General features: G+C 42.4%; 1 protein-coding gene and 1 long non-coding RNA gene across 7 annotated transcripts; one reads left to right on the forward strand and one right to left on the reverse strand.

The window, feature by feature from the left end:
• Positions 1-118,861: 118,861 nt before the first annotated feature.
• LOC122459160 lies at positions 118,862-139,574 on the reverse strand. Its single transcript, XR_006279664.1, has 3 exons — positions 139,014-139,574; positions 120,081-120,206; positions 118,862-119,131 (listed from the first exon to the last, which is right to left on the reverse strand). It is a non-coding gene; the product is annotated as an uncharacterized LOC122459160 (long non-coding RNA).
• A 1,470-nt stretch (positions 139,575-141,044) lies between these two features.
• Positions 141,045-223,844, forward strand: SPRED2 (sprouty related EVH1 domain containing 2). Of its 6 annotated transcripts, none has more exons than XM_038394622.2 (6): positions 141,045-141,522; positions 194,956-195,133; positions 196,094-196,262; positions 199,029-199,093; positions 219,735-219,884; positions 220,531-223,844. In XM_038394622.2, the coding sequence occupies exons 1-6, from the start codon at positions 141,476-141,478 to the stop codon at positions 221,179-221,181; spliced, it is 1,260 nt and encodes a 419-aa protein (XP_038250550.1). In that variant the 5' UTR covers positions 141,045-141,475; the 3' UTR covers positions 221,182-223,844. The 6 variants fall into 6 exon arrangements, with proteins under 6 accessions (XP_038250550.1, XP_043367945.1, XP_043367944.1 ...); XM_043512010.1 differs by having other exon boundaries at positions 141,126-141,522; positions 199,029-199,102; XM_043512009.1 differs by having other exon boundaries at positions 141,127-141,522; positions 199,029-199,102; positions 220,528-223,844.
• The last annotated feature ends 27,542 nt before the right edge of the window (positions 223,845-251,386 follow it).

Consider the following 251,386-nt stretch of genomic DNA (forward strand, 5'->3'; position numbering starts at 1 on the left):
CAGGGGCTCACAGCAGCACTCAGGTTTGACCAAGCCAAAAAGTGAGTGGGTCACAGCCCAGGTGGCCCCCACCCCTAACTCTGCAGCATATGACTAAGGTCAATAGGAACAAAGCCACAGGAATGATGCAGCCCAAATTCATAACTGCCTACACAGGTCAGGTGTTATATAGAGCAGCAAGTTAATGACAAGCATATTGGTGACTTTATTTCCCTTTTCTCATTTCCAATGGAATTTTAAATACACCCACTTTGGTCTCTCTTTTAACATCTCTCCCATGTCAACAGCATATGGAGTCACCTGGCATTGAGGTTATGTCTACACTATAAAAAAGACCCTTTGCAGCAAGTCTCAAAACATGGGTCAGCTGACCCCGGCTTGAGCTAAGTGGCTAAAAATAGTAGTGGAGATATTCGGGCTCGAGCTACAGCTCAGGTTCTGAAACCCAGCAAAGGGGGAGGGCCTCAGAGTCTGGACTCCAGCACCAGCCCAAACATATTCACTGCTATTTTAGTCCCATAGTGCAAGCCTGGCAGACCCAAGTGAGTTGACCCTGGCTCTGAGACTTGCTGCCATGGGCTCTTTTCTGGCAGTGTAGATATACCCAGATATACCATACACCAATGCTTTATACCTTACTGAAAGGGTCAGATCAGTGGCTTTTGATTTTGAAGGTGGCACGTGTTTATGAAAATCTAAATACCTTGTATGAGTAATAGCATTTCTTGTTCCAAACACCCTATAGATATTCGTAAAAGTTTCCAAATATATCATGGGGAATAAGGTAATGGGTCAGTTAATATTATTAGCAGAGGTCATGGGATTAAGAACAAATAAGTTGCCTTACAGGTTTCTGCCTGACTCCCCAACCAAACCCATAATAGGTAAAGTGACAGCATTGATGTTCAAAGCTACTCCCAATCAGGTATCTCATATCTGGAAAGGTGCTTTTACAGCAAAGAATTTAGCTGAGGGGCAGTGTTGTCTAGCAGCCCAGAAACAGGATGGGAACTCAGGAAGCCCAACAAAAACCTTGAAAACAAATGAAGAATTGGTTTATATGTGATGGGACCATTTGCCCCAGAGCACAAGAACCTCAAGGAGAGTGTTAGGCAAGGACTAATACAAAGGCTATTCTAATTCCATTAAAAAGCCTTCATTTTAACTAACAGCAAGCCCCAAAGTAAAGCTAAAAAAATTAACCAATTGCAGACTGCACACAGCAGAGATGGTTCTTTCTTCTAAAAAAATTAATCGTGATTAATCACACGATTAATTGCACTGTTAAACAATAATAGAATACCATTTATTTAAATATTTTTGGATGTTTTCTACATTTTCAGATATATTGATTTCAGTTACAACACAGAATATAAAGTGCACAGTGCTCACTTTATATTTATTTTTGATTACAAATATTTGAACTGTAAAAAACAAAAGAAATAGTATATTTCAATTCACCTAATATAAGTACTGTAGTGCAATCTCTTTATCATGAAAGTTGAACTTCCAAATGTAGAATTATATACAAAAAAACCTTCATTCAAAAATAAAACAATGTAAAACTTTAGAGCCTACAAGTCCACTCGATCCTACTTCAGCTAATCGTTCAGACAAACAAGTTTGGTTACATTTGCAGGAGATAATGCTGCCTGCTTCTTGTTTACAACGTCATCTGAAAGTGAGAACGAGTTCGCATGGCACTGTTATAATCGACATCGCAAGATATTTACGTGTCAGATGCACTCAAGATTCATATGTCCCTTCACGCTTCAACCATGCTGATGACAGGTTCTGCTTGATAACGATCCAAAGCAGAACGGACCAATGCATGTTCATTTTCATCATCTGAGTCAGATGCCACCAGCAGAAGGTTGATTTTCTTTTTTGATTTTTCGGGTTCTGTAGTTTCCGTATTGAAATGTTGCTCTTTTAAGACTCTGAAAGCCTGTTCCACACCTCATCCCTCTCAGATTTTGGAAGGAACTTCAGATTCTTAAACTCTGGGTCAAGTGCTGAAGCTATTTTTAGAAATCTCACATTGGTACCTTCTTTGCATTTTGTCAAATCTGCAGTAACAGTGTTCGTAAATCAAACAACATGTGCTGGGTCATCATTCGATACTGCTATAACATGAATATATGGCAGAATGTGGGTAAAACAGAACAGGAGACATACAATTCTCTCCCAAAGGAGTTCAGTCACAAATTTAATTAACGCACTCTTTTTTAACGAACATCATCAGCATGGAAGCATGTCCTCCGGAATGGTGGCTGAAGCATGTAGAGGCATATGAATGTTTAGCATATCTGGCGCGTAAATATCTTGCAATGCTGACTACAAAAGTGCCATGCGATGCCTGTACTCACTTTCAGGTGACACTGTAAATAAGAAGCAGGCAGCAGTATCTCCTGTAAATGTAAACAAACTTGTTTGTCTGAGTAATTGGCTGAACAACAAGGAGGACTGAGTAGATTTGTAGGCTCTAAAGTTTTACATTTTTTGTTTCTGTGTGCAATTATGTAACATTTGTAAATTGCATTTTCACGATAAAGAGATTGCACTACCGTACTTGTATAAGGTGAATTGAAAAATACTATTTCTTTTGTTTATCATTTTTACAGTGCAAATATTTGTAATAAAAACTAATATAAAGTGAGCACTGTGCACTTTGTATTCTGTGTTGTAATTGAAATCAATATATTTGAAAATGTAGAAAAACATCAACAAATATTTAATAAATTTCAATTGGTATTCTAGTGTGTAATAGTGCGATTAATCGCAATTCATTTTTTTAATTGCAATTAATTTTTTTGAGTTAATTGCGTGAGTTAACTGCAATTAATCGACAGCACTACTTTCTTGTACCCCTACACTACCAGAATTAGAGCTGGCCACACTTACTTCAAACGAGTACTCTTTGCTTCTCTATTCTGGGTCCAGCAGAACCTTGCAAGCAGCCACCATTCTGTGTGCTGGGAGAAGGCGTCTACCTGCTGCTAGTTATATCCTTGGGCGGCACCACCTGGTGTTAGGAATTCAGCATGGCAGCTTCCCATTGACCCTAATAGGGACCTGCCCAGTAGTACTTTTGTTGCTTTTATCTGTGTCCTTGAAGTCTTTGCGTTTCCAAAGTAGGTGTAGGGGGCAAATAATTGTTTAATGGATAATGCACACAAAAATCCACATTCAAACAAAAAAAATGGGGAGGGAAATGGTGGGGGGGGGGCAAAAAATAAAATCCTCAACATGGAAAGGTTGAGAAGCTGGATTGGCTGAAATCAAGGCGTAGGGAGAGCTAAATGCCTATAAAGCTGGTCTCCAGGTCTTAAACATGTAGTCTAAGGCTATGCACACACTATAGCTTAGTATCAGGATGCTAGCGCCCCTCCTCTACATGTGCTACATTGATGACATATTCATTATATGGACCCACGGGAAGGAGGCCCTTGAGGAATTCCACCTGGATTTCAACAATTTCCACCTCACCATCAACTTCAGCCTGGACCAGTCCACACAAGAGATCCACTTCCTGGACACTACAGTGCAAATAAGTGATGGTCACATAAACACCACCCTATACTGGAAACCTACTAACTGCTATATTTACCTACATGCCTCCAGCTTCCATCCAGGACACATCACGATCCATTGTCTACAGCCAAGCCCTAAGATACAACCAAATTTGCTCCAATCACTCAGACAGAGACAAACACCTACAAGATCTTTATCAAGCACTCTTAAAACTACAATACCCACCTGGGGAAATGAGGAAACAGATGGACAGAGCGAGACGGGTATCCAGAAATCACCTACTACAGGACAGGCCCAACAAGGAAAATAACAGAACACCACTGACCATCACATACAGCCCCCAGCTAAAACCTCTCCAGCACATTATCAACGATCTACAACCTATCCTGGAAAACGATCCCTCACTCTCACAGACCTTGGGAGGCAGGCCAGTCCTCGCTTACAGACAGCCCCCCAACCTAAAGCAAATACTCACCAGCAACTACACATCACACCAAAGAAACACTAACCCAGGAACCAATCCCTGTAGCAAACCTCATTGCCTACTCTGTCCCCATATCTATTCTAGCAACACTATCAGAGGACCCAATCACATCAGCCACATCATCAGAGGCTCATTCACTGCACATCTACTAATGTTATATATGCCATCATGTGCCAGCAATGCCCCGCTGCCATGTACATTGGCCAAACTGGACAGTCCCTACGTAAAAGAATAAATGGACACAAATCGGACATCAGGAATGGTAACATACAAAAGCCAATAGGAGAACGCTTCAATCTTCCTGGACATTCTATAACAGATTTAAAAGTAGCTATACTTGAACAAAAAAACTTCAGAAACAGACTTCAAAGAGAAACAGCAGAACTAAAATTCATTTGCAAATTTAACACCATTAATTTGGGCTTGAATAGGGACTGGGAGTGGCTGGCTCATTACAAAAGAGCTTTGCCTCTCCTGAAATTGACACCTCCTCATCTATTATTGGGAGTGGACTACATCCACCCTGATTGAATTGGCCCTATCAGCACTGGTTCTTCACTTGTGAGGTAACTCCCTTCTCTTCATGTGTCATTATATAATGCCTACATCTGTGATTTTCACTCCATGCATCTGAAGAAATAGTTTTTTACCCACAAAAGCTTATGCCCAAATAAATCTGTTAGTCTTTAAGGTGCCACCAGAATCCTTGTTGTTACTATAGCTTAAGTCAGTATAGGTTATGTCGCTCAGGAGTGTGAATAAGCCACCCCCTGACCGACCAAAGTGCCACTGTGCACAGTGCTATATTGATGGGTGAAGGGCTGGAGTAATTAAGCAACAGGAAAGCATCTGCACTAGCAGTGTTACAGCAGTTGCGTTGCTGTAAGCTTTGTAATGTAGCCATAGCCTAAGTTGGACTCAGTTCTAGTCAGGCCTTAGTTTTGAATGGGCAGGATCTATTTTTTTCCATTATGAACCAAGGCCTAACCAGAACTGACTCCTAGGCTGGAATAATTTAACTAGATTCTGGAAACTATGTGTACAGGGGCTTGGATTTAATTTACTTCAGGCATGAGTTCTGTGAAACTAGGTCTTTGGGTAGGTTGATTGTGTACATAGATAGAATCTGAACCCTTGTAAATCAAATTAATTTACATTTGATGGGACTTTTAAATTTAAAATACCCTATTCTGAGAGGTATAATAGAGTCCTTCCTGTTCTCACTGGTTTTAAGTGACTCTATGACCCATAATTCCATACTACAACTGTAGCATGATACTGTGGTTTCCCAAAGCTTCCAAATATGGCAAAAGAGATAATGTGCAAAAATTAGACATAGTGAGTAAACATGGGAGGGGGTAGGGATAGGGTCCGCACAGAATAAATGGAAATCACTGTCACTGGTGAAAACACTTTACTAAACTTCCCTACCAACAGTGTCCTAGGTTTGCAATGGGTGTAAGTGAGTACCACTCTGCTGCAGTTAATGGAGTTTTCACTGCTTACCACAGTGGTGAATTTAGCTTCCTATTTTGTAGTGGTTTGGAATTTTTCAAATGCAGTAAGCCACTCCTAATGCAGTTCTTCGTGGAATCTGCTGTGCCTAGGTCTGAAGTCTTTTTTGGAATCTAGGCTGGCCTATTTTGGGTTGGGGGGGCGGAGCAATTCTTTTGTTCTGAACTTTATTTTATGGATTCTTTCAATCATTTAACACCACTTCTATGAGCTTCACAGTTTCTTTTTTACAATTATTTATCTATTATTCAGTAGTAACACAAATGTATGCAGCACTTTACAAAGATATAAAAGGACAAGGTACATGGCCTGATGAATTTTCAAACTTGAGTGGCTAAAGAAAGACACCAAAATCTTGATTGGAGCAGTGTCTGGGGGGGTCTAGCGGCCGCTGGGGCTGGAGAATGGGACATAGTCCCTTCCTGTTTGTGGGATAACAATTCAGCTGCAAGAAATTATGTAGATATTGACAGTTGGAGATAAATGCAGGGAGGCTCCACAAAAGAATTGGGTTTTCAGAAAGGATTTAAAATAATAGGACTGTGTTTGCCACATGGACAGTGGGAAACTGTTGCAAGAATAAGGAGTGGGAGGAGGAGATGAAGAAAAGTTGGGACAAAGGATCAATAAAAGCATAAGTACCAAGGAAGAAAGATGAGAACTTCTGGTCTATCATAACAGTTTGAAAAAGGATGTGGGAAGGACCAAGCAATGCTTCAGAATCATGTGATCCTCCAAAGCAATATTCATAAACACACTTGTTCTGAACATGCACAGTTTCAATTGTCCTCAAAAATCAAGGTAACTGCACACATGCACATGATTGGTGAGATTCACAGTACATACTGGGCTACTTTGTGCTTTCCTTGCCATGTAAAGCAACTGTAAACTCATTTTAACTGGCTGGTTAAGCCAGAAGTATGACTTCTTTGCTCACTGGAGCAGCATGAAGAAACCGGATTGCACTGGTGACTCTGGGCCATTAGACATTCGATTGCATGCACGTTTGCGGGACACAGTTGCACATACCTAATTTTGTAATTCAGGCCATTTTATGATCATAAAGCATGAAATGGTCTAATCTCTCATTCACAGACAATCTAGATCATATGGTGATTTGTCCAATGTAAGCAACGGAGGTTGGTAGACAAAAGATTTATACTTCAAAATGCCAAATATTAACAAGTATCCCACTAGAGTTGGATTGACAGGAATCTGGCTCAGCGATGGCACTTCCGATGTGTAAATATCATAGCAAAACCCATTACAGTTTGTTAGAATAACTCTACTTTACACGTTCATGCTGCTGTTGAAATGGGTCGTGTTCTGAGACATCTCACAAGCTGCAGCAACTGCTGTGAGATTATAAAAGCTGTAAATCAAACTGAGGCTATTCAGAAAATGAGCAATAGAAAACTTGTTCCCTGACTATGTGTTCCTTGTGCAGAATGGCTGGACTTTGTACTAATGTATGTTGTAAAATAAGGTTTAGAAACTGTGGGAGGCACCTGGACACAGAAGACTGACCCAGCTGTGTGACACCCAAAGATCCCAGGCTTAATAAGGAAAGATGAGAACAAGATAACATCATCTTTGCCCTATTCTGCATTGGCCCAAGGATCACGCAGCTGTAACCTTGACATTAAAGCAGTGGTGGGCAACGTGTGGCCTGCGGGCCGTGAGACAGTTTGTTGACATTGACCGTCTGCATGCACAGCTGCCCTCAGCTCCCAGTGGCCGAGGTTCACCGTTCCCAGCCAACGGGAGCTGCAGGAAGTGGCACAGGCTGCAGGGACATGCAGACCACCACTTCCCGTAGCTCTCATTGGCCGGGAACGGTGAACCGCAGCCACTGGGAGCTGTGGGGTGCCGTGCATGTGGACGGTCAATGTCAACAAACTGTCTCGCAACCCACCAACAGATTACCCTGACAGGCCACAGGTTGTCTATCACTGCATTTAAGTACTGCAGTACAAGACTGGTGCTCTTTAAAACCTGTGATAATGATATCTATGTGCATTATTTCCTTTCAAAATGTGTTAGATTTAATTAATAATGTATGTGTTGGCAAAAGCAGGCAGTCATTATTAACCCTCTGTGGGGAGCCCAGCAAGAGCAGCAGGTAAAGGAAGCAATGGTGTTATGTGAAACTCCCAATAGACATGTCCTGCTGACTTTTACATGGAATAGTCAAAGAAGAGCCAAGGTTAATTTGATATATTGGCAATTGTGATTGGCTTTATGCCATGCAAAGGGTTAGGATTGGAGAGTGAGGCTTAGTTTAGTCTCCAACAAGAGACTGCTGAATTGGAATTAATTTGCAAACTGGATACAATTACCTTAGGCCTCAATAAAGACTGGGAATGGATGGGTCATTACACAAAGTAAAACTATTTCCCCATGTTTATTTACCTCCCCAACTGTTCCTCAGATGTTCTTGTCAACTGCTGCAAATGGCCCACCGTGATTATCACTACAAAAGGTTCCCCCCCCCCGGCCCCGGCTCCCGCTCTCCTGCTGGTAATAGCTCACCTTACCTGATCACTCTTGACAGGTTTCAGAGTAGCAGCCGTGTTAGTCTGTATTCGCAAAAAGAAAAGGAGTACTTGTGGCACCTTAGAGACTAACAAATTTATTAGAGCATAAGCTTTCGTGAGCTACAGCTCACTTCATCGGATGCATTTGGTGGAAAAAACCACCAAATTTTCCACCAAATGCATCCGATGAAGTGAGCTGTAGCTCACGAAAGCTTATGCTCTAATAAATTTGTTAGTCTCTAAGGTGCCACAAGTACTCCTTTTCTTTTTGCTGATCACTCTTGTTATAGTGTGTATGGTAACACCCATGGTTTCATGTTCTCTATGTATATAAATCTCCCCACTGTATTTTCCACTGAATGCATCCGATGAAGTGAGCTGTAGGTCACAAAAGCTTATGCTCAAATAAATTTGTTAGTTTCTAAGGTGCCACAAGTACTCCTTTTCTTAGTCTGTATCCCTTATATCTAATGGGATTACTCAGGACTGATTCAAAGGATGGGGAGGAGATGTCATGTCTGAGCAGTGGAGCCTAGGGGCATGAGACCTCTAGAGAGGACTAAGGAGCATGGAGATGACTCATGCTACATCTGTACACCAGGGGTAGAAGGCACTGGACCACAGGAACACTGGAGGAAGGGTAGGCTATGACCTGACTCCACCCAGAGGGCACCTTTTGGGGACACTAATCTTGTATGGCAATCCTGGGACCCAGACTATGCCTGGCCTCTCTGCAGGTTGAGTTAGGATGATTTTCACCCCCCTCCCACTGTAGCCAATCTATGCAAGCCGATGCATTATGGAGCCCCAAATGTGAAATGAATGTGTAGCTTGGTGTTATGTACAAACCACTCTCCCATCCACACAGATTTCACACCACCTCGGACTCCTGGTTAGGTGAAATTTAAATGACAAAGGGCCTTTTGTTTACCTTGTCCACACAAACACAAATCTATGAAGAGCACACCATTTAAATGCAATTTGCTTGATCTCTGTACAATCAGTCTGAATTTTAGGTTCTGCTACTGGATGACAAGACAGTTGTTATGTAATTACACTGCCTTCATTTCAAGAGCAGTGGGACATAGCAATAATAAACTATATAAGTAGTATAAGAGTTAGATGTTTGTCTGCTTTTCAAAATTTATCTGGCTGGTCTGTATATTACAAAATAAATACCCAACTAAAAGTCAAAGATGGCTGGAAAATGCTTCACATCTTTGTTGGCTCTTCTTATTTATGTCATTAATACCAGGCATTGGAATAACAGAGAATAACGGCATAATTGTGGCTGGCACAGGAGAAAAAGGGCTCAGTCCTGGGGCTCCAGAGATTGAAGCAGTGCAAAGCAGTCGGAAACCTGTGCTAGAGGGGCAACCAAGGTTCTCCCATCACAGGGCACTGCTTGGGTGGCACAAAGCTGCTGTAGCCAGCTGTACACATCTACCTCCACCATTGTCGTAAGGGGTATGTCGGAGGCATGCCAGGTGCAAAAGGGGGCATAGCAGATTGCATGATGCTCCACCAGACTCTTGTTCACCAGATCCTGACTGCAGTTGCCCTGAAGCTACTCTTAAGTTACCACCAGGGGGCATTTTGGCCCTCAGCCCAGGATCAGTGGAGCAGGCAGGTGACATAGACACATCTTCTCCATCATCACCACTACTGCCACCTAGCTCCACTGAGTGAGTTGCAGGGCATCTAATGCATCCTGCCTTAAACCACAGTGGGCCAATTTTACAAATGTAGCTGCTTACCTGTGCCAGTCTCAGCTCCCTGTAGAGGAACTCGCACATGTCAAGTGGATCCCACAGTAAGCAGATGGCCTGTCTGAGCACAAGGAGGGTGTCTTCATACTATTTGACGCCTGGGAAAGGGTGGGAGAAGTCTGCCACAATGAAAAGTCTACCTCTTCACATGGGGGGGCAGGTAAACACAGCTCAGGCCACAACAAATTACTGGGCACAATGAATGAAAAAACAGGGATGGGGTGAAGACCAGATACAAAAGAAAGGAACTAGAAGGAAACATTCAGCAGGGGACCTCAGACTATGCCACTACTCCCTGAAGGAGTCCAAATATTCAGTGGATGCCACTCAGAGCATGCCACCTCTGAATGGACTAAGGAAAGGAAAGAGGCTGCACAATAACAGAAAACTCCCCTATCAAGCTTCTTTGCTCTTGAACTGATAGATGGCTCTCTTGGTCAGTGCCAGGAGGAGGCTGATGAGGAGATCTGGGCTGACAAATTATAGAAGGCTAAAGAGGATATGGTTGTGGATATAGACAGCTCCACTCCCTGACCAGTCTGCAAGGGACAGACATGAGCACAGAACACGTGGAAATTAACAACAGACGGACATCACATCTCCAGAGAAGTGGACATCATGTCACTGGATCTGATTTATGCATTTAGGTCCTGCTTTTAGTTTATCCTTGCACCTGAAAGTCTGGGCCATGTTGTTTTTAGCTATATTATAATTCTGGGCTTCCATTGTTTCTTCTCTTAAGAACCAACACACCAGCTGGGAATGCACACTATATATCAGGAAAAACATGCCATTCTACGCCACTCATTCAGAATATATTAGTTATGCAATATGCTTTTGCAATATTCAATATGTTTGTGTATTGTTAATATAATAATTTCAACTTGTTTCATTAGCTTCTACACTATAGTGGAGTTTTTTGAGATACATACTTTTAAGATGTATAGAACAGCTCAGTGGTTCTCAACCTGCGGCTCATGGGCCCAATCAAGACAGAGTTGTGGCCCATGTGACATCCTCAGGTAGTATTGGATGCAGCCCATATCACACATTATGGTAACATGCTGGTAAATAGGTTGAGAACCACTGGCAACAGATCCAAAACTATAAAACACAAGAGTGTTAATTTTTCAAACATCATCTTATAAACTTTTCTGACGTCATCTTATAAACTACTATAGTTGTTGCTAAAGCAACTTCTTGGGCCAGATCCTCAGTTGGTGTAAACTGTCTTCAATGGAGCTATGCTGATTTATACCAGCTGAAGAATTGGCCCTATAACTGATTTTCACATACTGCAGCCGGCATATAACATTGGTATTCTCCTTCCTAGGTCTGTCTGTGCAATTCTGTAAATCTACAAACTCTGTCACGAGGCAGAAGGAAGTAGAGTGGGTGCTGTCCACCAAGCCAGTTCTATAAAAGAAAAAGAAAAGAGGCAAAGAAGTTGAGGAAAGCTGGAGAAACTGGCTCAAATAATCAAGTTACCTCTATTCTCTTCTCCCAAATTCTGGAAAAATCAGGGTTGTGAATTAAAGCACCTTCATCCCTCAAAGAACCTTTACATTGTGCCACCCACATCAGTGCCTCTGAATGTACTGTTGGGATAATTTTTTCCCCAATGTTGTACTGTTCTTGAACACTTTCTCCACTGTATTAGCTATGTAGGGCATGATGGTGCATTCTTTGCACAGCCTGAATTCCCAATATTAGGGTTATTTGTATCCTGTTTTTTTCCCCTTCTGTTCTCCTGTAAGTCAAATAATAAAGTTGTCCTATCAGTTGAGGAGCCTCTCCAGGTTTCAGATTTTGTGTTAATGGACAGTTGTTACAATTTCTAATTCGATTTTCATATACCTCTTTGATTACAGGACTCCTAATCATTTTGTGTAGCTTTTTTCAAAATTCAGCAGCTAAATTACTTCTGTCTGTTAGTTCCAACATATCCCTTTGTTGGAATATAGCAACAGACTGACTTTAAGACTGTACAAATATAGACAGCTTTGACCAGGAACACACATCTGACATCATGTACCATTTGTGAGGACATAGTATTGGTTCTGCTTCTTCAGAGCTCTAAAAATATTACATGTATGTAATTATTTATAAATAACATTTCATATATCTTTGCTGTACTGACTTTCAAAACTAATTGTTAACCGAATTTTGGAGCTTTATTTAATTTTTTTTTCAAAAACCAGTTGAGAACAGGAAAATAAACTCCTAGAGAACAAAAAGATAAAGGAATGAAAGGTGGGGGGGGGAGAGAAAAGGAAGGAAGGAGGATATAGAGAGGAGAGAAGAGTTTTCATCCATTAGGAATTCATCAAAGATTTCTAAAAAGTTCTATTTAAAATTTCTCACTGGAGTACAGGTGTTATTTTGAGATATAACAAAGATATTAAAAAAACAGAAAGGGTTCAGAGCAGAGCTATGAGAATGACCTGAGGGCTGGAAACCTGCCTTTCAGTGACAGACTAAAATAAGCTCACTCTGTTTGTTTATCCCACAGAAGGTTAAGAGATGACTCAATCACTATCTAAAGATTTCTGACAGTAGAGGTGTGATGTACTGAGGACTGTGTTGGAATTTCAAGCTTTCACTTTACGAGTGGGGGTTTGGGGGGCACAGTTCCTGGTTTTCTCTGTAGGGAAGCATGCATGATCATAATCAGTCTGGAGAAAGCCAACCTAGTCCTGGTCTACACTAGGAGTTGAGGTTGAATTTAGCAGTATTAAATCAATTTAACCCTGCACCTGTCCACACGACGAAGCCTTTTTTTTCAACTTAAAGGGCTCTTAAAATCGATTTCCTTACTCCACCCCCAACAAGGGGATTAGCGCTGAAATTGGCCTTGTCAGGTTGAATTTGGGATATTGTGGATGCAATTAAACGGTATTGGCCTCCAGGAGCTATCCCAGAGTGCTCGATTGTGACCGCTCTGGACAGCACTCTCAATTCAGATGCGCTGACCAGGTAGACAGGAAAAGGCCCGCGAACTTTTGAATTTCAATTTCCTGTTTGGCCAGCGTGGCAAGCTGCAGGTGAGTGCAGAGCTCATCAGCAGAGGTGACCATGCAGAGCTCATCAGCAGAGGTGACCATGATGGAGTCCCAGAATTGCAAAAGAGCTCCAGCATGGACCGAATGGGAGGTACGGGATCTGATCACTGTATGGCAAGAGGAATCTGTGCTATCAGAACTACGTTCCAGTTTTCAAAATGCTAAAACATTTGTCAAAATCTCCCAGGGCATGAAGGACAGCGGCCATAACAGGGACCCGAAGCAATGCCGTGTGAAACTTAAGGAGTTGAGGCAAGCCTCCCAGAAAACCAGAGAGGCAAATGGCCACTCCGGGTCAGAGCCCAAAACATGCCGCTTCTATGACGAGCTGCATGCCATTTTAGGGGGTTCAGCCACCACTACCCCAGCCGTATTGTTTGACTCCTTCAATGGAGATGGAGGCAACAAGGAAGCAGGTTTTGGGGACAAGGATGTTGATGATGATGAGGTTGTAGACAGCTCACAACAAGCAAGCAGAGAAACCAGTTTTCCTGACAGCCAGGAACTGTTTCTCACCCTGGACCTGGAGCCAGTACCCCCCAAACCCACCCAAGACTGCCTCCCGGACCCGCCAGGCAGAGAAGGGACCTCTGGTGAGTGTACCTTTTAAAATAGTATTCATGGTTTAAAAGCAAGCATGTTTAATGATTAATTTGCCCTGACATTCACGGCTCTCCTGGATGTACTCCCAAAGCCTTTGCAAAAGGTTTCTGGGGAGGGCAGCCTTATTCCGTCCACCATTGTAGGACACTTTACCACTCCAGGCCAATAGCACGTACTCGGGAATCATTGTAGAACAAAGCATTGCAGTGTATGTTTGCTGGTGTTCAAACAACATCCGTTCTTTATCTCTCTGTGTTATCCTCAGGAGAGTGATATCATTCATGGTCACCTGGTTGGAATAGGGTGCTTTTCTTAAGGGGACATTCAGAGGTGCCCATTCCTGCTGGGCTGTTTGCCTGTGGCTGAACAGAAATGTTCCTTATGTTAGTCATGGGGAGGGGGGAGGAATGAGGGGCTAGCCAAGTGGTGGGGGAAGGCAAAATGCGACCTTGGAACGAAAGCACATGTGCTATGTATGTACTGTTAACAGCAAGGTTTACCGTGAAAGAGTGTACCCTTTGTTCTATAAAATGTGTCTTTTTAAATACCACTGTCCCTTTGTTTTTCTCCACCAGTTGCATGTGTTTCAAGAATCTTCTCCTTCCCAGAGGCTAGCAAAGATTAGAAGGGGAAAAAAACGCACTCACGATGAAATGTTCTCTGAGCTCATGCTGTCCTCCCACACTGACAGAGCACAGACGAATGTGTGGAGGCAAACAATGTCAGAGTGCAGGAAAGCACAAAATGACTGGGAGGAGAGGTGGCGGGCTGAAGAGAGTAAGTGGCGGGCTGAAGAGAGGGCTGAAGCTGAAAGGTGGAGGCAGCGTGATGAGAGGAGGCAGGTTTCAATGCTGAGGCTGCTGGAGGATCAAACTAATATGCTCCAGCATATGGTTGAGCTGCAGGAAAGGCAGCTGGAGCACAGACCACCGCTATAGCCCCTGTGTAACCAACCGGCCTCCTCCCGAAGTTCCATAGCCTCCTCACCCAGATGCCCAAGAACACGGTGGGGGGCCTCCAGCTACCCAGCCACCCCACACCAGAGGACTGCCCAAGCAACAGAAGGCTGACATTCAATAAGTTTTAAAGTGCTGTGTGGCCTTGTCCTTCCCTCCTCCACCACCCCTCCCAGTGCTTCTCTCCTCCACCACCTCTCCTGGACTACCTTGGCAGTTATTTCCCTATTTGTGTGATGAATTAATAAAGAATGCATGAATGTGAAGGAACAATGACTTTATTGCCTCTGCAAGTGGTGATCAAAGGGAGGAGGGGAGGGTGGTTAACTTACAGGGAAGTAGAGTGAACCAAGGGGCGGGGGGTTTCATCAAGGAGAAACAAACAGAACTTTCACACCGTAGCCTGGCCAATCATGAAACCGGTTTTCAAAGCTTCTCTGATGCGCACCGCACCCTCCTGTGCTCTTCTAACTGCCCTGGTGTCTGCACGTAACCAGTGGCCAGGCGATTTGCCTCAACCTCCCACCCCGCCATAAACGTCTCCCCCTTACTCTCATATTTATGGATATTATGGAGCGCATAGCAAGCAGTAATAACAATGGGAATATTGGTTTTGCTGAGGTCTAACTGAGTCAGTAAACTGTGCCAGCGTACTTTTAAATGTCCAAATGCACATTCTACCGCCACATTCTGCACTTGCTCAGCCTGTAGTTGAACAGCTCCTGACGACTGTCCAGGGTGCCTGTGTATGGCTTCATGAGCCATGGCATCAAGGGGTAGGCTGGGTCCCCAAAGACAACTATAGGCATTTCAACATCCCCAACAGTTATTTTCTGGACTGAGAATAAAGTGCCTTCCTGCAGCTTTTGAAACAGATCAGAGTTCCTGAAGATGCGAGTGTCATGTACCTTTCCCGGCCATCCCACGTTGATGTTGGTGAAACGTCCCTTGTGATCCACCAGTGCTTGCAGCACTATTGTAAAGTACCCCTTGCGGTTTATGTACTCGCCGATTTGGTGCTCCGGTGCCAAGATAGGGATATGGGTTCCGTCTATGGCCCCATCACAGTTAGGGAATCCCACTGCAGCAAAGCCATCCACTATGACCTGCACATTTCCCAGGGTCACTACCCTTGATATCAGCAGATCTTTGATTGCGTTGGCTACTTGCATCAGAGCAGCCCCCACAGTAGATTTGGCCACTCCAAATTGATTCCCGACTGACTGGTAGCTGTCTGGCGTTGCAAGCTTCCACAGGGCTATTGCCACTCGCTTCTCAACTGTGAGGGCTGCTCTCATCTTGGTATTCTTGCACCTCAGGGTAGGGGAAAGCAAGTCACAAAGTTCCATGAAAGTGTCCTTACACATGTGAAAGTTTCGCAGCCACTGGGAATCGTCCCAGACCTGCAACACTATGCGGTCCCACCAGTCTGTGCTTGTTTCCTGAGCCCAGAATCGGCGTTCCACTGCATGAACCTGCTCCATTAGCACCATGATGCCCACATTGCCATGGCTCGTGCTTTGAGAGAAGTCTGTGTCCATGTCCTCATCACTCTCGTCGCCACACTGACGTCGCCTACTCGCCCGGTTTCACTTTGCCAGGTTCTGGTGCTGCATATACTGCTGGATAATGCACGTGGTGTTTAATGTACTCCTAATTGCCAAAGTGATCTGAGCAGGCTCCATGCTTGCCGTGGTATGGCGTCTGCACAGAAAAAAGGCGCAGAACGATTGTCTGCCATTGCCATTGCTCTGACGGAGGGAGGGGCGACTGATGACATGGCTTACAAGGTTGGCTTACAGGGAATTAAAATCAACAAAGGAGGTGGCTTTACATCAAGGAGAAACAAAAACAACTGTCACACAGAATGGCCCCCTCAAGGATTGAGCTCAAAACCCTGGGTTTAACAGGCCAATGCTCAACCCACTAAGCTATCCCTCCCTCTGGTATTTCAGACAGGACTGAATGGAGGGAGTGGGGAGCAAATGAATACAAAACAAATCTGGTCTATTTCTTGTTTCGATCCATTCCATCTATCTTTTACATCTTTGGCTGGCAGCAGATGGTGCAGTAGGACTGCAAGCCATCCTCACCTCCTGCCTGCTCACCATGAGATGGTACAATAGGACTGTCTGTAGGACTAAAGAGAATGACCTGGTCGAGTCACTCCTAATTTAGTCCCTTTGCCCATGTCTGCCAGGGCACTCCTGACCAACCTTACCGAGACGGCCAGGAGCACCTCGGACACGATGAGGATGGTTTTCAGGCCTATTGCACCATCTGCTGCCACAAGGCAATGGGTTGCTGCTGCTGTGTAGCGATGCAGTACTGCTTCTGCCAGCACCCAGGTGACAGTGAGCTGAGCGGGCTCCATGCTTGCTGTGGTATGGCGTCTGCACAGGTAAGTCAAGAAAAAAGGTGCAAAACAATTGTCTGCCGTTGCTTTCATGGAGGGAGGGAGGGCCTGATGACATGTACCCAGAACCACCCGTGGCAATGTTTTTTGCCCCATCAGGCATTGGAATCTCAACCCAGAATTCCAATGGGTGGCAGAGACTGCAGGAACTGTGGGATAGCTACCCACAGTGCAACACTTCGGAAGTCTATGCTAGCCTTGGTACTATGGAAACACTCTGCCGAGTTAATGCACTTAATGTACTTAGAGCATTTTGTGTGAGGACACACACAATGGACTATATAAAAACGATTTCTAAAAAAACGACTTCTATAAATTCGACCTAATTTCGTAGTGTAGACATACCCCTAGAGTAAGGTCCATTGAGCTATGTCTCTCTGTGTTCAGGAACAGGTTGCGGTTTTGTCTCTGAGCTTTGGGGTTCTTGAGTATTACCATTCCAAATTCCAAGAAATAAAATAGTGTTACATTGCAACCTTCCAGCAAAAGTACTTTATGTTTTTATCTAATTTCTCTGAGCGTAGGCCATGGACATAACAACAAGGCTCTTTAGCCTTAGGAAACAAAGCCGCAACAAGATCCAGTGTCTGGAAGCAGAAGACAGACAAAAATCAGACAGAAAAAAAGCACACATTTTTAACAGAAAAAGTAATTAACCATTGAACAACTTACCTGGGGAGGTCGTGGATTCTCCATCATTTGAAGTCTTCAGATCAAGATTTCTTGAAGATACACTTTAATTCAACCAGAAGCTATGGGCTTGATGCAGGCATCATATGGTGAAATTCTGTAACCTGTTTACTGCAGGACGTCTGAGTAGATAACTATCATAGTCCCTTCTGACTTTAAAATCTACTATCTGTAAGGATTCCCAGATAGGTGAAAGCTGTTGAAGATAGATAGGTAATAACACTGATGTATGCATTCGTGGCAGCAAATAGTTAGCATGCCCCGCTAATAAACCCAGTAGTCAGAATAAAGTGTTTCTTGGAGAAGCTGAACAGTACAAATCTTCACAAATCAGCTTCGTGTAACTATTCAAAGTACATATTAACTATTTAATACAGTATTACAGTAGTTCTCAACTGGTGATCAGTGTCTATAAAGCACTTCCAGGTAGTCTTCAATGTTGCTTCTGTCACAATGGCTAATCATTGGTCAGTCACCTTTAATACTTCCTGCCAGCTATAACACATTTGTTAGTTTCCTTAGGGTGTCCACAGGCTTTTTATGCCTCTCGATAATAAAAGGTCAAGCACCTCTCTGCATCCTCAATGAGAGCTATGTAGGTGTTTCTTTCATGTAAATTTTGCCATGATCAAATTTGTGGCTATTACTAAAATGGAAGGGGCACAAATTGTAGAGAAACAAGCTGCAAAGTGGCCAGGAGAGGTAAGGGCAGTATGACCTGCAGGCAATGGGAGAAGATTTAGTATTAATACATGTTAAGTACTTCACCCAGGGAGAAAAAGCAATCAGCCTGGACACATATTGTGGGGATACAGCCAAACAGCAGCACCCCTTGCATTAAGATGAGTTTATTTTCTCCCTCTTGGTTATTTACTGTCTTAATATTATTTCCCATGCAGTCAAGCACTTTAGTTACCCTTCACAGATTGGAAGGAGTGGTGTGAGATCAGGACTGGATCCCCTTGAGGGGATTTCCAGTTAAAGAAGTGGTCTGCAATAAGAAAACATTTGAGAACCATTGCAAGATTATATCATTTCCAACACAGCAATAGAATTTCTACATAACACAATGTTTAGGGCTAAATATTCAAAGCACTGATTTCCATCTTCACACCTACACTGACGTCTCACTTGCCTTTACATTGACAAAACATCATCTGTGCAAATTACATCATGCTACTACAGTAGCTCAGCATCCTGCAGATCTGGATGGACAGAGGGAAGGGCTCTGAGAGTAGGGTGTGCTAACAAAAGCCTTTTGAAAATGGTGTGATTTCCATTCTGGTTAGGCCACTTTAGGGGACAGAAACTTACAACTAAGAAAATTAAATTCCTTTAACAACTGCAGGAATGCCTGTAATCCCTTTTATTAGCTGCTATAAGGCCACAACAGTTCAGATACTTTGCAAGGTTTAGGACACAAGATTTTGCAGGGGAATACTGACACACGGGAAAATAGTTTTGAACCTGGTAAAAGTACATGGTTTGATAAAATATGGCCTGCTTGTCATATATTTATCTCTGGAAGGAAACTTGACAAGTCAGACACTGAGACCAAAACCTCATTATTTACAGTCTTTTTAGGAACAGGATCTCTGAAAATATAATCTTATAGATGCAGCGCTGGAACTGGTTTTCTTCTTTAGATATGAGATGGTACCCATGGTATATGAGCACATCACAATCTTGAATGTATTGATCCTCAAAACACCTCTCTTTTATTCTAAAATGAGGCACAAAGAGACATGTGACTTGTCTACCATCACATGGGAAGTCTGGAGTGGCATAAGGAATCTGGCTCTCCTGAGACTGTGGCTACACCCCAACTGAACGATCCTTTCTCTTGTAAATGCCACCTAGCAACATTTGATCAACTCTAGGACCTATATACTGTTGTCCCAGACTTAAATTAAGAATTCAGGCCATAAATCTCTCTATGTCTCAGCTTCCCCTTTTGTAAAATGGGGACAATCCCGCCATTGTCACAGGGCTGTTTGTAAGTCCTTTGGAATCCTGGGATGCAAAGTGCTATGTGGATCCAATCCTGCTCCCACTGAACTCAGTGGTGAAGTACTCATGAACTTCAGTGGTGCACAACTGGACTGAACATACATCAAGTGCTATTACTCGTCAGATTTGGGTATATAAGCAATATTTCCATAGGGCCAAATCCTAAACTCCTTACTTGGGGCCAGACTGTGAATGCTTTAGTCACACTGATGAATAGGAGCCCCATTAAAGTAAATGGGACTACTCATTTGAGTAGCTTAGTGCTCTTCAGAGTGAATAGGGGGTTCACAATCTGGTTCTCAGTGCTTACTAAGGCAAAACTACCACTGAACACAATTGGCTGCCCATTCATTTCTGAATCTGCTTCAGGGTTCTGGTCCTAATCTGTAAAGACGTTAATGAAAGCAAATTCTAGCCACCTTAGGAGACTGGCTCTCTCCACGCACTTCACCTGTGACAGGTACAATCCACAAAGACATCATGGCTGATAGTCCCCAGAAGGCAACTATTTAGCACTGGCGTCAGCGTGTTCTCAGTGGGTGGCACCCAGCCGTGGAATTCCGTACTACCAGAGATTGTAGTAAGAGATTGGGACCTTGCTGTTTTTAAGGCACAACACATGACAGCAGATTTTCACCCCCAGACTTTTAGATATGCCTCCTAATTGTATGAGATTGTGGCAGATTTCTGTTACCAAACTGCCTGAGGCATCAGGTGATCAGGCTGAGGCCACAGGACCATTAGGGGAGGAGATGATGGAGCACACCAAGTAACTGAGTTTTAAAGCTTTATTGATAAAATAATAAAATAACAGCAGAGAGCACTGGGGGTTCCCCATGTCACTCAGAGGAAGAAAGAAAGCGTTAGTGCCCCAAGCCCTAAACCACTTTCATACTCACACCTGCACTACCCAAGGCTGGCCAAGCCTGGGTGTAACATAAGAAGAAGGGGAGGGGTGGACGGGAGTTCTTGTCCCGTGCACGGGTCGTCCAGGTCCACCGTTGATCTCTGATTTGCCTCAGCTCCTGGGAGGGTTTTTAAGTCCTGGGGTCTCTTGGGGGCGTCTCCTTTGGGGACCTTTGTTCCCCATGCTCTGTGTACCAGTTCAAACCGGCCTTCCGTGGCTTCCTCAGCTTTTCCAAAACACACTGGCTTCTGGGCCGTGAGACAGTTATTTTTCCCTCATTGACCTTCGTTGTCTCTCTCCTTTTTGAGACCCTTGCCATTTTGTTCAGCAACTCTCCTTTCTCACGGCTGGTTGGGAGGGGTGGACTCCCCCCCCTTCTTTCTTGGCAGGTAGCAGAGTGTGTGCAATGGCCTTGGGCTGGAGTCAGCTCCTTATCTTCGGATTGAGCTGGAACATCAAGTTAACCCATTCCTTTCTCCTTTCCTCCCCCTTCGGCCTCTCACCGCCTGTAAAGAAACCTTTCGTTCCGCATTCATTCATTTAATCCTTCTCGAAGTTCTTTCCAATACACACAAAAGCATTATTAACATATGAGGCTGGTGTTTACCCAGGGGACCCCCTGGTGGGGGGAGCTATATTGAGACAAGGTCATCACTAATCATATCCCTTAAGAACAGAAGCACAAAATACCAACAGTCGGGTATAAAGAGCTGCCTCAACAGATACAATGGTAATATTCAGACACACTGGGCAGTTTCTCCGATCTGGTTGAACTTGCAGGACCTGCTTTGCACTGCACTGAGATAAGAGAGCTGCTGGGTGTTGACTTAGTGCCTCCCCAGCATAAAATAGAGCAGCCTTTAAACTGCTCTATTTTGTGCCTGCCTGTCCTTGAGGCTATTCCAGTAGCTGGAAATCAGATCGATGCAGCAGCATCCCAGTCACATATCTCTTTCCCCAGCACACCCCTTATGTCAGGTGCTATAAATAACAGTACCATGGCTCTATACCACCAGAAGTTCCCCTAGGCAAAAAGACTAGTGCAAAGGGGCCCTACAGCTTCCTGGGCCAGTGTTTTTTTCTTGCAGTTGGAGATACATCATGTAAACACAAGTGCCACTTTTATTCAATCTGGCTAAGAACAAAGATACAGAGCACACTAACTGGATCCCAACTGCAGAACAGTAGAAACTGGGGTGAAATCCTGGTCTCAATGACAGCAATGGGAATTCACCCTAGGTTCTGTCAAAGTCTTTTTGTGCACAGTTGTAATGAATAGGATCACATCTTTTGCAGTTCAACACCAGTAAACTCAGGTTCTTGGAAGAATTAGACCAAAGCATTTGTGATGCATTTTGGTTTGGCAGTTCAAGGATTTTAGTTTGCCAGGGTTGAGAAGTAAATTTCCCCTTACCAGCAGAGGAAGCAAGAGCCTGAATGTTCCTCAGAACTCAGTTCTGGAAAGCATATCACATGCTACCATGTACTCCCTAAGCCAATCAAAAGCCTCATTTCATCTACTTATGGGATGGTCTCTCTTTCTCTCTCTCAATATACTCAGTACTTGACCTAAGGACATCTATGAGTATTCTCAAGAGCTGTAAGCATGCAGAACTGGGCATCAGCCACACAGAGGCCACTAGAGGACAGATTACATTTCTTTTAGTTTGGGGATGGGGAGAGGACAATGGACAATGGATGCATTTGGAATGGGAGATAGGTACTGAGGCACTGACCCTCAGCTGGTGCAAATCAGCATCGCTCCATTGACGTCAAAGGAGTGACACCAATTTAACCCAGCTGAGGAGCTGGGCCTAATTTTTTATGTCTCATGGGTTTGAGTAAAATTGCCCAAGAAACTGTTTTGGGGTTGCCTTTCTGAAGAATCCAGACATTCATTATGACAAGGAGTTCAAACACAGCAATCTCCAAAAACTCAACGCGCCAGGATGCCTGTAATTCTTAATTAACACTTTGATTTTCTGCTTCCCACCCTACTCCTACCATTTTTGGAAAACAACTACACTGGGAGCCATGTTCCCTGCTGGTATAGATTTGTGTAGTTCCAATGAAGTCAATGGAATTGTGCTAATTTACAAGAGCTCAGATTTTGACTCTGGATCGGTTTCTGTTTTTACTTGCACCACGTTTATGTAGTTATGCCAGACAAATACTGATATGCAAGCAGATTTAGAAATTATATAATATCTAAGACTTCTATAGCACTTTTTATCCATAGATATCAAAACACTTCACAAAACAGGTCAGTATCATTATCCCTGTTTTATAGATGGGGAAACTGAAGCAGAGAAATGCCTTGTCTCATGTCACCCAGCACACCAGTGACAGCGCCAGGAATTGAACATAGCTCTCCAGAGCCCTAGTCAAGTGCTAGCTCCACCATGAAACCTTTTTATATTCCCTTTTCACAGGGGTACATGGTCTCTACATGACTGAGAAATTAATTAACTTTAAAACCTCTACTTCAACCTTACCAATTTCACTACATGTGTATAAGCAATAACTCTACTGAGTGTTTTTATTTCTGTGTAGTTTAATACCTACTATGTCTAGGGAGTAATACTTTTGTTTTAATCCACACTAAACACTAGAATGTTGGACAAGTGAAGCATTTGATGGTGATGATAATGAGTAGCCCATTAAAGGTAATTTTTAAAAAGTTAATGAGTTCTTACTAAGGGCGGACATGTACTGTAAGGAAAAATGTTTGCAGAAAGAATATAACTTTTGAGCTTTTTATTTTACTACATAGGGATGCTATAAAACTTTTTAATATGCTTTCAATTAATCCAACAATGTAGGCAAGGCTTGGGTTCTATTTTTGTACTTGCTTTGCTACAGTAAAAAACAGAGGTCTTGTTTCCTTAGGAATGTAACTGATATATGAATTAATCAGCCATCTTTACCACCGTTTTCTATTGTATGTCCAAGGATTCAATTTTTTTAGTTTGTTCTTAATTAAAGAAACTTGGCAACCAAGTGATTTATTGATAATGAATCTTGCCATTCCTTTAGTTGTACGGTCACTTTTGGCCACTATCTGAATTTACCAACATAAATAAAGCCTCTCAGTGACTAACCAAAGTTAAAGAAGCAATAAATTAAGCCCACCAAGTACACTTGGTTAAACCCTTAGCCAACATAAATACAAGAATGCCTTTTCTTGTGATACGCTTGGTACAATGACATCATCAGTTTCCAAACATCACGACCACAGCCAAAAACATAATACAATTCCTTTAAATGAATCAAGTTGCAACAGTCTAGACTTTGTTGCAATGGTTGTTCAACTTCTGGCATCCCTGCCCTCTGCTCTCAAGTGAGCACATTACAGAATAATCTATATGTTGATCTCAATTTTGCATTTGCGGTATAATTACATTTTGGCAGGGACACATCACTCTTATTCTCACTCCACAAGAATGTTTTGAAAGTTACTGAAAATTCAGCACTTGTCAGCTGAGGGCCAAATATTGCCCTCACTGTGTGGAACTAACTGCTCTGTGGGAAGCAACGAGTGAAACAGGGCCATGTCCAGAAATATCCTCAATGCCCAGAGCAGATGGCTCAAAGGGGCCCAGAAGAGGAATATGCATCCTGCTCCTTTACAGCCTGTCTACACTGGGAAAATATTCTCCATGGTGTTAATACTGGTTACAGCAGTGGTGTAGACCCAGTTGAAAGTAGCGAGGCTTATTTGCAATTAGCTGGTTTCAAAACTATTAGGTGACACCAATTCAGTGAAAAACTGGTCCCATGACTTTAACCATCTAAAACTGAATCTACACAACACCTCTAATTGCTTTGAAATTGGTTAGAAAATTTCCCTTCAAGCAAAATTGGCCCAGAGTTGCACTTGTGCATTGGGTATAGCACAGGGAGCTGCTCCCATTCCCCCTACAAGAGCACCACATGACAATCCATCCGGGCTCCTTTAGGAGCTAGAAGCCAGACCCACCTAGCACACCCAACAGCTCACCATAGCCTCGGGGAGTGTGCTCAGCTTGCTCAGAAGAGACTTATGATGTGGTTTGCAGCAGATACTTGGGACGAGAGATGTTGTTCCTTTCTCGGGCACTCGTAAGAAGCATTTCAGACAGCATTGGTCCTAGAACACTCTGAGCCACACTGTCTTGCACAGACAGGAAGGGTCTGGGATACCATGGTACACCTGCTTATGTCCCACTTGCACAGCTTAAAAGAGCAAGGGCAGTGGTGTGTGCTGCCCCCTAGTGCCTGCCTCCAAGTCAGCAAACCACATTTCCTCAGGCACTACGCACTGGCAGACATATGAGCTGGTTCTATTATGTTGTGCTGGAAAGGGGTAGACTGGAATTCTGCACAGCTTCTGGGAGAGGGGTAAAAGATGCACTCTCTTCTCCTTCCCATCAATGCACCTACTCAGCACAGGCCAGGACTTTACCCAGAGCCTAGGTTTGCTCGTAACAAATAAGAATCTTGGGTCCATTTTCTCTTTGTTCTTCCATAACACTTACTTTACAAAATCAACTGAAAAAATTAAATTCCTTAATGTAACAAGGATCAAAACACATAATTGCGCCATGGACATCATATTGATCCAGGGACGAGCACAGGATGAAAGAGAGAGGAGAGACCTTTCTGATCCTGTGTGCATGACACAGAATTAAAAAAAGGAGAAAATTTAATCACTAATTGGTGAAGCCATAAAAGTGGCAGTAAGAGACTTTTGCCTCAAATGGCTTTACACTGGGCTGTATAATTTTATGTCACCTTTTATGTATGTTGCCACAATTAAAGTTGTATTGAAAGATGAGCAGCATCGGAAGAGAACAGCATAAAGGCGATCTCCTGGAAGACTACAAAACAGATTTTATTTAAAATGTATTTTAAAAACAAAGAAATAAAAAAGAATTGCTCATAATCCAGTTTTCTCTCCTCATTCTCTTAGACCTATGAAGGCTTGCTATCCAAAACATGTCAATATTAAGGATGAAAAGGACATCAAATTCTTTTTTTCTTTCTTTTTATTATTCTTTTTGAAAGATCAGCATAGGAATGGAACAACAACCCTATAAGGCCAATCAGCACAATGTGCATAACACAAAAGACAGGTTCTATTTTAATTAAGTGATCTTCCAACAATACAATGTAAAGAACGTGGCTTTTGAATTTTGAAGCAATCAAAGTATGACAGTGAGAGAATTAAAAATAAACAGTAGAAAGAATTCCAAATACAAGGAGGGAACCTTAAAAAGGGCTCAAAAGAAATTGCACACACAAAAAAGTGTTTTTTTTTAATTTATCTGAATGCATTTCATCCTTTATTTTGACTTGTTTCTCAAAGCCGCATCAGGTTGTTTGTAGAAACAATTTGTTACCAAATATGTAATCATACTCTGCTTAGAATGTTAGAAACTGCAACATATATACAACACTTACTTATGTTTAAGTAACAATCAGATTGTGTATTATTTGAGCAGGCTAAGCATTCAAGTCCACTTTACACCGGTATGGAGCAGACTAAACAAACCCGACCTCCAGGATGACCCCCAAAGGATCCCAAAAGATTGCAAACGTATAGTAGGCAGCTACCATGAAACCTTTATGGCCTGGTAATGGCATGCAAATGACACTGTCTCTCTGTAATGCAGCCAAACTCTGGCATTGTATATAAGAATAATTTCCTCAAGAATTTGGGGAAAATGTGATACTTTTCCTTTTATGTATGAAATTCACAACATCTCGTACCTATACCTGTTGACTACATTTAAAGCATTGACAAACATATTACCAAACCATATGAGCACATTCAGCAGTATTCCTTGAACTCTCTTGCTCGTTGCATGGAATAGGTGTATAGCTTCATAGTGCATGAGAAGAGGTTGCTGTCTAATATCTCTTCCTGGGCCCAGGTTTGTGTTGCCTTAGCCACAAATCCCTTTAGGAGAAGAAGTAACTGGAAAATACAAATTCTATGAAAACATCAGAACAGATCATAAAGGCATTTTTGTTAAAATATTAAGTGCCAGATCCTGAGCTAATGGAAATCAGTGTAACGCCATTGATTTTAACAGAGCTATGCAGATTTACACCAGATGAGGACCTGGCTCTTTGTGAGCTCTTATTATCTTGTTAACAGCAAAATACTTGGCTGCAGTGATGTAGGCTACATGTAAAATTGCTCTGTAATTTGATCTCATTATTGTTAGCATACAACGAGGAATGCAGATCATCTCAAAAACCCAATCTGGACTGAATTAAGACGGCTTGTTCTACACACGTTTCACTGGTTTAACTTTTAATTAGATACAAGTTCAACCCTTAGCTTGGCCAGTGCAATTTCTGCATATAGATAAGCACTAAATCAGATTATCTGAGCCTCCTGAGCATTGTTTGGTGGAGGAAGGGAGAGGGGTGAAAGTGACATTATGTCTCCCTGCATTCTCAAAATGGCTGGGCATCTAGGCGAAAATCAGAGTAGCCTCAACATGTCTGTAACCTGTGCTCAGATGCACCAGCCTTCTGCTGGCCATCCGGCAGCAGAGAAAAGCCAAAACACAGCATGTCTTGACTTTGCTCCCTCCCTCATTTCCAATTGGAGATCACAATCGGGGGGAGGATTGTTAAATCCACAGCTGTTTTTAGACAATCAGAGAGCAGCATGACAGGGAAGGATTTTTTCCCCTCCATCTGGACAGGAGATTGTTACTGTTTATTTTGGACCTTCCTAACATCATCCATGCCTTTATCACCTTCCTGCATAGGAAGACACCGTAGATCAAACCAGAAACTGAAGCTGGTGCAGACTACTTTTATTACGCATTTTTCTTGGCAGGTGCACATAACACCCGCGTTCCATGATCTACACGAGAAGGTCCTTCCATGTTCTAAGGCACTAGACATTGGTGGATGAATGGATTTGAAACCTGACATCTTACACTGAGGGCTTGTTTTCATGAACACTTCATTTGCAGCAAGTTGGAGTATATATCTACCCTGCAGTAAGTGTCCATGCGGACCCTGCTGCAATGCACTATAAGTTCCACAGTGCACTTTGGTCTATGCCACTTTGAAACAGGAGTAGATTAAAGGAAACTTCTAGTGCATTGCTGCAGGGTCCACATGGATAGCAAGTGCACAGCAGGCTACTCCGTGGTAGATTCACACACCAGCTTGCCATGTACTAAGTGCCGTGTAGACAAGCCACTTAGATAGCTAGAAATTGGAAGCCAGATTCTCAACCAATATCAATCAGCAAAGCTCCACTGGATTACATCAGTGAAGAATCTGGCCCAATGATTTATGCATCTTTCTATTACATTAATGTGTTTAAAGGATGACATTTTAAAAATGTTGACACTTGTAACTGAGCAGAGTTCATTTAAAACATTTTCTTTGTAACACATTTAGGAAAGGAAGGGGATTCATTAATAAAGTACATTGATTCTCCCCTTGATACTGACATTTAATATTAACCAGTTATACATGAGTATTGAGGGGAGAACAAATTGTTAGTCACTTATTTTGTTTTACAGATATGTGATATTTCAGGCATTTTTAAGACCCTATAGAACCAACATATTAGTCCCCACCCAGAAAGAAAATCATACATCAATAAACTGCTCTTTTTCTTCCAATATATATAATTACAAATCTAAGGTTATTTTTCTTTCCTTTGCAGTTTCATCCCCTTCTGAGGAATTAAGTCATGCATATTGCATGAAAATAGAACCACAGGCTGGGCCTCTACAAGCTGCTAATTGAAAACCTTGTCAGATGTAGGAGGAAGTGGCAAGAAACTTGGCAGGACCTTGCTCTTTTCATGCAGTACTTGGTTCTTGGTACTTATGAATGGCAGTACTACAGCACTTTGCAGAAGTTTACAAGTCATGCCAGTACTGTCTCTGCAATAACAGAACAACATGTTCTTCTCTGCAAATGTAAGAAAGGGTGAATATTTATATATTAAAGCCCATATCCAGCACTCCTCACCCCAGTAAAACTCCCGTTGGTGTTTGAGTGGAGAGCATTAGGCCCTAAATACGTAACTACGTGTGAGCTGCCTACCTTAAACTATATATTTATATTTAAGACAAACTGATATTAAGATGACAGCTTTATTCTTTAAAACCCCATGTGCTAGTCTACGATTTCCAATAAGAGCAAAGGATGTTCCCAAGTGTATTAAACCAAGTTAAGAAAATGAAAATATGTTAAGTGAAAGAACTGTGATCCTGATCTGACTGTTTTTACTCATATGAATAGTCCCACTGGCTTCAAAGCCCTGCTCACATAGGAGCTGGAGGATCAAACCCTATGGTTAGACTAGGTCCCATTAAGAATTACTACAATTTGCCTGATATGAAATGCTTACATTATGAAAATCCTGCTGATTTTGCATCTGTTAATTAGGATAATGACTAATATATTCAGGCAGTAGACGTGACAGCTGTCTGTATGTTTTTAGGGGCATATATTTTTAGACGCCATTTACTCTACATCCAAACACATTAACTACTAAATTCTGTTGAAGCGATACAACAACACAGAGGCATAGGGACGCAGGTTAAATTCCTTTCTATTTCTGATGGCTTCACCCAGTTACATCACTTTTGTCTCATTCGTCCAAAGCTTCCATAAATCTGCCTCTCAGATCCTCAGTTAAGTGATATGGTAAAGGGAAATTGCTAATGTCAGTGTGAAACAAAATAAAACTGAACTCAGAGTCCAGAGCGGCAATATTTAAATAGAGAACACATTTCCTACTGCTCCATTTTAACTAGTTTAATCACTTACTGACCAAGGAGGGCTAATAATGGTTAAGGAATACATGTTTGTATTTTTCTTCCATGTTTCAACATTGAAGATTTGCAAGACAAACTCCAATTTTAAGACAAAAGTCGCCCCATTAAATCTTAACAGATGTTTCTCCAGTTTAGAAGATTAAGAAAGATTTCAGCATCAAAAATCAAAGAAAATATTCTCTGACCTTAAAAAAAGATAAAACATAAAGCTCTAAACAAACCAAAAGTCCACTTTGACAGCTGCATCTGACTGAATTGATGAGGTGCTATTGATGTTTGGATTAAACTATGCCTCTGTGATCAAGTACTCAAACATGGGATAAAAGAGGAATATGTTCTTTAATCCTACCAACTAATTTTGTGTAGGCAGTGGTTGCAGAAAGCCGTGGTTACAGAACAACTTTGGAAGTGGCTTCGCTTTTGCTTATTGACAAAGCTATTTTTATTTCATTAATTCACCAAGTATACAATCAGCGTTTAAACTAACACAGAGAAATCTATACAAGGCACAGTATTCTCCACAAACAAATCACTGAAAATTTCAAAGTCATTAAAGGCAGGATCAATAGGATATGATCCTGAAGGGCTAGGATGATTCTATGCTAAAATGTAATAGAAAAATTAGATATCGATTTTTTAATATAATCTTTTTGATAAAGTAAACAACATTGGGGATTCCAGTTCTGTTTTTAGAACATTTCTATTTTTCAAAATAGGAAGGGGTTAAGAGACAGTTAAGTCACTGGTTAATTATTGTCTTCCTCTATCACTGTATAATCCTAGAAACCTGTCTGCCTGATGCTTCTCTCTTCAAAGGCAATGTGAACTGTACTTTTCAACACAGGGAACTCTTAATAAACAAACGTGTTTCAAATCCTACTTTACAAGAAATCAGGATGGGAGAAACTCTTTAAAACAATATTCGTCAGGCATAGGCCTGGACTCTCATTTACACTAAGGACAAAGCAACATAGAAGAGCCATGGAGCAAATGAGAATCAGGCCTGTGGTGTTTTGGCATTAGCCCTGTGCCCACTGGCCCAGAACATCCGCATGGGAATGGTAGAGTTCTGGTACATCATAAAGATGACATTCCAAGTAGCAGTGGATGGAGGCTGGCTGTTTGCAGCAAGCTAATCCAGCAAAGGACATTGGCTTTGACCCCAGACAGACCACTTATCATCCTACCCAATCTAAACAAAAACGCAGCAAATCACTAGCCACATCTGCCTCCCAGGAGGAAAATTCGGTGTTGAGAAGTATTGGCTTCCAGAATGAAGGGTTGAAGGCTCCCTGGTACCCAGATCTGAATCAACCATTTCTGAACCAGGCACAGCAAGAGTTAGAATTCACCATCAGATACTTTGCTAGTCTTACACCACACCCACAAACATATAAGAATGATAGAACATTTTTTTTAGTAGAATTCAAGTATATGTTTCTAGAGTGATTTACTAGACAAAGATATAATTTCAGATAAACAGTTCCCAGTAGGAAATATTTATGGTCAACTTGCTCATACGTCATGCTTTAAACTGTAGGGACTATGTGCTGCAGATCCTGGGGGCCGTCGAAGTATTCAGTAAAGACCAGCAGCCACTTGGAGTACACACTCCTAGGGGGGAAATCCTGGCTCCGCTGAAGTCAATGGCAAAACTCCCATTGACTTCAATAAAACCTGAACTTCACCCCAATGAGTTAGAACAGCCCCCTCTATTTTTTTAACCACTGCAGTCTCTCTATCAATGAAGAGCATCCATTCCTAGATCAAGGTCTGCACATTTTAATTGCATCATGGCTGTCTGAGAAGAAGAAAGCTTTAAACTTATAAGAACCATTCATCCAAAATGCAAAGCACCCTCAATTTGCACTAATTTCTGTGAGACTTGAAACTCATTTAGCCCTTTGCAGGATTAGGCCCAGGTTAACTGAAACCAGCTAGCTCTGCATTCAAGAGAGGCAACAGAAGTGATATTTGATATTATGAACATAAAAGAAATGGACATAAGGGAATGTTCATTACCCTCACCTAAGTCAGCAACACAAGAGGATCCCAGATCTGGGATGGATAGACTATTATACCTACTCAAGCAGCCATCTGTGCACAAGGTTTGGTATATTTGAGAATGGAATGAATATAATATGCATCTTACATGTTTATTCTTTTTGTTTATTTTTGTGTTCATTTGTATTTTTATCATATGCATACATATACTACTGTGATTGGCAAGTATCAGAGAATTTATGATGTAAAGATTCATATAAATACAAATAGATCTTTATAAAAAACTGTTTTTCACTCTTCTTTCTGCATTGTAGAAATAATACAAAGAATATGAACAAAAGAATTAGTGCTTTGATTTCATTGCTGGATTTTTATTTTCAGTCTGGGTGACAGTCCAGTTCGCTGATCTTTCTTTTAAATTCACAAATATGCCTATTTACACTTTAAGAACTTTAAATATGAGCCTGAGCAACGCTATTGATTTTGATTTATATTTTTGGGCTACAGATACTCTGCAAACAAAGATAGATTTTACCATTTCACTTGTACTTATGTAATTCCGACAGTTTTATTTTTGTGTTGCTAGGGAATTCTGTAAATAAACCAAAGAAAACCATGGATCAGTATTTCAGTAACTGTGACAAAATTTCTGAGCCACAATCCTGAGAATATGGTCTAATTATTGTATAAACACACTTTGATTTGTTTACTTCAGTGTCAAATTAACTTCAAATATGTAACAACAGTCCCAGATTTGATATGGTATACAATACTGCCAGTGGCTGCTTTCTTGTAGTGTGTGTAAATCTATCTCTTTTTAAAATGAGTTCATTTCTGAAAGTGTCTCCACAGTACACTGTGAATACCAAACAAAGAACCACATATGCAACTTATTTAAAAGAGAATTATTTCCAATGAATTTCACTATACCCAACATACTTTGGCTCCATTTTATTTTTCCTTTTGCACAGTAGAAAAAGGAATGACTGTTAGGGAGATTAATAACTCGTGACTTAGAGAAACAAATTATAGTGCAGTTGGAGAAAATGAGTCAAACCGTCCTCATTTACATCTATGCCACCCCACTGAAGTCAATGGATTACGGAGATATAAAAGAAAGGCAGAATGTGGCCCATAAATACCAATATAAAAAAATGGAAAATAATCAAATATTTGCCCAACTGTTAAGAAAACAGATTTCAGCTGGTATACTGAAAAAGCAAGTAGCAGTCTTCAATATTTTCCAGTGCTTACTACACATTCCTTATTGCATTTGATTACACTACCTGCAACCCACATAAAATATATAGCACCTTGCACCAAGAAGGAGCCCTACATGCTTTACAAGTGGTATATACTGTACAGGGATCACTACCCCGCCACTGAAATGTGGCCAGTTCCGGCAGAATGTGGCAGCCAAACTGTGCCAGTAAAACTAGACTGTATTCTTCCCAAGAAAATGTGAAGAATATAGATCAAGTTATCTGCTGATATAAATTGACACTGCTCTATTGTCTTCAATGGAACAGTGCCAATTTGCACCAGCAGAGAATTTGGCCCTATATAGTCTTATTTAAAATAATAGGGGAAATGTGATGGTGTTCAGAAGCTCTACTTCCTTTTCAGCAAGTGCAGAGTTAGTTTCCTGGTTAGCCATTACGGCAGAACAATGAGGTAGGGCTGGAGACTCAATGCCCAGTCACCCTCTCACAGGGAAAGCAGGAAACCCTATGAAAACAACCATGGTGATCAGAAGGGGTCGGAAGAACAGCTGCTTAGTAATGGGAAAGTAAAGTTCACAGCGAGGCTTCACACCAGAACCAGCAAATTCATTCCACCAGTTTACAAGAAGGTTTTTTTTTTAAGGTAGGGCAAATGTAATTATCCAGATTGGAATTTGTCTGGAAGGTCTGTTATCATTTCTTGTCTTGAAGCAGGGGGATCTTTAGTACAGTTGAGAGCACGGAGCCTCAGCTTTACATCTTAACAAAGAAATAGTGAGTGCAAACAGCTATGTCCCCTGGGATTCTGTTAGGAGATGACTCAGGAAAATGACATCTGCCAAATCCCTAACATCTGGATTTTCCATCCATGCAAGCACTGACTAGATCCCAATCTGATTTGCTTAGGCGATATGCCACAGTCATGAGGTGGTGGTACAGCATATTTACATAGTAACATTTGAAAACTTATATAATGTGGGAAGTCATTGGGGGCTTTTGTGACCCTAAAGCATTCCATTTGGCCCTTGACTCAAACTGACTGTGCTTGCACTTCCAGCAACAATAGGCTCCTGGATTAAACGTGCCTGAGAAAATCACACAAATATTGACTACTGCTGAAGCACTGGTTAATCCTGATGGTGCTCCAGTACTCGGAAATTGGTTGAACTAACGAAAAGACTCAAATGTCAGATGACATTTCACATCTCAGTCTGTGGAGGAGTGTGAAAACTAACAAATAGGGAGAGAGAGGGACAGGAGATGAGAAGGATTAAAAGTACGTTCTTACTCATGGCTTCCGTTTTCTTTCAGAATCACCACCATAATCATTATACCTGGCTGGGAACTCTCTGATGAATTGTTTTTCATCAAAAACCGCCAATATGTCAAAACCTAAACTGTTCACAAAACTGGGTCAGGTTCAATGAATTTCCCAACCTGGAAAAAAGTCAAGAAACACTTTCTAAATTGTCAAAACATTTCATTTCAACACTTTTGCAAGGAAAAATTTCAGTTTTCCAGTTTAAAATGACTTTTCATTTTGAAATGTACATTAGTTAGAATGAAAATAAGATAAAAAAAAAAGAAAAAAGATCTAATTCAAAACAAAATGTCTCAAAATTATCAAAATATTTAGATTGACCTGAAACAGGAACAAAATTGTTTCTTTAGTTTGTGAATATTTTCAAGATCTTTGACTTTTCATCCTTATTCAAGGTGGGAGAGAGGAATCTGAACTCTGAAAAATGTTCGCAGGACAGGAAAACTGTTTCCTGCCCAGCTCTGCTGATCAACCTGCAAGATAAATATCAATCCAACTACCTTTCCTTTATTTTTTTCTGTAAGGAGGAAATCCAGCCTCCACACTCCATCTGTGAGGAATGTGTGTATGTGTGTGTGTGTGTGTATGTGTGTATATATATATCTATATCTATATATACAAACATACACACACACCCTGCAGTGGAACCCAAGTGGGTCTGTTGTGTAGGTGTGGCAGCTGCCATCTTGGCCAACACTGGGGACTGAACCCATTATCTCCAGTTTTAGTCTCTACAGTTTGAGTGAAAAAGGACACATTCTGTAGCTGAGGGCAGTAGCAGATTCATATCCTCTGGATCAGGTGCACACAAAATCAGCGGGTTACACAAGAAGGAAAGGTTTCAGAGTAGCAGCCGTGTTAGTCTGTATTCGCAAAAAGAAAAGGAGTACTTGTGGCACCTTAGAGACTAACAAATTTATTAGAGCATAAGCTTTCCTGAGCTACAGCTCACTTCGTCGGATGCATTTGGTGGATTTGTTTGCATTTGGGTGCATTTGGTTTTCCACCAAATGCATCCGATGAAATGAGCTGTAGCTCACGATAGCTTATGCTCAAATAAATTTGTTAGTCTCTAAGGTGCCACAAGGAGGAAACAGGATTTGAGGCAGTCAGATAGGTGTTCTCTTCCTGTGTGATAAGATCTGCAGGGGCTCCCTGTGCACCATTGTATAGAGAAGACATGGAAAGGACTGGACTGGGGAATAGAAAGTGGGGGGGGGAGGCCAGAGGCTACACGGATCTTCTGGTCCTTCCCCTTTCCTCATGCCCATAGAGAGGGGGCAGGAGTGTTGGGGCTACATAGCATACTCCATTTCTTAGGCTGGGCTAGCAGATGCTCATTTCCTTCACACCTGTGCTGCTGCCTAGGGTATGAGGATTCCTCGCCCTCATGAAGATCCCCTGTGTTCAACCTTGGACTTGGCACTTGGAGAGAATTTGGCCCTAAGAACATGAATGTGTATACAGTATAGTCATTGACATGCCTTGACAATAACACTGGTTTCCTTCCTGACTGTGCTCCTCAAAAGTCCTCATGCAGAAAGAAAAACAAGTCTGCTCTTTCCAGGACTAAAAAAAATCCAAACAGAAAAGACTGGATTTACAATCATTAAACTGAAACAATCTAGGGAGGCAGCTAGAGAGCTTGCAATTTTAATACATTTAAGGTAGAAATTGTGGAAATTAACAATGAAGTTGTGGAAATTAGAAGGTATTATTACAAAGCCTCTATTTAAGGGATAATGTTCTTGGCAGAGAAGTATATGAGGCAATAAAAATTAGTAGCTGATTACATTCCACATGCAAAGCTGCAGTGGTGGGTAATTAAGTAATCATAAGCACCATTATACAACAAGGAAAAGGATACAAGCCATGATATTTTGCCTTTCTTTTCTTTAATATTACTTTTCTTGCCATAGAAGGGTGTCTGTGAGTTCTGTGCCTTTTACTTCCTGGATTTCCCATTGGTGCATGTTTAGGGCCCAATTTAGCTAAGCATATGTTAGAAGATGGAAGCAAAAGGGATTACATTCAACCAGGTGCAGAGAGCCCTAGGCAGTCCCTTTGTACGCTGTAATCCCCACAGTGGGGGCACACAGAGTGTTTGTAGGCAGTGGCTGGGGTAGAGTGGGGGGTGCACATCTTCAGCAGCCCAACTGCCTCTGAGTGGCCCTCAGTGATGATTCCAAATAGACAAGCACAGATAGAGCCATTAGAGGTGGGCCAAGGAGAGGTCAACAAAGACCCATTTACTCAGGTCCCAGTGGCCCAAAACCCAATCAGTGGAAGTTTGGTGGTGTGTGGCTCCTATTCCTGCCAAAGGTCATACAGAGATTGCTTCACAGCCTCACCGCCTGGCCATAGGTTGGGGATAATGAATCCATCTTCCCTGCTCTTAGTTCTCTGTATTATCTGATTACCCTGGATGAATTTCAATCAAAGGAAATAACTCTTCCAGGAACTAGCCTATATAGAGTTTGGCAGAATATAGTTTTCCTGTCATGAATATGAATATTTTCAAGAATTCAAAATTTTCTCCTTTCTCCAATAAGGATAAAAGAACAAAATCTCAACAATACTTACAAACTGAGTAACTGAAATTTTGTTTGTTTTGGATCACAGGAAACATTTTATTTTGATATTTTCAAAATGTTTCATTTCTACTTCTACCTTTTTCAGTCTAATTAGCTTAATTTCTAAGCCAAACATCATTTTGAGCTGGAAGATTAGAATTTTTCATTTTGAAAATGCTGAAATGAAACATTTTGACAATTTCAAAACTGTTTTTTTAACTTTTTTTGTCAAACCCCATCCTGTTTTGCAAACTGCTTCAATTTCAATTAATTATTATCATTTTTTACAAAAAATGATTCATCAAACAATTCCCAATCAGCTCTAAGACTATCCCTCCCTCTCCCAGGTATTCTCTGTACCCCCAATAGAATATTTTCTTTCTCCATTTCCCCCATTTCTAATTATGCAAACTGAACCCTGGGCTATACCATCACTCTACCCAGTATCAATTGTAAGAACAGAACTCTAAGCATTTCTAGCAGATACACTCAATGTACTTCAGTGGTGCTACTGACACTTACACCAGTTGAGGATCTGGCCCCATATGTATGTTTGCCAAGAGTTGACACCTTCCTCCTTTGTTATGAGTGCACTATCTTTTTTTTCCAATGAGAAAACAAATTAATAGATTTCACAGTTCCTCTCCTCCTTCTCTTTGTGCATATGAGTCTTTGGGATGTTGGGTAAGGAAGAAATTTTGGATAAAATATTAGCAACACAACATTGGTGCTGAACTTTTCCCATTCTCTCCCTTACCTCTGCTGTGACCTGTTGGCCCCAAGTGGTATTTCCATTGTGTTGAGAATCAGAGTAGAATATATTAACCTACTTAGAATACACTAACCAAGTTAGAAGTTGAAACCTGCTGGAGTGGCCAATGAACAGGTCAGCCATTTATGCTATTACTAGGAAAGAAAAAGTCCTTATAAAAATGCTGTGTTAAATTGCCCAGAGCAATTTAGAAGTGCTTTAAAATGGTAGAATTGCCCTGAATGAAATGCTGATGCCACCATGGGCCACATCCTATAGAAAGGTGGCTGTTAGGCTGCAGCAATGCAAGATCTCTTTCACTTGCTTAAGCCTAGGAATACTAGCAAGTTCAAACCATTTGGACCCCTTGGTGAACAGGAGTTGCCACAAGCTATTAACTGCATGGCATTATAAGCAGTATGCTTTCTGAAGCCCCCATCAGTCTCTTCCAAGTCATCCAACTAGTGGAATGTAAGGTCTCCTGAAACGCAAAGTTAGTGAGGGTGTTGCGAAGGGGAGCCTCAATTTATGAGATTAAACTTGTATCTAAGCAAATCCTTTGGGAAGTTTGAACATCTTTTATGAATCCTAGGTATAAAGAACTAGCAGCCTGGATTCACCTACAGAAATAGACACAGGATTCCCTTGCCAGAGGAATGGGGAAAATGCTGTAACCCCTGTCCTTCTCTACAATTACAGTTCCTGCCGTGGTTGGTTTTGGAGTCTGACAGCAATGAGAGCTGCAGGATGGACGAAAGCAGCTTGATGGCTGTGGTTAAACCTCCAGCAATAAACATGAAACTCAACCTTCCCTTTAAAGCTAGAGACCTCAGGGAAGGAGTTCCCCTTCCTCACAAGGGCTCAAGAGACCAATCAGAGATATTATGAGAAGGCTTCTGCATCTCACCAAATTCTGGAGGCTGATTCCTTTTTCGCCTCTGCCTCCTCCTCTTCTTCCAGCTTGTGGAAGTATTTGTAAGATGGCTGAAATGACATGGAGTTACTTGAAGTTCCAGGACTTCTGGCTGTGAGGTATGAGAGGAGGGGCCTGGGACAAAGGGACTTGAAGCAGCTATAGAGGGTCCACCAGGTACAGTGGTTCACTTCACTGCAAACCCTCTAGTGATTAAGCAGGAAGCATGACACAAACCTTCCACAAAAGCCCCTTATGCATGGCAGTAAGTATCAGGAGGTGTTCCAAGGCAGACAGCTGGGCTCTCAGGCAGCTAGATAGCATGTCATATCAACAACTAGTTGATATGACATTTGGCTGTAGAGTATTCACAGTACAGGTAGCAGAGTCAGTGATTTTTCTGTGGGCATTTTTCAGCCCATGTACCTAGGCAAGGTAACCAGTGGTAGGTCCACCATCCTCTAACTGTCTCCTGGGGCAAAGCAGTGGAGCCAAATTTGCATATCAACCACATTGCAGGTGCCTGTAGAAGGAATTCAGGTTCCCTACATTTCCTCCCATTTCTGGGTATGAGTCATGCATGAGTTAAGTATTCTGGTTTAGATGCACCAGGAGGTTTGCGGAGAGAAGAGTAGGGACACAGTGTGATTGTCTCCCTCAGGGGCAGGAAGAGAACAAAGAGAGACAAAGACAAAGACAGATGGACACAGGTAAGGGTGGGGAAGAAGGATGAGGAAAATTCTGTCATGATTGACTCTTTCACCCTTCGATTATGAGGAAAAAGAAGAGCAACATATATATCACGTACCCTAGCGCTGGGGCATTTAAATAGATGCCTTCAAGATATGCTAAGGAAGGAGTAGCACACAGGCAGGCTGTTTGTTTTTAAATGGATTTTTAATTGAAGGGCAACGTGAAGAAAGACAAGATAGAGGTCTGGTCCAAGTGCCCACGGCAGGCAGGTTAATGGTTTTGAGCAGGGTAACAGACACATAGTCAGAGCTGAAAATGAGTTGGAAGAGATGAGCAGATTTGGGGTCAGAGCAAAAAAGACCTCTGAACCTTGCTGGAAGAGCGGTGTGCTAAGATTCAGCCAGGAAGCCCTGGTGAGAATCATGCTGCTTTGCTGTTGGAATTCTCTCAGTTCTGAGTCCATTTGCAGCAATCACATACGTGTCAATAAGAGCAGATTGGAACAATTTAATAAGCTTGTGCCTGCTGTCCATTAATTTTCTTCCTTAAAAAAAATAAGTCACCTTTCCAGTTCCTACATGCTATCCACTTGGCACGGAGACAAATTTGGGCTCGGATCTTCAGCGCTGAAAGGCCAAAGGTGAACTCTACTACTCGATTAATACTGGCAGTTTAAAGCCAATTTAAAAGTCTTCAAAAATCTGTCTTTGATGAGAAGAATAATGTTGTTTAATTGAAAAGTCTCTTTTTCTGGAACCGCTGGACTTCCACAAGCTGCGGCAACTTCAAACGGATTCCCAGTAATATCAGAGCTTCTTAGGTTTAAATTGTCACCATCATGAGAACTGTTATAGCCGTTTATCTCATGCAGGTTCCTAAAGACTATATTGTATAAATATTCATATAAAATGGTAGAAGTGCTTTTAAAAAAAGAAGGGAAAATGCTAAGAGGGATTCCCCTCAAAAAATTAGCAAGTTCAGCAACTCTGCCATAGATTGATTTTCATAAGGGGTGGATATTTATTTTTTAAATGTTACTACTTTTGTTTTCTTGTTACTTAATTTACGTGGTATGTAAATTGTACTGAGAAAATAGTTGCTGCACACAGATAAAGAAACATTGTAGAATTCCAGTGATATCTGAAAAAAGAAAAGGAGTACTTGTGGCACCTTAGAGACTAACAAATTTAGTTGAGCATAAACTTTCGTGAGCTACAGCTCACTTCATCGGATGCTTTGCGAATACAGACTAACACGGCTGCTACTCTGAAACCTGTCATTATGTGTGAGTGATATCTGAGCAATACATTGCATCTAAATGCAGATGGCAAATGCACTTAGGCATGCATTATTATACCATAATGTATGCCCTGTCATGTTTCATCAGGCTCAACTAAAACTTGGTAACTCTTGACACTGCTGGCACATGAAATAGCGCGGTGCCAGTATATGGCTAGACCTATGCTATTCTGTGCCTGGGTAAGCAAACAGTGGCTTTGTAAAATTGATGGCACACACTACCTCAACAAAGTACTAAAAATTAAATAGCGTTTGCTTTTTAAAACTTTTGGATAAACTTCTATGCCTTAAATTTCATGACCAGTGCAGTATTTTCCGTTTCTATATTTTGTTTAAAATCCATGGCACACGGTGTCTTCGGTGCATTTTCTAAAGATTAGAAAAAGCCAGAAGTAAATATAAAAACACCAAATATGGACAGATATAAACAATGGGGTTCTGATGATCAGGCAGACAGGGAAGAACAAGCCGTGACTTACCTGAATGCATGAATTTATGGGACCAATTATTGTATTGATAAGGCACGGAAGGGCTACAACCATCTGATCATAGGAAAATCTGTTCCATATCATGGTATGCTGCTACATATGAGGAAGACTGGTCCAGTGGTTCACATGCTGGCTAAGCACTTGTGAGCTACATGTTCAATTCCCCGTTGTGCCTGAGATTTTGCATAAGTCTCTGTATCTCAGTCTCCCATCTGTATAATGGGAATAACAGTTGTTGTGATGATAAATACATTAAAGATTGCCAGTTGCTTGGATACCATGGTGATGGGAACCATGTATTAGTATGCTACATGGTATATGAAATGAAAATCCCCTTAAAATATACATTTAATGACTGCTGATTGTATCACTTTAAGGAAATCCTATGTACAGTACATGTAAGGATCCTTTCACAATGTATTAATATCAGTTGATTATACTAGAACAATTAAACCAATATATTTCCTATATTATTTTATGCTGGTATATGCAGATGATGTATATCTAAATAGTCTTTTGTTGTTTGTCAGTAAATATCGGGTGCTTGTTTAGATTCTGTGCAATTATTTATATAGCTGTGCTATACACACTGAGCCAAATGTGTCCCTGGTGCAGGTCTATTAAGTTAGTGGAGTTGCAGCAGGGATGAATTTGGCTCACTGCACTTAAATATCTTTGTATTCGATACTCATGGAAGTAATTATATATGAAGCAATATGGCCCTTATTACCAGCATAAGTCTTAGTAACAGCATATATCCTGAATGCATAAGACATTTAGCCAATAAAAATGGCCAGGATCTGATCCTTTTTGCATTGAAGTCAATGGCAAACCTCCCATAAACTTTAATGGGAGCAGAATCAGGCCCCAACTTTTCTGCCCGTTGGAGGGAAAGCTGCATTACCGGTAAGAGGTAATCTCCCCATAATGATGAGTCACTCACTTTGCAGTTCATAACATTTTATGAAGTAGAGAATCTCTTTCCCTAAGCAATTACAATTTTGAGAGAGAGGTTTTCAGATATTGGAAAGCTTCTCCATTTCACAGCCCACCCTGTTCCGAATGGCTGCAGCTTCACAATGCGGCTGACCGGTCATTTACTATTGTAAATAATTTGTGAAATTTGATTTATTTAGTAATGAGAGATCCCAGCTGGATAATAAAATGCATGTTAGGGTTTTGAATCCACAGGCTTTTTCATGAAATGTATCATCCCACTTCTTCAGTTTTTTGCTTATAAGTGCCTGTTTCTCATCTAAAAACAGTAACCTTTATCCTTCCTGCTCTTACACTGAATTAGGATGACCAGATGTTCCAATTTTATAGGGACAGTCCCAATATTTGGGGCTGTGTCTTATATAGGTGCCAATTGCCCTCCAACCCCCTGTCCTGATTTTTCACCCTTGCTATCTGGTCACCCTACGCTGAATGCTCTACACCTTTCCTGAAAAAGGTTCCCTTAGATTTTCTCATCTGACATTTAAAGCAGCAAGAGAAACTAATTGCATATGTAATAATGTCAGCAACTGCAACTACAAGTAATCACACTTTAGACCTTGCCTTTGAAAACTAAACAGTTACCTCAGCACTGGCGGTATTTTAGGTATTCTTCCAGTAAACATGAAGATGTGTAGGTAATACTGCCGATATGGAGGGAGGGTGGTTTGGATATCTAAGGCAAAATTGGCAGTGTACAGAGGAATATCATTAAAATTCAATGGCTACCAAAATAAAGGAAAACCTGTTGCTTATTATTCAGCTTTGTTGTGTGGAATACAAAGAGTTAACAAATGGAGGGTAAGCCTCCCAACCATAGTTCTTTGTTAAGGTACAGAAGATACAAAGAAATAGGTAGGATATTGATTGGCACTTGCCTCATTGAAGGTGGGTTTTTTCCACCCAGAAATATTATATAGTAATTTAAGCAAAACAGCAATATTACCTTGACTAATTTCTCCCTCTAGCGGTCACCATGAAGAATAACCCAGACCTTCACAAGCAACATTAGACATTTAGATTTTTTTTAAGTGCAATGCAAATGAAGAAAACCAGCCTATAAATTCGCATCCCACTTTTTCCCTTTTAATGCGGACAATCTAGAGCTACAGCTCCTCTGCTAGTAGCCTGGCCATCTTTACTTTCAAGCAAGAGTTTGGGTGGGGCCCCTAAACAAGAATGTCTGATTTTTCTCCAACAGCCCTCGCGGATCTGCTAATTGGACTCCCTGCAGCAATTCCTGACCAGGTCAAAGACTTGTTTTTGGCATGCAGCCAATGGACAAAATGACTTTAGACTGTGGTGGCGGAGGGGGCAGTAAGCATTTTTTAAATATTATAGTGGTTCAAGCAGTATTAGTGAACCCTGTTCAGGTTAGCTTTTTCCCTTCCTTGCAATGCAGGTGCATTTTAAATAGAATCAGTTCAAACTTTAGAAGCGTGCAAAAATTACAGTCCCAACCATGACAATATTTGAAAGGCCATTGGTTTTGCAAAAATATCAAATTCTTTGTTCACAAAGGAAAATATGGTTATTTTAATCTGCAACTTGTCATATTTTCTGTACGTAGATATCCATCGAGAAGATCTAAAGTGTGTTAGTTTACTTCAATATAAGACCCAAATTATCTAGCAGCATTGTAAATCTATCCCTAATATTTCAGAGTTATGTGCTACCAGAATTGTAGAAGGTGCTTTAAAAATGTGAAGGAGCAATAGAAGTTGTATATCACAGTATATGAAACAGCATTGGAAAAGATGGGACTAAGTATGTTCTTTACAGAATACTTTCATTATTTCTTTACATCCAAAGGTTCAACTTGCATGACACTGATACATAAGTCTAGTGCTTAATGATATTTATAACTCTGACAATACGGTTTGTATAAATTACTGCTTAAGCTTAACATTTCTGATTATGAGATATATAATAAAGTGATGCCATAAAGGCAAAGTCTGTAAATTATGGTCTGTCATTTTCCTTTAAATAAGTGCATTTCTTCAGACTATTGGCATGATAAATATAAACGCAAATGAACCTTGAATCTCTTCAATTATTCTTATTTAGGATTCCTTTCCCTATGAACTTTCATTTAACTCAAATGATAATCTCTCCACTATAAATCAAAGAGAAGTATGTCTTTGTGATAACATAGATTTAAAATAGTGAAGCAACACCTCTGATTATTAAAGATAATGTTTCAGTGTTCCAGGTTTGCTTTATGGCAATACAGTCCTATGGATCAGGCTGTGTTTCCTGTGCTTTTAAGGGCTTTTACTATTCCTCCACTGGCTGTATAACAAATACTTCACAACAGTTACAATTAAATCTGTGATTAAAAATCCATATAAACTGTATTTACCTTTAGAACTATTAAGGGTAACCTGAGTAAACATAAATACCCCCTAATTCGTCTTGTGCGAGAACTGGAGTACTTCCTGTTATGGCTATTGGTCGGCATATGATGGATATTGTGATGTCAAGTTTCAGAGTAGCAGTCGTGTTAGTCTGTATTCGCAAAAAGAAAAGGAGATCTTGTGGCACCTTAGAGACTAACAAATTTATTTTAGCATAAGCTTTTGTGAGCTACAGCTTACTTCATCGGATGCATTCGGTGGAAAATACAGTGGGGACATTTATATACACACACAGAGAACATGAAACAATGGGTTTTATCATACACACTGTAAGGAGAGTGATCACTTAAGATGAGCCATCACCAGCTGGGGGGAGGAGGAGGAAAACCTTTCATGGTGACAATCAAGGTGGGCCATTTCCAGCAGTTAACAAGAATGTCTGAGGAACAGTGGGGGGTGAGGTGTGGGGAGAAATAACATGGGGAAATAGTTTTACTTTGAGTAATGACCCATCCACTCTCAGGCTCTATTCAAGCCTAAGTTAATTGTATCCCGTTTGCAAATTAATTCCAATTCAGCAGTCTCTCGCTGGAGTCTGTTTTTGAAGTTTTTTTGTTGAAGGATAGCCACTCTCAGGTCTACCTAAATGCCTCTAGCTTTCATCCAGATCACACCACACAATCCATTGTCTACAGCCAAACTCTATGATACAACCGCATTTGCTCCAACCCCTCAGACAGAGACAAACACCTACAAGATCTCTATCATGCATTCCTACAACTACAATACCCACCTGCTGAAGTGAAGAAACAGATTGACAGATCCAGAAGAGTACCCAGAAGTCACCTACTACAGGACAGGCCCAACAAAGAAAATAACAGAACGCCACTAGCCATCACCTTCAGCCCCCAACTAAAACCTCTCCAATGCATCATCAAGGATCTACAACCTATCCTGAAGGATGACCCATCACTCTCACAGATCTTGGGAGACAGGCCAGTCCTTGCTTACAGACAGCCCCCCAACCTGAAGCAAATACTCACCAGCAACACACCACACAACAGAACCACTAACCCAGGAACCTATCCTTGCAACAAAACCCGTTGCCAACTCTGTCCACATATCTATTCAGGGGATACCATCATAGGGCCTAATCACATCAGCAACACTATCAGAGGCTCATTCACCTGTGCATCTACCAATGTGATATATGCCATCATGTGCCAGCAATGCCCCTCTGCCATGTACATTGGTCAAACTGGACAGTCTCTACGTAAAAGAATAAATGGACACAAATCAGACGTCAAGAATTATAACATTCAAAACCAGTCGGAGAATATTTCAATCTCTCCGGTCACTTGATTACAGACCTGAGAGTGGCTATCCTTCAACAAAAAAACTTCAAAAACAGACTCCAGCGAGAGACTGCTGAATTGGAATTAATTTGCAAACTGGATACAATTAACTTAGGCTTGAATAGAGACTTGGAGTGGATGGGTCATTACACAAAGTAAAACTATTTCCCCATGTTATTTCTCCCCACCCCCACCCCCCACTGTTCCTCAGACGTTCTTGTTAACTGCTGGAAATGGCCCACCTTGATTGTCACCATGAAAGGTTTTCCTCCTCCCCACCCCCGCTGGTGATGGCTCATCTTAAGTGATCACTCTCCTTACAGTGTGTATGATAAAACCCATTGTTTCATGTTCACTGTGTGTATATAAATCTCCCCACTGTATTTTCCACCGAATGCATCCGATGAAGTAAGCTGTAGCTCACGAAAGCTTATGCTCAACTAAATTTGTTAGTCCCTAAGGTGCCACAAGTACTCCTTTTCTTTTTGTGATGTCAAGATGGGCCTGGGCTCCCAAACTGGTTTCCAGATCTGAATCCAAAATTCAAGGGGAGTGGAGATCTGGCGATTGAGTTCAGGCTCCTCCCTAGTGTGATGTTTTGGGCCCTGATCCTGCCAACACTTGTGCATGTGCTTAATTTTTAGCATGTGAGAAGTTCCACTGTAGTCAATGGGGTCACTTAAATGCTTAAAGTGAAGCATGTCTGTAAGCGTTTTAAGGACTGGGGCCTGGGATTTGGAATTCCGAGCAATGATTCCTTCACGTTTGTTCTTCCCACACCTGTTCTCACTGAGATTCCTGAATGTCTTTTATATCCCCTTCTCCTCCTTCCCCCCATTGTCTTGGTCTTTGTGGTCTGCAGCTCAGCAACTTATCACACTTCCTGGGCTGCTTCTCCAGATTTGCGAGTCCTCTTGCTTCCTTTCACTGACACTGTCCTATTGTGAGCTGGTATGGTAGGCATGAAGGCAAAGAGATAATCAGGCAAGCGGTGCAGATTGAATGCTGCTCTTGTTATCTCTTTATGCATTCTCTCTTCAAATTGTCTGACCTGCATTTCAGGCACCCTTGGGCTTGGGATTTACATTTTTAATACTGGGGGTTTGTGACGTAGTTCATCTTGTTGGTTAATTGGTATCATCGCAAGTGTTTTCCTTTCCAGTGAAATAAATCTCCACTAAATCTGCAATTGCTCATTCTTTTGTTCTATCCCTCATTTGAAATGGGTCCTGCAAAGCCTCTATACCCTGCTAAATAATCTTCAACTCTCACTTTTAGAAATTTGTTGGTTTATGCTTTAATGGCTTTGATGGGCTTTACTATTCAGTCTTGTTACTTAAACCTCTTTCCCCATATTCTTAAACTCTGTTTTCACTCATCCTTACCACACGGAGCCCTTCAAGGCTGAAAGGATTTATTTATTATCCAGAATATTTTTCATAATTTTGGAAGCATACATTTATAAATGACAATGTGACACATTTCAGAGTATTTTCTTAGTCTAGACTCTCAAGTCTAAAACAAACATCATATTTAGTGTTCTGATTTGCTGAAAAATCCATATGCAGCTTTCAGGAACTCATTTTTCCACCTCAACTCCAAACAATTGAAATGTTGTGCTTATCATCAGTTTAATGTAATTTGAAATAACATTCTGTTCAAATTCAGTCATTAGTGGTGTTAATAAGAGCTAATCACTAGCAAGAGTGAAAATGTCTGGAAGATTATTGCATATGAACTGTAATTCACTGTCTTCAAATGCATTGCAATTTTAAATTAAACTAATTTGGACACATAGAAAATGTCAGCCTGGGGTAACACTATATAAACACACTGAAATATCACTGAGGAAGATCAGGAACAAATAAAGTCAGCTGTGTGACTTTGTTCTTAAATCAATGTTGACACTTTCTCTGGTCCTACAATGACAGCGTAACTTTGAGCTTTCTTTACAGGTGATCCTTCTTGTGTGATTATGGAAATATCTAAAGCTGTAGTAATAATTTTGTCATTCTTTCATTTGACAAATATATTGAAACATGCAGCATTTCTGATAGTAATATCAGTCTAAGGCACTCAATTTTGCCTTCAAAACAGCATTGTGGTTCTCTGAAGTTTGGAATTATGTGTGTGTGCGCGTGCTGGGGGGTTCCCAACTGCTTCTGTGCCAAACTGTTGAAATGTTCAGATTCTTCCATTCTCCAGAAAAAAAGTTATCAGCACATTCAGATGTTTTATGGGGTTTTGATGCCTAGTTTCCAAAACGGGACATTGTTTGACCAAAATTTAGTCCAGTTCATAAGTCAGTGGGCCTCTTTTGATTGGTTTGAATCAATTTTGGATCAGGCCTTGAAAGAGATGGATCTTGTGTTAACACAGAGCTTGATTTTGCTTCCATTGGCTTCAATGGGAGCAGGACTGAGTCTATACTGAGGACAAGTTACTACACTGATGTGGAATAACTTTTGTGTAACTAATAGGATCTGGCTGGATGCAGTCACTGCTTCTTATTGCGTAGCCGGATAGAACAGCCAATCACCTGTTCAAAGTAGTTAACCATACACATGGGATTATATGTACAATGATGGAACTTCCCAGGCAGCTCTCACGTATCGGTGACCTCATTGTAACACAATCACATAGAATTGGTCTATGGCTCTGTACTGCAGAAAAATTAGCTATTGGCCTTCACAGGTTTGGAATTCCTATTTGGTCATTCATCTCTTGCATGCTGCAATCCCAGGTTGTGAGTTGTAGCTTGATATTTTAGTTCCGGGGGTGTAGTCTAAGCAAGAAGCTTGGAGTTAGGGGCTCCAAAGTCTGTAATCCTGGGTGTGTGGCCTTGGGCCAGCCATTTACCCATGCTGTTGTCATCTTCCTATTTATAAATTGGAGATAACAACATTTATTTTATTGTCTTGCAGTGGTTTTATGAGGCTTAGTTAATGCTCATAAATGGCTTTGACACTGTAAAGTGCTTTAAGTGCTAAGTACCATTGTTGTGTTTGGAACATGAGAACATATCCCACACCTTCACCAAATCTCTTTGGAGAGACTCTCTTCTCTGAGTGACAAGTGTCAAAACTCCAAGTCATGCAATTCCCAGTTCCTGATTTATGTTATAACTAGGAAAGGCTTGGGATCCTGCTTTGTGCAGAGAAGCCAGGTTGAAACACATCCAGAAGTACTTTCAGAATAAAAACCATTTTTTCATATTTATTTAATAAACAAATGTATCTTGGAGTTATTTACATCCCAGCAATTCTTACCTGCTTGCACACTGGATTTCCTAGAAGATCAGAAATGAAATTCAGTCTGCCCTGCAAATACATTCTGTTCCAGATCCTTATCCCAATTAAGTCACTGGGAATTTTGCCATGTACTTCTATGAGAGAACTAACTAGGTCCTACAGGTATGCCCTTACTGTTATTTATATTGCAGTGACATCTAGAGGCCCTGATCCAGGATTAGGGCCCCATTGTCTGAGGTGCTGTCCAAACAGAGAAGAAGAAAAAAGTCCCAGCCCCAAACATCATACAACCTTAGTAAATTAAGCCCTATTTAGGTGATAACTTTGAGACTAAAGCCTTGTCCACACACAGTTTTTCTAACTATTTCAGTTAGGGTGTGTTTTTTACCAAAATAGTTATTCCAGTACATTCCCTAGTAGGAGTACAGTTATATGAGTACATAGGTGCCTTATACCAGTATAGCTGATTCCCTTTCCCATATGGGAATAGCTATACTGGGGTAAAGCACCTTTATACAGGTATAACTGCATTTGCACTAGGGGGGTTGTACCACTTTAACTATACCCGTCTAGTTAAAGTGGTTCAATTTGAGACAGGCCTAATGATCCCCTCCAAAAAATGCGCACAAGAAATGCTCTGTTTGGTCCAAGTCCAGCCCCTTGACACAACCTATTTCTACTAAGAGTACCTTGGGTCCAGGTATGCTGCTCATTGCTATACGCGGGCCCCTGTAAGTACCTAAACCTTCACAGACCGCATCCCCTGCCCCAAAGAACATGGAGCAGCCTGACCCTACTTATACCTTGTGCTGCTGTAGTTGCTGGTTCTCATTTTTCTAGTGTGCAGCGTCTGTACATGCAGCACCAGCCCAGGATCTGGTTCAGGCAGACTGACCTCTGTGAATGAAGCACAAATACCCTTCTCTCTTTGTTCACTGATGACTACGTCTTTCTGGCTGCCTCTACTCACTCTTAAATCCTACAATTCAAGGAGTGAAAACTTCTCCTCATTAGTGAGAATAATCAGAGATGAAAAATACTTGTCTTACTAATTACAGGTATTGTATTCTAATTCCTTTTGCTCTTGATCACCACTTCTTAATCGGTATGTTTTTCCTTGTGGCACTGCCTCTGCTTATGTGGTGTGGTTCAGCAGATAGGGTATAGAGTCAGAAATCAGGAGCCCTAGGTGCTACTCCTGGTTCTGTCACTAACTTTCTATGTACCCATGGGAAAGTCATTTCCTATTTCTAAGGCCGGGCTCCCTATCTGTACAATATGAGATATGATCCTTATTCTTCTTTGTAAAGTACCCTGAAATCTAGGGATGAAAAGTGCTGTGTAATATTATTCATTAGAAAGCAACAACTGCCTCCTAAATCAGATTAGCCTTCAGTTTTCTCCAGCTTTAGCTATTTTCACAGAATTTATTCTCCATCCCATCTTGTGCTTGTATCACTTTAACTCCACTCAAGGAAAGATATCAGGTAAGCCATATCTTGCAAAGACTAATGCTGATATTACTTTCTGGATCATCAGCAAGCACTATTGGATGAGAGCCAAAGCAAAACATCATTAAGCTTCAGAAAGAAAGAAGTTAGAAGTAGAACTAAGCTTAACATCTGAAATTAACATTTCCAAACTTGTTTTTATTAATCTTGTTTGCAGCCAGATAAATCTCGTTAGAGTTGAATTTCTGCAGAGCATCACAGTGACATCCAGTGGGCCAGTTGCAAAGAGTGCATTTCTTCTAAATGTCCAAAGCAATCTATCTGGACCTGGAGCTACAGCCAGCTGTTAGCTAGAAAGCCAAACTTGGGCAAAATAACTCTTCCAAGCTTGCATACTTACTCCAATTTGCCAATTAGGCATGTGAAGAGACTAAGGGAAAATCACAGTACTGTGTTGCCAGAAAATTTCAATGTGCTCCAATGATGGGAGCCAATTGAGCTACTGATATTATAATATAATATTCAGAGAGAGACTGTTGCCTCCTGATCCTGAAAGTAATCTGTAATTACTCTTTCTGCAGCCTAGTAGCATTTGTTCTGTTTAAGGGAGCCAGAAATCTCAAGCTCCAACCCTTTGTGACTGCATGTGGTCAGGCTACCTATCAGTCAGGCTGCCTATCAAAGCTCTAAAGGAAAGGCCAACATCTTTGCCCTGGAAAAAGTGACAGCTTCTGTGTATGGAAACCTAATGGACAACAGTTCAATAGAGAACAGGGTGTACTAGTGAAGGACTGAAGTCAAAACCACTAATCTACTGGGATGCTGAATAAAAGCAGGAAATGCTCATACATCTGAACTACCATGAGGTATTACTCTCCGCCAGCTCACTCCCACAGCTGACCCAGCAAAATGACTCCCCAAAAGTCCAGTCCAAGGTTTAGTGTCTATCTCCTGCTACCAAAACCCAGAGAGGCTTACAACCAGCCATCAAATAGGCTAGACTACATTTATATGCTTGCATAGGACGTTTTATGTCAGCCATAACCTAACCTCTAATTTTGCTCAAGCAGATTTTGTTTGTGCATTCAGTTGTGTATGAAATTTTAATAATTAGAGGCTACTTTTTTTAAAAATGGCCTTTAATGTTATCCATTCACTCTTACTCAGTTCACCCAAGGTCCAGTGAGATAGCAAGTAAAATTATCCAGGCTTTTATTTTCAATCTCCTTTGATTTTATGTTTTCATTGGTTTAAAATCTGAATGCATATGATCAGTAACTTCATCCTGTGATTTACACTTCCAGCTTTCCAGTGTATTAGGTTTCCAAGTTATTAGCAGCAAATGTGACCAAAGAAACTGTTTATAAGAAGATATAGCTCAGATGAGTTATGAAATGCATACTCTTTGCTGTATTAATAGTCTAATATTTCTTTTGATTTATGAAGACATAACAATGATCATCTGCTACTCTGGGTGCTTCTGACATTATTTAAAGTATATTTAATATATACCCTTAGCTGTAACCAGTTGTAGTACTCTTTATAAAAATGAAAAGTTACACTATTCTTCAATAATACTCCAAGCATTATAGTAACATTAATGTAATCTGTAAATTGGATCATTACTGTAGAATATTCCAACAGGCTTTTTTTTTAAAGAAAAATTGCATAATTAGTATCGAAAAACTATACATTGATCATTTATTATATTGTTACTGCAAGACCTCAAATAAAAATAAGTTTAAAAAATAACAAAGACAATTGGTTTTCAGAGCTTGCTTACCAAGCATATTCTCCCAAATATCTCACAGCTCTACAGTTATCCAATACTGCAAAGCTGCTGCCCAGAAGTGAAGACTTACAGGAGTTGAGAAGGGGAGGGAAAGTGGTTTTTAACCAAAAAAATTTTAAATGGATTTGGCCATTTTAAAATACATAAGGTTGCAACCACAAAATTAAAGTTTTCTGTTTAAGACATTTTTATGTACTTGTTTAACTGAAAACAGCTTCATGTAAAAATATAGTTTTGCATGTCTGTCATTTCCATAAAGTGAACTATTCCCTTATGCTTTACGACATATGTGTCGATTCCCTCCTGATACTTCAGGGATTTGGGTCACACAACTGTTGTTCGCACTGATGGGAGTTATTCCCCATAAACCTCCTGCCTGGTGATATTAGACTTTGGAAATACAGACCCAAGTCAGTGGGTGGAAAAACAGCATTAATTCTGAATTTGTTTGGTGTTTTTGAACATGCAAAATTGGTGAGCACTGATTTAGGTCCTGACCCTTTAAAGACTCACACACATTTAATTTTACACACTATGAATTCTTCACAATGCAAAAGCTGAGCATGTATGTAAGTCTTTAGACCAGTTGTTTTCAAGCTTTTTTCATTTGCAGATCCCTAAAAATTTCAAATGGAGGTGTGGAGCCCTCTGGAAAGCTTAGACATAGTCTGTGGACCACAGGCTGGAAACTCCTGTTCTATGGTAATGACAACCTTTTGTGGACCCCTTAGGCATAGTCTGCAGACCTCCAGGGATCTGCTGACCACAGGTTGAAAATCACTGCTTTAGAGGACCAGACCTTAGAAGCTGGTTTGAAAACATGGCCCTTAATATCACTTTAAAGGGACACGATCAATTGGAAAATCCTATTCACAGCTGAAAATTTTGTACCTATGCTGGTTACCTGTAACACCTAAGATTATTACAGCTGAAAGAAGTCAGCAGGGAAAACACACCCTCTTTTTTCCAGTTTGCATTCTCTGTGTATTTGACAGTCTTTCATGCACATTCAGTAAGGTCCTAATCCTGCAATGACCTTTGTACCCACACAGAGCGCTATGGACTTCATTGCAGGGTTCTGCCTTTACAAAGCTCATTACAGGATAATGCCCCTAGTCAATTTTCCCTTAGGAATAGGGCCCAACCAAATTCATGGTCCATTTTGGTAAATTTCACAGTCATAGGATTTTTAAAATCTTAAATGTCACGGTTTCAGCTATTTAAATCTTAAATTTCACGGTGTTGTAACCATTGGGGAGCAAACCCAAAAGGAGGTTGTGGGGAGGTCGCCAGACTATTGTAGGGGGGTCACAGTATTGACACCCTTATTTCTGCACTGCTGCTGGTGGCGGCGCTGCCGTCAGAGCTTGGTGCCGAGCCAACAGCGGCTGCTCTCTGGCTGCCCAGCTCTGAAGCCAGCACAGAAGTAAGGGTGACAATACTGCAACCCCTCCTAAAATACCCAGATTTCACAGGGGAGTCCAGATTCCATGATCCACAATGCATCTTTCACAGCCATTAATTTGGTAGGGCCTACGTATGAACATCAATGAGCAAGCAGACATTTTTTTAAAAAATATGTTTTTATAAAAATCAAAACCAAATTATTTAAATGGCTCTGGTCTCTTAGAAACTGGGGGGTTTATTCCTTTAATAAATCATTTTTTAAAAAGGCAAATTGACAATGTCCCTTTAAATACTGGATGCTACATTAGGCCTACATTATTATAAATAAAGGACATGCTCCTGCATGGTTTTGAGTACCACTTCTGAGAACCTTGAACTCATTTAGACCTTAGTGAGAACTGAGAGTGCTCAGCGCCTCCTTGGAAGGGGCCCCAAAACTAATTTACTTCCATCTAACTAAGCATTAGTGTGTTTATGATTAAATCACATTTTACCTAATACCCTAAATTTATCCTTTCCCTGGTATTTGAAACTCAATAAAAATTATATATATGGTCACCAGCATTACACATCCTATTGAATTTGAAGTTAATGTACAGGTTCTTGTCTTAAAAACACAAGGGTTTCACAACAAATATGTGTTGCTATAGTGACAGAGTAAGCCTCTGTAAACTTCAGGCATTCATATTCATAGAAACTCTTGAAGCAAGACTGAATCTTGGCCATAATATTCCTACTCTTGCCAAGTTTCAAATAGTGCGTGAATTATGCCAAAAATAAATGGGTGTGACTATACAAGCACAGCACACTGAAAAAACATGCTTTTGCCTTTAAGGCAACATTTGCTAATAGAGAAGATAGGTGTTTGGACAGCATATTTTTCCCCCATGTACCTTTGCCTTATTTACGCTCCACAAAAGATTCGTGTGCACATTTTCCCCATAAATTGTCCAACTGCTAGAAATCACGTCTTTGTACCCTATAGAACAAATCGATCTAACACTTGATCCCTTTGGACTCTTCTGGCATTTAGGAACATGTGTGTGCAGGAGCGGGGAAATCAGTCTGTTTTAACTCATCCTGTTTCATGCATAAACTCTCCACTTACAGAGTCATCAGCAAGCCTTTTTTCAGCCATCAACCTCTAGAATCAGATCCACCTTATCAACTCTACATCGAGGTCAGCAATGTAGAATCAGCCCTCTAGCTTTCTTTCTTCCTCTCTCCATCCCAGGGCCCCCAGCTCTGTGCATCCCACTCCTAATTCACCAAGGTCAGCCTTCTCAAAGAGCCCGTTCTGCGTTTAGTGTGCCATATCCAGATCCAGCAATATCCTGCTAATTACTGTGGTCATACTTCCTAATCCAACAAGCATCAAACTGCAGGGTAGTCTCTCAAATGGAATAGGTCACCTAGCTGTCTGATCCAGGTCATTCAATTGGCAGTTCTTTCATGATAAGAGGTAGCTTTGCAAGGTAGTTGTTCCAACACGAATGGTAACATGCGCTAATTATCTATGATACACCCACTCTGACTCATGCGATAGCACTGGGGGGGCGGGGAAGAGGTGCGTAAGGCAGGCAAGTTCATTATGTACACTTTATTCAGATACTGATTTTCTTCTATCCCATATGGAATCTGTGTCCTCTCGATTTTCTTGCTATGATTTACTAACACCAAGAATGTGAAGTTATTCAAATAAAACTTAACCACAGGGTTAGGTCCCTCAGAGGGCAGCTCCCACTCCTCTTCCTGGTCTGGCTGAGCAGCAGCTCCCCCCACGACTCCCCCTCCTCTCCCTAGTGTGACAGAGCAGCAGCTCCCACCACAGCTCCCCCTCCTCTCCCTGGTCTGGCTGAGCTGCAGCTGCCCCACCCTCCAGATCCTCCTCAGCTCCCTGGTCTGGCTGAGCAGTGCTCCCCTCTCAGCTCCCCCTCCTTGGCTGGTGCATTGAAACTCAATGCAGAACACTCGATCTACTTCTTTCAACCTACCCCTGTGCAAACTCAAGAAATCATTCTTCCCAGGGGGAACTGCAGGAATGGCTGGAAGGGACCAAATCCACCCCACAAGCAGGGCAGAGGTGGTGGGGCCTCTCCCTAGCTGCTATCTTAGCTTATGAACTGAAATAGTGGTCACTGGCATCCACCCTTGCCCAATTCTCCTTGGGACAATTCAAGGTTCCTTCAAACCGCCCAGTTTCTCAAGGCTTCTCTTAACAATGGAGTCGGTGTAACTCTCCTCTGTCTGAGTGAGTGGCTGTGTAGGTGTAGGATTCCAGAGGACCATGCTAAGGTTGCCTAGCCCCATTATGGTGCAGAGGCCCTTCTTTAAGTTCTCTGAGTGCAGTAAGTAGGGAACAGATGGGAGCAAGCCTATTAGATCCTCCTTGTACATGGCATGGGGGAGCAGCATATAAGGACTGCAACAGCCCATGGGAACAACTCTGTAGCTAATCATCAGATATGGGAAGGGGGGGAGAAGGATTCCTTCTCCGCACACATCGCCTCAGAGTTCGACCTGGCTACTCAGGTTGAGCCCTGGGCTCTGCACTTGGTTTCTTATGCAGTGCTTTAAGGCCACTGGCTCCACAGAGCTGTGATCCTGTAGCCCCTTCCCCAGTATGCCCCAACAACCTCTTTTGCAGGAGCCAGTTGAGGACTAGTACAGAGTGCAGCACATAAAGTCACAATGTTCTTCTATGCCTACAGTCTGCCTATATTCCTGTCTTGCCCTCTGTGGGGGGATCATACATGGGACTTAAGCAAAGCAGAAGGTTTTACATGGATGGATCTTCACCTTAGTTTAAAAATGATCTCTGCATATTTTGACCTTCTCTGCTGTATTTGCATTGTGTCCTTCACTCTGGTCATTAGGCAGCCACTTGAACTGTCCAGCATTCCAGACTTTGTTTTAGGCAGGTCTGTTTATTGAGACCAGGCCATTATAATGGCTGGTGCAAGAATGTGAAAACATAACGGGAAGGGCAGGAATATTTACCAACTGGCAGAGAGGGGAATGCAGCAAGCAGCAGTCAGTTTCAAAATGGCCGCTTTAGGACAGCTGCCGCTTGCCTATATTTCCTCTCTCGTATGCTGTTTATTGTGGAGTTGTTTGTTTATCGGCCAATGTACCTGGTGTGTTTTGTTGTTGTTTGCCTCTGCTGTTATTGTAGTTTATAGCTTTAGGCATGCTGTCTATTTGCAACACATTAACAATATTTTTAGTACTTTCTGTCATGGTGCCTAGAGACCTTCAGGAATGTGTGCCTGGGAAATTAAAGTAGATCATTATGAAATCTTAGTATGAGCATGTACCGTTTGAGGAGAGGCCATGAACTCATTTTATGAGCAAACTGCTGATAGGAGTTGTGCACTGGGAGATCTCATGGAAGAAACAATGAAAAGATGGGGGAGGTATAAAAACACTGGTGCTCACAAACAGCTTCTTGGATTATTTCGGAACGCCCATCCTACCTGAGTAACTGACCTCACTCTGCTGTACTGCACGTTCTAGTTAAGGTTTATATCGTGTCTCCACTTGCTAGAGGAGATATTTGGGGTAAACTCTGCATTAGGTGATATGGGCCTGTCTCCATGTGATACAGCTAAACATAACACTTAAAAACGCACGTATTCAGAGGGCTTTGCCAATCCACTATGCCTGTTTCAAAGTGAGGCGGGTTTTCAATATTAACTGCAATGCTCTTTGGATCAGGCTCTCAGTTCTCCCATCATTGGGCTTCTTATGCACGCGCATGCATGCGCGCGCACACACGCACACACACACACACGTGTAAGGCCTATTACTGAGAGCATTTTTATCCTCTCCTGGGAAGTTTTGTGTGTTTGTTTTAAATACTGGCCACCTGGTGTAACCTGCTCCATTTCAAAGGCACAAGATTTGCACTTCTGTATTTTTATGAGCCACAAGGGTGTCCTCTAAGGCCTGGTCAGCTGAGCCGAACTCTTACAGGGAGTGAACTCCATTAAAGGAAACATCGTCTCCCATCAGAGTTTTAGTAAGGGGCATCCTTGACCTCCCTTCCTGCACCTCACTGGCTGGTTTGCCCACAATCCAGGCCTTTCCCATTCTCAAAACATTAACACAAGAGCTCCTGGAGGAAATGTGAGATACTCTTCCTTATAAGGAAGGGGTGGGATGAGACTGACTTCTGCTCTCACGTGGATGCATTTCCTTTTTGTTGTACTTTACTCTGTGTGCAGAAATGTTATTGAATCCAGAAGGACATATGTGAATTCATGCTGTTCTAGGCTACTATCATGGTAGGTTCTCCCCAGCACCATACTGCCAAGAGCTCTGATCCTGCAAAGACTTAAACTCATGCTCTACTCTGTGCACTGAGTAGTCCTACTGAAGGCAATGGAGATTACTCATTGTGTGCAATGTTAAGTATATGGGTAAGACTGGGGAGGATCAGGGCTAAGGATTTGAATATGCCCTGTAATATTTTATTAGTGGAAAATATTTATTGTTGGAAAACTTCATTAATCATTTCAGTGTGGGCCAACATTTTCAAACTCCTCTATCTAACCTTAGACACCCACATGAACATGGCCTGATAAGGACTTTTCTATATAATTTAATCTACCTTCTAAAAGGAGCATTTAAAATACATATATTTTAAATATATATATAATTGAATGGTTTTTATGATTGTTCCTCCAGTAATATTTGCAGGCATCTGTATTAGAAGGGTGTGAGAGGGGAAAAAAGCAAATTTCAGTCAAAAAGTTAAATTTAATTGTGGAAATCCTGCTAATTCAAAGTAGTGTCTGTAATGGCCACATATTTACAATAAGTCCTTTACAGCCATTATAGCAAAGGAATCTGGGTTGCAATCTTCAGACACACGCTACCAAGCATAGGGAGAATTCATGGTAGAAATCCCAATAACTTGATATAATGAATGTTTAAGTTACATGGATAGGATTTCTTACTGATCACTCTGGCCTTGAGCCAACCCCCCATGAAGTCAATGGAAAGACCCCATTGATTTTAAAGGAACTGGACCAGGCTCTATATTTGCTAGTAAATGTTTGCAGGATTGGGCCCATAACTTGCATTATATAGGGGATTTTTTATTTTGTTTCACTTTTAAACAAGGGGTAAAATTGCCTTCCCAAATATATATCTATATATATAGATATATAGATATACATACACACTCCAAATATCAAATAAATATCTATGGAAGTGTCAATATTTCAGAGAAAAAGAATGGCTTTGAGTTTACCAAATGAAAGTTGCCATCTTCCCTTGTAGCAGGATGAAAGCTTGGTGAATTGGGATGGAAAGTGTACCTCCCCAGTTTAATTTTAAATGGTAAAAGCATTTTACTTTGGGACCCCCACTCTTAAGCATGTACTTATGTATACTGCTGAGTAGGGAACTTAAGCCCATTTATAAGAGTTTCACTGAAGTAAGTCCTGAATACAGTCATATGAGTTTCAACATGGATTTACAGGTATATGGACCAGCACTTGACAGATGCCCTTGATTCCTTTAAAAAACAAAACCAGAGCCAACATAATTATAAAATGACTGTCTGAAAGGAATGTGCTAGATGTAACACACTTGGTTTTAGCAAAGTACTTCGTACAGTATTCCATGAAATCTTGCTGTTATTAATTGTATTCCGTTTGGATATGAACCATGTCACATGGACTGAAAATTGGCTGAAAGACCATAAACAAAGGATTATAACTATAGAGTAGGGAAGAGGTCTTTAACGGCATGCCAAGGAGAATTTTCGTTAAGTCCAGTCTTGTTCAAAAATGATCAGAAATAAGAATGCATCCAATGAAGTGAGCTGTAACTCACGAAAGCTTATGCTCTAATAAATTTGTTAGTCTCTAAGGTGCCACAAGTACTCCTTCTCTTTTTGCGAATACAGACTAACACGGCTGCTACTCTGAAAGAAGTAAACAGTAAGTTAATAAAATTTGCAGCTTATTCTAAATAGGAAAGGAGCTGAAGCTCCAGAGACGGGAAAGAAATGCAGCCATACAAAGCACCTAGAGAGTTAGAAACATGGGCAGAAAGTAATAAAATGAGATTCAACATGGAAAAAGGCAAGCTAATATACAACTTTGTATATTAAGTCTTTGGCAAGGGATGTATGGATTTTGATCAGCCTGAAAAACAACCACAAATAAGAGGATAGCTTTATTCACAAGGACTGCCAACAGAATGCACTTTACAATAGTCTGAACATTCATGTAGCTTTTGAGAGTAGCTTCCCACATGTGGTATATAGGGCATATTGCTCCAGTCTTGTAGTTCATGTTTTTAGAATAATAGAATCATAGTGTTAGAAGGGACCGCAAGGGTCATCTAGTCCAACCCCCTGCCAAGATGCAGGATTTGTTGTGTCTAAGCCGTCCAAGACAGGTGGTTCTTCAGCCTCCTTATGAAAACCTCCAGGGGAGGCACTTCCACAACCTCCCGAGGTGTCTGTTTCATTGTCCTACTGTTTTTACAGATAGGAAGTTTTTCCTGAGATTTAATCTAAATCTGCTGTGCTGTAGTTTGAACCCATGGCCTCTTGTCCTGCCCTCTGTGGCAAGAGAAAACAACTTTTCTCCCTTTTTTTTTTAAATGGCAGCCTTTCAAATATCTGAAAACCGCTATCATGATCCCCTTAATCTCCTCTTTTCTAAACAAGACATACCCAGTTTCTTCAGCTTTTGCTCATATGACTTGCATTCCATTCCTTTGATCATCTTTGCTGCTCACCTCTGGATCCTTTCGTTTCTGTACATCCTTTCTATACATTGGTGATCAAAACTGGACTCCAGCTGAGGCCTAACCACCATCCAGCAGAGCAGCACTATCCCCTCCCATGACTTGCATGCTATGCCTCGGTTAATGCAACCTGAAATTGCATTTGCGTTTTTTGCAACATCATCACATTACTGACTCATGCTGAGGTTGTGATCCACCACAACTCCCAGATCCTTCTCAGCAGTGCTGCTGCCAAGCCATTCCCCCCCATTCTGTATTTGTGCATTTGATATTTCTTCCCTAAGCACAGCACCTGACATTTATTTTTGTTGAATTTTATTTTGTTGTCCATAGCTCAGTTCTCCAATTTATCAAGATCCCTCTGAATTTTAGCTCTAGTCTCCAAAGTATTGGCAACCCACCCCCCTGCTTTGTGTCATCTGCAAACTTGATCAGCATGCTCTCTATGCCTACATCCTGGTCATTAATAAAGATATTAAACAACACTGGACTCAGAACGGATCCCTGTGGAACACCACTTGAGATCTCCCTCCAATCTGACATCACTCCATTAATAATTATTCTTTGTTTGCAGTTGTTTAACCAATTATGTATCCACTTACTGGTAGTTCTGTTGAGCCCACATTTCTCCAGCTCACTTATCAGACTCTCATGTGGGACTGTGTCAAAAGCCTTGCTGAAGTCCAGGAATATTATGTCCACCACATTCCCTGTATCCACCAAATCAGTTACCCTGTCAAAGAAGGAAATGAAGCTGGTTTGGCATGATTTGTTCTTGGTAAATCTGAGCTGGCTGCTAGTGATTGCCTCTTCATCCTCCAGTTAAAATTCCCCATTAATACTAGTTCTTGTGTGTCAGCTAACCTTGTTACCGGTTTGTAGAATGACTTATCCACTTCCTCTTCCTGATATGGTGGTCTATATAATAGACCTCCACCATGACATCACTCCTGTTCTTTTCCCTTGGTATCCTCACCCAGAGACTCTCAGTAGGTCTATCACTCACTTCGCCTTGGACCTCGGGGAAAGTGTACGCATTCTTGACATACAGTGCAACACCGCCTCCTTTTCTCCCATACCTATCCTTTTGGAACAAGCTATATCCCTCAATGCTGGTACTGAAATCATGGTAGTTGTCCCACCAAGTCTCTGTGATTCCAGTTAAGTCATAATTTTTTTCATATACCATGGCTTCTAGTTCATCCTGGTTGTTCCCCATACTCCTTGCATTTGTATATAGGCATCTAAGATATTTTGCAGACTGCCCTGTTGCTTCTCTTTTTGTCTCTTTAATGCAGTTGTGCTTTCTAGACACTTCTCCAGAAATTAGCCCCTTCCTTCTTGTCCAGCACATTGTCCGTATTTTTATCACCAACCCCCACAGGACCTAGTTTAAAGCTCTCCTTATCAGACTAACCAGACGATGTCCAAAGATGCTCTTCCCAGTATTTGAGTGATGGAGCCCACCCCCAGCACAGTAATCCTCTTTCCTGGAACATCAGCTCATTGTCTAAGAAGCCAAAGCCCTCTCTCTGATACCACACATTTATTTCCATGATTCAACAGTCCTTTCCCTTCAATGGGGGGTGGGGAATGGATGACCTACTTTGGTTTCAGAACCCAGAAAAATTGTGAATCATTTTAGTCCAGTCTGCAAGTAGCCTGTTCTGTATCCAGGTGAAGGGAAAAATCCACCCCAGGAGAAAAATGTTCCAAGGTGGAATTCGAAGTGTTACAGCACATTCCTTAAGAGATACAAGCTTGGCATGGAGCCATTCTAGCTCCAGATCAGTGGAATCTAACACAGTATTTGACTCATCATTCCTGTCAGAGGTGGATTATGGTTCTGTGGGGCCCTGGCCTGGACAAGTGGGGGAACCCTCCCCACGCCTTCCATCTGCAGTTCCCCCCCACACACTCTCCCCTGCCCACCTGGTGCTCCTGCCAGCCCTATCCCTGCGGTAATGTTTTTTTCTTATCCTGTCTCTTACACCTTCTTTCCTCCCTGTGCATGAACATACTGCATGAAAAGGTGGCTATTCCTGTTTTTCAATGTGAAAAATAGACGTTGCCATGAAATTTCACCAATGAGCAAAATGTTCTGGCTGAAAAGCGTCATATATGGAATGGAGACATTGTTTGCAGGACATTTGGTGAAGAAACCATTCCTTACTTACACAAGCAATAAGGCTGAGGCCCTGGTCTGTGCCACCAGGAAGTAGGGTTGCCAGGCGTCCGGTTCTCTACCGGAACGCCCAGTCGAAAAGGGACCCCGGATCCTCCGGTCACCACCACTGATCGGGCCATTAAAAGTCTGGTCAGTGGGGCTAAGGCAGGCTCCCTGCCTGCCCTGGCTCCAAGCAGCTCCTGGAAATGATGGGCATGTCCCTGTGGCCCCGAGCTGCAGGTGCAATCAGAGAAGCACCTTGCACTGCCCCTGCCCCAAGCACCACCTCCGCAGCTCCCATCGGCTGGGAACCATGGCCAATGGGAGCTGCAGGGGCAGCACCTGCAGTCATAGGCAGCGTGCATCATGCAAAGCTGTCTGACTGCACTTCCACCTAGGAGCCGGACATGGCGGCTGCTTCCAAGAGCAGCGCGGAACCAGCCTTAGCCCCACTGCACCGCTGACCAGGAGCTGCTGGAGGTAAGTACCACACGGCTGGAGCCTACACCCCAAACCCCCTGCCCCAGGTCGGAACCCCTCCTGCACCCAAACACCCTCCCAGAGACTGCACCCCACATCGCTTTCCACACCCCAACACCCTACCCCAGCCCTGAGCCCTCTCCTGCACCTTGAACCCCTCATTTCACGCCCCACCCGGAGCCTGCACCCCCAGCTAGAGCCCTTTCCCCCTCCTGCATCCCAACCCCCTGCCCCATCCCAGTGCAAGTGAGTGAGGGTGGGGGAGAGCAAGCAACCAGAGGGTCAGGGGCTGGGGTGAGTGGGGAATCGGGAGGGGCGGGGCCTCAGGGAAGGGGCGGGGGGGCAAGGGTGTTCAGTTTTGTGCAATTAGAAAGTTGTCAACCCTACCAGGAAGCAGAGCCCAGACAGTGCAACATAAATGGCAAGGCTGTTCTGAGGGCTAAAATGTCCCCCACCCCACCCCACCCCACAAAAATTTGAGCGGCCAGAGGCTGCTATAGTTTATGGCTGCCTCCCAAGGGCTGCCTATCAGTTCCTCACAGTCTGGAGAAGACCTGAATCTCCAGAGCAGCGTGCACTACGGTGACCCCACCCCACCCCAGTGACGTGAATTGCATGGAACCATTTACAGCACTCCATACTTTGCCTGCACCTGGAAAATTCTTCACTGGCCCTTGCATCACAGCTCTGGAATGGAAAACGGGACACTGTGTGGGGCTAGCCCAAGCTCTCCCCCAACACATATGGGGCTGGCCCAAGTTGTTTGTCTGAATCCCCCCTCCACATGGGGCTGACCTAAGTTGCTCACCTGAGCCCTGCCCTGCCCTCCCCACACGAAGCTGGCATGGCTGCTCACCTAAGCAGCCTCCCCCCTGCATGGGGCTAGCATCACCACTTGCCCCCCACACACACATTTTCCTCCTCCCCCGACTCTCGCCAAAAACATCAGGACAGCTGGGACTGAATTTAAAAAGGGAACTGTCCCAACCAAACCAGAACATATGGTTACCTTAATAGGTGGCTGGAGCAGCATAAAAGAGGCTGGAGTGGAGGACAGAATCTGTCCCTAAATCTTTTGTATCCAGAGAAATACGGATACAGAAGATTTTTACAGGTCTCATACTGGAAATATTTATCCTCTCTTCCTTGTACATTTGTGGAATGCACAGCCCTCTGTCATGTGTGCGTGCATGTCAAAAATCAGAAGAGGGCTTCTGCTGAATGGTTATTTCTTGCCTGTGTCTTCAATGGGCCGGGTCTACCTACATGAAACAGCTTGCAGGATAAGGGCCTATATTTCCTTTAAAAGAAAAGGAGTACTTGTGGCACCTTAGAGACTAACAAATTTATTAGAGCATAAGCTTTCGTGAGCTACAGCTCACTTCATCGGATGCATTTGGTGGAAAAAACAGAGGAGAGATTTATATACACACCCAGAGAACATGAAACAATGGGTTTATCATACACACTGTAAGGAGAGTGATCCCTTAAGATAAGCCATCACCAGCAGCGGGGGGGGGGAAAGGAGGAAAACCTTTCATGGTGACAAGCAAGGTAGGCTAATTCCAGCAGTTAACAAGAATATCAGAGGAACAGTGGGGGGTGGGGTGGGGGGGAGAAATACCATGGGGAAATAGTTTTACTTTGTGTAATGACTCATCCATTCCCAGTCTCTATTCAAGCCCAAGTTAATTGTATCCAGTTTGCAAATTAATTCCAATTCAGCAGTCTCTCGTTGGAGTCTGTTTTTGAAGCTTTTTTGTTGAAGGATAGCCACTCTTAGATCTGTGATCGAGTGACCAGAGAGATTGAAGTGTTCTCCAACTGGTTTTTGAATGTTATAATTCTTGACGTCTGATTTGTGTCCATTCATTCTTTTACGTAGAGACTGTCCAGTTTGGCCAATGTACATGGCAGAGGGGCATTGGTCAGAGGTTCTAAGTCAGCCATAAAAATGTTGGCATACTGTGGGGCCATGCGGGTATCCATCGCAGTGCCGCTGATTTGAAGGTATACATTGTCACCAAATGTGACACCCTGACAGCAGGATTGTCTGGCTATGTAGACTCCCTCCTCAGGCCCTTCGTTACCAGCACTCCCAGCTATCTTCGAGACACCACTGACTTCCTGAGGAAACTACAGTCCATTGGTGATCTTCCTAAAAACACCATCCTAGCCACTATGGATGTAGAAGCCTCTACACCAACATTCCACACAAAGATGGACTACAAGCCGTTAGGAACAGTATCCCCGATACTGTCACGGCTAACCTGGTGGCTGAACTTTGTGACTTTGTCCTCACCCATAACTATTTCACATTTGGGGACAATGTATACCTTCAAATCAGCGGCACTGCGATGGGTACCCGCATGGCCCCACAGTATGCCAACATTTTTATGGCTGACTTAGAACAACGCTTCCCCAGCTCTCGTCCCCTAATGCCCCTACTCTACTTGCGCTACATTGATGACATCTTCATCATCTGGACCCATGGAAAAGAAGCTCTTGAGGAATTCCACCATGATTTCAACAATTTCCATCCCACCATCAACCTCAGCCTGGACCAGTCCACACAAGAGATCCACTTCCTGGACACTACGGTGCTAATAAGCGATGGTCACATAAACACCACCCTATATCGGAAACCTACTGACCGCTATTCCTACCTACATGCCTCTAGCTTTCATCCAGAACCAGAATGGATCATCACCAGAATGGACCACTCGATCCATTGTCTATAGCCAAGCTCTACGATATAACCGCATTTGCTCCAACCCCTCAGACAGAGACAAATACCTACAAGATCTCTATCATGCATTCCTACAACTACAATACCCACCTGCTGAAGTGAAGAAACAGATTGACAGAGCCAGAAGAGTACCCAGAAGTCACCTACTACAGGACAGGCCCAACAAAGAAAATAACAGAACGCCACTAGCCATCACCTTCAGCCCCCAACTAAAACCTCTCCAACGCATCATCAAGGATCTACAACCTATCCTGAAGGATGACCCATCACTCTCACAGATCTTGGGAGACAGGCCAGTCCTTGCTTACAGACAGCCCCCCAATCTGAAGCAAATACTCACCAGCAACCACACACCACACAACAGAACCACTAACCCAGGAACCTATCCTTGCAACAAAGCCCGTTGCCAACTCTGTCCACATATCTATTCAGGGGATACCATCATAGGGCCTAATCACATCAGTCACACTATCAAAGGCTCGTTCACTTGCGCATCTAGCAATGTGATATATGCCATCATGTGCCAGCAATGCCCCTCTGCCATGTACATTGGCCAAACTGGACAGTCTCTACGTAAAAGAATGAATGGACACAAATCAGATGTCAAGAATTATAACATTCAAAAACCAGTTGGAGAACACTTCAATCTCTCTGGTCACTCAATTACAGACCTAAGAGTGGCTATCCTTCAACAAAAAAGCTTCAAAAACAGACTCCAACGAGAGACTGCTGAATTGGAATTAATTTGCAAACTGGATACAATTAACTTAGGCTTGAATAGAGACTGGGAATGGATGAGTCATTACACAAAGTAAAACTATTTCCCCATGGTATTTCTCCCCCCCACCCCACCCCCCACTGTTCCTCTGATATTCTTGTTAACTGCTGGAATTAGCCTACCTTGCTTGTCACCATGAAAGGTTTTCCTCCTTTCCCCCCCCTGCTGCTGGTGATGGCTTATCTTAAGGGATCACTCTCCTTACAGTGTGTATGATAAACCCATTGTTTCATGTTCTCTGGGTGTGTATATAAATCTCTCCTGTGTTTTTTCCACCAAATGCATCCGATGAAGTGAGCTGTAGCTCACGAAAGCTTATGCTCTAATAAATTTGTTAGTCTCTAAGGTGCCACAAGTACTCCTTTTCTTTTTGCGAATACAGACTAACACGGCTGCTACTCTGAAACCTATATTTCCTTTGTGAACCAACGGATATCAGTGTGGTTGATCTCAACTCAGATATTCTGCTCTTTTTATATGTGTAGCACTCTGCCACTCTGGTTGGAGAAAACAAAACACTGGAGTCTATATCATTCTGCAGTATAGATCTAAGAGCACAATTTAGCCAGAAGACACATTTCCCTATTAGTTCAGCATTTTTAAAAACCACTATGGCTGTGACAGTGATAAATCACTTTCCAGATTACAGAAAAGTAATTTAATCTGCCTGTCAATTAATCTATATATCCTTCTGAAATTACCTTTAAATAAAATGTTTTCCTACAACTCTAATCCCATTTAAAAAATTTACCATGTGGGAATCAACTAACATTCATCAAAGCCTTCAGTCAACCTGATGTATAAGAACAAAGTGTGGCAAATGTATTCTATTTCAGAGAATAATTCTGTATTCTTTGTAACAATGAAGTTTCCTTGAAACATGATATTGATAATGCTGTCCACTACTATTACCAAAACTCAGTACAGCCCCAGATAAGTTTTTATCTTAGATATGTACAAAATCAATTTATCTTTTATAGAGTATAAGTTTAAACACATTTAAATACTTTGGATAAATAATATTCTATAGAATTCCTAATACGTTTGATTATATTTATTTAGTATCTCCATAGCTAATGACAATATTAAAAGGATGTGTAGCTGAATAAATAACAAGCTTCTTCAGTAATAAATATCCCATGAAAAGGTAGTTTTATTCCTAAATAGTCGATGGCACAGGGTTGCAAGTCATTCTTTAATAACAAAAAAATCGCATTATCTAGCTTTCTAGAGTACAAGTACCCAATTCTCTAATAACTTATTACACCTACATAACTTCTTCCACCCAGTGAGTTCAGCATACTTCACAAACATTAGCTGAACAGCCTATCACCTCTAGGAAGTGACAGGTATTAGCATCCCCATCCTACAAATGAGGAAACTGAGGCACAGAAGATGAAATTCACCTCTGTGCATGGTCAGCACAAGGTCCAGGCACTGCTTCGGTATGCCACACAGGCCTTGAGCTGGCATCTCTGCACAGATGTGAATTTTACATCCAGATGTTTGTAGCATGGTTGTCGGAAGTGCAGAGCACTTGCAACTCCCACAGACTTTAACTGAAGGTGGAGGTGCTCAGCATGTCTAAGAATCAGTCCCTATGTGATTTTCCAATTATCCAGCACATAGTCTCCCAATTCCAGCTCTAACCACCAAACAATGCTGCCACAGTTTGCTTTTGAACAATGTAACTACCACAAGCTTAATTCATCATTAGACTAGACATCATGACAGAGGCCATGCTGCTGCCAAGGAGACCACAGAGCCTCCAGGCCCTTCTGCCTCCATCATTCCCAGCTGGGAGCCTCTTCTCAGGGCCAGCCTCTAAACCCTCGCTCCTGAAGCTGGTGCCCAGTCCTGCTGGTTTACCCTGGTCCTAGTCCCTGGTGAGGACTCCTGTCCCAAGCTGGGCGCTGGCATGTCAGCGGGGGATGCGGAGCTGCCTTTAGGGACCTCCCAGTTGTTCAGCCAGGCACCTAAGGTGAGAGGAGGACTGCTGAGAAGAGGGAGAGTCTGGGCAAGGGTAGCAGTGTGTGAGATGTCCTAGGAACTGACTGGAGTCATCCCTGACTGCACTGCTGTGCACCTCAAACGCTGGCTGCCCTCTCTCCCTTTGGAGGAGAGGAGCCTGGGAAGCTGAGGCTCTGCCCAGACCCCACAGTGGCCTGAATAACACTTGGCTCTTCCTAAGCCCCTTTCCTTCAGGGACCTCCAAGCTCTTGAACTGTGAATGAAGCCCCATACCCCTTGGAAGCTGTAGCAAGTCTGTCCCAGAAAGGGAAACCAGGTCACGGCATGGAAGTGACAAGCAGGGTCCCACAGAGCTGGGAACAGAATCCAGGAGTCTGGCCTCCCAGTGCCGCACTGTACGCACTGCTACAGTCTGCTCCTGCCCACGCACAGATTCGGTATGCGGTGCTCAGCCCTGCTGCTCGGCTCTCAGGTATGGGCCAGATGTTCAGTGGGTGCCTGGTCTGGCTGTGCCCATGTCAGCACATCCTGAATGCAAAAGTATTGGAAGGGTCCCACTGCTGTGTGTCAGGGTGTGACAGATTTCTGTTACAATCTGCCTGAGGCATCAGGTGATCAGGCTGAGGCCACTGGATCTTTAAGGGAGGAGGTGACGGAACATACCCAAGTGTCTAAGTTTTAAAGCTTTATTGATAAAATGATAAAACAAGAGTGGAGAGTGCTGGGTTGGGGGGGTGGGGTTCCCTACATCACTCAGAGGAAGGAAGGAAGCATTAGTGCCCCAAGCCCTAACCCATTTTCATACTTACACACTCACTACCTGAGGCTGGCCAGGCTTGGGTGTAACTTAAGAAGACGAGGGGAAGGATGGACGGGAGGTCTGTCCTGTGCGCACAGGTCGTCCAGGGTCCGCTGCCAATCTCCGAATTGCTCCAGCTCTCAGGAGGGTTTTAAGTCCTGGGCTCCTTTTGAGGTGTTCCATTCCGTGACCTCCATTCCTGGTGCTCTTTGTGCCAGTCCAAAACAGCTTTCTGTGGTCTTCTCCGCTTTCCCAAAATACAATGGCTCCAGGGACGCAAAGCTCTGCTCCCCACCTCGTCATCTCACCGGTGTTTTCCATCTCTGCAGCCCTGGTTCAGTGTACTTTTTCTTTTCTCATGGCTGGATGTGGCTGGGTGAGATAATTTTTTGTCTAGCACCGTGACCTTGGACTGGGGCCAGCAACTTATTGTCGGACTGAGCTTGCTAGCTATAGTGTTGAGGTAACCTGTTCTCTTTCTCCTTCCCACTTTGGCCTCTCGCAGCCTGCAAAATAATCTTCCACTCCCCACTCACACCTTTGACCCTTCACAAATTGCCCTGCGATGCTTGCAACAGCGTTAGCAATATACAAAACTGATCTGCCTCCCACAGGGGACCCCCTGGGGGGAGAGGCGCCCTAGGGTGTGACAAGGGTCTCCCAACAACTGACAGCTCAGCTCCAACAGCTTAATTGGACCAAATCTGAGGGCCCAGATAATCTCCATCCAAGAATATTAAAGAAGCTGGCAGAAACTGCAACCCCAATAGCAAAGATTTTTTAATGAATCCATAAACTGGGGAGGTCATGCCCTATGAATGGAGAATTGCAAATATAGCACCTATATTTAAGAAAGGGGAAAAGGTGATCCCGGAAATTATAGGCTCATTAGTTTGACCTCAATTGTATGCAAGGTCTTAAAACAAATTTTGAAAGAGAGAGTAATTAAATGTTTGCAGTGTTGTCGTAGCCAGGTTGGTCCCAGGATATTAGAGAGACAAGCTAGGTGAGGCTTTCGGGCTGCATGGGGCTCTTCAGTTCTGGGGAAGGGGGCAGAGTGCCAGACACTCTGCTTCCTTCCCTAGGTTTGGGGGTGAGCTCTGGGGCTTGTGTCTTCCACCAACAGAAGTTGGTCCAATAAAAGTACAATTAAAGACAGAGGTAAATGGTAATTTGTATAAAATACAACATTGTTTTACAAAAGGTAGATTTGTGCCAGACCTGTCTCTGAGAAGATAACCGATTTTCTAGCCAAAGGAAATGGACTTCAGTAAAACATTTGATACAGATCCACATGGGAAATTATTAGTTAAATTGGAGAAGATGGGGATTAATACGAGAATCAAAAAGCTCGGTAAGAAACTGGTTAAAGGGGAGACTGCATTGGGTCATACTGAAAGGTGAACTGTCAGGATGGACAGAGGTTAGTAGTGGAGTTCCTCAGGGATCAGTCACGGGACCAGTCTTATTTAACTTTTTTATTAATGACCTTGACACAAAAAGTGGGAGCATGCTAATAAAATTTGTGGATGACACAAAGTTCAGAGGTATTGCCAATACAGAGGAGGACTGGAATATTATATAAGCAGATTTGGACAATCTTGACAACTGAAAAAATAGAAATGGGATGAAATTTAATAGTGCAAAGTGCAAGGGCATGCACTTTGGGACTAACAACAAGAGCTTTTGATATAAGATGGGGACTTACCAGATGGAAATGACCGAGGAGAAAGACTTAGGTGTATTTGTCGATCTCCAGATAACTATGAGCTACCAATGTGATGCGGCCATGAAAAAGGCTAATGCAGTCCTAGGATGCATTATGTGAGGTATTTCCAGTAGAGACAGGGAAGTGTTATTACCATTGTACAAGGTACTGGTGAGACCTCATCTGGAATACTGTCTGCAATTTTGGTCTCCCGTGTTTAAGAAAGATGAATTCAAACTGGAACAAATGCAGAGAAAGGCTACTAGGATGATGAGAAGAATGGAGAACCTACCTCATGAAAAGAGACTGAAGGAGCGTAGCTTGTTTAGCCTAACAAAGTGAAGGCTGAGGGGAGATATGATTGCTCTCTATACATACATCAGAGGGAGAAGTTATTTAAGATAAGGGCCAATGCTGGCGCAAGAACAAGTGGATATAAACTGGCCATCAATAAGTTTAGGCTTGGAATTAGATAAAGATTTCTAATCATCAGAGTAGTGAAGATCTTGAACAGCCTTCCAGGAGGAGTGCTGGGGGCAAAAAACCTAACTTGTTTCAAGACTGAGCTTGATAAGTTTGTGGGGTGGACAGTATGATGAGATTGCCTAGAACAGCATATAGCCCATCCACAACTGTTGTTCACAAATATCTCCATCTATTGTTCCATTTCTGGTCATTGGAGAGGGCTCTGAGTTACTACAGAGAATTTTTCCCTGGTGTCTGGCTGGTGGGTCTCATCCAGATGCTCAGGGTCTAAATGATCACCATATTTGCAGTCAGGAAAGAATTTTCCTCCAAGTCAGATTGACATAGACCCTTGGGGTTGTTGGCTTTCCTCTGCAGCATGGATCACCTGCTGGTTTAACCAGAATAAATGGTAGATTCTCTGTCATTTGAAGTTTTTAAATCGAGATTTGAGGACTTCAGTAACTCAGCCAGAGGTAATAGGCCTACTACAGGAGTGGGTGGATGAAGTTCTGTGGCCTGCAGTGTGCAGGAAGTCAGACCAGATTATCATGACGGTCCCTTCTGGTCTTAGAGCCTATGAGACTGAGCTATATGGACACTGAAAAATGTATAAGTATGCAAACACTGCAGGATAAATGAGTAGTTAGAAATAACTATTTACAAAAATGCAGCCGAATTCTTTTCTCAGTTGCACTGAAGTAAATCCAAAGCAACTCCATTTAAATCAACAAAGTTACAATTGATTTACACCATTGTAAAAGTGAGCATTTTGGGGACATACAATTAAAATACATTTGTGTCTTCTTAATACACTGCATGTACCAAGGGATATTGCTCATATGAGTGAGCTAAATAACAAAAAACTCTTTATTCAATAGTGATCTTCATTGTACCTTGTATATTTTGGAATGATATGGAGTTTCCCATCAAACTTACTGCAGAAAAATCCTTGTAGTCATTCTTGCCATTCTCAAAGTGATTCCTTTAATTATCAGTTCAGCCTAAGATAATGAGTTTGTTTTCTACACACATTTACATATATATTTAGATAGATTAGATTATAATTTTCATACTTTGAATTTCATTCATAAGAGATACATTACCAAATGCAGGCTATGAATTAATATTTCCTTTTGGATGAAATCCGACCTGCCATATATGATGAATTTTGAGACCACTATGGATGTTATAAATCAATAGCCATACTTTTTTATTATTAGAAAGTTAGAGAAAGTGGATCAACATTGGACTAGCTTTTTCAAGGTGGAATTTAAATTAAAGGGACCACACTTCTCTGATCCAAGGGACATACTTTGGGCAGCTTAGTCGCATGTTAAAATGGAGTAAAAATATTTCACAGTTGTCTGACAGTTGGCTAAAATTTAGCATGTTTTTCTAAAATTTCATAACAAATTTTATTAATTGGGACAGGGTACAACAGAAGTGCAATGACAATGGCATTTCAAAGACATGCTGCATTAAAAATATTAATTTGTGGACCAGCAATGCAAAGCAAAATATATACAAGGAACCACAGGGCCAGATTCTGCTGTTCTGTACACCCGCCTAAGTTCAAAGTAATTCCATTTACTCCAAACTCACACTGATGTAATGCAAGTGTTCAGCACCTCACAGGATGCTTTGGCCCCATGCACTTATTCTTTCTATAAAGCATCATACACACCTAAAGGGGCTATATACAAATGTTAAATAACTAACAAACAATCATGCATCACATTCTTTTAACTCATTCCTGACTTCAGGAAATTGCAGTTGATTTCTCAAATGACCGCTGGGCTCAAGAGACCAGTCTTCCATTATGAATTGCTAGGCCAAATCCTGAGGTCCTCACTCAAGTTTAACTCTTTCTCTCCTCTGGCCAGGTTCTATTGATTGCTCAAATTACTGCAATGGGAGCTTGCTACAGGAGTAAGGGCTATGGTAAATTTGAGCGAGGACCTCAGGAACTGGCCCAATAAGGGCAGGTAATAATGGGGAGATTAACTGCAAGACAGAAAGTAAATTTTCAAGCTGGATTCAAGAAATGGCTTTTTCTTCCTGAAGTTGGTGGGCATATGAAACAGCTTGCAGGTTGAAACACTGGAAGTTGCTTGTACAAGTGAAATTAAGAACCATTTGGGGGGATCATAATACACCAGTTCAGAAATGGAATGTTCTTCTAAAAGGCAAAGGATGCATTTGATATTCCTACTCTGTTTTCTTCCTCAAATTTTTTCAAGTTTCTTTAGAAAAGGTTTGTTGTCAGATTAATTTGAGTTTATAGCTTGAATGAATACCTAATTTAAGAGTGATCTTTAATATAAAATGACAGCAAACAAACTGGATGTGTTTTCTAAAGCAAAAGGCCCCAGTTCAGCAAAGTGCTTAAAATGTGCCTAAATCCTATTGACCTTAATGAGACTTAAGCACCTGCTTAAAGTTAGGCATGTGATGAAATGCTTTGCTGAATCAGAGCCTCAATATGCAATCACAAAGGAAGAATGTGACATCTAGAATTTCTGACCTACCAATCCTGATGTGTGTGGTTAGGCTTAATTATGGCAATTGCTTTGCTTCTATAACTGATGAGAAAGGTCAGGAGATTGAAACATTCAATGCTGCTTCTTAACTTTGCTGAAGTTGCAAAAAAGGTTCAAACAAAAAATTAATATGTATCACTTATAATTGCTGGATATCCATCACATACATCTTTCTATGGGAAATGCTACAGGTAGATGGCAGGGTATCACCAGGGAAGAGTAAAATATGCTTAGAAGAATAGTCACCCTAATAGAACATGTTCGTGAAATTGACAATAGGATCAGAAAAGACCCCATCTATTTAAATCATTTTGTATCAATCTTAATAAATTTGGAAAGTTCAACCAGCAAAGGTTTTTAAGTTGGCTGATACCCAAATGCCAAGACACACCTGACCTTTTGTATTCCACTTACCGTAAACGCAAAGCGAGTGAATGTTCCCCTTGAGATTCTGCTGAAAAGTGAAAGATTTCTAAATTTATTTTAAGTGATGCAGCACCCCAAGTAATGTCCATATATTTTGATTTCTCTTAAAACTCGGGGTAAAGTGACTACAGGGTTCAACCAAAAAAAAAAAAGACATCAATAGTGCATAAAGAAATGAGATGGTACAAGCAGCTTGTTAGAATAACTTATCACTTGTGTAAGATGAGGATAATGAAATGCTCTGCCTTTAGCATGGAGGAATTGGCCTCAGATGGAAGTGGCTGTTTGGTTCAAATACATTTGTGCAATTGTAATTGAGGTTGTGTGTTGGGGTTTCAATTATAAACTCCCACCATCACTAATGGTTAGCACTTACCCATAATGTCTGTTTTGTGGGATCTGAGATGCCACAGTTCTTTCAGCAGCTACAATGTCACAATTGTGGGGGAATGATTACTTTTAAATAACCATCAATGTATAGACTACCGCAGTGACCTTGCTAGTGTTTATGTACCCACTGCCCTCTACTGGGTGGAGTTAAAATTTTTCAACAGGACATCTAATGACAGGAGGACTGGAATCCTATCCCCTCTGTAACTAAGAAGTTCTGAACAATCAGGGTTTGCAGCATGAGACTTCCCAGTTGTCCTTCAGTTGCCAGGGTTTGTTACAATACGTTACATCTGGGCCTCTCTGTCCTTCTACAATGTGTACCATGGACTTCCGGTGAGTGGGATAGGAAGCCTGCTTGTGCATGTGATCATTTTGCTGTCTAAAGACCGCAACCTAGAAAGTACATTGTTCCTAATACTACTATACAACAAAGGTTACTGCTAACAGGAAGTAACTGGGCATTATGAAGTCACAGGACATTAAGGAGCTGAAAGCCATCCTCCTCAAAGCCGGCGGCAGGATGCATGGCTGCAAGACAATTTCTCCCTTGGCCACTAATGGAACCTGTGTGCTGGAGTATCAAGTGCCCATTTTACCAGCATGGTGGGGACATTAGAGCTTCATAAACATGGATCCTGCAGCCCTTCTCCTAGCCCACTGGTATCACTACTCTTCACTCCAGCCTAAGCCAGGCCAGCATGTGACTTCCTCCACAGAGCTCAAAGAAGGGAGAAGTCGTTGCACAGCTGCTCTGCCACCAGACATGCTCCCAGACCCAGCGTGGCCATTAAGCGATGCAGGGGCTCTTTCGCTGGCCCGCCGTACCAGGGTTTCAGTATGACACATTTCTAGGACAAAAAAAATGTTCTACTTTTAACCGCTCGGAGATGGTGTGTGTGTGGGTGCGCACACGCGTGTCAGTATATAGACAGGGAGATGAACTAAGGTCAGCAGAGATCAAGCTGTCTCAAAGCCTAAATGTAACTGTATCCAGACAGAACTATCAAGCACTTTTGAATAATGTGCCCTGAGTGACTTAGGAGCCCAAATCCCATTTTCAAAAATGACTAAGGGCCAGATTTTTAAAGATATTTAGGCATCTAATGATGCAGATAAGAACCTAGTGGGATTTTCTAAAGTGCCTAAGATTTTGATCATTTTTAGGTGATTAAATACCTCTAAAAATCTGGCCCTAAGACACCTGCAAGCTTAAGTCTCATAGGGTACACCTACCTTGCAATTAGACACCCATGGCTGGCCCATGGCAGCTGACTCTGTCTTGTGGGGCTTAGGCTAAGGAACTGTTTAATTGCAATGTAGACATTTGGACTCAGGCTGTAGACTGGGCTCTGGGGTGCTATGAGCTGGGAGGGACCCAGAATTTGGGCTGCAGCCCAACCCCTTAGCACCACAATTAAACAGCCCCTTAGTATGAGCCCCATGAGCCTGAGTCAGCTGCCAAAGGCGTATAATTGCAGTGTAGACATACCCATTGAAAGTCAACTGGATGGAGGCTCCTAAGTCATTTAGAAGCTTTTAAAAAAAAATTAGCCTTAAAGCTCGCCTTTCTGATGATGCCTGCTTCCAGCAATGTGCATGTGTCTATACAGACAGATGATTAACGCAGTCTCCGCCGGGTTAGTGACAGAGCCTTTTTTCTCTCCCATAAATGTCCCATTTGGAAACCCAGGTGCAGATGGCCAGTAGAAGAACCTATAATATTTGTTTATTTTCAGTAGTTCTTGGGAACCTATCACTTTGGTATCTAATCATCAAACCTAATTCTTTTAAAAGCACCAAATATTCCAAGTGGAGCCCTCTCCCAGGGTTCAGGGTTTGTGGGATTTTTTGGTTTCCCTTTCAAGGGAAGGCCTTCCATTTCTGTTTAAACGGAGTTGCATTCAAACTTGCGTTCTGTCTAATCTCCTCTAGTCTCTGTTCCTGTCCATGTAGGTCTATAGCTATTTAAAATACTTTTTCCAAATGACTGGCAAAGCTAACAACATCTGAATTAGAGTAAAAACAGCAGGGAATTAATGAAATTCCCTTTATTGTACTGTATTTTCTTTAAACATTTTTGTTGACACAATATAAACTGAAACAAAGAAAACATGTTTTCTCCTTATATTCCCAACCACATCTTTTCGTTTTGCTTTGGGGTCTATGAGATCTGAAAATACACTGAAATTTTTCACTAAGAATATAAACAAATTTTAGGTCATACAGTTCCTGATTGAACAGAGACAGTGAAAGGTTTTCTAATTGAAGCATGCTTTTCTCTTTCAGTTTTTATTACAGAAAGACTCAATGTGGTTTCCTTAAGGCTTACAATAAATTCAAGAATTGCTAGCAGATATAATTTACTGTCCAAGACTTATCAGAGATCAAAGAATAGGGAAAATGGGCCTCTCATCATTCTTGTTCTTCCTGGCATGAATCGTTCAGATCTCTTAGATCTGGAGCACAGAAGACTGGAAGCTAAGAGAAAAAGGAACATAGCATGAGGCTATAAACGCTTACAGAAGAGAGATTCAGGTCTATGCTAGACTTTCTAAGGGACATGAAGGATGACTTTCAAAAACTTCATAATCATTAGACACATATAGCAAGTCAGATGCAAATTACTACGCACAACTGCAGCAAATCAGCTTCACGGAGCTATGCCAATATCTACCAGCTGAGGATCTGGCCCCCTACTGGCAACCCTGTGACAGATTTTGAAAGTCTCCCCCCATATGACCTCTATGTCAAACTGCCAGCCTGTGAGCCAATGTTTATCCAGCAGACTTCTCTCCAGTACAGCATGCTCTACCACCCCCACCTCATTTCAGAGGTCACTGGACAGCCATCAGAAGGAAACTATGTTCAGTCACTACACACCTGGACAAAATTTCAGCCAGAGAAGCAAAAATATCCACATCCAATTACTTGTCTTTTCATCCAACTATTATCTCCTCACAAGCTTCCCTACACTGCCAGAGAACCGGTCTGAAAGCTGCTTAAAGGGGCTATTGCTAGGAGAACACAGGTCCATCCCCAAGCACAGTAAGTCTTTGGGCACTGTGTAGAAATTGCCTATAAGGTTATTCATTGGCGCCATCTGTAGTGAATTCTGTGGTGGGGGGGACAAGTTAACTGACTGATACTACCAGCTCATTTTACATAAACCACTGAACCACCAACTAGCATATAGGAACAGCCATACTGGATCAGACCCATGGTCCATCTAGTCCAGTATCCCATCTTAGATAGTGCCCAGCACCAAATGCTTCTGGGAAAGGTACAAAACTCTGCAGTATGAACATGTAGGATAGCTTGCTCTCCATCCCAACCCCTAATAGTTAGAGCTTGCCTCAAACCTTGAAGCATGAGGTTTTATGTCCCTTCCAAAACTTTTTATAATTAACTATTATAAATCTGAATATTCTTGTTATGCAGATACATATATGTAACATGGCAATCTGCCCCTTTAATGGCCCATGGGACAGGGAACCAGGAGCAGCTGACCCCATCCCAGAGAGAAGCCCGGCAGGCAGGTGCTGGGAATCAGCTGACACAGCTGATCAGCATTGCATGATTGGCCCACACTCTCAGGTGGACAATATAACGGGGGGAAACCAGGCAAGAAGAGGCTGGTAACTAGAGCAGGAGACTCCAGGCTGGCAGACTCTGTGGAACTCCCCCTGCAGAGTCAGAGAGGGCCTTACCCAGTAGCTACTGGAGGATAGTGGACCCCATTCTGAATCCCTAGCCACACTGTTTGTTACTTTTTGCACTCTTGTTTGTAAAGATAGTAAATAGATCCCTGAAGAAAGGGACAGAAAACTCACCTGGGCATAGCTGATTGTCTATTCCCAACTGGTGATTAGGGCCACCAGCATACAATATGCAATTCCTCTTTGAATCTTCCTAAATTCTTGGTCGCAACACCATCATGTGGCAATGAGTTCCACAGACTCGCTACATGTCATATGAAAAAGTCATTCCTTTTAGCAACTATTATCCTTCTAGCTATTATCAGTTTTAAATTTGCCTCCTTTCATTGAATAACCCCTTGTTCTTGTGAGACATGATGAATAGAATCTCCTGCTTCTCTAGGCCAGTCATTATTCTGAACACTTTTATTACGTCCCATTTTCTTTTAAGGTAAACAATCCCACTCTCAGGTAGCATCTTCCTTCAAATGAGCAGTAGTTGGCCATTGGAAGCCATTGCTTGACACCGACAGTCTTACCATATCTCACTATATTTCTAATCTTCCCCTTTGGGAGGGAACTACAGAGTGAAGCTGGGAGAGAGGGTTTTCTGCAGTGGTCCCCCGAGGAAGGGATAGTTACTCGGGGAAGAGGGGCTGTGCCCTGCTTCAGCCGGAGTGGAAGATTGCTTTTGTGTGTGTTTGAGAATTTGGTTAATTTAATAAAAACCTACACCCTAAAAAGGGCTGTGACTGAAAGAGAGACTGTGCCGTTTGTTGAGGGAACTCTGGTAAAGAAGAAAACAGGGGCAGGACTCAGTGAAGGCACCGGGCTATGAGGGGGCACTCAAGTGGCAGCCACCCTTTTACAGGCCTGAATTTCAGAGGTGCTGAGTCTCCACAGCTCCCATTGTCTTCCGCGAGAGTTGTAGAGTGCTCAGTGCCTCTGAAAAATCAGCCCTTTCTTTTTATATACAGCATTTCTTACTACACATCTTTTGTATTCCAATATAAAGATGAAAACTGGCTGCTAACGTTTCACAGAAAGCAGTTTTATTTCAAATGGAACTGGCATCCAGTCCAAAATTCTAGAGTATACGCAGTAGCTGCTTCCAAAAAGGCCATAACTTTTAAAATATTTATGGACATGATTACTTTGCAGCCTGCAGAAATCAGACTGTCTTTTCAAACCAAAATATAGGTCTTCTGAACATTTATAAAGCTTGTTATCATTGCAAAGTCAAAATGTTTGCAAATTACCAGAAAAACAAATAAAACATAAAATCTGTGCTACCTTACAAAAGCCTGCTGTGGCTGACAGCTGCCCAGAAAAAATACACAATGAAATAAACATGAAAACAGCCACTCTTGTGCATTAGTTTACTACGATTCTTGAACAGCAGGAAGCACTTGTTAAAATGGGTATTTTTGGGGTAGTGGAACTGTTCTGGTGCAATAGTAATAATAATACCTTGTTCTTATATAAGATCTTTTATCCCTAGATCTCAGCATGCTTTATAAAGGAATATAAATATCACTATCCCCATTTACAGATAGGGAACCTTAGGCACTGGTGGTTAGCCAGCAGGCAAGTGCTAGCACCAGGAATAGAACCCAGGTGTGCTGAATCCTAGTGTGCTGATATACTTTACTCAGACACCCCACTTCCCACAAGGGAACCCAGAGTGATGATGGGTAACTGATCCACTTTCCTGAGGTCTTTCAGCTGTGGAGGCCCACAGGGATTCAAACTCTCTCTCCCCTCCTTTTGACATCTATATGAGACCACATGGAAATAGAGTGAGATGCAACCATAGGCTGATGGCAGTCAGCTGTGAGTCATTTTCCACAGATGCAACCAAATCTACTACCAGGATATCACAGTGTCTCCCAGATAACACTTCAGCTTCTGGATCGAGAGCAGCTGGCTCAGACTCAACTCAGGCAAGAGTGAAGTGATTCTATTCAGAAGGGAGAATGGTTTGAAGAACTTGCCAAAGCATTATCTTCCCCCTCCATTTAAGGAATTTGTTAAAGCCTGTTTGACTCATCACAGACCTTAGACGATCAGGTAGCTCCAGTAATTGAACTGTATACATATTCCTTCACTGCTAGGTCACTAAGAGACTTCGCTCCTTCCTCCCAGACAAAGAGGGCCTGAGGACAGTGACCCATGAATTTGTCACCTCCAGACCAGATTTGTTTCATTCACGGCATCACTAGCCGAATGTGAAAACAACGCCAAGGTTCCAGCTTCTGAAAAAGCCATCAATAGATCAGGTCAGGGGCTAGGTACATTAGTGAGCACATCTCCATCTATGAACTGCAAGGACAACTGCTCTCCCCTGAGACAGAGCAGAAAATCCAGGATGAAGTACACAAGAGCTTGAGATAAAGATTTCTTGGTGGAGGGGATGTGGCTGTGGATGAACTTGCAGAGGAGATCAGACTGACCCAGACCCCCTTCAGGTCACTCTGTGAGACCTTTCTCTTTAAGAAAGCTTTTCTGGGATGTTTACAAAAACAAACGCCCTGTGATGCTTCCCAGGGAACCCCAGGCTGAGACCTTGTTACCACCTGCTTCCAGTGTGAGGAAGTCTTACCAGTGCCAGCTAGGTGTTAAGCTCCTAACACAACTAGCCGGTCAGCCACTCAAGCACTCTCCCCTGGGCTATGCCAACCCAGTCTTCTGCAGGCTGACAACAGATACACCCCCACCCTTGAGTCCCCTCAGAGAATGTCCCCGGTGATACCCACAGATATCTCAGATCCTCTGTTCCCAAAGGAACAGAGTACGCCACAGTTTACCAGTTTTACCTTCCACCCTTGCTCCTGTATCACGTCTAGTTCAATTATAGTAAAACAAAAGGAAATTTATTTAAGAAGGAATAGAGATCCAAATAAAAACCAGGGTGTGACATGGGAACAAATGGTTACATATCAAACAACATCATAACACTCTTTCTAGAGACTCAACTTAACAGGGCATTTCCCGGTCTCCTACACGAGAGCTTACCCCTAGTTCTTTCCCCAGTGTTTTCAAACCAGTTTGGCTGAGACCCCTTTTCATTAGATCAACTTGTCCTCACAGATTGAATGAATACCAGGGTGTCTTTCTGCACCCCAAATATACCAGAACAGACCTTTGATGTTCAGCTCAGTATAGGATCATTTCACACACACACACACACACACACACACACACACACACACACACGTACGTCAGGAGCGGCAGAAGCTTCTTAAAAGTGGGGGGGGCATCGGCCTGCAAACCAGGGCCCCAGCCCTCCTGCCCCCTGAGGCCTTGCCCTCGCACTGTCCCTTGTCCCCAAACCCCCACCCTCACATTCTCCCCGAGTGTAGGGGACTGCGGAAGACTTTGTTACGGCCTAGCTAGGGAATTTCCGCTTTCTCGAGCCGAGAGGTTACTGTAGGACATAGATAGTTACTGAAGGACACAGAAACATAGATAGTTACTGAAGAACACAGGAAAGCAGCTGGAACCGGTCCCCCCTTTGGGAAGTACCTAATTCTGTATTCATGAGCTGTTTTTGTGTAGTGCTTATTAATGCTAATTATCTGCCCCTCCATTGGATTCCGTCCCAGGCAGAGCTCCGATGTGCTGGTTTCCCCGCCTCCGTGACTGCGACGCTTGGAGTCCCCATTGTGGGTGGGTCACTAACCTTCAGTAAAGCCAATAACTCACAGCTGTGTGTAAGCCTCCTTTTTCTCAGAGTACTCCTGCCAGGCCTGTGGTGTTTCGAGCACCTTGGCCCAGAACACCGAGCCCCTGCTCTTGCACCACCCCAATGCCCCACCCCTGGACTGCCTCTTCCCCCAAGGCCCTGCTCCACCGCTGCCTCTTCCTCCCAAGACCCCGCCATCTGCTTGCTCCTCCCATTGCTCACCCTTATGGCAGGCAAAATGTGCCCTCCCACTTTTAAAAGTGAGGGGCCATGACCCTCTGCCCCCCCCCGTTTGGGCACCTTCTCCCCGCCCCCCCATTGTGTACTTCCTCTTATTAATTTCCTTCTGAAGTATCTGCCAGCTCTTCATTAGCATTTGACTTAGAATGCTAATAGACTCCTACAGTAAGACAGAAAGTACACAGAGGTTCGCCTTGGAGACAAGAACCTCCCAGGCCTTGCTGGAAGGAATTTGTCTCAAGACATACTACCTTTGAGTGACCGATTTTTAACTACAGACCTAGAAATCATAATTTTTAGTATATATACACATAATTTCTCACATATTCTCCATACATACATCTTGCAATGATTATGGTGACCACTGTGACACAGGCTTTCGTTTGAGATCTTATATGACATTCTTTTGGTGAACCTAAGGGATCCCTGTACCCGTATATAACCCAGTGCCCTCTGCCAGTTGGCATCCAGAGGTTCTTGGGTCATACCTCCTGTCATAAATATAAAGGGAAGGGTAAACACTTTTAAAATCCCTCCTGGCCAGAGGAAAAACCCTTTCACCTGTAAAGGGTTAAGAAGCTAGGATAACCTCGCTGGCACCTGACCAAAATGACCAATGAGGAGATAAATATTTTCAAAGCTGGAGGGGGGGGAGAAACAAAGGCTCTCTCTGTCTGTGTGATGCTTTTGCCGGGGACAGAACAGGAATGGAGTCTTAGAATTTAGTAAGTAATCTAGCTCGATATGCGTTAGATTCTGTTTTCTTTAAATGGCTGAGAAAATAAGCTGTGCTGAATGGGATGTAGATTCCTGTTTTTGTGTCTTTTTGTAACTTAAGGTTTTGCCTAGAGGGATTCTCTATGTTTTGAATCTGATTACCCTGTAAGGTATTTACCCTCCTGATTTTACAGAGGTGATTCTTTTACTTTTTTTTCTTCAATTATAATTCTTCTTTTAAGAACCTGATTGCTTTTTCATTGTTCTTAAGAGCCAAGGGTTTGGGTCTGTTGTGTTCACCTATGCAAATTGGTGAGGATTTTTATCAAGCCTTCCCCAGGAAAGGGGGTGTAGGTTTTGGCGGGGAAAGATGTTTCCAAGTGGGCTCTTTCCCATTTCCTGTTAGACGCTTGGTGGTGGCAGCAATAAAGTCCAAGGAAAATAGTTTGAACCTTGGGGAAGTTTTAACCTAAGCTGGTAGAAATAAGCTTAGGGGGTTTTCATGCAGGTCCCCACATCTGTACCCTAGAGTTCAGAGTGGGGAAGGAACCTGGAAATCTCCACACCCCTCTCTCTAAGGCAGTGATCCCCTAACTGTGGGGTGCACCCCTTAGGGAATGCAGAGGAAAGTTGGGGGTGGCCCCCACAGGGAGCGGGAAGGGAGCACCACGCTTCCAGCCATGCTCTGCCCCCAGACCAGCTCCACCCCCAGGCTCACTCCTTCCTCAACTCCACTCAGCCCCCAGTCCTGCTCTGCTCCCAGACCAGCTCTGCCCCCAGGCTTGCTCCTTCCCCAGCTCCATTCAGCCCCCAGTCATGCTCTGCCTCCAGGCCCAGCTGCACCCTCACTCCCTCTGCACCCCTAGACCAGCTGCACCCTCAGCCACAGCCCTGCTTCACCTTCAGCCAGACTCTTCCCTCATTCCCTCTCTGCCCCCCAGCCACAGCTCCACTTTCCCCCTCCCTCCCCTGTTCGCCCCAGGGGCGTAGCCACGGCCCACTAACTTAGCATCCAGGCCCACCCAAATCTGAGCAGGGATGTAGCACTGCCACAGTGGCCTGGAGCATCATTCGGGCACCTGATATCCAGGATGGGGCTATGCATCTTCTCTTCAGAAAGCTCTGCTCCAGCAGCTCCGCCTTACCATTTTCTGAACCGCCCCAGTGCCCAGCTCGGCATGTGAAACCCTGTGTCTGGGGGCACCAGAGCTAGAAGGGGGATTGGTGTCGGGGGAAAAGCTGAACTAGCACAATCTGTCATTGCCCCTCCACCCAAATGTCAGGGCCCACCCAAATTTCCACTCCTGGCTATACCACTGCTCCGCACCCAGTCCAGCTATGCTCTCATTCCTTCTCCACCCCCAGACCAGCTCTGTCTCTAGCCCCAGCTCCCCCTTCAGCACAAGCTCAGCTGCTGAGGAAGCCTTGGCTGTGAAGTAATGGGAGGTGGGGCACAGACAGATTCCATTACTGGTAAGGGGAGGCACGACTGAAAAAGTTTGAGCGCCACTGCCCTAAGCAGAGCTTCCTATAACCAGAGAGGGGAGAAAAGCTGAGGACTCCATGAAGCCCACTAGAGACCTCACTATGCCAATCTGTCAAACCTGGGAAATGCTCAGATACTACACTGATGGGCACCAGCATAACATCTTAAAACAGGCAGCTAAAGACTAGACAGATATTTTCTTTTTATGAATATTGAAAGCTGCAATCAGCTATGCCTAATTATCACACACTGCACTTCAAGTTTACTTGTAAGGGTTTGATTTAACTACTTCTGTCCTTAATCCGTGCCCCGGTGGCTTTTTTAATAGACATGATATGTGCAATCTCTCTAGAAAAAGAAAAACAATTTAATAAAAAGATATAGAAGTCTCTATGTGCAGATAATAAAACTACCACAAGATGTCGCACTTACCTAAACCAGGGGTTAACATGGCCCTATGCCAGTCAGTTTACAAAGCAGTTGTGCTCCGAAAAGCAGCAATGTAAAATTGGTACCTTCTTGCTCAATAGGTCTGTTCATTTTGATCACACTCATAATCAAAATACAATTTTAAAACTACTTTTTACTCTTATTAGCCCCGTAAAGTCAACCCAGAGAGGGGAAACAATACTATATGATTCATGTGGCCAATTACTCCACAGCCTGCTCAAACAACAAGGTCTATGTAAAACAAATTCAGCATTTGTGAATATGACCTATAATGCGTGCATGCAACCAACTGCACATCTGGCATAACTACCAACTTGCATGGAGTTAAGTCAAGGATGAATTGGCCCCTAAACTGCATAACAACTAAAGAATAAGATTCAGAAAACCACAAAAACTCCATTCATTTAATCATCTTTGATCTGTCGGAATAATTCTCAGACAGTCCATAATATTTTACAAATACATTTTTAAAGCTACCCTAAGCTGCCATTTTTATCAGTTACTTGTTTCCCCTTTCATTACATCTCGCATGCATTTCAAATTATGTGAAATCAACATGACTATCAAGAAAAGTGAGAGCCATGGGTCTTAAATTACTGCAGCCTTCATATGGCCTAGCAAATACTGATTCAAAAAGTTAAAAACAACAGTCTAAAAGAATGCTTGCTAGTCTCTGTTGCTAGGAGCTTTCCACTGATATATGATGACCCAGTATTAAGGTAAAAGCATTAGCATCTTTACTGAACACTTCCGTCTTCACTGAATGTCCTTATAGAAATGACTAAACACTTCCAAAACTCTGATCCCAGCATGCAGTGGGTCTTTCACAAAACTGGGCAAGAATTCTTCAGAATCTGCCTCTACTCTGGTGCAAAGGAATGCTGGAAGAGACAACACAACAATTATACCCAGCCTTCGTTTTTTCTGGTCACATCAATGCATGATCAGTTGGGTGAGCCCTGGACCCGGGATCAGGAATTCCTGACTTCTCCACCCAGCTCTTCAAGTGACTCACTGGGTGACCTTGTATAAATCACTTCTGCTTCTGTTTCCCCATCTATAAAATGGCGATGAATACCTCCCTACCTCGAAGCGGTGCGGTGAGATTTAACTACATAATGTGTATAAAGTGCTTTTGAATGGCTATAAAAGCACTAGGTATTTTGCTGGGTGCTAAGAGAATCAAGCTGCACAATGACACAGACGTGACATGAAAAAGAAAACCTCTGTGAATTGCCAGGTGGCTTTAATAGTTTCCAAACCTCCACTCAGGCACATAAGCTGGTGAAGGCTGAGAATGAGGTTAACTTTCTCTCGGACTTACTGCTAAACCTCCACCATCTGCATCTCTGTAGACCCAAATGTTGCCTACAGTCCCTGACACACACAGCACCCACATGTAGTCCACAACAAATGCTCCAGTGCCATCTTTTCATGAAGTGAGGGGAAAAAACAGCCACGAGAGCAACGCAGCATGGGTGAGCCATCTTATAACAACAATCCTGGGCATGTAAACGGTGCAGGAAAAATATTTAGGGCAGGAATCTGCCACCTTCATTCACACTGAGTAATAACTTACTCCGTGCGTAATGCCACTGATGTCAATGAACTACTCCTGGATTAGGGATGGCAAACCCTGGTCCTCAGAAAGGAATCAGATTTTATTTTAAAGCGTTCATGGAATTACTATGGACATCTGTGAAAACACTTATTTTTAAAGTTATGGGTAAGATCTTGACAGTCTCCTTTTTACTGTTAACTGGCTCTTAATGGCAAGACTCAGAAATTCTCGCTGTACAGCTTTCAACACAATTTTTCACATAAGAACCCAAAGAGATAACAGCTCACTGTACAACTAGCCCCTCAGGCACATTGTAGCCCCCAGTGTGGAGAGTTTTCCTGAAAGAGTGTGTTTATATTTAAGCACTTTTTCCTTTTAATGCACAGGGCTATAATCACATGATAAATAAAATGGTGATTAGATGTTCATTTGGAACCTTTGCAAGAAGATTTAATGGTACTAAATACTGTGCAGGAAGCTACAGGGGGATGAAAGAGTTATATAGCAATTCAAGATAAGATTTATGCAAGGCAGAGACCTGCAGCAAAAGAGGATCTTGCCTAATCAACTCACAGTGTCAGATTTTGCTGGCCTTCATTGGAAGTGGGAATTATGGGCTATCCCATTTAAAAGAAGTGATGTAAAAGAAAAAAATAACTCTCCATTAAGCATATGATTATATCCAATCAGAATTACCTTCTACTAAACAGGGAAATTTCATTATTGCTTCTATGGAACCTATGAAATTTAGCATTCTAAGGAGCTTATTTTCCATTTCCATAACAGAAAGAAGATTGTATTGTATTCGATCATCATCATCATCACCTCCTCTTTAATCTGTGCCTCTCTGGTTTTCCCATAATCCCTTTAAACTCCTGAGCTTTCCCTTTCAGAATGTATAAATGCTGACCTTTACTGTTCTTCCTTTTACCCAGAGGGGTAATAAAACATAAAGGTCTCTCAAAAATGTCCAGTGATGACACTTGCATATTAGCTGGCCTGGGAAAAAGAAAGCTCTGTTTGTATGAATAAATATTCAATACAAATCAAAGACTTGCAATAACTAGGAGTTAATTCTCCTTGTCTTTCATGTCACTGTTGTCCTACTAGGTATGCCCACCTTGAAATAGCCAAAATAATCCTTTGTCCATAATACACTTTAACTACTCTATATAAACAATTTGGGTGGGGGAAAATACATACAAATTGCTGAATAATGATAACGTTTCTTATCTCCCATAGTCACTGCCTCTAGATAGCTAGCCTAGCAGGCACAATCCCTTAATAAGACCTTTGATCACTCAAGCAATTCTGGATCATACCCAGATTCAATCAGTGACACCCACAAGGAAAACAAAATGCAAGCAGGTTTCAGAGTAGCAGCCGTGTTAGTCTGTATTCGCAAAAAGAAAAGGAGTACTTGTGGCACCTTAGAGACTAACAAAATTTGTTAGTCTCTAAGGTGCCACAAGTACTCCTTTTCAAAATGCAAGCAGTTCTTATTCAATATATTCTATTCTTTTCTGTTAACCCCTGCTGAATCCTGTAAGTTGGTGGAGTTCCCATGCAGCTCCAGCAACCTACAAGCTTGTAAGAAAGAGTTGCCCCTTACTGGGGTTTGGCTGTATTAACATTCCATAAATCTCAGCCCTCCACAGGCTTGTCTGCTTTTAGGGCTCCTTTCCTTTAGGATGGTCTGTCCCAGACCCAAGCTTCTATTCCTGCCCCAGTGAGTCAATAGCAATTGGCTAGAAGCTCCCTGATGGGTTCCAACACCTGATAATCAGTAGTAATCCTATTACCCTATAACAGGCTTTGTGTATGGAAACTCCAGGCTAACCCAACTCTCTAAGTCTCAGTGAGACCTTTACTGCTAGTAGTGTCTTCAACATACAATACAGATACTTGTGACGGTCGGTGTACTGCCACCTTACACACTGTCTGTGTTATATATATCTTGGGGAATTTTATATTATGTTCTGTATGTTATACTAGATATCAATTAATTTGGAAACATAGGCTAACTAGTTGCATGGTAATGAACCTGCAAGAAGGGTCAAAAATAAATAAAGTAATTAATGAGATTTCATGTAAAACACCTTCTGGGCATGTCTCCTTAACAGATCAAACACTTTTAGCCAGAAGTGGGGAAAGTGTATTACATACAAACCAGTTTTCTTTTAAGAAACCAGAAACAGATTAAAAACAAAGACACATGCAGTACAGGCAACCCTCAGGAGTGTCAGAATACTTGATGTTTTACTTAAAGACCCAGCTCCTGGATTCAAGTGATTACATGAGAATCTGAGTTTTCTTTTTTTTAAAAATTAGTTTCTAGTCTTCATGTTTTCAGAGTAAAGCTTGAAAACATAATCCAAGTGTGCCTTAAATGCTCAAAAACTAGAAGGCAAATAAAACCCCCAAATTTGTTGTTTTTTTAAATCATGATTTTTTAGCCAATCTATGATTTTGGGAGGCCTGATTCATGATTTCTGAACATTTGGGGTTGGCGATAATGCGTTGGTTGGATCAACAACTAGTGGTTCAGCAACAGGAAGCAACATTATATTATTGTGTAGCTACCTCCAAGGGTAATGAGGCCCTTTCACAGCACAGTATTTAACTTGGTACCATAAATGCTTCCTTTTCACATAACAGAGAAGTCAGATATCAAAAAGCGGGGCAGAGAACTGCATACTGCTGAGATGGGGGACAGACTTCTACAGACATGCTGATGTTGTATGGCCAACATTTTCAAACTTGGGTCCCTAAAATAGGTCAGGCACTTAAATCCATATTTAGGCACTTAACTAAATAGCCTGATTTTCAGAGGTACCGAGCACCATAACACCCACTGATGTCAAGGGGCTAACAGTTGTATAATTCTGATTACAATGTTCTACCCCCAAATTACATACCCCAAAGGTTAGGTATATATCTGATTTTTTCAGGGGACTCTTCCCTTCTTTTTATCCATTTTCCCAGCTGGGTTGACTAAGGCACAAGGTGGTCAGATGACTTATACTGAGATCAGAAATGAGTCAGCATCTCACCCCAGTGACTATAGCATAATGCTCATTTGTACACTATAATTTTTAGTGTGGTCGTACATAACTTTTAAAATGAATATATGGGAAAATACACCCACATATGACAAATGTACTTACACTCTCTCGGATTTGGGTAGACGTTCTGTTAGTCACAGAAAAGCATCTGTGCAAATCTTTTTTTGTTGCTGTTGTTCTTTGCTTCCCTAGACATTTCATCAAATGGTCACTGAGTCAGACTCAGTGGGTTTCGCTATTAAAGTCTGCGTGGAAGCTGCATTCCAAAGCGCTTGTAAGGTTGGAAGATAAATATCCCCACACTGCAAATCGAACACCTTTCATAAAAACTGAATATTTATGAAGACAGCTCCTAACTAAAGACTTTATCTGAGAATCATCTTGGATTTAAAAAAGTGAAGCACTGCAGATTTTCATTCTGAGGCAGTAAAGTAGGAGTTAATTTAAACTGGTGTCAATTGCACAACATGTGTTCCTACAATGTTAAAGAAAATACCAATTCATATGTGAACTAATTCCAACGGCAACCAAATATCAAATAGCAACCGGATCCAGCCACTAGACAGCTAAACAGCTTACTTACCTTGTAAGCTCTTTGGGGCAGGAACCACTTTTCTGTTCTGTGTTTGTAGAGCACCTCGCATAGTGGAGTACTGGGGCTCCTACTATTTTGGGACATGCAGAGGGCACAGCTTAGATGGGGGAGAGGGGTCAGTGAGCTGTGCACCGGGGGTGGGGCTGGCAGCCAATGACAGAAATGGTGGTCCCCTCCTTTTCCTCCTCCTGAACCTACAAGTCCTGCCACTGTCCCTGCCCTGCCTTCTTCTTTCCATGTGCCAAGCCCAGGGGAGGGGTATTGTAAAGACTCAAACTGAAGGAGGAGGGTTCACTGGGAGATGGGGGATTGATCTGGTGGGGAGTGATCTATCTATGTATTTATACTACACTCATAACCATGGTATCTGGTTGCTTGAGGTATATTTAATGTGCACATGTGCTCATCCAGCCTGTTGCTTATTGCACCAGCCTGTCAGGCAGCTTCATAAGGTAGCCAGAGTTAAACTGGATTGCTCACTACAAGACAAAGCACCACTGTCTGTTCAGAGAGGCCAGAGCAGGCCCTGGATGTAGAGATGTTCCCATTTGTCAGGGACATGTGGTTACCAGATGCATTTTTGACAAAGATTTTTTTTTTAATCTATAGCCTAAACCCTGAGGGAAGTAACTCACCAGAGGAGCTCAGAGCTGCTTCTTATAATGGGCCAGGCTGTGTTGTTGGAAGTAGCACACCTTGGATTGTGTGCGGGTGGTAAGGCATCAAAGAGAACATGGGAGGGCCCATGTGTGTATGTGCTGCCTCAGTGCAGCAGCAGTGGTTGGAGAATAGGGGAGAGGGAGCAAGACATGCCCAGAGGAGCACAGGCAGGCAACAACTGCCGCAGCAGGAAACCAACTGGGGTTACCAACTTTCTATTTGCAAAAAACCGAACACCCTTGCCCCCTACTCCTACCTCACCCCCTTTCCCGTCCCTTCTCATGCCATCCCCCGTCCCTGTGCGGAAAGTGATTATTTCCCCCCGTCCACTATGTTTGCCTTCTCTTCATTCTGGGGATCTTTCCCCTCCCCACCCCAGCACGCCTACCTAGCTCAGGGCTGGTTCAGACCAAACCTGCAGCCACTGAATGCTCCCAACCCTATCCCATCAAGGACAGGTTGAAATGACAGAGGAGCATTTACTACTATCTATCTAAAAAGAAAAGGAGTACTTGTGGCACCTTAGAGACTAACAAATTTATCTGAGCATGAGTTTTCATGAGTTGCATCCGATGAAGTGAGCTGTAGCTCACGAAAGCTTATGCTCAAATAAATTTGTTAGTCTCTAAGGTGCCACAAGTACTCCTTTTCTTTTTGCGAATACAGACTAACATAGCTGCTACTCTGAAACCTACTATCTATCTAGGTACCTATATGGTGCCCATTACCACTGTATCTGAATACCCCACAGTCATGAATGGATTTTATCCTACAGCATTCCTGCATGGGAGGGAAATATTTCCCCCCTTTTACCAATGGGGAACTGAGGCACAGCATATATTAAATGACTTGCTCAAGGAGATAGAGAAAGTCTGCAGCAGAGCTAGGAATTGAATCCAGTTTAGTCCCAGACATCCTTCCTGCCATGCTCCAATGCTACCTAGTATGGGATACAAACTGCTTCATGCTGTGGAAATAACTTGAGTCTGTTGGAGGATAATACATACACCAGTCTGAACACTCTATCCTGGCCTCTATCCTATGGATCTTAAACCTTCCTTGTCTGGCTGTTTAAGGAAGGTTGGGACAGGGGAGGGGGCAGATATGTCTGAACTGGCCTGGTCCCAGCCCACTGTTGCCATTTGGATAATGGCATAGGGAAAAACTATGTACAATCAACACGCTCAACCTGGTGTGCCTAGTTCATCAAACTCAGGATCTGAACACCCATCAATTAATGCCCAAGAAAAGCTAAGATGATGAATGAATAACCATGTTGAAATATCAGATCATCCCAAGAACAATGCAAGTGTCAAGCAGCTACAAACCATAGTACTGTTGCCTTTATTTAAACTATCTATTTAGAGCTGAAACCTGTTCAGGCCAGAATTCTTTGGAAATATGCTACTGAACTTGCCTCTAGCATTGAGATAAAACAAAGGAGTTAAAGCTGCTAGGAGATTTGATAATGATGATGAGGGACTGGTTGCAGCCTGCAGAAACCTGAAAGGAAACTGGAGAGTGCAAGAATTAGAAGGCATTGCTATGGCAACAAAGCAAACCACCCCTAAAGAGAACAGAAAATATGTATAGCAAAGCCAGGATCATAAGCAAAGAAATGTATATTCCCAGTGGAGGCAAATGATAAATTGACTTAAAATGTATAAGAAGTCATGCTAAATGCATGATTTTGATTTCAATTATGTACATCCTCACTAAACACATTTGGGGTGGGGGGGTAAAAGACATTTCCCCAAAACCAGCACTTAGCCATGTCTTTAGGCTTTGAGGAAATGTAATGATATCATACAGTACATATTTTTGTTTTTATCCTGGATGTTAATCACTGGGGTGGAAGGGAACAGAATCTTCTTTAGACTATTCTGCCCTTAACCCAGTCACAACTAATGTCGTTTTGTTTTAATTCAGTGTTAAAGATCTTTTTTCCTCTTTCAAATAATGTTAGGCTGCTATTTGTAAATGAGGCTTTTTTTTTTAATTCATGTTCACAGTCCAGTGCCCTTCATTCTCTGGTGCAACTGATTGGAAATTTCTTTAGGAGCTGTATTTAATTTTTTAAAAAGTGGTGTGGGGGGTTAAAATGAATTCATAAAAATGAATACTGCAGTCAGTTCAGTAGCTCAGGATGTGTTTACTGCTTCTTTAAATCTGTAGCAAGAAGCCACACAGAAAGGGAAACTGGGGAAACCTCAGGATCATAACTGGGACATGGATGGTCAGGCTTAACAGTTGGAGCTCTGGGTGTGGCCAGGATTGGAGATTAGAGCGGAGCGGAGCTGGAGTCAATAATCAGGACAATGCAGAGCCAAGGGTCAGAGCCAGGGACCAGAAGCCAGTTGCCAGAGTCAGTGGGTGAGGTGGAAATAGGGTCAGGAAGCGGAACCAGGGGTCAATGCTACATTTGTCAAGGATGGAGAAGGGCAGGAACTGAAGCAGGCACAAGAGCAGGCTGGGCAGGAGCAGCCACAGGAAGCAGGACCAAGTTCAGTGTAGTTCTGGCTGCTGCTGGGTCAAGTACTCGCTAGCTCCACCAGTCAGGAAGTGCAATCAATCAGGCAGCCCTTGCCAGGATCAGCTGTGTCCAGTGTGTTGCTAAGAGACTGACCCTGCTGCTGTAGCCGGCTCCCTGACGTTACCTTCCCGCAGAGGGTACCAAGTGTCTGATAGATTTGGTCCAGCATGTCTCAGAAAATGTCACTCACAAAACGCTGAAACATAGCTGGAGCATTACATAGCCCAAATGGCATGACTGAATATTTAAAATGCCCATATTGAGCATGAAATGCCATATTTCACGCATTGCCTTCCTGGATATGAATGAGACTGAAGGCTCCATGAAGGTCCAATCTAGAAAAAAACCATGTCCCAGCAAAGTCTTTCAAAAAGTTCATTAATAAGTGGCAAAGGATAGCAATGTCAAAGTGTCACTATTCAGAGCCCAGTAACCAGCACAGGGGCACATGGAGGAGTCTTTTTTGCTGGAGAGGGATGGAGGTAGAAGGATGAATAAACCCCTGGAGTTCCGCTTCTGAGAGGGAGTAAATACGATCGAAAGGAATGTCAGCTGCAGGGGTGCAAGTGGGTTAGGGCAATCATAACTGCAACGCAGAGGCAAAGAATCTGCCCTCCTCGTGTCAGAAATATCAGCATGGTCTCAATATTTCTCCTGAATACCCAAAGTGGATGAAGAGATGACAGAGTGGGCGGCATCTACCTTGGAAATCCCCACTTCAGCCACTGCATTGTAGAGGGGTTTGAGTCTGACACCTCACCTTGGGAGCCATGACTGGAAGCACCATCTTGACATAAAGCACACTGTGCCTGATCCCGGCTGGATACACAGGTTATGGGTGACCAACCAAGGAATGCCAAGGGTAACAGGGAAGGGAGGGGTGCAGATCAGTCCAAATTGCAGAACCTTCTGATGGCCCTAGAACAGGGGCAGGCAAATTTTTTGGTCTGAGGGCCGCATCGGGTTTTGAAAATTGTATGTAAGGCTGGTTATGGGATGCCCCCCCCCCAGGGACTCCTGCCCCACCCAACCCCCCTTCTCCCTGTCGCCTGACTGCTCCCGGAACCCCTGCCTGACTGCCCCCCGCTGCCTGATCCAACCCCCCCTCCTTCCTGACTGCCCCTCCGGGGACCTCTGACCCCATTCAACCACCCTGTTCCCTGCCCTCTGACCGCCCCGACCCCTATCCGCCCCCCAACCACCACCCCTGAACTCCCCTACCTCTATCCAACCCATCCTGCCCCCTGACCGCACAGCACAGAGCACCGGGTCAGGCCAGGCTCTGCAGCTGTGCTGCCCCAGGAGTCACAGCCCTACCACCCAGAGCATTGCACCAGCAGTGCAGTGAGCTGAGGCTGCAGGGGAGGGGCCAGGGGCCGGGCAGGAGGGTCCCATGGGCCAGATGTGGCCCGCGGGCCATAGTTTGCCCACCTCTGCCCTAGAAGGTGATCACAGTCAGCTGTGTTGTCTCTTGAATAAACTGGGCCAAAGGGAGGGACCCATCAATAGATTCCACCAAAATTGGGGATGCCCTTATGCTGAGTGGGAATATTATGGGTCCAAGCAAAACCTCACTCCTTGAAGTTGTCAGTGGGCTCTGAGTCCACGAGCACCCTCAGCTCGACCTCAGATATGGCAGGATGCTGTGACTGAAGAGGAAGCTGGAGAAAGGTGCCCCACTGGCTGACCATAACCAGGGTACCAGTTGACAAAAAGAGGCTTTTCCCAACTGGGGCAGGGCACGAGTCTTACTAGGGCATCCCTGGATGTACATTCCCCATGACATAGGCATAAGTCTAAAGCTTATCACCAGCTCCTTTCTGTGTTGGAAAGGCGGGGTCAAATCTGGTCAACCTGTGGGGGACAAAAACTTGACTCCCTTTCTAGTTAGCATTCATCCACGCACTCACCGATGCTGATGCAGCTTGTCCACAGCATCTTGGTCAGAGGACGCCTCTACCTGTGTCAGCTGGTGCTTGATTTTTTTCATTCAAGCCGTGCTGGAAATGGTAGTGATATGCTGCCTCATTCCATCTAGTGTTGGCTGCTAAGCACTGGAATTCCAAAGCAAACCCACCAACTGATCTATTACCCTGGCATAGCTATTGAAACGCATGCTTGGCAAAGCGGGTACAATTTGGTTTATCGAAAACAATCCTGGCTTAGACGAATTCCTTGGGCTGCGTCAGCAAAGGGCTATAAAAGTCTCCGGGAGTGGGGAATGCCTAGGCCAGGGCCTCTCAGGCTAACCCGACTGAAAATGAGCCCCACTTGGGCCCAGCCAGTGGGAAATGACCGAGGCTGTGCATGAACAGAAAGCGGCACTGATTCAGAAAGCCACAAAATTTCCCGCAGTCAGTCAAACTCAAACTGGACCAAAGCACAATCTTCAGTTCCTGACACGCCTGGGGCCCAGGCAGCGAGGCCAGAACCTATGATCTAGGTCTGCAGCCTCTGCAAGGTAGCCATTACCTCAGTCAGGAAAAGGGAGACCTTAACAGGGGTCAACCGTGCAGCTGAGCCCAGGCTTCAGTCTCTCTCTCTTGGGCTGCTCAGACTGTCAGGATCACTACTAGGACGTGGGCAGTTGGACCGAATGATTGGAACCATGTCTGGAAAGCAGAGCTGGAGTCAAGAATCAAGACCACAGGATGCCCGGAGGGCACAGTTGCAAGTAGAGCAGAGCCAAGGATCAGAAGCCAAATGCCAGAGCCAATGGGTGAGCCAAAGCCAAGGCTGGGAAGGGGAGCCAGTGGTCAAAGCAGGAGTGTCAGGGATGGAACTGAAGCAGGCACAAGAGCAGTTTGGGCAGAAGAAGGAACAGCCACAAGAAGCAGGAGCAAGTGCAGCTGTGGGTGTAGCTCTGGCTGCCGCAAGGTGACGTAGTAGGTAGCTCCACACCGCCACCTATCAGGAAATGCAATCAGTCAGGCAGCCCCTGCGAGGGTCAGCCGTGTCCAGTGCGTTACTTGGAGACTGACTCTGCTGCAGATGGCTCCCCGACAGGAAGTTTCTGGGCAGAAACTCTGCTCTGAAGAAGAGAGAGAGTGAAAGACTTTGTTCTCATTCTAACTGCAGCTCTTTTTGCGATTCCTCATCTTTGGCACATCTCTCTCTCTTAGGTACTACTTACATGACCCCCCTTAACACAGTATCTGAGCGTCTCTCAAAGCACCCCTGGAAAGCAGGGAAATGCTATTGTCCCTATTTTACAGATAAGGAACTGAGGCAAAGAAAGACTAAGTGACCTGATCAAGGTCAAACAGGAAGTCTGTGACAGAGAAGGGAATGGGCCCCATGTCTCCTGACTCCCAGGCTACGACCCCAACTACGGTTAAAACTTTTGACACTGTCTTATGTAAAAGAGGAAGGTGATTTATTTTAACTAGAATAAGTAGAAGAGGAGAAAACATGCCAAATTTCAACACTTCACAGATTATTTCATTTGATTATCCCTTGGAATGGTGTGAATGGCTGTGAAACATAACAAAGTTTAACACAGAGACCAGTGAAATACTGGTAAGCTTGTTAATTTACACAACAGGGAGTGAATCTGAAAATATTTATTCATAACATGCCTTTGCTGAGGAAGGAGATGAGACCAACTATTACACCATTCTTAAAAAGTTTGAGGAACATTTCATTGCAAAAAGATATGAGATATACAAAGAAGCATGCATTTGCCACATGGCTCATAGGCGCAGAGAAAGTATGGAAGCCTTTATAAGGGATATATATGAACAAACAGAGCAGTGGCACTTCCATATCAGTAAGGAAGACTACAAAGAAAATGTCTAAAGGTTGAAATTTTAAATAAGGAGCATTTTAGAAAAATTACAGTTAATGTTTGAGCTCAATCTGGAACTGGCATGAAAGTCTGAGCTAGTTGAAATGCAAGTCACAGAGCAAGAAAGTAGTGGAAGGCAATTGCAAGCAGTAAAGAAAAGTTTTCCATGCAGAAAAGAGAAGCACCATTAAAAGCACTGAATTCCGTAGGCAGAAACATGATGGGTGTAGCAAGGACAAACACAGCAAAGAGGAGGCCTGTCAACCTAGGGGAAGTGTGTGGGAACACTGAAAGCATATCCTTTGAAGCAAAGGAATCAGGGAGGAAGGATGAGTGAGTGGGTGATGTCCATTTCCTTGACTGTATTCACGATTAGTCTCAAGATCTGTAATACTGTTGCACATTTAAATACATTTAAAATGGATTCAAGAGCAGTACTGGTTGTGATTTGTAAAGAAATGTTAAAGATGATTCCTAACCCTAAACTGAAACCGCCCAGGGAAGTGCTCAATATCCTGGAGGGACAGATAAATTGCTTGGGGCAATTAATGGCCCATATTAGCTAACAAGACAAGGAGTGACACCTTCACCATTAATGGGGCTACGCCAAGCACCCTGCTAGGCCAAACCACAGCTATTGTGATGGACTACATAAAGTCCACTGGGGAAGTTAGAATGGTGGGGCATTTGGCCTTTGGAGGAAATGGTCTTTTTAAAAGGAGAACCATGGAAAAAGCGTGGATCCCAAGGAAAGAGGGGTCCATAACTGTGTGCGCATCCACAAGGGGTCCATTCCACTATATCCCAAAGTGAAGGAAGAACTGGATAGACTGGAGACAAAAAGATTTAACTGTGCAATAAAAAAACTGCCACTAGTATGTCCCTGTAGAGCCTGTTATGCAAAACAAAGGGCATTTCCAAATCTAGGAACTTGTCTAAATGGGACATTTTTCCAGTTATAGCAGTATAATTAAACCTCCATAGTTATACCAATATCACTCCGTGTGGACACTCGTTTTGATATAAGAGTGCCTTTCCGCCAACCCCCCTCCCTCCCCACACACTTAGCTTATGTCATTTTGGAAATGGTTTAAGCTAAGGCAAAAACCAGGCTAGAAAAAGACTGGCTTCCCCTTTTCTACCAGCTTCTGCTGATCTGGGACATTCATTTATTCCCATAAGATATCTGTCAGCACTCCATGATCAACTCCATCAACAACTGCTGAGGGATCCAGCAGTATCAGCATAGAAATTTGTTTATTGTTCAGATGCTGGTGTATAGATGCCATCATTTTCTCAATAATGTTACCATGATAAGGAAGGTTGGAGACTGCATGGTAGTTGGTGGTCACTGGTATTAGTTGTATGCTTCTTTAAGGTCTGCCAGACTACTACATGCCTTAGAGTATCTAGTGGCTTCCTTTTTTTGAAGGATGGTTTGATAACAGTTATCAAAGGGCCTGATTAGATTTTACACGGCATGAAGGTTTTACAGGTGGTGGCTCAGCCATTTCCAAGAGCCACCAAAGTTCTGGTTGAGTGACTGGCTGGAACTCCATCAAAGTAGAAGGTGTGGGATGGGGAAGGGTGGGCTTCACCCATGTTTCAGGGTGTTTACCTTTGTCACTGTAAGGCCCTCTTTGATTTTCGTCCATGAAATAAAGAAGAAAAAAAACCCACCTCCTCTCACACAGACTTTTAAGACTAAACCGAATAACTCTATACGATCTTCATTGCCCACTTCAGACTTGCAAGCTCTACTGCTTTTGCTCGAGACTCTGTTTCTACCACTGCCAAGGCTGTCCTTACCCAGTGCAGTGTACAGTTATAGAAAATAATGATATTACTGGAATACACTCACTGCATTACACCACCAAATTACGGAATGAAAAACATCGCCCCAGACCAAACATACTGCACCGACCAACACAAATATTATTTTCCTTCTCCGAAACGAATGGTTCTTCTACAACATGAAGTCACCTCTTAAGGTTTAGACAGAAAACCATGTACATATATGTTTTACTGACCTTCTTTTGATAAATACAGCTGGGCTTCACTCCCCTTTGATAGATAATAATTAAACCTATCATTTTTAGCAGGCAGGCAAGCCCCCTTTGCACTTCTCTAGAAGGGGGAGGTATGTAATTAACACCTTGCTGGGATAACGAACCTTCTTTAAGAACATTATTACATTTCTTACAGATTTATAATTGAGTATTTTTAAAAATTAGTTTCAGCTCATTTCCTCCTTGCTTAAAAACTAAACATCATGCTTAAAAATTAACCCCTGCCCCCTACCGACCGGGCCATGTCTATACTAACAGTGCTACAGCGGCATACCTACAGCAATGCCACTGAAGTGTACACACTTCTGACAGAAATAGAAACTGTTTTTCTGTCACTGTAGGTAATCCATCTCTCTGAGCGGCAGTAGGTAGGCTGACAGAAGAATTCCCTAGCAGCGATTACACTGGATGGTAGGTCAGCATAGCTATGATGCTCAGGGGTGTGAATTTTTCACAACCCTGAGAGCCTATGTCAACCTAATTTTTAAATGTAGACCAGGCCTGTGTGTGTAAACGCACAAGGCAGCTATGTTTCAGAACACTGAAGCAAGAGCTTAACTAAAATGTTTGTCTACATAGTTGTCTCTCCTAACTTTTAAAGGGAAGAATTGTGGTGGCAGCATCAGCTGAAGTCTGCAGGATCAGTTGTATCAATGGGAAGATTTCAAAACAGCTCTCAATTGTGTGTCACCTGCAGTCCCTCTTCCATGTGAGGAGAGGCAGGAAGTTCCAATAGAGTCTCCTTCCTTCAAGGATCTGGATCGCAATCCATAAACTGAAGTCCGGGAAGGCACCGGGGGTTTGTAACATCATCCTTGGAGTTGCTGAAGGCAGGTGAGAGTATTGTTGTACTGTGGCTGCATAGGCTCTTCCAGACTATAATCCCCACTGACTAGAAGAAAAGTGTTATTCTACCTACAGATAAGCCTGAATATAGCAACTATTACAGTATTACGCTGTTGTTGGTCCCAGAGAAAGTTTCTTTTCCATCTCAGTGTCTCAAATCAATGATGCACTTCATGGCAAAGGCCAGGCTAGTCAGGGCGGCTTCAGACCTGGTCATTCCACTGTTGGCCAAATCTTCGTCTTGAGACAGCTTTTTGATAAGATAACTGATTTCAATAGTGCACAGTACTTTTTGTAGATTTCCATCAGGCCTTTGATTCAGTGCATTAAGAAAGTTTGTGGGATCTGGTGAGACGACTCAGCATCCCTGAGAAGATAGCGTCATTGATAGAAGAGTTCTACAATGGAACGAAAAGATGAGTTCAAGTCAATGGCAGATACATGACATGGTTTCCTGTCTCCTCAGGAGTGTGTTATGTCACCATTACTCAATTTTGTCATTGACTGGTTGACGGATAAGCTTGAAGAGACAGCTATCGTTGGTGTAAAGCTGAACACCATTCTGCTTTGAGATCTTGAATATACTGATGACATTGTCTTCTTGGCTCAATCTGGTGAATTGCTGCAGCTGATGGCTGATCTGGTCAGGCAAGAAGCAGCATGCATTGGTCTGGTTATTAATTTGGATAAAACTAAGTCCTTGGCCATTACCATTAAGCAGCCTCCAGCTCCAGATTAGAACCAGCTCAGTGTTAACCTGTCCTGATGAGACACGGATCAGGTGGCAGCTGTTGAATATTTGGACAGCATCATAATGCTAGAGGATACTCAAAAGATATGGATGCTCAAAAGATGTGGATATGTTTATAGTAACAGCTGCTGCCATGTCATGTCATGGGAAGTGAAATGTGGACACTGAGGAAAGCTGAAAAACATCAGATTGATGTTTTCAAATCTCATTGTCCTTGTAACCTGCTTCATGCTGAGTAGCAGGACAAGATCAGAAAAGGAGCTATCTGAAGCCAAACCCAGCAACTGCCTCCTTAAGCACTGGTTTGATTTTGGTGGCCTTCTTGGAATGGACATGTTATTAGAATGGAAGACCAACGAATCCTGAAGCTTAGGTAAAAAGCAATGTCCCTACATGGCCAGCAATCACGTAGATGTCAAAAGCTTCAATGGTACAACAAGATAGTCAGTGATGGACATAAACTGAATATACAATCAGACCAGACTTAAGCATCTTGCCAAAGATTGATCCAGGTGGCACTTGCAGGAAGGTCACTGTTCCTTTGGGATCTGCCAGGATAATGACTCTCTGTTCTGTCCAAAGCCATTTGCAATTAATGGCTGGAGACATAGGGGGCTGTGCAGCCTTTCCCTGAATGAAAAAGGAAGCCCAGCCACCAATCTCCCTGAAGAGGACTGCTCTGGGAAGAGTGCTCTAGTCTGAAAGGGTACGAACGTGGGGAGAAAGGTACAGAAGGCAACAGAATAAAGAAAAAGCAGAGCTGGGCCATAACACTTGACTAAAATCTCTGATTTTACTCACATATGCTGAAATGCCCCCTTTCCAAATTTTCCATGACAAACTAATTGACAGACCAACAAATGTCAAAAGAAACAATGTTCTAGCACCCATCCTTTCCAAACTGATCACTGCAACTTCCATGTCTTAGGACATACGTCTTGGACAAATGGGTTTTCTTCAATCAGACCAATACAGCTCAGTATGAATCAAGTGTTGGCATTCTCACTGCTGAGTCCAAAGATCAGGTGTAAAAATCTCACAACATAACTGCTCTTATTCACACTCAATGGTGACATTTTGGAATGGTACAAGGTGGTTGCTGTGTATACTAGCATTCTTGTTAAAAATCTCTCTTTGCTTCACCAACACTGCAAGCTAGACTGGGAATACTAGTCTAAATGGGTCATTGGCAACTGCAGGCATTTTAGCTATTATGCCATCTAGACCTACACTGTTCTAGGTTACAGGATACGGAAGTGTGACGAAACGGGACTATTCTTAATGTTTCCTCTGAATATTGTGTGGGTGCCTCAGTTTCCCCAATGCAGTTCTTAAGCATATAGGTGGTGGGATAAGAGTGTATGATCCTTGCAGAGCCCTAGAGAACAGGTGCGTGCAGGGGTCTGGACACAGATAATGGCCAACACCCTGTTTCCTGGCAACTGTTGGCCTGGCCGTTCCCCCCTGCAAGGTGAGAGCTAAAGGGTTGGAGAACAAAGGAATCAGGTGCCATCCTGGCCTGGGGAAAGGAACAAAGCCCAGAGGAGGAGGGGCTGGAGAGAGTCAGTTTGGGGCTGGCTGGGGACATGGGGTGAAGTGCAGATGTGGTTGTCTGGCTCACTGCCCCCCAAAATGGACCCAGCTGAGGGGGCCTGTTCTCTGCACCTACAAGCTCTGTTTTAGACCATGTTCCTGTCATCTAATAAACCTCTGTTTTACTGGCTGGTTGAGAGTCACATCTGACTGCAAAGTTGGGGTGCAGGACCCTCTGGCTTCCCCAGGACCCCGCCTGGGCGGACTTGCTGTGGGAAGCGCATGGAGGGGCAGAGAGGGTGCTGAATGCTCTGAAGTCAGACCCAGGAAGGTGGAAGCTGTGTGAGCTGTGTCTCCTGAAGACAGGCTGCTCACAGAAAGGAGACTTCCCCAGAGTGCTGACTGGCTTCGTGGGGAGCAGTTCCAGAGCATTGCCCAGGGACTCCGTGACAAGGAAGTTAAAACAAATATGGCTGTCTACATTAGCACTCTCACAACTGTGACCACCTGTGGTAGTGCAATGGTTGGAAATTTGAACAAAGATGTTAGTGTAAACAAGGCTGCAGAACGTATGTCTACATTGCAGCTCAGCGCATGCCTCGGAGCCTGGATAGACAAACACTTGCTCAGGTGAGTAGTGCTGCCCCTGTGCTGCCCCTCAGGCCGCAACATTCAAACTGCTATTTTTAGCATGCTAGCGCAAGCATAGCTAGCACATGTCTCTTCTACCAGACTGGGCACATTCCCAGCTGCAGTGTAGATATACCCAGAAGTTCTGTCCTTCGGATCAGATGTTAAACTGATGCCTGTTCTAACTACCTCCAGCAGCTGTCAAGGGGGAAATTAAAAATGTCATCGTGATTTTAAAAAGAAAAAAGGATAACCTTAATCCTGATGCTTTGGCCAACATTGGCTCTCTCAGGAAAATGGGTTCTAATTAGAGCCGTGTTAAACTTTCACAACTAAACCTGAAACCAGTTTGTTTGTTTTAGGTTTTGTTACAAACCTAAAAGTCAGACCAAGTTTGCAAGAACTGGGCTGCGTTTCAAGTGAATCCATGCCAACGTATGGTTTTGAGTGGAAACCAGGCTCAATTCAGTAGTTTCACAGTGTTTTGATCTGAAACCAGGCCCGATCTGGCAGCTCTAAGTGAGGTTTGCTTTGAGATTTCGTTTCAAACTACAGAAATTTGCATGAAGCTCTGAAAGCCAAAACCACCACATTTCCTCTAATGTCCATGACTGTGGGGAGCCTAGAGCAGTGGTTTTCAAAAAAAATTTTCTGGTGACCCAGTTGAAGAAAATTGTTGATGTTCGTGACCCAACAGAGCTGGGAATGAGGGGTTTGGGATGTGGGAGGGGGCTCTGGGCTGGGGCAGGAGGTTGGGGTGTGGGAGGGGGTAAGGGCTCTGGGGTGGGGAATGAGGGGTTTCGGGTGCAGGAAGGGGTTCCAGGCTTGGGAGGGCTCAGGGCTGGGGCAGGGGATTGGGGTGCAGGGTTACCTCAGGCGGCTCCCAGTCAGCGGTGCAGCAGGGGTGCTAAGGCAGGCTTCCTGCCTGTCCTGGCACCGAGGACCACGCTGCGCCCAAGAAGCAGCCAGCAGCAGGTCTGGCTCCTAGGCAGAGGCGCGGAAGCGGCTCCACATGGCTCTCGCCACAGGCACCGCCCTCCCCCCTTAAGCTCGGGGCAGGAGCAGCGTGCGGAGCCCAGTAGGCCCCACCACCACCTAGGAGCTGGACCTACTGCTGGCTGCTTCCAGGGCACAGTGTGGTGTCAGAACAGGTAGGAATTAGCTTGCTTTAGTCAGGCAGCACCGCCAACAGAACTTTTAATGGCCCAGTTGGTGGTGATGACCAGAGCCGCCGTAACCCAGTGCCTTACATTCCATGACCCAGTACTGGATTGCAATCTGCAGTTTGAAAATCACTGCCCTAGACGAATGAAGGGAGGGAAGGGACACACACAATGGATGCCACAATTGCATACCCAGGCACTGCACAACTACTAATGCCTACATGCCACTGTAAATTGGCATGGTTCCATTTTTACACTAGCACAGCATTTGTAATAGATTTTCAGAATGTTTGAGAAAAGAAGCTGTTATACCAACCAAATTCTGCTCTATATAGTTGTCTGCTTATTTTTTCCTTTTAAAAAAATCATTAAAAGAAATCTTTGTTGGTTTAGTACAGTTGATTTTTTATCAGATTGCAAACAAAGCTATAACGGTCTGGTATCACAGGCCATAAGTTACTTTCATTCCAATGAGTTAGAATACTGTTGGAGAATAGATAGTAATACACCATTTACTTTTAAAGAGAAGGCACATGCCATAAGACATACACATTGCTGCATTATCTTTGGATTTGCTCTCATCCTGCTCAAAACAGATGTATGCATGGTTTTATGTCTGTTTGTTATTTTAAATAAAAAAATTTTGAACATTTTAAAAAGTTTTGTCAATAAGATAAATTGCCATAGTTGACCTCGGTGGTCAGCAGTTTGTAAAGACAACCTTCTAAGGCCAGAAAGTTAAACAAGAGTAACATGCAACAGACGCCATTATTTAATAATATAGCACATTGTTTCAAAAGGTTATTTCACTCTACAAAATGTGAAGCCTCCCCTATACCAAAAACATCTCCAATCTCTATGTCCTACTTAACAAGGCTACTGCTGGGCACCGTGCAGAATTGGACCTTAAAAGTTTTAGTGAAAAATCCTAGATGAATGTAGATTTTAACATATAGCAGCAATTAGCCTGTGCTTCAGCATTAAAACAACTAGGCCCAATCCCACAAAGATTTTACACACTGTGAATAGTTCAGTGTGTGAAGTCCACTGACTTCAGAGGATTGTGTGTAATGTTAAGCACAGGCTTAAGTCTTTGCAGGACCATGGGCCTTAGTTATTAACAAAACAAATACATACATAATTTGCACATATATAGTATCCTCCATCCTAGTATCTTAACATTTAAGTAGACTAAATTTTGTAAAATTATAGTATTTCATGACAAAAATGTGAGTGAAAATGGATCTTTGTACAGAATACCAAAGAACCATCATGAGATGCAGCTTTGGTTAAGCAGGAGATCTCCAGCTGGCACAAAGCAAGGGAACCTTATTCAGCCGTGAATATTTCACAAACCGTCAGGAAGCCACAGGGGCATTTTGCTCATTGTTTTCTATAGTGGTTTTAAAAGGAAAACGGATCATAAATAAGATGGGCTTAACATAGGAGCAGTTCTTTAGTCAGTCAACTTGATTCACCTCTGTGGGTGCAGGGGAACAATTTACTCCCTATGTACTCCCCTTAGGGTGACCAGATAGCTATTGTGAAAAATCGAGATGGGGTGGGGGTGGGTGGGGGAATAGGCACCTATATAAGAAAAAGCCCCGAATATCGGGACTGTTCTTATAAAATCAGGACATCTGGTCACCCTAACATCCCTTGTTGTACTTGCTGGAGCAGTTATGCCCAAGGGGCATTCATCCACAGAAAAAACTCCAGCTAGGAACCAATATAAGCCTGTCAGTGGAAGCTGACATGGGGATCCACTAAATCAGTGGATCTCCTGGGAATCTTGGTTCCACCCCCTTTCTCCATGGCCTGTGACAGCCATCTTCAGGTCCTTATCAGAGCAGTGATTGCAAGGAAACAGTGTTTGTCTGTGTGCTATCCCTCCAAGTGGCCTTTATGTCCTTAGGGACACAGCCTGAGTTCTGCCAGAAGAAGATGGTTGAATCCAGGCAATGAACAGCCCAGTGCTGCCAAAAAACATGAGTAACTCTATTCCTTGCCAGACAGAAGGCAGTTTGGGCTGGTATTTCTTTATTTATCATTCCCAAATTTACAAGGCTATGAGATCTGTTAAAAGTGTAAATCATCCCAGGCAAATCAAGTTAGGGAGGAATTTCTAGATGCGAATAATGATTGCCAGAGACTCCACAGCAATCTGCACACTGAACTACTTGAACAACAAGCCAAATTCATCCCTGATGTAATTCCTCTGAAAAAAATTACATTCCATAAGGGGTAAATCTGGCCCACTCCTTCTAAAGACACATGCCATGCTGTAATCCAGTTTTTGATTTAAATTTTAAGTAACCCTCTCAGACAATACCATGAATTAGAAGACAAAGCTGTTTTGAAGAAATTTGTGCTATAAACACTGGTTACAAAATAAAATTATTCCATCTGGGATGCAGCTAGATGACTTTTTGTTGTTATTGTTTTATGCCCTTTGGGATATAAACTAAGTCCCCATTCCAATGATAGAATAATGCATGGTGGGAGCCCATTGCTTCATTACAAAACAATGCACCAGAGTGGATCAGAAGTTATTAAGCTCCAGTTATGAGGACTTAAAATTTACCAAAAAAAATAAGTTATCTTAAAACTATCTATGTGCAGAATTCCCCTCCAGTTCCTTCTGTTTGGAGCACACAACATATTATTTATTTGATGACTTATAAATATCACACATTACCTAAGTATATAGCACTCATCACAAAATACAGAACTAAAAAGGTCTGATCTCATGATGATCTTGGCAAGTCCCAGAGACACGTGTTCTCCTTGCAAATTGAGTGCCATCTACATCAATCTCTAGCAAAGTACTTAAGGTGATCTGATGGTATATTCAGTTTGATCTAAATATCTGTAAATCCTACCTTTAAAATAATCCAGAGGTCAATTACAAACTTGATCAGATAGGTACAATATACCTTAGGCTTGCGAAAATAGAGCTCCAGCAGACTTCCAGAGTGATCAGGCTCCTTCACTGAGAATGCCTTGCCATCAGTCCTGCAGTGTTCAACCCCAGAAAGTAAAGATATGAGGTTTTGCTTTCTCCACTAGCTAAAGCATCCAGGCATAAGCTGCTGGGGCATGGGTGGCCTACCTAATGGGTGGAAAAGAACCTTGTTAAGTGGTTGTGGTGGCAGTTTGGAGCACTGATGAGTCAAGTATTGACCTGAGGGTGAAGCCAGAGTCAGGGTCACGGAGCCAAGCCAAAAGGGCAGAACCGGAGTCAGGATCAGAAACACCAAGCTAAAGGGTAAGCTGGAGTCAAAGTCAAGAGGCCAAGCCAAACGTCAGAGTCTGAGTCAGAATCAAGGCAGGGAAGCATGGACTAGAATGAAGCTGGCATGAATCAAGGCAGAAGGAACAGGAAGCGGAAGAAGAAGCAAAAGCAAAAGCTGTGCAAGCACAGAGCTGCTACTGCAAGCCTCGAGCAGCAAGCCGCAGGCTTCCCTGCCCAGTCAGAAAGCATGACCATTTGGAGAAGGCTCAGTGGGCCCAGCTGAGCTTGCTGGGTTGCCTAGCAACCAGGCTGGGAGCCAGCAGTCTCCTGAAACCAGGTGCCTTTCAGCCATAACCCCAAATATGGCAATCAGTCGCACTCCAGCCTCGGGCTACAAAAGTTTGAATTACTGTGACAAGGTCTGTGTCAGATCCTGAGGCGTCTGGGCCACCCATTAATGAAAAAAGGCACTGCATGCCACTGCTGTCCCCTGGGAATCCAAGACAGGCATAGCTATGATGGTGCAAGTAGCGCAGATGCCCAAGGGCCACAAGGTTATGGGGGTCCAACCAGCAGAGGCCACTCTACCTTAGACACCATCATTGTTACGCCTCCAGTCTACTTATGGGCAGACAGGGCTCAGAGGGGCAAAAAGCACTCCCCACCCAGTCAGAGAAGCCCTCTTGCCCCCTCCCCAGCCACTTCCAGCTCCCAGTGTGAATTAAATTGTGCCCGCCACTCCTCAGGCCCTGACTGGCTCAGGGCTGATTCTGGCAGGTCCAGCTTGTACCTACTGCTCCATGCTGGGCCCCTGCCCTGACTGCTGCTGCTCCGGACTTGTACTGTGGCCACTGATCCAACAGTGAGGAACTTATCCAGAAAGGCGCAGGGCAGGGGGCAGAATGGGAGGTGCAGAGGGCAAGGTGGGGGGCGTGGGCTAGGCTGAGGGTGCAGAGGACACGCAGACTGGTCTTGCGGAGCGTGGGGGCCAGGCGGGCTGGACTGGAAGGTTTCTCCAGGGCACATGAGCTTCTGACTCCAATTCCAATGATCCATGACACAGGCCACCAGGAGTGGAGGAAACTGGGGGGGAGGGTTGCGGGAGGGGGGGACAGATGGAGAGCAAGTCCCTGTTCCCAGAGGTTGAAGGACGATGCCGGGAGAGAGACGCAGGAGGTATATGGGGAGTAGCTCCTGATAAGAATTAATCTCTTTTCACTCTGTTATGTTTTTCTCCTAATGCAACTAGATTCACCTTTGCACAGTAGCTCTATTCCAACATTTTGACATGGAAAACGATTGTCAACTTGGTCTGATCAGCCAGTTAAATTGGATTTATGGAGTGGCCCAAAATAGCTAAAGCAAATCCATGTGGGGTAGGATCAAATCCAATCCTAACAGCGCGTGTATTTTAGAAGTACTTAGAAGACGGTATTGATATTAGTGAGGGCTGGCTTTTTATCTAGCTCAATTAACATTTTGATGATATGGAAACAGACACACCATAAGTGTCTGACTTACACAGTAATGTAAAACGGACTAGGTATTATAATCTTTGAAAAGTCCTGAGAATGTTATTATTTTAATTGTTTTTAATTGTATGGCAGTATGAATCATTGTGTTTGGTTTCTGTGACACAGATACCACATCCTCAAGAGTGGTCTGTAAATTTGTAACAACACTTGTTTGCATTTGGTGCCACACCATTGGTGAATGCAAAGCTAGTGCTGCTTGTGCTCATATTGCAAGTTTTTCCATCGGCAAAATTGTAGGTTCAGCTATAAAGATTTGGGGCCTGATTCCCCATTACATTACTCCTCTTTTACAGTGGTGTAACTCCAGACATTTAGTTCCAGTAGAGTTGCACCAACTTGAACAACACATAATGGTGACTCAAGCCCTTGGGCTTTTTGACTAACTATATGTCTTGCTACTTGATTTAAAGTTTCAGATATAAAAAGTGAATTATTTGTATTGCTAGAAATTTACACACTGTTTTTAAAATGTTAAACAACTGAGTGGAGCTGCTAAATTCAAGAAGCAAAATTAAACTAGTGAGTAAATTGCAAATTAGCCAAAAGTTGATGGTTTTCTTAACACTGCATCAGACGGGCCCACAACATCTTCAGCTACCAGAGACAAAATCATGGAAGATTTTGGCAGTCAGTGTCTGTGTTGAAAATGTTTTAATCCTGATATCCCCAAGATAGTCAAACTCGATAGTGCTCCAGGAGCAGACTCTGGGTCAGAATGAAAATATTTATACCTCAGTAGCATCCACTGACATCTTACTGACTGATTGCAGTGAAGTTGAAGTTGAGTTGTCTAAAGAAAATCCCATTGACAAATCAAAATTTAGTGCAGAAACTTTACGTTCAGAATAGAAATGTTTTATTGAAAAACATGGCCTTTTTTCCTCAACCTCTGAGGGACCATTCCCACATGACTCAGACAAATCAATGCTTTTCAGTATCTTATTATGAAACCAGGTGTAATGGAGTGCACTCACCGTATGGGACCACCCCTTAATCAAGTGTGTGTATGTCTGCTCTTTTTTCCTCCATTTCAACACTCACAGTGCCCCCTGCTGGCTGCTGCGCTCATCAGGCAGGTCTTCGATGACAGCCCTCCAGCCGAATCATACACAGTCCATGTGCAAAACCAAACAAACCCCTTTTAGAGCACATGGTACCCCTCCATTGGTACCCCTCCAGCTGAGATACTCCTCTCAATCTCAGTTCATGGACCCTAGCTCTCCAGCTGAGTCAGTCTCAGTTCAGCCCCCTTCTGGGAGGAGCGGGGGGGGGGGGCAGTTCCAGATGCAGCACATCCCTAGGCTTGTTTAAACTCCCTTTCTCTGCGTGTAGCTACTTCCCCAGTGGCTGATTGGGGCGGGGTGCGACCCGGACCCAGCCACTACTCCAGGCCCTGACCCAGGGACCCTATAAGTAGCAACCACATGCCACATCCCTCTAACTAACTGCATTTCCCTGGGCCACTTTCCAACAGCCCTTATCTTTCTCGAGTCCCAGCAGCCAGCCAGGATCACCTTTCCTGCTCCACTGACCCTCGCCCATAACTGCTTGCCTTGGCCCTGACAGCTCCTGTAGCCAGCCAGGAGCACTTCTTGGTCCCCTGGTCCCAGCCAGCAGACTGAACTCACTCTTTCCCTGTAGCTCCTTTTATACCAGCCTGCTGAGACCCTCACTGCAGCCTCTTTCTGATTGGCTGCGTCCAGCGTCACTCCCTGTCAAAGGCCTGAATCAAACAAACTAATTTGGTTGTGCTATTCTCCTCTGCAGGACAACATTTACTACCAAACTCTGTTAGCTTTTCAGGGATTCAGGGGAAAAAACATCAGATGACTTGGCCTCAATAAGTGGAATGATAAATACAGTGATATGTGAAACATAGAATCATAGGACTGAAAGGGACATCAAGAGGTCATCTAGTCCAATCCTCTCCAATCATGGCAGGACTAAATATTATCTCAACCATCCCTGACAGGTGTTTGTCTAACCTGTTCTTTAAAATCTCGAATGATGCAAATTCAACAACCTCCCTGGGCAATTTGTTCCAGTGCTTAACCATTCTGACAGGAAGTTTTTCATAATATCCAACCTAAACCTCCCTTGCTGCAATTTAAGCCCATTGATTCTTGTCCTAACCTCAGAAGTTAAGGAGAACATTTTTTCTCCTTCCTTCTTGTAACACCCTTTACGTACTTGAAAACTGTTATGTCCCCTCTCAGTCTTCTCTTCTCCAGACAACACAAACCCAATTTTTTCAATCTTCCCTCATAGGTCCTGTTTTCTAGACCTTTAATAATTTGTGTTGCACTTCTCTGAATTGTCTCCAATTTGTCCACATCTTTCTGAAATGTGGCACCCAGAACTGGACACAATACTCTATCTGAGGCCTAATCAGTGTGGAGTAGAGTAGAAGAATTACTTCTTGTGTCTTGCTTACAACAGTACTGCTAATACATCCCAGAATGATGGGGTTTTGGGGTTTTTTTTGTAACAGTGTTACATTGTTGACTCATATTTAACTTGTGATCCACTATGATCCCCAGATCACTTTCTGCAGTACTCTTTCATAGGTAGTCATTTTCCATTTTGTATATGTGCAGTTTATTGTTCCTTCCTAAGTGGAGTACTTTGTATTTGTCCTTATTGAATTTCATCCTATTTACTTAAGACCATTTCTCCAGTTTGTCCAGATAATTTTGAATTTTAATCTTATCCTCCAAAACACTTTCAATCAGTGGCAAAATAATGTATGAGTCAGTCTGGGGGCCCCCTCATGTGCACCAGAACTTGGGTAGAAGTGCAGGGGGAACTGGTACTGGAACTGTGGCCCTTCCCCCTGCTCCTCCTCTTCCCCCAGGGCCCCACCCTCTGGCCACGCCAGAAGTCGAAGTTGATAACTACTCTCTGGGAACAGTTTTCCAATCAGTTATGCAAACACCTTAAAGTAGCTCCATTTAGGTTGTATTTCCCTAGTTTCTTTATGAGAAGGTCATGTGAGACAGTATAAAAAACCTTACTAAAGTCAAGATATACCACATGTACCACTTCCCCTCATCCACAAGGCTTGTTTCCCTATCAAAGAAAGCTATGAGGTTAGTTTGACATGATTTGTTCTTGACAAATCCATGCTGACTGTTACTTATCACCTTATTATATTCTAGGAGTTTGCAAATTGATTGCTTTATTATTTGCTCCATTATCCTTCTGGGTACTGAACTTAAACAACTGATCTGTAATTCCCCAAATTGTCCTTATTTCCCTTTTTATAGATTGGCAGCATATTTGCCCTTTTCCAGTTCTCTGGAATCTCTCCTGTCTTCCATGACTTTTCAAAGACATCTAACTGTCATTTCATAGCTTGCTTAGTGTATGATCAGTGGTGCTTACATAGGACTGTTGACAAAGATCTCAAATTGAAAATAAGGAAAAGGGGCCAGTTGCTTAAAGCACGATCCCAATCTTATCATTAATACACCATCACTTTATCTATGTCTAATTTTGTATTTAGAGGTTGTAAAGCGGTCACTGCTGAGGGAAACAGCAATAATGTTTTGTCTGTTGTTGAACTATCGGACAAATACAATCCTGTTCATCATACGGAAGCCAAAAGGCTCAACAATTTACTTCAGACCAGAAATTCCAAATGAAATCATCGAGTTACTATCAGGCCAGGTTACAGAAAGTGTTGTTGATGACATCAGGAATGCTCCATTTTACCCAGAGATAATGGACATCACCCAGGATTTATCCAAAATCAAACAACTAAACCAAGTTTTTTGGTAGGTTACCATAGAAAAAGATGAAAAAGGCAATCCTTCCAAAATAAATATTAACAAGAGTTTTCTAGGATTTCACAGAATAAGTGGTCAATCAGGTGCTAATCCTGAAAGCAATACCAGCAAGTATATTGCAGATAGGTCTAGTACTATCAAAAATAGGAGGACAGGGATATGGCGGCATTGCAAATATGAGCAGAATCTATTGTGGTGTAGAAGCAAGAACTGCTGAGAAAGCACCAAACACAAGAGATGTGCACTGTGCTGCACACAATATGAATCTAGTGTGAAAGGATTCAGTACGGACAATCACAGAATTTCAAAATTATTTTGATTTAGATGAGTGATTACATACATTTTTTGATACAGCATTAACTGATGGGCTTTGTGCTCTTCCTTTGCAAATGAATCCAACCTAACTCTGAAAAGACTTTGTCCTACACATTTCAGAGTAGCAGCCGTGTTAGTCTGTATTCGCAAAAAGAAAAGGAGTACTTGTGGCACCTTAGAGACTAACAAATTTATCTGAGCATAAGCTTTCGTGAGCTACAGAAGACCTACACATTGGTCTTCTCATTATGAACTTCGGCAGACAGTAAGCAAAAATGTGTAGATGTAGTCTGCATACGTGTTCATGTATTTATGGATGAGATAGATATGTTCTCATTTTCCAAGAGGGTAAAGATAAGCAAAATTTTAGATTTCAGATTTGGGAATCAGATTTCAGAGTAGCAGCCGTGTTAGTCTGTATTTGCAAAAAGAAAAGGAGTACTTGTGGCACCTTAGAGACTAACAAATTTATTAGAGCATAAGCTTTCGTGAGCTACAGCTCACTTCATCGGATGCATTTGGTGGAAAAAACAGAGGAGAGATTTATATACACACACACAGAGAACATGAAACAATGGGTTTATCATACACACTGTAAGGAGAGTGATCACTTAAGATAAGCCATCACCAGCAGCAGGGGGGGGAAGGAGGAAAACCTTTCATGGTGACAAGCAAGTTAATTCCAGCAGTTAACAAGAATATCAGAGGAACAGTGGGGGGTGGGGTGGGGGGAAGAAATACCATGGGGAAATAGTTTTACTTTGTGTAATGACTCATCCATTCCCAGTCTCTATTCAAGCCCAAGTTAATTGTATCTAGTTTGCAAATTAATTCCAATTCAGCAGTCTCTTGTTGGAGTCTGTTTTTGAAGCTTTTTTGTTGAAGGATAGCCACTCTTAGGTCTGTGATCGAGTGACCAGAGAGATTGAAGTGTTCTCCAACTGGTTTTTGAATGTTATAATTCTTGACGTCTGATTTGTGTCCATTCATTCTTTTATGTAGAGACTGTCCAGTTTGGCCAATGTACATGGCAGAGGGGCATTGCTGGCACATGATGGCATACATCACATTGGTAGATGCGCAGGTGAACGAGCCTCTGATAGTGTGGCTGATGTGATTAGGCCCTATGATGGTATCCCCTGAATAGATATGTGGACAGAGTTGGCAACGGGCTTTGTTGCAAGGATAGGTTCCTGGGTTAGTGGTTCTGTTGTGTGGTGTGTGGTTGCTGGAGAGTATTTGCTTCAGATTGGGGGCTGTCTGTAAGCAAGGACTGGCCTGTCTCCCAAGATCTGTGAGAGTGATGGGTCGTCCTTCAGGATAGGTTGTAGATCCTTGATGATGCGTTGGAGAGGTTTTAGTTGGGGGCTGAAGGTGATGGCTAGTGGCGTTCTGTTATTTTCTTTGTTGGGCCTGTCCTGTAGTAGGTGACTTCTGGGTACTCTTCTGGCTCTGTCAATCTGTTTCTTCACTTCAGCAGGTGGGTATTGTAGTTGTAGGAATGCATGATAGAGATCTTGTAGGTGTTTGTCTCTGTCTGAGGGGTTGGAGCAAATGCAGTTATATCGTAGAGCTTGGCTGTAGACAATGGATCGAGTGGTATGATCTGGATGAAAGCTAGAGAAAACTAGACAAGCCATTTACAAAACACACTTTGCTTCTCTACAAAAGAAAAAGGACACTAAGCTATCTAAACTACTATATGCCACAAGGGGCCACAACAATGGTTCCCGTAACCCACCCAGCAATATTGTTAATCTATCCAACTATACTCTTAGCCCAGGAGAAGAATCTGTCCTATCTCGGGGCCTCTTCTTTTGCCCCTCCACCCCCACGAACATGATACAGTTCTGTGGTGACCTAGAATCCTATTTTCGACGTTTCAGACTCAAGGAATATTTCCAACACACCTCTGACCAACATATTAACCCACAGAGACCTTCCTGCCAACACTACAAAAAGAAGGATTCTGGGTGGACTCCTCCTGAAGGTCGAAACAGCAGCCTGGATTTCTACATAGAGTGCTTCAGCCGATGTGCACGAGCTGAAATTGTGGAAAAGCAGCATCGCTTACCCCATAACCTCAGCCATGCAGAACACATTGCCATCCACAGCCTCAGAAACAACTCTGACATCATAATCAAAAAGGCTGACAAAGGAGGTGCTGTCGTCATCATGAATAGGTTGGAGTATGAACAAGAGGCTACAGGGCAGCTCTCCAATACCACTTTCTACAAGCCATTACCCTCTGATCCCACTGAGAGTTACCAAAAGAAACTACAGCATTTGCTCAAGAAACTCCCTGAAAAAGCACAAGAACAAATCCGCACAGACACACCCCTAGAACCCCGACCTGGGGTATCCTATCAGCTATCCAAGATCCATAAACCTGGAAATCCTGGACGCCCCATCATCTCAGGCATTGGCACCCTGACAGCAGGATTGTCTGGCTATGTAGACTCCCTCCTCAGGCCCTTCGTTACCAGCACTCCCAGCTATCTTTGAGACACCACTGACTTCCTAAGGAAACTACAATCCATCGGTGATCTTCCTGAAAACACTATTCTGGCCACTATGGATGTAGAAGCCCTCTACACCAACATTCCACACAAAGATGGACTACAAGCCGTCAGGAACAGTATCCCCGATACTGTCATGGCTAACCTGGTGGCTGAACTTTGTGACTTTGTCCTCACCCATAACTATTTCACATTTGGTGACAATGTATACCTTCAAATCAGCGGCACTGCGATGGGTACTCGCATGGCCCCACAGTATGCCAACATTTTTATGGCTGACTTAGAACAACGCTTCCTCAGCTCTCGTCCCCTAATACCCCTACTCTACTTGCGCTACATTGATGACATCTTCATCATCTGGACCCATGGAAAAGAAGCTCTTGAGGAATTCCACCATGATTTCAACAATTTCCATCCCACCATCAACCTCAGCCTGGACCAGTCCACACAAGAGGTCCACTTCCTGGACACTACGGTGCTAATAAGCGATGGTCACATAAACACCACCCTATATCGGAAACCTACTGACCGCTATTCCTACCTACATGCCTCTAGCTTTCATACAGATCATACCACTCGATCCATTGTCTACAGCCAAGCGCTACGATATAATTGCATTTGCTCCAACCCCTCAGACAGAGACAAACACCTACAAGATCTCTATCATGCATTCCTACAACTACAATACCCACCTGCTGAAGTGAAGAAACAGATTGACAGAGCCAGAAGAGTACCCAGAAGTCACCTACTACAGGACAGGCCCAACAAAGAAAATAACAGAACGCCACTAGCCATCACCTTCAGCCCCCAACTAAAACCTCTCCAACGCATCATCAAGGATCTACAACCTATCCTGAAGGACGACCCATCACTCTCACAGATCTTGGGAGACAGGCCAGTCCTTGCTTACAGACAGCCCCCCAATCTGATGCAAATACTCTCCAGCAACCACACGCCACACAACAGAACCACTAACCCAGGAACCTATCCTTGCAACAAAGCCCGTTGCCAACTCTGTCCACATATCTATTCAGGGGATACCATCATAGGGCCTAATCACATCAGCCACACTATCAGAGGCTCGTTCACCTGCGCATCTAGCAATGTGATATATGCCATCATGTGCCAGCAATGCCCCTCTGCCATGTACATTGGCCAAACTGGACAGTCTCTACGTAAAAGAATGAATGGACACAAATCAGACGTCAAGAATTATAACATTCAAAAACCAGTTGGAGAACACTTCAATCTCTCTGGTCACTCGATTACAGACCTAAGAGTGGCTATCCTTCAACAAAAAAGCTTCAAAAACAGACTCCAACGAGAGACTGCTGAATTGAAATTAATTTGCAAACTTGGTACAGTTAACTTGGGCTTGAATAGAGACTGGGAATGGATGAGTCATTACACAAAGTAAAACTATTTCCCCATGGTATTTCTTCCCCCCACCCCACCCCCCACTGTTCCTCTGATATTCTTGTTAACTGCTGGAATTAGCCTACCTTGCTTGTCACCATGAAAGGTTTTCCTCCTTTCCCCCCCCCCCCGCTGCTGGTGATGGCTTATCTTAAGTGATCACTCTCCTTACAGTGTGTATGATAAACCCATTGTTTCATGTTCTCTGTGTGTGTGTATATAAATCTCTCCTCTGTTTTTTCCACCAAATGCATCCGATGAAGTGAGCTGTAGCTCACGAAAGCTTATGCTCTAATAAATTTGTTAGTCTCTAAGGTGCCACAAGTACTCCTTTTCTTTTAGATTTGGGAATGGATCCCTTACCTATTTTGCACCATGGCCCTCTTGGGCCTTGTTATGCCCTTGATCCAAGAAGAGTGATGGATCTAATATGTCCTCCAGACTGCACATGGTAAGAGCAAGTCAGACAAACACTTCTAATAGAAACATATTGCAATCAGTTACTCTAGATGTTTCCTTTTGCATATCAGTATAATTGCTGTCTTACCTGGGATAAGTGTAAGGCAGCTTGCCCTTACATATATCCTACATCTGTCAGAACTGTAGGAAAGCAAGGAGAGCACAGTATTGGGGTTCAATGAAAAGGTGATGCAGAGCTGAGTAACATCTGCATTCTGGTGACCCTGCCAGCCATCTCACTGTCTCCTCTCACAGCTTCACAAACACATCGAACAAGAGGGATGACAAGAACCCTGCGGACTCCACATGAGAGGACCTATAAGGAAAAAGAGTACTCAAACTATCCTTTCACACCACACAGAGAGGAAAGAATGGCCCTGCCTTTCCCATCCATCTCTGCAAGGATCCTGCAGGCAAATTAACAAAACTTCAAGGTCAATGGTATCAAAGGTAACGATAGCTCTAGCTATCGGACTACTTAGAGCAGAGGTGGGCAAACATCCGTCCTGCAGGACCATCCTTGAGCTCCACCCGGGGAGGCTAGCCCCCGGCCCCTCTCCTGCTGTCCCCCTCCCCTGCAGCCTCAGCTCGCCGTGCCGCCAGCGCTTTGGGTGAGCTGCAAGCTCCTGCCGGGCAGCGTGGCAGCATGGCTGGCTCATGTGGCAGCCAGTCCTGCTGCTCTGAGTGTCATGGTAAGGGGGCGGGGAATGGGGGGGGTTGGATAAGGGGAAGGGGGTCCCAGGGAGCATTCAGAGGACAGGGAGCAGTGGGGATTGGATAGGGGGTAGGGGGCGGTTGGGGTGGGGGGCCCCGGGAGGGGGCAGTCAGGGGACAAGGAGCAGGGGGGGTTGGATGGGTTGGGGATTCTGAGGGGGGTAGTCAGGTGGCAGGAAGTGGGAGGGGGCAGAGAGGGGTGGGGGCCAGGCTGTTTGGGGAGGCACAACTTTCCCTGCCCGGCCCTCCACACAGTTTTTGGAACCCCGAAAAAAAAAGTTTGCCCACCCCTGACTTAGAGGCATTTATTGATAGAAGATCAACCATGAATAACAATACCATCCCCCAAACGCACCCACATTTAAAAATCAGACTGATAGAAAATAGAAGACAGAAGACAACTGCAAGACTAAGATGTAAGTGCTGCTGCTCCAATATCACTTTTTCAATAGCTTTCCCCCAAACAGAGAAGGTGTTAACTGGCAAGATTCTTACAATCAAGGGTATTTTTTACAGCTGACTCAACCCAGGCTCTTATTCCGGTGTTGTCCCAACCCTTCTCCCCATCCACACACAAATCACTCTTACCATAGGTAAGTGGTGCTTTCAACCCATGCTAACTGGCCTGTTCTGGGCTTGTGGGTTAGAGCCCAGGTTCTGTTTTCACTTAAGCTGGTAACCCACCCATCCAGCGCCTTCCCACAGTTCCTCCACGGCTCAGAAGAACAGTCAAATTCTCCCACAAGTGACTGGGAAAGAATCATGGGATAATATGCCCCCAGAAATCCTAGCAGCACACATAGGTGAGTGTGGCACCAGGATTCAGTTATGGCTGTGTAGTGTGGCTGCTCACACCTGAGCTAGGCTAGCCCAGGTGCTGATTACCTGAGTTTACTCTGCAATGAAGACATACGAGAAGAAAGGGTTTTATTCAGTGCTGGCTCTTTAAGGGTGGATGGTACCATATTCTCTTCACTTCATTTCTGATTGTCTTTTTCCCATTTCCTTTTAAGCTTTGTTTTCCTCCTTCTTACCCCAGTAGTGGCCACAACAAGTGGTAGGGCTGAGCCTGCAGACAGCCAGCTGCTCCCTCCCTTGATCCCCATTGTGTGCGCATACACTTACCTCCCACCCTCTCCTGTACATTGATCATAGTTTCAAAGCGAAAAACTACAGCACTGCAGGGGGACTGTCACAGAGAAGCATAATGGTAGGATATAAGCAAGATTCATGTGGAAGTGGAAAGAAAAAGGGGTGTCCTCTTCTCTTCTCCCTTTCAGTATGAAAAACGGGGACACTTTACTATAAAGGGAAGGGTATGAAAAAATAATCTTTATCTCTCTGTAATCCAGCTTCCCCCAACCGTCACCCACTCAGAAATACATGCAAACCTATTCACCCAGGCTAAGAACCTGTGGAATCATTCCACAGATCAGAACCACCTTCTTCCTCCCAAAGTCCACAGGCTCAGAACAACTTCTCCACAATACACCCACAAAAGCCTCCATGCTTAGAACACTTCCTCACCATCTTACCTGACATCCAGCACTCCCAGGTACAGAATCCCACCCCCCACCCCAATTTGTTGCTGAACTTGTATTAGCTCTACAGAAGTCTGTATTCCATGTCCTGGGCCTGCTCCCTCTGCTACCAGCAGTATAAGGGCTAGAGACTTCAGGAAGCCATATAATTTGCCTCTTTGGAGCAAAACTGAATTAGTCCCTCAGAAACCCATTTTTATTCAGGATGCTTCCACCTCTTATGTAAATTTGCCCTAACTTGTGAACCAAAGTCTTGATCCATATACAATTTTTATATGGGGCACGGTGAATGAATGAGAATGGCACAAGGAGTTGGGAGAGCCTGAATTCTAATCCCAACTCTGCCACTAACTTTTTGTATGGTTTTGGCAAGTCATTTAACTTCAGTGCCTCAGTTTCCCCCATCTATAAAATGGAAATAAGCTTTACCAACCTGGCAGGTCGCTATGAGGATTTGTTAATTTATACAGCATACTGAAAATGCTAAGTACCGTTTGTCTCTAGACTATTGTTATGCAATAACCTTTATTACCCTTAATTTCAACATCTACCAGTAGGATAAAGAAATATTTTTGTAATCTAAATCTACCTAAGATGTGTGCCTATTTTGTGAGGTTATTCTGCTCATAAATGCCACCTGCAGCCAGGCATGTAGAAAAAGAAAACAACTTTTTTTTTCACCTTTCACATTTGTTGCATCCTCTTCAGTGGGTTTCCGGCTGTTTGCTGTGGCCCCACAACAGACAGCTGCGCTCACGGTACCTGTAGATGTATGTCTTTCTCACTTTTCCTCATTGAGAGATTTGTCTAGAAGATAAGAACAAGCTCAGAGACGTCCTATGATTCTAACTGTGGGACTTCTCTCAGACTGGGTCAGTGCAAATGAGGGAGATTTTGGTGACATTTCAAAGGTCCTATTGAAACACACACCCCAAAATTTTCCATCCCCACAGGAAGAGACAACAAAACCTTAAAATGAATCCTGAAATGCTGGAGCCACCCCTCCTCCACCACAAATGAGTGAGACTTGCCTGCAGCTCTGTGACTACATGCAACATGGCAAAACTTACTTTCACTTCCACACAGCAGATAACACGCCCACCATCTGGTCTCAAAGAATAGGGAACTCCCTTACACCTTACAGAGCATACACACAGAGAAACCATATTCACACAGCAACCTGAGTACCGCACAGTCTCTTATGTATTTATTCTCACAACACCACAGTGGGGCTGAAAAGTATTATCCCCATTTACAGATGGGAAACTGAGACACAGAGAAGCTAAGTGATTTGCCCAAGTCACACAGGAAGTCTGTGGCAGAGCAAGAGCTTAAACCTACGTCCTAGACTAGCACCTTAACGACTGGTCCAGTCTCCTCTCCTTAACCTAATTATAGGGACTGCAACCTCTCCCTCAACTGTTCACACTATGCACATCCAAACTAAAAAGAGACTGATTCTCCTCTCCCTTAGACTAGTGTAAAGCCTAGTAACTCATGGCTGTATTTTTTTCAATTTTCTGATTTACAGAGATTGAAAAATGTTGGAGGGGGGGTGTTTTTGTTTAAAAAAAAACCAACAAGAAAATTATCATTTTTACACAAACACACACACACACACCCCCCCAAAAGAAAATGAAATTTAAAAAAAAATTATTGGTAAGACACATTTTTACTATTTTTGACCAGCTCCACTTTGAACTAGTTCCAAGGACTCTGTGAGGGAGTAAATCAGGACCCCAGGAAACTTGGAGCTTCCCAATATAACTGCTCAGTCTTTCAAATCAAGGATAGGATGAAATTCCTCTCTTTTTTCCAGAATACGGAAACAAAAGGAATAAAAAATAAACCTCCTTGGAAAGGGTTTAGGTCCCTCTTTCCATTTCAATCAGAGACCTCACCTTCCGTAGGCAGCTTCTTAGAGTAGAGCTCTGCCTTAGACGGCATGGAGAGGAATCCCTAGGACTCAATAACAATAAGTAATTCCAAATGCTGCTGCAATGGAAAAGAAAGACAGTCCCCAAAAAGGAAGGGAGAGGAAAAAGATCTATAGCACATTCCAGTTCAACGCTCTCAAGGTACTTATCAGAACTGTGGTTTTGCAGATGCATACAGCAGAACAGCCAGAGTAGCCAAGGTAGTTAGTTTCAGTCAATGGTGGCAACTCCTGTATTACCTTTTTCCCTTGTCTTGCCCAGCACAGCCCCTCTATTGAATCTGACTGAACTGTGGCTGCTGCGAATTCTAGACATGAGAGAATATTGTATCTACTCAATTAGCACTGGGGACTCTCAAGCTGTGAAAATTTAAATGAGAGATCGCAAATGTCTGATAATTGAACCGTATTGCAAAAATCTTTCCTCACAACAGTGAGTTACTTTTAAAGACTGACTTAAAATTAACCCAAAATGAGGACGTCTCACCCAACATGAAATGAAACTTGGCACGTTTGTTTGCACACCAGAGGACTGTAACAGCTTATTGCACTCTGAAGATGCACATTTGGAACTGGAAAGGGGTAATGGGACTTCAGTGGTATTTGTTGTTAATCTGATACAAACTCAGAGAGAGACTGACAGAGAGAGTCAGAGGACTCCTGATCTGCAGGGCTATATTGTTTATTGCTATGCCCAGACAAAAGAAAATGTGCTGATGATATATTAAAAGCCAGATTCTGGTCTCACACTTGTATCCAAAATAAAAAAAGTCAATGGAATTATACCAGGGTATATGAGATCCGGTCCCAATTGTCTAATTTAACCTACAAAAGCAGAGGATTTGTAGCTTAAAGAACTGGAGCTAAATCCACTTTAATTTAGGGCAAACTGTCAACCTGTTATTCCCACTGGTGCAGTTCTTCAACACCAATCAGAGTTAGGGCTCCCAATCAGGGTTTAGTGATTGTGGGGGAGGGATAGCTCAGTGGTTTGAGCATTAGCTTGCTAAACCCAGGGTTGTGAGTTCAATCCCTGAGGGGGCCATTTGGGGCAAAAATTGGGGATTGGTCCTGCTTTGAGCAGGGGGGTGGACTAGATGATCTCCTGAGGTCCCTTCCAACCCTGATATTCTATGATTTAGGCTGGGATTTTGAAAGAAGCCTGAATTTCACTGGATTTTGGGTACCTAACTCCTGTAGGCCCTACTGAAAATCTCAGCCTTGATCTTCTTTGCAATTAGATGCAGTGATTACAATATCTTTTATATTTCAGTGCGGTTTCCCTTTAACTTGCCCACCTGAGTTTGTACACCATAGTATATTACAGTATATTCCAACCTAAAGTAATGCAAAGTGGTAAACGTTATAAAACCTTGAAAGCTAAAGAATATAATAAAAAAGGCAACTAAACTTAACTGTAGAGGCACAAACATGATACTATAAAGAAGTTTCTTGATGCATTCTTCATAAAGATCTTCATTACAAAGATTACAGTTAAGGAGGGAGATGGTCTGTGTCTTCCAGTAAGGATTAAGTATTACAACCAGGAGTCTAGGTTTTATGCTTTATCCAAATTGCATGTTGGCACCAGTGCAGAGGAAGGGGCTCATGTTTAAACAAAGTGAAAACAGTTATTTGGAAGGCGGAAAACGTGTTTAGTCTGTGGGGAGTTATTTAAACACAAAGAAATTAGGAGGTAGCAAGATTTCAATACAGTGGGATGGAAATGTACAATGGATGAGCATGCACTACTTGGGCCAGGTCAAAAAGAATACAGCCCTGTCCAATTTTATTGGGCCTTTTTACTGCCTTTTTCTTGATTTGATCAATATGATGGTAAACTAAATAGATATGAGAGGAGAAAAAACAGTACAATATTTAGGCTTGGAAGGCTCGGATTTTACCCTCCAAAATGTTGCTAAGCACACACACCTACCTCAAAAAATGACAGAAAAATCTTCATCCTTCACAAAAATTTACAGAGAAGGGAATTTTTAGCAATTATTTAACTATCACTTATAGGCAAGGAAGAATCCCCAGCCTATTATACATAAACATGCATTGGGAATGAAGTGAAGGTGAAGCTGTGACCTTGTGGATAGGACACTGGAAACCTGGGTTTTACTCCTGGCTCTTCCACTTGTCTTCTGAGTGACCTTGGGCAAGTCTCTGTGTCTCAGTTTCTCCATCTGTAAAATGGGGATAATGATAGTGCCTTCCTTTGTAAAATGGCTTGAGATCTACTGATAAAAAGCACTAGGTATTATTACATATGTGCTCTGGTTATATCAGTGGTGGCGTAGTATTATCCAGTACATCTGTGGGTGTCTCTTTTCAACACATGATGTTTGAAAACTAAATATTAGGAACTTGCTATTATGCAATTCAATCATTAAATATGATGATCTTATTTTGGAATAATGTATTTGCATCTTTAATGTAATTTACAAACATTAAGAGCCAGATTCTGATGCTTTTTACTAGTGGGACCCCATAGGCCCATTGATTTCATTGGAACTAATCATGGCATAAGGCACTACTGAACATGAGTAAAGAACCAGAATTTGGCCCTAACTAGTTAATTTGCACACCATCCAGTGAGGCAGGTCAGATAAGGAAACTGAAACAGGGAAGTTGAGTCCAACATTTTCTAAAGGTGGCCACTGTATTTAGGCCCCCAACTTGAAGTCATTTAGAACTCAGCACCTCTGAAAGTCAGATTCAAGATGTCTCAAGTTGGACACCCAAAATCAGTGGCCACTTTTGAAAGTTTGGTCCTGTGGCTATGTATTCACTGCAGAGAAAGGGGTGTTCTTACATGGATATAGCTATCTTGTAAAATCCTAGTGGAACCAAAGCACTGTAGTCTTTACCTTGATGCAATTAGTTGAGTTAATACCAGGTTGGGTTTACAGAGTTGACCTTGACTAACTACATCAAGGTAAATTTTACCTGTGCTTGTCCTCGTTAGGATTTTACATCGAGATAGCTATAACCTTTGGCCATAGAGGGAAGCAGTGTCAGAGCCCAGGATTCCTACCTAGTGGTCCTTTGGTTAGACCACTGGTGCCCATTTCTTTTTCAGTCCTCTTGTAAGATCCTTTAGGAGCTTGCACAATTTAGTATTTTGGTAGAATCAGAGAGGATCCAAATCTTGTTAGGACCGAGTAGCAATTGTTTTATAGGGTGCATTTCAGTGTCAGAGTTTCCCAAAGCACACTACACAGGCATACATTAAGAGTTGTTAGTATAATGACTGTGCAGGCTAAAGGAATGTGTACTAGGCAACAGCGCACACACAGCACTTAGAGTTACGTTGATTCTGTCACTTCCAGCTAACTTTTGAGCTTGGTTTCCTGTGACACCGCAGCAAGGTACATGTGGTGCAGATCTGACAGAAAAGAGCAGAGCGGGAAGTTAAAAACTGCAGAGAAGCCTCGATTATGTGATATGTCCAATAAAAAACAAAACAGATGCCCTTTAAAAAAATAATCAGTTACTAACATAAAACAAAAAAAAACACCTTTTTTCATAAGTTCTTTGTTTTAAAAATTGGTAGAATCCTTGGAACAATGGGCAACATAGTCTAGTACTGCTTCTGGCGGTTGTTTTCAGCCTATAGGTTGCTGAGGGATATGGATCTAGTTCTATCAGTAACATGGAACATCTGAAAATGAAAGGCTTTCTAAAGGGAGGCCCCTAATTTTGCAAAGATTCATATGCGTTTAACTTTAAGCACGAGTGATCCCCTCTTATGCCAACTGCAGTATTCACAGGCTTAAAAACAAGCATATACTTAAGTCTTTGCAGATCAGGGCCTATGATTTTGCAATATTTCACAGAATCTATGTTCTCAATTCTTGAAATAAATTCTTTCTTCTAAAGATCTTATCCAACTCCCAGTGACTTCAGTGGAAGCTGGGTCAGGCAAGTATTGTGTATTCTCTTTCTCTGTAAATCAACCTCTAGATGTAGTGATGACTGACAATTTACAAAGCTGCAATTGGACCGATATCATCCACAAATGTGTATGAAATGCATGATCTTATATTCCCAAATAGGAAAAAATGGGGCATTTATTTGAATGTGACAGTGGCAGTGTAAATGTTATAAAACAAAGCACATGATTTGAACTAAGGGGGGGGAAGGAGGGAGGGAGAAATCTAATACAAATGTTACCCTACCATGGATCAATGTGTGCACTTCACAATCCCTGATAAACTGTGTATCAAGCAAGAGGATTATCTAAAAATCATACACTCTGTAAAATTATTCAAACTATGGAAACAAATCATGACAAATATTGCTGTTTTCCAGCATATTCCAAGTTATTCTTTTCTATAACAACAAATAATCAAATTTTATCATCAAATGATGATAAAATCATCATTTATCACAGTAGTGGGATGATGTTAGCTTAACTTTAAATGAGAAAAAAAACCTTATTTTAATAGCCACTTCATTATGTAGGCCACTTTAAGACGGGTTTCATTCACAGATTTTTAAAGCCATAATAGACAATTATAATCATCTAATCTGATCTCCGATAACTTTAAATCAGTATCAGTCTGGGCTGGGATTGAACCAGAAACCTGGCCTAACCCTCCCAACCTCAAGCAGTAGGGTTGCCAACTTTCTAATCCCATAAAAGTGAACACCCTAGCCCCACTCCTTCCCTGAGGCCCGCCCCTACCCCGCCCCTTTTCCAAGGCCCCACCCCCACTCACTCCATTCCCCCTCCCTCCATCACTCGCTCTCCCCCACCCTCACTCACTTTCTCTGGGCTGTGGTACAGATGAGGGAGGGGATTAGGGCTCTGTCTGGGGGTGCGGGTTCTGGGGTGATTCAGAAATTAGGGGTTCAGGGTGCAGGAGGGGGCTCCAGGTGGGACAGGAGGTTGGGGAGCAGCCTCTGAGGTGGGGCCGGGAATGAGAGGTTTGGAGTACAGGAGGGGGCTGGAACCGAAGGGTTTGAAGTGTGGGAGCGGGCTCAGGGTTGGGGCGGGAGGTTGGGGTGCAGGAGGGGACGTGGGCTCCAGGAGGGAATTTGGGTGCAGGAGGGGGCTCAGGGCTGGGGTTGGGGGACAGAAGGGGGTGCAGGCTCTGGGATGGGGCTCAGGACTGGGGCAGGGGGTTGCAGTGCAGGAGGAGGTTCGGGGTGTGGGCTTGAGCCTCGGGCGCTTACCTCAGGCGGCTCCCTGGTCTGCGGTGCAGCAGGGCTCAGGCAGGCTCCCTGCCTGCCCTAGCTCCGTGCAGCTCCCGGAAGTGGCTGGCATGTCCGGCTCCTAGATGCAAGGGCAGCCAGACAGCTCTGCTCGGTGCACACTGCCTGTGCCCGCAGGCGCCACCCAACAGCTCCCATTGGCCATGTGGTTCCCAGCCAATGGGAGCCGTGGAGCCAGCGCTCGGGGCGGGAGCAGCACGTGGAGTTTCCATGATTGCCCCTACGCCTAGAGGCTGCAGGGCCATGCCAGCTGCTTCTGGAAGCCATGTGGAGCCAGGCAGGGAGCCGGTCTTAGCCCTGCTGCACTGCCGACCAGACTTTTAATGGCCTGGTCAGTGGTGCTGACCAGATCTGCCAGGGTCCATTTTCGACCAGGCGTTCCAGTCGAAAACCGGACACCTGGCAACCCTAACAAGCAGTCTAGCCACTCCCAAGATTGAAAGGCTGAGAAACATCACTTAATCCTTAATGTGGAGCTTAAGCAGTTAAAGGGTGCTCCACTGCACTGAAAAGAACTGCAGCCTTAGTGTTTTTGTAATACTGACTTCCATTTCATGCATTCATTATATTGTGATGGAAGTATGAATCAGGGTCTGGCTGATGTCCCACAGTCTTCCTGAACTGATGGTATACATGTGAAAGGCCATGTATTCTGTTACTGCAAATGAAAGTAAGTACTAGATCTATACATCTGTATCCATCTGTACACAGTGAACATGTATGTGTGACCAAAATGTTTGTATATGCATATTGTGCCAGATTTGTATGTGGTGATTGACTTGACAGGGCCTCCGTAAAAGAAGTTGGGACTATTCAAGTTCAATATATTGGCAATCACCACAATATTGAAGGAGCATGTGATTATTTTTCATTGGAATTCTTTCTGCAATGGAAGCCCCATTTACAAATGAAGTCAACAGGGAGGCAAGACACCAGGGACTGAACCACAGGGGATTGTTCTATCTTTGGGGCAGACAATGATACAAATAGAAGGCAAGGAGACAGCCCTATATCTTGCACCAGAGGACGTACTTGGACAGTAAATTTACATTAATGAAAATGGGATCTCAGCCAGGCGTGGTTGAAACGCTGAAAAGACATTTGGGGTGAGTTAAACTTTCTTAGAAAGTTAAGTTTAATCTCTAGAAGGTGTGTTATGATCTGGTTTGATATGGAACCTTTCTGTTTCCATTATCCTTTTCCACTATCTTTTAAATCTTAATCTTTGATGATAAAATTATGATTGTTTTCACTATAAATATAACTCAGTGCTGTGGTATGGTGAAGTTGCTGTGTACACGGTTCCTTTGTGACAGCAAACCTGATACAACTATGAGTCTTCAGTGGACAAAGAGCTGAACACCAGAGGAGAACCCTTAAAAGTTGCTCAGAGTCTGGGGTATACCTCTTGTTAACCTGAAAAACAAAGTAAGGGCTGACATTGCCCAGAACAGATTGTTTGGGTGGCTAATAGATTAGAGGTGTCAGAGAGCTCACACCCAGTTAAGCACAATCATGTCTTCCTCTTGCTGGAGGCCGAAGGAGGGCAGGGGCGGGCAGACAAGATGACTCACATTCCTGGGCACTGCGAGAAAGCATCACAGTCACTCTCTGTGGTACCCTTGAATTCTCCTTCAACTTTCTTGTTTTATGCTGTGACTTATCAATTTCAGAATCACACAGAAATGCAAAGAGTTTAGCAATCCATTCTTTAGGCACTGTGTATCTCAATCTTTCCAGTACGCTCCCAAGGCTGGACATTCGATTGCTGTACACCTGCCCAGTCCAATTTGGGATGGAGGAAATGTTGCAATTGAAAGTACTTGTAAATATCTCTTTTTTTTTTTTTTTGAGATTGTGTTAACTGTTGTGTTAACAACAGTTAATTTTGTTAACTGTTCAAATGATTTCAAGTTTGAGCTCTGAAAGCACTGGTCTAAGTGAATCAATATATTTTGCTTTCATCTAATTATACTATCATGGGGAGGGGTCAGGAGCATAGACTGAGGCCATGTCTACACTATGGGTACTACAGTAGCATAGCTACAGTGTCATGACTATGCTGCTGTAATCCTGTAGCACAGACACAGACTACAGTGGCAGGAGGGGTTTTTCCACGGCTGTAGGAACTCCACCTCCTGAAGCGATGGTAGTTTGGTTGAAAGCAGCTTTCTTCTGTTCACCTACCTGCGTCTACACTGGAGGTTAGGTCAGCATAGGGCCATAGCTATGTTGACCTACATTTTCAGGGTAGCCTAGAGGCCAAAAATGGTCAGAAATACATGCTAGATAAGGCAGGGAGGCTCTAGGCTTAATTTCTTAAGTGTTTCCAAACAGTAAAGGTGTTTTTAACCCTTGTGTCAGAAGAACATATTATAATATTTGTAGAGTTTATGCACATGCTTAACTTCATGTCAACAGGTCTACTCATGTGCTTTAAGTAAGGAATGTGCTTGAGTGGGGCCCTATTTGGAAATTCCCAGCAATACATGATGTTGTAGCATTAACAGTATTTTACCTGTCATTAAACAACATCTTTACCATAATCATGCATGTAAAACCATCAACAGAAAAAAAAATCCACTGTAAAATAACACACAAAATGTATAAAAAAAGGAGGACTTGTGGCACCTTAGAGACTAACAAATTTATATGAGCATAAGCTTTCATAAGCTTCAGCTCACTTCATCGGATGCATTCAGTGGAAAATATAGTGGGGAGATTTAATACATAGAGAAATGAAACAATGGGTGTTACCATACACACTGTAACGAGAGTGATCAGGTAAAGTGAGCTATTACCAGCGGGGGGGGGGAACCTTTTGTAGTGATAATGAAGGTGGGCCATTTCCAGCAGTTGACAAGAACATCTGAGGAACAGCGGGGTAGATAAACATGGGGAAATAGTTTTACTTTGTGTAATGACCCATCCACTCCCACTCTTTATTCAAGCCTAAGTTAATTGTATCCAGTTTGCAACTTAATTCCAATTCAGCAGTCTCTCGTTGGAGTCTGTCTTTGAAGTTTTTTTTGTTGAAGAATTGCCACTCCCAGGTCTGTAATCGAGTGACCAGAGAGATTGAAGTGTTCTCCGACTGGTTTTTGAATGTTATAATTTTTGACGTCTGATTTCTGTCCATTTATTCTCCCCTACCCCCCCGCTGTTCCTCAGACATTCTTGTCAACTGCTGGAAATGGCCCACCTTGATTATCACTACAAAAGGTTCCTCCCCCGCCCCCCTCTCCTGCTGGTAATAGCTCACCTTACCTGATCACTCTCGTTACGGTGTGTACGGTAACACCCATTGTTTCATGTTCTCTGTGTATATAAATCTCCCCACTGTATTTTCCACCGAACGCATCCGATGAAATGAGTTGTAGCTCATGAAAGCTTAAGCTCAAATAAATTTGTTAATCTCTAAGGTGCCACACGTACTCCTTTTCTTTTTGCGGATACAGACTAACACAGCTGCTACTCTGAAACCACACAAAATATACATTCAAATGTTACCTGTTCACTCCAGGGAGCACCAGTGACTCAAGTTCAACAGGGCCTCTGAGGAATGTGTCGCTAACCTGTTGCCTCATCCTGTCTGAAGGAATCCCCTTGTGTATATTGTTTTCTCATTAGTGTTGTCAACACTCTGATGATATTTTTCCTGTCATCAAGCAGGAGACATTCTAGTTTTTGGAAACAGTGAGTTGCAGAAGAGTGGACTCACTGCTGTGTGGCAATGCTCTCCTCTCTAGTGCCACCTACTAACAGTTGCTTCAGTCCTGTGGTAGTCTGCCTCTTCTTGTGACTCAGCCTTCCAGCCACGTCACTTTTAGTCCCACCACTTCTGGGGTATCAATATGCCAAACAACACTGGTCATCAATATATGACATATTCCTCTCTTCCAGGGCTCTTTTCCTGTTCCACTTTTTTGTCAGAGTAGTGGCCCCCCAGCTCCTTCTCCCTGGAGTCTCTCAACCAAACTCAGAAGGGAAATGCAAACCACAATAAAAGCAACTTCTGCCCCTTCCTCATGCTTAAACTTTTAATCCATCCTGGGTCCTCCCCCAGCCCTCTGCAGAATTGTTACCAAGAGTGACCACACTGGAGCCTTGCCTCTGCTCTGGATCCTTCACTCCTATCTACCCCCTAGGCCATCTACTCATCAGTTGAGTTTCTCTCAGACCCAATCCAGGATTCTCCTTCACTCCTGCTTCCCTCTCCCATCAGGCCCATCACAGGGAAGTAAATTCCCTTGAAGCTCCTCTTCAGTTGAATGTCTTCCTGGATTTCTTCCCTGGAGGCCCAGGTCTTGCTCTTTTGTCAGGGCTCACTGATGTAGCATTCGCTATCCTACAGTTTCTCTATATCTCTCCAGTTCCCACCCTCCATTATTCAGAGGCTACAGCATTCTTTGTCCCTCTTATAGCCTCCTTCTAATTTGTGCTGCCTTTTCTTATACTCATCCACCTAGCTCCTCTCCAGCTTGGCTTCATCTTTAATTAAGCCTGGCCCAACCTCCAGGTGCAGACAGATGGGTTAATTGGCCTCTGAGGCACACATTAACCCTTTCAGAGGCAGGATACTAGGATGGTGTTAATAACCCATCACAAAATTCCATTCAAGAGCAAAGAACTTTAACACTATCTGTGCCCCAAAGACAAAGTGTCATGTGCATCTAAGATTAAGATTTGAGTTTATCATCTTCTGTTTACATCTAAAGCAAGTTATGCACGTGAGAGAAACCATCGTGCAATGAAGGGAACAGATCTCTAAATGTTTACTGCTCAGGCTAGATCAGAGTTCCTAATGGGAACAGGAGAGAGAAGTGAAATGGGATTTTTTTTAATAGCCTAAAAATACTTTTTAAGCATAAAGAAACATAAAAGAACTTCATAAGAGAAGTTAATGAATATTTTCCATCCATTAACAAAACAGAATGCAATAAAAACCTAACAAGAGCTTTAGGACTGTCAGATCTCATGCAAAGCAGCAGCCTTCAGCAACGTAGGCCATATCTTGCTCTCCCACATGATGTTACAACTCTGTAGAGCCTTTATATCCTGCAGGGCTGCTCTCTGTTTATCTCAAAATTACACATTGGTGAAGATACAACACTGCTGACTATAACTCTGTTTCCTTTCCCACTGGCAGGTGACAAAAAATCCTCAACATACATGCTCACCTCCTAGCCCTACACTGAAAAAAGATCCAAAGGAAAATCCCACCCAAAGTGAAGAATCTATAGGTTATATTTCAAATGTTACAATCTAAGGAATGCATCTACACTGAACTGTTCGTGTTTGCAAGCTTAGATTATTTGCTTTTGCTATAAACTCTGAGAAGCGTCACTGGGAAAAACACTGGTGCTCGTTCTTGTTGCTTTTAAAATACAATCGGCTTCCCAAAGGACTATTCTGATGGATAGATTCAGGACTATCGGGTTTATTCCTCACTCATCCCAGGTCACAGAATGAGTCAGTGGCAAAGCCATTTAAACCAGAATATTCAACTTGAATGTTTAAAGACAGGTGCCTAAACTCATATTTAGGCTCCTAAATAAGTTTCAGCCCAAAAGAAGAACTTCTAAGAAAGATGAGAGTATGCAAAAGCAGGAGGTTAGAATGGAAGTCTGCAAATAAACTTAACTATAGACTTAACTAATAACTTTATTATTGTAAAAGATGACACATTAAACCAAAGCAACTATAATAGCCAGCTAATGCTACAACTAAGTTTGGTGAATTCCATTTTCCTGTCAAAAAGGATCAGTTTGGAATATACTATATTATTTAAAGTAGTTACAATATAACTTTGCATCATAAACTTTCCTTAAAAAACGGAATGTAGAACAGTCATATCATGCAGCTAGACACTAAGCTGAAACTGCTGTCTTAAAGTACTTTCACCAATGGCTAATTTTCTGTACTAGAATCCCTGTACATCACAGGGAAAACTGTATTCTCTGTGTGAGTAGTAACACTGTATGCAACAAACAACAAGGAGGGATATACAAATAGAACATGTAACCCTGAGAGACATTCAAAATATCCAATCTTTTCCATGGCTTAGAGCCACCATTGTATCTTTCAGAAATTTCATTCAGAAAAGCCAGATGTTTGTAAGTCATTATCCATGGGACCAGCATGGTAGCTTCAAATACCACAAAACTATCATTTAGTATTCATAAATATTAAAGGAATACTGAATAGCTATATATTTCAAGTTGTATAGCAGGGGAAACAATTCAAAGAATAGTTATGTTAATAACACTCAAATTATTCTGATAGTGAGACCAGAGATCAAATCTGAGATCTAGGGGAAATTACTTTTATAATGAGTTATGGTACAAAATCCAATTCTTAAGTCTAAGAGGAGTCCATATCTGACCATTATGTATTCATTACAAACAAAAGAATTACATTAAAAGAACATTAAGGTTGCAAAGTCAAGCATGGAAGAGTTAGGAAATGCCAGAATTAAGGTTGTCCCCACAATTCAGACCCCTCGTGCATATGCATTATGATTAAGGCTACGTTTTAGTCACGGGTATTTTTAGTAAAAGTTATGGACAGGTCACGGGCAGTAAACAAAAAGTCATGGCCCAGTGAGGTGGGGAAGCGTTCCTAAAGACTGCTGCTGGGGATGGGGCAGCGCGAGGTGATGCTTCTGTTGTGGGGGGCAACCCGGGGCCAATTGCCACTGGAGGCAACCCAGGGCACCCTGCTGCTTGCAGGGGGGATCGGACGGTGCCCCCTGCTGCTGCTCTGGGGGGCAGCCCGTGGCCCTCCCGCTGCCGCCACAGGTCCAGGGAGGGGGTGGCCCATAGCGCTGCTGCCACCTTGGGTGAGGGTCAGCCAGGGCCCACAGATCTGGCCAGCAACGGCCCAGAGCCCTGCCACCGCTGGTCCTGAACCGCTGTTCCAAGGCAGAGCCAGGGACCAGGTACTTGGATCTGCCAGAGCAGCGGCCAGTGCAGATGACCCTGGGGCTTCCCCAGCTGTTGGGGTGGTCCTGGGGGTTAGTGCACCAGCGCTGCAAAATTCACAGAGGTCACGGAAAGTCATGGAAGCCGTGACTTCCGTGACCTCCGTGAATGATTTTCAGCTTTAATTATGACTAGGCTTAGCAGAATTCAATTTTTATATTTTGATAACTTCAACAGATGTCAAACTTGATTTTAAGCGTTTCTTATTTTTATCTATTTAAATTTTCGCAGTTGCAGGAAATTAAGCGGGTTCAGACATTTATTTCAGGCCATTGAGATTCAAAAAGTTAAAGCTTTATGACCACTAATACACAACTTGTCAACACCATATGTCAAAATATACTAAGTAAATAACTTTGAAAAACTCCAACAAGTTCTCAAGTAGCATTTTTCTCACTTTGACTATCTTTAATTTTCTATGATCATCAATAGAAATATTTTTTCTTCAATTTGTGTGTACAGTGAAATTGATATTTATTGACATTTACAGATATGTACAAGTCTAAGACTTCCATGCTTAATTATAATATACTATTTTCTCCACATGACCCCTGTTATGTCTTAGTTCTATCTTCTATACTCATTCTGGTCCTGCAGCAGTTAACAACCAAATACTATTTTCAGTAATCTGCTGACATCATCAGTACTTTTGCTGTACACAGACATTTTGGCATGAAAAGGTGTAATAGAATTTAATGGCCTTTGTAAACCCAGCAACCCAGAAACACAGTGGGGAAACGTGCTTTATATATAGGACAAGGACCAAATCATTAAGGAAAGTAAGTTTGTTTTCTAGCTTGTAAGAGGATATTTACAAATGACAGAGAGCAAAAACAAAAGTCAGCACATTGAAAAAAATGGTGACAAAGTAATTTTAACTTCTACAATGTGGTGAACTGACAAAACAAAGGTTTCAGAGTAGCAGCCATGTTAGTCTGTATTCGCAAAAAGAAAAAGAGTACTTGTGGCACCTTAGAGACTAACAAATGTATTTGAGCATAAGCTTTTGTGAGCTTCTACATTTGTTAGTCTCTAGGGTGCCACAAGTCCTCCTTTTCTTTTTGTGAATACAGACTAACATGGCTGCTACTCTGAAACCTGTCATTATGCAAGGCACTGAATTTAGCCATATGATGAAGTGAGCTGTAGCTCACGAAAGCTTATGCTCAAATACATTTGTTAGTCTCTAAAGTGCCACAAGTACTCCTTTTCTTTTTGACAAAACAAAGCGTATGATTCCTACGGTATCTCTACAGGACTGTTTTGTTCCTTTTAAGATATTATACACTATCATCTGACTCTTAGCTCACTTACACCACTGTAAACCAACTGAAATAAGTTGACTTAAACCAGCACAAAACTGGTGTAAGAACGACTTGAAATAGACCTTGTAAATTTAATCAACTTCTGCCTGTGGGGAAGAGAGGTTGTGAAGTGCCTAATGAGCCAAGCTTTCCAAAAACGGCTTCCAATTCTGAGCCTTCAAATAGTTGTTGGCAAAAATTACGCCATTTAGATTTGCAAGCACAATCAGGTAGTTGGACATGTACGTGCCACGATTTCCACTCACAATTACCTAAGACTGATCTGCCTTCCCTTTAAAATTAAGCTCAATGTATCTGCTAAAAAGAGGTATTTCCCATTTAGAATAAGAAGTAGACTCTGCAGATAAGGAGTTTCCACAGGACAGCAGCCAAGATGACCTTCTTGGAAATAAAGCTTAGACAGGACAGAAATATTTTTTTTCCCACTACTAATCAATTATGGTGGAATTTTGTTTTTTTGGAATTTTGGAACAATATCACCTTTTGTAAGGGTCATTCGACTATACAAATTAAATCTTATTTTCCAAAAATCAGTTTCTACTGCTGCTCATGTGTTTGTCCCTCATGTATATTTATACTTACTGGGTTTTCACTTGTTGGGGGCAAACTGAAAATGACGTTTTTTCTGTTTGTTTCAGAGCTAGGAAAGGATTTCACAATGTATTTGCAGACATTCTATCGTATGTAAAGAATGATACCATTTTTGTCAGTACCCTCTTTAGCTAAGAACAACATAGCGGACCTGCATAAATACTGTTATGCAGGAGGGTACTGGCTACCAGAAGATACATAGCTCAGGCTGTTAGCTACCTTTCAACCAGGATAAATGTACAGTAAAAAGCAAATACTTTGTGGAGTAAGAAAGCTGAATCAATAGCCATCACTCAAGAGACCAGACCACATGCAAAGCCAATCAGAAGCAGGGTTACATGGGCAAGGGGTTCCCCAGGGGCTGATTGAAAATCCAGTAGTTGTGTGTGTCTGTGAGAAGCAGAAAGCTAGGAGAAAGCAAGTGGACAGTGAGAGAAGCATTGGTATCATGACCCTGAGACAGAGCTCCTTGGGTCACAGGACCAGCTGGAAAGCAGGCATGGATTTCTGTGCAAGGAAACTGCCTCCTGTTTGTTCCTACTGCATTAAGTGAAACAGGACTTTGTGTAGATTCATTGTAAATACATGGAATTGCATCAAAGGAGTACCTAGCCTGGCAAGGAACTGACTAATTGCTTGGGCCGAGAGGCAACAGTATTAAAATGCCTCATGGAAATGGCTCTTTGCTTCTAAGATGGGCAAGTTGTTTCTTTGTCCATGACTTGAGAAGGATTGTATGGGAACACAGGACTCATTCTTTTGTCCCTCATCTCCAACGATAGCATGCAACTCTCAACAACTCTTCTACAGGAAAGAAAGGAAGAAGATTGCCAGATGAGAGGAGCTGGTGATTAGGGCCAATGGCAACTCATGGGAGAGACACAAAGCGTGGCACCAGTTAAGGGGGGGGGCATGACCTCCCCACGTGACCCCACCCTGCCCCACCCCCAGCCTGGGGCCTCCATGCTCTCCCCATCCCACGTTACCTTGGGGGTAGCCTCTTTCCTCCCGCTGCACTCAGTATTGATTTCAGCAAATACGGATACCTGAATTGCAGGGTTATCCCAGAAACCACGGCAGCTAAAGGAGCAGAACGTGGAGCCGCCGGGTGGCCCCACGCCGGCAGCTCCTCTGGTGTGGCTGTACCACCCCCAACCCTGTTCTCCATCATGGCTGTACCACCCCCAGCCCTGTCCTCCGGCGGGCTGTACAAATCCCAGACAGGAGATGCAGCTGCATGGAAGGGCTGGGGGTGGGGCCCCAGCAGCCCCACGTTCTGCTCTTTTCGCGGCTGTGGTTCTCTGCTGAATGTGCCCCATCCCAGGTATCTGGAGAGGGGCATGTAACCCTTCTTGCCCCTCCCAGGTGTCGCCCACCTGCCAGTTGGTCAGGGCCACACTCCTCTCTCCTGCCTTTTTGGGTCTGGAAAAGCAGCTCCCCTTTATTTGCAGCTTCTCTCTCTCAGACATGCATGACCTTGCTGGCCCCCAGGGCATTCAGCTGCAGCTCCTAGCAACAACAAGCATCACACTTTCAGTCTTCATAAAGCTGGTTCCTAGGGGATAGTGGAGTTGAGGCCTTGCCACATGCTAACAGCTGAAAATCTGCATGTCAGCTTTCCAGGGCTCTGACACGTCCTATCCCAGACATTCATCAGCCCCTTTCCTGTTAAGAAATCAGGGTATTGGTGTAAAAAACAGCTAATAACTGGTTATTTCTCTACTTTAAAAAACCCCTGATGGGAGGGGTGGTTAAACCTAGTCAATAATTTAAGGCATGACTGGGAAGTTATTTATGCTGCCCCAGGAGCAGACCAAGGACCAAACTACGGCTGAGAGTTACATATGAGCCCCTAGTTCCCCCCATGCTGCCAGTAATCTGCCACCAATTCTATCTATTCCTGTGGCTTACCTCTTCGCTGGCTAGCTATGCTGGCTGGTGTGTTGAGGGGATGGGAGAGCAATTCGGACCCTGCCCACTTGTGTGTATGGGGGGGGGGTAGTAGCAGCTAAGCAGAGGCCAGTCTACACAACAGTATAATGTGTGATGCAGGTGGCCAGTGCAGGGGAGGAAGGAGGTGACTTAATCCGTTTAATCCCCTGTGTGCAGGTACACAAGGATAGCCAGTGTCTTGGTATTTAGTTCAAGATCACCGAGACCCACGCTATAATGGAACTATTTTGTGCCTTGCATGCCATGCAAGAATTCATAGTGCAGATTGGAACAATATTACCGCCCATGGTGTCAGTGAACTGGAGAATAATATGTCCAAACTATGGCCTGATCCTGCAGACACTTGCCAGATATAATGCTTACTACATTGAGTAGTCTCATTCAAACCAATAGACTATTCATGATAGTAAGCACCATGCTGGTAGCAAGTGTCTGCAGGAGTACACAGTAATCATGACTTATTTCCCCATGTAAGAATCTTTTTAGAATACACTTTTGGGGAAGATGCTTTATAATTACTATAAGTGTACAATAAAGTAAGTTATAAAAACAAGTAACAGAAAAAGGAGAGAGAGAGACTGAACAGAAAGTGAAATGTCTCTTTGTTGCTGTCTGATCAGATGTATAAACAAGTTTCTTCAATTAAAAGTTAAGCAAAACATGGGGGGAACTAGGGGCTCATATGTAACTCTCTCAGCCATAGTTTGAGAAACAGGCTTTTGATTTAATCTATAAAGTAAGTACTTTACTCTGTAAAGTGCTTTGAGACCCTTGGAAATACAAAAACAAACTCCATGCATCTAAAGAAGTGGGGGTTTTACCCATGAAAGCTTATACCCAAATAAATCTGTTAGTCTTTAAGGTGCCACTGAACTCCTTGTTGTTTTTGTGGATACAGACTTACACGGCTACCCCTCTAATACTTGGAAACACAGTAGAACTTCAAGTTTACAAACAACAATCTTATGAACAACTAGTGATATGAAGTATTTTTCCAAACAGGAAGAAACAAAGTACAGAACAAATGTGATGTTGATGAAGAACAAGTTAATATCCCTCACGTTCTGATGCCTTCAATGCATTGGAAATCAATTTGCAGTGGTTTGAAGAACAGTAAGAAAGTGATGCACTGGAACTTATACACCATGCCTACTGTAATTGTGAGATATTCAGTTTTATGAATGCCTCAATCCCCAACTGGTTTGTAAAATAGAGGATCTGCTGTAATAAGATGCTATATTTATATAATGCTGAAAATATGGAAGTAATATAAATATATAACATTATTATTCATTATTTTACAATGCCATATCATTCAATGCAGCTTACAGACTTGTGTGAAGACAAGTTCCAAGCATTACTATTATTATAAAGCATGACGCTGCTTGGGGGAAGAGTGTGTTGAACTCCACCAAACCACCTGGCACCACAGTAAAGAGGTCCGTGTGAAGTGAAATGAAGGCAAACAGAAAACAAGACAAAAATCAACGAAAAATGCAAAAACAAATCAAATGCATGAAACTAACATGAAGGGATTTGATTTACAATCCTAGAAGCAAAGAAAGTGAAAAAAAAATCCCTTATCTCCCGCACTACCTCTTACAAGGGTGTCCCAGCGTGTGCACAGCTGCCTAGAGCTATAGCACATGCTGCAGTCCCTGAGCACAAGGGGGTGAGCTGAGGACAGAATCGCTGCTCCAGCTCTGTTTGCATGAATGGCCTTTGCGTTTGGTGGCAGGAGCAAGGGCCTTCCCCATTCATATCTGGCAGCTACGAGTAGGGGTATTTGGGAAGGGAAAATAAAAGGTGCGCCTTTTAACTGCTTTGAAACACATGAGTGTGGAAAACATTCCTGCAAAGATACTAAGGGTGTGTGTGTGTGTGTGTGTGGTGGGGAGGGGGACGGACCGTTACAGATATTGTCCCTTAAAATAAGACTAGGGTCTGAGGCTCCAGGGAATGGGGTTATAAAAGAGAGATGCGTCCTTAGGACTTTGGATTATATGGGATATCAGATGTGTTATTGAAGGGCATGGGGTTATATGAAGGCAGATGCATTTTTGAGACAGACCTGTGGTTATATAGGGGCAGATGTATTCCTGGGGTCTTGGGTTTCACGAGGGATCAGATGCATTATTGAGGGGGCCAGGGTTATATTGTGGGGTTGAGTTATGTGGGGTATCAGATGCATCAAGAGGCTCGATTTATACAGAAGCAAATGCATTTTTGAGACAGATGGGATTGTATAGGGGGCAGAACCACTACTGAGCGGCTGGGGTAATATGGGGGATCCAATACATTACTGAGGGGCTGGGGTTATCTGGGGGACCCAATGCAGTACAGGGGGCTGGGTTTATACAGGAGATCCCATGCAGAACAGGAGGCTGGGTTTATATGGGGGATCCAATGCAAAGTGGGGTGGGCTCAGCTGGGGGATCCCATACAGTCCTGAGAGCTGGGGGTGTTGGAAGGATCCCATGCAGCACAGAGCGGTCAGGCTGGGATGATCTGTGGGGAGTCCCATACCACACAGGGGGCTGGGAGTACAGGGTAAGGTTAAACAGGAGGGAATCCCATGCAGCACGGAGGGACCAGGGCAAGGTTACACAAGGGGGGAATCCCATGCAGCACGGGGGGATCCCATGAAGCACAGAGGGACCCGGGTGGGATTATCGGGGGGGGGGGGTCCCATGGTGTACAGGGGGCTGGAGATACAGGAGGATCACATACAGCACAGAAGGGCCCAGCTGAGGTTACAGCAGGGGATCCATGCAGCACAGAGGGACTCTGTGGTTACCTGCGGGACCCCATGCAGTATTGAGGGCTGGGGTTATACAAGGGATCCTATACAGCAGGAGAGGCCCCGCTACCATGGGTGCGGGGGAAGCCCACACAGCGGGATGGGCCCGGCCGGCGTTACACGAGTGGGGGGGGGGAGACCACGGAGCGGGAGAGGCCAGCAGGGGTTACACGAGTGTGTGTGTGGGGAGAAGCCCACGCAGTGGGATCGGGCCAGGCTGGGGTTACGCGTGTGTGTGTGTCTGGGGGGGGTGGGGGAAGCCCACGCAGCGGGAGGGGCCCAGCCGGGGTTCCGCGAGTGGGGGGGGAGGGAGCCCACGCAGTGGGAGGGGCCCGGCCGGGGTTCCGCGAGTGGGGGGGGAGGGAGCCCACGCAGCGGGAGGGGCCCGGCCGGGGTTCCGCGAGTGGGGGGGGGGAGGGACCCCACGCAGCGGGACGGGCCCGGCCGGGGTTCCGCGAGTGGGGGGGGAGGGACCCCACGCAGCGGGACGGGCCCGGCCGGGGTTCCGCGAGTGGGGGGGGGGAGGGACCCCACGCAGCGGGAGGGGCCCGGCCGGGGTTCCGCGAGTGGGGGGGGGGAGGGACCCCACGCAGCGGGACGGGCCCGGCCGGGGTTCCGCGAGTGGGGGGGGAGGGACCCCACGCAGCGGGACGGGCCCGGCCGGGGTTCCGCGAGTGGGGGGGGGGAGGGACCCCACGCAGCGGGAGGGGCCCGGCCGGGGTTCCGCGAGTGGGGGGGAGGGACCCCACGCAGCGGGAGGGGCCCGGCCGGGACTACGGAGGAGCCGAGGCAGCGGGCGGGGGCTGGCGCAGCGCCGCCCCGTGCACGCCGAGCGCGGCTGGGCCGAGCCCGGGCGGCCGGGGAAGGCGGTAGGGGGAGGTCCGACTTCGCAGACGCGCCTCCTCCCCGCCCCTGCTCGCTCGGGCTCCGCAGTCCCCGCGCTCCGGCGGGAGTGGAGGCGGCCGCGCGGCGGCGGCTTTGGCAGCGGCGGGGCTGCCCGATCACGTCATCGCTTCCGCCCAGCTTCCTCCTGCCGTCGGCGGCGGCGCGCCTCGGCCGCGGAGTGACTGAGGCGGGGATGGGGCTCGCGCGGGGCCGCCGGCTGCACCCGGGCGCTGCTGCTGCTGCTGCTCCTCGTGCCGCCGCCCGCTGACCGGGCCAGCCTGCCCGCCCGCCCCGAGCCCCCGCCCGCAGCCAGGCGGCCTCCCCCGCAATGTGAAGCCCAGGAAGATGCGGAGGCGCAGCCCGGCTGCCCGCGGCGGGGGATGAGCCTAGAGGGGGAGAAAATGACCGAGGAAACCCACCCAGACGAGTAAGTGACGGGAGATAAACACCTGGAGCGGGGGGAGGGGGGGAAGTTATGGCACTTGTGCGTGGAAGGGCTGCTGGGGGGTATCCCGGGCCGGGCCAGCGGGGGCGGTGCATGCCTGCTGCTCCCTGCAGCCATGCCCAGCCTGTGCCCCCCCACACCCCCGCCTGCTGGTTGCAGGGCCCCTGCTGTGTGCACTGGGTGCACGGTGCGTCTCTCTGCAGCCTTTGTTGCTGGGGGGAGGGGGCAGGAAGGTCCCGCGGCCGGGGAGGCCCAGTGTGTTGTCTGTGCCTGGGCCATATGAACGGTCCTACAAACCCTGCCCCCCCCCCCCCCCCGTCTGGCTCTTGGAAGCCCCCGGCCAGTGCCTCCAGCCTGGGCAGCCCCCTCCCCTCCCCCGGGGTGTGCGCGCTGCAGCCCTCACATCCGCCATTTCTTTTTTCTTGAATCGCCCTCATTTGCATACCACATTTTCATTCATAAAAAAAAAAAAAAAAAAAAAAAAAAAAAGCCCCGTCCAGACAGGCGAGGGCCCGGCGCGGCGTGCGGGGCTGGCCGCTGGCGGAGCGGCCCCGCGGGGCTGCCGCGGAGACCCAGCCGCGGCTTGGGCCTGGGGTGGCGGTCCCGTGCGGACGGGGCGCCCCGGGGCGCCCGGCGGAGCGTGCCTGGCCTGCCGGCGGGCGCTGACACATCCGCGCGGAGCCTGCCCTGGCGTGAAGGCGGCTGGGGCTCGGCTCTTGCCTCCCCCGCCGGGCAGGGGCAGAGCTCGCCTCTCCCTGCCCCGTGGGCCGGCTCAGCCCGTGGCGCGGCGGCGCTGGCTGCTGGTGAATAAGACGGTTCCCGTTATTGTCACATGATCCTGGCATTCATAAATCCGGTAACCTTCAGCCTGTCCCATTCACTCGCTCCGGCTGCCGGGTGCGCGCCGACGGCCCGCAGGGCCCGGCGGGGGGAGGCTTTGCCTGGCTGGGAAACTCTCCCCCTACAGAAAAAACCACACTCGTGGGCCCCAAACCTCCTTCCCCTCCTTCATGCGCTCCGCTGAAGGGGAAGTGACTCAGTTTTGCAGCACAGGCGAGGTGCGGTCGATGTCGAAGGTGTAATCTCGCAGACGTGGGGAGCATATTGTGACTGTTGCCCCTAATTTGGGTGGTCGTCAGCGCGTTCGGAAGAGCAGTTCCTGCCTGTTCGTTTGCGTGACGATTGATGCAGGAATGATGCACGATTGATGCAGAAACACTTGACCAGGGCATCCCACTGGGTATATATACCTGTTGCAAATAGTGAACCTTGCCCATCGTATGCAAGGAATGGTGGTAGACATAAATAAAAGGTTAAATGTCAATCCATAAAATAACATTGGACCCTGCTTGAAAGTAATTGGTGTGGGGAAATGCCTATTAAAAGTGCACTACCCTCTGCTTTCTGCAGCTTACAATCTTTGTAGGCATATTTAGTAATGAGTTTTTCAGACCCATGCCCTCACATTTTGTCCGGAAATCTTGATTTGACAAGGTTGAAGAAAAAAGGAATTGTGGTATAATTTATTCAACTGTTCCATTGTGGCAATTATAATAATGGCTCGGATTCTGCAAAAAGAAAAGGAGTACTTGTGGCACCTTAGAGACTAACAAATTTATTAGAGCATAAGCTTTCGTGAGCTACAGCTTACTTCATAGCTCACGAAAGCTTATGCTCTAATAAATTTGTTAGTCTCTAAGGTGCCACAAGTACTCCTTTTCTTTTTGCGAATACAGACTAACACGGCTGCTACTCTGAAACCGGATTCTGCAGTCACTTACATGCATGTTTAAATTCACATAAAGCACATGTTTAAATGTACGTAAAGCGCATGTTCTTTAGTGTTTGCAGGATCAAGTCTTAGGTATGTAACCTTCCTGCAGTGCAATATGATAGTAGTCATCAATAAAATGAACAAGATACTTAATTTAATATACAACTCAGACTGTTAGCATGACATTTCTATTTCAATAGCAACAGAGTAGAAAGAGCTGAACTCCTCCAATATTGTAATGCTTTTTCTTTGTTCTCCAGTTAAACCTGTCAATGTTAACAGTATTTGCAAATAAAAAGATTAATACTTCTACAAGTTTGTTTTGTGGGTAAATGCTGGGAATGCCATGTTCGCATTTATTTCATAATTATTGAGAGGACTGGTCTCAAAAATAAATTAACAAAGATGTTACCACAATATTAAAGAAACCTATTTAATAGATGTACTCACCAAAACATTGTTCCTGGCTATCTTTTTCTGGGTTTGTCAGACAGAAAAATGAGTCTCAGCATATAAAATGGATATATGCTCCAGTATTTGGCATTAGACCCATACTTAAAATACGCAACTGCTCAACAGATACTTTAAAACATTGTAAAAAATGGCAGGGTTCAGAGTAGCAGCCGTGTTAGTCTGTATTCGCAAAAAGAAAAGGAGTACTTGTGGCACCTTAGAGACTAACAAATTTATTTGAGCATAAGCTTTCGTGAGCTACAGCATCCGATGAAGTGAGCTGTAGCTCATGAAAGCTTATGCTCAAATAAATTTTAGTCTCTAAGATGCCACAAGTACTCCTTTTCTTTTTATTGTAAAAAATGTACAGCTTTATTCCTATTTACCATAAACATGGTAGTTCAGTGGAGTATCAAATGTTATCACTATAACTAAAAACCGAACCAACACTAAATCAGGTTGTTGCAGAAAGAGTGGTGAAGGAAATGGCTTTTAACTTCAACCCAGGTGTTAAGAGGGATTATATTTTTCACATTTCTCAATGGAGAAGCTGTAAACTATATGCATAGCTTCTGAAATTGTGATTGACTAGATTAATAATACATTATTTTGAAGTCTAGCAGACTATGGCAATTCTTCCATACGATAAACTGGACTCTTATTTGGATTTTTTTTACTAATTAAGTTAGGTTTAAAACAAACAAACTCTAGGGTGGGTTTTTTAGTAGTATTACAAAAAATGATTGCCACACTTTCCAGCCTACTAGGCCACGTCTCAGCACAGTTAGTCTGTAGTGGAGAAATTAACTTTCTGGTTTACGATGGATTAAGGTGGTTAGTGGTTATGTATTTATTTATGCTCTTTTATCTAATTAAACAATATTGTACTTTTTATGGTATTAGAAGACAGAGTATTCTAAGTGCATTTGGGGGTTGGTGCCAAGATGGATGTTGATTTAAAACAGCATATTAGAAAATCGAGAGAATTCTGTTCAGAAATTTGATGCTTTGTTTTTCAGTGGTTCATTTTGATTTGTTTTAGAATCATTTTTCCCTTTAACTGTTCCACTGCTTAGACTTGCATTTCGGTCACGCTTTTAAAAAGGAAAACTAACTCATGACTATTTTATTTTGACAGGGTTTTTTTTTTGCCAGGGGGTGGGAAGCAATGCCACACTAGCTTGCCCTGGGATCTTCACAGTTTAATCAAGCAAAGCTGTCCCTGGCCATTACTTAAATGTGTGATGTACAAGAAAATCTCATGGGCGAGTGGAAGTGGTCCTGGTGATTCAGTGGGCAGCACTCTTTAATCTGAGTTACTATTGAACCAGTTTCCTGGTATAGTGCTAATTGTCATCATTACTGTTGGAGGTGCTGTCTTTCAGGTCAAATGTAAAACAAAGGTCCTGACCATTTGTGGTCATTAAACATCCTGAGCAAGTATTTGCAAAAGTATTCTTGTTTGTTCTGGTGAAACATGGCTTGCTGCAGCACAACTCAGGCAGTTTACATAATGACTTGCCTCAATATTCTCTGTAATTTCCTTTATAAGTAATTCTTCACCTCCTATCCTAAACTGAGGGATAGCGTTGCTGAAGTAGTGACTTGTACGTTTTTTCACTTCAGGAAAAAGAAGTAAGGACCAATAATCTGATCAATTTCCTTAAGCTCTCCGAACAGTGGTAATAAGCTCTTCTATTTGCCCTTGATATCTGGCTCTGATTTGCTTAGTTATTCTAGTTTCACTGAGTACACTATGAGCAAATGTAACTAGATTACAAAAATGGCCACTGTTGAGATGAATTCTAAAACAACTTTCTTCAAGGTAATTTTTTGTTTTGTTTTAGTGTATTGAACTGAGCAAACTTTGGAACAACTCTGTAACCATTTGTAAATTCAAACTGAGTGTTTGAAACATTAAGATCAATATTTGAAGGTGCATTTGTCATTGCACAGAATGCCTCTTTCTGCTTCTAGAGCTTTATTCCTTTCCGCATCTGCATATCACCACAGTACTTCTAATCCATGTTGGTGTTAATGGGCTTGTGAATATTTAATAAAACGTAAACCTAATTAAGATGTAGTGTTGAGTGAGTTGAAGCTAGGAGACCTAAAAAAATAAATGTTAAATTCCATGTTCCTCTGGGCCATTCCACTATAATTGTCTATACAATTGAAGACTGTAGGTTAGTTGATTCTGTGTTCAGTACAGATGTTAATTTATTTTCAAGAAATGGGCAGGTAATATGTAACTCAAATCCTAAATGCATGTGGCTGGTGTTGTATTTACGGGTTTCACTGGGAAGAATATAAGATTCCATCAGAATTTGCATGTACAAAAAGATTGTTATATTTAATGCTACTTTCATTGAGCATAATGCATACCCCCATTGCCAGAAGAAGTCACAGGAAGTAATTAAATGGAAAAGATCAGAAAGTGAGATTGTGTTTGTGTGTAGTGTTGTTTGTTGTACTGCGTCAAGATAATTAAGTTAGTCTCAGGGCTTGTCTATATGGGGACACTCAGGAAAGTTAAGACAAATTAACTTAAAATGTGAAGCTATAGCACATTAAACCCTTGTGTCATAAATATAAAGAGAAGGGTAAACACCTTTCTGTATACAGTGCTATAAAATCCCTCCTGGCCAGAGGCAACATCCTGTTACCTGTAAAGGGTTAAGAAGCTCAGCTAACCTGGCTGGCACCTGACCAGAAGGACCAATAAGGGGACAAGATACTTTCAAATCTTGGGGGGAAGGCTTTTGTTTGTGCTCTTTGTTTACGTCGTGGTTCTCTCTCGGGACTGAGAGAGGCCAGACAGAAATCCATCTTCTCCAACCCATCCTAATCCAAGTCTCCAATATTGCAACCAGTGTAGGTAAGCCAAGCGAGGCGGATTAGTTTCTTTTGTTTTATGTGCATTTTCCCTGTGTTAAGAGGGAGGTTTATTCCTGTTTTCTATAACTTTAAGGTTTTGCCCAGAGGGCGATCCTCTGTGTTTTGAATCTGAATATCCTGAAAAGTATTTTCCATCCGGATTTTACAGAGATGATTTTTACTTTTCTTTTTTTTAATAAAATCCTTCTTTTAAGAACCTGACTGATTTTTTCCATTGTTCCAAGATCCAGGGGTTGGGTCTTTGATGATTTTGTAACCAATTAGTTAGGATATTATTCTCAAGCCTCCCCAGGAAAGGGGGTGAGTAGGGCTTGGGGGGATATTTTTTGGGGGGAAGATATCTCCCAAGTGGTCCTTTCCCTGTTCTTTGTTTAATGCGCTTGGTGGTGGCAGCATGCTGTTCAAGGACAAGGCAAAGTTTGTACCTTGGGGAAGTTTTTAATCTAAGCTGGTAAGAATAAGCTTAGGGGGTCTTAAATGTGGGTTCCCACATCTGTACTCTAGAGTTCAGAGTGGGGAAGGAACCTTGACACCTTGTGTGGATGTTTTCCTTCAGAAATAAACTGGCCTTAGCTCCTCCACCAGGCACCTGTAGCTTATTCATGGCATTAAGTTGGCTGGGGAGTAAATAGTTTGTGACTCTGATTAGACGTGTCAAAGTTGCTTTATGGAAGTCTGTAGCAATTATGCCATGGTGTGTTGACCTTGCAGAAACTTGATCCTAGAAACAGTAGAGACACATCCCAAACTTTGCAAATATGACTAGCAATCCTCTTGAAATGTTTCAAATAACAGTTTAAAGTGGAATATTAACTTTGCATTGGCATGTTTTGCAGCTGGTTTTATTGTCAGGGCATGGCTACACTTGCAAATGTAGAGTGCTTTGAGTTAAACCAGCCTTCAGAGAGCGCAGTAGGGAAAGCACTGCTGTCTGTCCACACTGACAACTTCAAGCGCACTGGTGTGGCCACATTTGCGGCACTTGCAGTGACATTGGGAGCGGTGCATTGTGGGCAGCTATCCTAGCATGCAAGTGCCTGCAATGTGCTTTTCAAATGGGGCGGGGGTGGAGTGTGACAGGGAGTGTGTTGTGTGTATGTGGGGAAAGAGAGAGTGGGTTTTGGGGGGGCTGAGAGCATGTCAGCATGCTGTCTTGTAAGCTCAGACAGCAGCAGACCTCCCTCTTCCCCCCACCCCCCGGCCTCTCTCTCTCACACACACAGCATTCCACACTAATGGTTTGCTTTGTCTCGGAGCAGAAAAACAGCCAGCTGTCAGAAATGGAGCTTTCAAAGGGAATATCTGCATTCCTGGAGCGAATCAAAAACAATGACAAGAGTGGCCACTTGACTTAAGGGGATTATGGGACGTTTCCAGAGGCTGATCAGAGCACACTAAAGCAACACCTCGTCCACACTGGCGCTGTGGTGCTCCAGCGGGGGCGCAGCAAACGTTATTCCACTCGCCGAGGTGGAGTCCCAGCAGCGCTGTAGCCGCAGAGTCTGAGCGCTCTGTGTGACTTGCCAGTGTGCCCGGGTAGTGAGCTAGTGCGCCCGGGGTTCCTTTATTGCACTGTAACTCGCAAGTGTAGCCAAGCCCTTAGATACACTGATCCCAAAACCCACCCACCACTGAAAATAAGAGCAATAAATTATCACTGAGCTTACTGTGAATACTGAACATATTGAAGCTTTAAGGTTGCCCTTTAGAATTAGACTTGTCTCATTTTCATAGTAACTTTGTCTATTGCACGTTACTGACTGCTTTCTCCTAGATGTAATAAACAACTGATTGCCTTTTTTTTTTTTTTTTGGTCATGAGTACAAGCTGTGCAGGAAGACACTGGCCACACTGTGTGTCGTGACATCATTTCTTGCGCTTGGGACAGGAAATGCAGGCTTGCCAAAATGTAACCATTCACTTTTTGGCCTAAAAATCTAATATGATTATTTCTGAGGTTTATACATTACTTCAAAAAATACTACAAGTAACTAGCTAATATATTCAATTACACTGAGAACTAACTATTTTCAAGGGAAGTTCTTAATGAGGTGTGCTAATTGAATCTAGCACCTTTTACTTCCTTATCCCAGGCCAGGGCTTTAAAGGGACTCCTAGGTTTGTTTGTTTATGTATTTATACTACATCCTGAATGGTTTATGGGGACAATATGTGGCACATGGTCAAGTGAGAAAGGCAAGAGGAAGAGAAGTCAAGACAACAGGGGAGGAACAGAACTGGTAGAGGTGCACCATATTTCTCAACAGAGGTAGCACTTTACTCTGAATTACAGACGAGCTCATCTTACAGAACAGCAAGTTCAGGTATTGGGAAGCTGAAGTGATAAGGGAGAACCAAATAATTTGACTTCAGTTAGACAAAAAAGTCCATAGTCCATATATCCTTTAAAACTCTTTTTTGTTTTTTCTGGGCAGGTGTGGTTCTCAGATTGACAGCCCTGGACCTAGAGGTTGTTTGCTACTTATAAAACAGATGCAGCTCAGGCAGTGGCAATGGACTGCCCTGCAATGTGCCTCATTCCTGACCTGGCAAAACAGCCACTTAGGGCTGAAAGGTTTATTTCCTCTGTGGGTTTATTAAATCTTGACGTTGCAAACAAGAGTATCCAATGTAGTGGAATGTTTTTAATGTAGCTCTCTGAGAGCTGGATTTAAATTATAAATTTGTTTGTTAGGCCAACAAACCACCATTGGATAGCACTCACTTGTAGTCATTCAGACTGAGCCACATTAGAACCAGTGGCATTGAGACAAAAGGCAATTGAATGCCACTATAAATACCTTGAGCCATCCAATTCCTCTGCTTCCCAACACACGCTGTCAGGTTTATTAAATGAACTCTACTCATCATCTTGCACTGTGCTGGAAGAAAGGAAATTATCCTCCAGTTGGGTAAAACCTGGGAGAGGAGTCGTCAGGCAGTTGAATACATTTTAGATATTCTATGGTATCTTCTGAGGGACTGTTGCCATTTAGAACAAATCCAAAGCAAATGGTATAAAACAGGGAGTCAAGCCTGTCATATTCTGGGTGCACTCAACTTCCACTGAAGTCAAGGAATTAAGAAGACCTGCACCCTATATATCCTTGTATCTTGGGATCAAATTCCACTCAAGAAGATATGTGCAGCTCCTGCTGACTTCAGTGGATTGGGCATGTGTGTTAAAAGGCAGAATAATGCCTTCGTATGAGAAACTGAAATTTACATGAATACAAGTTTACGTTATGGGCACACACAGAGCTACATAATCAGAAACTACAGGTGCAGGTGGAGTCTTTCATACGTAACCTGTTTGCTGAACAGACTAGTGAGTCTGTGTATTTAAACTGCCATGGTATTGTAGACAGCAAGAAATGATGGTATATAAACTCTGATGTGAGGATATATGTTTCATTTAGTAGAATCTATGAAATGATGAGTGAATTTCTAGCCTGACGTTGCATCTTGTGCAAAGAGAGCCAGAAACGCAATACTTAGGCCAATTATCCATTTAGTTGAGGTGAATGGATGGCTAATTCTCTTGGTTTTCTCTGCAAGTCTTTCATCGCTGGACTGCTATTAAATATTTAGGATTGAAATCTAGCAAATAGGAGTATAAAGAGAATCCTTGCTCTTTTATTTCCTTTGCCAAATAGACTGAAATGGAATCACCAACAAATATACACTATGAACAACAGGAACTGAAGAGGGGGTATTGGAACCTTTCCCCAGTCATAAGTCCTAGGGAAAAGAAGAGGAGCAGCTCCCAGCAGCAGAACCAGCCGCTAGAAGTGAAGGCCCTCCTCACCCCTAGTAGGAGCTAAGGGTACCGGGGCATCTTCCAAACTCTTAGTCTGTGATGTCAGCTTCTTACAACTTGATTTTGGGACACTTTTCTCCCCCCACCCCCCGCATTGTTTTGCCTCAGACGACTCCTGCTTTTCTTCCTTGATACCTCTGCTTTCTGCCTCATTATCCCTGCCTTCCATACACTCTTCCTCCTTTCCTCTCCCTTCTTCTTCCTCTTCCTTTTGCCTTTGCATTTGTTTGGTCTTACTAATTCTCATCTCCAACCCCATTTAAAAAGAAACAAAGTAAGGGCTTATTTACATGGGGAAATTGACCAGCATGGCTATACTGCAAGACTTATAAGAGTTCTGCTCTATCTATACTGGTTTAATTCCCTGTGTGGACACTGTATTCTGAAATGAAAGTGACTTTATTCCAGAATAATTCTTCCACTATAGCTACGCTGGAGGATTTCCCTATGTAGAAAGCCCTAACATGTGTGCCAGGTATCACTTGGATAATTTATGTTCTGCATCCCTTTTCTTTATGAGGGACTCCCACTGAAGTCAGAGTCTTGTGCAAAAGCTGATGGTAGCTTTTAAACATCAGTAAGTACTATGTGAAAGTGAAGGTCCCCATCCTGCAAGCTGCTTTGTACAGACAGACCCCTGCATTTGTGTGGAGCCCTATTGCTGGATCAGGGCCTAAATTTGTAAGAGAATTCTGCTTTGCACTTGAATGCATGTGAAGACTTGGAAATATTTAGATTTTAAAAATAGTATTGTTCAGAATAAAAAAATATGCTTAGTTTCAAATTAGTCTAAGTTCTATTAGAATATACCTCGGACTCTGTTTTTTGTCATATATTGAAAAGCATAGCATCGCTTTAATAAACTATTAGTAGCTGAGCAAGATTAGTTTCCTGTTCAGTAATTTTATAATATTGAATAATTTAACTGCCAATGTACTTATTTAAACAGGTATGTGTAGTAATTACTATCGTGGAGGAAATATTGTTTTCATTTTTATTAACATTTCATTAAATTGTATTCATGAAAGTCTGATGATGGCACTGAAGAGTCTCAAACGCTAGAGGAAATCTCTTCGTTCTTCCCCAAACAGGTGACCAAGTGCCCTCTGTCTGTGGCCTACAACACCAGTCTGGTTTCTCCCTTGCCTTCAGCATTTGTAATAGTACTAAACTGTGGCTTTATTATATGGATTAATGCACATTGAGGATTAGATTGATACCATTAACATCACTTCACTTGTGACCTAAAGGTTATTTTAAACTAGAGTCTCCAGACGAGACTGTAGTTCACTGACTCATAGGGTATCTTTTTCTTTTGTCCTTATGCAGTGGAAAAAGCAGTTCTAAAAAGATCACGCAAACTCAAAAAGGCCACCCGTTCACCCTTCTGCTAGGGATTCCTCTTGTATGCATTTATTTTTTTTCTTTTTAAACACCACTCAGAAACAGGCAGAGTGATCTGCATTGTGCAAAATCAGTAATGAATTGTTTCTTGCAGCTGAAGTGCTGCCAAACAACATCTATAGAGTGGTCCCTACTGGGTGACACCAAATGTTCTCTATGAGCGGTGTTTTAACGCCCTATCACACTGCTTCCATAGCTGACTATATTATGTGCTATGTTCTGTGAAAGCCAGGAAGCTAATTCACCCATGTTTTCAGTATATTTTTTTCCATTAACATGTCTTAACAATTTGGTGCTCCTGCATTTTAACACGTGGAAAGTAATCTACCTGTTTATGTGGTTTGTGAGCAGAAAGGTATGCCCCAAAGCTGCTATAAGGTTACTAATACTTCAAGTTACAACATATAAAGAGGAGTGTGTTTTGCCTCAAGTTGAGACAAAAGTGAGTTAAGGTTGTGACTCCATTAGCTAATGCTCCGATATTAGGTTGCAGCTGGGGCAGGCCTCAGTGTATTTCCTCTTGCACATCCTCCTCTCCTTTGGCAACAGGACTTCTTCCTAGTGACTTTAGAGTGGGAATTGACAGCCCACAACACTGGAACCAAAGCTGATAACTATCATGATCTTTAAAACTGCTTTTTAAAGCACCAGCTGTACTTTTTTCCCATGTTGTTAGCCAAGTACTGCAGTGGAAGGATGCCAGGAGGCATCCATAGGGTTAATGAGAGCATAAATTCAAACATTCCTGCATGGCTTCTACATGGGCTGTTGCAAGCTATTTACAAATAGACTGACTTTTAAATGCTTGTATGAGGGTAAATAGACCATCTAGTCCTTTGAGCCCTAGAAGTTTACGAAATCATTTATTTAATTTTAAGGACTCTGTTAAATGTATACAACTTTAAATGTTCAAAGTTTGGTACCGTCTTTCTAAGATTAACTTAATTGCCACAGCAGGCTTGCTCTTGTAATACCAGCTCTGTCTGTTAGGTAGGAAGCTAAGATAGAGAGGCTAAGTGAGTCTCCCAAGACCACCCAGTGAGTCAGTGGTAGTAGTTTGATTCAGACCATAGTGTTTGACGCTTGATATTTTAGTGATGCATTCTGGTGCTTTTATACTTAAAAATTTGTAGTGGAAACTTTTATATTTCAGGATTCATAACTCTGCCATCATAATTCACTAAAACTTGGCACAACAGGTAGCAGGCTGGTTGTATTCTCCTGCCTGTCCTCCCCTTTTTTACATGCTATTAAAATGAGACTATTTATTTATTTTATCGGTGGTCGGAGGGAGGCGGGAGTAAAGGTAATAAATTATGTTGGCATGTGTCCTTTTTGTAAGGAGTACTTTTGATACTCTTTTGTATTCATATGACTTAAATCAACTTGGTTTTAAAATGAAAGTTGTCAAATAATTAGTCCAAATAAAATCAAATAAACTCAGAAATAAGAGATACTGTCAGTCAAATTAGTTCAAACCTTAGGTTTTGTAAAAAGTAAGCTTTTATAAAGTGGTGATTAGTAAAGCTTCCAGGAACATAAATCCTATAGAAACAGTTATTTTAAAGAAATAAACTTTTCCCCATCATGTTTTCAAACCAGAGATTGTGGCATTGTGCATGAGAACCAGAAAGTAAAATTGATTAGAAACTGACTTCACAAAAGTGATGAAGACAAATCTATTTTTATTGTCCCAACTGACTGAAATGCAGAAAGTAAGCTAATAGCATCAAGACACAAGTAACAGACACTTTAAAAATGCTTACCATTTTAATAATGGAAAGTGGTGGTGGTTGTAAGGAAATTTTGTAAATCATGATTCTTCTTTTCCTTGAAGACATGTATGTAAATAAAAAAAGATAGCTCCTACTAACACTTAATGCATATGAGTGACTTTACTTAAACAAGTAGTTCCATATCTCAGCAGAACTACTTAGTTATCTGCAGGATAAGACTCTGTATTACTGAGACCTGCAATATTGTACGTATGTAGCATCTTTTTAAGTGGAGTCTAATATACACACTGAGGACCAAATGCTGCAGGAGGTCATAGAAATATTCTCATTGTAAGCACTAAGTCCACTAGTGAGGGTTTTGCAAGACTGGTTTCTTTTTAACATTCTTCCATGTACTTACATAAACTATAATAGCTCTAAAGATCTTATCACATAGGTGAGGTGCCTTTTAAAAATACTTCCTAAAAACAAATTACACAGTAGACCTCAACAGCTACTTCTGAGCCATTAGTCAAGTTAGTTCATGTTTCTAAAGTTCTTCATGTATTTATATAATTTGCATCAGTTTAAATGTAATAAGTCATAAGGTTTCTGGAGATCATCACTCTCGTTCTTCTAGATGGATTGCTTTTTCAAAAAGAGGATTTAAAAATATAAAGATAATTAAGTGAGACACAAATCGACAAAAGCAAAAAATAGAAGGGTGAGACTCTATCCTTGTGTCTGTTTTACAATCATTTTCACACAAGAATCAGTCTTTTGTACCCCTCTTGCAGTGTGTCAGAGCCTGGGCTCCAGCCCAAGCCAAAATGTCTACGCTGCTATTTTTGGCCCTACAAGTCTAAGTCAGCTGACCCGGGCTCTGAGAGTTGGTGCCACATGTTTTTTATTGCAGTGTAGACATGCCTATAGTGTATGTGCGCGCCAGGGGACCAAATTAAAGTTGCTTGGGCAACTTTAATTCTGACATTTCCAGACTTTTGAGTGGTTGGTTACTAATAACCTTAACCTTTTAAAATAGCTTTTTGGTGTTCAATAATGTATACAACTAATGAGGGGAGGGGGGAATAGTCTCCATTAATGGGCCAGGTTCCAGTGGGGGCTCTTGATAGTTGTGGCATCACTTGGAGCTGCAGCTAGTGGAACATAACTTTGGAGCACCTGTAAAAGAAATCAATATGCCTGGGATTTTCAAAGGTGTCTAGGGAGTTAAGTTAGCCAAGGGCCTAACTCCGTGAGGTGCCTCTGAAAATTCCAACCCTGTATGCCTCAACCTTATTTGCAATGACCAGACTTAAATTTTGTTGCAGATCACCTTTGGTAAATGGCTAAAAACAAAATTCCAATGTATCCCCCCACCCCTCCAAAATTGTCTGATAAAAGTACATACTGGAAAATATGTACACCTTTTATATATCAAACTGAAATGTTCATAAACAAGCGGACCTGTCAAATACATTGAAATCATTTACTTTTAAAAAGTTAATGCAAAAGATTATTCATTTAACCAGTTTCTCATTCATTTTTCAAAATAATAGTAGCCAAGAATATTCCCCAAGTTAATAACTGTAGTGAATTTAGAGATATGTTGTTTATTGATAACTTAAGTTCCATAGAATATTTTGTATTTATGATAGCTTGGCTATGGCTTTTATCTCATGTGCTCCTCCCTTGTGCATGCGCACACATATATATGAGATGCTAAACTAATAATACTTTCAGTAACTCTGGAACAGTTTGTGATTATTCTCACACTCAAGAATAAAGCTAGCCAAATATACCAAATTTCAGCACTTTAAAAGGGTAGTACAATTTCATACTGTCTTGTGTCCTAGTCTGAATAGTATCCAGATATTTAATAATAGCTTAGTGAAAAATAATTCTTGTGGGCTTGGCATGTTGGGGATGTGTGCACAAGCACTCGTATCACTAAGGAAGTACAGGCTACCTTTATCAAGTTATTAGAGAAACAGCTTATCCCAACATGCTGTGAGGTCAGAAAAGAACACATGCAATAAATATTTCATTGCTATATTTTTTATGTACACTATCTTCATTTGATGGGAAGAATACAATATATGTGCCTTGGAGTCCATGCAGCATAGTTCAGAGGTGGCTGTTTAACTTAGTTCAAAGAGAGAACTTTGGGCATTTGATCTGAGCAAGCAGAACATTGTTATAAACCAACAGTGAGCATGAGGGGTAACTTCCTTCTTAGATGTTACTGCTACAAAATAATATCCTTGGTGTGCATATGCCCTCAAATGATGCTGGAGATATAATTGTTAAATGACTTTATTTTCCTGATTACACCGGTGCCTTTGAGGTATATTTAATGTGGATATTAAAGTGTGGACAAATAATAGTGTTACACCAGCAACCAATAGATTCTAGATATCTGAATAAAGTACTTGAAGTAGAAACTTCATGGATGTCCAGAGTAGCTAATAGAAAAATATTCTGTATGTTTCTCAAAGGGGAATAATTATCCTTAAATAATACTTACAATGCTTAGTTCTGGTCTGCACTAAAGAGTTAGGTCTACCCACCTACATTGCTCAGGGGTGTGAAAAATCCACCCCCCTAAGCAACATAGTTAAGCCGACCTAACCCCCATGTAGATAGTGCTAGGTTGATGGAAGAATTCTTTCATCTGCCTAGCTACCGCTTCTCCGGGAGGTGGATTACTTATACCTGGTTTCATACCTGCCAGCTGACCCTCCCACTTCATCAGCAGCCCACTGGGGACCCTGGGCTTCCAGTGTCTGCATCTTCAGGATAGTTTGCCGGGCAGACTGCCCTCAGACCAAATTTCAAGTCGCAAAACCTTTTGTGAAAGAGGTTACTTTTTTTCCACTCAGGTCTAGCCACAAGCCTTAAAATAGAAATCCCACAAACATATCTTATGAAAGTAAACCTTGCCGGAGGATTTAAGACAATCAGCTAAATGTCTTGCTTATCTGTGCATCTGTTTGGCAAGCATGTTTCTTCATGAAAGGCTGCCGCTGTAGGCAAGGGTACACAGAACCCAACATAAATCCATGGCGTTATAGAGCAGCAGCCTGCTCATACTGCAAGTGAATTTGCTGGAAAGGTTGTTTCGTGAAAATACGAAGAATAGTATTCCACCCTACACCTTAGTGCAATGACTGAAGATGAGAAGGGGGACAAGCCCCTCAACTTTTTATGCTTCTGAAGTCCTCTTCAACATGACTGAAGGACCCCATACGTTTTCATTATTCATTTCAACAGAAAATAGTCTTAGGCTCCTTAGAATAATTTTCCTCTAACTTGCTGTGGTGTTAATGATTGTCATGAAGCAGAGAAACTGCCAACCAGCACAGCAGGAGTTAAAGAAAGCCTTTGGGCCCAGCTAGCCCCACCCCGCTATACCTGCAGCCAATGCCAGGCCTGGAGGGGGAATAAAAGAAGGAAGTTCCCTGGTGAAGAGGCAGAAGCTGGTTGTCTCCCTGCCTGAAGGGACAGAGCACTGGTGCCTGCCAGTCAGGGCAGCCCCCTGAAAGTAAGTACTGGTTTCCTAGCCAAGGGAGGCTGCGGAGGAACCCCCAGCATAGGGAAACTGAGAGAGCAAACCACAGAGACATTGTGAGGCTTGCCCTCACCAACTTGCAGCTGTCCTGCCCAAAGTAGTGTAGGACTGCAGCAAGGCACCATCTGGCCTCAGAGGGAATCCTGTGGGAAGCAAGCCATCCGGTAGATTGGACTAGAAGGGCCACGCCCCAAACTGAACAGACTGGTAGGAAGTAGCCAAGGGCAGCGGATTCTGACACCCTGCCCTAGACACCTCCCTCCCTCTTCAGGGGTTGACATACGCAGGGCCCTGGGGGAGGGCCCGGGTCCTCCTCCCCTCACCCCAGACTTAAAGGCTGAGGCCACTCAGCCAGTAGGGGTCTGAGAGCCAGGTGATCTAACTATTAGGCTGCCCGGCCACCCAAGCCCTGTTACAGTGATCAACATTACATCTTTTATTGTCTGTTTCTTTGTAATGTGAACTAGCATGCAGTATGCTGCTTAAGTTAAGAATGGCACTTTCAATGACTGATTTATAACAATCAATACGCGAGTTATTTCCAAGGACAATTTTGATAAGGGGTAAAATTTTTAAAAGTATGCAAGTTCCATTTGCAAAAGTTTAATTGAAAGTCAGTGGTACTTAGGTCCCTTACAAGCTCAAAACTTGCTTCTCTTTTGCAGGATTCCAAATTTCCAAAGAATGAGTGAACTTGCTGTTTAAAAAATTCACATGGAGCATATGAGAGCTAGATACTGGGTGTTTGATTTATTTGGAACAGTCAAGGTGATCTTTCACATTTTAGTCACCTTTGCCAATGTTTATGTGGTGTTTGCTTCGGGTAGGGAATTCCTTCATACTCCAAAATTTTCACTGGGACTTTTTCATCTGGTGCTACTTTGACTTTCTTGGAGGTCAAGAAGTCTCTCTCTTTGATCTGTGTAAAACAGTAACTCTTAGCTTCTGTAACCTTACTGTGTGCAAGAGAAACTTCTGCTGCTAACCAAAGTCATGCAGACTGTGGTACAGTAGAGTAGCCAAATGTTTAATCCTATCTTCACTAAAGGGGATTCTCGCTTAAAGATATTGGATATTAGTTTGTTCCTTAGTTTAAAAAAAAAAAAATTGGCTCAAACTACTATACAGAAACCAAGCACTTGGCAGGCTTTGCCCAAGCTCAGACTGCCATTTAAATAAGATTCAATATGTCCTTGTTCATACTCTACCCAGTCCCTTCCTTATTCCATGCCAGTAGTCTGGGTTGTGTTTTTCTTTACAGTGATTGTGGCAGCTCAGTGTTGTAAAGCAGATGCTCAAAACTGCGCTTACTATGCTCATGTAGTCACCTGCAAAGATATTGAAGAGCACCTAGAGATGCACCCCTTGCATGTGGAGAAGACAGTTGTTTAAGGGCTGACCATATGATGGTGGCCGAGAGCTTGTGTCCAAAGAGGATGCCTCCTTTATATTTCGTTAATGAAGGTTAAATGGAACAAGGTGTTAAGGTTGCGTTGAAAGTGGCATTAAAACTCATTTTGAACATAGAAGAATGCTGGACCTTCTTCTCAGGTAAAATATTATACCTAAAATATTATGAGGTGAGCAGCATGGCTGCCACTAATCAAAACACAAGCCATAACCAAAAAAAATAAATAAATCCTTCTTGTGTAGAGAGCATTTTACTTTCAGATTTAGAAAGAAGAATTAAGTTAGTTCAATGCTTTGTACTGTATAGAAATGCCTGAAGTTATTGTCCAAATGTAAACTTTCCCCAGAACTGTTGAATGTTCTATAGATACTAGTTTAATTGTTGACTTAGTCACTTTCTTTAAATAATGAAATAGAATGTGCAGTGCATTTGAGTGACTGTTTCTTGCTTCATGTAGTGTTACAGGCCATGAAGCCAAGGTCCAACTAATTTTCATAATCTGAAAAGGGCAACATCTCTAAGCCAATTTTTTATGATATGTGCATGTAACCACCAAAGGGGTTAAACTTGATCCTTAGCAATCCACTGCCTCAACCTTATTTTGCTATTAATTAAAGTCCTAGATATGCTGTGAAGCTTGGCACACCCTCTGCATGGTATCCCTTACTGTGCCTCTAATCTATTCTTCTCTGTATACAAATATGCAAATTCACAAGAATCCTGCTATCTCAGAGCTAGTCTACACTGGAAACACTACAGTGGCACAGCTGCAGTGCTGTAGCACTTCAATGTAGCCACTCACAATGCAGCCCCTCTGCCATGTACATTGGTCAAACTGGACAGTCTCTACATAAAAGAATGAATGGACACAAATCAGATATCAAGAATTATAACATTCAAAAACCAGTTGGAGAGCACTTCAAACTCTCTGGTCACTCGATTACAGACCTAAGAGTGGCTATCCTTCAACAAAAAAGCTTCAAAAACAGACTCCAATGAGAGACTGCTGAATTGGAATTAATTTGCAAACTGGATACAATTAATTTAGGCTTGAATAGAGACTGGGAATGGATGAGTCATTACACAAAGTAAAACTATTTCCCCATGTTATTTCTCCCCCTCACCCCACCCCCCACTGTTCCTCAGATATTCTTGTTAACTGCTGGAATTAGCCTACCTTGCTTGTCACCATGAAAGGGTTTTCCTCCTTTCCCCCCAACCCCCCCCCCCCCCCGCTGCTGCTGGCTTATCTTAAGTGATCACTCTCCTTACACTGTGTATGATAAACCCATTGTTTCATGTTCTCTGTGTGTGTATATCAATCTCCCCTCTGTTTTTTCCACCAAATGCATCCGATGAAGTGAGCTGTAGCTCACGAAAGCTTATGCTCTAATAAATTTATTAGTCTCTAAGATGCCACAAGTACTCCTTTTCTTCTTTCCATTCACTAAAGTGACAGGAGGGATTCTCCCATCAATATAGTTAATCCACCTCACCAGTAGGAGGTAGCTAGGTCGACAAGAGTTCTTCTGTCAACCTAGCACTGTCTACACCGGGGGTTAGGCCATCTTAACTATGTCACTCAGGGTGTGGAATTTTCACATCCTGAACGACACATCTGGGTCAACTTAACTTTTGAGAGTAGACCTTGCCTCCGTATTGTGGCAAAATCTTGGAGCTCAGTTCTCCCACCCTTGCTGACAAGATGTGGTATCTTACTATGCGGATAGCGTTATTGAAGTTAATGGCACCACTTGCCTAGTATTGTGTGCTATACAATGTGAGTAAGGATGGTAGAATCAGGCCTGGTCTGACTTCTGTAGAAGTGTTCCAAAGTACGCACAGTGGAATATTAGAAATCTGGACTGTGCCTTAATCTTAATGATCTTAAAGGTTCATTATGTAATGTATACCAGTCATAATATGGGCTGACATTTGCCAAATGTGTCATTCAAACTTGTGAATTCATTGAAAGCATCTCTTTAAAACAGGAGGAGTTGTAATAATCACAATGGAAACCTTGCCTGTTTGAAAATAATTAGTTTCCTCAGGCCAGATACAATAGTAGCTGGAAATATTTACACACATATGTTCAGAGGAGTTGGTACAAGAAAGTGGCATAGTATTTCATGTCACGATACTGGATTCAAGTCCTGCTACAGGTGAGTTTGATTCTACAGGTTCTTCTCGCTGTCATTTGTGCACATAGCAGCATTGGTTGGATGCATTTGGCAGGCTTTTCTCTGGAGAGGTGAAGGCCTGGAATGGCAGAGATTGTGATCACATTATTTACAGTAGTTCTTTTTCATCTTCCAACTGCTTTACAAACAGTCAAGCCTTCAATAACCTTGTAAGCTAGGGGATTCCCCTCTTTTTACAAATGGAGAAAACTGAGGAAGAGAGACTGTTACTTTCCCAAGCTTCCAAGGGAGTTGATATAAGAGCTATGATGAGAATCCGCAAAAAGAAAAGGAGTACTTGTGGCACCTTAGAGACTAACACATTTATTTGAGCATAAACTTTCGTGAGCTACAGCTCACTTCATCGGATGGAAGTGAGCTGTAGCTCACGAAAGCTTATGCTCAAATAAATTTGTTAGTCTCTAAGGTGCCACAAGTACTCCTTTTCTTTTTGCGGATACAGACTAACACGGCTGCTACTCTGAAACCTATGATGAGAATGTAGAGTTTCCTGGCTCCCAGTCTTGTGCTCACTCATCTACCTTAAGTCATTGCTAATTACTCCCTCATTTTTAAGAGCACTACATTATCCCACAAATATTTAAAATAGTTCAGATGTGTCATGGTTGTGTCACAAACAGGTGAAAGTGGAGAAACCTGAAGAAGGAAGGTTGTTCTGTTTAAAATGGCACTTTGTACATAAGTTTAGAGTTGCAAAAGCAATGTGTAAGTCAGTACAGGAATGACTGGAGATGCCAGCCCTTCTCTGAATTTCTTTCCTTTATTTAAGCTGAGTAACTACCATCACAGCTGGTATCTTTGAAAGTTAGCTTGTGTTTTAATAATTTAGTGAATATTATAGCCACAAACTATAGACCTTGAATTTTGGTTTGGGGTCTGTTTGTTTTTTTGCAGGGGGGAGAGGGGAATTCTCAAAGGAGTAAACCCACACATACATGCAAGACATTGTAGGATAAAATCAATACATACAGATACTTTGTAGGAATGTGGGTTTGTGATCCATTCAAGGACATCATCAAAATACTAGCCTATACTAAACTCCTCTTTGTGCATAATCAAGAAAAACCTCTGTTTTCTGTGTGTAGTAACTTCCCATTGTAGATTTGCTTTCACTTTGTTAAAGCCATTTGCCTGAAAGTTCTAAATATGGTAAGTGGTGAATGACTCTTTTTTCCCTCCAGTCACAAAGCACGCAAACAAACAAAACCCTGTGGCTAGTTGTTGTGTGTTTCTGTATGACCACACTTCAGATGAAATCATTCAGTAGAGAGCAACTCTCTCAAGTCCCTTTTTGGCCCTGATCTTGAAGTCATTTTCCGTGTTCTGGACTTGAAGCCAATAATTCTGTTATGTAAAGGCATATTCCCAATATTTTTGTCTGTCTGGGAAGTGGGTTGCCAGATCCAAATTTTCCTGTATGGTAATAAGCTTCAGTTCCCAGCAAGCCCTTTGGCTACATTCAAGTTTTGGTACCTCAAAGAACCCATTCAGGTTTACAAACACAGAATGAGTTCCCTAGACATGTCAGTGCTTGATATTGTAAAGATCATTGTTCTAATGTAGGCTAGTAATGACTGATACACATTTGTCTAGATTCCAAACCTGTGCTTTGCAAGCAAAAGCTATAGGTGTTTTGGTTGACTTTTTATTTTTTTCAGCTTTCTGTCACGTTGACCAAATATTGTAAGCTGATAATTGAATCTAAGGTACAGTTTCCCTTGAAAAAGTATAACATAGATAGGGTTGCCACAGATGTAAAATTAGTAATTTGGAGAAATTCAAACACTCCAGGAATTATGCAAACTTTACATGAGGTTCATGTATGCAGCATTTTGCACAGACCTGCAAATGTAATCACTTTTGTCATCTGGGTCCTATCCACAGCATGCCACAGAATGTGCTAAAATGTGAATTGGGCATGTCACAACTTCAGAGCATGCTGCAGATCCCTCTTAACCATGAATTTTTTTTTAATTTTGTTTTAACTCAGAGGTGTGCTGAATATGTTCTGTCTTTCTAAAATTAAACACTAATCCTTCCCACCCCAAATTACTCCCACTCTTGGAGTTTCACCGTCCTGAAACATGTTCAGAACACACGTTGAGTTGGTGCGGTGTTTCAGTTAACTATTAAGTTCTTCAGTGTGGTTTATGTTCTGATTTAAGTTTGAAAAATCTACTTGCCTCAGGTGAATAACTTGCCCTAACAAGCAGTGGGACTTGAACCAAAAAATTAAGCTGTCATTTGACATAAGATAAAATTTAACCTTGCAGATATGAACAATATGAACCAGTGCAATGACCTCTTCAGCCAGTGCTATTTGCATTGGTTGGCCAAACACCAGCAGATTGAAATAAGACTCTGGTCAATTTAACTGCTATTGCTTTCCAGAACCATGTGAGCAACCGTGAAACTGAGAAGAACCATGTCCATTTCATGCTGCTGTTTGGAAAAACTAAGAGCTGCTTCAGAGCAAGGAGCTAAAGGACCATCCAAAAAAATAAAGGCCGGAGAAATTGTAAAATGGGGGAGATCCTGTCCACCTCCAGCCCCAGCTGCTGCCAGGAGTAGCCCCAGGAGTCTGGAAAGCAGGAGAGGGACAACAGTCCCTTTAATAGCTATAGAGGGTGGGTGGAGCATGAAATTCTATGAGATACCTATTTGTCACAGATGGGTAAGAAACAAGAAGCCCCAAGCAGGATCCAGGGGCAGCATTTTGGTACCTTCCTCCTTAGCAGTATTTGCTGGTCAGAATGGTGATGGGCTTCTCATCAGTGAGTTTTTGTGATCCCCAGTAACAAAGCCAACCTTTTGTCTTTGGCATCTCCCTAGTTATAGATTTAATCTTTGAGCTAGCAGGTATCCAGCAAACTTTTCATGTCTTGTATTTAGGTCAGTTACTCAGACTGAGGCTCGCGAACTGCAAGTGACTCTTTAATGCGTCTCCTGCAGCTCTTTGCAGCACGTGATATTAAAACACTGTGTGATTTAATTATTAACCAATATAAGTTATTCACCAATAAGGATGCTTTTATTATGATACTAACTAATTGTAGCTGATAAAATAATGGTTCTCAGTCATTTTGCTGTGAGAATAATATATATAAACAGTAAACAAAAGCAATGAATTCATACTACTGTGACTCTTTTGGGTAATGTTGATTGCCAGTTTGGCTCCTGAACCACTGAGCTTTCAGGCTATGTCTACACTACGGACCTTACAGATGCTCTCCTGCCAGCATAATTAAACCACCTCCAACGAGCAACCTAAGCAGGAGACATCTCCACACTGGCACTTTTGTCGATGAAACTTACGTCAGTCAGGGGTGTAGTTTTTTTTCACACCCCGTCCGACAAAAGTGTTACTGACGAAAGGGCTACTGTAGACGTAGCCCAGTACTACTGACTTAGATCATCGTTATGACTTAAGTTGGCATGAATCTGACTAGTTTCCCTGTAAGTATGTGCTGGTGTCAAATACTGATTGACTTAATTGTTTGTTTTTTTCTTTGCCTCTTAGACTAAGGGGTTCTCAACCTTTTTCTTTCTGAGCCCCCTTCTCCCCCAACATGCTATTAAAAACTCCACTGCCCACCTGTGCCACAATAACTGGTTTTCTGCATATAAAAGCCAGGGCCGATGTTAAGGGGTAGCAAGTAGGACAGTTTCCTGGGGCCTCATGCCACAGGGGCCATCACGAAGCTACATTGCTCAGGCTTTGGCTTCAGCCCCAGGTGGCAGGGCTTAGGGTCCTGGGCTTCAGCCCTATGTGATGGAGCTTCGGCTTTCTATCCTGGGCCCCAGCAAGTCTAATGCTGGCCCTGCTTAGCGGCCCCCCTGAAACCTGCTCGCAGCCCCCCAGGGGGCCCCGGACCCCTGGTTGAGAACAACGTAGGCTTTGTACAGTGACATTTGAAGGCAATTGATTCCTTAGAAATCAGTATCTAAACTGTTTACGCAGAACGGATGAAGGGAAGAATGGTTTATCGTAGCTTCATTGACATAAGACAACCACAGCCGTACAAAATCTAGAAGCCATGAGAATCTCCAGAGGAGTTGGTCTCTGTTAAGCAAACTGATAAGCTCTTTGACTAGCCTTTGCTGAAAGCTCTCTTTGAGAACCATGGTGAGCGCATTGTATTTTTAAAAATGGATTTCCAGGACTTTCTGAATGTAGCTTTGGGATAGCGCACACAGGTGAAAAATGACTGCCTCTGACAAAGCCTTTCCCCAGCTATTCAGAAAGTTGCTAATAGTTTTTAATCTTTTAAATGCTTTTTTTTTTAAATGCATTAAAAGTGATTTGAGGGGCCATTGTTGACTCTAGCCTGAAGTACCTGATGTGCTAATTATTAGCAGGTGGAGGGAAGAAAATGGAGACTGGTCCCCTAGTGCAGTGCACACTAATTGGCATGCAATACGCTAACAAGACACAAGGTGGGAGCCCAACTAATTTAATACCAGTAACTTGTTCTGAAGAAGTACTGCACAATTTCTTCCTTTGAAGCAGGTTGGTAACTTGAATATTTTCCTTCCCATCTCCTAGAACAAATAAAGATGAGACCAGAAATAGGTGGACTTTAGCTGTAAAGTTTTTTGCAGGGAACAGAAAAAGGTTTACAATGAACGTTTGTAAGCAATTTAAGTATTGTTCCCTCTTGCAAATCTCACTTTTTTTAAATTCTGCTACCCATAGTAAACCACTCGCTGAGGATTATTTGATTTTAATAGTTTTAATTTTAGGTTGGATTTATTGCCTAGTCCCATCCTCCACTTCATTGCATGAAACAAGCTCACTTAGGGAGGATGGAAGTTGAGAAGACTGACTTGTGTGAGAGCCATGCCAAGGACCTGACTCTTTGCTAAGATTTTTTGCTTGTGGGACCAGCACAATATCCATGTTTATTCTCTTCTCCTACTGCAGGCTTGAGGGAGAAGGGAGTTTTAATTGCGGTGTAGAAAGGGACCTTGGCAGTCCAATGAGTCTGACTTTCAGGGGACTTCTGAATATTGGGTCAGAGGGACTGCGTGAGTTGGAAGTCAGGGCATTCAACAAACCTTCAGGAACAGTGTAACTGCTTATGAAGAACCACCCAGGGATCTGTGATAGTGCTTTCCCCTTGAGCTGCTCCTGACAGCAGGCTGTGAGTAGCCACCTCTGCAGTACTGGTGAATCTCCAGCATCAAGCCCACTCACTTGTTCCTTTTCCTGGTGGTTGCATTTCCTTCCCCTCTCTCTCTCTCTCTCTCTCTGCAAACACTTCTGGAGGGAGGAGAATTGATAGTAGAGAAGCTAGTGAAAGCGGATGAAGCTTCTGTATATTGGTATAACACACCCATTCTCATCCTGTTGGAATGGGAAACGTTATAATGTATTTGTGGCACTAGTCTCTAAGGTGCCACAAGTACTCCTTTTCTTTTTGCGAATACAGACTAACACGGCTGCTACTCTGAAACCTGTTATAATGTATGTGTTGGCAATACACCAATTCCCAAGGAAAGAACTGTGAGTAAAGCCTAAAATATCCACATATAATCCAGTAAAGCATATTGATGCTGAATCTAAATTCTGAAAAACGTGGTTTTAAAAATTATGTACTGGATATTTAAATATTTGCAAGATGTGTTTTTTTTGACACAGCATTGGCATTTAAACTGAGAACAAAATGAGAGGTTTAGTGCTCTAAAATACTGCTTTTTGGGAGAAGATACTGATATGATTTTAACATAACCTGATAGAAGAGAACCTGTTTAACAATGGTTAGCCTGGTACACATTAAAGTCAATAGTGGCTTATTTTTGTCCTGTGCAAGTGTATTAATTTCACTGGTGCTCCCTGTACCACTGTAATGTATCAAAGCACTGAGGCCAGGCTACTATTTCTATACTTCGAAAATATTAAATTCTGTAAGAGGATGCTCAAACTAGAATTAATGAAAACCTTATGAAAAGGGAAGGGTTGCATGTCGTGTAGGGAGCATCAGTGTTTTGGGTTTTTTTTTAATCTCTCCTATGTTTTGATTCATGACCAGCCTTTTCCTGAGCAAAAAGTAGTGCAGTTTCTCTGTTTGCTTATAAAATTGACTTCAACATTGACTACTAAGGGAAAATGAAGGTCCCCTCCCAAAGGACACTATCAACTTGAAAATCACTTTTCTGTAGATTTTGAATCTGCTGTTAAATTGTAATGCCTAAGATTAGTGAAATATTTTTTTTCTCTTGTTTTCAGTTGGCTTACTTTGTGCATCAGACAGCACTTTGTGGGCAGTCACTTTCCACTGTTCCTCCCCCGGCCAATTTCTTCCTGGCTGAAAAGATACTTATAAATATCAAAAAAGGAGCAGAAAAACCTTTACACATTTTAAAGGGATTTTTAGGCTATATTTAATTTTATTTTAATGCCAGAAAAGGGAATTTCTTAACATTTTATTGGGCATGTTATAATCAAAGTAAGGTCACATCCATCCTTATAGTGTAGGTGTTCTCTGCTTTTTTCTACATGTAATTTAAAACTAAAACAAAACTGTATGTACAGATACGGAATGCTCTCCCAAGTCTAATTTCTCCATTCTTCCTGCCTGCTGCTAGGAAAGAAGGCTCCCACTGGCTTATGACAGAGGTAGGCTTCCTCTCCCTCTCTCCCGCCCTAACCAAATGATCAGATATGGCAGTATGTTGGGGATTGGGGAGGGAAGGAGAAGCCCAAGAGATCCAGAGTGCTATACTGTATTTCATAGAGGGCAGCACTCCCATGTGTTCCTCCACTGAGAGCTGGAGAGGAAATAAGTTGAGCAAATTACCTCTGGTCTCGGTTCAAGACATAGGGTGCAGTTTTCCTTGCCCTCAGGTACCTGGATTCTCAAGAGGAGAAGATGGAGGGTCTGGGGAATAGAGGTCTGCTGGAGCCAAATTTTTAGGGCGGGTCTCGGTAGGCCCCCCTCACCCACCTTTCAATGAACCAGAGTCAATGCTGTCGCCTCCTGCCTGTGGGATCAATGTGGCTGCAGCTGTTTGTGTTAACTGAAGTAAATGTGAGCACTCTGGGCAGGTCTGCTTCACTGCATGTCAGTTTCCTGACCCCTTCAGTGGCACTCGCAGTCCCTTCTCCTGGGGCTGTTTTGGGATTTGAGCGGGGGATAAGGGGCAGGGTTGAGAGATTGTCATCTGTCTGGCAAATGTCTGAGAGACAAGAGGGCTCCTCTCTCTCCACCGATACATATATTCATTTGCTGATTCCTCCTTTTGTCAGCAGGTGCACAAGATGGTTTTTTGCAGAGGCATGACAAAGATTGTGTTTGACCACCTTAATCTCAACTTTAAGGGTTGCCCTTTTTTTATAAACCTAAACTTAGCTAACAATGTTGGTGTGTAAGGCAGAACAAAGCACAGCTTGTAATTCTGTAGTGGCTGGGCAAGTCCTAACCATAGTAAATATTTAACTGTCAGGAAAGCAAGCAATATTAAATATAAAATAAATCATTTTTTATTTTAGCATATCATTTTTATTTATTTATTTTACCTTTTATTTTATTTATTATTTCATTTTAGCATATTTCCCTGGGTCAGGGTGCTTTTACATACTTTAAAAAAGCAGTCTTGGGGGAACAGCTATGTAAAATGAGTATTTTTAGAGTCACTTTTCAATTATAACTCCAGCCCTATTTTTGTGAGAAACTAAGGGTTGGTGCAAATGAACTGTATATTTGAAAAATCTCTTATTTAGTGACAAAGCATGAGGCAGAACAAAGTTTCACTTTACACATGCATCAGCTCATAAAGCAAATTGGCATAAGCAGAATTTTGTAAAATAATTATTTGACCTGTAAACTGAAAACACTTGACAGTGAATAAATATGGGGCACTTCATATGCAGTAGGTATGGAATATGGAATGGGATGTAGTTTCTTGACTATAACTATACTCTGAAAGGGGCACACTTTGAAGTTTTACACTGTGTTAAGCTACTTAGCGGAATATTTATATTGAGAGAACATTTGAAGTTATTTACTTTTCATACCTTATAAGTATATGGTATATTACAGCCAAATCTTTATTTCTGTGTTCAGTTTGGCTATTTTTAATCTATCTTAAATTGCGGCAATAACTTGTACAAGTTGAGGTATACAAAATATAAATACTGTGGTGTGGTACTTTATAGTTTGGGTACCAAACAGTTATTTAAGTTGCGTACACTAAGCAATTGTTAATTTATGTTCATAGTTTGATTAGAGTGCAACTCCAACTGGAATACTGCAGAAAACGAATAGTTAATTTGGAGATATAGACTGTATTAAAGATGAAACGGCAAAGCCGACACAATTTGAGTTATTCTCCAAAGTAAGAGAAGAATGCCCCAATTCAGACTGTTGAATGCTTTCAGTACAAACAAGCTGCAGCTGACCTACAGTATTTAGGAACTTCCTCGGCTTTGAAATTCTCTGTCACTTCCTGCTTTTTGTGAAGATGTTCTGGAATTCATCATTCTCTAACATCAGACACCAGGAGTCTCACTATAACCAAAGAAACTTGGGGTGCCCATTATTCACAAAATAAATCATTTTGCCATTCATTAATGGCACTATCTTCCGGAAACAAGGAGGTGGCATTGGGTATCAGAGAAGAGAACATTTTCTTTGAAAGTAAGATCAAATTTTTCTGTGCTTACTGCGCTCTATTGTCGGGGTTTTACACATGGGCTTCACTCCTCTTTATTTTAGTTTTCACCTTAAGTTTATTCTTAAATTGAATGATGCAGATTTCTTGTGGCTCCCAGATTATATGAAGGTTCACTTGATACTTTAAAATAGCTACTGGAATAGAACAAATGGATGTGGGTTTAAGTTGTTTGGCGGTTTGTGATTAAAAACAACAAAAATGTATACAGCACCATAGGTCATCCAGAACTGCACTATTCTTCAGATGTACTATATAAGGACAAGTTTAATTGTTTCAAAATATTAGTAGAATAATTTATTTTGTATATAGTTTACTGTGTGTCTGTTGGATTCTTGTAGAATACAGTAAATATATGCTTCAGAAAAGGAAGAAAATGTTAGTGTTAGCAATCAAATATAACCAGGTTAGCTTGTGTGAAGGAGACTTAACCATTTTTTGGCTTTCTTTCTTTTTAATTGATTTTTATTCCTTTCTTTTAATATTATAAATCTTTTAATCGCAGGACTCTTTTGGTGATGTGCCACACAGACAATGGCCTGTTGCCCTGATTTCAGGCGGTGCCTAAAGAAGCATTATCCCCAGTTATCCCAGTTTAAATCTATCTTTCTTGCAGCACCCTACCGCATTGTGGGACATTTTCTAAACCAAAATGAGTATTGGGTGAACCAGTAAGGCAATACCAAACAAGTTAATTTTTTTAAATAAAGAATGTGTGTGAAATGAAATGATTCTGCGTGTAGAATGAGTTTAGCTTGTCTTTATTTGCTCGTGTGCAATAATTGTCTTTAATGGAAACTTTTATCTTAATTGCACAACTTGTCATGACTGGTCAAATCTGTGGCTGTAGTATCAAACTTGTGCTCTGACACTGTGTCTGTAATACAGCATTTACCTGAGGAAAGCTGTCAACAGATTACTAATTCAGCATATTATTTTAGGAAAAGCCAATGGAAAAGGAACCCTATTTTGTTGTATATCATCTATGCATCTTTAGCTACAGTGCCAACATTATGACTTGTAAAGGTTTCTAAACTAGGTGAATAGCAATATCTGTGGCTAGTGAAGTAAATAGCTTGTAGATCTGGAACGTGGCCTTTCTGGGCAAGGAATAGAGGTCTGTGGTGGGCTTCTGTAAAGACGCTTTTGTTGCAACTGTCCTTGTATAGAGTAGTAGGACCTGCAGCTGGGAGGGTTTTGCCAATATCTTTAGCTTCACAAAAACAAATATTCACTCAAAATAACATTTAAAAAAATAAACTTCTACTTCTTCCTATTTTCATAGTTAGCTTATTTCCTCAGGCATGGTTTTGTCTCGAGTACTGTAGATTAATAATCTTCAGAGGACCAGGACCTTCCTAGAAGTATTTCCTGTACATGCTTATCTGTCTTTATCAAATTAGTTTTTATTAGTTCTTTTTTAAATTTTGCTCTGAATGATAGGAAATTGTCCATAGTAATAAAGCTTTTTGCTAGAAAAATCTCAATGAGGCATTGTTGAGGGTTAAAGTGCCTTTTGTATGTTTTAGCCAATGGCATCCTTTAGGACATCTGCACGTAGCCCCAAATTCCAGAGGTCACTACCTTTGTGTTAGTTTTGGCTAGCCACAACTTTAGCTAAATTTAATATTCAGTAGTAAGTGCAGCTAGAATCCTTTTGTTTGCACACTGCCTGGTTCTGCAGAAGGGATACTGCTCAATCTAATATCAGCTCCAAGACTGACATGATATTTCATTGCAATCATTGGTTGGAAGGGCCTACCTAAGTGAGGTATTAACTTTTAATCAACAGTTTGTACTATTGTACTAAACCCAGACCCCTTGTTTTCTTGAATATCTTCAGTGAGATGGGAGCAGTCATTCTCTTAACTATGCTATTAACTTGTTTCCCATCCAGCTAAACTAAGCTGAGTTTTTGAATAGATGTCTTTTAGTCCCCCTAAAATATATTTATGTAAGGGATGGGGATCAACTCCAGAATCCACTACAGACCCATTATGTAACTTTGATTAAGTCTTAATGATCCAAATTGTGAATGTGGTTTCTGTGTTCTAACCCAGAATTGATGGGTATGAAAATCTTGACTGTTGACTGGCTGCCTCTGCCTTGACTGATGGATTTAAGGAGAAGTCATAATTTTGGATTAGTGTAACTAGACAACAGAAACAAATTATTATTTCAAACTTACCTTCTTTGGGGAGAGGAGTAGGCTTCAGATGCTCCTCTCAGGAAAATCAGTTCTCAGCTCCACTGTTGAACAACTCACTGTGTAATCAAGGATTATAAAAACATTCTTCATTTTATAGAGGAGGAGAACATGCTAGCTAATGGGATGTAGTACTGTTGAAGGGGCCTGTATGTGCTACAGAAAACACGGTGGTAAAAAACTTGGTTTTAAAATTGTTTCAGTTAGCATGTTGTTTGCATGTTGTGTCCATTGTAGATGGGACATAATGTGGTGTTTTTATAATTGTTCTGCAGTCTTTCACAACACGTTATACTTCGATGGCTACTGGACAGTGGAAGATGCTGTCAAACCAAGCCCACAGCCCAGCATATTAGAGAAATTGGGATGGGTGTGCACGACTTAAAACTCAAGACATTGGTAGTGTGATGGGCTAATTAACCTGAAGTACAGTGACTTCCCAGTCTTTGCTGGAGGTCAGTATGTCACTCTTCATCTCTGTGAGATAAGTGAACAAGTTCCCAAAACATTTCCTGCTGGACTTTCTGTGGATTGGCATCAGCTGTAGCCTTGCATGAAGCTTGCCTATCCCATCTTTCTAAACTGTGTAAATGCCATGGTGATCAAGCAAATGAAAAGCGGAGGTTAGTGGCCAGTTTGAGAGAGTAGAAAGAGTTGCTGCCTCAATAAACAGACGGGCTAAAGCTCAACATAGAATGCTTGGACTTAAGAACCCCCATAGAAATGGGGGAGGATTCCTGAACTGTTCATGTGGTTATGCAAATTCCATTTGGGGATGAGTAGTTGGCTTTTTGCCTAGACTTTCTCTTTGGAATTGAACTCTTGCATTAAGCACCAACTTCTTAAAATTGCTAAATCTATTAAAGCTGGGTTGATCTGTTAGGCCTCCAGTAACTTACACTTTTCTTGGCAACATGTTAAGTTTCTGTGGCATGTGCTGAATTACACCATTATCCCCGATTATCCTAGTTGTAGTGACTTATCTCCTCTTCCATACTGCACTTGCAGTGGAGAAAATGTGGGTTTGAAAGTTTGCATTGCTGTGATGCTGGCAGTGATAAACGGGCAACTTACTCTGGATAAAAAAGGGATCCTGTCTGGCTTCCTTTTTATCCAGTCCTTTATAGATCCTAATTTTTAATACTGCCAAGAATCTCCAGATTTTCTAATTACATGGAAATCTGATGTGGACTTCATACATAAGGAATAGATTTTTATTAGTTGCAGATGATAGCTGAAGGTAAAAAGGCATAATCTTTGTGGTTTTCTTTTGCTCTTGTACAAAATAAAATTATTCTATTTTAGACATGTGACCTCTGAAGCAGCCCCTTATATTTAATACTGGAAGCATCACTTGGTTAGATTCAAGGAGATGTGGATTTGGAAGGGATGTTAACAGTATCGGCAAGTGAATTATGATGTCCAGTCTCCCTGTTAATTATTCTGAGATGTATGTATTAATTATTTTAAGAAGGATAGCATATGTATATAACCATGTAATTACCAACAATATGTACTCTCTGAAAATTCATTTCTAGTGGACGCATGACCTTGGATAATCCACTTGGCAGTTTGTGCTTGCTTAATCACCTTGTTTCTGAGCCAAAACATCCTGTTCGAATACTGGGCATGGACCTTCCATCTGTGTACGTGACCTCACCATGGCACCTGGGGAACACATTGCCATTAGATCAGCCTTTTTAAAAGATTTTGTTTACTTTATGCATTTTAACATTTTAACAAGGCTGATCTGTTCCTCTGTTCATTATGCAGAGTGAAGTACTGACCATTTTTATTCAACTTGGTGTGTAAGCTCTGGTGTGCTTTATTTTCATGCTGTATCTCTGCATTTTCCTGCTGGGAAATTGATCCAAAAGTGTGTGTCCATTTCAAAGTAGAACCACGTACCTTTTAAGTGTAGAATTTTCCCTTTTGTCATTCCTCCAGCTCCAGAGACAATATAGACATGGTGAAACCCTGATTTTTAGCTTGTGCACAGAAGTCTGTTTTGCTCTTTCTGTAAAACATTGGGAAATTTTATGTCACCATTACCCAAAATAAATCTGGATTTGGGCAAAATTTGGCAATTTGGGGTCCAGATAAGCATCCGTTGTTCCACTAGCATCCGCTAAATACATGTGGTTTGGATATACCTACAATTATGGCAAGTGGAATTCAGGTAGGAAAAATGGGCAAAATGAAAATGTTCAACATTTTGTGAAATTGTCAACAAAATTCAGCCACACACTCTAGTCACCATCCTAGCAACTATTATTTTTGGGTGAATGGGGTGACAAGTCAGAATGTAGGTAATCCCCACCCTCCTGCCTTAAAAATTTAAGAAGGGAGGGGGAAATCTCACTTCTGAAAAGCAAGTACCTCATAAGGAAAGTCATAGATTGCCCTCGCTGGTGCTGTTCTCACAGGAAAATGGAAACCACAATGTTGACAAAGGGTGGACACAGAAAACGTCATTGTGTATATTCTGAAAAAGACTGAAGATTGATGGAGTTAGAAGAAAAGCATATGCTATAAACTGGTGCTTTCTTGTTATTAAGGATCTTCAGTTTGGTGTGTATTATCCATTTAAAAGTCCAGTTCAGAAACTGCTAATATGGAATCTGGCAAGATGCTAACTTTTCTGTCTTTTTCAAAGAAAACAAGCAGAAAAACAAATCCTTCTGACCTCCAGTTGAAATCTTACAGCATGCTTTAAAATATCCATCGCTGCAATAATTATTATGCACAAAATTGAAGAGAATGTAAATTCTTTTATCTTTTTATCTAAAAGATCCTAAATCTCATACATAAACAAGTAAATGTAGCTGTCACAAATTGCTGAGAGCCATTGGCCTCAATAGTATTGAGGTGAATACTTTTAAACAAATACATTTTGTTGCCATGGTTGTCAAGCAAGTGAATTTTTCAGTTTGACACTGCAAGGAATATTACCTCTGCAACTTGTCATGTCGTCTGGACCCTTTTATTTAATAACAGGGTGTTCATCTACATTAGATCATGGAATTGTCAAGTATACACAATACCCAGGTGTTTGAAGGAATGCCTGCAATCATTTCCAGATTTGTAGACTAGAAGTGGACAGGAAATGTTGGTACAAGCCCACCGTATATGACACTGTTTGCCTTTCGGTACACACATTCTCCAGCATCTGTTGATGTACTGGTGGGGGGGGTCACCTTTGTACTTGAGGTTACCATTTAGTAGTGACATTATACTGGCATATGTAGCATATTTGAGCAGCCCAAATATATTTTCACATGAAATGAAACAATTTGTCAAGAATCAAACTGGAGTTGAGCACACTGCTCTGATTTCCAAACAATCACGACTGCCCTTTTTTAAGGGGAAACTTCTTGTAAGAACCCTGTACGGTCTCCTATAAAGCTTCTAGAGATCATCTAAAGAGAAATGGTTGCATTCGAAAGGCCAAAGCTTCTCTTGTTTAAAAAAATAAATAAATAAATAAATCCTCTTCAAGGGTAGAAAACTTTGAAGATAATAAAACACAGGGAAATCCAGAAGTTCTCAGGCAGTTTCTCTTTTACTTCCTTAAAGGAGAGAAACTCGTTTCCTAAGAATTAGTAGTACTCTAGCTCTGAGTTAAGTGTTTACTTCACTAGTAACATCATTGGTCTCAGCTTGTATCATTGTACTGGTTTGAACTGTAGAGCCCATTTGATTTCTAATATGAAATCCTTCCGAGCCTCAGGTAGGGAGGCTCTCAAAAGATGGTTTTAAAAAGTGTAATGGCCTTTAGCTTCTTTCAGTATCCTGACAAGTAGGAGACAAGATGTGAAATCTTAACACTGTTGAAGTCGATGGGAATGTTTACTATTGACTTCATTACGGTCAGGATTTCACCCTACGATCCTCAAGGGCTTTGTCCAAACTTTCTCAAGTTTATCGAATACACAGTTTACTTTGACTTTGGTCACCTGGTTTTCTCATCCTAGTTTTGCTGGTCTTTCACTGTGGGTATTTTGTTTACACCTTTAGAGTAACAGGGTTCAAGAGCTCCCAGCTTTGGGGAAAATTTTCTGAGACAGTAGAAATCAGTCTCCCATTTTCCTCCTCTTTTTCTCACAAACACACATACCTTTCAAATCTGTTAAACAGATATAACCTGCTGCATGACCATGTATTTTCTCACCACTGGCAAGTGGCAGGAGGGAGTGGTGTGGTCTTCTAACATCCCCCAAGTTTGCTAGCAGGAAATTGTTGCTAATTTTCAGTTTGGAAGAGCAGCCGGTTTGGTTTGTTGTCATTCTAAAACACCTGAATTCCAGAATATTTACAAGAATTATAACATTGTGAGCATTCTCTAAGTGTCAGGGGATGAAAAACGATAGCCCTTTAGAGCTTTAGGGGGAAAAGGAAACGCTTCCATTGTTAGAATGCCACATCACTTCCTCTGCTTCCCATGGTGACTAGATAGCTGTGCAGCCGCTGTCTAGAATTCCTCGTGTTGAGCAGCAAGGTGGTAGGAGGAGCATAAAGTGGTGTGACTGTGAATTGGAGGTTAGTGATAGGGTAGTTTCAGGCCTGCTGTTATTGTCCAGGGACTTCGTTATAAAAATATTAAAAAATTAAGTTTGAAAGCACTTGCTGCTGGTCACGTGTCAGGAAGTGGAGAACAGGAAGAGGCCACTGCTGCTTGAGGTATCCTTGCAGGAAGTAGATTGAAGGAATTCTTGATACCTTTTTCTGCATCCAATGGTGGGTTCAAAAACTAAATATTTAACTTCCCTATAACAGCTTCTAGTTAAACTCCAAGGCGTTAGGACCCATCTGCGCTATGAAATGCTTAAGAATGACATTTAATGTAGTGGGGGAGCTGTGTGTTATAAACATTGTCTGGCCCTGACTCTGTGGACAGAATCAAAACCATGTTATAACCAGGTTTAAAAAAAAAAGGCTTCACGCCTGACGTTTATAGACCATTTGTCTCTTATGAAATGCTTTGTCTATGCTATGAAGCCTAGTTGCCTAATATGCTTAGGGATACAACTTTGGAATAACATGGCTGTAAAAGAACAACCCTGAGAGAATTACCTCATTATATTAGATCTAGTCATTTTTATAGTCTTGCTTTTTTTTCACCCGCAAATTACTTGTATAGCATAGTCGGATCGTACTATTGGTTGGGATGTTTTCAACACTACCTGACTACACATAAGTAGACTTTCAACTATTTTTGAGACAAGCACACTGTAAGATTTGACATGATTTTTAAGGGTGTAAGACTAGAGCATTCTCTTCCCATCACTGCTCTGATCACAACTTTTGAGTACAATGTGACTTGGAGAAAGACTTCACTGGAAATCTTTGTGGGCAAGGAAGGGTGTATGGAAATAATAGGCACCCATTAAATTCTGGATAGAAAATGTTCAAAGTGAAGACTTTAAAGGTTGTTTACTACTCCTTTTAAGGTGCACTTTCTTTTAAAAAAAAAAAAAAAAAAAAAAAAAAAATCTCTTAGACATACAGATAAAACACAGCACCACTGGACAAGTGGCCCATTTTTAATGTTTTTGCTGTTAAATGTTAATCCTGTTAAAATTATTTGTTTTTGTTTTGTTTTTTTAAAGTGGTTGACTTCCTTCTCCTTAACTGTAATTACTCCGATAGCCACAGGGAAAATAGTCTCCTCTTGCCCAGACCACTGCCTCAGCTCTTTGAACTGGGCTTGTTGTGGGCATATAGGCAGTGGAACACAGATGTAGTGCCTTGTTAGCTGTGCAATTGTAGTGTTTACTTTAGTCTTCTAGTAGCAAAACTATGTGTTCCACTCCAAATTAGAAAGAATGTCCATATATCAGAACAGTCACGCCACAGTCCAAGTCAGGAAGCATACTAAAATGTAGAGGATAGTCAATGTAGCACAAAACAAGTGGGAATACATACATTTAGTCTCAAACACTGGTGGGGTGTGTGTTTTTTGTTTTTGTTTTTTGTTTTTTTTAAGGATTGTAGCACTGTTGCCAAACTGGGAGCTGAAGATTGGGTAGTATATCTTCAAACCTGGAGGGTATTTGAAAGAATGACAAGCTAGGTTGATATTCCATTACAGGCCACATAATATTCTGTATTTTATCTCTGCTTTAGAAGAAGCTTTGAAAACCAGATGGTGCAGCAAAATTAACTCCCTAGTTTTTTGTTTCACTCTTTTGGCTTTCACACTTAGGTTTCTCTGATCCTCAGATTAATGGATCTAATATTAGAATTCAGTTTCTTTGAAACAATTCTTAAACAGAAAAGAAGTTTAGCCAATATTATAGTCTGTCTTTCAGGGGCAGCCTTGTAAGGAGACTATCTTCCAGATCTCCCCTTACTCCAAGGAGACATACCTTGTGCCAGCTCTATATTTGATTCAAGGTGTATTTCCCTGGTGCAGCTACACTGCCCAGTGCATTGGTGGGCCAGAGCCACCTTTCTATGAATGGAGATAATGGTTCTGCAGAGCCTGCTTCTTTCCCTACCCCATCGACCTGGGAAGCCAAAACAGAGAAGTAAAGCATCAACTTACACCCCTGCACAAATATGGTTGTATATATGGTTGTAAATCAGGTTGTATATAAGGAAGTTGTAAATATTCGCACATCAAGATATGCCGTGTCACTGTTGATCTTTCATGAGGTCATACCATAATTGTCCCCCTTTTTAGTGAAAACAATTATCCATCAAATTTAAGGGCCTTTCTACACTATAAACAGAAGAATTCTGGTTAGGGTACAACGCAGTTGTCAGTTGACCTAGTTACATCAAAGTTAAAATGTGTAGTTCCTATTTTGTGCTATCCAAGTCTCTAGCAAGGATTGGGAATATGATTAGAATCCTGTGTATGCTACAAAATAAAGCAATGTTATAAATGGGTCACCCTGGCATTTTCACTTGTCCTGCATAGAGACTGCTGTAGTTTAAAATAAAATGTATTTTTCTTTTCTAAACACCTTTCATTTTCTCCTAACTTTGTCATCTTTGGACTGAACTCTTCCAGGCTTCTTAAAGGAAGCTTGTGCAATATCATTTTAGCCATTTTTGAGTTATTCAAACATCAAAGGGAAAATAATTTTGCCTTATGTTCTGATTACACACTTTGAGCTTGGATTACTCAAAAATGGCTGAAGCTGGAATCTTCAGACTTGTCTGTCTGCAAGGAAAATTATCCATTCATAAATCAGGTCACTACTTTAAAGTTATAAATATTTTTAGAGTTGGCATTTTCACAAGTGTTAAACATGGCAGGAAAAAAAATGCTAAGGCAGTTCTGTAGAAGCATTTTTGTTTTCAGGAAAAAAAAAATGGGGAAATTTTAAATCCAAAGAAATATGTGTAACTTTAAGGGTGAGTAAGCATGAAAACCCCTAAATCACCAAAGCCCTCAAACATGTTTTTAATTTTAAGCATGTTCTTAAGTCTCATTGATTTCATGCTTAAAATTAAACGTGTTTAAGGGCTTTTTGTATTGTGACTTTAAAAGTTACATGTACTGTATATTATATTATAGAAACAAACCTAAGTAGTAGTACATTCCATTTTACATTTTAATAAGAAAAACAGGAATAAGAAATGCTACATGTGATATATGTGGCCAACACTGTGGTAGAAACTTTTGGGAATTTCCTGACTTGAGAACTTCAATGTTAACATTATGCTAATTCCTGTTTCTTTTGCATTTAACTATATGTGGTACTTGGAAATACATTGACCTTGTTTACACTGCAATTTGTAATCACGTTAGCGAACACGTACTAAAACACTATTACAAATTGTATCGTAGACAAGCCCATTGATAGGTGCAGATTGCTGCTTACAGAAGTGTCAAGTAGTTTGAACTTTTAGGATTAATATGATATAATATGAGTACTATTCAGCATAAACAGCTAGCACAAAGTGCAATTTGGAGTCACTAAAGAGATTATACCTGCTTTCAACTTTGAACCTCTTTGTAATTTGGGACAATTCATTGATATGATTCTGTGTAATTTCTGACTGATTTTAGCAGTGTGTTCATGAGCTATTATGAAATTGCTGAATTACTAATTAATGGTAGCTACAGAATTTTCTTTCAAAAAACATAGCATTGAACTGGGGTGGCAAGGGGGCAGAGATCTTCAGTCAGTTCAGCGTGCCTCAATTCTGAGAAGCAGGATGTTGAATATGAGTAATGATACAACAGGCCAATAATATGCAGAATAACCCTCTGATGACTCATCTAGTACAATGCAGTATATTTGTCAAGGAGACTGAATCATACATGGGGGGAAGCCACTTTTCAGGCAGCCAGCTGGTGCTCAGGTCAGCAAAAGACGATCCATTTTATCGGAAGGTTTATAGTGGTAATAATGGTAAGACAGAGTACCCTGGGTATAAAATGTAGAAGAAATGGCATCTCCCAGCAGGTATATGTATTCTCTTGCATTTCCTTTTTCTCTGCCTCCCCTTTCCTCCTCTGGTTCTCTTTAATTCTGTACATAATCTGTAAGTAAATATTGTGTGACTTCTTCTAAGGAACATATATTTTTTCATTTATGCTTAATCAGTTTTTCATAAGTAATGTCAATCTTTTAATCTTCATCCTTTCATAAAATTCTGAGAGGAAAATAGATGCTACCTAGGAAACGACTTGTCTAGGTGGGTGCCCCCTCTTCATGGGCAGTAATTGATGTGAGGGGTTAGGAAGAGAAGGAAGGTGCACTGAATTGTGCATGCTATACTATGTTTATATAACTTAGGAGCATAATTTTTATGATTTATTTACCTGGAAAATACTTAAATTGTGAATGTGTTCATGGTATATATCCTTTTTTATTTTTTGTGAATTAGAATGAGCATGTGCTGAATTACTGAAATAGCCTTTGTGTATCTGCAAAATATTCTTAGAGATTAGTCTGTTATATTGTAATATATGTACTAAAATGAAGATTTCTGATTGAAATAAAAGATGCATTCTGCATTCACCAAAATTAAACCGAATGAAAAAATTTTTTTACATGCACTAAAAGTATTGTGTGAATTGCTGATTTGTACGTTCAAACCTGTGTGTATACCACATTTATCAATCATCTAAAATTTGTAATGTATCAAATGTTTAAGGACTAATGGCTATAGTTGGAGAAAGACGTGTTTTTGTGTAAGCTTTCCCATGCCGGTTCACTAATATGGCTGCATCAGGACCAGAAGCTCTAGCCTATGAAACTGAAAATTGTTGGGAATAAGGGGATGACTTGATGTCTGGCGTACTGAATTTCTGTTCGTTTGCGGTTGTGATACCTATGTACAGGATCACAAGAAAAATCTCATTTGTAAAAGACAAGGATCCAGTAGAAATGGCACAGGACTGGGAGTCAGGAGGTTAGGGCTTTCTGTCCAGCTCTTCCATTGACTTGCTCTGTGATCTTGGGCAAGTTGCATTTTTTCTCTGTACCTCCATTTCCTTATCTGTCTTGAGATGAAACCCCTCATAAGTGTGTGTTAGCATTATTTATCATTTTTGCTGATGATTACTCATTCAAACCATGTCATTGCTTGCTTTAGTTTAAGCAGAATAAATATAATGGGATTTTTATGATCGGTATGTACTACACAAATTTTGTGTAGCAAAGGATGAAAGTAGGTAGGGCTGGTTTAAAAATATTGTAATTCATGATGCAATTCTTGAATTGCCTGTTTATTTGGCTGGACATACTAAACGAGCACTCTTCATTTATCTTGCATATGCTATGAAACAAATGCCATCTGTCGTGCAATAACATGCTAATTACAACAGGGGATAATAGTAATGAGCCACAGAAATCTGTGGGGAATTTTGTTGAAATCTACAAGGATTTTCTGCCCAAATCAGCAGTGGTCTTGTGTAAAATCTGAGATATCTCAGTTTAGATTTTTCTCTTCTACTCTGCTCGTCATTGCCCTTGCATTTTAATATGAGACAGGATGCATCATTCAAAAACTATTGGTTTAAACTGAATTTCTTTTGCTGCTGTTTGAATGTGTGTCCCAGAGTTTATGTACAACTGAAATGATTAATTGAATAATTAGTCTGTTTAAATGTAACAATTTGGTATTTTAAGACAAGTCTCTAAGCAAATAAATAATCTAATAATCCATTATTACTGCCACAACAAACACTGAACGAAGTTTCAATGAGAATCTCTCTAAAACAGCTTTGAACAGTAGTTTGACTGGTATTATAAAATTGTAACTATGCTTTAAAATTGATCTTACGATGCAGCTAAAATTTCCATATGGTTTTCTAGATCATCATTGAAGCAAACAATGAGCATCACAAATTTAGTAAACGGAAACTTACCGTATATACTCGTTCATAAACGGAAATTTTTTTTTAGTAAAAAAGGGAGGCATGGGGGTCAGCTTATGAACGGGTATAGAGCGGGAGAGGTGGGACACAGCCCTTCCCCGCAACGGAGGGGGCAAGGAGAGGTACCACAGCCAGCAGAGCAAGAAGGGAAGAGGCGGGGCCAGAGTCCCACCGCTTCTGGCCACGCTGCTCTCCCCGCAGCCTCCAAAGCAGCTGCAGCTCCGGGGCTGGCAGGCTGCAGCCGTGCCACTCGGCCCCGTCGCCCAGAGCAGGCTGTGGCCGCGCTGCCCGGCCCGCCTGAGCACACCTGCAGCTGTGCCACCCCGCCCAGCCCACTGGAACATGCTGAGGCCGCGCCACCCAGTCTGGCTCACCGGAGCAGCTCCAGCCAGGCCAGGGACATCCTCCCCTGGCCTGCCCCAGCTAAGGTGGGAAGGGAAGGGATGGGATGGGGAGAGTGTGGGGATCCCGGGCTAGGGGTGGGGTCATGTGTGGGATAGTCACAGGGGTTACTCCCCTGACCCCCAGCTTCTCCCCACCCAAAAAATTTCCCCACCAGTTGCTGTCTCGGCCCATCAGGGTAAGCAGCTGGCGCGCCGGGACACTTTCTTTACTTAGGTTTACCTCCGTGCCTGCGGACGCTCGAGTTAAACAAACGATCTCAGCCCGCCAGCGGCTTATCCTGATGGCCTGGGAGACAGAGTTTGCTGACTCCTGAATTATAGAGTCGGTTTATGAATGGGTCATAAAAATTTTCCATTTTTACTTATTCATCTTGGGGAGGTTAGCTTATAAATGAACCGGCTTATGATCAAGTATATACTATACTTAAATTTCCTCAAACTTCATTTTATTCTCTGTTTTATGTTACTGTAAACTGACAATGTGTGAGAGGAGAAATATCGTATTGAAAATGAGTCTCTTAATTGAGTTTGAAAACGTAAATGAACACTCCATTTGCCACCATCCATGCCAATATACCTTTCACTGGTGTTCACAGCTTTGTCCTTCTTACTCACCTACTCACAATGTTGCTACTAGGCCTTCTTCAGAGCTGCTTCTCTTCAGTCAGACACTCAAGCACTGCAACTAGGAAGACCAGGTGTCCGGTTTTCGACCAGAATACCCGGTTGAAAAGGGACTCTGGTGGCTCCGGTCAGCTCTGGCGACTGGGCCGTTAAAAATCCAGTTGGCGGTGCTAAGGCAGGCTAGTCCCTACCTGTTCTGGCTGGCACCACACTGCGCCCCGGAAACAGCCAGCAGGTCCAGCTCCTAGGCCGGGGGAGGCACAGGGTTCTGCGTGCTGCCCCCGCCCCGAGCACCGGCTCCGCACTCCCATTGGCTGGGACCTGGCCAGTGGGAGCGGGGGGGCGGTGTCTGTGGGAGAGAGAGGCACATGGAGCCTCCTGGGTCCCCCGCCTAGGACCTGGACCTGCTGGCTGTTTGCTGCATGCGGTGTCAGCATAGGTGTGGGAAGTAGGGGTGCGGGGCATGCTTTCCACGCTTATGCCCTACCTCCCAGCCACTGGCCCCGTGCTCAGGCCTCCGTTCGTGTGGCCCGCTGACCCCTCACCCAGGGCTCTGCTCTTGGGGCCCCAGCTGCTGCCCCCAAACCCAGAGCCCTGCATCTGGCCTCACAGCTGGGGCTCTGCTCTTGGCCCTGCACATGGGGTCCCGGCTGCCAGTCCCTGCCCAGGGCTCCGCTCCTGGCCCCAGGCCCACCCGCAGCTGTGGCCTCGGCCCCCTTACCCATGTCCGGGTCCCTCTCTCCCGGAGAGACAGCCCTGTTCCAAGCCTCAGGAAGGGGGGGGGGGGTGATGGACAGGGGTAAGGGGGCTGGCTTTCAGCACCCCCATTACTAAAAATGTTCCAGCACCACTGGGTGCCATGACAGGCAGGCAGCCTGCCTTAGCACCCCTCCCGTGCGCCGCTGACAGGGAACTGCCTGAGGTAAGCCTGAGCCCCAATCCCCTGTCCCAGCCCTGAGTTCCCTCCCGCCAAACCCGGAGTCCCTTCCTGCACCCCAAACCCCTCACCCCCAGCCCAGGGCCCTCACCCCCTCCTGTATCCCCAACCCCTCATTCCCCTGCCCCACCCCAGAGTCTGCACCCCTAGCAGGAGCCCTCACCCCCTCCTGCACCCCAACTCCCTGCCCCAGCCCAGAGCCCCTTCCCGCACCCTGAACCTCTCATTTCTGCCCCACCCTCTGGAGCCCACAGCCCCAGTAAGAGCCCTCACCCCCTCCCACACTCCAGCCCAGTTAAAGGGAGTGAAGGTGGGGGAGAGTGAGCCACCGAGGGAGGAGGAATGTAGTGAGCGGGGGGGGGGGCAGGGCCTCATGGAAGGAGCAGGGCCTCGGGGAAGGGGCAGGGCTAGGGTTTTAGGTTTTGTGCAACTAGAAAGTTGGCAACCCTAACTGCAGCAGTTCTCTTGCTTACCTATTCTACCAGTTCAGTCCCTTTTTCCTTTACTTTCCACCTACATGTTTAATTTTAGCATATAGGTTGGTGGTATCAGAGTATCCTAGAGCAAATGGCAGGAATTCACAATGCCTGCTCTGCAAAGCATCTCAAATCTGTCTTCAGAAAGACCTAAAATAACTACAGTAGAACCTGAGTTACAAACTGAGTTACAAACTGACCAGTCACCCACGCACCTCATTTGGAACTGGAAGTACGCAATCAGGCAGTAGAGATGGGGGGAAAAGAAAAAAAAAAAGCAGCAAACACTGTACAGTACTGTGTTAAACAGAAACTATTAAAAATACGGGAAAAGCTAAAAAGAAGATTTGACAAAGTAAGGAAACTGTTTGTTTCATTTAAATTCAGATGGGTAAAAGCAGTTTTTTTTTCTCCATAGTAAAGCTTCAAAGCTGTATTAAGTCAATGTTCAGTTGTAAGCTTTTGAAAGAACAACTGTAGCATTTTGTTCACAGTTGTGAACGTTTCAGAGTTATAAACAGCCTCCATTTCCGAGGTGTTTGTAACTCTGAGGTTAGCAGGAGGCTAGCAGCATTATGAGTGCAGAGTTAAGGCTGTTAGGTTGACCTTAACTGTTTCATTTGCACACTTTCCACTTTTCAAATGACTTCAAATCTTGGAAACCTTAACTTTTGAATTTCCTGGCATTTAGCTGATAAGGATGCATTTCTTAATGCTCTTACTACCTTTTTAACTCAGATCGACCTTTCCTTCACTTCAAAAGAAAGGGTTGAGTGTAAAAGATCTGGATGACTGCTTGCCTGCCTGAAGTCTTTGAAGCTATAAGAGTCTTTTCTGGAATTCCTCCTTATGTTCTTCTGATTCAGATTCCAGAGTTGTCCTTTGGTGACAGTGATGTTGAAAGACTTCTGACTCCTGGACTTTATTTTCTTCTGCAATACTTTGTTCTTGCCCCATTGGCAAGACTCTGATGCCTCAAGAGATTAGGACTTTTTCTTCATTAGGACCAGAGCCAGTGGGCACATTCATCAGCATACAACTTCCCCCCCACCATCTGGTGCAGTCCAAATAAGGCCTTAACACTTAAGTTTAGTTTGATATCCCTTTCCTCATGGTGAGTTTTAGTAACGGAAGATGCAAAAAGCTCAAACATTTAGTAACAAACCTCCCCTTGCTTTCCATAAGCTGGAGGGAAGAGAGAGAGGCGACATCCCTCCCCCACGGAAATGTCTCCTGGCTGCTATGGAGAAACACAAGTTGGGTCTTCCTTGATGCTAGGGGTCTCCTGCCTAGGAGGCAGGAACCCAGTTATCAGTCTTCCTATAGGTCATAGAATCGTAGGACTGGAAGGAATCTAAAGAGGTCGTCTAGTCCAGTCCCCTGCACTCATGGCAGGACTAAGTATTATAGAGCTCCCTGACAGGTGTTAACCACCAGTGGTTAACCACCGTGACAGTTAAGAAGTTTTTCCTAATATCCAACCTAAATCTCCCTTGCTGCAATTTAAGCCTGCTGCTTCTTGTCCTATCCTCTGAGGGTAAAAAAAAAAAAAAATTTCTCCCTCCTCTTTGTAACAACCTTTTATGTACTTGAAAACTATTATCATATCCCCCCTCAGTCTTCTCCTTCTCCAGATGAAACAAACCCAATTATTTCAATCTTCCCTCATAGGTCATGTTTTCTTGACCTTTAATCATTTTTGTAGCTCTTCTCTGGACTTTTTCCAATTTGTCCACATCTTTCCTGAAATGTGGTGCCCAGAACTGAATACAATACTCCAGCTGAGGCCTAATCAGCGTGGAGTAGAGTGGAAGAATTACTTCTCATGTCTTTCTTAGAACACTCTTGCAACTATATCCCAGAATGATGTTTGCTTTTTTTTCCAATCTGTTGACTCATATTTACACTGCTGACTCATATTTAGCTTGTGATCCACTATGACCCCTATATTCCTTTCCACACAACTCCTTCCTAGGTAGTCATTTCCCATTTTGTATGTGTGCAATTGATGGTTCCTTCCTAAATGGAGTACTTTGCATTTATCTTTACTGAATTTCATCCTATTTACTTCAGACCATTTCTCCAGTTTGTCCAGATCATTTGAATTTTAATCCTAGCCTCCAAAGCACTTGTAACCCCTCCGAGCTTGATATTGTTCGCAAATGTTATAGGTGGACTCTCTCTATGACATTATCTAGATAATTGATGAAGGTATTGAACAGAACGTGACCCAGAACTGATCCCTGTGGGACTCCACTCGATATGCTTGCTCCTAGTCATGCCCTGTGACTACAAACCCCAGTTTTAAAGGGGCTATGGCTGTTATGAGGGGTCTGGGGTTGGGCATCTGCTCCAACACCTGGTGCACTGTTACTGTATTTTTAAAAATAATCTTCGGGGGGCATGTGTGAAGGGGAATCTGTCCTGAAGAATTACATGCTGTTTTTTTCAAAGAGGTCCAAAATGCTAAGGACAATCAATTTCCTTTTAAGGATCACAGTGTAATACTAACCTTAAAAATATTTCGGGACTTCAGAAGTACTTAATTGAACCAAAAGCCACATCAGATTTAAGAGGAGATGGAGGAGGAAGAGGAGAAGACACGCCTGTGGTGCATCATGATCAGCAGCTGGGGGCGCTTGTGAGGCCTATGGCATTCGGCACAGCGTTTCCCTGTCCTCTGAGGTCAGCCTTCATAAAAAGGCAGGGAAGGTACAGCCACCAGGTGGCCATTAATCCCTGTAGACAGTGGTTAGTCAAAAAAGCCCCACAGGCGAGCAGAATGACTGTTTCACCCTTTGACAGGACCCCGGATCTGAGTGGGGCAAAGAGGTCTGAAGCTCCCACAGAGAAAATCGGCTTCTAGCCTCGAAAATCAAGCAGGCACCGTAGGGTGCTCTAATGCAGGGAAAACCAATATGGAGAGGAGCATAAAAGTTGAGGCAGCCTCTGGCAGAGTGTCCAGTAACTCATGGGGACTGAGGGGATTTGGACTGTCTAGCCCCATCTGGCTCCTCAGGGACACTATACCTCCACAGTCTATTGTGAGGAAGTGGGAAATTTGCTCTGCAGTCAGTGTGGGAGAGTCCATCAACTTGGTGCCCTAGAGTTGATTGTACAAACAGAATAGTATGTAGGCCTTAAACAAACCCAGCAATTAAGGGCGGTCTTAAAGTTTTTAGAAGCCAATAAAATGGGAAGAATGTAAGCCACTTCCGGTTCCTCTAGTAGTTTTACTCTAACAGTAAAAGACTGACCTTTATCTAACCTTAATGGCATTCAATATACTATAAATGGAAATTAATCAAATATTGTACATGCTCTGAATAGATCTCCTTGAAAAAAATGGCTGCAGCACAATAAAAGTAAATGGATGTATCAACAAGATCCTGAGTTTCTTGCTGCTCTGAACCAATAATGCTCACATAGGATTTGTAAATTATTATTATTTAACTATAGAGAATGAGTTGCTTGCAACTAGTCAAGGCCATAATGCAGTTACCTAAAATTGTATTGCAAAGAAAATAAACAGTTTGCATGCAGAAGAGTTTAGGTACTTGTATGACCCAACACTATATTAGCTGAACACCTCCCAGGTATTTATCTATGCTGTTGTGGAATAGAAAAGCATTGCTTCTTCCATTTTATGGATGGAGACCTTAGGCATAAAGACATTAAGTGAAGTTTGACAGAACTAGAAGTTGACCCCAGGTCTCCTGAGTTCTAGCTCAGTGCCTTAATAATGGAACCAAATAATAATTATTGTCCTAGGTCTTTTTTAATAGTTAGTATATCTGGAAATAGTGACAGTGCTGTGTCTGGTGATACATGAGGGAGGAGAACCTGTCCCTGCTCTAAAGAGCGTACAATGTAAATGCGACCTTCTGGTAACAGCTGGAGACAGAATTCCAACTGACAGTATTAGGAGAGCAATTTAGTATTCTTCCTGTCTCACAAGCTGGAAAGTATTGTCCGGCAGTGTTGCTTTTGCTATGGCAAAGGGGAATAAAGATCTCATTTTCAGGAGGAAAATTAGATTTGTCTCCTGATGAAAAAGCCTGAGTCCCCTGAAGTTAGTCTTTAAAATGGAGAAGTCATGTCTTACTCTATAGAACCTGCATTTATCTATACACTGCCATGAACAACTGTAGAAAACAGGAATCTGGGGCATATTTTTGAAATGTGTTTCTTTCATTGCATGTTGGTTCGTTAAGTTTGGATTTTTATCAATTATAATCGTAAAAGTCTTTTAAACAACCAATTTTTAGCTGCTATAACATTAGTGCCACTTGTTGTCATTCAAACCAGTCTACCTGGCTGCTCTATCACTTGTCTGCAGTCAGGTGAAAATACATTTAATGTTCTCTTTTTTTTTTAGTAGTTCCCACTTTATACCAGTATTCTATTGAATTGTATTTGTTACCAGCTAACCTCAGTATTCAGTTTTTCTGTGTTCTTCACTCTACAGTTCGGTCTGACTTAATTCATGTCCATGTCCATGTCCCCGTGGCAGAGTCCTTGGGATGACTTTTTGGCCTTATGCAATTTCCAGATATGGGGTCTGATCCAAAGCCTATTTGAGTCTCTTCATTGGCTTGAGTAGACTTGGATCAAGCTTATAAAACATTCTTGGCTGATGACATTGGGTACAATCCAACCAAACCAACTTCCACAAAATATGATTCAATGGTGGAACTGTCAGTGACCATTAACAAAGTGTCTGTCTTTTCCCACGTTCAGTGTCAGATTGAGACATCTAGTCAGGCAGCTGTTACACACTCGGATACAATTGCAGGCCTTGGTACTAAAGGTTGTAAAAGAGCCACAGGTCAGAATATCAGCATAGATGTCTTAATAAAAGCCATATGATTCACTTAATGCCCCCACTATAATGTAAATATGAGGGGGAGGGTAGTTTTAAAAAGAATATTCAAGCCCAGAGTCCTACTAATATTTAAAACAGAAGAACATGGGAAGCTTGTCAATGAGGAGAGAGAATTATCTGAGATAATGGAAACATGCAACCTTTAAACCATAGAAATCTGAAATATTGGTGATTGGAATCAGTCATTAAGTCAAGCAAAATCAAAATTAATGAATTTTAGAAAGTTCCTAGCAGTGCTGTTTCAGGAAAGTGAAAGGTTCTGAATTCTGCCTAGAAAGTTAGTACTAGATTATATACAAAATGTTAGTCTGAGTTATGATACACTCAAGAATTTAAAAAAAAAAAAAAAAAAGGAACAGGCTAATTGTTCTATGGAAGGTATTTTGAAGATTGTGTTCGTGTCTCTTTCTTAAAATAAAGACTGAAATTCCATGGATACTCCCCAATAACACTAAAGGATGTAATATAGAAGCAGTTAAGCCCAAAATAGAAGGAGTGCAAACTTAGAAAAACCAGAGGGAATTGGGGAAGAAAGACAAATAGTTAATCTTGAGTAATCAATGCGTAGAGATAATCTAATGCATAGAGAGAAACTGTATGAAAAACAAAGCACAGGAGTAGAGAGTTCAAACATTAGCATGGAGAGTGCTTTCTTGAAGCCAGTCAATTTTTGTTTGAAAAGAATGTAGCATATGTAAGTTGGCCACTTGGTATCCAGAGTGGAGCAAATAAATTATTTAAAAGTTACTGTGAATCAAATTTAGAAACTATTTTTAGTGGAAGCCATTGGCTGCATAACACATTTTAGTGGGAAAATACTAATGTCTGGATCAATCAGACTCTGGATATGCTCATCTGACATTCTGCTGTAGAAGGCTACAGTGTCTTGAGGGCTGGGAGCAAGATTTCTGAAGACATCCCTAGCTACTTAATCTCAGTTCTACTGATGCTTTGCATATCTCAGTCAGAGCTATGGGCAGCAATGCAGGCATACATGACTTTATTAAAAGCAGATGTCCAAGCAAAGCCACTTGTGACAACATCAAAATATGTTGGGAAACGTCATGGAGAGCCAATGGAAAAGTAATGGCAGAGGCCCAGGGCAAACAGAAGGTGAAACTCTACCTTGTACAGGGCTGCATATAGGGGAATAAAAGCCATACTAAACTATCAGACAGTCCTTACGAAGCTGTATTGCATGCAAATCCAATAAGAGAACCAAAAGTCCAGTAGATAAATCTGATCAAAAGGAAACGGTTCTGGAGAGACTTTTCTAGAACTCTCCATCACCACAAAACAGACTATGTAACTCCTAATATACCTAGAGGCTCCACTGTGTGGCAGACTCCTATATTTTGCCAAACTTGATAGGTCTTCCAGTTTCCTTAGGATACTTTCTGTTTTTGGGTGACTTCTGAAGATTTTCTGAGTGGGCGGTTGGATCTTCCAAGAAAAGAGGAGTTCTGTTATGAACTCTGCAGGGCAACAGCATAGACATCGATCCATACCTTTATCACTATCATAAGCTAAACTGTAAGGCCTCTATGAAGGCTTTCGTCAGAAGACAGATTCTGCATGATACAGCCAGGTAGATCTCAGATCTCTGCCTTTCTGCTCTGGGTACTGCTTTTGACATTCCAAGTGACCAAACTGAACTTGGGGGTGCAGGAGAAAAATAATTTTACTTATCGCCATTTCTTTTCTCCTATTTCCTACTAGTCTGTGTGTGCATCCTGTGGCTAAAATACAGAACAGTGCTGGTTGGGGTGTCTTTTAGATACACTCCTGTCTAGGAATTTGCTTTTAGCATACCTGTGACAAGGCAAAACCCCATCACAAGATAAAAGGGGTTAAGAGCCAATTAGTATGGGTATGGAATGGCTGCCATATGAGGAGAGATTAATAAGACTGGGACTTTTCAGCTTGGAAAATAGATGACTAATGGGAGATATGATAGCGGTCTATAAAATCATGACTGGTGTGGAAAAAGTAAATAAGGAAGTGTTAATTTACTCTTACTTATAACACAAGAACTAGGGGTCACCAAATGAAATTAATAGTCAGCAGGTTTAAAGCAAACAAAAGGAAGTATTTCTTTACACAGTGCACAGTCAACCTGTGGAATTCCTTGTCAGAGGATGTTGTGAAGACCAAGACAATAACAGTTCAAAAAAGAACTAGATAAGTTCATGGAGGGTAGGTCCATCAATGACTATTAGCCAGGATGAGCAGGGATGGTGTCCCTAGCCTCTGTTTGCCAGAAGGTGGAATGGGCGACGGGATGGATCACTTGATGATTACCTGTTCTGTTCACTCCCTCTGGGGCACCTGTCATTGGCCACTGTCGGAAGACAGGATACCGAGCTAGATGGACCTTTGGTCTGACCCAGTACGGCTGTTTTATGTTCTTACGTTCTAGTTGCATCTATTGCTCTGTTCTGTAATTGGTTGCTTCTCCACTAGAGAGGTGGGCCTAAGAGGCATCAAGTAATGGACACTTAGGATTTATCATCTGAAGGGACTAGGTTGCCTGTGAAGGGGCCTGAGTCTGCAGGAGAACAGATCCCTCAGGGAGATTCTGTCCGAGGGGCTAATGGTCAAATACTAGCAGTGAAAGAAGAATCTGGAGTTACAAGAAGGGAGAGTCAAGACTGAGGCTAGACGAGGAAGGGTTGATTTTTTGAAGAGACTTTGGGTAATAGTTTGAATTTCTGTTACCTCTGAGTTGCATATAAGCAGACTGCATACTGGGGATCACACCCTGTACACCCATCACACCCTGACGCAAGGGGATACACTGGTGGTGAGGTCGCACCATAACCATACCAAAGGACTGCAAAGTGAACCAGGTGGTTGATCTGTAATAAGCCTTATTATTACTTATAATAAGTAAGAAGTCCTCCTTTTGATTTTTATTTTTCATAAATCATTGCATTAATTTCACTTTAATGTTTAGAGAAAGTCTTTATTGTACCAAAGTTTTTCATGCTATTTCTCTGCTGTTCCCCAGTGGCCAGACTGACTTATTTGTGTATGTAAAATCCATAGGATGCAAATAAGCATGAAGTACTGGTTGGTTTCTGGGCGATGGCAATTTTGGACTACATGCAAAGCTTATTTTTAAACATATTTTTGAAGTTATTTAAAGTGGAAAATAAACCATTAAAGGGAGAGGAAAACATGAAATAAACAGGATATTTATTTTTAACAAATGTTTTCCGAGTCATGTCGCTAAGCTAAAAGCAAGACCACTGTTGTTGACTTACTAGATATTAGAGCCTGGTTGCATTTGAGAAATGCAAGTCATACATCAAACAGCAACAACTTTTAATGAAATATTAACTGTGTGTTGGTAAATTTTAAAAAAGTGGTTTACTACATGTATAAGAACGAATGGTGCTGCCTTTCTATTAACCTTAGCCGGATCTTGTCAAGTTTAAAGAGATACTGTCAGTTTGTTCAGATTCCAAAAACTTTCGCAAAAAATAAATTTCAAGCCTCATCCCTCAGGTTGATGTCTAGCTATTTTGAAAGGCATCCTTTGGGAATGCTGCATGGATTTACCTTCCTTTTTATGGACAGTATGTTTTGGGGGCTGAACAGGTTGTGTCATTTACTAGTACACACTTTTGGGTCTGTTTGATTTGACAGTGTGTTGAAAACTTACTAGATCAAGTAATTAGTTTTCTCTTCTTCTGTATTTTCCTACCCTTGTGCGATGGGTCAATTAATTTATAAGCATACTCCTCATTAATATTCCCCAGTAAAAAAAGTGAGACTAGTGCAGGTCCACAAGAGTCACTAATGTGCTACTGTGTCTCTGTGTGAGGTGATCAGATGTCAATTGTAGCATTGGAACCGATTGTGATTATAATTGCGCTTGTTGACTGTTGATGTGAATGGTGACTCTTCAGTTTCAGGGACCTGATAGCCACTAGAAGTATCCTTAGGATCAGTCGGTACAACTGGCCACATGCTAGACATAGAGGGTTTTTGACTCAGATTGATGGTAGATGGGATAGTAATTACGCCTTTGTCTAGGACCGACCCCTGCCACTTTCTGTTTGGAGTCTCTTCCATGATGTGTGAAAGTCTTGTTTTGGTTGCCAGCTAAGACTGGTGAAACTAATGCATTTATGGGTGTCCCTCGAAGGGAACGCTCTTCAGGTGACAAGACCACTCTCCTTTTGCTTTAAGTAACATCTCTAAATGGTGAGGCAAGTCTAGCAGTGTCAGAAATCCTCAGATTTCCTTGATTCTACTCTTGTTTCAGGCCTGGGTATAGTGTGGAAATTGTGCTAGTTGCGCTGGCTGATCTGCTCCTAGTCAGGTATCAGCACTGATTCTCTTAGCTCTGTGAGCTGCTTCCAACACTGCCCAAGAGATCTTGGTGGAACACTATGTTCCCTACGGGGTAGGTGGAGCTGCCTTAGAGTTCTTGTGTGATCCTAAAGATTAATGTTGGGCAAGTTGTTCCTGTGCCCAGAGGGCATGCTTACGTGGGATATTGCAAGATTCATTCTTTCTCTCAGGGAGCATGATATGCTGGTTGCAGATGATTTTCCACATGTAATTTAATGTGTTCAGGGTGGGAGGTAGCCCTACATGTTTTGGATGCTGGTACCTGACAAGTTCCCACGCTCCCTGTGTGATACTTCAGCAGTTGTGACATGGGAAACACTGGAGCTAGAATTCTTCCCCCTGTTCAAGGGGGGACTGCTGGCAGGATGCTTTTCAGCAAGGGGTATTCAGCCCTGGAACTTGCTTCTCTTTGTAGCCCAATAGAACCCACATCTGTAGATCTGCGGGGCATGTTGCAAGGCTTGTCTCCCATTCAAGGTCTTTTCCCGATGTGCTGGGGTAAAAGGCTTCAGGCTTGATTGTGGTGTGTTGTTTGATTTGTATATTAAGCTCCTGAAATTAGACTGGGCAGTTACTGCTGTTTGTATAGTGACTGGCAGTAAAGGTCATCTGCTATAAACACTTTTATATCTACACCTCTACCCCAATATAACATGACCTAATATAACATGAATTTGGATATAATGCGGTAAAGCAGCGCTCTGGGGGGCGAGGCAGGGCTGCGCACTCCGGAGGATCGGCGTGTCTGGCTCCGACACGCTGCTCTGAGTGGCGTGTGAAGAGTTCCAGGCCGTGGCCGAGGGGTTGGATAAGGGTCGGAGGGTCTAGGGGGGCGGTCAGGGGACAGGGAGCAGAGGGGGTTGGATGGTTTGGAGGTTCTGGGGGCAGGGCGGTCAGGGGATGGGAAACGGGGGCGTTGGATAGGGCATGGGAGTCGCGGGGGGGCCTGTCGGGGGCGGGATTGGATGGGTGGTAGGGGATTCTGAGGGGTCAGTCGGGGCAGGAAGTGACTATTAAGACTGAAATGCTTGAGGCCAAAGCACATTCGGTATAACGCGGTTTCACCTCTAACGTGGTAAGATTTTTTGGCTCCCGAGGACCACGTTATATTGGGGTAAAGGTGTATCCTCAGATAAAACTTTAAATTGCTGTGCAAGTACCTGGAGTCTAGATCTGTACTTTCTAAATATTGCAATAAATAAAACTCTTGTAAGATTATATGTGATCTCACACAGTTATTTTTGTTGTTGTCGTTACAGTGACAGCTATATTGTGCGAGTCAAAGCTGTGGTTATGACCCGAGATGACTCCAGTGGGGGATGGTTACCGCAAGAAGGAGGCGGACTCAGTAAAGTTGGCGTCTGCAAGGTCATTTACCCAGAGGGCAATGGAAGAAGTGGATTTCTAATCCATGGGGAAAGGCAAAAAGATAAACTGGTAATAGAACCTAATTCAACTTTTGTCTGTTTTCTTAGGAAAGCTACCCAAAATCAACATATTCTTTAGGAGTTTCAAAACCAAACAAAAAAAACTGGAAAGCAATGCCAGATTGTGCAAAATAACCCTATCCTAATTCAAATGAACAATAAATTATCATGATCTGGTTTTTAGATTGCCGTGTTATCTCCTTGAAACATCAATTGCATGTTGAACAGCAATATGTAAAGTCCACCTTTAATTCCTAAAACATGAAACTGACACATTTATTTTTCTAAGACCTAATAAGAATATGTGAGAAGTGAACTGAAGTGTAAAGAATTCATGAAGCCGGTCACGTTGTACTGAGTAATGCAATGCAAGCCTTTAAAACGGCAATGAATTATTTATGCTGCATGCTATTCAAGGTAGAGTAAGAATGTGAGGACAAGTTGTCTTTTTATGAATTGACAAGCTCAGTTCCTTCCAATAGCTTTTTTTTAGAAGACTTCTTTTATTGCACAAAATAAAATGAATAAAACTTGTATTCAAATATAAATTGGAAGTTTAAAAAAATAACTCTTGTTTTAATTCCCTGTTATTTAGTTTTTCTTGTTGCTTCTAGGATACCCAGTTATAAAATGGAAAAGCTTAAAAATCCACCTCTTGCAAAGTGGTTTGGTACAGGTTTATAATAGGTGTTTGAAAATAAGCTAGTTGAATAAAAGTGGATAGTATAGTGTAGATTTAAGATTGTCTTGTCAAGAGAGCTGGGATTTTTAAAGTGATTGTTTCATTTATAAATGCTTTTGACATGATTTTATATTGAACGATATTCTCTCACCAGAGTAACAGATTTATAACTTGCTTGTTTTGTGTTGGGGAGATTGTGGGGCAGGAGATTCTGGTCTGTACTAAAACAGTGACAACCCTGCCCTTCAAGTGTAAATGTAACCTTACTTTTGTGCTGAAACATTTTAGGTGGTATTGGAATGCTTTGTAAAAAAGGACTTGGTCTACACTAAAGCAAATCCTACATTTCATCACTGGAAGGTTGACAACAGGAAGTTTGGGCTCACTTTTCAAAGTCCTGCCGATGCACGAGCATTTGATAGAGGAGTGCGGAAAGCAATTGAAGACCTCAATGAAGGTACTGAAGCTTGTATCAGCATTCTGCTTGTTTCTTTGCAGAGGAGAGGTTCCAGAGACAGGACTCAAGCTAACCTGAATGCATTTCTCACATTTCTTACTGCGGACAGCCAATTAGCCTTTAAAATAAAGTTTAGTTCTTGTTCAGCAGAGAATTAGATAAGTCGTCTCTTGGGGAGGGAAGGATTTAACTCAAGCGTTTCTTCAGAGTTTCCCGTCCCTATGTACCCTAATCCATCAAGACCTAAGCTAAAAAGATGCATTACTTATAGCTGTGGATCTAACTATAGCTAGCAAAAGAACAAAGTACCGGTATTTCACATCTCGTCTTTTAGGTCCCTTTTCTGTACATGCAGCTAATGCTGCACTGGAAATTATTTCATGATATGTTTTTGTTGTGCTTTGTTAAATTATCGTATGAATTCCTATGTGGACTTGAATAAATCATAAGGATTTCTTCTCAGACAAAATTAATTATGTTAAATCTCAACTTAATTGGAGAACTGTAGTGCTTGAAGGCTTCATATTTTTTATCACATCAAAAATTTTATTTTAATTAAAAAGAATGGTACTTACTTTGAGGTTGTTATAAACATTTCCTTTTTGCATTATATTGCCATCCAACGAGAATCAAAATGTATCTTCAATTCAAAATTATCTTGTATTTTGTTCTCATTTCAGTGAAAAATAATTAATCAATTATTTGATAAATGGCTTTTCATATATAGGTAGTTGTGCTGCCAACGCTATCTTTTTTTCTGAATGACTGGAATAAATATATAAATATTAACAGTTTATTAAGTTTAGGATATGTGTGCAAAAAATCTAGTTCCTTACATTTTGTGATCTTTAATTTTTGAACCTTTTTAGCTGTCCCAACACAAATACATGGCACTCTAACTTCTCGTCCATGCCTTATCATTCAGTTCCCTCTGTTAAAGCAGACCTTTCAGTGATGCTCCACTGAGAGATGAGATCAAATTCTCAGTGGTCATTCATGCATTATGTGCTTGACCCTGCGCCACAGAAATCCATGGGAGTAAGATTAGGCCCTATGCTTCTGAACTGTATTCCTTTTCTTGTTTGTCTCATATAAACTGTAAGCTCTTTGGGGCATTAAATGTGGCATCTTCTATAATATAATTCACACTGAAGCTCAATATATTAATAATGTATATACTCTGTATTTAAGGGAAATGGTATTTGAGGACATTTGTACATGGCAGCAACTCCTAACTGAAGATGTATTGAAGTACAGTAGAATTCAAGATTCAAGTATAAATTTAAAGCTGTGTGGCTATTTTTTAGCTATTGTTCAAAATCAGTGCATCTGTGTTTATCCCATTAACAGAACAGACTAATCCTGATGGATGCACTCTTACTTAACTTCCAAATAGGGCTATCCAAATTAAAACCAATAACCAGTTCTCAAAGTTCTGGATTTGAGTCACTGTATCTCAGTACTGTCTATGAAATCTGGTCAAATTAGCACAACCAAGCATATGCATTTGAAGCTTCACTGCATTCAAATATTCTAATAAGCAAAACTTAATCCTTAGCTTGTTTCTTGAAGTATCAGAACTACAGAAATTCTGTTTGGTATTAGTGACGTTGTACAGCTCTGGAGACATGGGGGCTGGGCTTTCAATCTGAATATGTATGCACATTGCTCATTAGGTGAAAATTTTGCCTTTAACTCTGCATGTCTTCATGAATACTCAACTCAGGTTAGCATGCCACAAATAAGATTAACTTCTAAAATCTTTCAGAGTTAATGTAACTCATTGTTTGCCCCAGTACAAACAACTTAATTAAAAAAAAAAGTTACTAAAAGCTTAGCACTCATAAGCAATAACAAAACTGTGTGTGATGTGGGAGGGAGAGTGTTTTGGTACAATAAAGTTTGGTGATTATTCTGGTTTAATATTAAAAGCCCACATACAAAGTTTATTTCCCCCCCACCCACCCCCAAATGTAGAGAATACCGCAGTGTCCCTTTTTAAATGCATAAAATGTTAAATGAGATGAAGGAAGGATTCTTGGATGAAATTTGCAAATTTCATGTTAAACCCTAATAGTTACCACAAGGTTAATCAGAACCTCCTCAAATTAATGTATTCTTCTACCTGTTTTTGTTCTTTCTTCTGTCAGTTCTTACATTTTTTTTTTTTTTTTTTTTTTTTACGGGGGGAGGTGAGAAGGGGAGAGAGAGAGCTCTCTGACAAATATCTTTTAAAACAAAAATTCTTCAGAGGAGGTCATTACTTCCTGAGTGCTAAAGATTGACTCCCTTTCTGATTGAGCTTTTTTGTATGTTTTGTTTGTTTTAGTAAAATCAATAAGTTTTCTGACTTCAGAGGTCAGATCCTTAGCTTGATGTAATTCAGCGTAGCTCCATTGATTTACATTAGTGGAAGATCTGGCCCTGGATGTTCATTCATTATACTTTTTATCACATTTTGAAAATGAACATACTATATAATTTGTAAGTGCTTATCATTATTCTGCCGTGACCTAATAGTACGGGCAGCCATAGGAACTTTTTCTGGTTGTCACCTTTCTAACCTACTTAGCAATAGACATATTTTTCTTCTTTCTTATTAATTTGGTACCACTTTCTCACTTCATAATTTTATTGTGTCAGTTCACCTGGAGAATGTAATTGTCCATGATAATCCCAGTGGTCAAAATCCAAATAAAATCCACCAATTTTTTATTTAAAAATATCTGATGTTTAGAAATGTCATATATTTTAATGTTTTTCTAGGATCTACTACTTCCTCTTCAACGATCCACAATGAGGCTGAGATTGGTGATGATGATGTCTTCACAGTAAGTAAAGTTAGTTTGAAATTGTTCTCTTTTGCACTGTGGTTCACTTGATCAATTTTGAATGGCCCTTTTTTCATCATCATGATTTTCTTTAATGTCTGTAAGTGATATTTCTTTGTTCATCTTCTGCCTTCCATGGCCCAAAAGAAGATTCAGCCTTCTAAAGTCCTCCCATTGTTATCACTGTAGTATCACAATATAGAGCAAATGTTCGTAGTGTCACAGAGCTGAGTAGATAATGCCAAAAAAATAAAATACAGGTTTTAATTTAATTTTCAAATGACTTGGTTTTGGTGGAGTTCATGCCCCTTTTGTGTTAGCTGTCTGCTAGTTTTAGAGACATTGAGTGTTACCGGCATGTTTCTGGAAATCAAATTTTGAAGTCATGTTTATGGTTACTCATGAAAACTGAATTTTAAATTTGCTTGTGCAAGCATTAACGTAAGAAGTCCATCCAAGCTTATTCAAATTGGGGAGCAAACCAGATCTTGTGACTTACTGACCAATAGCAACTACGTAACAGTAGAAAGTCATTCATTATTATTTGTTGTTGTTTATAATGGTTGTTTTTTATTTTATTTTGTAGTAGCATCAAAAATGAGTCTGGAGCTTTCTAAAAGACAGTGTCCCTGTCCCATCCATAAGCTAAAAAGGTTGAATGAATATATCAAATGAAATTTCAGTCTGGTCATGGATATTATTCCATGGGCAGAAAAAAGCTAAATTAATCAGATTATTTGCTCAGCACCAGTAATGTGCATACCCGCCTTCTTTACGTTGTAAATGAACTGTTTGTTGAAAAACACTGGTGAAAGCAGAGGGTTAAAGGTGGATATCTTCAGAATCCAAAGTAGATGTAACAAATATACTTCAACACTGCATTTCACTGCTGGGAAAGTGTGAAAATATTACATTTATTTCTCATTTCAAAAATGTGCTTTTTCTGCGGATCTAGGATAATGGAGGGAGGAAATGGAGCAGGAAACATTCAGTTAAATCCTGTGAATGTCAGGGCTGGGGTGGGGGAGGGGAGAACCCAAAGCTGAAAGGTAGCTCAAGATGAATTTAGCTGAGCTTCCATTAGAAGCATGGTGTGGGTCTGGACAGGTTTCCTGTAGTGTTTTGACTAGATCCTCTTGACAGTTGGCATGTTGTTCACATCTGTTCTTTTGTCACAATTCTAAGAGACAAACAACAGCAGGCAAGGTTAAAAGGTGACTTCCTGTGCTCCAGAGCAAAACTATCATTAGCAGCTGCTTCCCAGCTACCTGCCAGAAGTGATTTATAGAATCCGAGATGGGAGGGGTAAGGCCTCATTGGAGCCAGAGTGCTTTACTCTTTTGTAGTATTTATCCAAAAGTTACAAGATCCTTGAAAACAATGTTCTGGTGCCATTTGAAATGCATACGTATCTTCAGGCTTGTGTATTGCTTTTGAGTGTTTGTTGTAAAGTGGAGGTACTCAAAACTTGTCATGCATACAGGTCAGCTTTGTTAGCCATGTTAGAGATGTTGAAGCTGCCAAATGAACATTCCATTTACATTTCTCTTTAAGTGCTTTAAAGGGAAATATGGAAAATAGCTAAGGATATTTTTCCTAAAATCAGTCCAATTTGTCGAGGGACCAGATGGATCCATGCAAGTAACCGAGGCCTGAAAATTCCCATGGTTTTGTCCATAATATTTAGGTTTGGGCCCATGTCTATATTCTAGGGGAATAGAAAGTTGGGGTGCTTTGTTTTTTACATAGGAACAAGTGTTGGCAGTAGTTTAATGTTTGTGTTAGGAAAACAGGATAAATTGTGCACCAGCTACTTTAAATATATCATCAATCCTACATTCAGTGTTCAAAGCCAGAACTGAAAAATAAACTAATTTTTTTCCCACTTGATTCCCAGTGAGGCACACACATATAAGATATCTGTAGATATATTATTACAGTGATGGGTTATTCGTGTGCACCTTCAGATTTGTTGGGGGGCGGGGCGGCGGACCGAAGATTCACCTCTTTCATATAATTACACTCGAAACATTCAAACTCCATGGTGTACTTCAGGCTACGTTTATTGATAATGTTAGCATGCAAATAGTCAAAACTTAGCTGTGATCAGCATCCATTTAAGATGAATGGTGGAAGTTTATGTCTCGGGTTCTTCTGTTTCAACCTGTCTGGCAGTTCTCTGAACAAGATTGTGTTGATTTATGTACTAAAAGTAAGTTAGCTAAGTCTTTGGGTTTCCAAGGGCCAGGGCCGTTTTTCACTAGCTGTAGATGGCTATGCTTCGGGTTGTCTTTTGTAGTTGTTGATAGTCTCTAGAAGGCTATTTCTATGCCACTCTGTTGACCGTAACGTTGAATCTCATGTAATCCATAGTACAGTAAAAGCTGTTTTATCCAGCATGTTGGGGGAATGGGAGGAGCCAGTAAGTGAAAAATTCCGGTTAACTAAGAGGGAGTACATTTGGGTATTTGGGCTTCGGGGAGTGGGTTGGGGCACAGGAGAGGGTGCGGGGTGCCCGATCTGGGGGGCGCTTGCTTCAGGTGGCTCCCCGGAAGCAGCGACCTGTCCCGGCCACTCCTATGCAGAGGTGCAGCAGGCGGCTCCGCACACTGCCTCCACCAACAGGCGCCACCCTCGCAGCTTCCATTGGCCGTGGTTCCCAGCCAATGGGAGCTGCGGAGCTATGCTTGGGGTGGGGCAGGGGAAGCATGCGGAGCCACCTGCCTAGGAGTAGCTGGGACGGGTCGCCGCTTGAGGGGAGCCACCTGAGGTGAGCACCCCCCCCATCGGATCTGGAACCCCGCACCACCTCCTGCGCCGGACTGTAAACCAGTATTTCAGTGAAGATCAGAAATGCCGGTTTATAGAATTTTCTGGTTAATGAAGTGCCAGATAAAACAGCTTTTACTGTACTTGTGAAGCAGGAAAGCATTTGTATCGGATGATTGGCTACTCTGCCACCGTTTAATCCATCCGTTCACAATTTATGCTATTGCTCCAATAGTCAATGAGTGTTGTTGTCAACTTGTCCTCTTTTCTTTGGTTGCCCAAGTTAGTAAAAGAACTCAAACTTGAACTTTCCCTTTCCAGTATCTTTAAGAGGTTGTGGACTGTTTAATTTATAGCTCATCTCATCAGGGAGCTGGGATTTATGACGATGGAGTGAAGGGACCTTGTCAGGCCACAAAATTGTGTTTTGGTTAGGATTTTTCATTTATTTATTTGCTTACTGTTTAGTCCTTTAAAACTGAAAGAGAATGAAGGAAAAATTACCTTTGTTGAATGCACTAGTAGGATGTCCTCAGCATTCTCTTACGTGGCTCTTCAAGATGAAGATGCATTACTTCTCTTCTTAGTGTATTTATATATTTTATAAAACCATAACAACTTAAAAAACATACCTATGGTGAGATTTTCAAAAGTGCCCAGATGATATAAGAGCACAAAGTCACTTGAAAATCCCAACCATAATCTGTTCAGTCGAAGGACCTGTATATACTGGGGATATTTGTATCAATATAGCTACATGTATGTAAAACCCCAGTCTGGATGCAGTACTCTAGTGTAAAACAGAGTTGCGCCAGTGTAGCTTACTCCAGTTCGAGGTGTGTCTACGCTGACAGTTTAAATTACCAATGTAATTATATCACTGCAAAATCCCTAGTATAGATAGGCACCAAAGTCTGATTCTTCCAGTGGATACCACAGGATAATAGTGCTTTTGTATGCTTAGTTCTGTTCACTTCATGTAGTGGTAAATAATATGGCTGGAAGTAGGTGGAGGGGCTGGGGACGAGGGAATTAGGCCTATAATTATTTGATAAATTTTCCCTCCCTCATTGAAAGCCAAAGCCATACCTAAACAGAAAACAAAACACCCCAAAAGACTGCATAAATTAATGACTGGCTTGCAGGTAAAATGCATGTATTAAAGATGAAACCTTCATTTAGGTTCAACGGTATATAGTAGTATTACTTTAATTCCAGACTCTCACTAGAATCCATAAATGTTTTCCATATGTTTGCAAATAAATTTCACATGTCCCTGTATATTATAAATTTTCCTCTCAAGAGATGCAATCTGAGTAAGGCTAGCCATCCATTCTGTTTCCATTGGGGGAGCGCTGTCTTTCCAAGGATCTGGGATTGTTCTGTTTGCCTTCACTAATCCAGTCTACATGCAGACTGCCTTCCTCAATTAAATGTTCTTCAATTCGGAAGTATCACTTATACTTCAGGACACAATGTATTATGTGCTTCTGCAGCCACAGAATTTACAGCCGAATCCTCCATCCCTTGCTGGAGAATTATTTTTCAAAATCTAAGCTTTCACTTTTAAAAATTAAAATAAAAAAAAGGTTTTTCTCCCATATAATTATCAACTGAAAAACGAGAACGTTGTCCACTGAACGATGGAGTGGTGTCTTCCTGAGTCTGCAGAATGTGTGAAGGAATAGCTCTGAGCAGTGTAAACAGCCCATTGAAATAAATAGTGGTTGTTAATTCTGAAACCTGTTGACAATCATAGCAGAAACATTGGTCTGATCTGTGTATCATATAAATCCAAGTAGCCTTCCTGTGTGCCAGAAGTGGACCCAGTGGCAGAAAAACTCTCTAGCTTTCCCCTTGACAACTTCCTCAGTGTAGTTCTGTTTTATAAATACAAATATCGTTCTCTCTTTTCTCCCCCCTCCCACATTCAATTATTAATATGCCAATGTAAAATAGTTACTTTGGTATCAAATTCTAATACATGCTACAGTACTGACTATTTTAATATTTAATCAGAACTTCTCCGTTGAAATGAAACTGCTGAAGAATCTCCAATCTGCTACACCAGAGTGCTGCAGAATCTATAATCTAAAGAGGAAGGATGGTGATTATACTTACAGCCCTACCAAATTCATGGCCATGAAAAACGCGTCACGGACCATGAAATCTGGTCTTTTGTGTGCTTTTACAGATTTCACTGAGGAGACCAGCATTTCTCAAATTGTGGGTCCTGACCCAAAAGGGAGTTGAAGGAGGGGAGGGTCACAAGGTTATTTTAGAGGGGTCGCTGAATTGCCACCCTTACTTCTGTGCAGCTTTCAGAGCTGGGTGGCTGGAGAGCAGCGACTGATGCCTAAGGTCCCAACTCTGCATGCTGCAGCGCAGAAGTAAGGGTGGCAATGCTGTACCATGCCATCCTTCTGCACTGCTGCTGGTGGCAGCTCTGCCTTCAGAGCTGGGCTCCTGGCCAGCAGCTGCCACTTTCCAGCTGCCCGGCTCTGAAGGCAGTGCTGCCGCCAGCAGCTGCACAGAAGTAGGGGTAGCAGTACTGTAACCCTCCCTACAATAAACTTGCGACTTCTTTTTGGGTCAGGACCCCTACAATTACAACACCATAAAATTTCAGGTTTAAATAGCTGAGATCATGACATTTACTATTTTTAAAATCCTCTGACTGTGAAATTGACCAAAACGGACCGTGAATTTGGTAGAGCCCTAGTTATACTGCTAGCCTAGGACTCTGGACAGCTGGGTTCAATTCCCTGCTCCCATACAGACTTCTTGTGGGATTGTAGGCAAATCTTTGTGCCTTAGTTTCCCATATGTAAAATTGGGGTCAGAGTATTCTCCTATCTCAAAGGGGAGTTGTGAGGATAAATACATTTTAAGACTGTGAGGTTCTCAGATGCTACAGTGAAGGAGTGAGTTGGGGAACATACAAATACGTTAGATAGAATCCTTGAACTAGAACATAGGTCCAGCCTGCTGTGGAGTATTTTGGATCTTGCACTTAGTATACTGAACATTCAGTTGAGATAGCCCTAAAGTACGTATCGAAAATTATCCTTTTTTCTCTTGCATTTTCTCAATATGCATGTAGAATCACAAATTCCCATAGCCCGGGGATAAAATTGTGAGGTTGTTGGTGTTTGTCATGTGGTTTGCTGCTGCTAACAACCGTTTAGGTCTCAGACCCGATTACCTGCCATGTCATTACAGGTTATGTCAAATGTTAACACTGCAGGCTTTTTTTTTTTTTTTGGCATCTTATTGTTTTATAATTTAAAAAACAGATCTCGTCCCACTGCCTTTCCATGAAACCTTTCCCCTGTTTTCATCTCCCATGTGGGTCTCAAGTGCACTAAGGCTACCAGTATTAAGATTCATAAGATTTATGTAAGTTGAATATGCACTAAATCTGATTTTTCTTGCTAGCATGTCAGTTCACACTCAGATAGTTCTTGTAAAGAACCACTGCCATTTTTTTAAAGAGATAATACTTAGAAACTCATTAAAGAATTTGTTACTGGCCACAGGATATTTTTTTATGTTGTATTTAAATTTGGAATATACTTTACGTTGTTTTCTGACAAAAAAAAAAAAAAAAGTCTGTTTGTTCTGGGGGAAGGGACTCTCTGTGGACAATGTTGAAGGATGGTAGGATTCTTCCGTCTGCACCAACTCCTGCATTAGTTTGGACAGCAGCTTGAGCAGCAGCAACAGGTTGTGACTTCCCTTCACAGGGCTATGAGATAGTGGCAGAAAGGAAATGTGCTTCTTTACAGGGCAGTGCAAAGGCCAAGAGGACTAGATAGGTTCCACCGTCCAGCTTGACTCTTCTATAGGCTGGGCAGAGTTCAGGGAAAAGCCACAACAGTGAAATCAGGTGATATGTTGCCTATGTTCTTCCTGCTGCTTAGCAACCAACCGTAGCTGCTGCTCTTAGTTCCTGTTGCTGTTCTGTACGTAAGACCGTGGGCTCAGCACTCCCACCCACATCCTCTGAGGTCTGCTTTTGGGCTCGCATGCAAACCACAGCTGTTCCATTTGGGTCGAAAATACCAGCTGAGAAAAGTGAACCTGATCCCCTCCCCAAATCCTCATTCCAAAAAAAAAAAAAAACAACCTCTTTGCTTTATCAAAAGAAGAAAAATGAAAGACTTAGAAGTAGATAAGATTTTTTTGGTACTTAAGTATTTTGCATTAAACAAAACTTATTACTGTGCATCAGAACCCATTACTTGAATGCCAAACTTACACTGGCCAAATGTTCCTGTATCTTAGTACAACTCTCATCCTTCCTGCCTCATCACTTCTTCCAGATCTCTGTCTTCATTTGTTCCAGCAGACTGACCACTGAGTTTTACATCCTCATAATAAGTCTCATGTACAGTTGGGTGATGATTCTTTTCCTTCCATTGACGCTAAGATGTCTTGTGTTTTGACAGTGCCTCCTGGCATTACCTCTAATGGAATCATCCTGAATTGCATACTGTCAGGGTTCCTTCCCCATTCTGAACTCTAGGGCACAGATGTGGGGACTGCATGAAAACCCCCTAAGCTTATCTTTACCAGCTAAGGTTAAAACTTCCCCAAGGTACAAACTATTTTACCTTTTGCCCTTGGACTTTATTGCTGCCACCACCAAGCATCTAACAAATATATAACCGGGAAAGAGTCCGCTTGGAAACGTCTTCCCCCCTCCCCCCCCCCCCAAAATCCTCCCAAACTCTACACCCCCTTTCCTGGGGAAGGCTTGATGAAAATCCTCACCAATTTGCATAGGTGAACACAGACCCAAACCCTTGGATCTTAAGAACAATGAAAAAGCAATCGGGTTCTTAAAAGAAGAATTTTAATTAAAGAAACAGTAAAAGAATCATCTCTGTAAAATCAGGATGGTAAATACCTTACAGGGTATTTAGATTCAAAACATAGAGAATCCCTCTAGGCAAAACCTTAAGTTACAAAAAGACACACAAACAGGAATTTACATCCCATTCAGCACAGCTTATTTTCTCCGCCATTTAAAGAAAACAGAATCTAACGCATATCTAGCTAGATTACTTACTAAATTCTAAGACTCAATTCCTGTTCTGTCCCCGGCAAAAGCATCACACAGACAGAGAGAGCCTTTGTTTCTACCCCGCCCCCCCAGCTTTTGAAAGTATCTTGTCTCCTCATTGGTCATTTTTGGTCAGGTGCCAGCGAGGTTATCCTAGCTTCTTAACCCTTTACAGGTGAAAGGGTTTTTCCTCTGGCCAGGAGGGATTTTAAAGGAGTTTACTCTTCCCTTTATATTTATGATACATACCCTGTGGCAAAGAGATATGAGAGAATATTGAGATGTGTGGGGTAGATGAATAAGTGTGGAATATACAGAATTTATGACTTGATTTTTCTTGTTCTCCTCTATCTTGGGGATTATAGTGGATTACATGCTGAATATGACCCAATAATATGGAGTATTTGCATAAAAAGCTAATATAGAGTGTATTATCAACAAGAGTATCATATATAAGACACGGGAGATAATTGTTCTGCTCTGCTCAGAGAGTAGAGGACCTGTGAGGAAAAGATTTTTGTTTTTTGGGTTTTTTTAAAGGCATGTTGAACCTTGAGAAAAGAAGACTGAGAGGACCTTCTAACAGTTATCAAATATATTAAGGGCTGTAATAAAGAGGCCAATGTTCAGTTGTTCTCCATGTCCACTGAGGAAGGACTGGAAAAATCGTTTTTGATCTGCAGCAAGGGAAATTTAGATTAGATATTAGAGAAAAATCTTTTTAAGCTGGTAAAGTACTGAAATAGGTTACCAAGGGAGGTTGTGGAATACCTGTCACTGGAGGCTTTTAAGACCACCTTAGACAAACACCTATTAGGGATGGTCTATGTATACTGGACCTTGCCTCACCATGGGAGAGGTGGACTATCTGACCTTCTGAGGCTTCATCTAGCTCTGTGTTTATATGATTCTTTTCTTTTCTCAGATTAATTATGCTACTAACTAGTCCTGGGCAATCAACAGGGAACCTCCACTAGTTGGAAAGATTTTTGCTATAAGAAGTCACTTCAAAAATTAAATCCCTTGCTAAGTGTGGGACCTTCTCTCATTCACGTCCGTGTCATGTTAAGGCATGGTTCTGCCTTGTCCACAGTGTTTTGGTTTTTTTAGTAGATAGGTTGAAAAAAGCAACATTAAAATTAAACTTGCTGCCAGTACAATCAAGTTATGATTTCTTCTGAAGCATTTGATACTGGGCTAGACAGATGATTGGTATGAGCTGAGATGGCAATTCCTGTGTTCCTAAACTGATTAAATTACAAGAATAATCATATAGTTCCGGCTATAAAGTATCTATATTCCATTGCAGTTTGTAGATTAGAGAGGATCAGTCATAAAATCTACTGTGGTGAAAGTTGCATAGATATGTAGTGCATAAAACGGATTCATTCTAACATATTTAACTGATCTCCCCCTCCCCAATTTATTTACATGTAGCAAGCTCAATCCTTGGGGGAAATGGTTGCAAGGTAGAGGTTTTTTAAAATGTGACTAAGATTTAGTTACTTTAAAAAAAAAAACACTTTTTTTTTTTTTTTTTAAAGCAACCAAATTAATATCACTGGAGAGTGAAGCTGGATTTTGTTCCAAGAGTATAGGAAAATGGAATTGGTAACACTGAAATGTTCTGAATCGCACATCCTCTGTTGTATGAGTTTAAGGCCTTAAAACAAAAACTTCCATCCCTTTTCACCAAATCACCCTGCCATTTCACTATCTGTGAATTTCACCACACAGTTCGGAAAATGTTTTAGGGAACAGGTGAAGTGAAAAGTATTCTCCAAACATCTCAAAGTGCTTGACAAAGCACTTACATACCAGTGCTTCAGTAACTTTATGTGGGCAGAATGGTCTCTGCAGTACCGTGTTGTTAAACAAACATAAACTACTAAAAAAATAAAGGGAAAGCAGCATTTTTCTTCTGCATAGTAAAGTTTCAAAGCTGTATTAAATCAGTGTTCAGTTGTAAACTTTTGAAAGAACCACCATAATGTTTTGTTCAGAGTTAAGAACAATCTCCATTCCCAAGGTGTTCGTAACTCTGAGATTCTACTGTATGTGTAAAGAGGCACAGATGCATTTGTTTTCAATGCTGAATTTTTAAGCAAATCTGTAAATAATATCTACAGTCTACACACACTTTCTAGTAATGGATTCTGCTAACATGCAGTTTTTCTATAATTCATAATAGTTGTTAGTTGTGCTAAACTACTTTTCCTTTACCTAAAAGAAGCAATTTCTGTTGCCTCTAGTTCCTTTCTCTAAAAACAGTTTTATAGTGCGTTTCCTGGCTCTCTATCTTCCCATATACATATGTAGTCAGGTTTGCAGTGGGACAGTGATATATCCTGTAGGAAATTGAAAAGTGGTCTCTTGCAGTGATGTAAGTTTCCTTACGGTTGTATCTTGCCAAAACATGTAAGCTTTGTAATAAGATGTGCCAGTTGGGCATCACTTTATATTGTTTTCCTTTTTTTTTTTTATTTAACTGCCAGTGTGCGAATTTGGGGGGGCAGTTTTTTAATGAGGAACGTCCTGCCAGCCCCATGAGCCTAGCGCTTCAGGTTAACTGACTATGGCAACACTATTTAATATGACGATTGTTTTAGTTTTGTGCATTATATTTAATTGCTTTATTATATATAATTGTAATTGGAAGCAATCAGGTATTCTTCAGAATACCAAGAACCACCACATGCATAATGCTCCTATATCTGAGATTTCTAACCTGATAAAATTAATAAAAGAAAAATGCATCCTCCTTCAGATCATAAAGTACGTAGTTTGGGCTGTGCTGCGAATGCTGCTGGAGATCAAAATGAATTGAACAGTCGCCATTTTCAAAGTTGTTGTCTCTCGCATAGGTGAATAAATTTGTGTTCTGAATGAATGTATTGTAGCAAAGTCACACTTCGATATATCACTTGAAAGTGTCTCGGTTTCTCTAGTTTGGAAAAATAATTTTGTAAGTGCAAATGTCTGTATTGAAATGACCCTACTTAATTCTGAGATCTAGCCTCAAAACACTTTTGTGTTAGTTTTAACACCTCTCTCCATGCAAACCAAGCAGTGGGAAAGGGTATTTCCAGCTTGTCTTAGTTTTGTTTTTCTTTTGCCACAGTTGTGGTTTTAACACTCTTGAACTCAACCACTGACAATTGAAAAGAGCATGCACTCACACAGTCGAGCTTCACACTTGATTTGTCACAAGGTGATCCTGAATGATGTTTGTTGAAAGTGGGACTTTGATTTTGAAAACTGCAGTAGCTAAAACTTTATGAAGATGTACAAACTCTGACGCCCGAAGCCTCCAGTTACACTGACAGGCAAGTTTCTGAGGTGGGTGGAAATGTGGTTGGAGAAGGGGGCAACTTAGCTGTCTCCAGTCACTTTCAGTTCACTTTGTGCTGCATAAGCACTACAAGCGAACTTGGCAGACTGGAGAATCCGACTTTGTAACTCTATCCAATCTGTCTCTGCTATTTAAAATTACCCAGGTGACCTGTGCACTATATAGACAGACAGTATAGTTAAGGGTGGCAGTCCAAATCTCTCTGACCTTGTTGGTTTGATTAAATAATTGTAGGTCTGATTTTAAGCACGGGGTTTTTGGAATGGAGAAGAGGAGGTTGTGTAGAAGCTTTCTATTTTTATAGTAGGTGTGAGAGAATGAGGCGGACATCATGTATCTGCTTAGAAGATTACATCATGTCTAACAGCACGCTGAGTTTGTTTAGATTTAGCCTTTGGCTTTGTCTAAAATAAGATTTTTTTTTTTAAAAGGTGTATTTTAAAAATGTGTTAGCTAACACATTTTAACACTGTTGTAAGCAGGACAAGTTTTGTTTTAGCATGTGCTATTGGTCAAGGTGAACCCTAGGCACCCCTTGGGGTTCACCTCAACCAACTGACACACATACAACGTGTCCTGGATACTCTAGTGCAGTGGTGCTCAAACTTTTCCTGCCACACCCCCCGTTACCAATAATGGAATCTGTCCACGCTCCCCCTCTGTTACAGCACAGTTGGCTCAGCAGAGGAGGTTGGGCTGATGGCGGAGCTGGAGGCAGAACTGGGGATAAGGGAGGAGCTGGGCTGTGGGGGAATGAGGGCAGAGCTGGGCTGGGGGCAAAGCAGGGGGCAGAGTGGAGCTGTGGCTGGGACCGGAGCTGGACTGGGCTAGGGGCAGAGTAGGGGGCGGGGCAAAGTGAGGCTGGGTGGCCCTCCCTCTTTGCCTTCAGTAGGGGCTGGCCCAGGCTCCGCCGTGCACCCCCACCCAAAAGTCCCTCTCCGTCCCCCTAGGGGATGCACCCCACAGTTTGGGGACCACTGCTCTAGTGAATTAAAACATGTTGGCCAACACATTTCTGAAATACATCTTTTTATCCTAGTTTAGACAAGCCCTTTGTGTGTTGTTGCTAAAATGTATGTGGATCACAGCTGGTTAAAGTAATAAATCCCATTGTTTTGTTTTGTTTGGGTGGGAAGGTATGGGGGAGGATGTGGGGGAGGAGAGAACTTTATTTGTAAAATAATTTGTATATAGTTAAATCACTAGACTAGGTTACCTAAGGAGGCTGTGAAAACTCCCATCACTGGAGATTTTTAAGAACAGGTTAGACCAACATCAGTCAGGGATGGACTAGATGTCCTCTTGGTGTCCCTTCAGGAAATTCTGTATACTTGTGTGGACCGTGGCTCAGCAATTGGTCAGAAATTATAGTCTTTTGCCCTCCTTAAATCCTGCTGAAGTTACCCAGAAGAGTCTATATGATCAGTATGCATTCTGAAATAAATATATTAGGTGAGTGAGAGTAGAGTAATAGTAACATAGCCAGTCTGGTTTCAGAGTAGCAGCCGTGTTAGTCTGTATCCGCAAAAAGAAAAGGAGTACTTGTGGCACCTTAGAGACTAACAAATTTATTTGAGCATAAGCTTTTGTGAGCTACAGCTCACTTCATCGGATGCATTCAGTGGAAGTAACAGGAATGATAATAGCTCTACATGTAAGATAGGGTTTATCTGATTCTACCCTCCAGTCAGGATTCTTTTTAATCTATGAAAAAAGAAAAGGAGTACTTGTGGCACCTTAGAGACTAACAAATTTATTTGAGCATAAGCTTTCGTGAGCTACAGCTCACGATGAAGTGAGCTGTAGCTCATGAAAGCTTATGCTCAAATAAATTTGTTAGTCTCTAAGGTGCCACAAGTCCTCCTCTTCTTTTTGCAAATACAGACTAACACGGCTGCTACTCTGAAACCTTTTTAATCTATGGACACAGCTCTTTACACTAATATCTAAACTGTAAAATACACACGTGTTTTGTTGTCTTTTGGCTCTTAAGATACTAGAAAATTTCACAAGTAGTAAAGGCTGAACATTTCTGTTATGTATTACATATAACTAAGGAAGAAGTCCATAATCAATAAGAAGATAGATTCGTAAATGGTGAGCCATTCTTCTGATATGTTAAAACAGACGTCATTAGTTTCCTTGGCTCTGGGGCACGTATTTAGAATTAAGAGAGCTAACAATCCGCGCAGAGGAGCAGCCAGAAATTTCTGTTTCTTGCTCATCATTCAGTTCTGCCTTCTGCTCTTGAAGGTGACACACTGAGCTGGCCAAACTTAGCATGTAAACATGGTCTGAAAGAGAGGCAGCCTTGGCAGCCTGACAAGGAGATGATTGACAACTTCCTGTTACCACAGTAAAAAGGATTAGGGAATTGCCTTTCAGTGTATAACACAACAATGTTAGTGAAGCCTGAGGAGAATGCTGGAGGGAAGTGGAATCTGGAATTAGTGGATGAAGCTGTGCCTGGCCACGGCATCCTGGCCTCTGTAATTTAAAGTGGGGGGAGGGGAATTTGCCTCCTGGTGCTAGCTTGGACCATCTGTCTTAGTGATGACAGGAAGAGGGTTGATTCAGAACCACAGGGCAAATGACGGTCTAACCACCACTCTTCAGGAGAGAGGCTATAATTTCCACATGCTCTTTTAAACATAGACAAATCTGGTTTGATTCCCATTGTCTCTAGTAACTTGAAGAAAACAAGCAGAGGCTTCAGTCTACGTGGAAATGCACACATGAGAGTTGTTAAATCAACTATAATTTGGTTTTATTCTCTTAAATGTTGCAGAAAGTTCTCAAAGGAGAAGGAAAATCTCTTTGCGACATTTTAATAAAACTAAACAATGAATGTGTTTTGATGAGTCAGCAACCAAACAAAAAAAATGTAAAACCTAGAGCAATTTCTTTTAGTGGCAAACACTTCCATTCAATCCTCTTCTTCTTTTAGTGTGGTTCGCTAATGTAATATTTCATGGTAATCAACTTTTTCTATAGACACGTATTGCTAATAGATGGAGAGGAAGAATACGTGTCATCGGCTATCTGAGTGTGGGGGACTGAAAATTTAACTCTGCATAGTGTAGAAATCCATTGTAAACGATGCATCTAATAACCCTCCTCCCTCATCTACCTGCTTCATGAGATTTGTCAAGGGCCTGATTTCCCTGCATCTTGTAAATGTTTTATGAAAATCAAATCAGAAGTGATTATAAGTAGGCAGTTACTTCATCCTCCTCTGCTTATTTCTGCAAAAAGATAAGTTAGTAATAAATAAATACTACTGCCTTTTTAAACAAAGCTTGACATATTTGCAAGGCACGCAATGAGAGTATTTAAAAAGTTTGCATCAGCTGTTGAGTTCTATTTTGGTGATGGATTCCAGCTAAAATAATGTGGATAGTTATAATTAAATAAATGACCCCCTTATTGACTTAAAGTATCAGTTCAGTCTGCTGAACTCTGTGCAGCTGAATGCATGTTTTTTTTAAAAAAAGTTTTATAAAGAGCAAATCCTTTAACGTGGGGGTGGATGCACAATTTTTTAGCTCAGCTAACTTTGTTTTGTTAAGGTTTTTTAATTCCAGTTTTTCTTGGAATGACAGTTGCCATCAAATAGCCAGTTTTGTAGAATTATCTCATGTTCTATGCTCCTACCAGCAGATGGACACAGAACAGAGTTACTCATTCTCTGTGCGAGTGTACACACCCACTAGTGCTCTTTTCCCCATTAATTCCTCTTGCCTTGGTAGTGTTTATACAGATTTCTGAAAGATAAGCCTGTAAGTAACATTGGGTGTTTAGTCACCTGAATAGGCCTGACCTACCATCAGCTCTAAAAGGGGTGTCTTTGCTAATCTTGAAGCAGATCTCTGTAAATGAGACCGTGCAGACTCGGCACTTGATTCTATAGACTGTCATAAGCTGTCACCAGAATGCTCTTTTGAGTCCTGAAAAAATTAATTACTGAAAGTACTTGCTTGTGCACTTACTAATATACTAACGATGCAGTGTGGCAACACTACAAAGCTTGTTACCATGCAGTAAGTACCCTCTCCTCACAAGGGGAGGCTCTCCATCTTTGCACAGAGGATTAAGTTAAACAACCACCAAAGATTTTGAAGAGGAAAAGGGTGTGATTTTTAAGATACATGACTATGTCCATGTTCCCAGTGAAATGATCTAGTTAATCTCACTAAAAAGAAATCTATTAAGGCAGAGGCAAGGCACAAAGAGAAGGAAACTGGAGATGCCCAAATAACGAAAGAATCTCCGGAGTCTCATAAACAGAACTTGTAGGCTGAAAGAACATTCTTTTCTGTCTAGGTTGTCGTACCGCACTCATCACTGTAACATGGGATAGCTTTAGCCATTGCTGTCAGCATAACATCCCATATAACTGAATAACATCCCATATAACTTTTTTCACTACTCCTTTTATATCAACTTCTTGAAAGTTAAAAAGTGAGACCTTTCCTTGCCAAATGTATCCAGGATATGAGAACGTACAACAAACAAGATGATTATAGATTGGTGGTTTTAATCCACAAATTTCTTACTTTAAAATTTGTTGATATTAAAACTTTTCTGTTTTGAAAACTCTATTCTGTCCTCTTCTTTTAAGAGACATGTCTGACACCTTGTATCACTGACAATTAGTCAAGAGTATTTAAAGAACACAGAAAAACTCAGAGCTTTTACTCTATGCACATTGCTCATGCGCCTGATTCTCATATATACTAAGTCCCCTTCTACCACGCTGGTAGTGTGAGGGAGTCTTAATCAAGCCTTGTACAACATAAGAGAGAACTTAATAATGCCAGAAGCAGACTAAGATGCAGTTTAATAAGAAGATTTTGTGCACAGAATCCATGTAAACGTTGCATTAAGTTATGCTGATTTAACACAGCACAGTCATGGGAGTAATTTTGCCACTATATGTTACCACTCCAACAAACAAAAAAGTAACATTAAAACTAACTTGCAAAACTTGTATTTTGCTATTTGTATAAATAGTGACTAGGAAACTGTCCAGTCATTTAAGAAACTGTAGTCCTTTTCCTGTTTCAGAAAATCCTAACCCATGCTTACTGTAACCACAGTTATCTGTGTACACTCAAATCTTCTCTGAACTCCATGGAAAGACAATCTCACATTTGCTTCAGGCTTCTGTATATTACCACAGTTGTGTAGTGATATTTTTTAAATGTACAACCTTTTTCTTAAATCTGTCCTTACACAGCATCTCTTTCAGGGTTATACAATAACCATTTACCTTACAAGTTCTTGGCAAAAATGTGTTCTTTGACTAGTTTTGGTTTTTTGTCACTTAAATTTGCCTGTGTTCACAAGAAATCATTTTATAATTTTAATTTTTTTTTAATTTTTTAATTGATATGCACATATCAATCTCCCCTCTGTATTTTCCACCAAATGCATCCGATGAAGTGAGCTGTAGCTCACGAAAGCTTATGCTCTAATAAATTTGTTAGTCTCTAAGCTGCCACAAGTACTCCTTTTCTTTTAACAAATACAATGTTAGATGTGACTTGAAAATCTGATTCTGCAAAATATTTCTTGGTTGGTGGGGGTTATGTCTGTAAGATCTCATTGATGAGGGAGGAACTGGTGTGTTATGACACAAGAAGAAAATATTTTCTTCTCCCCTCACTTCTACCAAAATCAAAAGTGCAAAGGCACTTGTCTTTTCCTGAGAGCTTCATCCCAAATTGGGGACTTGCTCTTATAAGATTTAACTGAAGGAATCTTGGGAGAATGACATCTCATGAATTCATTGGAAAGATGGTTGCACCCCGATTGTGCTATTGAAATTGTGCACAAACTACACACATTAAAATAGTGTAAACCAGAGGGATTGTCTGCAGAGAAACTGCAGACACAAACTTAACCCAATACTTGTCTGATCATTTATTTTATGTGCCCAGGTATTGTGGTTTTTCTTCCATGGTGTTGCCATTTCAATTTTTTTTTCCCCCAATGATCCAACTGGATAAAGAGAGTCATAGAAGAAATAGTAGCTTGTGCTACTCTCCTTAAATTAGTACATCTGACTATAGTAAATACACAAAGGGGTAGATTCCACATAGGAGATCCTCACAGATGTGTAGGTAGTTGGAGGAAGCTGTCAATCAAGAGAACTTGGCATCTCCTGACCTGTTAGGTCTTTGTCTCTCCTCACCAGCCCTACTGTAAACAGCCTCTCCCTTGGAGAGCAGGATACGTTGTCCTAATGATTGATCACTATTGCTCCTGTTTGGGAATGAAGACCAGTTGGCTCTGCAGCTCTCCACAGGCCTCAAAATTACTCTCTCTAGAGGATGTTAGCTGAGCAGTCATCCTTCTTCACCCTGCTTTGCACCCATTTTTTTGTGTGTTATCCTGCAGTGACGGTCTTTTCTGACACTTTAAGACACTTGCATCAGTACAAGTTCAAACACATGCAAAACTATAACTCCCTTGACCGACCACACACACACACTCTGAAGCCTCAAAGAGTGGCTCCTCTCCAAAACACCACTGCTGCTGGTGGGAGGAGAAGTCCCCCCATCCCTGTGGATACTTGGAGGTTGGTGGGAAGAGGAATAACTTGCTTAAGAAAAGGAATGATTAGTTTTGCTCATCCTTCCCCACGTGAAAAGGGAAGTTGGGGAAAGATGTTGGACTGTCTCCATGCATCTTCCTGCTGTCTGAGAATTGTGGTGGCTGGTGGGGCTCTGGGACACTTCAGCGACAAGCGTGAGATGGGCAGAGAGAAGGGGATGTGAGAGAGTGGTTCTGTCTCCACCCACATTCCAAACCAAACATAGTTGATTCAGCAGATGGGATTGCATAGCACAGGGAAGTGAGCAAAGCAATGTGAAGCAACACAGAGAATTGGTCAGCTAGTGATGTTTTATGCTTTAAAAAAATAAAAAGGCTTATTGTATCATTCAAGAATCATTCTTGACAGTACACTTTTTAGTGCCCTATTCAGTCCACTTTTAAAAATCCCAAGTGATAAGGCTTTCATTACATCCCTTGAGCAACTGACTTCTGACACTGCCTCGTATTGCATTGCTTCATATTTTCAGCATGAATCTTTCATATTTCTTTATATAGTCATCCTGTATATTGCATAACAAATGGTGAAACTATTCTGAAAAGCCAGCAGAGGCAAGGTGACCAGTCCAGTTTTGTCACTGTTGAGAAGTAGTCTTTTCACATCTTGTGATCGGTGCTTATCTCAGGATATTACTCAAACACCTGATTAGCCATTCTTGAGCAACAAACACATTTAGTGAGAAATGGACTGTAGTAAATGATTAACACACTGTTCTTCACTAATGACACATATTGACTAGGCTTTTAAAATTGTAAATGATGGAGTCATTTTAAAAAAGGAACGTCTCCAATTCCGAGAAGGAAATGTAAGTTAAGCATTTTTTTTTAAGTAAACCTACTGCAGTGTTATAACAGAGATCTTTTCACACTCAAACTGGATAATTTGTATTTTCTTTCCCAGCAACCGTATCTGACACATTATACGCACACTCCTTTTATAAATGTGTGTAACTCACATTTTCACTTACCCCTGTATTTAATAATTGTGCTGGGTGACTTCAGCGTCCATGTGGATAACAAGCCTGAAATAGCCTGGGATTTCTTGGTCACCAATGATTGTGATGGGATTGTGTCATGGGGTTAGCAGTTCAACTTCTTCAGCAGTCCTAGTGTTTGAGAGGAGTGGAGGTAGGGGAGTACTGGTATGTATACTCATGTTGTGGACAGAGTGTTGCCTCCTTCAATTTCAGGTTTGACGGTCTACCTTCATGAACTAATGGAACTGAACTTGTTTTAGATGGCTCTGAGGAAGAATATTGTTCCTCCTACAGACCTCTCTAGCGATGGTTTGGAATGGTGTAGCGCGCTTTTCTGCCACTTTCTGTGAAATGGCCCCAGAGGCACACATTTCTCTAAACGCATCCCCAAGAAGCGTACTGGTGACATGCAGTGACTGAAGTGAGAGGGAAGACTGCTAGCGCACAGACAACAGAAATCCCAGTTCATACATCAGTTGCAGCATAAAATGCTTTTTAAAATCATATGCCATGGCATCATGGGAGGCAAAAAAAATGGTGATGGGCTGTATACTAATTAACAACTTCATACTCTTGTTGGCCGTGGATTGTTATCCTGCAGGGATTTTTCTCTGACACTTCAAGACACCTGCATCAATACAACTCCAGGCTTATGCAACAGTACAGCATTTCTCATTGGTATCTAGGCAATGTTTGTGACTTCTCTTGCCATCCGTTCCTTCCACACTCCCGATGCTTCTTGGCAGGGGTGCCAACAGGTGCAATGAGGTGTACTGGCACTTCTGCCAGTTTCAGTGCTGATACAATGAAGGATTTCATGCAAGTGGAAGAGAACTTGTTAAATAAATCACTCTGGATTATATATGGTACAGGTGAAAAGTTGGACCCCAGTTTCTGAAACAGGTTCAATGGATGGTCTGAATCGATGTGGTGGGCATATTGTTTGCATATCAGATTCAGAATTCTCAATCAAATTGCACATGAAGTTATTTGTTATATCCTCAAATCTATGATCAAATAGAAATGCTGGTTAAGACCCCTCGGAATTTCTCTTGCGGGAAACATAACCTTAATATGAAGCTGCAGGTCTTGTGATATATCTTGATGGCAATACATGATGTATCACCCATTTGTTGAGATACTCATTGAAACGCAGTGATGCAGTAGTATCAGACCCAAAAAACTTCAAGATTCTAGGCAAGATCTGGGCTAGAAGAACACTGGACGTATCTTTTGAAAATTAAAGAATATCCACTGAATTTTGAGATTGGTGAGAACTTTAAAAAAACAGCTTAAAAAGTTGATCATTTTATGTAAGTAGTTTGTTACCCATTAGAGTTAGGCAAATGCTTAAAGAACTGCAAAGAAGGTTCCAGTTGACTTTTTTTAAACCTGCAAAAGACCATTACTAAATCTTCTGCAGCCTGACTATCTAGTCTGTGTGCATAAATCAATTAGTCACCCCTAACATTGTCTGAATACATCCTATTTAAATTCCTTTAAATGATGCAATCAGCTAATTTTTGCCATCCAGAAGGAGTTATAGCATGAACATCCTGCTTTCTAATGTACATTACAACAAATAACATACCAGGCAAATAGAAATTGTGTTCTCTCACCAAGCACTCCTAGGCTATGGCATATTGTATTTTCTGTCTGTGGTAGCAACTTCTATGACCTACATATAGATCCGTCTGCTTTTTTCTAGAATTTAGGGGCAGATTACATGTATAATGGTGTCTGCTTTTGTGTGTTGTCAATATTGCAGATATCTGAGTTGCTCCATGTATCTCAAAACTATATGCAATAATATATGGCTGTATGAATTAAGTATCTTTTCCTTCTCTTTTAAAATAGAATGCTACAGACAGCTCTTCTAATTCTTCTCAAAAAAGGGAACAGCCTCTGCGGATACTAGCCTCTCCCACACCCTGCGAACATCGCAGAATTTGCACTCATGGTCACATTCATGACCAGTATAGCTCTGACCACTACCAACTAGAACAAGTGAGCTTCTTATTAATTGCTGCTTACTTAAAGGGATACTGTGAGAAAGTTCAAGTATCAAGTTCTTAAATAGTCTGATATTAAGAGACTTACGAATTTTGTTTTTAAAAGTTTTCAGTGAAGAGGTGGTTGGGTTTTTAAAAAAAATTGGAATTTGAACATTCACCTGTGCTGTCTGCAACAGACAACTGCAGCATTGAGCTGGCATGTGGATTCTTAACCTGGGGCTCTGTCCCTGTGGTGATTACAAATATGTGCGGGGGGGCGGGGGGCATAGTGAGCAGCATGCCTTTCCTTATGTCTAGATGGGATGCAGGTTCTGAAGCTATTTTCTGTTGCAACGTAGGGTCACAGCGTGTAAAAGGTTGTTACCACCATGCTAGTGCAGAAAGTAAGGCACAGTATAAAGTGAAAGTGGTTTGTCTATTTTGTTAATCACAGTTAGTAGCATACAAAAAAAATTAAGTTAATTTTATCATTTTAATAATGTGTGAGATCGATTAATTTTAAAAAAAAACTAAGAAAACACTGATTAAAATTTATTTCCCAAATGCACTACTGATGCTTAGTAGCACTTGATCAAAAATATCAAAAGTCTCTGCCAATTCTTGATAGAAAAATTAACTGTTTGCCTTTTCTCCAGCAGTCAATACAAAGGTCCTATCGACACGTCAGCTTTCCTGATGATGATGAGGAGATAGTGCGCATTAACCCTCGGGAAAAGATTTGGATGACAGGTTATGAGGACTACCGCCATGCCCCGTCGCGAGGGAAGTACATCGACGCTGATGATGTGGACTCATACGTACGTTTTGCCAAAAGTGATGCCTCAAAACACGATTACAATTATCCTTACGTAGACAGCTCAGACTTTGACCCGGGTGAAGATATAAAGAGTGCTGCGATAAAGACTCAGCCTGTCAAGTTCAAACCAAGACGGAAGGAAGATGGAGAGAGATCGCGGTGCGTGTATTGCAGGGACATATTCAATCATGAGGAAAACAGGCGGGGTCAGTGTCAGGACGCACCAGACCGTGTCAGAAGTTGCATCCGTCGAGTCAGCTGTATGTGGTGTGCGGACAGTATGCTGTATCACTGTATGTCTGATCCAGAAGGAGACTATACAGACCCTTGTTCTTGTGACACCAGTGATGAAAAGTTTTGCCTCCGGTGGATGGCCCTTATCGCCTTGTCTTTCTTTGCCCCATGTATGTGCTGTTACTTGCCCCTTCGGGCTTGTTACCACTGTGGGGTTATGTGCAGGTGCTGTGGTGGGAAACACAAAGCAGCTGGATGATGACACACAAGTTTAAATTGTGTTGTGCTTTCCCTGTAGTTAAGGAGCACGTTGGTTTGGAGCATTCAAATCCTTTATATTTTGATGCAGCCTGTGTGCCCAACAGAGTCCAGAAACCACTTGGATCATTTATGTTTGGTTTTTCATGGGCCACTCTGCACTGATTTGCTCTTCAAGTGTTCTAACAAACTAACCTACAGCATAGACTTTTGTATTATTAATCTGTAATCGAACAGAATGTTGTGTACATGTTTATATTTTTTCAGTTAAAAGGACTCTGAGATATGAACTGTGGATGATGGTGGATTTTAGAACATCTCTAATATGGATCTGTCTTGCCGTAGCTTGCCTTGAGCAGTATCATCTACACCTAGCAAGCATTGGCACTTTGAGAAATGTAGTGTAATGGAATGAAATCCCACCCAGAAAGTATTTTAACCTGCAATCAGTTATTGTATGTATAGAAGGTGTTCTAGTAACAAACTTGTACCACAACACAGTATTGCTGTCACTGTTTGTTTTTTAAAGCCAAAATATTCATGTAAACTGCAGTTTCTCATTAGAATCCATAATTATTTCTTTTGGCAAACATCTTAAATTATTTCTCTGATGTTAAATTTCAAATATTAAGTGAATGTAGGAAATGAGCCTTAATTTCAGTTAACTTTTGAGAATCCGAAAGTCCTCCAAACTCCATTCATTTCAAATCAATACTTGAAAGGGAAATTTAAATTTAGGCTTTTTTCTTAAATAATTTTGCAAATAAAACTTTAGTTTTGGAATTCTACATAATGGGAAGGAGCTTTTCATTACCCTGCTATGTCTTTATTTGAGAATAAAACACTAATATTTCAGTTGAATAAAAATTCTTCTTGTTGTTATGCAAAGAATTAACAAGATAGCCAGTGCAACCACAAAAGTAGTAGCATAATCCATTGTCATTTTGAGAAACATTGAACAAGTGGTGGATTATGCAGAAAAAATATATTTTTAAATTAAATTTTGTTCTATAGAATAAATACATGTGCATGAGAATTTTACATTCACAATGAAATCCACATGTTAGAGTAACTCAGAATATGTATTTAAAATAAAAAGCCTACATATAACTACTGCTCCCGTTTCCTGACTAAGGACCTGACCCTGTAAATGTTTATGCATGTGCTACTTTTATACATGTGAGTAGTCCCGTTGACTTTAGAAGCACTTACTCATATGTGTAAAGTTCATCATATGAGTAAGTGTTTGTGCGATTAGGGCCTAAGTATCTCCTACACCCTTCTCCTCCCAGCTCACCACCCAGATACTGAAAGTGGATCCAGAGGGTTGTGTTATGCATACAGCAAGATGAGAATACTTTAAAAAAAAAAATGTTACTGTCATGTCTTGTGTACAAGGCTTGTAATTAACTGGGAAAAGAGTATTTTTCTAATATATTACAAGGAATAGCCAAATAATTTTTATTAAAAAAAAAAATAAAAAAGATTTAGATCAGTTAGCTATAACTAGCATAGTACAATCTGAATATTTTGAGGCAGCTAGGGATTGGCTTGTCAAAGCTGGCACTGCTGTTCCTGCCATAATTTTTTTCTGCAGTAAATTGCCAGTGGATGCATGCCCCTTCCCTCCCTCTTATTGCACATTGACATCAGTCTTAAAGGAAAGGAACTTTTTATTTTTGCCAAATAGATTTAAGAAATGCTTGCCATTCTTTCAAGTTGGAATGTTTCTCTGAGAGTTAATCACAGCTTTTTGTAAACCATCCGTTAATTATGCAACGTGCTTATAGACTGTAGAGTTTGGTAAACTTAATTTGCAGCAGTTGCTGGGTTTAGGTTCAAAAAAATGGAATGATAGTAGAAAGGGATGGATTTTTGCTCTTGGTGTAATGTGTCTGGGTTCACCGAATGGAATATAAATATTTCGTGCCTGATCGCAAATGACAAATCTCTCAATGATGTCTAGTAAACATCAAGCCAGCCTCATATAAACAAACATCTGTAAGGTCTTGCCTCTACAAAGCACAACACTACGAAGAGATCTTACAGTTTTTTGTCAAGTCTCTGTTAAGTGCCCCTATTTATTTAACTAAATCAGACATACTCCAAGCCTTTATGTATGTCTTCTTTTTAAAAATCCCTCTTCCTTAGCCCTCTTGGTTTTTGTAATACTTGTAGATCTTGTTACACATTTTCTTTGGATTGTGAAGGCAATGGTGTAAGGGCACAAGGGTAGAAAATGGAGGCGTTCTTTGTAAATATTTCTCATTGGTCTCCACACTGCAGCTGAACAGTGTGTAGTGTTTTCCCAGTCAGCTTTGCAATACTGACATCAATCACTTGAGAGACATTCTTCAGATTTTATTTTTGTATCTGTGGTAACAAAACATTAACCAAATTTTTTTTCGGTTGTGAAGAGGTTTTTTTCAAGCTATTGCTCACATTAACAAATGAAAGTGCCTGAAGCCTACATCCATAATGTATCTGTATACTAAAAGTTAAAACCCTGTTGTATTGATTTTTTATAAGCCTTTTTACCTCTGTGTAAAAAATATATATATACACAAGTGTATGATGTACATTTTAGTTAACTTCTTTTTTTATTGTTTCTAATATGTATGATCAGCCTATAGTCCATGTAAATATAAATACATCGTATCAAAATGCTGCTGCTTACATTATTTGCAAATCTGGAAATGAGACCGGGACCCAGCATTGTTACAAATATGGGTGACACAAAAGAGACAACTGATCATGGGAGGGGAGGGGATAAAGGAAGACTTTTTTTAAGCCAGGCAAACACAATGTCAATTCCTCCAGTTAGCGTGGGATTTTTGATTGCATTCAACACTGGCCTAAATCTGCATCCAGTGAGGTCAATGGGGATTTTTTCTTCTTGGGCACCTGATGCTCTATTATAACTGAGTTCCTCATTTTCCAAGGATGGAGTTTCCTCTCCCTCTAGTCTAGAGTGACAATGTACTGCCAGCGGGTGGAGCTGTTCAGAGTAGGACTCTCCTCTTTGTGTCTCCAGGCTTCCCATTGTGTTTGGTTTTGATTTTTCTGTAGCAAGCCCAATTAAGATCACAGGAACTCTGGGTCTCCGCCACTGTACAGCAAGGTGACGTGAGGCAGCCTTGGCTGACTCCCAACCGCAGCAGTGGTGGCAGGCAAGCTTTGAACTGTTTGGGGTGGAAATCCAGCAGCAAGGGATCTGGTGTTTTGGAAGCAACAAGCTAGAGGTCCTTGGCTGGGTTTGGGGCTATTTGCTGTTCTGACTGAGGTGAAATACTGAGTCCAGGAGTGTCACTAAGAAGTGTCATTGGTAAGTTAGAAAGTTATGGAAAACCCACAGCACAGGAACACACACTCCCACCACCACTACCCTTTTCAGACTGCCTCAGTAGCCAGATTTTTTACCCCAATAATTCCAGGAAGGGGTTTTATCTACTCCTGCCTGATCTCTTGAAACCCCATCCCCTCACTGATTCTGTCAGCCCCCCTCCATCTGAGGGCCGCTCTGACTCTTACAGGCCCTAAAACCAAAACCAGAGTTTACACCAAAGAAACCCAAAACGCACACTTTCAAATGGCTCGGCTTCCCTGTATTTGGTACCAGTTCCCATGACATCATGATCATGGCAGCCTGACGGGTTTCTCAGCTCCCTCACATGTGGGTTTCTGCAGCACCACCTAGCCCTCTATTGTGCCACTTTCTTTTCCCCACTCTTTCCAATGTATTTCTCTCCCCTCCCTCTCCCAGTCAGAGTCTGGCCCATTCTACCAGCCTGCTGGTGCAAATTAGCCCTCAATTCCCGTGGCTCCCTCAAGTGCAGCCTTGTTCTTCGTGATGTAGCCATACTGCTGTCCTTTTCGTTCCAGCAGACTTTCTGTTTGGCCTCCCTGTGGACAGTGTGGTCTTACGCAGCCTGCCTTTTTTGTTTGCTTACCACACCCACTGATTGCTTTTGTCTTAGCAATGCAGCACAGCAACCCAGCCCATACAGCTAGCTTGCATGTGCCACCAAAATAGCTTGTCTATCTCCCCAACAGAAGGTCCAATAAAAAAATATTACCACACCCACCTTGTCTATCTAATATCCTGGGACGGACATGACTACAACACCACTGCATATACCAAAATAGCTGGAATCTGCAGGTAGAAGATTTTCTCTTTCCAGTTTCCCTTTGTGTGTTCCAATTTGGCCTGGCCTAGCCAGCCATCGTGTTGAACCTGACAGCTTTCATCTAAGCCACACTGCTGAGTATCTAGTTGCTCCTACCATCAGCCTGCCAGTTCGAGTGGACAATCAGAAAGGCTACGATCCAATGCTAAAATTCCATCGTTAAGCGAGGAGAGCACACCGTTTTGTTGTACAGGTGTTTTTAAAACCACTTACTCATGCAGTAATGCTCTATGAGCTTTAAAGCCTTGCGCAAGGGGCTTCTGAATTGCGCTCACATAGAACAGCATCATAGAACTGGAAGGGACCTCAAGAGGTCATCTAGTCCAGTTTCCTGCAGGACTATATTATAGACCATCCCTGACAGGTGTTTGTCTAACCTCTTAAAAATCCCCAGTGATGGAGATTCCACCACCTCCCTAGGCAATTTATTTCACTGCTTAACCACTCTGACAGGAAGTTTTTCCTAATGTCTAACCTAAAACTCCCTTGCTGCAATTTAAGCCCATTGCTTCTTGTCCTATCCTCAGAGGTTAAGAAAAACAATTTTTCTTCTTCCTCCTTGTAACAACCTTTTACATACTTGAAAACTGTTACCTTGTCCCCCCTCAGTCTTCTCTTCTCCAGACTAAACAAATCCATTTTTTTTTCAATCTTCCCTCATAGGTCATGTTTTCTAGACCTTTAATAATTTTTCTTGCTCTTCTCTGGACTTTCTCCAATTTGTCCACATCTTTCCTGAAATTTGGTGCCTAGGAGTGGCATAATACTCCAGTTGAGGCCTAATCAGCGCAGAGTAGAGCAGAAGAATTACTTCTCATGTCTTGCTTACAATACTCCTGCTAATACATCCCAGAATGATGTTTGCTTTTTTTGCAACAGAGTTGCACTGTTGACTTGTATTTAGCTTGTGATCCACTATGACGCCCAGATCCTTTTCTGCAGTATTCCTTCCTGGGCAGTCTTTTCCCATTTTGTATATGTGCAACTGATTGTTCCTTCCTAAGTGGAGTACTTTGCATTTGTCCTTATTGAATTTCATCCTGTTTACTTCAGACCATTTCTCCAGTTTGTCCACATCATTTTGAATTTTAATCCTAGCCTCCAAAGCACTTGCAGCCCCTCCCAGCTTGGTATCGTCCACAAACTTTATAAATGTACTCTCTATACCATTATCTAAATCATTGATGAAGATATTGAACAGAACCAGACCCAGAACCGATCCCTGTGGGACTCCACTTATTATGCCCTTCCAGGATGACTGTGAACCACTGATGATTACTCTCTGGGAACGATTTTCCAACCAGTTGTGTACCCACCTTACAGTTGCTCCATCTAGGCTGTATTACATCTAGTTTGTTTATGAGCAGGTCATGCCAGACAGTATCAAAAGCCTTACTAAAGTCAAGATATACCACATCTACCGCTTCCCTCCTACCCACAAGGCTTGTTACCCTGTCAAAGAAAGCTATCCGGTTGTTTTGATTCCCTTGTCTTTCCAAAGGGCAGGCCACAGACTGGGACAGCAGCAAAAGCTGTAGCTGTGGAAACAGCATTCTTTACAACTGTGAGACTGGGATGCCCAGTAGATTGGGGCCTCTGCCATTTCTGAGGTGGTCAGTTCACACCTTCTGTAAGATCCCTTAGTGTACCCTAACCAAAAAAAGCACCCCAAAAGGGTATATGAGACAAAACAGGAGCAGAAGGGGAGTAAAAAACACCTTGGTTTCCACTGTTTTTTCACTTAGAACAAAGCTTTCTTCCATAGATTTCAAGCCTTCCAAATCAAATTAAAAATCCGTATCAGACTGATGGGCTCAAAACTACCTGAGAGAATCTCTCCATAGACTTTCAAGTTCCTCTCCTTCCTTGGGAAAAGTAAACAGGCAATAGAAGACTTTATTTCACCAAAAACAATTACTCCTTTTCCTGAGAACTATTTGTGTGAGAGAGTGAGTGCAGGGAGAGGGGGTTCATTCAAGACACTGGCTAGCTGGGAGAGAACAGACAAGTTCTGCCCAATATTGTTTCTCTCCAGGCTGAATGACAGTGTGCAAAGCCCATTTCTTCATGAAGTTCAGACCATTCTGTTAAACTTCACTTCAGGATTGGAGCCTGTCCTCATGTGCCAATTTGCCAGTGCTACCTGCACTTTGCCTTTGGCTTACCAGTCTACCAATATATCTGATGTCCAGTCTATGACTGAAAGCTCATAGATGACTTGATGGCCCTCCAATACCAAATATTATCTGTACATACTGACTGGGCCTTCCAACTGTTTAAGTCCCTTGCCTTCATCTATTTTCAGAGGTGTTCCCTAGTGTCCTCTCAATCAGAATGTCCAGAGGCAGGCCAGATCTATCAGACATTCCTGGTTCTAGTACAGTTGCCCAAGGAAATATTTCACAGTTTGTATTTTTTCTGGAAACTCCCCAAGTACTCCACTTACTTTATGAGACAGTGACTGGATTAAAATCTATTCTGTGATGGTGACAGACTGCTATATTCTACATATGTTCTTGATTGTCCATGGAATTTCCAGAATGAGGAACCTGATTCTCTTCTGCATCACTGAGGGAGCTTTAACGGGCCCTATTCAATTCAAGGTAAATGGTTGTCCCAAGAAAGTCATCAGAACAACTTTATACAGTAGCAAGCAGCTAAGAAGGTGCTTTTCCCTCTCAAGATTTTCTCTGAATTTGGTTGCCATTCACATAAGAAGCAACCAATAGTGCCCCCTCAGGACACATTAAAAATCTTGAATGAAGCAAGGGAAATTTTCTTGCTCCTAGAGCAGGAAGTTTTGTTGATTTATTACTTATTGTTTGTTTATGGAAGTGCCCACGCTATAGTGGGTGCTTACCAAGCCCTCACTAAGGACAGTAAGAACAGCTTGTAGGTCACCTGACTAAGCAGATGCCAGTTGGATATATGAGAATAAAACTAGTTATTCTATGTTGCTTTTCATTCCTAGATCTCAAAGTGTTTTACAGATGAGGTCAGTACCATTATTGCTATGTTAGTGATGGAAAAATGGAAGGAAGTGACTTGCCTAAGGTCACCCAGCAAAGCAGCAGCTGTGAGTTGAACTTAGCTTTCCTGAGTCCTAATCCAATGTCCGATCCACTAGGCCACACTGCCTAAAACTATTGAGTCCTCAAGCAGTTATCAGTTATGGTGGCCCAGACACCCATAGTCTCTGACTCCTAAATACATTAGCTAAGCACCTTTGAAGCTCCTGGTCTGTAGGTAATTTCTATTCCAGGATTCGCTCCCTACAGACCTACAGCACTTGAGTTTCTTGTCAAAACCTCTCAGTTTACAGGAGAATATTCAGGATAGTTTGTGGGCTTCCTTCTCAGATCTAGAAACTGTCCCCAAATCTGGGCATTTCAAGGGATTCTGAGAACTTGATCTTCATGGTGCTCTTGAAAGGACAAGAATCATTGTGTTTCAACCAGAGAGATACTGGAGTTGCTCTTAGAAAGGCTCTTTATTGGGGCTGAGTCTTGTTGCCTTCTCCACTTCTTACCCTTTTGTGCAGCACCCAAGACACTGTCAGGAGAGTGGTAGAAAGATGTGATGCTTTAGGTAATCTCTGAACCTTCTTTTTTTTTAATATATGGAGGAATTTCCATGTACTTTCTATTAAAATACTGTCCCCATTAGCAATTGCATTGGCCAGGAGAGGAACTAAGTTTGAGGTCTTACCCATCTGTAGTCCTTATGTGCAATTTTTATTCCAGATGAGGTGATTCTGAGGCTTGCACCTTGCATATGTGGAAAAGGGAGAAGAAAAGCAAAAGTTAAACAATAAAAGCTCATCTGCAGATAAAAACTGGTTTTCCTCTTGGCTCAGTTTTATATTGATGATTGTTTTGGAGATTGGTTTTACTGCTGGCTACTGCCCGGTTGTAATAGATCACAGAGCACCCAGTACTCACAAGGGAGAAAAGTCAATTTGACTTACCGTAAATTTTTCTCTCTCTAAATGCGCACTTTGTTGCTCTGAGACACATGACCCAGGGTATGCTCTAACTGGGGGGGAAATATTTAAATCCTTCCTTTTTTTCCCTTACAGGGGATTCCTTTAGAAAGAGGGATAGATGGAGACATCTTGGGATTCTTCTTTGAGCGATGGGCTCTATATGTATTCCAAAAGCGGGTGCACATGTGTGTCATGCGCCGGAGCTGTACGTTTTTCCTCAGCAGTGGCTGTTGACCTGCACAGTCATCATATATCACCACGTGTTCCATGAGAGGTTATAGGAGGCCATGCAGGGCAACGTTCCCTCTTACTGCATGGTGGGAGTTGGAAGCCTCTCTTCACACTTGTAGCTTTTCTATATTAAAGAAAAGCCCTCATGTAGGCACAGTTATGCTGCATAGTTTATTTCATCCAGTGAAACCAGTATAAGCTGGGACCAGCAAAAGAGTGCTGTGTCTACACTAAGAGAGTTTGCTGGTATAGCTGTAACCACAACCCTTTTCCAGCGTACACTAGAGTGGCAATCAGGTCTCTGAACAATACCACCGGCTGTTACTACATTGTGAAACTAGAGAGAAAGGTTTTAAAAAAAAAAAAAGAGAGAGAGGTGCCTCCATGCTTTGGAAAAAGGGGAGAATACCCAGATGTAATGGATCACAAAGTACCAAGAACTCACTTCAGAGACAGAAAAATTATGGGTAGGTGAGTAAATTGTACCTTTTGCCATCGAATTCAATGGGAGCAGAGTTAGGCTAACATTGAGCTCTTTTGAAAATACCAGCTGTCTTTCCAGTAAACGAATATTGAAGTGACATACAAGAGTGCCACTTTAATTATTTACATTACTTAATTCGTTGCCATTTGTTTTTTATGCCTGAAGAGTAAAGGAACTATGGTCAATATTTTGTGGAATAGGGTGGGCAATGGGACATGCTCCGAACTAAGAATGTCCTTTTAAAGCATTTCAAATAGCCCTTTTTGAACAAAGGCATGCTACCTAAGTCTCCATTCATCCACCAAGGAGAGGAACCTTTTAGATGTATAACCTAACTGGCCTGACTTACAGCATTTATTGCAGCTTTTCAAAGATTCTAGCTCTGATTTTGTTAACATTTTTCTGTCTCAGCCCACACAAACAATGCAGACCACCTGAGTAGTATTTGCAATGTAAGTCAGGACTTGTGTTTAGCAGGGCTATCATTGCATAGACGATCCTGTGGCCTGCATTGCCGTTAACCCCACAAAAAGGGAATCTATGCTTCCTGGACTGAGGACATGGTTACTCTTAAAAGGCTGCAACTTGCAGTTCAGCATATTCTGTCCCTGTAGTTTTGGCATGAACTATTCAGCTCTGTTTCTTAGGCCTTTTGGTGCAGCGTGTTTTCAGGTGGCCTCGTGACATGAGATTTCTTTCCTCCTTCCTTGCTTTGGCCTTTACAGGGTCATATATATCCTCTCTCAGTCTCTGTTGTCCTCTTCCATAACGTCAACCAGTGACTCAAAGAAGTAACTCAATTTCTGAAGATTTACTACTGAAGTAACTGAAATGTTCCAGTCTGTTAAAAAGGCATCACCAAACAGCTGGAACATGCATCCCCCCCAATCCATGGGACATGTATCCATCATCAAGGCACTAACGTGTCTGCTCGGTATTCTGTATATGTGAATCTTCCTAAATCTGGAGATACCCCTCCACTATAGGTTTCAGAGTAGCAGCCGTGTTAGTCTGTATTCGCAAAAAGAAAAGGAGTACTTGTGGCACCTTAGAGACTAACAAATTTATTAGAGCATAAGCTTTCGTGAGCTACAGCTCACATCATCGGATGCATTTGGTGGAAAAAAACAGAGGGGAGATTTATATACATACACAGAGAGCATGAAACAATGGGTTTATCATACACACTGTAAGGAGAGTGATCACTTAAGATAAGCCATCACCAGCAGCGGGGGAGGAAAGGAGGAAAACCTTTCATGGTGACAAGCAAGGTAGGCTAATTCCAGCAGTTAACAAGAATATCTGAGGAACAGTGGGGGGTGGGGTGGGGGGAAGAAATAACATGGGGAAATAGTTTTACTTTGTGTAATGACTCATCCATTCCCAGTCTCTATTCAAGCCTAAGTTAATTGTATCCAGTTTGCAAATTAATTCCAATTCAGCAGTCTCTCGTTGGAGTCTGTTTTTGAAGCTTTTTTGTTGAAGGATAGCACTCTTAGGTCTGTAATCGAGTGACCAGAGAGATTGAAGTGTTCTCCAACTGGTTTTTGAATGTTATAATTCTTGACGTCTGATTTGTGTCCATTCATTCTTTTACGTAGAGACTGTCCAGTTTGGCCAATGTACATGGCAGAGGGGCATTGCTGGCACATGATGGCATACATCACATTGGTAGATGCGCAGGTGAACGAGCCTCTGATAGTGTGGCTGATGTGATTAGGCCCTATGATGGTATCCCCTGAATAGATATGTGGACAGAGTTGGCAACGAGCTTTGTTGCAAGGATAGGTTCCTGGGTTAGTGGTTCTGTTGTGTGGTTGCTGATGAGTATTTGCTTCAGGTTGGGCGGTTGTCTGTAAGCAAGGACTGGCCTTTCTCCCAAGCTCTGTGAGAGTTATGGGTCGTCCTTCAGGATAGGTTGTAGATCCTTGATGATGCGTTGGAGAGGTTTTAGTTGGGGGCTGAAGGTGATGGCTAGTGGCGTTCTGTTATTTTCTTTGTTCGGCCTGTCCTGTAGTAGGTGACTTCTGGGTACTCTTCTGGCTCTGTCAATCTGTTTCTTCATTTCAGCAGGTGGGTATTGTAGTTGTAGGAATGCATGATAGAGATCTTGTAGGTGTTTGTCTCTGTCTGAGGGGTTGGAGCAAATGCGGTTATATCGCAGAGCTTTTGGCTGTAGACAATGAATCGAGTGGTATGATCTGGATGAAAGCTAGAGGCATGTAGGTAGGAATAGCGGTCAGTAGGTTTCCGATATAGGGTGGTGTTTATGTGACCATCGCTTATTAGCACCGTAGTGTCCAGGAAGTGGATCTCTTGTGTGGACTGGTCCAGGCTGAGGTTGATGGTGGGATGGAAATTGTTGAAATCATGGTGGAATTCCTCAAGGGCTTCTTTTCCATGGGTCCAGATGATGAAGATGTCATCAATCTAGCGCAAGTAGAGTAGGGGCATTAGGGGACGAGAGTTGAGGAAGCGTTGTTCTAAGTCAGCCATAAAAATGTTGGCATACCGTGGGGCCATGCGGGTACCCATCGCAGTGCCGCTGATTTGAAGGTATACATTGTCCCCAAATGTGAAATAGTTATGGGTGAGGACAAAGTCACAAAGTTCAGCCACCAGGTTAGCTGTTCAGCCTGGACCAGTGCACACAAGAGATCCACTTCCTGGACACTACGGTGCTAATAAGCGATGGTCACATAAACACCACCCTATATCGGAAACCTACTGACCGCTATTCCTACCTACATGCCTCTAGCTTTCATCCAGATCATACCACTCGATCCATTGTCTATAGCCAAGCTCTGCGATATAACCGCATTTGCTCCAACCCCTCAGACAGAGACAAACACCTACAAGATCTCTATCATGCATTCCTACAACTACAATACCCACCTGCTGAAGTGAAGAAACAGATTGACAGAGCCAGAAGAGTTACCAGAAGTCACCTACTACAGGACAGGCCCAACAAAGAAAATAACAGAACGCCACTAGCCATCACCTTCAGCCCCCAACTAAAACCTCTCCAACGCATCATCAAGGATCTACAATCTATCCTGAAGGATGACCCATCACTCTCACAGAGCTTGGGAGACAGGCCAGTACTTGCTTACAGACAGCCCCCCAGTCTGAAGCAAATACTCACCAGCAACCACACACCACACAACAGAACCACTAACCCAGGAATCTATCCTTGCAACAGAGCCCGTTGCCAACTCTGTCCACATATCTATTCAGGGGATACCATCATAGGGCCTAATCACATCAGCCACACTATCAGAGGCTCGTTCACCTGCGCATCTACCAATGTGATATATGCCATCATGTGCCAGTTATCCTTCAACAAAAAAGCTTCAAAAACAGACTCCAACGAGAGACTGCTGAATTGGAATTAATTTGCAAACTGGATACAATTAACTTGGGCTTGAATAGAGACTGGGAATGGATGAGTCATTACACAAAGTAAAACTATTTCCCCATGTTATTTCTTCCCCCCACCCCACCCCCCACTGTTCCTCAGATATTCTTGTTAACTGCTGGAATTAGCCTACCTTGCTTGTCACCATGAAAGGTTTTCCTCCTTTCCCCCCCCCCCCCCCCCCCGCTGCTGGTGATGGCTTATCTTAAGTGATCACTCTCCTTACAGTGTGTATGATAAACCCATTGTTTCATGTTCTCTGTGTGTGTATATAAATCTCCCCTCTGTTTTTTCCACCAAATGCATCCGATGAAGTGAGCTGTAGCTCACGAAAGCTTATGCTCTAATAAATTTGTTAGTCTCTAAGGTGCCACAAGTACTCCTTTTCTTTTTCCCTCCACTATAGGAATTCCTTCTAGCCATAAACATTCCCCATATATTTTTATGTTATATAAAGAAGTCACCTTCACCTCAAGAAGTCATAGTCAGGAAGAATGTGATCATATTGTTTACATTCAGAAATACAAGCTTCCAATTCTAAACCCAGACCAATAACTGGAAGTTTCCACTTTTTGTAGGATTCCTTTTCGATCATTAGATTATTAAAGAACTCCTGATGGAGATTTTTTGGCCTCTTACTATTCTTCCTATCTTTCCTTTTCATTGGGTAGTTTGCTGTTGTGCCTCTTATATTGTCTTTGAGAGACTGCCAGCTCTCCTGAACTCCTTTTTCCCTTAGATTTTCTTCCCATGGGTCCATACCTACCACTTCTGATTTTGTAAATACTCTTCTTTTTTGAATTTTTCCATCCTCCTCCTCCTGCTACTCTCACTTCCTCCTTTCCTTAGAATCATAAAATCTATCATTTCATGATGATCACTTTCACCGTAATTGCTTTCAGTCTTCAGGTTCACACCCAATTCCTTCCTGTTAGTCAGAATCAAGTCTAAAATGTCTGTCCCCCTGATTACTTCCTTCAGCTTCTGAAACAAGAAGTTGTCCACAATATCTTCCAAGAACTTAGGGGACATGTTGTGTTCTGTTGTTTTACTTTTCCAACAGATGTCTGGTTACTTAAAGCCCCCGTTACTACCAGATCTTGTCTTTTGGATATTTCTGTTTTGTTCTAGAAATGCCTCATCCACCATCTCTTCCTCTTGATTTGATGGTCAATAGTAGACCCCCTACCATGTTTTTTTTTCTTTTGCCCTTTTATCTTCACCCAGCCACTTTCAACTCATCTGCTTCTCTCCTCCTCAACCTTAGAACAAGTATATATATTCTTGATGTATAATGCAACACCTGCTCCCGTTTTTCCTGGTCTGTCCTCCCTGAACAAGCTATACCTTTCAGTACCAATGTTCCAGTCATGAGATTTATCTCACCAAATTCAGTGATGCCAATTAAGTCATAATTTAGCTTAGGTACAAGCTTACCACTATTAAGCTAAGTTCTATAGGACTATACAATAAGTAATTATTCTTGCCCCAAAAGAGGTGAGTCTAAAGGGTAATTTAATCACAGTAGGGATGTGTATAGTACACTGAGTTGCAATTGCTGAGTTCACCACTCTCCAATCAAAATATCAGACATTGCAGTTTGGTTTTAGGGGCTGCATTATCTGTATATGATGCAAAATAATGTACAGATTTATTATGCATACTTACTAGCTATTTTTATCATCAGACGTTCAACAGCAATCTTTAAGTGACGTTAAATGGGAGAAGTCGTCTCCATGCAGGTGCTGGTTCAGCTGTAAATAGGTCCTTGTTGTGTAGCAATCCACAGTCTGACACACTTTGTGTTCTACACCCTTGTTTTTACTATATCTGGTTCATTCATGAACCTGTCTCAGCTAATCAGCTCAGGATTCAGTTTAAACCATCCGCAAGTCCTGTCTCTGGAATAAGTGAGGAAGCATAAGGGGTTCAGTTTAAGAGTTTAAAATGAAGTGGGAGACTGAAATAATAAATAAGAAGGGCCTGATCCCAGTTCCCCTTTAGATCAATGGGATAAGAGCACCATTTCTCTGCCTAGCATGAGAAAGATTGTTTATTTTTTTTACAATCCAGCTAGTGCTATATATTACCTTCTGTTTAGTTAATAGCATGATTCTTGCCTACATAATATTCTTGTTTCTCACATGTTGCATTTGTGCTCGTGTAAAAAGTTCTATATCATGCTGCGACGGGGCGCCTGCCCCGCACTGGCCCGGAGAGGGTTAAAACCAGCCTAGGGAGGCTGAGCAGCAGGCAGCCAAAGGAGTGGTTGCAGGGGAAACAGCCAATTAGGGCTGTGGCTGCAGACAATTAGGGTGGCGTCTGGATTAGCCAATTAGGGCCCAGCTGGCCCATATAAAAGGAAGCTGCAGACTGGAGTGAAGGAGTCTGCTGCAGAGAGCCCTTGGATTGGGTGTGGCAAAGAGGGCTAGCTCAGTGGTTTGAGCATTACCCTGCTAAACCCAGGGTTGTGAGTTCAGTCCTTCAGGGGGCCATTTAGGGATCTGGGACAAAAATTGGGGATTGGTCCTGCTTTGAGCAGGCAATTGGAGTAGATGACCTCCTGAGGTCCCTTCCAACTTTGATATTCTATGATTCTATCAGATTGTTACCTGGATTGGAGAGAAGGGGAGACAGCTGGAACAGCCAGAAGTAGGTAGCTGTTTGATATATATCTCTCCATCTATACAACCTCTGTAATACACACAAGGGAGGTTTCTTGTAGGTCAGGTTATTAATGTTGCCTGATCATTAAGTATTGAATAATTTCCGTGCCACACTGTTACCATCAGGGACAGAACCCTTTAGCCAGGAGATAGAAAGATCATGGCTGCACTTTTTTTTTTTTTTTTTTTAAGAACCTAGTAAATAATAAAAACAGGTTTGTAACCAACTAATTGATGTGTGGGTGGGGGAATAAGCCTTCCTCCAAATCATCCCTGTCAGCACACACCCACTGCTCTTTCAGTATAACTATCCCCGCCTCTCTCACTTTGCCACTGACTAGCATGGTTAGGGTTGTTCCCACCTCTCGCAACTTTCCAGGAGCCCAAGCTGCTTTTCTCCTCCTCATCACCGGGACCAGGAGCTCTGACATTGTTATGAAATATGAGGTGCTATTTAATACTAAACTTGCTATTGGCACCAGCCAAGATTGGGGCCTTATTGTGGTAAGCACACAGGAAGAGAGAGTCCCTGTCCTCAAATATAAATAGACAAGGCAGATAACGGAAGTGTTTATCCCCATTTCACAGATGGGGAACTGAGACACAGGTGGGGAACTGAGACCTTAGCTATGTCACTTAAACTAAGTAGTCTGCATTCCAGACTAGGCCTTAACACAAGACCATCTTTCCTTTCTTGCTAGCAGGCTTTCTGCTTGCGAAGTTTTGGGTTACACAAGCAACGTTCTAGATAGAGCATGAAACAAACCAATCGTCTCAATTAGTATAGAACACGTAAATCAGGGTCTTGGGCTAATTCCAGCTGGAATGTGAATTGCCAGCCAGCTGTCATGACAGTTGAAGCTTATGCATGAGATAGCCATTAGCATATCCATTGTTGTGTGTGTGTTTCCAATGTTTATTATGGCTAAAACTTGGCTTCATAAATGACCAACTCCGTTTTTACAAACAAAGTGGCAGACTCTGATTGCAGAACTAACACCAGAGATGGTTCAGTGCCTTCAGCTCATGATGCTTAAAGGAATGAACATCTTTCTAATACCTCATCCTCGCCCAGGATGATGTGCCTTTAGCTGTTTTCTTAACATTTTGAATGATGAGATTAAATTCCTCAACGGCTTGATGGCACAAGTGGAAATAAATATAAAAATGCTTGGCTCTTGACCAGAGACTAGATATTTACAATGGTGGAAACTATGCATGTATTTTTGGTGCGGTGCTCTTGAATCTCTCCAAATATTTTTAGCAAGCCTCCCTGCATTCATGCACAGCCAGTCAGTGTCATTCATCAGATTCTGCCATTTCTTGCCTATAAACAAGAGTTGACAGACTTGGATCTGATTTCTATTTGATCATTGAGTGCAGCCCACTGTCTATGCAGGGTAAGACAAGATGACAACATCAGTACTTTTGACTGGTGTAACTTTTTAAAGCACTATAAAACCAAAAGTATCTTTGTGCCTGCATGTGTGACTGATAACTGTATACTGATATATCAATAAATACACTTTGGAGTGAAATCAACCACTCCAAAGTCAACAAACACTGAGTTAAACTCAGTCTGAATTCTCCCCCTTTTGCAATATAATATACTCTTAAAATGTGGTTTATGCTTAGACCATTATCATATTTGTCAAGTACACAGTGTACTATAAACTGGAATTTCTTTTTCAACACCTACATTTGTTAAGTTATGATAGTATTCACAGTTGGCCAAAATATATTTAAGGCAAGGGATGGTTTTAATATTGAGCTTTCAATCTCAATGGTGCATTTCCTGACATTAGAGATCTTGATTTCTCTTCCAAAATGCTGCGTTAATGTCGGCTTATTTGGTTGAGTTTTTGGATGGAATTTTCTTCTTCAGTTTTCTAAAAAGAGAACAGGGCGGGGACATTTGCCAATGGAATTTTCAGTTTCTTGATCCTGAAGTATCAAGTCTGACAACTTTCCAAATCCAAGTCACCTTTACATTTGAGACCACCTAAATTCACATCACCTTTAGCTCTGGGATGATTCAGACTCTGGATGCATTAAAAATGCAACCTATCTTAAAAGTTTACATAGCAAAATTCTTCTGCCCTCATGTGACAATTCTGACTTCAAAAGCACAACTTTAAACCTATAGTCTCTCTTTATTTTTCTTCAAATGTGGTTTATTAAGAACATGAAACAAGCCAAGGTAGAAAGTTCAAATTTTCAAAAAAATATGGTTGGGAAATTTCAAACTGAAAGGAATTTGTGTTTAAAAAGTTATGAACAACTGAGAAAGGTGGATTAGAATCTAAACCGGAAGTCGGCATGAGCTGTAGTGTGTGCTGCCCCAGCTATAAAATATACATAAAAATTGAAGCCAGGTTTTAAAACATAATGTCCTAAGTCCATATTTAGGCAACAGACTAAAGATCTTGATTCAAAAGTGCTGAGCACCCTGCAGCTTCTATCATGTCCATGCCTAGCCCTCCTCTCCCCAGCAGGTGCTGATGTTCGAAGAGGAATGGGTAGAGATTAGCATTGCTAAGGTTCAGGCTGCAAAAAGGAAAAGGTGGGGGGGAAATTGCTATGAGGCAGAATCTTGAAATTATCAAAATGAGCTGAAAACGCATGACACGGTGAGTATTTTTAAAAAAATAAATAAATGAACTCCAGCTGCATGGCAGCCCCTAGTGGTTTGACAACAATGAAAGAGGCTTCCCTGCAATAGCCCCAGGATTGGGACTTGCCAAGGAACTCTCTGCTTGCTTAGGGGTGTGCTTCAATGAATGTGTTGAGGAAAATCCCAGATCCGCACTGGCCTTTGGCTAGGTCCAACCCCAGAAAAGGGAAGCCTTCCAAACAGGAAAAGGAAAACACGTTTATTTATCGATACCGTGAAGCAAACATCTGTCTCCCAACTGGAAGGTATATCAGCCTAGTTCTCTCTCGCTTGTTAGTGCAATGCTGAATGTCAATTATGGTTGTTTACAAGTGGACAGTAATAAGCAACAACATAGCTACTAAGCTGTGGTTATGCCAGGAAGTTGGTACATCTTGGGTGTACTGGTCCTGTGCATTCAACCAGCTGAGATGAAGAGATGTTCCTGAATGATCTTTTGGCAAGGAATTATAAAGGTGCCAGATTAACGCCACTGGAAAATGGTTTCCTCCATCCACAGCATGGGTAGCCATCATATACTATCCCACTCCCCTTCCCTGTCTGGTCAAATGTACTCTAGAGTAGGGTGTGTGAATGAACATCCTCACTGAGTGCTAATTAGAGTGGAGTGCTTTGTGATGCAGACATCTGTCCCACCTGTGCGTCTAACAGGATCATACCCTATGGGGAAGGGACACTAGACATCTGGAAGACTGAGGGTACATCTGCTTGGCAAAAAAATAAAACCCAGCAGCGAGTCTCAGAGCCTGAGTCAACTGAGTCAGGCTTGCAACGTAGATGTTCCTGCGCAGACAGGAAGCCGGACTCTGAAACCTGGCAAGGTGGGAGGGTCTCGGAGCCTGGCCACCAGCCTGAGTCTGAACGTCTACGCTGCTATTTTTAGCCCCACAGTGCAAGCCTTGCAAGCCCAAGTCAGTTGATCTGGGCTCTGAGATTCACTGCCAAAGGATGGGTTGTTTTTTTTTGTTTTGGGGTTTGTTTGTTTGTTTTTTGGCTGTGTAGACATACCCTGAGGGGGACTGGCAGATTGCTGTGCAGAAGACAGAGGAGAAAATGTAGGATCTCAGAGAGTTAGTGGCAAAACTATGTCAATTTAATTTAAAGCTTAAATACGCAGTAAAGATACAAATAATTTACTGAGCAGGTGTTTTCACAGGCTTTGAATTAGTTTTATTTTCCCAATGCAGGTGGGAGGATCAGCAAAAACCAGCGCATAGACAAGGCTGGAGCTGCCATTCCCCATTTATCCCTGGGACAAAATCCTAACCCAACTGCAGTCACTGGCAAAACTCCAATTGACTTCCATGGGGTAGGATTTCACTCCTGGGATTTGGTTTGGATGCCACGCTCCTTGCTTTCTCTGTGGTCTCCAGGCCCTTCTCCCAAAGAGGTGCATTCACTGGGAACTCCATGAGGTGAACCTCCCACAGTTCCTAGGCCTTACGTTCTTCCCCACTTCCGATGGGATGTTACCATGGCTATGGACACAGCCCATGAAAAGGAATTTACATCGCCCATAGCACATCAGCTTTAAAGATTTATGTATGAAATAAGAGCCACCGTACGCAGCTGCGGAGTCATAACTCTGTGGGTGATAACAGTATGCTGCTACGAGAACATCATGCATTCAGCATGGTTAAGAACCAGCTGCAGGAAGAGAATGCACTGGGAACCAGACGGAGCTCGTGTTTAAGCACAAGTATGTTTGCAAGCTAAAATTGCAAAGAGAAGTGTGGAAAATGCAAGAGAGAAAACTCCAGGTCCCCTAAAAGCCACGCTGTCAACTGATATCACATCTGTCTGCAAAGGATGTACCTGCCACTGTCGCTTGTAACACATGAGCTTGTGGAATGAATGTGAAATTGTAGAACAAAACAAAAGAGATCAGAATGTTGTTGATATTTATCCCGTTTGCTCACACTGCATTTGACAGCACTTTCCTTATAGACAGTTTCACCATTTCCAGTGTTAGTTTGGTCAGTTTTCCTTGTCCTCATGAGACTTTCAAACACCACCGGGAAAGAGAGAAACACTGTAAAACAAAAAAGAAGCCCTGATTTAAAGACACACAAATTGGCAGGAGCATTCAGAGAAGGTGTAGTCCCTCAAACCACTTTAAATTTTTGTTGTTGTTGTTTTAAATCTGGTTAGCTTTCAAGTTGACATTGTCTCTTTAAAACACTAACCAGTGAATGAAAGTCTAAGCACACGAGGGTTGCTACGCGATGGCAAGCACTGAAATGAGCATCCCTGAAAGGAGCTTGTTTTTAATTATATATTAAAAAAAAAAAAAAGGTAAACCCCTTCACACAACTTAGATCTGAAAAGGTGCCATCGATGCTGATGTTGTTGCAAGTTCCTGAAGGAAGTGGTTGTAAAGCTGTGGCATGAGGAGTAGAGAATCCAGATGCTGAGCAGAGACAGTTTTTGAACTCACAGGAAAATATGATACCTTTCTAGTGGAGCAACTGCCTTTTGTGACCATCTGAGCTTTGAAATAAATCTTCAAGAAGGCTCAACCTGCAAGCCCCAGCTTCCTAATGGAAGGACTGTGATCTACAGATGTGACTGATAGTGCTGAAAGTAACCAGGGAGGGGGTAGTGAGAGAATGCCGCTATGAACTGTACAGTGCTATGAAATGGTGGAATTGCTCTGTTACACTGCAACTGTCATGGGGAATAAAGCTAGACCCTTATGAATGTGTAGGCTCTGTGTGATAGAGAGAGACAGACCTCTGTTGTAAAGAATATAAAGGAGATTCCTACAGATATTATCTTCCCACTATTTTGATGCAACATCTTGTTGAAAATGTTACTGCAATCCTCCCTAGAAGGGAGGTGTGCTGGGAATGTACTAGCATCTATTTTTATTAGCTAGCTGTACCAAACATTCAATAGTGTGGAACATAGAAACTCCATGCTGGAACTGATCAATGGCCTATTAGGCTGGGATTTTGTCTCCAACTGTAACCAATAACTTCAGAAGGAAGATGCAAGAAACTCCTTATTAGAATGACCTGCCCATAGAGGATATTTCTTACCACGTCCAGGCAGTTAGTAGTTGATTTTTGCTCTGAAGCACAAAGCTTTATATGACTCATAATTGTCCCTAACTACTGTAACAGTGATAAAGAGGTTGTGTTCACTGAGCACAAAACATTTACAATGAATGTAATTCCTCCACACCACAGCAAAGCAGCCCTTCACCCAGGGACACCAGCAGTGTTGGAACAATTTGTATAGTAGGGGTGTTAAAAGCCATTGAACACAACTGTAAATTATATGATAGAAACCACTTCAAACCAGGGGGTGCTGCTGCACCCCCAGCACCCCTAATTCCAGCATCCTTGTGGAACACCTTTTGTGGTGACTTCCCCAGTGCTGGGTCATCCTCTGGTAGGAACCTTTTTTCTTCAAGTGCTTGCACATGTCCATTCAAATGTAGGTGTGTGTGCACCCCAAGCACAGAAATTTTCTCCTCAGTCGGCTCTGTCGCCCTCTGGTGCTGCATGCTCATAGTGCTAGTATAAAGGGCCCTGTCTGCCCGCTCAGTTCCTTCTTGCCACCCAGGATGATCATTAGAACTGTGCTTACTTTGCTATTGCAAGTCTTTCTCAGTGGACTTCTAAATTGTAGATAATTGTTTATAGTTATGAAGTATTAGTCAATTACCCTCTGATCCCACTGAGGGTTACCAAAAGAAACTACACCATTTGATCAAGAAACTCCCTGAAAAAACACAAGAACAAATCCGCACAGACACACCTCTTGAACCCCGACCTGGGGTATTCTATCTGCTACCCAAGATCCATAAACCTGGAAATCCTGGATGCCCCATCATCTCAGGCATTGGCACCCTGACAGCAGGATTGTCTGGCTATGTAGACTCCCTCCTCAGGCCCTACACTACCAGCACTCCCAGCTATCTTCGAGACACCACTGACTTCCTGAGGAAACTACAGTCCATTGGTGATCTTCCTAAAAACACCATCCTAGCCACTATGGATGTAGAAGCCTCTACACCAACATTCCACACAAAGATGGACTACGAGCCATCAGGAACAGTATCCCCAATACTGTCACGGCTAACCTGGTGGCTGAACTTTGTGACTTTATCCTCACCCATAACTATTTCACATTTGCGGACAATGTATACCTTCAAATCAGCGGCACTGCAATGGGTACCCGCATGGCCCCACAGTATGCCAACATTTTCATGGCTAACTGAGAATAACGCTTCCTCAGCTCTCGTCCCCTAATGCCCCTACTCTACTTGCGCTACATTGATGACCTCTTCATCATCTGGACCCATGGAAAAGAAGCCCTTGAGGAATTCCACCATGATTTCAACAATTTCCATCCCACCATCAACCTCAGCCTGGACCAGTCCACACAAAAGATCCACTTCCTGGACACTACGGTGCTAATAAGAGATGGTCACATAAACACCACCCTATATCGGAAACCTACTGACCGCTATTCCTACCTACATGCCTCTAGCTTTCATCCAGATCATACCACTCGATCCATTGTCTACAGCCAAGCTCTATGATATAACCGCATTTGCTCCAACCCCTCAGACAGAGACAAACACCTACAAGATCTCTATCATGCATTCCTACAACTACAATACTCACCTGCTGAAGTGAAGAAACAGATTGACAGAGCCAGAAGAATACCCAGAAGTCACCTACTACAGGACAGGCCCAACAAAGAAAATAACAGAACACCACTAGCCATCACCTTCAGCCCCCAATTAGAACCTCTCCAATGCATCATCAAGGACCTACAACCTATCCTGAAGGACGACCCATCACTCTCACAGATCTTGGGAGACAGGCCAGTCCTTGCTTACAGACAACCCCCCAACCTGAAGCAAATACTCATCAGCAACCACACAACAGAACCACTAACCCAGGAACCTATCCTTGCAACAAAGCTCATTGCCAACTCTGTCCACATATCTATTCAGGGGATACCATCATAGGACCTAATCACATCAGCCACACTATCAGAGGCTCGTTCACCTGCGCATCTACCAATGTGATGTATGCCATCGTGCCAGCAATGCCCCTCTGCCATGTACATTGGTCAAACTGGACAGTCTCTATGTAAAAGAATAAATGGACACAAATCAGACGTCAAGAATTATAACATTCAAAAACCAGTCGGAGAACACTTCAATCTCTCCGGTCACTCGATTACAGACCTGAGAGTGGCTATCCTTCAACAAAAAACCTTCAAAAACAGACTCCAACAAGAGACTGCTGAATTGGAATTTAATTTGCAAACTGGATACAATTTAACTTAGGCTTGAATAGAGACTGGGAGTGGATGGGTCATTACATAAAGTAAAACTATTTCCCCATGTTATTTCTCCCCCCACCCCACCCGCTACTGTTCCTCAGACATTCTTGTTAACTGCTGGAAATGGCCCACCTTGATTATCACCACAAAAGGTTTTCCTCCTTCCGCCCCTCCCCCACCCCCCCCGCTGGTAATAGCTCATCTTAAGTGATCACTCTCCTTACAGTGTGTATGATAAAACCCATTGTTTCATGTTCTCTATGTGTGTGTGTGTGTATATAAATCTCCCCACTGTATTTTCCACCAAATGCATCCGATGAAGTGAGCTGTAGCTCACGAAAGCTTATGCTCAAATAAATTTGTTAGTCTCTAAGGTGCCACAAGTACTCCTTTTCTTTTTGCGAATACAGACTAACACAGCTGCTACTCTGAAACCGAAGTATTAGTCATTAGTGTTCCCTGTGATTAGCCAAGTTCTCTCGACGCCATGCCTTGCTTGCTGAGCTTCAAGCCTTGTGCCTCCTGCAGCAAGGCCATGCCCCTGAACGACCCACACTCCAGCTGTCATAAGTGCTTGGGGGAAGCTCACATCAGGGACTGCTGCAAAATTTGCAGGGACTTCAAGCCCTGTTCTAAAAAGGATTGGGAGGCTAGGCTGAATTTCTTTAGAGCCAGGCCGTTCCAACTTGGTTCCGAGCATCTCAGCATCCATGAGAAGTGTTGCTCCTGCCCTCCAGGAGTCTCAACACTGCTCTCCATCTCCAGTGCTGAGGAAGAATCAAAAGAAGCTGTCAGCTGGCACAGAGGGGCAGGCACAGAGTTCAGAGCGAGGTGCAATCCATGTCGGGCCACTCTGCAGTTCTAGCAGCTCAGTCTGCACCTTTGACTCCAGCTCATTTGCTGGACATCCCATCGTGCTGGAAGGTCAGCGCAGTACTAGTGGTATGGCAATACCCTTAAACCCAGAGTCCTTTGCTGTAGCAAGAGACCTCTCTCGATACCGGCATTGACAGCAGTGCAAGAGTTGGTGGTATCAGTGCTGACGAGCAGAAGAGAACACAAGGCTGCAGCCTACCATTTGGCACTGAGGCCCTTGGTGCTGTCTGAGAGGAAACCAGCCATGATGGCTCAGTCCCACTCTTCCCCTCCCCAGCACTGGTCAGGACCACTCCTCCATGGTCGCTGGGCACAGACTCCTCCTCTTCAGAGTCGGAGGTGTACTCCTTTCATGACAGGAGTTGATCCCATCACGCCTCACGTCAGTGCTACCTGGTGCTGGACCCAGGCCGATCTCCTGATCTCCAGGGCATTGGTCAGTACCCATGCAATGGCCATTCTGGACCCCATGGGGTTTCCCTAAATGCAGGGGCTGCAATCGAGGTGCTCCTGTTTGGTGGCCTTTGAGGTAAGAGTTCATCCCCTTCAGGCAGTGCCTGATCCAGACTCCAGTACCGAGGCCGGGAGTGAGCACCAGGAACCAATGCCATGGGATCTGGTTGGTGCCAAAGATGAGGAGGAAGGCCCTCTGCCGGTATTGGCCGCCTCCTCCTCATCTCCTGATGAGGCCGTGGCAGGAGCAGGCAGGTCACCCTCCCTCAACAACTATAAGGCCCACCAGGAACTGCTGAAGAGGGTGGCCCAAAACCTAGGCATACAGGTGGAAGAGGTTAAGGAGTTCTCCGACTCCTTGGTGGACATCTTGACTGTGGCAGGCCTGTCAAGATTGGCTCTCCCTCTCAATGAAGCCATCATGATCCCAGTTAAAGCCCTATGGCAATCCTCAGCATCCCTACCTCACACGACCAAGAAGGCCAAGAATTATTTGGTCCTGGCTCAAGGGTATGAATTCCTGTATACCTACTCTGGTCCGGGATCCCTTGTGGTCTCTGCAGTCAATGAGCGTGAGTGGCAAGGTTTGCAAGGGGTGACCTCCGCAAAGCTAAGGACACAAAAAAGTTGGACCTGTTTGGGGGGGAAGATCTGCTTATCTGGGGGCCTGCAACTCAGGATCACTAACCAACAAGCACTCCTGAGCAGATACAACTTTAACAGTGGAATTCCTTGTTAAACTTTAAGGACTCATTGCCCCAAGATGCCAAATGGGAGTTTTCCAGGTCCATGGCTTCCTCAGTCCTCCTGCAAGAGATTCCTCCCGGACCTTCCCTTTGAGGGCATTTTGCTCTTCTCAGAGCAGACAGACACCCAAGCTCTATGGCCTCAAGGATGCCGGAGCTACTTTGAAGTCTCTGGGCTTATACACCTTGGTGACTTCAAGAAAGCAGTCCTCCCAGTTCTTCCCTCTGCCAGCCTGGCAGGACTCTCAGAGGAAGAAAAGGAGGGGCTTCAGGCACAGACCTCCACTCCCGTCCTTGACATCAATGCCTGCCCCTCCCTGACATTCATGGGGCTCTAAGCAGGCCTTTTGATGGGGCATTCGAGGATGCCATAACAGTCACAGAGACTTCAGATGCAGTTTACCTCTTGTTTGTGGACCACTTGGCCCTCTTCCTCTGGGCATGCTCCTGCATTACTACAGAGCTTTGGGTACTAAGCATGGTAAAAGTGGGATATACCTTCCAATTCAGTTCTACTTGCCCTGCTCTACTCCTCCTCCCCATCCCTCTTCAGAGAACCCTCTCAGGAGCAACTTCTGGCACAGGAGCTGCAGTCACTCCTACAGGTGGGAGCTGTGGAAGTGGCTTCATGGAATTTAAGGGGTCAGGGGTCCTACTCCCATTATTTCCTAATCCTAAAAGCCAAGGGAGGTCTCAGACTTATCCTGGACCTGCTCCAGCTCAACAGTTACCTCAAGAAGCTAAAGTTCTGCATGGTCTTGTTGGCTTCCATCATCCCCTCCCTAGATCCAGGGGACTGGTACACTGCCCTTAATTTGAGAGATGCCTATTTTCACATTTCAATTTTTCAGGGACCCAGAAGGTTCCTCAAATTCATCTTAGATCACATGCACTACCTATTCACAGTTCCCCTGTTTGGCCTGTCAGCAGCCCCGCGAGTGTTTACAAAGTGCATCTCAGTTGTAGCGGCCTTCTTGAGAAGGCAAGGGTTGCAAGTGTACCCTTACCCCAACAACTGGCTGGTCAGAGGCCAAACCAGGGCTCAGGTGGAGTCCAGCATTCACTTCATCCAGTTGACCTTCTGGGACCTGGACCTGATTGTAAATACTCAGAAATCCATCCTTACCCCGGTACAGAGGATGGAGTTTATCAGAGAGGTGCTACACTCTGTCCAGGCCAGAGCCTTGGTCTCAGAAGGTTGCTTTCAAGCAGTTGTGGCACTCATGGTGATCCCTGAGGTGCACTCAGTTATGACAGCCTGGAGTTGTCTGAGGCTTTTGGGTCACATGTACTTATCTAGTGCAGTACATGAGACTACACCACAGACCTCTCCAGACGTAGCTGGTTTCAGTGTGCTCACCAAATTGCCGCCATCTGTGTATGGTCCTCACAGTTCCTCCTTTGGTTCTTGCCTCCCTTGATTGGTGGCTGGACCCACTGGTGGTTTGCACGGGCATTCTGCTCTCACAGCCCCATCCATCACTGTCCCTGGTCACAGTCGCGTCAGCACTGGGCTGGGGAGCTCACTTTGATCCCTTCGGAACTCAAGGCCTTCGGTCCCTGGAGGAGAGCTCTCTGCTCATCAACGTCAGGGAGCTCAGGGCAGTCCCCCTGGTTTGCCCAGGTGTTCCTCCCTCATGTTACAGGCAAAGAAGTGTCTGTTCCCACACACAACACAATGGCCATGTTCTATATAAACATGCAGGGAGGAGCTTTCTCTCCCCCCCCCCCCGTGTTGGGGGTCAGTTCGGTTGTGGGAATTTTGCTTAGAATTGCCATTCAATTCTCCTCGAGGCCTCCTACCTACCAGGAGCACAAAATGAGCTAGCAGATCACCTCATCAGATCCTTCTCCAATCACCCCGAGTGGTCCCTTCGCTCAGATGTCACAAAGGTCTTTTCCAGAAGAGGGGGACTCCCCAGGTGGATCTGTTCATGACAAGGCACAATAGGATGTGTCACCAGTTCTGTTCCCTTCTGAGTCACAGCCCTAGGTCCCCCTCAGACACTTTCCTCCTTCCATGTTCTATATATTCCCTCCTATTCTGCTAGTACACAAGGTTCTGCTGAAGATCATCCCACACCATCCCGATAGCTCTGACTTGGCCCCACCAGCATTGGTTTGCCACTCTGCTGGACCTCTCAGTGGCATCACTGATCCCACTACCTGTTCATCCAGACATGATCTGATCTCTCAGGACCACAGTTGTCTGCTCCAACCAAACCTCGGGTCCCCCCACCTGACAGACTGGAAGCTCCGTGGCTAAACCCTGCGGAACTAGCCTGCTCGGAGTAGGTCTGTGAGCTTCTCCAAGGAAGCAGAAAGCTCTCCACCAGGACCATTTACCAGTTGAAATGGAAACGGTTCTCTATCTGATCTTCCCAGAGCGGTGTCTTGCCTACACTATGGTCATTGCTGTTCATTCCAGAGTACCTACGGCACTTAAAACTGCAGGGTTTAACTGTTTCATCAATTAGAGTCCATCTGGCAGAGATCTTGGCTTTTCACCCTTGGGTGAATGACTGATCCATTTTTTTTTTCAAACAATATTTCTAACAATTTCCTTAGATCGTAAGAGGTTCTACCCTAGGTGCAACAGCCAGTCCCCCCCGGGACCTCAACCTGGTTGTATCAAAGCTTGCAGGCCTCCTGTTTGAGCCAATGGCAGCAGGCTTTCTGCTATACCTCTCCTGGAAGATGATCTTCTTAGTGGCTATTACTTCAGCCAGATGAGTTTCAGAGATCCGGGCCCTCACTTCAGAGCCACCCTACACTGTTTTTGTTTAAGGATAAAGTGCAGGTGCATCCACACCCTGCTTTCCTTTCATAGGTGGTCTCCCAGTTTCATAGCTAACAAGCAATCATCCTGCTGATTTTCTCTCCAAAGCCACATGCGAACAGGGAGGAGCAGAGACTCCACTCATTAAACATTAGGCATGCACTAGCCTTCTACATAGAAACGACCAAACCGTTCTGGAAATCCACCCAGCTTTTTGTGGGAGTTGCAGATAGGATGAAGGGTCTCCCCATCTCAGCTCAGAGAATCTCATTGTATATCCACATGTGCTACAAGCTGGTGGGTGTTCCACCTCCATCTGTCCTAATTACCCACTCCACAAGAGCACAAGCATCTTCAGCAGCGTTTCTGGCACCGGGCCCTATTCAGAGCATTTGCAGAGCAGCATCTTGGTCGTCGGTGCACAGATTTTCTTCTCATTGTGCCATCACTCAGCAGGCTAGGGGAGATGACAGATTTGGTCAAGCTGTATTGCAGTCACCATGTCCATGAACTCCAAGCTCACTACCTATACAACTGCTTGGGAATCACCTACTTTGGAGTGGACATGTGCAAGCACTCAATGAGGAAAAAATAATGACTAACCTTTCCGTAACTGTAGTTCTTAGAGTTGTGTTGCACATGTCCATTCCAAGACCTGCCCTCCTACCCCTCTTAGCAGAGTTGGCCAGAAAGAAGGAACTTGGGGTGAGAGGTTGGTGGGGCTCTTTGTACTGGTACTATGTCCGCATGGCACTAGAAGGCCTGAGAGCTGACTAACAGATACCCCTGAGGGAAAAATTTCCAGCAGTTGTGCTTGGGATGTGCACGCACCTATATTGGAATGGACGTGTGCAACACCTCTCGAAGAACAACAGTTGCAGAAGGGTTAGTAACCGGTTTTTCCCAGCATGCTTTGCGACAGCTAGCCCTATAAATTTGGCAGTGCGAAGCAGCTGCAGCCCTAAAGCTGCCATTTTGCAACTGGTTGCGGCTGTTGCATTATCGTTCTTTTTTTTTTTTTTTTTTTTTTTTCTCTCTCAGCTAATAAGTGTTCTGAAGTTCTGTTATGTATCTTCTAGTTTTCCCTGCTAAGCGAGTGGCACATTCTTCTTCTTGTATAGTTTCCCTGTGTGCTCTTGGCTGCCAAAAAGGACACACAATAATCCTAGGTGGGCATATGAGGCAGACAGTGAGGATGGAGGAGCTTGTTTGTTTGTTTTTTGTTTGTTTTTTTTTGATCATTTTTCAATGGGTATGATTAGATTGGATTTAAGGTACTCATTTTCTGGGCCTCACCTATCCCTTAGTTTCAGAAATAATTGTACCATAGACCTGTATCATTATCCGGGCCAAACTATCAGGGCCACATTTAGGATCTTAAATAAAAGTGGCCTGATTTTGAATGATGCTGAGCATTCACAGCTCCCATTGAAGTCAAGAAGAACCGCTAGGTGCTCAGTACTTTTTAAAATCAGGGCTGCAATCTTAGTCTGATTGAAATCCGTGGCAAATCTCTCACTGAGTGGAGCCAGGGTTTCACTCTAGGCCTGGTATTTGGAAACGTATCTAAATATTTATTTTTTCTAAAATCCTGGCCAATACATACAATATAGAACAATACAAAAATGCCTCTTTGTGTTTATTTTAGATGTGTGGAAAGCTTTTCTGTACACTTTCTCCTCCCCTATAAACAGATACGAAAAGACAACTTGTTCATAACCTCTGCAGCCGGAGAGACTATCAAAGTCCCTGTACAGTATAAGGGCCAAAGTTGTGATCCTGCTTCCAAATGACATCAGCAGAAGATCAGCCATTGGCTTTGATGAAAGCAAGAGAAGATGATGATTCTTGCTTGACTAACTCATGAAAGTAGGTCAGTTGAGGTAATAGAACCTGATAGATTTGTTATGACTCAAGCTCTATTTCAGGGGTAGGCAACCTATGGCACGCGTGCCAAAGGCGGCACACGAGCTGATTTTCAGTAGCACTCACACTGCCCGGGTCCTGGTCACCAGTCCGGGGGGGCTCTGCATTTTAATTTAATTTTAAATGAAGTTTCTTAAACATTTTAAAAACCTTATTTACTTTACATACAACAATAGTTTAATTATATATTCTAGACTTGTTGAAAGAGACCTTCTAAAAACGTTAAAATGTATTACTGGCACGTGAAAACTTAAATTAGAGTGAATAAATGAAGACTTGGCACACCCCTTCTGAAAGGTTGCCGCCCCTAGAATCATAGAATCATAGAATCATAGAATATCAGGGTTGGAAGGGACCCCAGAAGGTCATCTAGTCCAACCCCCTGCTCAAAGCAGGACCAAGTCCCAGTTAAATCATCCTAGCCAGGGCTTTGTCAAGCCTGACCTTAAAAACCTCTAAGGAAGGAGATTCTAC

Source organism: Dermochelys coriacea, chromosome 3 (assembly GCF_009764565.3).
Source record: "Dermochelys coriacea isolate rDerCor1 chromosome 3, rDerCor1.pri.v4, whole genome shotgun sequence".
In the NCBI taxonomy this organism is placed as follows: Eukaryota; Metazoa; Chordata; order Testudines; family Dermochelyidae; genus Dermochelys; species Dermochelys coriacea.

Coding starts and splice junctions, on each gene's coding strand:
- SPRED2 (XM_043512009.1), top strand. CDS start 141,476: ATGAGCCTAGAGGGGGAGAAAATGACCGAGGAAACCCACCCAGACGA. Junction 141,523..194,955: donor GAGGAAACCCACCCAGACGA/GTAAGTGACGGG, acceptor TTGTCGTTACAG/TGACAGCTATATTGTGCGAG. Junction 195,134..196,093: donor AAAGGCAAAAAGATAAACTG/GTAATAGAACCT, acceptor GAAACATTTTAG/GTGGTATTGGAATGCTTTGT.